Below are 284,595 nucleotides of genomic sequence, written 5' to 3'. Positions count from 1 at the left end.
AGTAGTGGTAGGCCCAGGGCAAAGACACCTTTTCTTTTAAACCCCTTTTTAAAACATTTTTCTCCAAGAAAGGCTTGCTACCTTGATTTTATCCCTAATGAAATCTCAACATCCTTCCTTACTTGAGCTGTTGTTCTGTTTTGTCTTCAGGCTTGTCTATATAAACACTTAGTTCACAGCAAACTCGGGTCTAAATCTACCCCACACTAGCCTGCTGTGCAATAATTAACTCAATGGACCCTGCTGCCTCACTTTGAAATGAGAGTAGAGCCAAGCACACTACAGAACTTTCAGCGCATGGCAGCAGGGTCCACATGAACAATTTGTGATTGTCTGACTACCGTGGATAGATTCACACACCAGCTTGCCACAACCTAACTGTCTATATAGACAAGCCTTTAGTCTTCTCTCTCCTAGATTGTAAATTCTTTGGTTCAGAGAACGTGTCTCAGTCTATGGTATGTTGTAAAGGGCCATGTAAATGTGTACGAGATTTTTAATACTAATATTCCCAAACAGAGTTAAAAGTCACAGCAAGACTAGAAAGCAGGAGTGCTGCAATTTACCTGAAATCCAAGAGAGGAGGAAAACAAAGCACAAGGTCCCCAAATAGGCTGCACTTTAACCTGTCAATTCTGTATTGCAGTGACCAATGTATTTATAAAAGTGACTTACAATAGGCTCTCAATGGCCTCCTTTTATCAGAAATCCAACAGCAAGGGTGCTGGCAGTCCAAGCTTCTTCGAAGCTGCTCACTTCAGATTAAATAGTTTTGCTTCACGTCTGCTTTTGTTGTGGTCATGAAATAAGGGCCAGATAATGTTTTTCAAATTTAATTTATGATCAATAGTAATTTTTCCTCTGGTAAATAGGAAAGAGAATTAGCATTCATATGGCATTCTATTATATGGTTGAAGTAGCTCAAATGGGGACCTGAACTATTTGACCATGTCTCTTTAATATCAGCAAATGAGCTGATGACAGTGTTAACAACTTCAGATTTAGCAGTACTCAGGTTACCAATTTTAGGAGTTATTTTCATCCAAAAATTTGAAGCACAAACAGCAACAGTGTCACAGCAACTGTCAAGGAAGCCAACGGAGGAAGAGAAGGTTTCCTACCTTCTGAGATAAACATTTTCCTCCTCCTCTGTGTTACAGAATTTATGGGCATGTTTGGCTGCATCAATCACCCGAGCTCTGTCTCGAGGCCTCATGGGCAGCTTCTCCAGCTGACAGTCTGCAGAAGTGAAGAGAGAAGCTGTTATAGAATGCAGATTCAGATCCGTCGCTAAGGGATGGAGTTCTGATTGTCCGGGAGTGTTCATCTGAGATGGAGACACAAACTTTGAAGGGCCAATTTTTTTTTTTTGGGTGAATACCTAGTGACTTTCTTCATCACATGTTTTCTTTAAACACCTCATTATCTCTCTCCCCCCCCCCCCCCGACACACACTAAAAAGCAGCCAAACAAAAGCATTGGTGCACTCTGTTAGATTTCTGCATGATCTCCTGGTGACAAACGTTGAGTGATTTAGCAACCTAACTGATCAAAGTCCAGGCACAGAAGAATGCCCAACATTGCAGTACCGTATTTCTTCTCCCTCCATCGGGCTCCAGAATGAGCAAACTCTACCTCACCTCAGCTGGAGATTCATCATAACCCAGCACCATTAAGGATGGAGGGGAAGACAGGGAAAAAAAAGGGACCCCAACACAAGGATTTTAAGAAACTGAGGACATTGAGAGATGTCACAGAGTGGTGACAAAACTTAATAATGTTAATACTTAGCAACTCTGTAGCACTTTACATATCCAAAACTCTGAACAAACTTTCATGCCCAGAAAACTGAAGTACCTGGCTTAAATTAGTACGAGATGGGCTGCGGACTCAGGAGCTCGTCTTCCAGTGCTGTGATCAGAGAACTCTACCATCCCTTTATACTCAGAGAGTCTCATAATCAATTAATTTAGTGTCTCAGCCTCCCCAGGGATCTACGGAAGCTTTATCCCTCCCACTCTGCAGATGGGGAAACTGAAATACAGGGAAAGTGACTTGCCCAAGGCCGTGAAGGGAGAGAATGGCAGGGCCAGGAAGAAAGGCCCGAAAGCAGAGCTACTTCTCACTCAGATTTTCTCAGGGACCCCATTGTCATAAGGTGGTGGGAGGCCATTGGGTCAGCTGGTCCATCCCAGGCACATTCTGAAGTGCAAGGGAGGTGTCCACGTCATCTGAAAATCTTCTCAGTCCCCAGGGATGCCCAACATCCCCTCCCACCTGTGACCGCCAAACTGACCCACCAAACAACACCACACACGCAGCTGTCATCCCAGCCTCTGGCCTTCAGGGATCTATAGGGACACACCTGGCCAAGACGAGGGTCCTTTTCCTTAGTCCCCCGCAAAGCCCCAGCTGCCCCCTCCCCACAGTCCCCCACTGCCCCTCCCCCCAGGTTCCGGTCCCTCCCCACAAGCCCCAACTGCCCCCTCGTCCTGGGGTCCTGCCCCTCCCTGCAAATTCCTGCTCCTCCCCCCAGGCCCCCACTGCTCCTCCCCCCAGTCCCCCACTGCTCCTCCTCCTCCCCCCGGGTTCCTGCCCCTCCCCCCCCAAGCCCCAGCTGCCCCCTCCCGGGTTCCTGCCCCTCCCCACAGTCCCCCACTGCCCCTCCCCCCCCAAGGCCCCAGCTGCCCCCTCCTCCCGGGTTCCTGCCCCTAGGCCCCCACCGCTCCTCCCCGCCAAGGCCCCAACTGCCCCCTCCCCCCAGGTCCCAGCTGCCCCCTGCCCCCGGGTCCCTTCCCCCGCCCCCGGGCGCCCAGGCCCCAGCCGCTCCCCGGCTCACCCAGCACCAGCACCATCTGGCCGCACAGACAGTAGTAAACGTGCAGCGGCTTCTCGCCGTCATCGTACTCCTCGCGGTCCCGGGTGTCGGAGCAGACCACGGAGCGGGACACCACCTTGGGCATGGCGGCGCCGAGCGAGCGCAGCCGGCGGAGGCCCTGCCCCTCGGCCTGCGTCGGGGTCGGGCCGCCCCTTCGGGGGCCGGGCCTAGGGCGGGGGCCTCGGCCGGCCTCCCCGCAGGGGTGGGGCTCAGCGCTGCTGGGCTGGGCCGGGGGGGGGGGTACGCTGGGGCAGGAGTTGCCCTGGGAGGGTATAAAGGGGGGAGATCTGGGGCGGTAAACAGGGGCGGAGTTGGCCTGGTGTGGTTATATTGGGGGAGGTCACGGTGTACAATGGGGGGCGGGCGGCTCTGGGATGGTAAACACGGGCGGGGGGGGGGATGCTCTAGGAGGCTGTTGTCCTGGGATACTATATACTAGGACAGGGGGAGCTGCCCTGGGATGGATGGAATACACGGGGGGTTCTGTCCTGGGATATATGGAGGGACTGCAGTAGCCTAGATTGTATACTGAATTGGCATGATATAATGGGGCGTTTATATGTTGTGACATGCACCCAAGAAGGGGCCCTACATGGTGTGTATTGGGTGGGGGGGACATATGCATTGTGTTGGCAGTAGCTCACCACTATAACACACTGTATATTAAAGGGGTTGCTCTGACTTTTGGTAGCAGAGCATGAGTATTTTGGATTTCTCTGGCCTGCATTAGCATAGCCCATACAGGGAAGGATGCTACAGCATCTCTGTTCTACGCTTGTAGAAAAGGAGATTTTCAAAGGCACTAATGGGAATTAGGCAACCAACTCCAGTTACTTTCAATGGGAAATGGGCATCTGACTCCTTTGGGTGCTTTTGAAAATCCCAAGACTGTCTTGCATATGAGCAGTTTAACCCAGATTGTAATGTTTGTATACTACAAGCAGTGTATATTTTAGTGCTGAAAATCACTTTCTCATCTAATACCTCCCCCTGTCTATGTCAGTTTCCTCATCTGTTAAATGAGAATTATGCTACTTGCCTGTCTTTTTCACAGGGGTATTGTGAAGTTAGTTAATATTAATAAAGCACCTTGGGAGCCAAATAATTTAAGATTAAAAAAGAGCTAGCCATATGAATAGCCAATCAAAAAAATCCGGAGTTTTAAGTAGTGACAATAAAAGTTTTGGAAGCAATATTAAGCCTTGTATTGGCGGTCTTAAGCCCATCTCTATTAGCGATCAGGATGAGATGTAGGTGTGGAGGGCAGAATGGATTATCCCATATATGCTTACTGCAGGCTTCTTATGCCATCCTCTGAAGCATTTGGTTCTAGCCACTGTCAGAGATAAGATCTTGGGCCAGATGGACTGCTGATCTGATCCAGTATGACAATTTCTACATTTCCTATGAGCCTCAGGTAACAGGCTCTATATACTGCAAGTGCAAAATGTTTGAGAATTAAAGGGAAATAAGTATTTAAAAATGTTAGAGACCCTTATGGTGGCTCAGAATACTATGGAATAAAGATATTGAAACTATAACCTAAGGATAGTGAAGCCTGTTTAGCTAAGGACTGTCCTTTGATTCCAATGTTTACAGAATCTATTTTGGATCCAGAAAATATATCCCGCCCAAGCAAAATGAAAATACATGCAAGAAAGTAAGGTCCAGATCCTGCAAAGAGCTCCACTTAATTTAATGAAATGAGAGGTCTTAGCATTAAATTAAGTTTGGTTCATATGTTTCCTTTGCATATGGTGGTTACACAATGTCTATCTTTGTCACAGGTCAGTAATATACACCATGTTACATACAAGTGATTTGAAAGTTGCTTTTGAAGACATAAATTATAAATCCCTGTGAATGTTATTCATATTTCCAAGCTTGATGTTAGGAAATTTAATTTCCAGTTTTATTGTCAATAACTCTTACTGGGTTTTAAAAGCAAACGGTATATAAAAATGTACAAATAAACCCAGAAAAAAATTGTAACTACTCACAAATTTATTCCAGCTAGACAAACCTTCTGTGAGCAATAGAAATCCTGTACACACAGAATAGAACAAGCAGTTCTTGGCACTGCAAGTTCAACATATTCTCCAGGATATAAATGCAGTGCAAACTTCTGTGTAGTAATGTATGAACAAAACATACAGTAGTACAGTGCAGAGAAAGTAAGTCTGAGTTGTTAGGTGAAACAATTTAATCTAGTGCCTGGATGGAAAAATCAAGGTATGAAAAAAGGTTTATTCTTTGGCAGTTTCACACATATTTTATCCCCCTCTATTGTGGAAATGTTTCCCTATGAGTACTAGCTATTGTATAAACTCCTAACTGACATTCTAAATATGGAGCTATTGTACAATTTAATAATAATCCTCCATGTGGACTGAAGCAAAACTTAAATATCTAAGAATCTAGAAATACTAATGGACCAGATCCTGTGAAGAACACTGAAATCAAATGCAAGTTGAGGGGACTCAGCACCTTGGAGTGGTTGAGCACAAACTGGGTGTCAGGGAATGCAACCTATTCAAATTATCTAATAGTTTAGCCTAGTAGTTTTTACACTTTTTAATGTTACAGAATGAGATTACTCCAGAAGGAATGATAGACTACTTTTCATACATTGTCTCTAGTGCTGCAGCTGTTCATTGATTGTGGTACTTGCTATTGTTATAAACTTGGGAAACACTCAGATACCATAGTGATGGGGTGTATAAGTAACTATCCAGACAGATCCTATTTCTAAAGTCAAGAGAACATAATATAATTACATAGATTTTATGTCAAAATGGATTAATAAAAGACCAAGTTCATATCTTGTGTTACTAGATGCAAATTCACTACCATCAGTGGAGAAACACTTTCTTTGTTCTGGCTCTGAATTTGATCCAAAATGCCAAATTTGGTCCAACTGAAAAAAATTTGGAGCCAAAACCATTTCCCGCTAGAGTCAATGACAAATAGTTCCATTCAGCTCAGTCTAGGGCTTTTCCCACATCCAGAGAGAGACACTGATTTCTTGCAGTTGAACTGAGCATATGATATGGAGAGGAGTCCCTTTCTTTGGCAAAAAACATTTCCCTAGAACCTAACCCCCCCCCCATTTACATTAATTCTTATGGGGAAATTGGATTCGCTTAACATCGTTTCGCTTAAAGTAGCATTTTTCAAGAACATAACTACAATGTTAGGTGAGGAGTTACTGTACCAGTATATGTACCAGATCACTGAACACCATAGTAGGAAACATGATCACAAAACGCCTCAGCAGTAAACATGCTAATGCAACCCAAAATGTATTTGTGAACAGGAAATTATATACAGCAGCAGTAAAGCCAGATAGGTAGGTAGTATTTTAGGTTTTTATTTCCATTCACTGTGTTGTAGCGAGCTGAAGGCACAATCCCCTCTTTGTGACCCCGCATAGCTGTTGTTCCTGTCTCTTCTGATCAGCTGTTACAAGTCACATGCAAACTGCCACAGAACCTTTGGACTACCACAACAGTCCATCTGATTCTCAAAGGGCCTAGTGATGACTGAACCTGGGGATATGCTAAGCAAAAAGAGCCCTCAACCATGCATGTAGTTGTTTCCATCACTTCATACTGACTCAACAGATATTCCAGGTGTCCGAATGACACACCGACTGAGGGACAATCCTGGGAGATTTGTGTTGATTTGTGCGGGTGATAAATGAGAGGCATTTGCTGCATGATGGGCTATGCATATTTGGGGTGATTGTGTGTGTTGGTTGTGTTATGGTGTGGGTGGTTTTGAAGAACTGTAGCAGCTGGGCTAAGTAATCAATCATCTGTGCAGTCTCCCTCATATGACTGATGAAACTGTTGCATACCAACTGGCTGTAGAGTAAGGTGATTGGTTGAGTTACCTCTGCTATCACAATGGGCTAGGGCTCTGGGATGGCATAGATGCATACCTTACGGTAGCTGCTGTACATTGCATGGGTATAATTCATTAAGTCAAAATGCCTGAGAATTTAAATATTTGACTGTAACAGAATGAAAAATACAGTGATGATTTAACCTGGTGCTATTGTGGACAAAATGAGCCTCAACTATGCTTGTAGCTGCTTCTGGTGCTTCACACTGACTGTACAGACATAATAGGCTTCCAGTGATACACAGAGTGAGATTCCTGGACTCTTATTATATAGATGATACAAAACACTTCCAGATACCCTGTATAAGCTACAAAATGGTGGTCAAGGTTTTTTGGTTTTGTTTTTAAATATGAAGCAGGCACAGCATATACTTTTGCCCAGTCAAGGGTCACCTTGGCAATTTGCTAGGAGCCCAAGGGACTCATCAAATTTATATAAATTGACCAGATTGCAGCCACACTCATCTGCAGTGCATAAATGGCCCAGGATACCATACACTGCTCTGATGCAAACAGGGGCCATTCAGATCAAAATAGAACATGGCACATGGAAGCTTGCAGTCTCCCTAGACTGCACCCTTATTACGAAGATAAGGGAAGCTATACGCCATATTGTAGAACTGAAGGGGCTGCACTTCTGCCTCTGGTTATAAGAAGTTCAGCAAATAGCCCTTACAATTCGATTTACTCTTCTTTCTCTCCTCCTATAGAAGTAACAAACCTGCAATTTGTTTTCAATACAGTTTTTCTATTCATCTCTACCATGCATGACAGCAGAGGGGTACTTTATCAATACAGTTGTTATTATTATATCTTGTGTATTTTCAGTGAGCATGGGTCAGCTCATCCCACTAATATAGAAGTATTTGTAAAGTCAGACATCAGTGTAGGGAGCAGATGTTCTAGATTCCTTCTCACACCCTAAATGCAAGTAAGAAATTCACTGCTCTATCACAAAATGGACTTAATCTGCAGCAAGGGAGATTTAGGTTAGATATTTGGAAAAACTTTGTAACTATAAGGGTAGTTATGCTGTTGAATGGTCTTCCAAGGGAGGTTGTGGAGTCCCCATCATTGGAAGCTTTTAAAAACAAGTTGGACAAACACCTGTCAGGGAGGGTCTAGGTTTACTTGGTCCTCCCACAGTACAGGGGACTGGACTTGATGACTTTTCGAGGTCTTTCCCAGCCCTACATTTCTATGGTTCAGTGAAAAGTACAAGAAACCACTTGCCATTTTGGAAGATTAAGAAGCAACCTGGACACCTATAACCAGATGTAAAAACTCCTGTGAACAGTTAAAAAGCCCACTGGTGCTCGTATAACCAGATAAGAAACCTCTTGCATCCAATAAATTAAGAAGCCACCCTAGCTGTAGGGACTGCCTTTCTGTAAGCAAGTAAGAAGCCGCCCATTCCCTTTATAAGCAGTTAAGAAGTCAGATACCCCATAAGCAGGATAAAACCTCCTTCTGTCTCATAAGTAAGAACTCCTTCATTACCTTCCCCCTTAAGCAGATGTAATGCCCCCTTCAGAGACGGGATGGAATGTTGGGGTCAGAAAGTGCCATTGCCGTTGGAGAGGTATTTAATAACAGTAGAGAGGGAGTGTTGGGATCAGAAGGTTCAGTGACAGTTGGACCCGGGCAGATGGACTGTCATCTGAATGTTGCGCTTCTGAAGTCCTGTCCCAAGAGGCAGGAGGAATCTGATTGTCATAGACAATATTAGGAAATTCCATTCAGGCAATGTGATTGTAGATGGGCCAAGAGGAAATTTTAAGAGGCTCCTGTTTCTGTTGGGAAACAATAGCCGCGGTGGAGTCTCCATCACAGACAACTTTTAAATCACAATTGGATGTTTTCTAAAAGATCTACTCTATGAATTATTTTGGGGAAGTTCTATGGCCTGTACTATACAGGAGGTCCGACTAGATTATTACAATGTCCCTTCCAGCGGGGGAAGCTATAAATGGCACGCCAGATAGTTTTCTCCCATATGGAGCACTCTTCTCTGATGAGAAACAACAGTAACCACTAGAAGCTGACAGTGGATACCAAAAGTTGGAAGTGGAAGACAGGAGTGGATCACTGCATAATTGCCCCATTCTGTACACTCCCTCAAAAGCTCTGGTATGGGCCACTGTAGGTGACAGGATACAGAGCAAGATGGACCATGGTCTGACCCAGTATGGCCACTTTTATGGTCTGGATTGCAGGAAGTCCTGATGGTGAATGGAAGTGATTCCCACTGCTTCTCTTGACAAGCAATAGTTGTGGCTACAGGGACAAGAGCTTCGTGGTGGTGGTGCTGGTGGTATTGTGTGTGTATATGGGGAGAAACTGGTTGTCAGGGGAACAGTATTCCTGGGTATTTCACTGTAATGGAAATATAGAGAAAAAAGTATAAAAGAGAAAAAATATTTAGTGATGGCAAATGGTAGACAAGTGACCACTAAACATGAGGGACCAATACAGAGAAATTAGGCTTTTCCAGATGCAAATCATTTTGCCAAAAACCAAAGGGAGACAAGAATGTGTCATTAATTTATTGTCAAAACATGTATAGAAAGCATTTTATCGGTGGCAAAAGTAATGAATGGGATGCTGGTTTCAAAGAAATACAAGCAATAGAAAACAACCTCACCTCACATACAAAGGGGGCAATATGTTCTCAAGAACATCACAACTAGCATGGGCTTTCCTTTCAGCTGTTCAGCACTACTGCACAGCTACTTTGAATCAATCAGTATAACTATCTAGTGTGATTTATTTACAGCAACTCAACTCCCTAGCAAGAGTAAAATGACTGCCCCACTGGGTAACTTTTTTTTAAGGTGGAGTATAAGGAAATACGGGGAATAATGAGACAGGCAAATCATTATACAAACAGAAAATCGTTTAGTGACTCCTAGAATATGTTTCAGAGTAACAGCTGTGTTAGTCTGTATTCGGAAAAAGAAAAGGAGTACTTGTGGCACCTTATAAGGAGAGTGGTCACTTTGGATAAGCTATTACCAGCAGGAGAGTGAGTTTGTGTGTGTGGTTTTTGGAAAAAGGGGGGGGGGGGTGAGAAAACCTGGATTTGTGCTGGAAATGGCCCAGCTTGCATCTGAGGAAGTGAGCTGTAGCTCACGAAAGCTTATGCTCTAATAAATTGGTTAGTCTCTAAGGTGCCACAAGTACTCCTTTTCTTTTTATTGTAAGGAGAGTGATCACTTTAGATAAGCTATTACCAGCAGGACAGTGGGGTGGGAGGAGGTATTGGTTCATATTCTCTGTGTATATATAAACCCTGCTGCAGTTTCCACGATATGCATCTGATGAAGTGAGCTGTAGCTCACGAAAGCTTATGCTCAAATAAATTGGTTAGTCTCTAAGGTGCCACAAGTCCTCCTTTTCTTTTTTCTAGAATATGTTGTTATGCATAAGGATCAGATTCTCTTAAGACACACGCTTACCAGACACACACAAACGGAACAAAAGGCGGCGAACACTCAGTCTATACAATGATTACCTCTGCCTCTCTGATCCGGCCAAGGGTGGCATTTAGTCGAGTAACCAGCGCCTGGGGTTCCGAGCGGGGCCGCCCGGGAGTGGTATTTAGCACTCACTCACCCCCCCCCCCGCCCCCACGAGGTAGGGCGGCTTTAGATGCATTGTGGTACTTCACAAAGATAGGAAGCCCCGCCCGCTCTAGAAACCAGCTACGCCCCCTCCTTGCTCCTAACGACCAGCCCGTGCCCCTTACCCCCTTTCTTGTTATCCCCATAAGTGTGTTAAGATTTCCCCCTAATCAAATTAGGATCCCTAAGCGGTGTTTCTGCCCCCCCCCTCCCCCGCCCCTCCGGCAAGTGGAAATCCCCCCGGGCTTCGTCCCCCCATAAGCAAATGGCCCCGCTGCCCTGTTCCCCGCCCAGCAGTCAGAGCGCCTCCGCCCGGCTCCTCTCCCCACCCCCACATGCGGAGTCCAGGGGAGGATCCGGCGTGGGGAAGCCTCACACAGCACCGAGCTGACAGAGACGGGGAAGGAGATTTCCCCCCTCCGCGTCAGCACTTCCTGCTCCCCCGCCTCCGCGTCAGTGGTACAGCCCCCTGGTTCCTTAGACACCGCCCCGCTCCCACCTCTCCGCCGCCCGTGGTGGTAGAGTCTGATTTCGCTCAGCTGCATCCGCCTCCTTCCCCTTCCGCCGCAGTGGTATCGCCCGGCAGCAGGCGCAGACGCAGGAATCAGTAGTAGCTGCCGCCCAAGCCTCCCCCGTGTCCCCGGCACAGTGGTAGAGGCCGGTTTCGCTTGTCGCCAGCCCCCGCCGCCTCAGTCGGACCTAGCCGCTGTTGCCGTGGGCGCCTCGTCCCTATCTCCCTCTTCGGGCTCGTGTATGAGTGATTTATAATCCTGAGCCCGCCATGTCAACTCCGGCCCGGAGGCGCCTTATGCGGGACTTCAAGAGGTAACGAGCCCGCTGGCTAAGGGGCCCGCGCCTCTACCGGGAAAGGAGGGGGTAGCCTAACATGGCGGCGGAATAGGGAGCGCTACGCTGATTGCGTAACGCAGGGCCACGCTGTCTGGCTGCGGGTTACGCGGCTTGCTCATGACAGTGGAGGTACCCGCTGGGTTACGGTACTTGCGCAGCTCACGGGGGAGGGGAGTTACTCGCTAGCTGCGCTACTTGCGCCCTTCGCGGAGGGGAGGGCTACGCTGACGGAGGGAGGGGGGGCCGTGGGCGGGGTCAGTGACGGGGTGTCCCATGGCTGGTCTGTGTCTCTGCCCCGCAGGTTGCAGGAGGATCCCCCGGCCGGGGTGAGCGGGGCCCCCTCCGAGAACAACATCATGGTGTGGAACGCGGTCATCTTCGGGTGAGGCCGGAGCCGGGCCGGGCGGGGCGGGGGAAGGGGGGTCGAGCCGGTGTAGGAGAGACTCGCACCCTCGGGGAGGAAACGGGGGTGGGTGGGGCCGGGCCAGCGTCCGGGAGACGGGGCCCGCATGCCCGACAGCTTCCCAGATTTTCCCCATAGCCCTGGCCCGTGCCGGGCGGTGGCCGCCAAAAGGGGGTTTTGCGCCCTGCGAATGTCAGGGCAGCCTCCGTGCATAGCCATGGGATCTGTTACCTAGAGGAGCGCCCTCCACTTTGTGAGTGTTACGTTGGGGCCTTTGATACACTCCCCAATAGCCTTAAGAAAAGGGGGACCTCGTCCTACACACGTGCCCCCTCCCCCATTCTGGGCTATGAACTCTTTGGGAATACAAATTAGGAGGGTCCAGGTCCACTTCTCTCCCTAGGATTGAAAAACCTTGCACTCATGCACATCATCCCTTCCCCCCACCCCCCCTTACAGATTTAGAAGCAGGGCACCAACTGGGGCATTTTTGTGTAAGTCTGTGAAAAACTTTAAAGCCTGTTTCTGTGGTGGGGAGGGACCAAAAGGGTGTATGGTGTAATAGCTGTTTTTATTTATTTTCCAGGCCTGAGGGGACCCCTTTTGAAGATGGTAAGTATAGTTAAAGTCCTCTACTTGTCTGTTCTTATCTGTTTGTGTGTAAAGAATTAAACTGAGAAAGCTTCACATAATCTTAAAATGTTACTCTCCTGGGTCCTTGCAACAGGTTTAGACTAGATATTTTGCTCTCCTCATGAGAATTCTGTACAGGTCAGGAGAACATACCATTAGTTGAGATTCACCTGGCAAATTCGAGAGCAGAACTTTGATATTTAGTTTAGTTTCATCCCTGACCCTTGGAACATTCCCTCCTTCCCTTTTCCAAAAAAGTGTTAACTTTTTTGTAAATTTAGAATCTGGTTACTATCTCACTGCACGAAAACAAATGCAGATCAGCTTGCAGTCATCAGCTGTGTTTTGTCCTTTGTCTAGTTAAAGCACTTTTAGAATCTCTTGGCATTTCTATCATAACCCTGGGTTATTTTTTTCAAGTGATTTTCATGCTTGAAATGTAAATGGTCAACCTAGGTATTTGTGTTAAACAGAAAAGGGTGCATATTGGATGTCATTCTAAGCTTCTAGAGTGTTACACAAGTTTGAATTTTCCTATGTCAGGACAATGTTTCACTGGATCGTCTATCACCGTACCTTTAATACAGGAAGTGATCTTTAAAATCCCATGATATGCAAAAGCTAGGCTCTCTTAATAAATGGCTACTCTGCCCTTCACTTTAAATTTCCTTGCTTTAGTCAACTTAAAAGGACACCAACTTGAAATTTAGTCAGTTTATAGAGTTAAAGGTAAGTTTATTATTTGCACCTACTCCTAAGATCCTATGCCAATTTCTTTGGCTTTATTTTCTCTAAAAATATTTTCACTTCACTGATGCTGTATGAAAGAGCAGCACACATAGTGGAAATTCACTAGACATGAAATGCTATCAAATATTCAAAGCAAATGAACTGAAAATGGTGAAACACTCTATAAAAGTACCATCAGTGCAAGACTCTAATTATTCTTGGTTCTCATGCTGAAAGCCTATGGCAAACTCTAGCTCTTAATGCTTCTGACCCTCTGAGGACACCTTGCAGGCTGAGTTGATGCTTTACCTTACTGAGCATGCTTTAACTTCCCGTACCTCAAAACCCAAGAGTATTTCAGCCGCTTCATTTTCATCCTTGATCTGTCAAGAAGCTCATCACAGGAGCTGCCTCAGTTCTAATTAATGCAGCTCCAGCTTATATTGTGCCTTAGTCTGGAGCCTGGGTATCCTTTTTTTTTCTGAAGTGCTTGGTGCTAGGTATTTCCTCTCAATTTATGAAACTGTATAAGGCAAGATACTCCCTTTTGTCTCCTTGGCCTTGATACGCTAATGTTACCAGAACTGCTCAGAGGCCCAGGTTCTTGGTGCACTGCCTTTACTGGAATGGGTTAATACCTGGGGGTGTGTCTCCTCTGTATCTCCTGCAGATTGAAACATTGGAGTCTCCTTCTCCTATGTCTATGGCTCAGTGTTAGGGTAACTGAGAAGTTTAGTTACTAAGGACTTCTGACATCAGTACTCCAACTGGTATGTTGAAGGTGGTAGAACAGCTTTTTGGAAGTATTAGCATGTTAATGTCAGTTGTGGCTTTCAGTATTGGTATTGTGCTTAGATCTAGACCTGGGGCTGAATGGGTTCTGGTATTACTTGGGACTGGTGCTCATTCACTGTGTGTGCTTTTAAGTGTCATGCTGATATCCAAGCACTCTGGGAGCTTTAGCAGAGCATATAGTCTTGGTGCCTGCTGGATTGTTCCTTGGAAGGTACTCTGGCACTGGTGCCCACTGGGATTCCCATCTCATACTTGAGAGAGGAGAAACAGCATCTTTGCTAATTTTTCCCGACCACAGCCTATGGGTGTTCTTTTAAATTTAATATCTTGGACAGACCAGAATATATTTACTTCCTACAGCACGGCATATCAGGACCAACACTTCTAGGTGGTGAGATCTCCAGGTACTACTAGGGTAGCTTAGTGGTGCCTTTAACTTGTGCTCTGCCTCTCACTAAGGTTAGCGTAGTGGTGTTTAGTTTCTTACACCCATTCTGGCTTAGTAAGACCTGACTCTAAAACGCTTTCTTCAGTAATACTGGACTGTTAATGGTCTGGCAGCTCATTGCAGCATCTCTTTTTACCAGCAGCAGATGGCGACACTTTAGGCATCAAACCAGTCTGAACGTTTTTGTCTTGGTTGATCTTGTGATGCCTCATTGGGAATGCATTATTCCCAGAGGACAGCTGTCTCTCACTTGCTTTATCCAGAATGCTGTGCTTAATACATTAAAGTACCACAGGAGACCAGGGTGAAATACTATGAAATGACTTCAGTGGAAGTTTTGCTGTTGACTTCAGTGAAAGCAGGATTGTACTATCCATAAGGGGAAAGCGGTGGGGGCATAGTTTGTGTTCTCAGCACAAGCTATAATCACTGGTCTGGGTTTCCTGTTTCCAGGACTGTGCCTACTCCCACACCTACAAACATTTGTTCCCTTTTCTGACAAGCAAAGGGAGATCAATAAGGAGGCTCTTCTTGTGATAGATTCTCACAATTGGTCTCTGGGTCATGGAGTACATGTAGATTAGAACTTTCTCCAGTGGGGGACGCTAATGGTGGATCTCTTTTTCACCTAAACTACAGACTCTGGTAATGGTAGGGGAAAAAAAACTGCTTGAGCCAGAGACATCTCAGTTTGCGAGGGAGGGAAGTGTTTAACTTTGTGCTGGAATCTTTCAGCAAAAATCTTGGCCATGCTAAGGAGAGACCAATGGTTCATCTTGTACTGGTTCAGATGGGTGCAGTTCTTAACTGTACTACAGATACCATCAGTCTGAGTCTGGCCAGGAGTGATCACTCAGAACCAGGCCACCTCACTCTGTTCAAACTTAAGCTGCTCCCCCTGAATTTTTGTGTCCTGTCTAGAGGAAGCTTTATAGGCATGTGGTGTCCAATTAAATGACTTTCAAGAAGCCAGGACTGCCTATTTGTAAACTGACAAGATTTCAAGTGTGAAAGCAGGACCTTGTAGACTAGTTTACTTAACATAAGAGGTACCTGACTCCCTTCTTTGCCTGTCCTGAGTAATGTAATAACTCTTCAGGTTTGTCTGGCAGCTGTTCAGCTATTCATGAACTAGTCAAAGGTATATCCATGTCTCAACAGCCTTCTTCTCTGAGCTCATGCAGGGGTTGGTATTTTTAAATCCCATAATAAAAAAACCTGAGTGTCTGGGACTAATGTGGCTGCGACCAAGATGATGTATTTCTTTTGGGTCACTCACTATTTGTAAGCCCATGATTTTTTCGTGGCAATCACTTCCCGGTGACAGTGTTAGCTGGCAGAGTAAGAGATTTGGGGTTTAGTGACTAACTGTAGAATTTGGTACATGATGGATTAAATTGGTGCTATGAGAATCTCAGATCTCATCCAACATGGTGAGAGTTCCATTTATGGGATCTGTTCTGCCTGCATCCTTTCTGTGTTTGTGTACCTCTGAGGCCCTTCTCTGGATGCCCAACTTCAAAGGTCCTTGGTGGCTTACGTGAGGTGCACTGAACCTTATAGGTCCATCCAGTTTTTTGTTCCGTTGCCATGTGAGGTAATACTTCTAATACGAAAACCATGTTTTAGTGGTGGTCTGCACTGCTCATTATTGTGGCTGACTTAGCAACCCTGAACTTGGAAGTCATGTCAAGGTAGTCTCATCCTAGGCAGTGCACCATCCATTGCTTACCTCAGAAGATTAAGTTGTTGGCCCTTGAAAGAAGACAATGCATCTGCCTTACCATATGTTTATAAGACTGTTGCATGAGTTACTTACAAATTTTTTTTTCTTTCCCCTTATTATTGAGTATGGTCTGCAGAACCACGCTTATTTAGTTCATGTAGCCTTTAAATATGAGTGACTTGCAGTTTGATTCATTAAAACTTCGGAGTGGTAATGTGTCTTTAGTGAGGCCAAACAATGAGACTTCTGTGAGAGGCTGTGAAAATCTTTTCAAGTAGAACCATGGATAAATGAGTGCACTGAGGCCCACAATAACTGAATAAATGCATTTTGACTTACAACAGGGCTGTTTGAGTAACTAAACTCACTATGTTAAGCAGGACATCAGTGTGCCTTTTTTCCTCAACAGCCTGGCAGTAGGATCTGTTTAAAATGGGGTTTGATATTGTTTGTTCTTGGCTGATTGGCTTCTCCACTCTCTCCTCTTAACATTCTAGCCACTGTTCTAGAATAATTCTAGTCATGTCTTACAGATGTATTTTGAGAACCCCTTGATGTTTGTCATAGGCACACCATTTGTGGTAGCTTGTGCTCAGTTTTCAGCCAGATGCTTATCCACTTTGTGATCTGTTTGCTGCCCAAACAGTCTGTAAGAAGCATTGCTTGTGGTAAAGTCTGGCAATCCAGCTTGATTTGCCTTCCTAAACCTCAAATCCAAGAGCATGAGGAATGGAACTCCACTAAAAAGCATTGTGTGTTGATGTTGCCATTTATCAAGGTCTATCTTCTGCTTGTGGACACAAATAAGACTTAATTCCTTTCCTTATGTAGCATGAGCAATACATCTATACAGGGTTATGTTGAAATTGATTCCCTAATGGCGCATCCGTTTCCAAGTTGATCTCTTACCCGCCTCCCTAATTTTGTGTAGTACAGACTAGATTCCCAGTAATTGTAAAAATGTATATGTAATTCCATAAATTAAAAATACATAATGTTAATATGATATGCCTGTTTATATTGTATTATCTGAGCTTCAGTGTCTTCATAAATGGCATTGGAATCATAATGATGCTTCTTTTTATAGCCAGCTTGTGTACTGAAAGTGCAGTATTAGGAAATTAGACTCTCCATCACTGCATTTGAAGGCTTTCAGGTTTCTGTGCACTTGCCATCTGCATATTAGAAATACAATTATTACTGCTGTTCTGGAGTTGCTGTTTGTTCAGCTGTTGCTGAACAAACTACAGGCATCCTACCATGCTAGTCCTGCTGACCTTCGACAGAAGGGAAAGGAGCTGACAAATAAAAGTACTCCTTGGCTGTCCCTTGATGCTTTCCACTAGGGAAGGCTTGAAGATTTCTAGAACAGCTAATGTTTGGCTAAAACCACTCTTTCCACTTAACAAATACCATTTAAATGCGTACAATTAATATTAACAATAACTAGTATTAACGTATACTCAGTGTAGAGACATGAATTCTTATATTCAAGATATCTGATTTTTTTTTTAGCTCTAAACTAAGCTGTCACTGGTCTGGGAAGAAGGTGCACTACAAGAAAAGTAAAACTGCAGTGTTTCCCTTAATCATGGCAACTGGTTGTATATGCTAACCTGACACTGATAGATGGTACAAGGATATATCTCAGTTACAGGAGACTTCAGTTGTAAAGAGGATATTTTTTAGCTTCATATGTTGTTTTGTGGCTGTTTAACCTCTTTGTGTATACTACAAAATGTCTGGCTTTTTTTATTTGGTGGATCGAGGATAGTACTGTAAAAAGGTTCAGTGTATTCACTTCCAAGTGATGGGTGTTTCTAGAGTTCATCATTCACTCACTCCTATTTGAATTTTTGCTAGCACTCACAATATGTGGGACTCTGCTTGTCTGCAGCTAAGTTGACTGACTTGTTTCCCCACATCCTCATAGCTTTAGGAGAAGGACAAAAATAGCCTGTATCAGCAGAAGCTACCTTAAGGTTGTTGGGCTCAAAGGATTTAACCATCTCAATTCTTAAGGGGCACAAGTTTTGGTAGTCTCAAGTCATACAGAGTTGCTCTGATTGCACCAAATGGCTGGCAGATAATTGATCCTCCAAAACTTCTTTGTATTGGCTCCTCAAGGCAGATTATCATGGATTCAGCAAATGGACAATGTTGCAGAAAGGTTCCACACAACTTGATGTACAAGGGAAGTCACGTGCATTAGGCTCCTAGAAATATGATCTCTTAAAAATACTATTACAAGCATCAAACTTCAAAACAAAAATAAGTCCAGTTATGTATTGTTGGGAATGGAACATTAGGAATCTGCTTTGCAGGGAAGAGCAATATTCTGGACTTGCAGAACAACTATTTTCTATGCTTCTGGATGTTTAAGAGTTATTCTAAAGAGAACGAGATCTTTGGCAGGATACTGAGGACAGACTGACTTCCTCATCTAAAATTTCTGAATAGTCTGAGTAGGACAGTTCTGCATAAGAGAATGGTGAATATTATTCTTTTATTTGGAGAGGCTGCTCAAAATATGAGGCATTGTCTAGGATTTAGAGCAGAGGAATGGTGGAGCTGAACAGCTTGAATTCTATTTCCAACTTTGTGTGTGACGTTAGGATAATGCATTGGACCTCCCTATGCTCCATCTATAAATGGAGGATACTTGCCCATCCCTTGTGAAGCATATGGATGTCCTTGAACAAAGTTATTTATAATTTTCTCTTTCAACTCCAGGAACTTTCAAACTTACAATAGAATTCACAGAAGAATATCCAAATAAGCCACCTACCGTTAGATTTGTCTCTAAAATGTTTCATCCAAATGGTAAGTACCCGTATAAGATGCAATCATTCTGTGGTTTGTGGCTTATTACAGCACAATAAAAGTTAGAGTAAAAAAAATGCTTGCTGATTAGACAGTGTAATCTTTTTATAAACATCTTTGTTTTTATGTAACAAGTGAACTAGCTCTCAGTCTGATACAGGAGGGAGCAGGGATTGGACATTGCTCAAGTAGCACTCAGACTCTAGGGCAGGGGGAGAACTCCTTTGATTCACAACTCTTATGGAGCAGTGTTATGTGAATCCCTTAGGCTCCCATTTTATTTGGCTACTGTATTTCTGGCTAAACATCTGTTTGTTTGCTCAGAGAATTCCTCTGGGTCAGAGGACAAAGAGGCCTTCCCCACGGAGAGGTGGGGAGGGAAAGAAATCATGTTCATTTACACAAAGTCTCGTTAATTCAGTTAACCAGAAAGAGTGGAATCTTGCGTGAACGTTGTCCTTGTTTTAAAAACAAACGCTTGAGGTTACAGCATTCCATTTTATGACTTTGCTACATAGAGTTCCCTTTTAAAAAAACAAACAAACAAAAAATAACAAAAAAACACTCAAGTGGGATCCTCTTTGTCCTTATGTGGCCTCATGCAAAATAATCTTTGTAAATACATGTTGACATTTACAGGCATAACAGTACTCTTAAAGTTTACGTTTGTCACTTTTAAGATGAATTTGACCTTTTCTGTGAAACCTGCATCTCTCAACAGCTCTGTCTATGCTTCAGTACCATGGTGGTTTATAATATCAGCTGCAGTGTTCTTACAGAGTCTCTCTCATACTCACTGCATTCAAAAATGTGGCTTGTACAATCAAAGCTAGCTAGATTGTTTTCTCTGTTTCGGTGGCTGCCTTCAGGAGTGGATATTTCAATTCAATGTCAGATTGCATTCCTTCATCTTGGATACTATGCTTGCTTCCAGCTGTAGCTGTTGACTAACAATATGGCATTGTGGCCTGCATAACTCTCTTAATTCCAAAGGCTTTTCATTAAACATTTGCTGGGACCTGAATAAAAATAGAACCGCCATAGAACTTTCATGTTTAGTTGCTAACCAGGTATGGATCAAATGCATTATTAATTGCGGGGGAGGGTTCCTTAAATTAGTGAGTGGAAAGACCACCTTAAACAATTTCTTGCTTCTGTTCCTTGTTTAGTTACTATAGTCACCTGCATGAAAACAGTTTTTTCTTCAAAGTAAACTTGTTTCTGCTACTTAATCCTTGCTTGAAGTAGCATGATAGAGACCTCTTCATAGCCCCTAACTGTGAGGTCACAAGGGAGCAAGTTGGGTGTGTGTGCTTTTATTTTAAATAAGCAGTCTAAAAACATTACTTAATTTCTAGGTAACTCTCCTTAGCAACAAAGTCTGACTGTTTTTTTTCAAGAGATCGGGGTCATTTTTCTGTTAAATTTCATCAACTTTTAAGGCTTGTGACATACATTAGAACAAGTTAATGAGAGTTTCATTATTTAGGCTTCTGAAGATTGAGTAATGTTGGCAAAAATTTGGTGTGGCACTTCTGTGTTTGTTTTTTTGAACCCTATCCTCAATCTTATCACATCTTACATTGTTATACAACCATTCTTTTTAACCCCTCCTCTAGTCTACGCAGATGGTAGTATATGTCTGGATATTCTTCAGAATCGTTGGAGTCCAACCTATGATGTGTCCTCCATCTTAACATCCATACAGGTAAAATGACTTTCCAGTATTTATTGTAATCCTATACTTGCATGTAAAGTTGCTATGACACATCTCAGTTAATGACAAAAATCTAGTTCTGAGCAAGTTTCCACCACAAATTACCACCATTCTGCTTTGTTTACCTTAACAAGCAATGGACTTAAACAGTCTAATGCAGGGGTAGGCAATAGGCAGAGCATTGGCCAAATCTGGACCACCAGATGCTTTTGAATGGACAGACATCTTTTTTATTTACTTATTATCAGTATTGTTGTTTTTTCCCTGAGTCTGGACCTTGACCTACAATAATTGATTACCCCTGCTAATGATTCTAATCAATTACAGGGAGTTTTTTGGTAGAGGGCAGGTGGGGAGAGTTAAGTACCCAATGACAAAGTTATGTTAATCAGGTCTTATACTATGTCCTTGGTTATTTTGATTTAACTGGGGAACGTAAAACCAGGAGAGAAATCTTTTAGCCTTTAGAACCTATAATGGGAATATTGTTATGGTAACAGAACACTGGTTACATATTTCAAACTTCTCATGTGAAAGATGAGGGTTTAGTATCTGTGATAATAGCAAATAACCCAGAATACACTGCAATATCTTGTGGTTACAGCGCTTGACCACGTGACACACTTTTTTGAACTAATTACTGGAAATAAGTTTTCAAGTGTTATACCTATGAAACTGACAGGATTTTTTTTTTGTTTTTTTTAAGTCTCTGTTGGATGAGCCGAATCCCAACAGTCCAGCAAACAGTCAGGCAGCTCAACTATACCAAGAGAATAAGCGGGAATATGAAAAACGGGTTTCTGCAATAGTAGAACAGAGTTGGCGTGATTGTTGACCCTGGATGATGCAAATGAACACTCTGGTGATGAGGAAAATATATATGAAGTGTCTGAGTCATCTTCCTCTAACATCATTGCATTTACTTTGAACGCAAACTAGCTGTTGTGCTGTTGCCACTCTCCCTTGCTGAAGCTTCCCTTCCTTGGACATCAGAAAGCACCCATTTTGAAGTCAAATGTACTGTACTTGGGTTACTTGCAAAAGAATTACTGATGCTGAATTCATTTTTCTGTGGTCCCCCTTCTCCAGTCTTAGGGCAGTATTGTGCATTTCTGTAGTGTACACTAAGCTTTTAATTGTAATTGTGTTATACACAGTGATGCTTATGTGTAGCTTGATAAAAGGGATGTTTATATACGTATATACATTTTTTTAACTGATATTACTAGAGTGCTGATCTGTCCAGGCTGGTCACTTACCTCGACTGTTGGTTTTAGACCCCACTGCATTTGTAAGTACTGCAGGAAGAATTAACTTTTTTCTTTTCCCTGGTCTTATTGGGTTGTCAACTGTTTAGAAATACAAAACATAACTGATTGATGGCAGTCCAACTAATCAGAGAGTGAAAATGGAGGATACTGGCTGCTTCTGCACTTCAGGTGCAAGATAAGGTATGATTACTGTTATGGTACTTAAGGTGACATGCAAAGTACCTCCTTTTAATTTACGAAAATGGGTTTTAAAGGATATGCCTATGAGGATATTGATGAAATAGGTTACTTTTAGTCCTCTCAGTGAGGTACTGACTGGACATACCCATGTTGAGCTGTTGTACTTAAGTTCAAAATCTTGCTAACTTTACTATTTTGAGTTAAAAAATTGAGGTAGGAAAAAACAAAGCTTCAAAGGTGGGATCACATTCATTAGCACTTGATTCCCTCTATCTAACTGTAATAGTTAAAACAGTGCCAGAATGCAACTCTGTTGTGGAAAGTGAATTAAGAATTGTAAGATGGGGCACTTGAGGCTGTGCAGTTCCTGCTCTTTGTAAATTACTGGTGAGGTGCATGTGTGCGCAACAGCTACATGCTTATTAGTTTCCACCCAATTCAATGAAAATATCTTTCCCTGTTTGAAAAGGTATGAGTTTGGATTTACAATCTTTTGCAAGCTTGTATATTTTGGAGGCAGTACTTTTTTTTAAACAGCAGTGTGAGATGAGACCTATAACTGTTGTCCACTGTCCCCATAACTCATGTGCACATTGGTCTGTTGAAAGTATAACTTTGCATAAGTAACCCATGTAAGAAACTGTACATTTTTCAAAACTTGTAAATAAAAGTGTAACCTTATATCCTTATTGTATAAAGAGGCAAGAGATCTATTTGACCAGGGTTGTAGAAGCTAACATTTATTAGTTTGGATCCCTGGAGGTAGATGCTGTTTCACTGTTCAAAGGGCTAATCATTTAGTTAAGCTAAGTATACATCTGTGGTTCATGCACCATAATTCAAATAGTACTTGAAAAGTAACCATTTGTGTTTGTGCTGTTGTTGGCATGGGGGAGGGTCATGCAATAGCTCTAATTGGGCCAACGTCTCTGGGTAAAAAAAGTTATCCAGGCCTATCTGTTCACAAACAGGCTATAGTGACCTCATCTTGCAGACCTGTTCAAATTTTGCATACTTGATTACACAAGCTAGAAGATTAGGTCAGAGTGGCATCATCACTTACACTTTCAAGCAAGAGTTAAACTGATGTCATTTTCAATACAGATAAGCCCCTTAACTAGTGCATGATCACTCAGGATAGATGTAATGCAGTTTTAGGCTTTCAGTTGGATAGTCCTAAAATAAACTCAAGTACACACATGTAACTAGAGCCCTGTGTATTACAAAATTTGTATCTACAGCTAATTGATCCATGGATATAAAGCAGCTGGCTGTAGATTTGCAGAGCTTTAGCTATAAAATTTGGATTCACATCCATCCATGACCCCCTAAATTGGTCTCTGGAGTTGCAGTGGTTTAAACTATACAGCCACTTAAATAGACCAGCATCACCACAGTGCCTAAACTAACTGGCCTGTATTTCACTAACAGTTGAGAAAGATCAGGATGATTACAACTTCCCCAAATATGCTAAATATCTACATTTATTGTGGTACTTTCTGCATCAGACCAAGCATGTCCATTTCGTAACAGCAATAGATCAAAATCCAAGCCTCTTGGCAAATGCATTTTTGATTCTTGGAAGACTTAACTACTTACATAGAAACAGTAAGGCCTGGTCTATATAACTACATTATTCAAGGGTGTGAAAAACCCACACAACTCAGCCATGCAGTTAAACTGACCTAAACCCCCCCGTGTAGACAGCACAAAGTTGATGGGAGAATTCTCAGTCCACCTAGCTAGCGCCTGTTGAGGAGGTGGAATATCTCTGCCACCAGATGTAGTGTCTTCACTGAAGCACCTCAGTATTTTAAGTTCAGAAGCCCCCACATATCATTGAAAATAAACAAAAGATGATCTAGAGATTTAAGCCAGACAAGCCTAGGGCATCATCATAGCTTAAAACAGGAGTGAGCTTCCCCATAAATTACTAGGTGAACAGAGATAGGAAGGAAACATGTAGCATAGTTTCTACAACGTTGTAAATTCTGGGCATATATAAGAGGCATAGTCCCTGCCCTCCAAAAACTCTACAATCTAGATAGCTGTGCAAAAGCTGGGGGCTCTCAGTTCCTGAGCTCAAGGATGTGACTGGTTACTTAAACAGGACTATATGACTGATGAACAGCTCTCTATCCTGAAGTTTCAACTGAAATCCCAACAACTGCCCTGCTCACTATGATCATACGTAAGAGTTTAGGGGTAAAATATTTCCAGCACATTATACCAAATGCATACTTTGTGGAAACACCATTATATTTAGCCAGCTTCCTCTACCCCTACCACAACCTTCCAGGAAAAGGGCTGCTCACTAGGAACTGTGGTTCTGCAAGTATTGCCTCTGCCACACTCCCCTGAGTTACTGTCCCTTGGGGGACTGCTAGAGGACCGAGGCACCAATAGTTGAGATGCTATCAAATGCCATGCAGACCCCAGCCTCCTTAGTACCATTTTCCAAAACCCTGAGTTCTTGAGAGTAGAATTCAGAGGGAGAGGGGCAAGTGGCATGAATCTGAAGAGAGAACATGCTTGCAGAACCACTGCCAAGTTAGGGGACCTAGGTAGCAAAACAGGCCCTAGGAAGATGGTGCTGAGGCATGCTAATGAAAACAAGGATAGCACAGGGGGGCATTTGTTCATTCCTAAGTGAATGCTACTCACCTGTAATGAGTTCTTCAAGATGAGCCTCTATTTTCACACCTGTGAGATTCAAACCGCCTGTGCCATGAGCCACCAGGATCTTCTGCAGTGCCAGTTGGGGCCACTCCCCCTCTCCTCAAAGCCAAGGGTATAAAAGGCAACACAGGAGGATGGACTGACCTAGAGGGCAATGTAAACAGATGGAGAGGCAGATATGGGAGGCAGGAATGATAAAGTGAAGCACAGGGACAAACAGGAGAGTGGCTACTGAGGAGTATCTATCATAGCTGGCTGAGTGAATCAGATATTCAAGCTGGAAAAGACACAGTAGGTCCCATCTGAACAAGCAGCACCTACAGGAGAATTTATATTTGCTTCACCCAGAGGTTGAGTTTTAATCTGTTTTAAAAGGCATGGCTCAGGGACTGGCTTTTGGAAGGTTCCCAAAAGTTCAGCAATGGTGGAAGGACACATCCCCAAAATGGTGACTTGCAGAAGCCAACTTATTTGTTCTTCAGGCAGAGGGCTCTTCTAGCCCAGATGGGCCAGTCCTGGAGACACTCCACACTCAAACCACGTATTGGAGCAGCACAAGACTTTTACATGTGAATCTCTCCTTGACATACAGATACATTAACGTAGAGGATAGAAATAATGAAGCACAATTTGATTTTGCTCAGGGTTAAGAGCTCAGAGTCAAAGTAAAAATAGGTTTTTACAGGCCACCATGGCATTTGCACATATCAAGCAGTACTTTTAGGTAAAAATCCTTCCGGCATTAACTCAGTTTAGTACAAAGTTGATTAGGGTACATTCATTAATTCTCAGTATGGCAAAAAATTTATGAATAAACTGGAACACTAGTTATAAAGAAAGTTGTATCATTAAGCTGGTTAAAGACTTTTCCCCACATAAACACACACACACAAGGTAGAGACATTTTACTTTGCTAACTCTTCTAGAATTGAGGTTTCACACAAAATTTAAGATACATACAAAATGTGGCAAATCCTGTTTTTTCTGGAAATAAAACACTATTTTTATTGTAGTTAATACCAACTTTACATATTTTTTCCTCTGAACTGCATTTCCCGTTTTTAAAAGGCAAAATTTCTTTCCTGGGGCAAAAAGAATAAGGGAACTATCATTTTAAACGGTGTCAATTTTTTTGTGGTTGGACATGTGTTTTTGCTATTACAAAACTATTAAAATGGGAAGGAACAAGTAATATCAAAGACACATACAGTAACTGCACTATTGGCTGCTGGGTTGTGCTAATACAATTGGACAGAACTTTGTAAGTTCTTTTTCTAATAAAGTTTTGGAAATTAAATGAGCAAAGTAAAACATAATATTAATATATCCCACAACAAGAAAATGCAGCATCTGTTTCTTTAATTAGGGATCTAGGAAACTCCATCTCCTTATGCATTCACCAATGAAATTGGACACCATGAAGCTCAATTAGCTTGAGGCATAATAAGTTCATAATGCCCAACATGGCCTTCTTGCTTCAGTTGGTCTAATAAGTCTTCCTTGCGTCTCTTTCTGCTTACCACCAAAAATCTATCATGGCCCTGCCCATGGGATTTACTTTTAAGACCATATTTTTGGGCAATTTGATGTATCTGCTTCCGCTCATCATTGGTAAGTTCTGTAGAAAAAGTCAAGTCAACATGACTATCTGAGCGTGCATAATTTCGAATGATCTGCTCAATATCTCTTTTAGCAATTTTGTTCACCCTTTCCACATCAAGCCCGAGTCCTTCCCTTTTAAATTGCTCCTTCACTGCAATAGGCTCTCGTATCCCTTCGCCATCTTTCCCTAACCCACCACCTGTCCAGCCCATTTTTCTTAAAATCTGATTTCCTATGTTGTCTTCTTTAATCTTCTGTTTGAAAGCCTCTTCTGCTGAGCGGCCCCGAATCTCATTTCTTGAGATGACGTCTTCGATGGTGCCCTTCTTCAGGTTATTGACGACAGTCGGCTGTGTCTTTTTGAGGATTTTCACAGCTTCCTCCGCCGCCTCATGCTTCACAGATTTCTTAATCCCAACTGCTTCAGCGATGAACTCATTTTCTAGCATCACCTTGCATTTCCACCGCATGCCCGTCATCCTTTCGAAGACATACTCCACTGTCATCTTGTTGAACTGAGCAGTGTCATTCAGCGTGCACACAGGATTCTCAGAGTTCTCATAGATAACAAGATCCTTCAGGTCTTTCTTTTTGCCAGAACTCCGGGATGAACAGCCCACTTTCTGAACCTGGGTTGTTTTGATGGGTGTCACATTGGACTGCATCTTCTGAAGAATTTTCAAAGCCTCATCTGCAGCTGCATGTTTGCTAGTTTTCTTACTGCCGTATCCCTCGGCTAAGCAGTGGTCCTGTAAATAGACCCTACAGCGCCATGAGCGGTTTGACATTAAGTCATATTTGTATTCAACTGACATTTTGTTAAATGAAGCCGAGTTGTTAAGTATCCCTATAGCATCGCTAGCATTTTCTGTGAGGACAAAATTAGTCCAGTGTTTGGTTGAACTACTAGAACCTTGCAAGGGATCAGAACCAGACTGCCCAGATGAAAAATCTTTGTTGGCAGCTAGAAAGTCATCAAGCTGTTTAAGAGCAGGAGGCAATTCCTGCGGGCATGTGCCAGACTCACACACTATTAAGTCCTCTCGATAGGTATGTTTGAACTTCCGCTGAGCAACTTTAACTTCCACAGACTTTTGCAACAGCCTGACTGCTAATTCTGTGGCTCGATCCCTGGATCCATTTTTGCTGCCAGCATAACCAGTGGTTAAGTAGACATTTTGGCATCTCACTTCACAAGCAAAGCCATCTGTTGGAAGCTTCTTATTTTTTGGGAGGTCGGCAGGTGCAATTTCTTTTAGAGGAGCATAAATATATTCAGGATTTGTCTTACATGCCTGAATTGATCGAGTCAACAAATATGTATAGTTAATTTTATCAGTCCCAGTGTTAGCATCTGGGTTAGCAAGATTCTTCCAGATTGCTGCTGAGAGTCTGTCAATAAAATACTGCTTTGCTGTCATAACTGACTGGGGGAAAGCATCTGATGAAGACTGGAGAACTGAAGAGGAAGTGGAAAGTTGTGGAGCACCACTCTGGGTAGTGTCCATGCTGTTCAAAACCACACAGGTGGCTGCTGTCTGGCTACTTGCATAACCAAAACCCACCGAGTTGGAGAACTGGGGATCTGCTTCTTGGGTATTGAAACTGTTAAAAACAAAATCCACATAGTTTTCGACTGTTTGGGCAGTGCTGTTTGTGTTTGCATCCTTGTTTGATTCCTGTGTTTGGTTGTCTGAAGGCTCTTCTTTTCTTTCATCTTTTTCACTACTGGCTACAAAGTGTACAGGCTCAAAACGAGGTCTCACGCGGAACCTGGGGAGGACTTTTTTGGGAGGCTCTGGATCTACGGAATGAGTGAAATTTACAGCATTAAAAAAATAAGTTCTACAACATGGAGGGAATATGTACAGTATGATCACCAGCAGTAACTAGTAAGTTTTTGAGTACAGAATTCCCACACCCCACATCACAGATACCAAGATTTTCTGTATGAAGATGTATGCAATAGGTAAGTGAAATTTTCATTCCTAGGCAAGATATTGCAGAATTATTTCCACTTCACCTACTGCTTTGTGAAAAAGTGGTTTTTGTACTACTCAGGTTCATAGATTTTAAGACCATCAGATCATTTAGTCTGATCTCCTATATAACACTGGTTAAACAATTCCAGTTACTCCTATAGTGAGCACAGTAACTTACATAAGAACGGCGATACTGGGCCAGACCAAAGGTCCATCTAGTCCAGTATCCTCTCTTCCGACAGTGGCCAATGCCAGGTGCTTCAGAGGGAATGAACAGAACAGGTAATCTAATCATCAAGTGATTAATTCCGTCACCCATTCCCAGCTGCTGGCAAACAGAGGCTAGCGACACCATCCCTGCCAATCCTGGCTAATAGCCATTGATGGACCTATCCTCCATTAATTTATCTTTTTTGAATCATGTTATAGTCTTGGCCTTCACAACATCCTCTGGCAGAGTTCCACAGACTTACTGTGCCTTGTGTGAAGAAATACTTCCTTTTGTTTGTTTTAAATCTGCTGCCTATTAATCTCATTTGATGACCCCTAGTTCTTGTGTTACGAGAAGGAGTAAATAACACTTCCTTATTTACTTTCTCCACACCAGTCATGATTTTATTGACCTCTATCATATCTCCCCTTAGTCATCTCTTTTCCAAGCTGAAAAGTCCCCGTCTTATTAATCTCTCCTCACACGGAAGCCGCTCCATGCCCCTAATAATTTTTGTTGCCCTTTCCTGAACCTTTTCCAATTCTAATATATGTTTTTTGAGATGGGGTGACCATATCTGCACACAATATTCAATATGTGGGCATACCATGGATTTATAAAGAGGCACTATGATATTTTATATTTTATTATCTATCCCTTTCTTAATGATTCCCAACATTCGATTAGCTTTTTGACTGCCGCTGCACACCGAGTGGATGTTTTCAGAGAACTGTCTACAATGACTCCAAGATCTCTTTCTTGAGTGGTAACAGCTAATTTAGACCCCATCATATTATATGTATAATTGGGATTATGTTTTCCAGTGTGCATTACTTTGCATTTATCAACATTGAATTTCATCTGCCATTTTGTTGCCCCGACACCCTTGTGAGACTAAATTGGGGGAGGCAGTGTTTCCTAGTGGATAGAGCACTGGACTGGGACACAGAAGACCTGGGTGCCATCCCCAGGTCTGTCTGACTGCGGTAAGTCACTTCACCTCTCTGTGCTTCAGTTTCCCTGTCTGCAAAATGGGGACAATGGTACTGACCTCCTTTGTAAAGATCTGGTGAAAAATGCTCTATAATTGATATTGAACATATCCTCCAAAAAGTCTTGATCTGAAAACTTCGAGAGGGAGAATCCACCACTTCACCCTCACTTTAAAAGTTTGTGCCTCGTTTCTAATTTGAATGTGTCTGGATTAGAAACAAGACACAAATTTTACATAAACAAATACTGTGAAGACAATCTGAAGAATTAAATATCTGATGCATAAATACAGTAAGTATAAGGACACCCTTTCTCCACACCAGTAGTATTCTGTTCAAACGACAGTAAAAGATTTAACTCCCATGCCCCAAATGCCAGGCATGTGACTTCACCAGTGAAGCAAAAGGCCATCTCAAGCACTTGGAAAGAACAATCTGATCCAATGCTAATATGGGTCAGGCTGCCATGTACATCTAGACACCTCTGTTGCAGCATATTTATCATAACCCAGTTCATTTGAGATCAGTGAAAAAAAACCCTGACATCTAAATCAGATGACCGTAGGCTTTTAAACTTTTGCAAGTTCCCAAATGCCACAACTCTGATTACTTCTACCATAAGCCAGCCACCAGCTGGGGTGAAGCAGAAATCCAGCCTGCTTGTGATGTAACTCTGTGCACTAAGTTGTCCACTACTTATTTGGCCTGCTGCCATTTCCCCGCTGAAGCATCCACTATTGGCTACAGTCAGAGGCAGACGTTGGTCTGTTTTGCAGTTGCAGTTCCCGTGATCCGAAAATCATAACTGAAGCAGCAACGGAGAATGATGTCCCCTTTGATATGCAGGCAAATATACTCACTGGCATAGGGAGAGCAAGGTGGAGAGCAGGGTCTTTTTGGTGGCTTAGCACGAGGTACCAGCTCGAATGATGGCATCTCCCCAATATCGATACCTTCAGCCATCTTAAGGACTTTCTCCATAACTTGCGAGCCATACCTGTGTGGAATTCGAGGACAGATAGCATTAGAACCTGCTACACTAAAGCTCCATGCTGCCAGGTTTTTACCAGACCACTTCCACTTCCAGTACCAAACCCCTGGTGTCTTTACAACCAAGATTTCAGTATTTGCAACCATGCAGACAGCAAGACCTTACCACCTCACACAAGGAAAAATATGCCTGTGGGAAATATATTTGTACAATATAGCATAGCTTGTGGATACTTCCTAATTAAGTTAAATTAGGACTAGAAAGCTGCCTGTGACATTACAAGTAAAACTCAAGTCAAATCCGGCCTGACCCAATACCCATTAAAGTCAACGGGTGTCTTTCCAATGACTTTACTGGCGTTGGATCAGGCTCTAATAAATGGTGGTGAAAGTTTATGCTGAACCTGTCATCAATTCCATGCAAGCAGATTTATGTGGCTGTGTGGAACCCAAAGAAGTCGGGAGACTGTCTGTATGGCTCTTCTTGCAGACTTGGGCCCTAGAGAAGAAATCTATAATAAGGCAACAAGTCACTACTTTTCATACAGATTCTGAACAAATTCACATATCTTAGCATCAAATATTCTACCAATCATTCATCGCAAGTCATTAATGGAGTTTTGAATGAGTAAACTGAAGCTCCCTTTAAAGTACTTGCTATTGAAATGTATCACTTAATACAGCAACAAGGAAAACAGGAAAACTTATTGGGTTTTAATTCAGTGGAGTCAGAACAGTATTGAAACAGTGACTCATTGCCAATAGCCTAGACAAAAAGCTTAGTGACAATCTGTGACATGTCACCAGACATTTGCCATCACTGATGTCAGACAGCAGCCAAGGAACGCTTCAGTTTTTACTGTAGGAACTCATCTGCTTTTTACTAACAACTACTACTTTAAACAGCAGTTTTATTTTTAAATTAGCATTGATGTCCCGACAACATTTTAAATCCCACCGCCACAAAAGTGACAGTATGATAGTGTTATTTCCTAAGGAGTCCTGCATTACTTGAAGTCTGGTTCCTGCTGCAAAAGAATGTGGCATTAGAACTGCCAAGATCATTTGCAGTTCTAATCTAGCAGAATTCATCAGTGTTACAGAATTCCAGCTCCTGTAATTTACTAAATCTTTTCAGTGTATTAGATGGCAAAAGCTGAACGGAAAAATCTCTAACAAAGGATGGTCTGAAAACACTGCATAAAGCCATGTGCTGTAGATTTTCCCCCACAGTACAGAAAGGATACAGTGTTCTACCACAGGGCTCGTATTTAAATTAAGCAGAGGATCAGGTCAGCATCTTATGTCTACCAAGGCAGACAAAAACTAAGGTCATCATTAGGTTCTGAGCACAAAAGCTAGAGATACGTTGTTTTTTTTTAAGCAAATGGCCTTTGATTAGCTTTTCAATACTGGTGCTACATGTGTATGGAAAGTCTACTCACTGGTGGTATGTGAGAAGCTTTCCTTGCAATGATGGAGACCTAACCAGAATTTAAGCTTGCGTTTAAATATAAGGTAACAAATATCACGAGCAAGCTCTCTGAATGTAAACTGAGGCAGTAACTTCTTCCTGAGTCTGCAGAGACACTGCAGCTCATCACTCTTCCAAGCAGCTACTATTCAGAACCCTGTGAGCAGCAATTAAAACTGCCAAGAAACAGGTTGATTTCATGCTGCTGCTTGAGAAAACTGGAAGCAGCCTCAACAATGGCAGGCACTACAGTTATTCATGGAAGAGAGGGACGCAAAAATGGCAGCAGAGGGAGACACAGAGTAGTGGATGCCATCCCCCACACCAACAGCCACGAGGTGGAAAAATGGAAGCCCTTTCTCTCTACCCTCAACCAAAGGGAGGGTTGGAACTTAAACTTTATCCCCTTTCAGCTAGAGGATGATATGAAAGATGGCACCCAACGAAAAGGGTACAAGAACTACTTCTGGCTAATGGATCGATCCTCCCATTAGCAGGTGTCTGGGAAAGATTAACAACCAGGGCTTGAACAAATTATTAGTTAATATAATTTAAACAGCAAACTTCCCCTCCACTTTGCCTGGAAAGCAAAAACCATTTCAGATTAGAAGTTTTTTTCAGAACACATAAATTCAGCTATATTTCATAAGAGTCACATGTCATTCTCCTCCTCTGTCCTTTCCATCACTGTAGGGCATGTTAATTTTGCACCTCACGGTATCTTTGGGGAAGTCTTCCTGCACAAATCTCTTGACTGACAGCACCTGCACCATCTCATATCTGAACTATTCCCTTGTGCATCAACTGCGAGTTTGTAAATTCTTCAGGGAAAGTAACCCTATTTTTTGGTGGGTTCTGTGCAGCACCACTTACACATTTAGAGAGTTCAGTAACATCATTATTCAAGATCTGACAGCCTTCCTAATTCATGTGTCGGGCCAGGGTAGAAGAAATGAATAAAGAAATCTCCAGTGCAGACAGGGGACATTTTAGTCTTATGTAACTGATTTAAATATGCCTACTCCGCTTTGTAAGCTGGCAGTAAAAATGCCGAAGAAATAATAATCCACAAGTAATTCCTTAGTAACTGGGTCTTCCTTGGCACGAGTCACATGACAGATAATGCCCTGCATCGAGATGCAGGCAGGCAGCACCCTGCACCTGTGCACAGCAGGGTTCCATACAAGTGCAGGAGTCAGTCTGCATACATCTCATTAATAAAGGTAACTGGTACCCTAGCTCCATAAGCAACTGTGGGTCTTGATTTTTAGGCCTAGCAGCTTTTAAAGAGATGGTGAACATGCAACCATGGTTGAAAATGGGTTAATGGGACATCATCAGATTAAATACCATAGGTTTTTTAAAACACTATTAAGTGCTTCCTTATATCTTCTGTCAACACCACATGAGGATATAATTATTTGTGCTGTGGTAGGGTCCCCGGTCAAGGATCAGGACCCCATTTATGTTAGGTGCTGTACAAACATACAACAAAAAGTCTCTGCCCAAAGAGCTTACAGTCTAAGTGTTAAATATTAAAACACAATATGCCATTCATGTTATTTGCATATGGATTAAACGATAAAAACCGTAACCAGTTTCACTTTCTGGCGCTCTCACACTAGCACAATGATGAAACGTTTGGATTGTGAACACTGCAGGGGGATATTTAGATCCAAACTAAGACAGTTAACAGAAATTCAGATAAATGATGAGAAGCGTCTACTAAAGACAGGCTTCATAAGAAGACTATCAAATCTTAAATTTTAAGTCTAAATTACCTGTTAATGTTTCAGAGCTTTCCTTAAGTATTACCTACCTCACTGAAGTTAGTCACTATACTTTTAAGTCATCAGCAAGTACTTATTTTTCTTTAATTTCTTTATCCTTTCCTCACTCCCAAAAATCATTAACTTTTGAAATTTCAGTCAAAGTGCACAGGAAAAGCAGCCCTTTCATAGAATCATAGAATATCAGGGTTGGAAGGGACCCCAGAAGGTCATCTAGTCCAACCCCCTGCTCGAAGCAGGACCAATTCCCAGTTAAATCATCCCAGCCAGGGCTTTATCAAGCCTGACCTTAAAAACCTCTAAGGAAGGAGATTCAACCACCTCCCTAGGTAACGCATTCCAGTGTTTCACCACCCTCTTAGTGAAAAAGTTTTTCCTAATATCCAATCTAAACCTCCCCCACTGCAACTTGAGACCATTACTCCTCGTTCTGTCATCTGCTACCATTGAGAACAGTCTAGATCCATCCTCTTTGGAACCCCCTTTCAGGTAGTTGAAAGCAGCTATCAAATCCCCCCTCATTCTTCTCTTCTGTAGGCTAAACAATCCCAGCTCCCTCAGCCTCTCCTCATAACTCATGTGTTCCAGTCCCCTAATCATTTTTGTTGCCCTTCGCTGGACTCTCTCCAATTTATCCACATCCTTCTTGAAGTGTGGGGCCCAAAACTGGACACAGTACTCCAGATGAGGCCTCACCAATGTCGAATAGAGGGGAATGATCACGTCCCTCGATCTGCTCGCTATGCCCCTACTTATACATCCCAAAATGCCATTGGCCTTCTTGGCAACAAGGGCACACTGCTGACTCATATCCAGCTTCTCGTCCACTGTCACCCCTAGGTCCTTTTCCGCAGAACTGCTGCCTAGCCATTCGGTCCCTAGTCTGTAGCATTGGGTTCTTCCGTCCTAAGTGCAGGACCCTGCACTTATCCTTATTGAACCTCATCAGATTTCTTTTGGCCCAATCCTCCAATTTGTCTAGGTCCTTCTGTATCCTATCCCTCCCCTCCAGCGTATCTACCACTCCTCCCAGTTTAGTATCATCCGCAAATTTGCTGAGAGTGCAATCCACACCATCCTCCAGATCATTTATGAAGATATTGAACAAAACCGGCCCCAGGACCGACCCTTGGGGTACTCCACTCGATACCGGCTGCCAACTAGACATGGAGCCATTGATCACTACCCGTTGAGCCCGACAATCTAGCCAGCTTTCTACCCACCTTATAGTGCATTCATCCAGCCCATACTTCCTTAACTTGCTGACAAGAATACTGTGGGAGACCGTGTCAAAAGCATTGCTAAAGTCAAGAAACAATACATCCACTGCTTTCCCTTCATCCACAGAACCAGTAATCTCATCATAAAAGGCGATTAGATTAGTCAGGCATGACCTTCCCTTGGTGAATCCATGCTGGCTGTTCCTGATCACTTTCCTCTCATGCAAGTGCTTCAGGATTGATTCTTTGAGGACCTGCTCCATGATTTTTCCAGGGACTGAGGTGAGGCTGACTGGCCTGTAGTTCCCAGGATCCTCCTTCTTCCCTTTTTTAAAGATTGGCACTACATTAGCCTTTTTCCAGTCATCCGGGACTTTCATTCTGACTAGCAGGGATGTGGAAATCTAAAACAGTATCCTAGTTACTATATTGTGGTTTCCACAAGTTAATGATTGCCATGTCTAGGGATAGTAACTAGATAGCTCTTCCATTATTGAAGTGTGTTTTAACATAGCCAGAAAATTCAGTTTTAAGGTGCTTTATAACAGGTGCTTTATGCTTTAAGTAACGCTAAATACATAAAGACAAAATTATTCATACAACTATCTTTTCTAAAAAAAACCCTAAAATTAAGAAGACCACAAAGTTTAAAAATATAACTTACTTTTCACTATTTATACAGTTACTTTTTGCATTTTTCTCATCTTGAATAATGGAAATTGACCAGTTTCACTTTTGTTTTCAGGTCAATTTCAGGTTCTCCCTATACTAATGTTTCTCAACCATCCCTCCATGGACCAGTGCCAGTCCCTGAGATTGACCTGATACAGATTAGGAAGGCAGCAAGCAGTACTTGGTGTCAAAAAGGCTGAGAAACACTGTCCTGCACGGAGTTCCTACATTTTGGGAGGTGATGTGTTAAAAACTGATTCTGTTTAGTATTCAATAAAAAAACATCAAGGAAATGTTCAGTTTGCTCTTAGCATTTACATCTCAAATATGCAGCATTAGGCTAGGGCTTGGAAAGTGGGATGCACCAAAAGGAATAACTAAAGAAGAAAGCATCTGTAGAGTAATGGTCAAGAGTGGAATATTCAGACTTCAGAATCAACTGGTATTCCCTCCCTATTATGGTCTATTTCAATTATCTTCCTTGCTTTCAATGTCCTTTATTATGCAGGCCCCACCTACTTTTCTGCTGTGATTTCCTTTTGCATTTCCCCACATACTTTCTGCTCTGCATATGATGCTCAGCTTGATGATACTTTCACCAATTTCTCCATGCCTTCTTCTGTGCTTATGACTTTGCCCCTTCCAAAATCTATTCCTGAGGGCTCCACACTCATTCAAAGTCACTCCTAAAAATGCAGTTCTACAGCATCACTTACAGAAAATGAATGTGTTTACACTAATTACATAACCTACCAAGGAACTATCAAGTCTGCCCAAAGAGAGTAACTGCATAACTAACTATAACCCATGCTGTTGCCTCAGCCCTCAGCTGTATGTTATATCCCCGCTATCTATCAAGTCGCCCATTTCAGACCTCATCCTGCTGTGACAGGGCGGCCAAACATATTGGCTCTCTGACCCTCATACAACAATCTTCAGAAGTTCGAGAGCTGAGGCACACCTGATGGGGATCGGGGCTTCAGCCCCGCGGGAGGCACCTGACAGAGCTTGGGACTTCAGCCCCTCTCCTGCTGAAGCCCCAAGACCCCTCTCCCCGCTGGGCAGAAGCCTCTACCGCACCACCCTGCTGCAAGGCAGAGGTCCTGTGCTCCACCGCCCCAGTCTGATAGGTGGACGAAGAGTCTGGGGGGCTCTGCGAGTTGCACTTTAATGGTAAAAGAGCCGCATGTGGCTCGTGAGCCACAGTTTGGCCACCCTGTGCTATCAGTTCTGTCAGGTGGAGATCTGGACCCATGCAGTGCTCACAGGAAGACAGACGCTTTAGCTGATGAGAGCTCTTTCTGTCTGAGTGCCTCATCCTTTCATTTTTCTTTACTCTCCCGCTTCCTCAGGTATATAGAGCATCCACCAGTTTCCATCATTAATTTCAGGCTTGTGCTGGTCTGTTCAGGCTGCTGGGTGTCATGCTGATGGATTTCACTTCTTCCTTTATTTTTCTGTGTAACATTTCTCTAGGTCGCCCTCTTTTTCTCTTTCCAGGTGGTGTCCATATTACCACTTGCTGTAACAGTCGTGTTGGTGGCATCCTTAAAGCGTGTCCTAAATGCGTCCATTGTCACCTTCTTACCATATTTGATGCCTTAGCTTGGTTTGCTCTACTCAGAATTGCTGATGTTGCAAGAAACTCTTTCCAATGGACTCAGAAGAACTTCCAGTGGGCAGTTACTTTGGAAGGGTGCTATAAAATAATTATATGCCCCCCCCCCTTTTCCATTGACATCTAGAGGAGTACGTCTAACTCCATTGTTGGAGATGGGGTTCGAGGAGCAGTTTGAGCCCGGCGAATGGGAGCCTTCAGGGAGAGGTTATGGAAGGGGTTTCCAAGCAAGCTAGGGGGGGCAGCATGGAAGGCACTGAGGGGAAAGGTGGGATCTGGAGGGGGACAGGAAGATGGGGAGGAACACAACGGGAAAGCGGGTCTGAGACGTTGGAGAGGAGCGAAGGAAGGAATCCACTGACTCGGCGCTTCCTCCTGTCACTTCCCCGCGCTTCTGCCAACGCGACAAAGTTACCGGGAAGGGAAAAACCGGCCCCGGCGCCCCAACCAGGCAGCCCCAAGGCCACCCCCTATCCCCGGGGAGGAGACCTCCCTCCCCCCGCCGGGGGAAGCCGGATCCCCCACGCTGGGCCCGGCCCCTCACCTGCAGCCCATGAAGACGTGGTTGGTCCAGAGCACGGAAAGCGAGAGCAGCTGGTCGATGGCGGCGCCCGGGTAAGCGGCCAGGTGGCGGAGGATGAACTGGCGGCGCAGCCCCCAGTGCCAGTCGCTCTCCTGGTACTGGCGCCACTGCTCCAGCACGGGCTCGGGCACCGCCTCGGGCTCCGGGGGCGGCGGCGGCTGCTCCGGCGGCGGCACCGGGGGCGGCGGCGGCGGCGGGGTCAGGAAGTCCCCGCCCAGCAGCATCCAGCCGCCGGCCATCGGCTCGGCCAGCCTGCCCGCCCGCCCGCCCGCGCCGGCTCCCGGCCTGCGGGGAGAGGGAGGGCCGGGCCCCACGTGCGGCCCGAGCCGAGCCGGGCCGGGCCGGGCCGGGGATCCCGGGGCGGGCCCCGCGCGCAAACTCCGCACCCCGCACGTGCGGCCGCGACCCCCGCGCCGGGCCCCTCACGCGCCGCCCGCACCGCGTTACTCTGTAACCTCTTTTTTTTTTTGGTTACACGCTCGTCACGTGGGCGTGACATCAAGAGACCGCGAGACCCCCGCGAGCACGAGAAGGGCCGGGCCCCGCTCACAGCGCCACCTAGCGGTGCCCCGAGGGGGCTGCGGCAGCCGGGGAGCGCCGGCGCTGGGGCCCGCTGCACGGGGGGGGGCCCGCTGCACGAGGGGGGGGGGGGTCCGCACGCGGCGCCCGCTGCAGCGGGCCGGGCCAGCTAGGGGCCGGCCGGCTCCCACAACGCTGCAGGCCCGGGGCGGAGGGGCAGCGCTTGGCCGGGCTGCTCCCCTGCACGCGGAAGGCAGCAAGGCGGCCCGGGAGGGAGCCGCAGCCGGCACCTGCTGCTGCCCAACGCGCACTACCTGCAGGCTCAGCCCGGCTGCACCCGCACGAACGTGCTCTGAAGCGTAAAGCGGGGTGGCCAAGGCGTGGCTGGGGAGGCCGGTGCGGCTCTTCAGAAGTTAACCTGGCTCCTTGTATAGGCACAGACGCGGGGGCTGGAGCGAGAGGGGCCAGCTGGCCCAGGGGGGCACTTACTGTCCCAGGTGCCCAGAGCCAGCAGGCCAAAAAGAGCTGCTGTTTCCCTCCCTCCCCCCATCGCACAACAGCAATAAGTCTCCTGTAAGTCCCGGCAGAGCCAAGGCTTGTTTATGGCCTGGCTGGTCTAACGCCCACTATTGTCAACCGGGACCTGCATGATGACGAGACAAGCATCAGGGCTCATAAGCCACCCATTGCAGTAAGACCAACATTAGCGCTCCCCCGCCCCTCTTTTAGCTGAGTAGATCTTAGGGTTATTTAGAATCTGGCTAGCTCTGGAATTACCAAATGAAGGGAAAGGAAGAGGCTCAGCATGGAGGCATATAGCCCGTGTACATTTTTAGAGCACCCAACTGAGCACAAATAAGAATTTACCTCCTACTCACTGACTAATATTAGACCCCACAGACCTATTTTGTGCGACTAGTCAGTGGTATTAATGGGTGTAACTGTTGGCAGGATCAGGCCTGGGTCTGTATAGCCCTGGGGACTCAAAGCTGGGTGGGTGGATGCAGGCAGATGTGTACATGCACACACACTAACAAGGTACTTTTAAATTATTGGACAGTATATTTTTAAAATGTAAAATCTTAACTACATCAGAGGAAATGATTTTCCTGACTGTCAAACGTTTCTCATTGCAATTTCAGTGTAACCACCGCCCAGTTGCAGTCTAAACATTGCAGTGTTGTACCAGTGCATGAGAACCAGAAAGGGACACAGAGTAGAAACAAAATTAACCCTGGAGAGAGGACAGCAAGAAGTGAAGAGTTCTGGCTGCGTTGGGGAAAACCCTACTTTTACATTTGGAGACCAGAAGCCATTTGTTTCTGCACTTACCTCTGACTGGTGCTGGATGGTTGAGACACACTAAACCATGGTAATAACGGCAAAGACAGAGAAAGCACAGAGGAAAGGAGGATTCCTTCATGCCCCAGGCACAGACCCAATGACCAGCATGCTGAGCACCATCTTGCAATTCCCGTACCTTCTGCCTCTCAGTTGCCATGTCTCAGGGAGATTATGTTTATGCAATGAGCGACTGTCATCTCTGAAAAAAGATAAAATACAAAGCATCCCAAGAGCCTGGAGAGAGATGGTGGTAGCAGAAACTGCATCACTGTTGAGATGTGGGTTGAAGGCAGTGATGCACATTGATAAACTGGAGTGGGGGTCAGACTTGCTGGCCCAAATACCTTGATTAAACACCAACTTGTGGGGAGACAAAAGACCTGAAAACTCAAGAGTCTCAAATTTGCCCTAGGAGCAAACTTCTGGGGTTCCAGAGAATAGGCAGGTGGCTAATGTTGCCCTGTGTATGAAAGAGCCAATGCCTACACTGTTGTTACTATAGATAGCCATCAAATTGGATCCCATATGTATAGGAAAGAGAACAGTACCTCCAAAAGAGATACAGGCAACTGATAATACAGTGAGTCAGGACCACGCATCCCTTCTGCAATAAATTCCATTTGCATAAATGGAAATAGGTGCCTAAATAACACCCACTTGCTAATATGACTGATTGCAGGATCAGGCCCCATTGTGTGATACTCAAGGGTTATTATAGACTACACACAGCAATTAGAGAATGCATGAGGCATCCTTGGTCCCTTTCATCTGTGACCCCAAGTCCAGCTCCTCAAGCTAGGAGGCCTGGATATAGTTCAATAAAGCAGTATCAAGTCCTTTGCAATAAAGCTATACAATGGCTGAGGCCCTCCTGCAACAGAGCAATTCACAGGTGAAATCAATCAGGGAGCAACAATCAAAGGAAATGGACATTTTAGAGTGATAGGGCAGCTCTGTTTCCAACTACATGCTGCAGGCTTGAAAATGCTAACTGCAATGGTAGGCCCATTCAGAGTATGTCTATCCTGCAATAAAACACCCCTGGCTGGCCCATGTCAGCTGACTCAGGGTCGGAGGGCTCAGAGTGTGGGGCTATAAAACTGCAGTGCGGATGTCTGGGCTCGGGGTGCAGCCTGGGCTCTGGGACCCCACGAGAATATGCCAAAATTGTAGCGCATTGAATGCAATTCTGCTCCAACTGTATCTAAAGCCACCTCTTAAGCAACCAGTTTGTTAGGCCCTTGAGAAGAGGCCCTTAGAGATCTCACTGTACTTTTAGTCTGCAGTTCAGAGAGCTCACCTACAGTTTCATAACTTTGACAGAAACAGTCTTCCCTCAACCAACTGAGTATCTCCTAGTTTAAACTGGAATTTTTTCCCATTTGAGAGTACTGCTTTAGTTAGCTGTATATAAAAGCAGACAAATATAAACTGTGTTATAAAGATGAAATACACAGTAAGTACATGACAGGTTGTTCTGGACACTTTAAATACAGTATTTCATTGTGTTCTGGATACTTTAAATACAATATTTCATTGCTCATTTTGGGCAACGGTTCTATCAATTTGAGGTTTCACACAAACCCAAACAAACATTTTTAAGGTTCAGACCAGTCTAGTTTAATCAGCCACCCTCACAGTGCAAAAAGCAAACATCCCATAAAAGGCAAAGAGCAAACTAAATATTTACATTTTCAGTTTTAATAATCTGCAGTGTTAGTAACACACAAGGAAATGTTACTAGCCTGACACAGCCTTCTGAAAAAAGTCAGCTAAACAATTCTTTATCTTAAAGTGCAACGGGCTAAGAGAAAATCCATGTTGAATTTATAGAGCTTTCATCCACCGTACATTTTGGACTCTAAGGTAGTTGCATCTGAAGAAGTGGTTTTTTACTCACGAAAGCTTATGCCCCAATAAATCTGTTAGTGTTTAAGGTGCCACAGGATTCCTTGTTGTTTTTGTGGATACAGACTAACACGGCTACCCCCTGATACTTAAGATAGTTCTGTATTTTCACCTGCACTTAAAATATCTCAGGCTCTGATCTCCTAAACTAAGCAGAGACAGACCTGGGAAAGAATCATATGCAAGATCTCCAAGACAACCCAGAGTGTGCTGCAGGAAGTGGTGCTGGCAATTTAGTGGGGGGCACTTTCCATCAAGTCAGGACTGCTCTAAAGCTTCAGCACAGAGTTAAGGGTGTTGTCTAGAGATGAAGTACTTGGGATGAAATGTAAAAATCATACAACCTCCCCTGCATCACCAATACCCCCTCCCCCCAGCCTCTCAATGTGTTTTCCATTAAAAAACCTGTGATACTTCTGACAAACTTGTTAATCCCAGTATCCTGGCTACAATGCAAAGTGGCTCATCTACTGAGCTGCATACATTTCCTTCGAAGAGAAAACATGACTGGCGGATTGTTTGATTTAAGGGAGTCCCACAACACAAACAACAGCAGGACACGGCTGGGTTTTTGCATTTTTTTTAATTGAAAATTTACATTAAAGTTAGAAAGGTATCACGCTTAACAGTGCTGGTTCTTTAATGTTTGTCATGTAAATATAGAGATGCAGTGCAGTTATTCACACTTCCATTTGTAAAAAGGAAACAAAAAATAAAGGAGAGAGACAGCAGAATACAGTTTGGAGAAACATGCAGTGAATGTTCCAAGAGAGAACGAGACAAGCAAAAAGTTCTACGACAGGCATCAAATGCATTTTAAGGACACTGCACTCTACTCACATGGTATTTGGACAGAGCATTACCAGCCACTGACAGCTCCGCCCCTCCCATCTCAATAACACTAAGTGCAAGATCATTCTCTAACTAAAGCGCACAGGGGGAGGTCACACTATTTGGAGTGTTTTACACAATAAATGATTTCACGTTAAAAAAAATCTCACTCAACCTGTGGTCAATCAGGTGATGCAGTTTAATAATGTGGTGGAGGCACCAAATGACAGTAATGAATAAGAAAACATTTCGTTTTGCTTTACTTCCTTGTTAAAATTAAGTATTTTGTGGCTGTCAATGTGGCAAATCACCCCTTGTTTGTATCTCCTTCATCAAACGCAACAATTTACAGAACAAACCAATGAACTCACATACTGAAAACACCCTGTCAGGCTTCAACAGATCCTTAGGGGAGTCCATGACCTTTCTATTACGCCAAATTAGAGGAAAAAACATGGTTGTAACCTAACGTTTTGAAAATTTCACTACTCATTAATCTAATCATCACATTTCTGTTGCTCCTCCAAGTTTTTTGTACATGATCAACTTTCCCCAATATTGTGCGGTCTTGTCACACAAAATACAAGACACTTCAATTTTAAATACCATGCATGTCAGAAAAGAGCTTCTTTCCAAGACACTAACACTGAAGATTTGTTTCCCCCCAGACATTATAGGATCCCTAAACTCTTCTACAAGTGGCAGTCTTCTCCCTCAGACACTGTGCAGCTGGCGAAGACAGACTTAAAAAAAGCTACAGAAAGAGAGAAAAACAGGAGATTATCAAAAAGGAGAAGGACATTCAAAAAAGCAAGAAATAGAAACTCAACATGAAAACAATAGAAGAGAGATGGGCACATGCATCATTTCTAGGCAATTATGGATCCCGCAGGGGCTGCTCAAAGTGCTTGAAGAAAACCAGACAAGTTAAAACTTGTTTAAAAAATACTTTTAATAGCATTGTAAAAAAAGTCAAATGATCTAAAACAACCAGCAATGCAGCAAGTGAAAGCAAGATGAAAAGCCCCTTTCAGCTAATCCCTGGAACCCCTGACAAAGTGAAACTGACCGATTTTGGAAAACATGCTTACATTCCACATAGCTGAAAGAAGCAAAAGCTTAAAATATTTCAACTTCTTAAAAAAGAAACCAATGCTTTTTTTGGGGGAAAAATTGTCTTTACAGTGAAACAGGATACCTGAGACAATATAAATAAATTGCAATACAGAGTTTTAATAGTCCCGATTTCTAAAACGAGGCCACACCTTAGTTTCAGTTATGGATTACTGCACGAGGTTAACTGACCACTTGAGTGACTATATGGATAGAAAGGGGACTAAATACACACACCACTCTAATACTTTAAACTCAACTCCCCCTTAACATCAATGCACATCACAGAGAACAGATTATATGCCAGCCTTAGAATGATACTATTTGGAACACCTTGTATCAGGGTATGCTTAACTAATTCAGAATGTAGGACTATATACAGCCCCAGAGCCAGGAGTTTGCCAGAAGATTTGGGGCAGTGTGTGTCCCAAAAGATTTTCCCTGAATATAAAAATCATGATATCCAGTAGAAACAATGAAAAGTTTACCTGAGTGGTATCTATCAATGTCGATCAGTACTTAATTTGAAGATGAGCATGTGCAGACAACTGATTAATCTTCTGGCAACAGCAAAACTGTCACACATTGAAGTTACCAGCTACCATTTAACCAGAAGGGTATTTGGGTGGGAAGGGGGGAGGGGCGGTGTAGGAGGGAGTTTTGTTTCAAACTTTGTAAGATGTGCACACTTCAGATCCTTCTAGGTAAAATTATCTCTCGGCGTATAACTCTGCATTGAAAGATCATTTTACACCCAGAATGACAATGTAAGTGTGCTTATCTTACACAGAGTTTTAAGAAGTTTAAATGTGTTATAAAAGGCGATATTTGCCAACACAGACCCTGATCCTGCAATGGGATCTGTGCCTGCAGACCCCGCAACCAGGCAGAGCCCAGCACACACAGATCCGACTGCAGGATCAGAGCCAGTAGGAATTTCAAATGAGTATTAAAATGTCAATTTTCAGGCAATGTGACTTGGGAAATCAATCAAATGAGAAAGAATTAATCTTTTACAGCTATTATACAAAGCATCCAAGATACAAGGGAAGTTCTTAACCTCTCAGTCATACCATAATCAAACCTAGGTGCTGTTGTCTTCTTAAACTCACCAATAAATATATTTTAATCTGTACTGTTATTTTGACAGCACAAAAAAGAAGCACAGAACTCATTTTCACATCCCTTAATATTGGGGGGGGGGGAATCCATTAAATGTAGAAGAAAAAATTAGAGATTTAAAGTTACAATGTCCAAAAACCTCATTACTGACTTACGTTACATGTTTTAATAAAAGCAATAATCATCAGAACACAGTAAAGACAGATTCATGATGAAGATACCTAAGAGAGCAGTTTTGCATAGGAACGCCAGGACTGAAATATTATGAGAAGCTGTCAGTTTATATTAGAACCCCCAATTTAACAAGTAAATGAAGGTCCATTCCAGCCCATTGTATTCAGGGATTACTATTCAGTACAGAGCCATGGATTACTGTAAAAGAAGGGCAAAAAAATGTAATGTTAACCAGAATTCACTGTCTGAGGAAGACTATTTTAAACATTTCCCCATCAAGAAACATACAAGACACTTACATGCAGACTGTGGTAAGATGTATATTTAGTGATCGAAGTGTACCTGGCCATGGGGTGAAATACTGGCCCCACTGAAGTCAGTGGCAAGAGTCCCACTCTTTCCGTGCAAATCTCGCATTAAAAAAATCTTTTGCTGAATAGAAAACTTAAGCAACTTGGCAGCATCTGCTTAGGAACGCACATGCTGAACTTTTCTAGGCAATACTTTGTATATTAAAAATAAAAAAAATTGACAGGTCCTGAAGAACAAGTCACATGGAAACATTGCAACATATCTTTCTTCATAAACACCAGCTTGTTCTAGCAAGTCAATATGGGCCCTAGCCATCAACGTTCCCTGAGTTTGGATCCAGAGTTTGTTTCAACCCATCGTAGTGATAGGGCAATAAAATTAAGAGGGCAGCCTAGATCAGATCTGAATCTCCCAGACAGGGGGGCAAGGGAGATGTTTGGATCTGGCATTTTGGTTCTGTCCACCATTGGGAAAGGGAAGAAATCACAGGGATTTTGCTGCAAAGATTGGATCCTGATTTGAGTTTTCCCAAAGTTTGGGCGGAAGGTTGTTCCATCCTCTGGGTTTTGGCTCAGGCCCATCCCTGCTAGCATGGCAAGTTTTGTAACAGTCACTTAAATTACTCAAATTAAACAATAGCACATCTAAATAATGATGGGATTAGATGTTTATACATGAAATGAAAACAAAAAGAGAAAAGCCTCAATCTATAGGCAGCCACATTTCACCAAAATGCATGACTACAGCATTCACAGGCAATCTGTGATAAGGCTCAGGAGTCATGGCACTAAATGCAACCAACAAGCAGCCGTGCTCTCTTACCATGCAGCCGTGAAACAAACATGAGAGAGAAATAATCATAACAATTTAGGACAGAGAACATTAGTTCTGAAAGCGTTTGGCAAACGTGCTACTGATCCAGGGAACAGATAGCAGCGTTTAGCATCTCGTCAGTTCCACACAGGTTATTGCTGGGTTCTTCACCAAAAAGACAGCCAAGGATGCAGACTCTTTTGCTTTTTTAAGAGTGATGAGAAGAGGAAGGGAGTGGGGGGGTAAAGGTGGGCAAACAGTCACAGTGGCGTAACTGCATGTTAACTGAATGTGGGAGCATTCGGTTCTGGTGCGAAGGGAAAGGTTCTACAGGAAACCCGAACTGAAAATGAAAGAAAAAGGCAGATTAATGTTTTTATGGATTTAAAAATAAAAATCAATATGGTTCCTAACATACAAAACAAATGAAAATGTTGCTACGTGTTAATAAAGTTTAATTTGACTGATTACAAGACATGCTTTTCACACAGGCACACAAAGCAGTGGGATAAACCAGGCTTCTATTTAAAACAATCCTTTTGGATCTCTGCAGATTGCAGGATCTATCATCTGTGGATCATTTATACCCTTGCAAAACAGTGACACCCTGGAGTACTGTAGGGATCAGTAAGTATTGCGAGTATTTTTTGAATTGCTGAAAAAGTACCAGATATACATATTAAGCTCAGTAAGGACAAATATCCATTCAAAAGGCACTGTCTTGCAATTGTGTATTTTGAACAAAAGCACTTTATTGGATTCAGAGCCCAGCGCACAACAGCATCCAGTTACAAGGACTGCCAAAAGTAATCCAAAACCAACAAGAATCAGTAATGTTCACTCCAATTGCATTTTAGCACTGAAGCTTTGTACTCTGCACGAGAATGAACATAGCTGTTCTTTGAGCTTATTTTTCATGTTCAGATCCTGAAAAGCAAAGAATTGTTCTTTTCTTTGTTCTACACTTCTCATCAGCAGCAAGAACACTCATCTGGTCAGACAGCTCGAGAGATTTCTTTGGTTTATTTCAATCAGTATAGGACACTTCTGGAGATCTTACCATTAAGTGGAGCTTGGTAAACGCGTTAACTTCAATTCAAATGCCTCACTTACAATCAAACACTTACTTCCTATTCTAATTTGGATTGTTTCCTCCCTCTCTGAATAAAACTAGAACTGGCTTTTACTTCCCTGTTTAAGAACAGACTGTGGGTTTGTTAATAGCTAGATCCTAAAGAGAGAACTTCTTTTAACTAGATTATAGTAAGTGTGTGTGTGATGGTCCAAATGGATATGATTCCGATTCTCTTTATAAAAGGTGGGTAAATATGACTTTAAGAGCATGTTCTTACGGCAGTGCATGCAGCCTCTATTAATGTTGACAGGGCTGATGCCCCACCATCTATTTATTTAGTAGGAAATTGAAAAACTCACATATACACTTATTCATTCCAGCTCTAAGAAAAGTAATAGACAGCTGTAATCATCAGTTTATTCTTCATCCATCCCATAGAGATGTGGGTGGCTTTCCCTGTCTCCTTCAGCCAGACGAGGGCATTTCTCAAAAGTTATTATATAAATTATCCTCCCCTTTACAACACAGACCCTGAATGCTGACTGCAAGTTACATTTACCCTGTTTGGCGTTGGAGGACATAGCTCCTCATGTAGACAATGAAGTTTCCCTAACGCTATGCAGCCCACAACATTTCCATGCTATGCATGTGGCAAGAATAGTCGTTAGAGGCAGAAGAGACCCATGATCCAATGATATTGCAGTCAAGACAAACCTACCTATACAGGGTGAATAGTTTTGCAAGGCTGGTTAAAATTCCTTGAGGACTAATGTACTGACCCATTTAAGGAAGAAGCATTTTTGTAGCCTCTCTGCAGGACCAATCTCTTCCATAAGGCTGCAGCAACTACCTTAATCCTGAGTGCGCATGGCATGGCCCAGAGAGGCATGTGTCAGTGCATATTTACAGGGGATGGTTTTAGAAGATTGACTGTATCTGGGGTGCTAATCTTTTTTGCCAAAAATCCCATGTTTAATATTAAAGACTATTGGCACCTCCTGCTCGATATACAAAGCATAAATAATGTTTCTGATCTCTCAATCTGACTTATGGAAACCTGCAGCCTGTGATCCTGGATCGCTTTAGATAATCAACCTGAATTGGATTTTGTCTTATTTGACAATAGCTGATTTAAAAAATAAATCAGTGCTTTGTGATTATATGGTGCCTAGAGGTGAATGGAGGCTCAGAGAAGTTCATTGACTTGCCCCAAGTAACAGGTAAACCAGTGGTAGAATCAAGAATAAAAGTTTTGAAACCAAGTCTTGCGCTCTAACCACGAGAATACTACACCCTAGATCAGAAGTGGGCAAACTGCAGCCCGCAGGCCACATCCGGCCCGCAGGACCGTCCTGCCTGGCCCTTGAGCTCCCGGCCGGGGAGGCTAGCCCCCAGCCCCTCCCCAGTGTCTCCCCTCCCCTGCAGCCTCAGCTCACCGTGCCACCAGCGCTCTAAGTGGCGGGGCTGTGAGTTCCTGCCAGGCAGCGCAGTGGCGTGGCTGGCTCCGGCCGGGCAGTGTGGCTGCCAATCCTGGTGCTCTGAGCAGCATGTTAAGGGGGCAGGGAGGTTGGATAAGGGGCAGGGAATCCCGGGGGGCAGTCAGGGGACAGGGAGCAGTTGGATAGGTGTGGGAGTCCCAGGGAGCCTGTCGGGGGTGCGGGTGTGGATAGGGGTTGGGGCAGTCAGGGGACAAGAAGCGACGGGTGGGGGGAGGGGGGGATTGAATGGGTCGGAGGTTCTGGGGGGTGCAGTTGGGGGGCGGGAAGTGGGAGGGGGCCAGGCTGTTTGGGGAGGCACAGCCTTCCCTACCTGGCCCTCCATACCATTTCAGAACCCCAATGTGGCCCTCAGGGCAAAACGTTTGCCCACTCCATCCTAGATTAAAACAAAGCCAATTTTCAACAGCTAGCTTGATTCTATTATCACCTTATGCATTTCTATAGCAACTGTTACCATAGTATCTGAGAGGCCTACAAGCTTAAAGAATATACTTTATCTCTACAGGGCTAAAAGAAAAGAACACAACTTTTAAATTAGTGACACGAGCTAAATGGCTGTGAAGTTCAAAAGGAAATGTCCTGTCTTTTAGTATTACAAATCAAAACAGTTCTATAGGAATAACCATGCACATTACTTTGCAGCATCTTCAAAGAACACACACACACACTTCACCTATGCATTGTAATTTTGTATCAGTGTATGCATAACAACAGACTGGTAATACATCCACAGCGGGGCAAGGAGGTGAGAAAATTTACTGGCTTTAGGTTTGTTTTTTTGTTGTTTTTAAGAACTGTAATTCACCCCACTGCAAGGTCTATTTTAGTTAATAAAGCTTACCAGGACAATGTACCTCATGCACCATGCAGCAAACAGCAGTTAACTGTAAAACAGCACACAAGTAAGAACTACTGATGATGGAATGACAATAAAAAAAGAAATCAAGTCATGAATTAGCGCAATTAATGAAGTTTGAACTAAACAAAGAAGTGAGACGTGCTGGGAAAGAGAAGGGCTAGTTTATGTTCACCCACTATGAAATGAAAGAGTTAAAGTACTGTGTATATAATCCATGGCTTGTTATAGAGATTTCCGATCTAAAATACTGTAACGGAACATATAGGACAATATCAACTGTAATATTTAGGTAGACAGCAAAGCACAATATCACATTTTAAAGACAGCTATTGTATTTGCGAGCAGAGAACCCTCTTAATCACTCTGATCCCTATGTTGGCTTCAGTGCTCAATATCAACTCTTGATGGTGGTTTTCTGGGCCCCTAAACTTTTCACTGAAGATCATACTAGCCCATTTTGGCCTAATCAAGCTGAATTCTACAAACGATACATGGGGGGAAGAGGGTGTCTGAACTCAGGTACACAGAGCACGCTTGGGTGCTTCTGGAGCTGTTTATACTGTAGAGACACATCATGTCATGGAATAAAAATCTCTCTTCCTATACAGCTCTGGCAAGATCAATCTTAGGGCAAAAGATCTTCAATCCACAGAGCAGATCACTGTTCCTGTTTGGCAAGTAACATTTCTATGGATGTCAGTGAGCTCTAAATGTGGAACATGTGCAGAACATGCAGCAAGGTGCGATTCAGGTTGGAGGACAGACTTTTGCCCTCTAGATCACTGAATTCAGTCCTGGTCACCTCAGTAACAAAGTTGTTGAGGAACTGAAGGGAACTCAAAACAGAGATAAAAATGACTAGCAGGCTGAAGGAACCAACATATGAGGAAAGGACAGAAAAGCTAACTAGTCAGTAGCCACAGCTTTGCAAGATTTGTGCAGCCCAGAGAAATACTGAGACTGTAGCAGATTAGAAGAACTTAGATGAAACCTAAAATAGCATTTTAAATGCTGCACCTGATTCTTAACTGCTGAACTAGTGAGGAAACAGCTACAAAAAATAAAATCCAAACAAAAAGGGGCCATCCTGTTCTGACAAGAATTTTCATCAGGCTCCTCAGGCATCTCCCGTACTCTTCATATTAACAGGACTAATTGGTTTATTTAGGACGAGCTGACTGCATGCAAGATTTACTCTGCATTTGCACAGGTGGTCTAGACAGGTGTCAATCATGGAAACTATAAAAATGTATCACATCAGTTATACGCACAATGCTACTAGTACACACACAAGATGGCAATGAAACTCTGTTTCAGGTAATGTACCATCACAGAGAAACGATAACTGCCCACTTCCAGGTGGAATGACAGGCTGTTTAAGTAAGCATGACTATGTTGCTCTCTAGTGGTTGCAGACTAAAGGTTATGGACTCAAATTCTACACTCTGTTACACTAGTTTTCCCACCAAAGTAATACCACTGAAATCCTCTTTTCACTCTTAATCTCTTCACCTAGTTTGAGTCACACACCAGGTTCTTACATTTTCCCATGAGAAAATATTACTTGGCTTATGTTGTTATGAAGCAGCTGGAATTCATTAAGTAACAACTACTAGTCCTAGGATCTGCATGTATGTATCTAAGGTGATTAGCTTCAATGGAAAATGTCCACAATGTAACCAGGAGCTATAGGAAGAGCTCAGACAAGGGAAAAACTCAGCTCTCTCTTCGCTTACATCAGGGATACTCAGACCTCAGGAGCTAAATTAGCGATCAACATTACGCAAAAGAGCCACAGTTGTGTGAATTCATTGTTTCATTTACCATCTATTATTCTACCAGTAAAATGACTGACCAAGTCGTCTACAATTGGTTGACAACACAGTAAAAGCACCCTGATTAAGTTATTAACCAGAGTGGTTAATTATTAAATCACAGTGTGTTAATATCATGTGCTGCAAAGAGCCACAGGAGACACATTCAAGAGCCATTTGCGGCTCCCCAGCCTCAGTCTGAGTATCACTGACTTAAATAAACAGGTTAATGGGAGAAGAAAAGCTCCTCTGTTCATCTTTTGATACATCCACTGCTCAAACCCTGCTCTAGATGCATGGTACCTCCAAGTGGCTACAGGGCTCTCCTTGCTTTTATACTTAACTATGGCAAACTGAGCTCCGTCTGAGAACCATCATCTTGCACCTCTCTAGACTACATGAGATCATTCCCCATCATGTTACTCACATGTTGTCCACAGGACAACATGGAAGGTCCCTGAACAAGCATCACATCAGGTTGGGTTTTTTTGAATGACATGGCATAGACAGAGGGAAAGACGGCTGAATCCTAGCCCCCAAAAAAGAAAGACCTGACTAGGCCTGGTTTAAGGCACCCATTGGCTAGTGGCAATCACAACATTACCTCGCCTAGTTAGCACTTGGTTCTTTGCTCTTCAAGAAGAAATGTGATGGTCAAGTGCTTCAGGCTATTATTCAGCCATACTAGGGGCTGAAGGTTTGTCTCATTGAAAAGTCGGCCCTTAGGGATGCCGAGTTCTACTGAGTGAGAAATGGTACTGGAGAGGTTTAAATGAAAAGAACCCAGTTCACCTCTCGAAACTAATAAAGGAAAATCACTTCCAGGAAGCAAACACCACCAGGTTAGCCACTTACTTTTTTCTCTCCTTATCTCTTTTAAGAGTCTGTGATCCTCCAGCCTGTTGGGCCTGAGACTGGAGCAATTCAGCTGCCGTCTTCCTCTGTTTAAATGCATTGATTTCATCGTCCAGAGATTTCTTCTTGTCCTCCAGCTTCTTTTTTTCATCCTGATGCAGCTTCTTGAGACGATCAAACTTTTCGTGCAGCTAGAGTGACAAAAAGGGACAGATCATCAAAGGAGAACAAGGCATTAGCAGCCATTCTATTCCAGAGAACACCGAGGTACTGTATTGATTCTTCCTTCACCTGACTCTCCCTGGGGGAACTGATTAGGATCCTATGAGACTGTCATCATAGGTTCATAACAACATGCTATACAGCCCAGGAAATCACATGCTTATTACCCCATTGTGCTACACAAACAGCGTGGTAAACAGTCCTTACCCCAAAATGTTTACAATCTAGACATTATTGTATTAATATATCATTGAGAAAGGTATGGATGGGATGGGACAAGTGGTAGGTGCTGTTTAGTTACAAAAGGTAGCAGTCAACTTTTGTTTTTTAATTTATTTTAATCCATTTATTTTACTTTCTAATGGGACCTCTTAGTTATTTCTTAAATTCTTCTTAAGTACCTAATTAACGACAGAGGTTAGTAAATTATAGGCTTTAGGCTCTAGCCTAAATGGATTACAGCTATTTCATGCCATAGAGTTTATTCTCACAGGCCATCACACTACAGGATTTATTCCCCTTATGATTCTCAGGAAATTGTGTATTTAAATTCCCTGCACGTGAAGAAAACAGACTGAGGATTCGGCTTCTTTCAAGGCCTCAGTTCCACTCCTTGCATCTCGGCACACTCACGCAGCGTGGAGGGGAATTCAGTAAAGCAAATGGGACAACGGACCAGGGATCACAACTGAACTAGGGGGGTCCGAGTTCTCCCTAGGCCAGGCATGCAGACATAGCACAGTGAAAGTGGTGCATTTATTTATGGTACTGCGATATTGTCTGGTAGCCATCACAATGGAAGAATGTTGCATTTTCCTATGGCATGCAAATGTAACAATCTGATTTCTTCCCCTCATAAAACAGACACAACACACTCCATTCCTGAGCCCAAATTTGGACCCTTCTCTCTTTACTGAGTGTCACCATGAAGCCAGGCCGTGTTCTCTACACAATGGCAATTGCAGTGCCAACTTTTTTGAGGTGAATTTAATGCTCCCAGCCACGGATGAGATTGGAGACAGAGCTGCCTTTACCTCTTTTTCGGCCTCTTTAAGTTCAGCTTCTTTCTCCTTGACTCTCTGGACGAACATTTGCCTCATCTCCTCTTCCTTTTTGTGCAGTTCCCCCAGAAACTCATTCCTCTTGGCCTCATAAGTCTCTTGTAAGCTAAGGAGGGAAAAAAAAAAAAACCCAGTAATCATCAGTGGTCTAAATTCTGCTCTTATTTTGTGTATCTCCATTAAAATCCAGGAGGGTGATGGCTGGGGTGAATGCACATGACAGTGCAGAATTTGACCATGCTGCTCTAATGCCATTAATCATCTTAACAGAAGGGGCCAACTCAAAACCCACATCCCAACATCCATAGGACTCTGGGGAAGTCTGACTCTGGATCCAAACTTGGCAAATTAGGTCTCCATCATTTTGCAATCTGAGTGACTGTTAAAGGTCAGTCATTTGCCAATGAATGTACCAGGTACCACACCATCCTTAGGCCTCCTGCTGGGAGGAGCACTGACTTTGCTTCAGAGAAGATGGAGTGCTTCAGACACCCCAACTCTATGAGAACCTCACATCCCCATTATAAGTCAAGCTTTTTCCTTATGCTGCTTTCCCCCCCGCCCCACCTTCTTCCTCACCCAGCCCATTTTCCTTCTCCCACTTCTCCATTCAGGTCCACATCCATAGCCCTTTGAGATCAATGGAAGGCTTTCAATTTATTTCAATCAACTTTGGCTCAGAACTTCACCATCAGATCCTTCACATGCTGCTCGCTAATCCATATGTCTCCAAGGGTCCTTTCTGCCAGGTCATTATTAGCTCTGCGCAATATCACACTACTGCCATATATTAAAAGGGCTTGAATGGATGGGCTCTCCAGCCTCATGGTTTGACTAACAAGTCACAGTGATCCTGTCTGATGCAGCAGTTGGTTAGCCCACTACCTCCAAGAACCACCCTCTGATTGTTTTAGCCTCACCCCAGGTCTCTGCAGTTCCTATAGAAGAGGTCTAGCTTAGTCGTGACTGGGTGGAAAAGAACAGCAGAGACCACCTCTGGACACTGGCGTGAGCAGGCTGGAAAATCAGTCAGCCAAAGTGTTTCAAGATGGACATTTGTTCAAAGGGAAACCACCACATTATGCCTAGCAGGGGCTCCCATGGGGCAAGAGGCTTCTGTGTTTCATAAAGAGATTTCCCATAGTTCTCTCTGCTTCTAGCATTCTCCTCCCCAATCCCCATTTCACTCACACCCCATCTACATCCTCCCTTCATCTGTTTACTTCTCCTTCCTCCACTTTTCTCTCACTTCGGTTGGGCCCACACTGAGGGGTTAACTAGCTGTGGTGGCTGGTCTCCCACTCATTACTGACCAGGAGGGAAGTAAATCAGCCGGGCTGCACAGAGCCCAATTAAGATCCCCAAGATCAAACACTTCAGGAGGTTGGCGTTTTCTGCAGAACCAGGTCACAGAGCAGTCACACGGTGCTATACAGTACCCAACCTCCTACCAGGGCCCACCAAGTCTCTCTCCAGCTCCTCACTCTCCTACAATCAGTGCTCCAGGGATCACACCTGAATGGTTTGCTGTCTGGGTCAGTGTCTTTAAATCCCATTTCCTCCAGTTTGCATCGCCGGTACAGCTCGTAGTGGCGGGTGTGGGTCTGCTCGCGAAGATCCTCCATGTTCACGCGGATCAGCATCTCTCTCAGCTTCACAAAGTCGCAGTGAGTTTCATTTTCAACTGTACAGAGTTGTGAGAAGGAGTTACACAGAGAGAGAGATATCAATCTTCTCCAGATACTCCTCAGCCTTACCCAACCCCATGAAGGGACGTCAGTAACCCTTTCTGGCACTGCAAGCAGCTTCTCTTAAGAAGAGCCCACAGCAATCACAATGAAGAATATGGACGGTAATCCCTAACAGGAAAACTACAGCACGGAAGTACCCAAGTCAGCAGCAGAGCTATAGCAGCGGACTGACTGGGACTCAGTGGTGCTTCCACCTACGAGAATGGTCCCAGCACACCCAGGAAACACCGGCTAGCAGCACTCACCTTGCACCGTGCCCCATGGATACTGACGGGCTCTCATCATTTTGTTTCCTATTTTCAGTTCCTCTGTGCTGCCAATCACTGCGAACGGCAGGTGGGCCTGAAACATTTCAACAGGTCTGTATTAGTCACCTTTTACTATGGCTACTTAAACCGTCTGGATTACCCACAGCTACCAAATGAGACGTTGTTGAACACAGGCCCCAAGACACCAGTTCAGTCTCCCCTCCATCCCATAAGCCCAGTCACTAAAGTGGGGTGGGGCAGTGGCCCCAGGCCAAGACAAAGAAGGGCTTTGGGGACCTCTGTTACTAATGTGACTGCTCTCTACTCATTACCTGGCTCCTCCTGCCAGACATACACTCCCCAAGTCTCAAGCAAGCTGAACTAGCTGCATTGTGACCAACTCTGCTTTTGTCCTAACAGGCCTGAGGAGCTAATCCTGCGGGGGTGTGGAAGCAGCAAGACCCCTCTCGGAGCCTCCTTTGCTTTTTTCAGCTCTCACACATTTCCCCTCTTTAAGACACTCACATGAGTGACATGAGAGAGAGAACTCAGTACTCGTGAACGTGACCATCTTAATAGTCCTGGAGGCTGTTCTGTGGAGCATTAGCCATAGAACAGAAGCAGCCTTCCCTGCCGACATGTCTCAGCCCTGACCAGAAGGGACCCTCGTGTCTATGGGGTAGGTCAGTCTCCATTCCCGTTCGTACCTTGGCCTCTGCACCGAGCCTACCAGCCAAGATGCCAGTTGTGGTGGTTTGTCTCGATGTGGGCAAGTAACTATTGGGAGCGTACGTAAAACCAGCAAGATGGCCACCACCTGCAGTTACCATGGCCTGCATTGCATTTGAACCTGCAATCTAGAAATAAAAGGCTCTGCCCACCACCAATCTTCAGAGTGGTCCAGTCTTGCACAAGAGCCTTTTGATCAAACTAGATTCTCCAACAGCTTTTGATCTGTTCACTGAGCCGTTGGCTGCCTCATAAACACACCTCATGAACTCAACAGCAGCAAGTGACTCACTCCACACTAGAGGGAAGGAGAGATTCCCAGGTCAAGTTAGGGGAACAAACCAAAAAGATACATTTTGGAATAGCACAAAGGTGGGAGAACCGAAGTGGTGCTCTGATTAGCTGGGATGTATTAACTCAATTTTCCTATAAGCACATGGTCTCTGGGGCTTGGCTTGGAAAAATACAGGGATTAATCCAGCTAAAGCAATCCTAAACGGCATCCACCAGCTTGCCTGGTGATCCTTCAAAGAATGCACATTTTTCCCTGCACTTGCACATCTTGTAAACTTCAGAGTGATCCTCTCTGCCATTTGTCTTTGCTATGCCAGTTTTCAGGCTTTGGAGCACGGTTTTTCCCCTCACTGCCCAGATGTGAAGAAAGGTTAATGGAGGCTGCTTTCCACCCCAAGGCAGTAAGCCTGAGAGATTTGAGAATTTCACCCAACTTTCCGTTCTGGGATATTGGCATCCCACAAGTAATAGAACACAGCATGGCCTAGTAGACTGAGTGTAGGGTTCGAAGCTAGGCACTTCCAGGGTCTAACCCCAGCTCTGCTACCAATTCCTTCGGTGACCCTGCACAAGCCACATAACCTCTCAGTCTCAGCTTCCCATTGTAAAATAGGGACCATACTTAGCAACCTCAAAGGGTCACCGTGTGGATGAAAGCTTGAAAAACCTAAAGAGCTCTATAAACATTAAAAGTCAGCAGTCAGGGGCTTGTGGGTACACTCCATCCCTCTCTCTAAAATCTTTCAGAAAAACTTCTGCAGCTGAACTAAAAATGCTGCTCTTGGTAGGTTATTCTGTTGGCCGTGTGAAAAACTAGATCTGAAAGGTGGGCGGGGGGTGGGCAGAGGATTATAGTACATTCTGCACAGAAGTGAACAAATCACACTCTGGGTTTCATCATTTAAAATAAGCAGCCAGCTCCTCTGCCCCCTCTCCCCACCACAGCCCCATATGCTGGATAGCATGCATTGACATTTGCTAGTAAGAGCCATTAAGCTGCACTGAATTCTGAGTAATTAATGTAGCCGTGGGATACCAATTACACCAGTAAGATCAATGACCTTGTCTTTGCTCACAGGAATAAAGAATAAGGATTTAAGATCACAAGTAGGTTTAAGATCACAAATTTGTTGGATTAGTGACAAGAGTCAAGACGGGGAATGTGGAGAGATTTGGTTTTAAGTTGATAGGGTTGTATTAGAGCCAGCTCATCCCACTCACTGACACACAGAGCCTGAGACCAGGGATCTGCCCCTCAATCCTTGAGCAGACGTGAGATACGAGCATCGTGGGGGTGCAGCAGGTGGAGTTCCTAGAAAAGGGGAGGAAGCACCAGCCCGCCATTTTGTAGGCACCACTCTGGCATCATCCTTGAATCATATGTCAGTCCCAAAGGGAACCAGAGGCAGCCCCAGTCAACTTGAAGGATGGTCAGACATGACACAGGGTTTTGAAAGTGAGTAGGGATGGGGGAAGGGGGAATCAGGAAAGGTGGGGGTGGGAGCAGTGGTGCACAGAGAACAGCTAGTGACTGATCCTGCCATGGGAGTTCACCTGTTGACTTGAGTGGAGCAGGACTGAGTTCCTAGTAATTTTAATGCTGTGAGCTTCAAACAAAGCATTAGAAGCTATTTTCCACCTGCACATGTCAGTGATATAGGAAATACAACCCTTGGCTTTAAATCAGGCTACTAACTAAACAAAACAAACAAACAAACACTATGAAACTGCCTGAGAGCATCCACGACAGACTCAGATGAGCCATGTGGCCTTCTCCTGGGCCCTACTGCTCTCATTCTGATGGTCAGAATAGTGAAGATATGAATATACTGTATAAAAAGAAAAGGGCTTAGTGCAGAGATAGACTCTCAGCTCTGCTGGACCATGCAATCGTTCAACACCCTGAGGCTGTTCTGGGCTACGTTCTGCGTGGACAGACACCTCTACACTCCCCCTGAAACCAACCGGCTGTGAATAAGTCAGCACAGATTTGGGCCCATTATGTTTAGGTTTAACTCCCTCTGCCTGAGGGTACAGAGAGCTTTAGGAAGCAAAGTGGCCAAAGGGAAGGATCCGGCCTCTCAGCTGGAAAGCAGATATCTGCTGGAAATCAGCTAACTATGAAGGGCTGGAAATACAGTGCTGTACATTTAAAGAAAACAACTGAACAGTTACTGAATTGGAAACATTTTGTGTCCTCATTTAAAATGTATTTGGTTTTTCAGACAGAAAAATTACAAACACCCACACACACACAGAGTCCAGAGACCTAAAGGGGAAACATCTACTCACGGAAGTGGAATGAATTCATATTAGCAACTGCCCAGAAAAACAGGATATTACCACCTACAAGGTTATGAATGGGAAATTTGTTTCCCACAGCAGGGTGTAGGAAGAGCAGAACACAGCTTTCAGAAAACAAATATTTGAAAGAAAAGAAAAATGTAACCAGACTAAAAGATTAACAAGGTAGATCAAGGGCCAAACTCTGCCTTCAGTTAGACTGGCATAAATCAGGAATAACTTTGACGATGTTGCTGCAGATATGTAAGTGGCATAACTAAGAACAGAATGTGGCATTTAGCCTATCTAGGCATTTATACTGTGTTTGTCAACATGGTATCAGTCATCGTCAGTCTATGTTCAAGTACAACCGTTAGAAATTGTCAAAGAAAATTCAGGTACTTAAAGTGCAGAGACTACAGGTGTCTTTCCAGGACTAGAAAATACTCCTTCCAGAGACTGTGACACCATCGTTTAGTTGAGAGCCTTCCACTAGACAGCTGGCCTGCATTTAGCCACGAAGACATGGTGGATTCTCATGCTGGTGTCATTCTTATGGTTATTCTCTCTGTCTGTGTGTGTGTCTGTGTCTGTGTGTGTAATTACAGTTGATGTGCTTCCTGCTGCTGACCCTTTCCCTTCAATAACCCACTAGTTACTGTAGGTAGTGACTGTCTGTTGGCTCCCATCTTGAGTTCTTTCTTCCATTTCTGTGGTTCCCAGGATGGTGCATGTCACACAAGAATTTCCGGACTGTGCTCTTGGCTTTTTAGCACCTTCATAGCCACCATTCACTTGGCCTATTTTCATCCCTTTGTTTTTGCGATTGATTTGCATGACGTTCAGATATCAAGCAGGTCTGGCTAGGCACCACGCAGGACATGTTTACAGTCCAGCGGTTGCATTGCTGGATGTTGGTCACCCTTTCTGAAGCAGGTTCAATCTTCTGATGACCAGTTGGCTTGGCTGTTTTTAGAACAGTCTCCTACTGTTTTGAGAACCTTGCTTGGGAGCGCCAGCATACCGAGTTTCTGTCTGAATTCCTGTGCTTCTGTGGCATAGTATGTGTGAAACTGCATTAGATCCGTAGCTTCCAATTCAATAGTTGATTGAAAAACTTAAGCTGGATGTCTCAATACTTACAGAGACTTGGATAACTGAAGGAGACCAGTGTGGCTAATACGATAGTTCTATAAATGTCTGCCAATTAAATGCTCTTCACAGGGGTAGCACAGGCTACGGTGGTTATTTTTGCTCTAACATGACTTTGACCTCTATTAATTCCCCAAGTCCTGTTTAAAACTTGCCATTCACGTGAGCAGCAGCACATGGTTCCTATGAGTTCCAGGACAATTGGGGCATTCTGAGCAGCACCAGGCTGAGGACCAAGGGCCATCAGCCACCTGAGAAGTGCGTTTATCTCAAGCTGCAAATGCTCGAGGTACATTACGGAGTTGAGGAAGTGTTTTGGGTGCCAGTTTGTGCAATTGTGCTGGAAACACACAGACTCTTCAGCCACCAGTCAGAGTTGTTCTTTCACAATGCCCCGTTTATAATCCGCAACTACTGCACAGTGCTAGCCCTTTACAAGCCTGGGAAGTCTCAGAGCTGGCTTCCAGCTTTTCACTGAGCTTCTTGGAAAGAGTCAGTTCAGAAAGATTTTAATATTCATCTAATGAGCCTTCAGATGTGTTTTACAAGGACATTCTGATTATACCCTGGACCTTTCAGATTTAATGTTCTCTCACCACAGTAGTGCTTTACATTTAACTTCTCAGCTCTTTGCTTTCTGATAACAACCCGCAGGCTTTATATGTTTGCCTACTACCAAATCTGGATGCTCAGACCCTTACTAAAATCGTTTGAACTTCTCTCTCATCTGAGTAACCCAGAGCACTTTACAAACAATCAAGCCTCAGAACACCCCTATGAAGTATACAATTGTTACCCTGATTTCACACATGAGTAAACTGAAGTAGCTTTTCTAAAGTCAAACAAGTGTGTGATGGAAGGAGGAATACAATCCAAGAGTTCTGGCTCAAAATCCTGTGCTCTGCCCACAAGACAGAACACCATCTGTTTGAACTATTTTATCATCTGGCTGTTATTTTAATCTTGGGAGCAAAGTAGCTTCCTTCGCTATTCTAATTTTAGTTTATTTGGATTTTTACAAACTGTCATAACAGAGTGGCCCATGCAATGCTCCTGGCACTCTTGACACAATCTTTTAAAAACAAGCAATACACTTTTAAATACACTAAACAAGCAAACAGCCCTGTCAGTTCCTCCAGATCAAATCAAGTAACCCAGCAACAGCATCGATATAAGGATTGATTCTCCCAGTTCAGGAGGGTTTTGATTTGCACAGATATGAATGATCTGATAGTTCAAGAGAAACTTAATTCTGCCCTTGGTATGTAGATCTGGGAAGAAATGAGAAAAGGAATGGAAAGCCTCCCTTTCTTTTAGAGAAGTCTTTCAAATAGGCTCATCGTCTTCTGCTCTAAATGTAATTTAGAAAGTAAAAAATCTCTCTGCTTTTGCCTTACGCACTATTATTATGGGTTTCAATCGCTCTGCCAGGTTATCTCCAGCACCTGAAGTCTAAGCAGATTCATTTTATGCAATTAATAAAACAGATTACTAGAATGCATTTTCCCCAGGTTTGATAAAATACCTGAATCAAATTTGGATTCTTTCCTGTATAATCATTAGTCCTCATAAACCTGGCAATTATGATTTCTATCAGTTAAATGTGAGGATTTAAATGGGATTCTCTCTCTCTCTGTTCAGCCGCTGGCAATTTACAGTGTATTTAAAATCTGTGATGGCAACTCCCATTCAAGAGAAACAGAAATGACCAAGGGACAGATGGATGAATATTTACCATGGACCTTAGCATTACTAAGAAAGTGGTGGCTATTCCTCTGTCAATCACCAGATTCTCAGAGTCTACCTTTTCCCAACATTATTTCAAATCTTAAAATAGCAAGAGGATCCATGCATAGAGTGAGATGCAACAGCAAAACCATTCAAATGGCAAGATCAAACCACAACGGAAAATACAGAAAGCAGCCACAGTAGGTAGCATACCCATCTAATAAAGATTCTTAGCACTTCACACCACATTTTTCCAGGTAGACATTACCCAGATGGGAAAGTGAGGCAGACATTAAGTGACACGCCCAACATAATGAAGCAGCCAATGTCAGAGCCTAGACCACAACTCAGGTTTCCCCAACGTCCTGCCCTGTGTTCCAACCCTTCACAGTGCTGGCTCCCTTTTACATGCTCTCCTTAGATAAAGTCAGAGAAAATATTGTCCAAATACCTTTAGAGAGAAAATGCCTTTTCCATCAAAAGTCTTCAGAAAATGACTGAGATGTGAGGAGACAAGAACATGAGGGTGTCAGTTTTCAAGAGGGCCAAGGTATTTACAGGGACAGTTTGCCCTGAGTTCAGACAGAGTAGCACGGGTTCTGGTGTCTGAGCCACACTTCAAAAACTGCTAACACAAGCTTTGTGGTGCAAGAGGTGCCCATGAGAGGCAGGGTAGGGCTGCCTTTTTGAAAGTTTGGCCCCTCTTTGCATTATGGTGTTTTACACTGGAAACCCAGACCTGCACAGGAGAATCTCTCTGAGCCCTAGGGAAACAGCTGTTACTTGGACAAAGCTAATGCCACATGCCCTTTTGGGGAGGGGAACCGTTATGACTATTAGTCCCGGCAACAGTCCCTCTGCCTTCTTGTTATGGCCAAAAACATGCCACCGTCCTCAGAGTATCTCCACCACAGGGCAGCTAGACCACCCAGCCAGATGAGCGTCTGGCTGTGAAAGCATCGAGGCAGAGCACAGAGCGATCAGAGCCAGCAAGGGGAGTTATTGCTGTGCAAAGACGTGGCTACATGAGAAGGAAGACCCAAGGAAACGTATGACTCTGCAAGAAACAAGAATGCAGAAGTACCAACCACTTGGGCGAAAGACCCAGGAGATGGGGTGGGAGGGGGTGTGGAGAACAGCAGAGGGGTATGAATGCATCACTGTGTCTAACACAGGCAATGCTAATCTGAATAAAGCATATCCCAGAACTCCTGTAGTAGGGCCAGACTTACTCATCTGCCCTGATCTTCCATTCGTTTGTCAGCAGCTGCAGCACATGGACGTCAAGACAGCGGCGAAGTGGCTAAAAGGATGCATTATTTCCAACAGTGACCGGCCAGTCAGAGAGGTGGTAAATAAAGCATGAGACTCTGCCGGCCTGGGATGAGTTTACATAACTTGGGAGAGGATTTGTTTTGAAAAGACTGAGGACCCTCTGGTCTTCCCTTAACATCCAGTGACACACCCCACCCCAATTCCTGCAGAGGTACGCCCGCCCTCAGGGAACCAGCTGCCTGAAGCCAACAAAGCCCCTGACCCCACATCTATGGGGAGCATATACCAATACAGCCATGTTAGCAGAATGCAGGGACAGCTGACTAAGATCAGAGGGGCAGGGTGGAGGGGTAGATTTTAACACCTCCCCTTGCTAGAATTTATAGGAGAGCCTTTCAGCCCATCACACTCTGAATCTGGAGCAACCAGACTACTGAGCCCGGGGGAGGAGGGGAGGCAGAAGAGGAGGCAACACACACACACACTAAATTGATCCCTGGCCAAATTACATTGAGACAATGGAATCCCCCCCACAAATGAATTGGCCCAAACAGTCACTTTCAGAACAAAACCAACCCCTTTTCCCACCTCCAAAAAGTGCATCTCTTAAAATAACACATAGTATCAGCACATTTTAAACTAACAGAAGACATTAAGGGGAAGTATGAAGGTAGCCTTAAAGGATATTTTGAGGGAAGGGACGATTCTGCTTGTTTTTTTAATATTAGAAATTCAAGCTGTGTCTACTTTGCAACTCCAGGGACAACTGGGAGAACTAGTGGATTAGAACAGCACAAGAGGCTGGCCGCAGAGTTGGCTGTTCAACACACTGTGGATTGAACTGAACTATAAATATAAAATTGAAGTAACATCCTCTTATTGCTCTTTAGAGTGGAATAAAACAGAAAGTGGAGATCAAAATCAGCCCTGCGCTGAGCAAATCACAGCTGCTATGTCACTTACATTCATCGTCCCATTGATCTCAGCCACTGATTCATCGTCTGTCGGGAACTGGTAAATCTGCACCCCGTTACTGACCAGCTCACTCGTGATTTTAATTTTGAATTTTGTCAACTCACTCTTGGAGATGGCATCAGATTTGGCAATGATAGGGATGATATTGACCTGAAAGGAACACAGGAATAAAAGGGATTGGTCTTCATTCAGTCACAATCACGAAAGGAGCAATTTCCATGTCTAGCAACAAAACTTAGGTACACGATAGAATTCAAGTGTGTACTATGCAGCCTTCTCAGTAACGCTGCACAATATTATGCAGGACCCCACTAATCTGCACTAGCATGAGGGATGGAGAGGTGGGGAGGAGCCCCGTGACAGATTAATGAGGTTTCACATAGTTTTGAAGAGTAACCAGATGAAAAGGAATAGATGATTGTGGTGATCTGCCCCGTACCTTACTGTCAAGCTTCTTCATCGTTACCAAGTCCAGGGATTTCAGGGAATGGCCTGTGGGTGCAATGAAGTACAAGCAGGCATGGATACGGGAGTCATGGAAGTTGTGCAACACTCTCTTTATCTTCAGTTCCTCTTGCAAGTAGGCTTCAAACTGGGCATCAATGAACTCAACGATGGGCTTATAGCTTTATGAGGAAGGGAGAAAAGAACTGTACACCTTGCAATACAGAGCATTGTCCATTTATTATGCTCCATTATTAGAAAAGTCATCCACTGGTTACTAACCCACAGTGCAGCACCTAATCTCCTGTGAAACTTGCTCGTTTGTAAGCAATTTACATTGTGCTAGGACATTGGAACTCCCATACCAAATGGTCCTCTTAGTCCAGTACCCTGTCTGACAGACACCAATACCAGATGCTTCAGAGGAAGGTGCAAGAAAACTCATGAAAGCATGCTTAATATGGAATAACCTGCCTACAGGTAAATTCCTTTCTTACCCATGGAACTTAGTGGTCTGTTGACTTATGCCTTGAAGCATGAGGGTTTATACCCTTATCTCTCATAACTTTGGATAATATTGTTATTCATATAAATCTCTAATCCTTTTTGGAATCCCAGTAAGGTCTTGGCCTCATTACTGTCATGTGGCCAAGAGTTCCATGGGTTGAACTGCACTTCTCCTCTCTTGGGATGGCTTTCAATACCACTTCCTACACAACACGACAGTCCTCCTACAGCAAAAAGTCCATTTCCAGCAACATGCTCTCATTTAGTTACCCTGTAAAGCGATTTGGAATACTGAGTGCTGGACACACTACAAAAAGAGAGTGACTATCACTTAACTGCCAAGATGGCGGAAGGGTGTGCTTTTAAAAAAAAAAAAAAAACATGTCAAAGTAAAACCATCCAGAGAGCCTCTGTACAAAGCTACAATTTAGGAGGAGGGTATTTCTGTGATCAGCACACTGAGAAGAATGGATGTACACTTGGACCACTCTGTTTACAGGCACTGGGAAGCTAGCTGCCAAGGACCAGACCAGTTCTCACAGAGTATTTAAGGGCACATCACATAATCTTGTTTGAAAAACCACAGCCAGCAACCAACAAAGACAAGCAACCACTGGACTGTAATTGTGGTTTGCATTGCTTGAGCACAAGAGAGCAAGTGAGGAAATGCCTCAGCTTGCTCTGCTCTTTAGACAGGTGGAGCACAGGCATCTAATGGATGGGATGCAGCTGGGGATACTGAGTCGGGTAGACACAGCTTGCAGTATATGAGCACTGTCTCTTGGCCAATGCTCCGTGCAGCATGGACGTTCTGTAGGCTTCTGAGAAGGCCAACTGCCTGCTCTCCACCATCCCATTCCGAACAGCAGGACAGAGATGGGTTTTCTAACGTGATTCCTAAGATGTGAGAAGGCACCTCCATTTCAAAGCCACCTGGACCAGCCTGGATGGAGCCAGGCTAGAGAACAGATGGGGAACCCGTGCCGAGTGTTTTATTCTCTGACTTAACCAACTTACAAACAAATATCATCCCTTTTTCCTTACCTGTCTTCTTTGTTGATCTGGTCCCCAAAGCCCACGCTGCCCACAATGGTCAGTTTCAGACTAACATTGCTCTCCTGAAGGTCATAGGTACCGGATTTCAACTGAACTCCGGGCTGCGAGTGAGATGCTGGCTCACCTTCAAATTTAGTATTGAAAAGGGTGTCCATCAGTGTGGACTTACCAAGGCCAGTTTCCCCTTAAAAATAAAAAGAGAACAAGTGGTAAAACATTTTACCAGAGTTGATAGTTCAGCCCCTCAGTTTCAGAAAAGTTAGCAGGGGTGAAACTTCAACAGATGGAAACAGAACCCATGCTCCAAATGAACTGTCCAGTGAGCAGAAAGTCACATACAATGGAAGGCCTGTATTCGCTGGCCACTAGACTTCACAGCGTCATTTAGATCATTAAAACCTGGACATGAAAGAGGTGAAAAGGCAAAGGGGAAGCAGCATTCAGACCCTGCACTGTGCCTTGAACTGAGCTCTTCTGTAGCAGAGAGGAGACCATCACTGTCAAACACAGAGCTCATTAGAAACTTCATTTCCAAAACAGAGGAAGAATATTCTCCAGTTGAAAGAATCCTCTCCAGCATGCAGCTGCTCTGGTCACTTCCCTGTAGAGGTCTCTGCAGAATCCACAACTGAAGTATGGAAACCCACCCTCTTGTAGAATTAAAGTCCACATGTGATTTACATACTTAGACTCATGCATTTACCCAGATCCAGTGGCAGGATCAGGGTGCTTGCCTGGCCAGGGACCTTGCCTGCTGTATCTGGGTCCTAAAACACTGGTGGCAGTACAAGTTACAAAAATAATACTTTGAAACCCGCTTCCACGCTTCTTGGAACAATACTGAACTGCTACTTGGATCCAGTCTACCAACACATGGGATGTTAGATGGGGTGGGATCTGAGTTACTACAGAAAATTCTTTCCTGGGTGTCTGGCTGGTGAATCTTGCCCATATGCTCAGGGTTTAGCTGATAGCCATATTTGGGGTTGGGAAGGAATTTTCCTCCAGGGCAGATTCGAAGAGGCTCTGGAGGTTTTTCGCCTTCCTCTGTAGCATGGGGCACGGCTCACTTGCTGGAGGATGCTCTGCTCCTTGAAGTCTTTAAACCACGATTTGAGGACTTCAATAGCTCAGACATAGGTGAGAGGTTTTTCGCAGGAGTGGGTGGGTGAGATTCTGTGGCCTGCGTTGTGCAGGAGGTCGGACTAGATGATCATAATGGTCCCTTCTGACCTTAGTATCTATGAATCTATAAACACCTGAGCACACTTCCTTACCCAGATAGCACAGACAACTCCCAGTACATAGGTTGGCTGAAGTGCAGAGTTTAACCCAAACTTATCTATCACATGTTCTAGCAAGAGAACAGTGCATTCAATTCCAAGGGTAGCCTACACTTCTACTAAAGCATCTTCTGATGGTAAAACTGTTTCCATTATTACCCCACTCCCACTGGTTTTTAGATGCACACAGCTTTCTGTCCAAAGCGGTTTCCCTCCCTCCTCCATCCCTCCAAATTCCTTATAGTTCGCATCTATCCAACAGTAGATTGGAAACTAAATTAAGGTGTTCCAGAATTAGAGGAGAGAGGCAAAAAATACGCATTACTGTACTTCCATCTCTGACTACATTTTCGCAATGCAGTTAGCTTTCAAAGTTAGTGAGATGATTGAGAGTTGATGCTAAAACCTGTGAACTTTTATTCCTGAGGACTGGGGACTTGGCTAGATTTTAGGGCAAGAAAGCTGAAAAGTCATTGTGCCTGATAGCTGGCATCTGCTGACATTCAGCAGCCTAACTGATCCCGCCCACTTTGTGGCACCCTGACAAATGCTCACTGCTGAGCCTGACAGGCTGAGGTTCTGCTGCTGGGGAATTTGCGATGAGGAAGGGGGGCAGGCAGGTGCACACACTCCCCCCAGCCAAAAACCAAACTACCTTCAGGAGAAGGAGAGACTTCCTAATTTCTGCATGTTCGTTTTTAAAAAGCCGTGACGTTTTTGGAAGGTAGTGTGTTGCAGTCCTGTTATCCAGACTTGCATTTAATGTTACAGTACTTGTCTGTTTTTTCCTTCTTAAAGAACCTCTGTATGCAACCCCCTACTAAGGTCCTGCGATTACCTTCTCAGCCCTGAAGGCGACTCCTCCAGAACACAGCTGAAGTACTGTATACTAGCAAGGCAGCACAGGAAAATCCTTCCCGGCTGTGACCACACTCGACCTGTTCTGAGGACAGAGTGGCCTTTGATCTCCAGGGTTACAGCTCTAACATATTTCCATGAGCACCCGAATTCACTACAACTTTAAAATTGAAACAGTGTGTGTATAAATATTACTGGGGGGGGAAGGGGGGAGGAGGAGAGGAGAGATATAACAACAGCTTCCCTCATATACCTACCTACCGGTACATGCAAATGTAAGTGTCAGGATTGCTCATGAATTTGATTGCTAGTCACACTCTAACCTTAGACAAGAATTAGTACAAAAATCAAAAGGAAAATGGGCTAAAACACAACATCCCGGTTGTAGCCATCCACATTTTTATTAGTACTCTCTTTTGTGCTACATTAATGCACTGACACAGTTTGCTCTACTGCAGATCAAAGACCATTTGCCCTAAAGGAAGAGGGCACTGGGCAACCAAAGCACTACAACTGAGCGTGCAGCTGCTCCCTGAGTTGCTTGCTTGACAATCACATCAGCCTGAGGGCAGGACAGGAGTACACAAATGAAAAGGATGGATCACATGGGGGTGAAAACAGACAGCAGGAGATTTTCACTCAGGCTGCAGTAGAATGTTTTCTCCATGGGCACCTGCTTGCCCTGCCCCCATATAGAAGCCAAACAGAGAGCAAATATGTAAAGCATGGCTGAGCCCAGCAGCTATTTCCAGAATTTAGATCAGGACTTCAAGACCATCCGCTGAGAGCGAAGACAGCAGAAAGCACAAAGAGATGCCTGTTATGACCCCACAAGGACTTTCTCAAGGATTCCAGGAAGATGGTAGTTTAAAAAAAGAAAATCTAAACAGATTTTGAGAAGGCTGTGGTATTTCCAGCAATTCCTGCCAAGCTGTACTGCGTTTACTGGTGGGATAAGAGTGGTGAAGTAGCAGCATGCATGTTCACATGGATGCCAGCCTCCCTGAGAAATCCAGGAGTCAGGAAGCATGCATGGTACAACTAATAAGGGCTGAATCCTGCTCTCATTGAAATCAAAGGGAATTTTGCCACTGACTTTAATGGGAACATGCTTAACCAGGTGACTCAGAATCGGGAGAGTAGAGGAACTAGACAGAACCTGTGCCCAGTGAACACAGTGTATGAAAAACAACACACTCATTATTCCCTTTAGTGCACACTTTCCCACTATGCATTTCCCCATTCGTGTACCAGCAGGGGTCAAAGTCTAAAATTTGGTAAACCTTAAACAGCTGACCATGCTCCAGGAAAGCTATTTAGAAATAATTCTGATATTAAGTCATCCCTTTTTGCTGTCTCCCTTCCCTCACTCTAGCAGTAAGGGCTTTTGCACAAAAACAATAACTTTGCTTCTGTAGAGCCTGCACCTGCTAATTACTGCTCACCTAAAATCAATATAATCTGGTTACAACACACAGTTAGAGGACTGCAATGTCAGTGTGACTTCATGTGGGAGAAGAAGCAGGTGACCCCTTAAAAAGAGCATGTTTTCAAGCCGGTGTCTTCAATAATAAAAAAAAGAGAAGAGAAATACAGGGCCTAATCCTGAACCCATCAAAGTCAATGGGAAAGCTCCCACTGACTTCAATGGTGCAGTATAAAATCATATCAGTTGCTTTAAGCAGGGACAACATAAGTAAGATTAGATCCACACAAATTTAGGTTTTGTAAAAACAAAATCTTATCAATGTGAAAGTGACTAAATCTGTTTCCGTAGGTTTTCTTTTCAAATCCCAATTAAGACAATTTTTTGTATTTTGATTTAAGAGGGACACCCACCAAATAAAACTTAACCCAAATTTACAATAAAACTAGCACCAATGGAAATGCTGTGACCAAAAACATGCGCGCGCGCGCGTGTGTGTGTGTGTAAATAAAATGAAGACTTAAGTTTTTAAAATAATAAATAGTTCCCTGCCAGGTTTAAAAACCCAAACACTGTAGCACTAAGAAACTGAAAGCACAACTGACTATAAACAAGAGAGAAATGAATTTCCTGGTATAAGATGGGAGAAATACAAAAGACGAGCTGAGGGGTCAGCATTAATGAGAAAAATGAGATTTTCAAATCATTTTCAGTTGTTAATGAACTCTGCTATTTTTAAAAGACGTCTGACTGAAACTAGGGAACAAAGCTATTTTAAAATGAACAAGGGATAAAGCGAAGGATTATTATTGGATCTCTCAGGAGTTCCTGCCTGGCCTGGAGGGAAATTTCAGCTGATGTGAATGGTGCCAATTGCTTCTTATACAGAGAGAGAAGTCCAGATGGAACAGATGGTATGGTAAAAAGGACAAGAGGCAAAGTAGTAGGGGCTCATTCCAGCTGACGGCATTAGAATCTTCTACAGAAAACAGAAACAATGGATGGGGATGAAGGGAGATGTATTACTCTGAGTGTTACAGGGCGAAAATACTAACAAGAGAATCCTTACCGGAGAAGCTGCTGCCTGATGTCAAGATTATACACACACAGAGTTCAGTACTGGAAGATGTATCTAAGGATCATGCAATACTACAGCAGTCTTTGCCGCCCCCCTGCCACGAAAGCGTGCCTGGGAATTTGTTTAGTGAAAGGAAAAGAAGGTAGCGGTGACCTGCCATTGTTATAATTTGCTGTATCAGGAAGCTCTGACAGCCTGCACACCTACGGAAAAGCAAAAGCAACATGACTTTGAATACACTGCATGCATCACTTAGCAGCAGCAGCGAGCACGGCTGAATTGTAATTTTTATTTTTATTTTTTGGTGGGGGAAGGTTAAAGCAGTTGAACTGACCAGTTGCACTGCAATAAAACAATATTTTTATTTTCCACTTCCGTAGCAACCTTCACAAAAGACTTCCAAAGAGCTTTACAAGTGTATGCTCCCTTTTTACAGATTGGTAAACTGAGGCACAGAGAGGGGCACTGATTTGCTCAAGGTTACATGACGAGTGGGTGGCAGCATTAGGCACAGAACCAATCCCTAGTCTCAAGCATTAGTCATAAGTCCATGCCATGGCTGGTATTTTGCTTCGCAAATTATTTCAGATATTTCTGCTTTCTTAAGCAGTTTCCCCTGACAAACCACCTTCTCCTTGATCCTGCAACACACAGCGCTGTGCCTGTGACATCCTGGTAGTTTCAGTGAAAAAATATCATTTCACAAATTCAGCTTCAGCAGAAGGCCCTTTAGGAGCACATATATCCCTGATAATTGGCAAGCCTAGCACAAAGAAGCATGAGAAGCACATGAAAGGTGAATGAATTTTAGCTTTTAAATCAAAGCGTTTTCAAGGACTGAAAAATAAACTAGCCCAAGACCTGGGAGCTGCTAGATTCAATCCTGCACCAGTACCAAAGTACTGCCAGACCGAGAGACTAGTGAGTTTTTAGATATGATAACTCACAACCTCCCAAGGGTGGCACTCCCTTGCCCTACCAGAACAAAGGTTTTCTGAGCCAGGACACCACTTTTCCAAGCACTGATCGGCAGCAAGCAATCAAAGAAAAAAAAAAAGCCCAATCACTGGGGCTGAGCATTTCCCCTCCGATAAAAAAAGTCTTTTAAAGTGAAAGCAGGCACTTCTTTGCTTCCTCCACCTTCTTTCCCTCCACACATACTCTGGTATGCTAGGAAAGTAGACTACAATCTCTAAACAACACACTACCTGTTAAAGAGATTAGGCTACATTAAGGGTTCACCCAGGCAATTCCGCATGATAAAACCATTCCCTGTGGAGAGAGAAACAATAGTTCCCTTAGGGCTTGTCTGCATGGGGAAGTTTCCCAGCATAGCTAACTTGGTACAATTATTTTGCTATAGCTATGCTAGTATAAAGCATCTAGCTGGCCACTATTCCAGAATAAAAGTGATTTTATTCTAGAATAAGCGGCAAAGAGTCCTGTGGCACCTTATAGACTAACAGACGTATTGGAGCAGAAGCTTTTGTGGGTGAACACCCACTTTGTCAGACACATCCAATACATCTGTTAGTCTATAAGGTGCCACAGGACTCTTTGCCGCTTTTACAGATCCAGACTAAACACAGCTACCCCTCTGATACTATTCTAGAATATTTACTCCACTTCCAAAGTTCCATTATAACAAAATAATAACAGTGGAGCTATGCTGGGAAATCTTCCTACATAGACAATCTCTATACCAGCGTATTGTAGGGAGATCCCTTGTAATTTGTGTGCGGTTTTGGTTCCGCTTCATTAAGGAGCTTGAGGACAAAAGGGGAATCATTTCAAAAGAGGTACTTTGAAGCCATCAAGTGACAGGCAGCGGCCATTTCCAGGCAGGTGAAACAATGATGAAGAAAAACAAAAAAACCAATTATCAATAGCTTTTCAGGTGACTTAAAGAGACAAAGACTGTACTCCTATTGGCTCGAAAGCTAATTTTATATTCAATGAGACAAATTCTGTGACTCATAAGCACACAACTCCACTGAAATCAGCTGGAGCTGCATACATGCATGTGAAAGCAGAATTTGACCCCAAATTCAGAAAACTCCATACAATATACTTCCCTCTCCTCTTCTCAAGAGCACTCATGTATTGTAAGCAACTTCCTTATTTTGAACCCATTCTAATCAAGACCACAGATCTAAAGTATTACAGTTTACAATGGCCCCTTCAACGTCACAGCTCACAAACATTACTACTCTGTTATCATCAAGCACTGCAGGCATCTAGGGTGATTCCAGTCTCTTGGCACCATAGATTGACATGTCAGCCAGACGCCTTTGAATCCACCCAGTTTTGTTGTCAAATCTGCTTCAGACAAGTAAAGTGTTCTCTTTGGGAAAAGTGTAATTGAGAACTGTAATGATCACATCATCCCAAATGCACTAGACAGAGCATGAACCAACTTCAGCCCCGGCATCAAACAGCACAACGGTTAATGATACCTAGACTGGAATCTCTAACACAGGGCTCAGTTTAGGCTACCAACATGAATACAGTTTCACTTCTTAGTAATAAAGCAGTCAAATAATGAGACTAGAACTACACTGAATGCAAATAACGAGAAGCGTAGGCTTGCGAAACTGGGAAACACAGTTTGTGAAAAAATTCGAGACCATTCTTATCTGCTGGAGCTGGGTCTCTTTTCCCAGAGCAGCTGCGTCACAAACTAGGAGATCAAGTACCAGTGTGGGGGCTGTGTCAGTTTCTCACAGCTCCAAATGCAAGAGGATCTTCATTTTAAAGATTCCCTGAGCGGGAGGAACTACTTGTGTACAGTGGAATACTAGTCTAACATGACCATAATGTGCACTGGCCTGTATTGAAGCTCAGCAGCCACCCAATTCTATCATCTCGCTTCATGTCACTAAATAACATTGACAGCAAAAAGGAAACAGTCTGAGGCACCAAAATATTTATTCAAGTAATACCCTGAAGTGGAAGGCAATCAGCATTTATTACTACAGCTATGGAATGGAAACGGTTACACTGAGGGATAATTATCAGGGATTCTGTTCGTGAACCTCATGGCTTCTAATGCGTTGCTCAGTTATTTTTCACTCACCATTTTTGGCTTTTGTCTCAAATCAAAGATCAGTTTCAGCAGAAGACAGCTGAAAATGGCCCTTAATCTGAATTAATCATTAAAAGTCACTTTCAAATCGTTCCTTAATAAAATGTAATCACATTAAGGGATTCAGTGAGAGCAGAATAACAGGTTTACAACCAATGCGGTATCTATTAAAAATATCTACATAGTCTCCTTTTTCCATCAAAGGTTACTTGTGATTGAAGTAAATGTTGCTCTTTCATATTTAACTGTCTTACTATGCAATTTGTTATAAACTAGTTGAGTAACTATTTCCTGTTAAAAGAATTATCCCTCCATCAGTATGGTGTATTAAAGAGGTTAGCACACAAAAAACGGGGGGGGGGGGGAACTCAGTTTGTGCCTTTTTTTAATGTTTTAAGATGTCCCAAAATGGCACAAAACTAAGCCTATTCTTTCCCTTGTTGTGTTTTTGCATTAAAATGTCACATCTTTACTGCTTTCCTGGAACACTTTCTGGATGAGAAGAACTGATGATGCCATTATGTTAAGTAAACCTGACAAATGGAGAGGAGAAAGTTATTTTTTCAGAATGCTTAGGAGTTTGATTTTATTAAAATGAATTTAACCCAAACACTTATAAGAAAAGCAAACATTTAACAACCTGAACCATTCAAATAAGGCTGAAGAAAGTTTATATTCTGCCCTTTGCCAAGCCATCTACATGATTTTTTCCTAGTAAAGTTCATTAAAAAAAATTGTAATTACAGAAAATGAAGATAGCAGAAGTGTCTATTCTGTAATGATTATTTATATGAGCAGCGTTATTAATACTTGTAATATTCACTGTGATAATATTAATCTTGTTATTAATACTTGTTATTCAGATTGACTAATGTTTGATTGGTATGCTAAAGTTTTGTCCTGCAGACAGTAAAAAAAACCAAGCAGTAGTATTCAACTGCTCTCCACATATCAAGGAGAATACATAATCTAAAGAGAAACCTGCCATCACATCTATATCTTAGAGGAAACACTGCACCTTAACTGCAAAAGAAAGAAGAGTAAAACAACACAACAGCAAAGAAAATACTGTTAGAGTTCCATCTTTGGGAACAGTGCTTTATCTGTGATGTAAACAGGGTACGTCAAACACATGCACTGGAATCACCTCACAGCTGAGCCAGACAATGACCACTCCATTTGTTAATGAAGTTTATTTTCTCAGAGGAATTCCATTGTAAGAGAAAGTTTTCCTGTGAGCTCCATTTGGCAGAGCTCACCTCTCACCATTCTGCTCTTCCTGTCTGAATTTTTCTCATGAACTCCACAGTGGATAAGCGCCACACGCTGCATTGCATGCATGGATCTTTCATGGACAGGGAGGGTCTGTCTACACTGCAATAAGACACCTGCAGCTGGGCAGTGTCAGCTGACATGGGCTCATAGCGCTTGGGCTGAAGGGCTATAAAACTCTAGTGTAGACATTCAGGCTTGGGTTAGAGCCGCCTGAGCATCGATATTGCAATTTACAGCCTGGCGAGGCCGAATCAGCTGACACAGGCCCGCAAGTGTTCTATTGCGGCGTAGACATACCAAGAGAGAACTTCATACAGAGTGAGCACCAACTATCAGAATCAAGACATGTCATTAGGATTTGAGGGGGAAATTTTGTTCTTATTAAGCACTAGAATCATCTCTTCCTTTGCCCCTGCGCTCGTCTATCAACAGTACTTTGAAACCAGAGATCTGCAGGAGCAGTCTACCTGGAACAGCAGCAGCAAAGCAGCAAACACACTCTTCACCCCTGGAGGGTGGGCTTAGGTCAGTCAGAGGAAGTATGGTAGTCTTGTTCCATTAGTTATTAAGGAATGTTTATCCAAACTGTGACACCAGTACCTAATTTCATACAGTTTTCAACCTGTGCTAAAAAAGGGCCATTTGGTGCTGTAATCCCACAAAAGACAATATGGACTCCATCAGATACTATGCTGATAAGATATAAAATCGTACAGTAACAGCATACCATGACTGAGGTGCCCTGACAGAGCTGTGTGAGGGCAGCTTGGACAATGCAGACACACACAAAGCCTGGTCCAAACACTAACTTAAATCCAGTTTCAGAGTAACAGCCGTGTTAGTCTGTATTCGCAAAAAGAAAAGGAATACTTTGGCACCTTAGAGACTAATCAATTTATTTGAGCATAAGCTTTCGTGAGCTACAGCTCACTTCATTGGATGCATACTGTGGAAACTGCAATACAAACTCCCATGCAAACACATGCCCACACACACACAAGTACAAAAAAAAGTGGATAGGGAAAAAGAAAGACAAAACAAAAAAAATCATTGTTTGCTTTTTAAGACCTGTACAATTATTGTTTAAATAACTGGCAATCCAAAGGCGGCCTCATATCAAATTATTTGACTTGAACAGCTTATTTTCTACTAAAAGCATTGCATTAAAATATGGGGGGGAATCCCTCCCCCCCAAAATAAAAAACCAGGGATCTTATACATTATTTTTACAGTTCTTTTGCTCAGTGGAATTGCACATTACATTTCCCCACAACTTCAGCAGCAGACTTCTCAGAGTGCCAGTAAATCTCATTTAGTTACTGAAAATGGATCAGATGACCAAAAAAAATTGCATTCTGAATAAATCAAAGCTACTTCAAAACCAGAGTCCAGTGAGAGACTGCTGAATTGGAATTCATTTGCAAATTGGATACAATTAACTTAGGCTTGAATAGAGACTGGGAGTGGCTAAGTCATTATGCAAGGTAACCTATTTCCCCTTGTTTTTTCCTACCCCCCCTTCCCCCTCAGACGTTCTTGTTAAACCCTGGATTTGTGCTGGAAATGGCCCACCTTGATTATCATACACATTGTAAGGAGAAAGAAAAGGAGGACTTGTGGCACCTTAGAGACTAACCAATTTATTAGAGCATAAGCTTTCGTGAGCTACAGCTCACTTCCTCAGATGCATATCGTGGAAACTGCAGCAGGCTTTATATATACACAGAGAATATGAAACAATACCTATTCCCACCCCACTGTCCTGCTGGTAATAAGCTATTACCAGCAGGACAGTGGGGTGGGAATAGGTATTGTTTCATATTCTCTGTGTATATATAAAGCCTGCTGCAGTTTCCACGATATGCATCTGAGGAAGTGAGCTGTAGCTCACGAAAGCTTATGCTCTAATAAATTGGTTAGTCTCTAAGGTGCCACAAGTCCTCCTTTTCTTTTTGCGAATACAGACTAACACGGCTGCTACTCTGAAACCTGTCATTGTAAGGAGAGTGGTCACTTTAGATAAGCTATTACCAGCAGGAGAGTGGGGTGGGGGGAGAGAAAACCTGGATTTGTGCTGGAAATGGCCCACCTTGATGATCATACACACTGTAAGGAGAGTGGTCACTTTAGATAAGCTATTACCAGCAGGAGAGTGGGGTGGGGGGAGAAAACCTTTTGAAGTGATAAACACCCATTTTTTCATGGTCTGTGTGTATAAAAACATCCTCACTGCATTTTCCACTTTTATGCATCCGATGAAGTGAGCTGTAGCTTATGCTCAAATAAATTGGTTAGTCTCTAAGGTGCCACAAGTACTCCTTTTCTTAAAGCTACCTTGTTAACCCAATTACCTATACATGACTTCTGGTTGCAGGGCAGCCTTGTTCATCAATACAATCTCCCAGAATGGAAATACTCACCCACACACAGGATGTTGAAACAGAAGCCATGGTTAACTGACTTATTAACCAGCTGGTCAGGCAAACTGTCAAATCCCACATGTCCAGAAAGAGGGACAGTACGGCAGCCTTCACCCTGGAATGATTTAAAACACATTTTTAAAAGTTACTTCTAAGTACAACACACTCATTGATATACACTTTTTAAGACCTCCCAAGAGGAATGTGTCACTTCTTCCTTCTATTGAGCAGTCCAAAAACAGATCTGTACATATTGTAAATCTTTGCTTCTTGTCAACATACTTCCCTCACTGCTTAATAAACTGCTCCAGACAATGCACACAAAATACCTGATTCCATTTGTGTTGCAAAATTGCTTTGCCACAGAAATATATTAGAGAAGTATGTTTAAACAACTGCAATTGTGTGTGTATACAGTTTATTTATAATTTTTAAAGTTTTGATGGGCGGGACACTCAAGACTTTCCCTATAATGGAAGCAACACACATGACCCTCCCCTGGGAAACAGAAGTTAATCAGTAATTATAGCTATTTTGTAATAAAATGTCAGTATAACTTGAGGACTAGAAAGAATTAGTAACAAAGTTGTAACCTTACCCAATAATCAGACAACTGAAACACAACACAGCTGTACAGTGTAAGTATTGTAACAGCTGCTGCCAACACAACCTGAATGGAAATCTGTTGAATATGGCAACATTTTCTATATTGTTGCAAATGCAAACATCTTAGTTAACCGATTAGAGTTCAGTAAAATCCTAATAATGACAATTAGCAACAGACACAATTGCCATCATTGCAGGGACCAATAGGGAATAAACCCACACTGCAGATAGATGGACTAGGTGACCTAACAGGTCTTTTCCATCTCCACGTATTATACTTCTGGGATTGCTGCTGTCCAAGCTACAGACAATACTATACATAATTAGTGTTTGTTGGCAGACCATGTACCTTCCAGCATATTTATCCACTAGAGGCAACAGACGGTCCAGAAAAACTCCATGAGTTGAACAAATTTCGAAATGCGAGTCTTCTCAGATGGAAGAGATTTGGGGCATGCACGAGTGCTGCATCTCGATCGTGGGGATCCATAGAGAAAGAAAATCTCAACCCCTGGAGTCGCACACAGCCTTGCATCAACAATGGCTCCTCAGCAACACTCTCCCACCCCCAACCACTTGCAGCCTGGTTCCAGGAGCTAAATCCCCATAGGGCTGCACTGGTTCAAACCCAGAAGAGACTTTCAAACAGCAGCAACTCCCAGTTTTCCACTGGGTCAGCTAGAAACAAGGCAGGGAGAGGGGCTTCCCCAAGGCTCCATCCATTCCTGGGCCACAAACAGCATTACCACAAAACGCAAACCAACAGCTATGCCTGCACCACCTCAGGAGCTTCAGCAGAAGGGACAGGAGCGAAAGGACACAGGTCCTTACTCCGACTCCTGCACCTGCCCATGAAAGAGAGAGATGAGCCTGGAAACAAAACGGCTTATCCGTCCCCCCATCCCAGACACACAGAGCAGCAAACAGGTAGCTCACTGCTCACTGCCTGCCTTTTTGAAAAGTTCACCTGGCTACTGCACGAAGGTCAACTTACGATAAGCCATTCTGGACACAAGCTAGAAATCTGCATAAAAATACCTAAACTATTTGCAAAGGTTCATATTCCAGGCCCAACTCATCCAAATTTGTATTTCAGTGTTAATCTCATATATTTGCATGCAAATGTGATAGCAAGAACAGTTTGTCCCCCACAATGACATTTCTCTCATTCAAGGCATCTCCCTAAATAAGGCATTTCAATCTCCAGTGCAGAAAATTCACATTTGGCTTTTGAAACACATCATTAGTTTGTTAGTATTACAGTAAACAGGTGGCCAAAACCAGTGAGAGAGAATGCATCCATGTCACTTTTTTTAGTTTCAGAGTAGCAGCCGTGTTAGTCTGTATCCGGAAAAAGAAAAGGAGGACTTGTGGCACCTTAGAGACTAACAAATTTATTTGAGCATAAGCTTTCGTGAGCTACAGCTCATTCCACTGAATGCATTCGATGAAATGAGCTGTAGCTCACGAAAGCTTATGCTCAAATAAATTTGTTAGTCTCTAAGGTGTCACAAGTCCTTTTCTTTTTTTAGTCTCTCAGATTAATATCTTTGCATATCTAAAATCCTTTTTTAAAAGGCCATAAAATGTGTTTTTCTTTCATTGAACTAAACGATATTTTAGCACAGGGAAAATGCTCTCAAGAAATGCATCTGGAATAGACTACGACATGGTTGCTATTTTTTTTTTAATCTGAGGCTCCATGATACATTCCAGCCATTAGCCATATTTACAGCCTTGTTATGTATAAATATGTTCCCCCAGCCATATTTTGTGTGCGCGTCTGCTTCCTCCTGCCAACATGTTCACCAAATATGGCGCTTGATGAATTCCAAAGCACCTTGCCTCCAAATCACATGTTTATTAGAGGAATCCGTTCTAGTCACCCAAGGGATTTTATTTTATCTCAGAGGCCTTCTGAGTATGCAGCTCTGCATTCTAGTAATTCAAAAAGGAGTACCAATAAGACAACATTATACACAGGAGGAAGAAGAGGTGAATCAGGTTGCAATACACAGAGCCTTTGCAAGCATATGTTAACACACAGTAAAATAAAAACCAACAGAATAATCTCAGGCACTGTTTTGTCTCCACTAAGTGTGCATCACTACCTCAGTACCCTGGTGGAAACACCCCACTGATGAGCACTAACAAAATCAACAGAGAAGGAATCACAAACAGGATTCTAACTAGAGACAGGGAGAAATATCAAGTGCATTTTCAATACCAAATCTTAAATCTGCAGTGCTGAAATATTACCTAAAACACTGAAACTCTAAGAATCCAACCCAATTTGCTACAGGGAATGTGGGTGGAAGTACAGGCTCTCATTCAGAACACATTTTCTCTCTTCATCCCCAAATATAAATGTATTACAGATGGAACAAAAAAGTTTACCCATAAAAAACAAGAGGCAAGGCATATTTCACCAAGTAGAACTCTAGCTACCATTCACTTCCTGTTCAGTCTTCTCTAGTCACCTGTGGTTTTAAAATGCTGTTAAACCACATTGCATATCCGTTACAGACAAAGCAGCAAATACCATGTAAGTAACTTTTTAATCATAGCACATTAACCTCCACATTAAAACACAAAGACTATGTAAAAATAACTTGGAATATCAGGCTGCTAGAGACTGTTAAAGAAGGAGAGTTGTAACAATAAACAGCCCTGAAATATGGAAATTAGAACAGCCATAAAATGAAACCCATCACTATGAAATATAGTGGAGCTCACCTAAGAAAGCTCCACTAATTTTCCTTGGCACTCTAGTCCAGAAGTTGAGAGATAAGAAGCAGTGAAATGTATTGGAAACTAAGGGTTTAGACTCAGGCTGCTTGGGGCATACCAGAAAATCATCAGAAATGAGAAGATCTGTGGGGAGAGGAGACTCATGGGCCAGAAATGTTCTGCTTGCCCACAGCCTACTTATGCAAATACATGTTTTCAGGACCAGAGCCTCAATGTACAAAATGAAGACTCAATACTCAGAATATTGCTACATGTAATGTCTAGGTCATAAACAAGGTATGAGTGAGGGTGACAAATCATCCTGAGTGCTTCAATGCAGATCTGAATTAATTTTGCTCAAAACTGAAGGAAAATGTTTCAGTCGGTGCAGTATTTTGTCCTGCATTTGCTTGGATGCACTCAAGAGCTTCTACCATGGACTGCCCTTAATAAGAATTTTAAGGTAGAGTCCAAGATGTAAAACCTGGGGCACACATTTTCTAATGTTTGTTAACAAAGAAATTGTCCAGAATCTCGTACAAAAAAGAGCTTATCTGGGTAAGGCCATTATCTGACTGTTTCTTCTAAGAAGTTTGTCCTTTGATAACCATGTCTAGGAAGGAAGTATCTAACTTTTTAACAGATAAAGATGAAGTGAAAATCTTTTTAAGCTAGAAGAATTTTCAAGCAACTTCACTTGCTGGGAGCAAGATCCTGTGTTATGATACCTACTTAATTTAGACCCCAGTTGGCTCTGATCAGAAGACAGCCTATAACAGCACTTTTACTGACTACTTCTGAATTGTACAAGTATGTGGTTCTTTTATGCAATGACAGAAATCCCTGGTTGGCAGTGTAAACATCTATATTTCAGATGCCTGCATTACACTTGTGGAGGAAAAGGGCTTCATGTTTCTTTTTCTTTCCCAGCTATTACTGAATAAATCAGTAGGTTAATTTATAAAAAAAAAAAAGTGGTTTTGAATTCACCAAGAAAAAATTATGGCCGTCTCCTCTTTGACTTGATTGCACTGATCATCCATTCAACATCCAAGAACAGTCAAGTGCTTCTGCAATTTCAGACTCTGAAGCTCCATTGCTAACGCTTTTTGATGCCCTTGCCAAAGATTGCAGAGATGTCAGACTATTTGGATATTTTCCCAGGAAAAATTCCCCTCAACCAAAAAAATTGGATAAAAAAACATTCAGCACCCCTCCTCCCATTACTTTCAATCTTATACTATATAAATTACATATGACAGCTTCCTATCCAAATCTAGACCCTGATCCTGCAAGGTGACCTCCTCTCCCCAACATGAACCCCTTCATCCAAGCAGAGACCCACTGACTTCAAATAGGCCCCACATGGGCATTAGGCTTCTGCCCATGATGATCAGCTTGCAGGATCAGGACTTTATTGCTCATGAAAGGTGTCAGATTCACAACCACTGAGACTTGCACCCTATTCATCTACAGAGAAGGTAGCCGAAGCTCATCTACACTGCCCTGCTAAGGTACCTCAACCATGAGCAGAAAGAACTGCCTTCTAGAGGTAAAGGGGGAGTTCATTCTTTGCATCTCAGCAAAGGCTGACAATAACAGCAATCATTTTTGTGCTGTGGATACATGTTCCCTGAAAACTGAATCAATACCACACTTATTTCCTAGAGATCACTCAACAGCCATTAAGTAGTAATAATTTTCCATTACTACTGACCTGGGCTGGTATCAAAGTGACAACACAGGGATGAAAGGTTATGTATCCCTGCAACGAATCCCTGGTGCCATCCAACCCCCCACCCTTCTTATACAATTTAAACTGCTCTCAAAAGATAACAGTGCTCTTCTTCTCCACTGTGCTACGACTGACTGCACAACAAACCACTGCCTCAAGTCTGGGCCCACGACAGCATGAGTCATCTATCAGGATAAAGACATTTTCAGTTTGTGACACATTCATTTTTTCATCTGTCTAAAGAAAAAATATTTTTTTTTAAATCACACAGTGTGAATAAGTAGCTGTCTACCTTGCCTTGCAACAGTAGCCATGCCACATCACATGAGTGCTTAACAGTTCTGAGCATCCCTTTACGAGAATGCAGTGCTGAATTTTATTTTAGAAGGCAAAGAAATACAAGAAGTGTGCCAATTTTCATACCATGACAATATGCCAAGGGGGATGTCCAGAAGGAAATAATGTCACCAACTGGCAAGGCAAAGGCTGCAATCACCAGTTTAACCAAGATGTGGTCATCGAAAATTTACAGTTTAGAAACCAAACTGAACATTCAACTCAATTGTTATTTCCATCTTAACATATGGATACGAAAGCTGGAAATCCGCCAAAAGTACAGACAAATGTCGAAATGCCTTCAACAGTAAATGCCATAGAAAAACACTAAGTATTAAATGAAATCGATTTATAACAAATGCCGAGATTCATCTGGGTTCCACAACCCCTTATAGCTAGAGTTATCCAGAAAAGGAAATGGAAATATTTGGGACATGTGCGAAGAATGAAGCCAGAGCAGGTGTGCCATGAGCAGCTGGAGGAAAATGCAAAAGGAGCTAAATCGAATACTACTCACAAAGAGAAAATGTATGGTGCTTAATATCACAGGGACATGCAAAGAGCAGCCCAAGATCGACAAGGGTGGAAGAGCCTTGTTTGCGTCCTAAGTGATGTCTGCAATGCGGGACAGATTCAAAAGTCTATTAGCAAAGTGAGCCGTTAATAAGCTAAGAACAAAAATGGTAAAGTATGGCTCTTTATGGATGGGAAATAATGCCAAGTTAACAAGCATTCACAGCAATGGAAGAGGCACAAGACTTTCCCATTAATATTAGAAATAAACAGAAAATTGGCTAACGTCCCTAATCCTGCGAACGTAAAAGTTAATTCTTACTGCATTTATGATGGATTTGGCACAAGTCACTTTCCTGGGAAGCCTTCTGATCCAAGATTAGATAAACGCAACATCTCGTCATAACAGAGTGAGTTAGGGACAGTGCGACTATCCGAATGCCAACATTTATTCATAAAGCCACATTATTTTTAAAAGAACCTCAGGATCAACCAGGGATATTCCTTGGTGGTAATACTACACCAACCTTCTATTCCAATGTCCCCCTACGGCAAGAGGACCTCACAAGCCCTTCATGTCTAACTTCTAAGCGATATCTACACAGTGTTTTGGGGCCTGTGGGAACAAGCCTCCCCGCCTGGGTTGACAGACTTGGGCTTGTGATAGAACTTTAAAAAGAGCTGTCTAGACAGCATTTTAAAGGTATAGCTTGGGCTCTAACGGCTATCTCCCTCCCTAGGCGCCAGAGCCCAAGCCACAACATCACAGCTATTTCTAGAGCATCAGCATGAGTCCCGTTCGCCCAAGATGGTCCATCCGAGCTGCGGGGCTTGCGCCCACGGGCTCCAAAATGCTGAGCAGACATACCCTGAAGTGACAGGATGTACTAGTTGCACCACCACTAGAACCACGCATACAACTTCCTCTCATCCTCAACAGAGGGTGGATTTACCAGGAACCCTGCCCCACTTACATCCAGCTACCGCATGCACTTAGAGAGCCTTCCAGCCCTGTGTGCAACATCACAACACCCTTGTAAAGCAGGGATGGGCTATTATCATTTTTGCGGGGGGGGGGGGCGTGAAGCACAGTGACTTGTCACGGGGAAGCCTGTGGCCATGCCTGGAATTGAACCCCAGCCTCCCAAGCACCAGGGTAGCATCCTAACCATGGACCCATCCTTCCTGTCGGGTTCATGAGTCCCTTTGGCTTTCACGGAGGCACAGAGAGCTACACAGGACAGAGAGCAGATGAGCTGCAAACGCAGCAGAGCCCTGCGGCCACAGAACACGGGCCACACTTGCCCCCCTCTCCGCGATGGAGAGCTGGGAAAGCAAAGTAGGGGGCGGGGTCCCCCGGGAAAAGGGGGATCCAGGAAGGGGGTGAAAGCGGGGGTCCCCCGGTGGGGGGGGGGAAGAGGGTGAGCTCGATAGAGCTACCCGGCGGCAGAGCTCGCCTCCAAACTTTCCCTCGGGAGCAAGGGGGACGCGCGGGGCCCGGGCACCGCCCAATTTCCAGTCCCGCCCACCTCCCCTAGGGGGCTCCGCGGGGGCCCGGGGAGCAGCTCGGGGCCCCCCCGGCGGCACGAGCCCCGCTCGCAGCCCGGGCTCCGGGGCCGGACGGAGCCGCTCGGGGCAGCCATTCACTCGGCAACGCCCCGGCCTCCCTCCCCGCAGCCCCCTCCCGGCCCGGGCAGCCCGGCTCCGCGCTCACCACCTGCCGCGCGATCTCGGTCGCCGCCATGGCCCCGCCGCCGCCGCCGCCAGAAGCCGAAGGGGAAACGCCCCCTCGCGCGGCCGGGAGCCCGAGCTACCCCCGGGACCCGCCCACTGCGCCCGGGGGGGGGTGAGAGCAGCAGCCCCGCCCTCCGCGCCCCGCAGGCCGACCCCGACACGGCGCCCGCGCCCCTCCGCACCGCCCCTCCTCCCCGCGTGGCCACGGGCCGGCCCCGAGCCGGCTCCCGCCCCGCTGGGCGCCCCGAAATGCGAGCTGCTGAACCTTCCCCCCCCCGGCTCGGAATGGTCCGACCCGAGCCCTGGGCGAGTTGTCGGCTACAATGTGTCTGGGCGGCGGAGCGCCTCGCGCGAGCCCTGCGCTAGCCTGGGCGGGGGCGGGGGCGCGGGGGGGGGGAATGCGCTCCCCTGCTGTCCCCCCCGCACACACACAGCCAGCTTCAGCTCTGCCCCACTGCCGGGGCCCCCCCAGGCCAGGCTCCGCCATCTGCAGCACCCCCCGCCCTGCCCCCCGGGGGGGGGGAAGCGTTCCTCCTTCACCTGCCCGCAGGGGATGCACACGGCGGCCTGCAGCCCTGGGCCATGCAGACTCCCATCTCAGCCCTGCCCTGCTGCTGGGAGTAGATGCATCCCTCCCCCCGCTGATCCTGCAGCACTGCCCCCATTTCTTCCTCAGTCCTCCTGCATTTCAAGCCTTGTTCCCTGCCTTCATCTCCCTTCTCCCGTGTACATCACTAAATAGCTCCTGCCCCAGCTTGGTGTTTACTCCCTTTAAAATCTGGGATGGCTGCTGCCATGTGCTGCAGTAGGGGTGGTCAGCTCCTTTAATCTTTCCTCAATATTCAGTCTCTCCCCCCCCTTATTGTTGGTTGCTGTTCTCTGAACTTGCTTCAGTCCCAATTTAGCATCATCTGTGATGAACTCAGTGACAGACAATTCACTCCAGGCTTCCAGGTTATTAATTAAGATGTTAAATAAGGCCTCCAGCTTTGAGTTTCCTGTCGGTGGAGCCTCCAGGGGTTATTTGGTGTTAGGGCTGAGGCCCCGCTCCTCGGGGCGTGGCAATTCATAACTCCAGCATCTCCGGGCGTGGCAGTTTGTAAATCCCAGAACCTCTGGATTTGGCAGTTTGTAAATCCCAGCACCTCTGGGCGTGGCAGTTCTTAGCCCCTCATCAATTATGAAATTAAAACATGTGCTTGAGCCCCAGCACCCCTTTTGTTACAAATTAAGCACTGAATGCACCAACATGGAGCTGCTCCCAGGATCCAGCCTGGTGCATGGAGCTGCTCCCAGGATGACTGGTGCTGACCTCAATCTCAATGACACTTCATTACAGATCTCCGCCAATAGGATACATTTCTGCTTATCGTTACCTTTGGTTTAACACCTTTTGGCCAGTTTTCAGTCCACAGGCTAGTGTTCTTACTCAAGCCAACATGCATTGTTTTCAATTCAGATTCCATGAGAGACGGTATAAATGCTGTATTCAAATATATGACATCAACTATATTACTTTCATCTACTAAAGGCCCCCATCCTGTGATAAAATGCATGCTGGCAGATCCCGGGGCCTGTGCAAAGCTGCGTCGCAGCCACGGGGCCCCACGCATGAGCAGGAGTCCATTACAAGAGCAAAGCCTCATTTTGTAATTCAGATCACACCAGTTCTTGCAGCACACCTGGGAGGTGACAGCTTGGATTGACAGTGGTGGCTGGGATGCTTCTCAGGGCACCAGGATTGAGTCGCCTCCTTGTTACCACCTGCCTCCAGCATGAGGGAGCCTTGCCTGTGCTAGCTCCCTAGCACAACCAGCCTGTCAGCCACTCAAGCACTCTCCTTTGGGCTACACCAGCCCTGTCTTTGCCTTGCAGGTTGATAATGGATGGACCCCAATCCCTGAGTCCCTTCAACATGAACCCATGATCACTGGATACCCACAGAAACCAGAGAGCCTCTGCTCCCAAAGGAACAGGGTGCCCTAGTTTACCAGTTTTATCAGACCTCCACTCCTGTATTATGCACAGCACTGGAGTTCCATTACAAAACAAAAGGAAATGTTTTAAAGAAAGAGTAGAGATCCAAATAAAAACTCGTGTGAGAGATGGGAATAAATAGTTACATATCAAACAAAATTGTAACTCACATTCTTGAGCCAAACTCAGATATTCTGTAAACACATAACAAGCAGCTTGCAGCTCTGGGTGAGAAGAATTCCCAATGGTGAGAACGAGTCTCCACAATACTGATGTGATAAGAGGGACCATGAACAGCCCCCTTGTTAAAAATTTGCCACCCCTCTGAAGGGAGAGTTGGGGTGATTTCCCTGTCTGTGAAGGAGCAATCCCCTCATTCATGGCCCCCTGCCTGCCAGAGAGGACAAATAAACACCTGACAAGTATTCTAAAAGGGGGGAATATTATCCATGTACTCAGCATATTTCAGGGACAAAATATAAAAAAGGCTAGCACCATGCAGGTTGGTGTATGCTGGGTGTCTCTGGCCTTGATTATGGTTAAGATCAAACATTCTTGTCTAAATGGGAGAACAAAGTGAGTCACTCACTCACAGTGCAAGCACATGCCCCCCTTTTACTTGGGCTCCATTGCAGAAGAAGTGGGGAATGTTTTGATGAAACCCTTCTCTGCCCATCCCTGCCCAAGAGAAAGGAAGGATCTGGATAATACTGGCAAAGATACAGAAGTTAAACATGTTGATGTGTTCTCATCATCAGCTTTGTGTCTTAACACAGTACATCAGTTATGAAGTCCAGTTTCCCTACAGAACAGCCGAAAAACAAAGATCATGGGCAAATTCCTGATTCAACTCAGCTCAACAGCAAAACCCACACTGACTTCACTAGGATATGGATTTAGTCCCTTACTTTGTCAGAGTCCTGCAATTTGTCACGTCTATTATCAGCCACTCTTTCCAGCTGCCAGCCTGCAAAATCCAGACCTCTGTGCAAAGCAGCTGATGCTTTCCATGAAATGGCATTTTCATGACCATCAAAGGAGCCAGTAGGAGCCACCGCTCTGCTCAGTCTGGGAACTAGGGCCAGCATTTTCAAATTTGAGTGGCAAACTTTAGGCACCAAAATCCATACTTAGGCAACTAAGTGAGGTTCCAGTCCTCCATTGGGATTCTCTGTCTCAGCCTGTGCCTATATAGAGTCCTAGTGGCTTCCGTGGGACTCCACATGGGCACAAGAGAGACCACCTTAATAGAGCCCAGTGCAGGATTGAGCCTGTGTGACCTTGTAACAGCTGAGTATCCATCAACTTCAATAGTACAGGATCAGGCCCAATTCAGTAATGTTTTGAATACCCTCAACTCCCAGTGAGTTTGATGCAAAGTGAAAGTATTCATCTCCTTGTGGGAATCACTAACCCATAGAACCATAGGGTCCTTTGAGTGAATGCAATCAGGTGCTTACAATATTGTTTTGGGACCACACACCCTTCCCTACTGCTGATGTGCTTATAATGTGACTAGTTCCATTCCAAAAGATGTTGTCCAGATTGCCTGCAGCAGGAGATACTAATTTTCCAACTCCTTTTTCAAAACTTTGTGGCTGGTCTATTAAAATTGGACTTAATTCTTAATATATGTGAATGCAGAAGGGCAACTCACACAAGTAATGATCCGCAGCATCAAGCCCATGCAAATCTGCAAGTGACCTACCAGAACTGCAGGAGGTCTAATCTAAACTTTGTGGGATTGAAGTCAATGGAAAACTTCCAGTGACTTCACTGGAGCCAAGATTTCATCCCATGTTTCATTCTGTGTTTTACACATAACTTCCACCAATGAGCTCAGTAAACAAATACTACCAATATTTGATTTATACTTCTAAATAAAACTCCTAATCCACTCTTTTTGGAAGTTTAATCAAATTCGTATTAATCTGAGAGTGGGCTGTTGCTACCCACGGCAGAGCAAGGGACTAACAGAATGCACACACAATGAGAAACTATGGACTTTGCAGGAAAAAAACACTTCATTGGTTAAAAGTGTATTCTCAGTTTATAATCTGGATAACACATGGCACCCTATGCTAATGCAGTGTTTGTAAACACTTCTCGGGGACTGGATCATGGTTTAGGGCTTGGATTTAAGTATTTTACATCTGTGAGTCTCAGTAAATTCTTTGCAAAAAGAAAAGGAGTACTTGTGGCACCTTAGAGACTAACCAATTTATTTGAGCATGAGCTTTCGTGAGCTACAGCTCACTTCATCGGATGTATACCGTGGAAACTGCAGTAGACATTATATACACACAGAGACCATGAAACAATACCCCCTCCCACCCCACTGTCCTGCTGGTAATAGCTTATCTAAAGTGATCATCAAGTTGGGCCATTTCCAGCACAAATCCAGGTTTTCTCACCCTCTGCCCCCCCCCCCCCAAACTCACTCTCCTGCTGGTAATAGCCCATCCAAAGCCCATCCACTCTCTTCACAATGTGTATGATAATCAAGGTGGGTCATTTCCAGCACAAATCCAGGTTCTCTCACCCCCTCAGCCCCCTCCAAAAACCACACACACAAACTCATTCTCCTGCTGGTAATAGCTTATCCAAAGTGACCACTCTCCCTACAATGTGCATGATAATCAAGGTGGGTCATTTCCAGCACAGATCCAGGCTTTCTCACCCCGGGCAACACACACACACACACACACACACATAAACTCACTCTCCTGCTGGCAATAGCTCATCCAAACTGACCACTCTCCAAGTTTAAATCCAAGTTTAACCAGAAGGTCGGGGGGGGGAGTAGGAAAAAGCAAGGGGAAATAGGCTACTTTGCATAATGACTTAGCCACTCCCAGTCTCTATTTAAGCCTAAATTAATAGTATCCAATTTGCAAATGAATTCCAATTCAGCAGTTTCTCGCTGGAGTCTGGATTTGAAGTTTTTTTATTGTAAGATAGTGACCTTCATGTCGGTGATTGCGTGACCAGAGAGGTTGAAGTGTTCTCCGACTGGTTTATGAATGTTATAATTCTTGACATCTGATTTGTGTCCATTTATTCTTTTACGTAGAGACTGTCCAGTTTGACCAATGTAAATGGCAGAGGGGCATTGCTGGCACATGATGGCATATATCACATTGGTGGATGTGCAGGTGAATGAGCCTCTGATAGTGTGGCTGATGTTATTAGGCCCTGTGATGGTGTCCCCTGAATAGATATGTGGGCACAGTTGGCAACGGGCTTTGTTGCAAGGATAGGTTCCTGGGCTAGTGGTTCTGTTGTGTGGTATGTGGTTGTTGGTGAGTATTTGCTTCAGGTTGCGGGGCTGTCTGTAGGCAAGGACTGGCCTGTCTCCCAAGATTTGTGAGAGTGTTGGGTCATCCTTCAGGATAGGTTGTAGATCCTTAATAATGCGTTGGAGGGGTTTTAGTTGGGGGCTGAAGGTGATGGCTAGTGGCATTCTGTTATTTTCTTTGTTAGGCCTGTCCTGTAGTAGGTGACTTCTGGGAACTCTTCTGGCTCTATCAATCTGTTTCTTCACTTCCGCAGGTGGGTATTGTAGTTGTAAGAAAGCTTGATAGAGATCTTGTAGGTGTTTGTCTCTGTCTGAGGGGTTGGAGCAAATGCGGTTGTATCGCAGAGCTTGGCTGTAGACGATGGATCGTGTGGTGTGGTGAGGGTGAAAGCTGGAGGCATGTAGGTAGGAATAGCGGTCAGTAGGTTTCCGGTATAGGGTGGTGTTTATGTGACCATTGTTTATTAGCACTGTAGTGTCCAGGAAGTGGATCTCTTGTGTGGACTGGACCAGGCTGAGGTTGATGGTGGGATGGAAATTGTTGAAATCATGGTGGAATTCCTCAAGGGCTTCTTTTCCATGGGTCCAGATGATGAAGATGTCATCAATATAGCGCAAGTAGAGTAGGGGCTTTAGGGGACGAGAGCTGAGGAAGCGTTGTTCTAAATCAGCCATAAAAATGTTGGCATACTGTGGGGCCATGCAGGTACCCATAGCAGTGCCGCTGATCTGAAGGTATACATTGTCCCCAAATATAAAATAGTTATGGGTAAGGACAAAGTCACAAAGTTCAGCCACCAGCTTAGCCGTGACATTATCGGGGATAGTGTTCTTGACGGCTTGTAGTCCATCTTTGTGTGGAATGTTGGTGTAGAGGGCTTCTACATCCATAGTAGCCAGGATGGTGTTATCAGGAAGATCGCCGATGGATTGAAGTTTCCTCAGGAAGTCAGTGGTGTCTCAAAGGTAGCTGGGAGTGCTGGTAGCATAGGGCCTGAGGAGGGAGTCTACATAGCCAGACAATCCTGCTGTCAGGGTGCCAATGCCTGAGATGATGGGGCGCCCAGGATTTCCAGGTTTATGGATCTTGGGTAGTAGATAGAATATCCCAGGTCAGGGTTCCAGGGGTGTGTCTGTGCGGATTTGATCTTGTGCTTTTTCAGGAAGTTTAATGATCACTTTAGATAAGCTATTACCAGCAGGAGAGTGAGTTTGTGTGTGTATGGGGGTGGGGGGGTGAGAGAACCTGGATATGTGCAGGAAATGGCACACCTTGATTATCATACACAGGGTTTATCAAAATGATTTGATCTTTCCTAGGCACTGGATTAATGTCTCTCACTGTTTCTTATTTTTTAAAAAAGTTTAAATATAGTCTGATGCAAATTATTACAGCCAGAATTTACAAAAATGCCTAGAAGGATTATGTACCCAACTCCTAAAGAAAGGAGGAGTTCAACATCTAAATCCCTTAGTCACCTGTGAAAATACCAGACCATAACATTCAGTCTATACATTTCATGGCCAGCAATGTCAGACATTGAATCTGCAATAAAGTCCACATCATAGAATCACAGAAGTGGAAGGGACCTCAAGAGGTCATCTACTCCAGTCCCCTGCTCTCATGGCAGGACTAAGTATTATCTAAACCATTCTTGCCAGATGTTTGTCCAACCTAGGCAATTTATTCCAGTGCTTCACCACCTTGACAGTTAGGAAGTTTTTCCTAATGTCCAACCTAAACCTCCCTTGCTGCAATTTAAGACCATTGCTTCTTGTCCTATCCTCAGAGGTTAAGAAAAACAAATTTTCTCCCTTCTCCTTGTAACAACCTTTTATGTACTTGAAAACTGTTATGTTCCCCCTCAGTCTTCTCTTCTCCAGACTAAACAAACCCAATTTTTTCAATCTTCCCTCAGAGTTCATGTTTTCTAGACCTTTAATCATTTTTGTCACTCTTCTCTGGATTTTCTCCAATTTGTCCACATCCTCCCTGAAATGTGACGCCCAGAACTGGACACAATACTCCAGTTGAGGCCTAATCAGTGCAGAGTAGAGCAGAAGAATTACTTCTAGTGTCTTGCTTCAACACTCCTGCTAACACATCCCAGAAGGATGTTTGCTTTTCTGCAACAGCGTTACACTGTTGACTCATATTTAGCTTGTGGTACACTATGACCCCCAGCTCCCTTTCCGCAGTGCTCCTTCCTAGGCAGTCATTTCCCATTTTTGTATGTGTGCAACTGATTGTTCCTTCCTAACTGGAGTACTTTGCATTTGTCCTTATTAAATTTAATCCTATTTACTTCAGACCATTTCTCCAGTTTGTCCAGATCATTTTGAATTTTAATCCTATCCTCCTAAGCACTTGCAACCAACCCCCCCCAGCTTGGTGTCATCTGCAAACTTTATAAGTGTACTCTCTATGCCATTATCTAAATCATTGATAAAGATACTGAACAGAACTGGACCCAGAACTGATCCCTGCGGGACCCTATTCATTATGCTCTTCCAGCATGACTGTGAACCACTGACAACTACTCTCTGGGAATGGTTTTCCAACCAGTTTTGCACCTCATAACCTTATATTTAACCACTTGTCACATTTCTCATTCATCAGATTGAAAAAGCAAAACGTGCCCGGCTTTTCAGTGGACAACTGAAAAGTCTTTTATTTTCCCCAGTCTAACTAGTAGCAGTTTTGCTATTTACTTCTATGTCCCATGAAGTGTATCATAAAACCAGCCAGGACAACACATTTGGAAATGTATTGGTCCCTGTGGGGGATGGACTAAGGGCCTGGTTCAACAGCCATTAAATCAGTGGAGATACCTCATTAATTTAAAGGGGCAATAGTTCCTCTATAATCAAATAGACCTTTTCCATCTCAGTACATTCTATGGGCCAAATTCTTTGCCATAAGAGCACAACTCTTATTGACTTTTATGAGCACGTTTATCTGAAGAAAGGATTTGGTCCTTCATATTTATCAGTCCGAGTGATATAAGCTGCAGGTCCCATGCTGCCAGTACTAAAGCATGCTCAGGATTTCTAAAAATTATAGATGACAATTTCCTAATTAAAAAAGTGTTGCATTCAACGGAAGAATTCTGTATTAGACCTCATCTTGACAGATTAATTCATCTTTATCACAGAACTAAAAATTAGTGGTTACTTTGGTGCAAGTGATCATGACTTGGTTATGTTTGTAATGTGGAAACAGAATAAAGTCCAAACCAGTAATATCTATATAATTGGTATTTTACAAAGAGCCAGTTTCACAAAGCTGAAAACAATTATGAGCCAAATCATCTGGGAGAAAATTTAAATAGAAAAAACATGAATGCTAATTGGAAACTGTTTAAGAATATTTTACTAGGTGCTCAAAAAATCACAATTCCACAACTGAGAAAGAAGGCTACACTGGCTTAAAAAAACAAAAACCCCAAAAGATTGTCAATAATGCAGAAAAGGCAGAAGTATTCAATAAATATTTGTGTTTCGTATTTCAGGAAAAGTCAGATGATGTATTCTTATCGTATGTTGATGAAATACTTTCCATTCCAACAGTAACTCAGGAGAATGTTAAACAGCCACTACTAGAGTCAGACACTGTTAAATCAGCAGATCCTGCTAACTTGCATCTGAGAGTTTTAAAAGACCCAGCCAAGGAGCTCTCTGGACCATCAGTGTTGATGGGTTTATGGAAAATAGATCTGTCAAACTAACTTGATCTCTTTTTGATGAGATTACATGTGTGGTTGATAAAGGTCATAGTGTTGATGTAACATACTTAGCCTTCTGCCTTAGTATCATGTGACATTTTGATTAAAAAATAGAATGATACAAAATCAACAAGGCATATATTAAATGGATTGAAAACTAGATAACAGACAGGTATCAAAATGTAATTGTGAATGGGGAATCATTAGTGAATGGGAGTATTTCTAGTGAGAGCCATATACATAAGTTAGGAGACCCACAAGAATGATTAGAGGATTAGAAAACATGCCTTATACTGAAAGACTCAAAGAGTTCAATCTATTTAGCTTATTAGAGAGAAGGTTAAAGAGTGACTTGATCACAGGCTATAATTACCTATAAGAGGGACAGAAGTTTAATAAGAAGGCTCTTGAGTGTAGCCTATAGAGCCAGCTTAGCATTTCATTTAACAATCACACAAGGAACCTACAGGCCTACAACCTGTAAGGCATTAAGCAGTTAGCATATGGCTTTGAGGCCTATGAACTTTAGCATAAATAAGTGGCCCAGCAGTGACCCTGAGTTTTGAAGTACTGGAAACATTGTGCTTGGGAAGGCAGGGAAGGGGAGTGTGTACAAAATGATACCACGAACATTGAACTGATACTAGTCTTGGCTATTTTAGGACAGAAATGTTTGCAGATGCTTAACCATAAACTTGCCTGGGCAGTGAATTGATGTACATATGATAATAGGTCAAGACCATTAGTATACTAATCTGTAGCATAAGGATACTACAACATAATTAAGGTGAGGAAGTTAGATATGGACAAAGGAGGCCAGATATTTGTATGAATATTCATGACAGTCCATAGGCCCTTTAATAGGCCAGACAACCATGAAAGGAGAGATCTGTACCACTAGACTTTTTTGGCATGCCAGAGACAGAGCAGGACCTTTGTATTTTACCACCAGATCCCCAAGAAAGGATGTCAGTAGATGTAAGGAATGGTACAAAAATTAGCTTCATACTATAATACTGCCATCATTTTATGTGGCTTGGAGCATTTGTGTCTTTATTAACTGTGCTAATAAAATTGCTTAAAGTTTTGCTTTGTCCTCAGTATGTCTTTGTTGTGCACATCGGGCTCTCAACCAGATACTGAACTGGATAATCTTGATTTTGGGACTAGACCCCTACAAGCCACAGCTCTTTAAATTAATAATTAATTGGAAATCAATAATAATCAATGACCACTAAAGAACTGGGCAATAGCAGACAAAAGTATCATGAGGTCCAATGGCTGGAAGTTGATGCTAAACAAATTCAGACTGGAAATGAGGTGTAAATTTATAATAATGCAGCTGATTAACCACTGGTACAACCCACCCAGGGCTGTGATAGTCTCTGTCACTGGAAACTTTGACATCAAGATTGGATGTTTTTTCTAGATATGTTGTAGTTCAAACAGGAATTAATTCAGGGAAGTTCTGTGGACTGTGTTAGGCCGGAGATCAGATTAGATTATCACAGCAGCCCCTTCTGTCTTTATAATCTATGAATAAATCTGAGTAAACCAGGAGGCATTCAAAACCTCACAGGATTGTGTCCCAGTCTCATCTCCCCACAGACACCAGTGTAAATTAGGAATAATTCAGTGGAAGTCACTGGAATTATGCTGGTGTGACAGGAGGAGCAGACTCAGAATTCACATGCAGAGTAAACAGCTTCCTGGGATTTAAAGTGTACAGAGACGATTAACCATGTGCAAATATGATTTAATATTCATGTGGCCCCAGAGGAAGCTTGTTAGTTTGATGATCTTGCAGAGATCACATTGAGCTTTTACCATCTTTCTCTACCCATTCAACTTTCCCAGCTCACATTCTGCTGGCAAGTTGTCTGCATAGCATGGAATCAAACCATTCACTGTTCTGGGGTAATATTTTGCAGATAGTAATGAGACGACCGGAAACAAGAATGAGCTGTTAGGAAGTGAAGTTCTGTGTAACACTCATTTCTCTTCCTCTTTTGGTCCCTCTGTCCCTTGTGTCAGTGTCATATCTCTGACTAGGATCTCATAGATAACTATTTTGCAAATTTGCTGCTCTAAGGAAATAGAACTATTTAGACTTCCTCATGGAAAGGGCTTTCTCTGACAACACCAGAGGGAGGTGAACTCCCACACTCGCTGAAGGCTAAACTCCCTTTGAAGCCAATGAGAGTCTTGTTTGAGTAAAGAACTAGAGACTGGGCCCAGCCTGGCAGTGGATCTCAACAGGCATGGAGTACCTGGCCCATTCTCTGAGGTAAGCCACTCCAGCCACCTTAGAAAGGTTTGAAACCAGGTACTGGATTTTCCTAGCATGATGAGATACACAGAAGCTAGAAACCTGTGTGTGTCCATTACAGAACGATAATCAGAATTAATAACATTCTGCCCCTTCTAGCAGAAGATTGCCAAGTACATTACAAAGGTGGGGCTTCATAGCCCCATTTTACAGTAGGGAAAAACAGCGGTACGGAGAAGTTAAGCAACTTGTCCAAGTTCCCACAGCTCAGAGTCTCCAGCAGCCCCATTTTCCTGACTCCCTGTGTCCTCTCTAACCACCATAGGTCACTGACTAAACCACACAGCTCCGTAAGAGGAAACCAATGGACATTTATGTTTTAACCTTCACTAGCTTTGGCTTCCTGACGTGATCCAGGCTTCCCCACCTAGCCTCTAAAATGGGTGCACAGAATGGCTCAACCAAAGTACGTAGTTGAGGTTGTCTATAAGAAGGGCAGCCTCCCTCAGTGGAGTCTGACTGGTGGCAGAGTACCACCTTTCTGAAGTACTTCACAGTTCCACCGTACATCGTTCACTGTGCTTCGGCATTCCCAGGATGGGCACCATTTCGCTTCCCATCGCGCAAAGTCTGGTTCCTGATTTAATTGTCTTTGGAGCTGCTGTGGTTTAAACCTACTCTGCAAAACGGCTTTCTCAGCTGTTCAGTATTCCAGATACAAACCCTCCTTTTTGACCAATTTCTTTAGCATGTGCCCAGCTGCCAAAGAAAACTGCTCATGTTGTTAATTCAGTCCAGCAGCCTTTGAGTCAAACAGAGGCTAAGAGGCGATTCTCCCCAGGACAAACCCTTGAGGAGCCGAGTGTGTTTTGATCAAAATTGGTTGTAATTCTTCAAGTTGCATTGCACTTACTTGCCTCCTGCAGTCTCCCACAATCACATTTACCTGCCTGTCTGTGCTGTATAGAGGTTAGTGTGTTTTCTCTGTGCAGCAGATTCCTTCCGCAGATCTGATCCCATTGGCACAAGTGACAGATCACATAGATGTCCTTGCTCTGGGGTTGGCAGCCATCTGAAAAGGCGAGTCAAACAGTCTTATATTTTTTAAATTTAGGATTTTAAGGCATGTTACCCAGTGAGATTGTATTAGAGATGTAACCTAAGTAAAAAGGGTAACTGGCTGAATTAGCTCAACCTACAATGCCCTTTTTGTAGCACAGAAAAAGGAAGAGGAGAAATGAGATGATCAAGGAGCAGGGGAGATGGGGGAGGGGAAAAAAGGTTGCTGGAAGGCAGGGCAAATCAAAGCCATCCTGAGGTGAGGAGCACTTAATACGTAATTAACAATAAAGACCTATGGGAGAAAAAACAGGAGCGGTGACGTTTCAGAGACGATGGAATTTGGGCTTGTCTTGCTCTCAGGGAAGTAAAGGGCAAAACTTCCATTGACTTCAGTGGGAGCAAGAACGAGCCCTTTAATGTGCCAGTGTAGTTTCTGTGGTGATCCTTATTATTTGCTAAGCACCCAGAGCATGCTCAGCCCTGTACAAAATACAGAGGAAAACTCCATGTCTGCCCTAAGGAGTTTGCAACCAAGAGAGGCTGACAGGACAGTTCAAACTGAATGAGTCAGTGTGGGACAAATCCTGAGCTCCTAATTCAGCTAGCACCTCACAGGATGGGGCCCTCACAGCATAACAAGTTTGCATATAAATGAAGCCTCTCTACTGTGCTGACTGAACCAGCCACTCGTCCCACTACCAAATGCAAAAAGAAAAGGAGGACTTGTGGCACCTTAGAGACTAACCAATTTATCTGAGCAATAAGCTTTCGTGAGCTACAGCTCACTTCATCGGATGCATTAGCCATGCATTAGCCATGTTTACTTCAAGCAACACAGAGCAGCAAGAGCGACTACTCTGCTGATCTCACCATGGCTACCGCAATGCCCCCAGGAATAAAAGCCAGCAAACATTACTTGGCATTCCAACGCAGCCCTAGTGGTTTACACTATTTCTAAGTAGAACAACGATGGACGGAAATACTCCTATCGTTCCCTAGGAACGTCAATGTTTAATGTTAGCAGCCTCACCAGAGTAATTATTTCCTCTTCCGATTTTTCAAATATTATGACCTTAGCAGGTGTGGGTGTGTGAGAGATTATGGAGGGAGGGGAACAGCAATGCAAACCCTACTGCATGGGGTCACATGGAGGGGCTTCTCCAGGGCCTGGGGGTCACACAGATGGTGCAATTCCCTCCCTTTAGAGTTTTTCTACCCCTTTTTGCTCCACACCACATGGCAGGGCAGAGCAGCGCAGAGCAGAGCGTGTCCCATAAGGGACAAACAGACGTGCATAAATGGAGTCACTGATGCACAGGAGAGATCTCGAATGGCTGTTTACCGCCAGCCACAACAGAACGATCGGGCGGCATGGCAGGACAGAGCTGCCGCAGTGACATCACTTGAGAGTCACTGAAGCAGCCGATGGGACCCAGGAAGCTCAAAAGGGGATTTGTTTTGAAAACACAAATGCTTCCCAATGGAGCAGGGAGTTCCCTCCGGCTATGCTGATCTCAGTGTCTAATACAAGATGACTTGCTTTATTTCCCTCTGCTACTAGCTGTCTGACATGCCCTGCATGTGCAGCACGGGATCAGCTGCCTGCAGGTCCCTTACCTCTTATGAGAGATGCTTTCCTAACGGCACCGGAAAGATCCTCATCTGCTTGTAATGCCCCGAGATTTTTGACCTCTTCTGTCTAAAGCACATGTTGTCATTTAGGTCATGATGCTTCAGAGGACAGAGATTAAAACCCACAGGCCAAAGTCATCAGTCAGATGACAGCACAAACTCTCAGTTAGCACAGTGCTCTCTGCTCAGGAAAAGTCAGAGGAAAACATAAGGCAAAAGAAGGGCTCATTATCTGTCGCTCCTTGTGTGCCAATTTCTGCCATGGTTTACAAGCACGTACCTACCAGTGTTTTCAATGGCAGGGCTGTGTGTGTTCTGGGGCATGCAGTTTGGCTCTGTATGCAAAAACTAATTCAAATACCCCGGCTTCTGGGGAACTAACTGTATCTAAAAGAAGAGACAGCAGCAGCCAGGGCCTGTTTCAGATCCCATTTCTAGGTACCTCTGTTCCTGTCCTTGGGACAGTGGCTTTAAGCTGCCTTTGTACTCTCTGTATTGTGGGGCTGCTGGAGGCCCGTGGTGTACATTAGAGCAGTCTTAGGGCTGCTCTAAGTTATCCTCAGCGTCCCATGGGCTCCCTTTTAGCTCAGTGCACTCCAGCCATACCCCCTTTCCTGCCCACAGACTGGCCATGACCCCATCGTCAGTAGGGCTAGCACGGAGTCCTTAGACCTGTTCTGCCTGGTCTGGGGAGCCCCTCTCTCAGGGGTCTGCTACAGCAGCATAGAAGAGCCTCAGAAGAACGGAGAACCTTAAGGTTGCAGTAGCCACAGTGAGGTATCTGCCCCATGCTGTGGAGCGGGGACTGGAGGATTCACATAATGTCCTGTGCCGAGCAGGAAGCAGGCTTTGGTCCAGAGAAGCTCTTAGCAATGGAGGCCCATGTGTGAGTTGTGCAGCTCTCAGCAGTCACAAAAGGATCAGCCCTTTGGAGGCCACTCTGTGCTGTTCTGCTCATTTCCCGCTTGCCAGCTGATCACTTACCAAAAGTGAGGCACCGTCTTTGAAAGAATGAAAAACAATTCAAACAGCAGGTGTCCTGGCTCACAGCCCTTCTAGGGTTGCCAACTTTCTAATCGCACAAAACTGAACACCCCTGCCCTGCCCTCAGTCCCGCCCCTTCTCTGAGGCCCCACCCCTTCTTTCACTCCATCCCCTCTCCCTCCATCGCTTGCTCTTCCCCACCCTCACTCACTTTCACTGGGCTGGGGTGAGGCTGGGTATGAGGGGTTCAGGGTGTGGGAGAGGGCTCCAGGCTGGGGCAGGGGGTTGGGGTGCGTGGGCTCCAGCTGGAGGAATGGGCTCTGGGGTAGGGCCGAGGATGAGCAGTTTGGGGTGCAGGAGAGGGCTCCAGGCTGAGGCAGGAGGTTGGGGTGCATGGGCTCCACGGGGTGTGGGCTCTAGGGGGGGCCAGGGATGAGGGGTTTAGGGTGTAGGAGCAGGCTCAGGGCTGGGGAAGGGGGTTGTGGAGGGTTGTGGGGTGTGGGCTCCAGGAGGGAGTTTAGGTGCAGGAGGGGACTCCAGGCTGGGGCAGAGGATTGGGGTATAGGAGGGGGTGCAGGGTCCCGACAGTGCTTCCTGTGGTTCCTAGGAAGCGGCCGCCAGGCGCATGGGCAGCCAGGGAGGCTCCGTGTGCTGCTCTTGTGCCTGCAGGTGCTGTCCCCGCACTCCCCTTGGTCACAGTTCCCAGCCAATGGGAGCTGCAGAGCCAGCACCAGGGGCGAGGGCAACGTGCAGAGACCCCCCTGGCCACCCATGCGTTTAGGGGCTGCAGGGACCTGGTGGCTGCTTCCGGGAGCCACACGGAGCCAGGGCAGGCACGCTGCCTTAGCTGGGACCCCCATTGCACCACCAACTGGAGCCGCCAGGGTCCCTTTTTGACCAGGCGTTCCAGTCGAAAACCGGAAGCCTGGTCACTCTAAGCTCTTCCGCTGTGTGCCGCTCCGTCCTTGAGCAAGTTTCTCTGCAAACCCTCCTCCCCACCACCAAAAGAGAAAGACAGAGTCTCTGACAGTCAAGCTTGACTAAGAGGTTCAAACCCAGACCAGGTTAGGAGAGAGCCTTTCCCTCTCTGATTGGAAAGCCCTTTCGAGGAGTGGTGGATCTGATATCAGCCACACCTGGTTCAGTGTGTGTAACCCTTACCCCAGAGCCTTGCTTATTCTCCAGCACCAAAAAGGTACCATGGACCAATAACAAAGTAGTAGTCCTGTTCTCAGCCAAGACTCTCTGGCCTCCAGCAGCTCAATGGGCAGGATTTTCCTTAGCCAAGGGTCTGCTGACACTCGCGTTATCACACTGTCTTCTTCTTCCTTTGCCTCTGACAACTCCCAGCCCTCTCCCAGGCTCAAGCACCAGCCCAGAGCTGGGGCCTTCATTTATATTCCCTAGCTGGGACTCATCAGACCCAGTCACTTGCTGCTGTCCAGCTGGGGTGGGTGATTCCCAGCTACTCCCTGCTTGGCTCCTGCTCAGAACAGGGCTGGCCACTCCCTAGCCCATCTGACCCTTACTTGTTACAGACCATCCTTTTGCCTGTGTTTGTACAGCACCTAGCCCAACGGACTCCTCCTGGGCCATGACTAGGGCTCCTACACGCTATCACAACACAAGTAAGTACTAATAACAGCTACAATGGCTGTTTGGCAGCCCCCGTGAAGCGAGTTTGGTTCATTTCCCAGCAGACATGTGTCTCCAACACCAAACCTCCAGCCCAGTTATTGGGTCCCCTCATCCGCAGTCTCAGTAGAAGTGCAGGGCTGGACTCATCCCTCTAGCCAGGCTGTCCCTCCTTATCAGGGTTGAGACACAGTGTTGGTGCAACGTGTGGGGAAGTGCGCACCCTACCAACTACTTTACAGCTACAACATTTCTGAGAACTAGAAGTCAAGGCCAATAGAAGGGAGGAACCCCAAAAGGGCTTATTCATGAATAGGCCATGGCCATGATTTCACCGGGGCGCCAGAGAGAAGTTTCCCCTGTTCTGTTGTTAGCTTTGACCTTCCAGAAGTCAGCTGACTCCTGGACTGTCTGAGGGCAGCATGACTATGCCACAGCCTCATTGTGTATGGCAGGCTCTGAGTCAAGAGCCAGCAGCCTGACGCTGCTGATGGTGTACATCCAGCTCTACCTTGCATAATGACAGGTTTCAGAGTAGCAGCCGTGTTCGTCTGTATTCGCAAAAAGAACAGGAGGACTTGTGGCACCTTAGAGACTAACCAATTTATTTGAGCGTGAGCTTTCGTGAGCTACAGCTCACTTCATCAGATGAAGTGCATGCATCCGATGAAGTGAGCTGTAGCTCACGAAAGCTCATGCTCAAATAAATTGGTTAGTCTCTAAGGTGCCACAAGTCCTCCTTTTCTTTTGATCCAGCTCTGCGTTAATCTGGAATTAAAAGGGGCAGTGACAGCTCTCTGGCGCGTGCATGGCTGCCAGCACTTCTAGCCCCTGGGGGAGGATGAGAGGTTACTGCCAATGGGACACTGTTGGCCACATTCAAGGTCTGCTTAATAAGGAGGCAAATTAACTGTCCCCCCGATTATATGGTTTGGATTGCTGGGGGACTTAAAACGGAAGCTGCAGCCCTCTGAATTTCTTGTGATCTTTTCGCGTGTGCGCGTTTATAGCTGGGGGTGTCGCTTTGCTGCACAGAGTGCCAGTCAGAACTTCAAGACAACGAAAGAAATAGGACTCAGGTCCTGCTGCTCCAAAAGCACAAGCCACTAGGACTTGAGTTGGAAGAATCTCCATTAGCTGCTAGTCAGGCAGTTCTGATTCCATCCCGCAGATGGCAGTCAGTCAATCTTTCTCTGTCACTCTCTCTCACACACACACACACACAGAGCACACCACACTTCATCACAGGGAGTTTCCATGGGAGGGGAAGTAGCTGCCTCGCATTGATTTTTAGAGTTTCTTTCAATGGAAGAACGAAGACATCCCCATTTAGAAGCTGCTCAGCACCTCCTAGAAATATTCAGCCTGTAGATTAGCCTAGCCCCTTCTGACCTACAGTTACCTCTAGCTCTTGCAAACGCACACTTCTCTCACTTTCATTCCTGTGCATTGCTAACTCAAGAGATATTGCACCATCCGGCTGTTTATGCTCGAGGTGAATCCCTTAAAGTGCCTGGCCCAACTGGTTTTACTTGCAACCCTTCTTTTGGGGCCCACAGTGGTGCCTTCACAGGCTGAAGGCTTTAGGGCTGTGGCCAGTGCGTGTTTTTCTGCTCTCTGGGAAGTGGGTGCATTCGGTTTCACATCACCAATGGCCAAGGCTAATGCCAGGCCCGCAGCAGAAATGAAAAATCACGTGCAGCAGCTTAATCTGTCTCAGTCAAAAAGGAGGACAAAGGTCCTGCCACAGCTTTTACTATGCAGCAAAACTTACCAGTGACAACCTTCACACAAAGGAACTCGGCAAGGAGCAGGCTGGTGCGTCTGGAGAGGCGTCGAGAACCCACGGGCAGAGGAGGAGGGGCCCTGCTGCTGGCAGCAGCCATCAAAGTGCCCAGCGAGAGGCAGGTTGGGAATACCACCCACCCAGAGCTCTATTTCCCCACCCAGCACAGGAGTAATTGTAAAGGTAAGTGGCAGCCGTTCCGGTGAAAAACTCACTGCCTGCTTTCAGCTTGAATGGACTGAGCTCTTTTTTTTTTTTTGGTTGCTGTTACCACTGATTTGTGTGTAGGAAGGAGGAAGTCAAATGGGTCCCAGATCTGCAGATCCAGCTGGCCAGTGGGTTGTCATGTAGCTATGTTATCATACAAGCCACCAAAATCTGGAGAGGAGAGAAAACACAGCGCCCGTCTGGGGATTTATTGAATCTTAAGAACCAGGGAGCAGGTAGTTTGGAGAGGAGGGGCTGGGAGTGGAGGGGAATTGCTCTAGCGTCCCTCGGTAAATAAATGGCAGACAGTGAAGTCTTTGAAAATCAGTGATCAGCTGAAGGGTGTGCTGCCTGCAGCCCGGAATCTGCTGCTGCTTGTAACTTATTTCACAACAAGTGCCTTCCCCCTGAGCACAGAAACTAAATGCTGGTTCCTCTTTGCAACATTTCTAAGGCAGACTCAGGAAGCTCTGCAGCCGGAGAGCTCTAGAGGGGAGCCTGGAGTCAGAGTCTCAACGGGACAGGGAACCACTTCTCCACACCCCAGCAGCACAGAGAGCCTCAACCATGCCTTAAAGGGAGACGGATGTCTCGGGGGGAGCAGATCTTGGGGATGGTGAAGCCTGCAGGAGACCTCATGGCCAGGATGCAGAGGGAAGAGAGTCTGGAGGTACCAAAGGACACTGAGCCACATGTGTTGCCAGAGGCCTCCCTGTCTCAAGCAGAAGCGCTTACTGACAGCCAGGCACCCAACCCCACAGTCCTGGCATTATCATCCTCCTCAGCAGCAGCAGGGAACGTGAATCTCCGCCCATCACACAAGAAGGACCTGATCAGGAACCTGGGCCGGAGTAATAGAGGTTCTGGTAACTGGGATGTGAGCTCTGATGCGGCCAGGCTCTCCATAGGCCGGGGCAGCATGCGGCGGAGAGGCCTGAAGGAGGTCCTGCTGCAGAGCAGTGGAGCCGAGGGAGCCATGTGGCTTGCAGCTGCTCAGAAGATAGCCAGCAGCAGCAGCCCTGCTGTGGGGATGCACCAAGAGCTGGAGCAGAGGTTGGAACAGAGCCCTGAGGACTTGTCCTTAGCCCTAGACCCCCTCGAGCATGAGTGGATGCTGACTGTGGCCCAGGGGGACCCTGAGAGCATCATGAGGTTGCTCGACGTGGATCCCAGCTTGCTGAACAGGGGAGATTTTGTGACAGGGTTCACTGCCCTCCACTGGCTGGCCAAGCATGGCCGCCATGAGGCCCTGATCGAGGTGATCACCTGTGCAGAGAAGAACGGCTACCATGCAGATGTCAACATTCCCACGGCCAGTGGTGGGCTGACCCCCCTGCATCTGGCTGCCCTGCAGGGACACGAGATGGTCATCAAGGTGTTGGTGGGAGCCTACGGTGCCAACACGAGCCTGCGGGACCACAGCGGCCACAAAGCCTGGCAGTACCTGAAAGCAGGTGCCTCCAGGGAGCTGAAGGAGCTGTCAGGGGCTTTAGAGGAAGACCTGGCCCAGCTTGGGGTGTGGAACACCAACAACAACTGCAAGTTGTCCAGAGGGGCTGGTGGCTCTGGTGCTGAACAGAGGACCCAGGTGTTCACCAGACTGCCATCCTTCAGGAGCATGTACAGACAGGCACTTTCATTCTTCCAAAACCTTTAAATTGTCCTTTGTGGCTAAGACTCAGCTTGATGTTGTCTGTGAACTAGTTTTAAAGAGCAGCTTGGTTGGGGCTGGGGAGCGGGGAAGGAGAGCAGGGGGCTGCAGTTGGGTGGCAAGGGTTGGTACAGGAGACTTGCTGAGCCCGGACTAACCAATGGCCGCTGGTGCACTGAGATTACTCAAGAGCCATTGGCTAAGGCTTCTGAAAACCTGCGCAGGCTTGGGTCTTGCCCATAGATATTTGTGCGCCACTCTCCTGGCAGGCCACTGTTTAGCAATTGTGCACGCATAGCTGGGGGGCAGGATTTGCCCTGCAGTAACTATTCTGCTTGTACAAGGGAAGTCTCTTACTGAAACATTTCTCCTGCTGCTGAACCTCTCCAGCATGGAGACCCAGAAGTGCAGCCTGCCAACCCCAGCCCTCACGCAAGTGCCCCGCACAGGCCCCTTTACTCAGGTTTTGCGTAGTTGGCCAGGGCACGGTCCTAGAAGCAGAGCATCGGGATAAGCAGGTTCCTCTGCTTCGTTTACATTGTTTCCCTGCCTGCTCCAGTGCTGTAACTGAGAACAGCAGTATGGCGAGAGGTGCTAGTTTACCTTTAGTTCTTCTGCTCTCGCTGCTTAGTGTCTCTCTACCCAAAGGCACAAGTCACAGTATGTAGTGACAGAGGAAGTGGAGCCTTGTGGTTAAAGCACAGGACTGGATGGAGAACTTGGAGTCTATTTCTGGCTATGCAAAAGGCTTTTCACATGACTTTGGTCAAGGCACTTCATCTCTCCGTGCCTGTTTTTTCTTTTCCAAATGAGGATAATGCCCCGTCCCTACCTCACAGTGAGGGTGTAAGATTAGAGTGATTGTTGTCTGCAGGGTTCTCGGAGGGCCTCGGACAGACAGCTAGCAGCGTGTCATTCCACATTCCACAGTGAGATGTCACAGAGGATTTGGACTTCAGGTGGGGAATAAGCAGCCGCTGAAACTCCAAAAACAAAAATCCTCTTTTCATTAAATGTCTCTGCTAAGGAAGAACACGGAGGAAAAAATACAGAAAACAGGTAATGCCACTAAACTACATGTGCCTTCAAAATGCCCTGGAAAGTATCATGCGCATTTCTTTTCCTAGAAGCTATTTGCTGGGTCAAATAAAAGCTTAAGTTCCCAATTTGACGTGGGTGGTGGAGCACGGAGAAAATGGTGGAGTGAGGAGGAGCAGCTTGTTTAAGCAGCTCTGGCACTTCCAAAGGACGGACAGAACGTGGAGAAAAGGTCAGGCGCTAGACATCTTCTCTGCACCTGGGTTAGAAGATTTTAAACTAATAAACGGAGCCCTGGATGGGAGGGAAAGGGGGCCAGATTAGGCGGAAGTTAGTGTAGGTGGGTTCCATGCAGAGGAAAGGAACTTAGATCAGATTCCTAAAGGAAGGAGGAGCTGGTGACACATTGTTCTGAGAAATGGAAAGAGTACATAGATAAGAACAACAAACAAACTAACATACAGCGGCATGCGGTGAAGTCACACTCCAGAGAGACAAAGAAGGGAGTGGTTACTAATCCCTCTTTCTAATGTATCACTGCTCAGATTTGTAAGTATTAAAAAGGTAAATCCGATTCTACTCACCCGTCTGAAGTGTATGTTATTTATCAGAAAAATGGAACTTTGCCCAACTTGTTTTAAGTTTTGGGGTGGCCTCAGAGTGTCCTGAAATGAACAGCTGCCCCAGCCTCGGTTTCACACAGAATCAGATCTTTTTTAACTGTCCCATTTATTTATTGTGTGGGTCTGCTTTGAGAAATGACTGTAAAATGGCCTTCTGGAGTTTCATGCTCATCTTCTCTAGACTCCATTTATAAGGGAAAATGATGTTTTCCCTCTAACTACCAGCCCTGGAAATATAAGAGGGGCTCTGAGACTCAAGCTAGTTTCTTTCCTTGCTGCGCATCATCACCAGTAATAAAGATGCTGCAGGCCAAATGAGGCCCGCGGTGATACCTGGGCAATAGACTTCAGTGAGATTGCACCACTGTAACTGACCAGGACTATGTAAACAACAACTGATGATGTGAGATAGAATCCAGCTGACTCCTAGTTGACTTGGGACTGCAGGGTTAATAAACATAAAGACATAGTTCAGCAGTTAGGATACGTAACTGACACTGAAAATGGATTTATTTAAGTAAGGCCTGATCTATTCAGTGTTTTTTGTACTGCTTTAACTCCATTGGTTTAGAAACAAAGATATAGTACAGGGGAATAAATTATACCAGGAGAAAATGCCTTTATAGCAATATAACTGTGTCCACGCTGGGGGGCTGCACGGATCTAACTAGAACTGCTTCTAAACTGATCTAGTTAAATCAGTATGAATACTCTGTATACACCAGCCCTAAGAAGGCGCCACTTTTCCATAATCCCTTTTCACAGCAGAACTAGATTTTATTTATATTAAATCAGGGATCTCAAACTCAAATCCCCGCGAGGGCCACACGAGGACCAGTACATTGGCCCGAGGGCCGCATCACTGAAACCTTTTCATACAACGATACAAAAGTATAGTCAAAAACGAAAAAAATGAAGAGTAATATAGTATGCTACTAAAAGTCTCTGCTAAGGAAGACTTTAATTAATTAATATTAAAATGTATTAACTTTTTAAAAACTATAATGTGAAGAGGGGTTTTAATAAAATATAAACACCTGTAACTATTCCTTATGTGGTCAGAAAGGAGCTTGGCTCCTATGGTGGGCCACAGGACAGCCAGCGTGTTTGTGACCCCTGTATTAAATACTGAAACGCAAATGACAATTGAAAAAGTTAGTCCAAAACTGACTGAAAATCAAATTAAATGATTTCTAGCACAGGGTCTCTCTCCTGCAGCTAACAGAAAAACCTGAAGGCATGGGGTTTTCCCATTTTTTCATTGGTCTGAGCCTCGATTCTGCTCCCAGAGAGCTAGCCATTGACTTCAAAGGGAGCAAGAACATGGACCCATTTACTATCAGTGATATTACTACATGCCACCACAGTTGAGCCTTTAAACTGATGCTATAATTACAAGTTCCTGAGAAGAAGAAACTCGTTCAACTTACAAATACCCCCATTCCCATTGTTTACAGTGCAGAATCCCACGTCACAGCTAGCAATCCCATGCCCTCTCGCCTCAGCTGCACGTTTTTATACCTACAGAGGAAGAGTCACATTAAAAAATATTTATAAAACAAAATATCCCCATGTATTTTATCAACAGTGCCTTTGACTACTAAACCCGACTAGTCTAATTTACTCTGCATTTCACTCGGCACAGATAATGGGAACAGAGTGCTCAGTTCCTACTCCACTTAGGCAAAGACTTCCAAAGTTGCCTAGGGGACTTGGACACCTGATTTCCATTACAATTAGTGGGACTTAGGCATCCAAATTCCTTGAGCATCCTTGAAAACCTCAGCCCTGATTTCCTGGTTCTTGTGCATTAGCACATTTTTGCAAAGTCTGGGTTCCCAGGGCTGCGGAGGGACACTTATTTAACTGAGCTATGATTTATGTTGCTATATGCAGAAGAGCCTCAGTCCTGGACCAGAACCCCATTGGGTTAGAATCATAGAATATCAGGGTTGGAAGGGACCCCTGAAGGTCATCTAGTCCAACCCCCTGCTCGAAGCAGGACCAATTCCTAGTTAAATCATCCTTTGGTTAGGCTTGGTATAAACTGGCAGTCCCTGTCCCTAAGAGCTTTCAATCTAACTGAAAAGAGAAAAAAGCAAGCGGCCACTGAAATAATAATAATTTAAAATACAGAAATAGCCCTGTTAGCCAAGATTCTGTGCAAGCTTGTTTTCACCAAACCCCAGTTTGGACCTAAATATGTCTGGACATTGTCCCTTTAAGGTAGGGTTTGAATCAAAAGGAAGATTCGGTGGGGAAATGTTTTAAAAACAATTATAAGAGTTATTTTCCCAAGGAAAAAGCAGCTCCCTGCTGGAAGTTGCCACTGTCTGAATAAAATAGCACAATAACAGTAGTAGAATCATAGAATTGGAAGGGACCAGTCCAGTCCAGTCCCCCCACTGAGGGCAGGACTAAGTATTATCTAGACAATTATCTAATAATAGCTGTACAACAAAGCATCAGTTTAACCGATTGCCTGGACCAGCATTGCCACGAATACATTCTGAAAGGATTGACTAGTGACTGGTTTCATCCCAGCCCTGACCCTCATGATGGGGAGCAACTTTGTCAGCAGCCTATCCTGGTAGGTATAATTGCTTTGATCCCTCCTGACCAGGTTAAGGAAAGGAAGCAAACAAGAAAGGAGAGGGGTGAAACTGATGGATCTAACAGGGTTGGTTTTCAGCCTTCCTCAGTGCTGTATCTTCTAAACGCCTGCAGCCTCAAACAGCAGGTCTCTTCCTCAGTGGTTGTACTTGTGGAGAGAGAAAAAATTCAAGATTCACAAAAACTTTTGGATTAAAAAAACAAAACAAAACACAAGGAAAACTTATAAGAGATTCCGGTGGATCAAGCTTTTAGACACAGGGCTCCTGGAGGAGCATGAGAAAGCATGAGCATGAGAAAGCTCCTTTTAAAAAAATTGGAGTGAGACTACTTGCAGCATGTGGTCTCCAGTTAGATTTGAAGCATTTAAATCATCTTTATTAATGCTTTGTGCTCATCTTCTGTTGCAGACTTATCCTCCCCGCTCAATGATGCAGAAATTAGACTTCTATTACACATCCCCAGGAAGGGCTGCTGGAAGATCAGATATTACTGATGTGTCCTAACCCTGTTACTGAACACTTGCCCAAGGGGTCTCACTAGACATTTTTTGGTGGCCTCAGAGTGCAGCCACCAACTCTTGCCGGTGGCCACCCTGACAATTTTTCCTAAAATACTTAATTAACTTTAGGCAAAACAAATCAATATGTACACAGACACGTCCAAATCACTGTAATTTTTTATGTAGGCTTGTATTGCACTCAATACAAATAATGTACAATTTTGTCTCTATTTGTTACTAAATAATGCTCTTTGTATGTTGTGACAGGGTCGGGCCAGAGGGCTACAGGAGAGTAATAGAAGGCAGATATATTAGCCCCAGGTTAAGTAGGTCCCCTTTCCCTGGGTAAGGTAACAGGGAAGGTTCCAGAACCTTCTGGAGACAATTAAGATGACAGGCTGATTAGAACACCTGCAGCCGATCAAGAAGCTGCTAGAATCAATTAAGGCAGGCTAATCGGGCACCTGGGTTTAAAAAGGAGCTCATTTCAGTTTGTGGTGCATGTGTAAGGAGTTGGGAGCAAGAGGTGCTAGGAGCGAGAACACGGACTGTTGGAGGACTGAGGAGTACAAGCATTATCAGACACAAGGAGGAAGGTCCTATGGTGAGTATAAAGAAGGTGTTGGGAGGAGGCCATGGGGAAGTAACCCAGGGAATTGTTAGTGTTGCACAGCTGCTCCAGGAGGCACTCTAAACAGCTGCATTCCACAAGGCCCTGGGCTGGAACCCGGAGTAGAGGGCAGGCCCGGGTTCCCCCCAAACCTCCCAACTCTTGGTCAGACACAGGAGGAGTTGACCTGGACTGTGCGTTCATGAAAACAGCCAAACTGAGGGCTGCTGTGAAGCTCCAAGGCGAGCAAATTCGCCAATAAGCGCAAGGTAGAGTAGGAACTTTGTCACAACGTTCTTGTCTTTTTTGTTGTTTCTTTGGCTTTTTTATTTTTTTAAAAAAAGATTTGCTAGCTAGTAAGTCTGTTTCTGTGAAAAGTGCTATTTGTATGTTTAACACTGCTTTGCCCCCCCAGTCACGGCCCAGGAGGCTGTGGCCACACAAAAAGCCCCAGGTGGCTGCATGCAACCATGGTGGCCACAATTGAGAAATGCTGCACTAGCCTCACTTGCCTTTGGTAACTAGGATTTCCAAAATGCCTTTGGAGAGAGAGGTAATTGTGCAAGGACCAACAAGCTGCCGTAAGTAAAGTATGTGATCTAGCTCAGCACATGCTGCACCTTCACTGCCTTACTATGAACGCCAGTAAAAAGATCAGCTCCACCTATTTATCTTCTTAAAAATTGACAGTCTCTCTGCTGGTCCCGCAGGGCCTGGTGATAAAGGCTTAGAGCTTCCCCAGGATGTGGTGTGCTGCCACCAGGGAACTGAGTTTCAACTAAACTCCCTTAGAAGGGACAGCAATTGCAGCTCACTCCTCTGCTCCATTCAGCACCAAGCTAGCTTGGTCTCCGCCACATCTGTGCACAGAAGTAAAACGAGTTATTTTCAGGTAACCAGAATGTATACACCAGACCCACCATGGTGGAGAGCAGGGGATCAAGACAGGGCTCAGTTCCCCCTGACACCCACTCAGTGTGATCTTGAGCAAATCACCTTGCTTTGGAACCGTGTTTCAGTCCCTCCCAGAAAGATCTTTGTACATCTTCCCTCTCTGCATGCAAGGTGCCATGTAATTGCATCATCATCTAGTTAAGGGTCACTACTGCAGAATGCATGTATTACTGATGACTCAACCAATTATATTCCCAAACTCTATTCCTCCCCACCTCCACAGAGCAATCTTTTTTTTACTATGTTGTAACTAGAAGCATTAATCATTCAATTGTGCTGATAACTGATCAGAAGTGGGAAGAGGAGATAGTCTTCAGTGTTTAGATGTCACTTAAAACCCTAGCTGGAAAGATTTTCACCTCCAGTCATCCCCAACATCTCTGACTTTTTATACCCCTTCAAAATCTTGTGTGGCTATCCAAATGCAAGTTTCCAAAATTAAATCTGGCTATTTGAGAATAATAAATTGACTGGGCAAGGTTTTCCTAATGCATCACTTTTGGATCTGCAACATAAAACGATTTGTGCACCACAGCTGAATGTGAAGAAGTGGCCAGTGCATGTGGATTGCGCTACACTTCATTTTCCCAATATACATTGCTTGTGATTTTGGAGAATATACAACATCCCAGTCACTGCAAAAGAACTTGAGGCCAGATTTTTAAAGATACTTAGGAATCTGAAGATGCAGACAGGTGCTTAAATATCTCTGAAAAATCTGGCCCTTGGTGTACAAAAGGGTTATCAGAATAAAGCAAACCGACTGGGCAGACTGTTAAATAGTAGCAAGATGTCATAGATAAGATGAATACAGCAATTTATGAGCACTAAGACAATACAGGATGGCATGTCCTGGTAACTTGGGATTTTCCAGTTTGCTTTAGAAGGGTTTGATTATTTTACTTATTCATGTAGAGTCCTTTGCACATTCTACATGAGTGTGACCCTCACTAGTTCAGCCACCTCTCTTTCTCAGTAGAGATTGACATTTTCTTTTAAGTAAGGGCAAGTTCATATTTCTAAATTGCATCCCAACTTCGGTTGTTAATGTGTAATTATGGCAAAAGGGTACAAAAGGGAGATACTAGTTTGGTCTACTTGTTTCAAATAGTACAGATAAGAGACTGGGATGGCAGGATCTTTTCTCACACACTGGTAAATGCTCACATTAATTTCAGTCTTTATTCTCCAGATTACCCACCCGTCTCAAGCAATGCATGTAATAAATTCAGCCAGAATCATTCATTCAAAGGATCAATAATGCTCATATTTATTAACAAACCTGCAAACTGGCAATACAAATTAAGTCAATATATTTGAGCACAGAAATAAAGAACACTAATTGAACAGAGTCTTCATTTTTCAGTTATAATATTCCAAAGAGTCTATTAAAGTTATCTTTCAAGACTACAGTTTGGTATGGTTTTGTTTTTAGGGGTGTGGGGCAAGAGAGGGAAGAACAACAAGATTCAACACTCCAAAATGGGTCAGTGATGGTTTTTGTAGCAATGTGTATTGCAGGACTTGGGGCAGGAGAGACGCATGTGTCATTAGAGTTCCCATGAGAGCAGCTCTTTACAAGCCCAGCTTGGTCCTTCTCCAATGTCTCCTTTTGGAGTTGTACCTAAAACAAAAGCAGCACCACTTAATAAGCAAGGCACACTTGACAGTCTGTAACACAGACCACAATAACAGTCAGAATGAACCCACTAGTAAGGAGCTGGAATCTCTTGTAAAGGTTTAGTTGGGAATTTGTCAATTAATTATGGTAAAAGAAAATTACTTCATATTCTTTTTTAAACTATTTTCCATAGGTACTTGCTTTCCTTTTTCACTAGGTATATGAACCCGTATTGGTGTAATAATATCAGCAGCTTTAAAAAAAGGTAAGTTCCCAGAAGCAAACTTACCTAGAGACAGCAGCACTGAGCATGGACATACACTGTGCCACTTTTAGAAGAGAAGACAGTCACCGATAGCCTAGAATTCATGAGTTCAAGTGCTGGCAGTAAAGAACTGGCTAGCTCTTAAAACATCACCACAAGTACCATTTTTACCAGAAGAAAACATTCACATTCCCAACAGAAGTGGAATCCGAGAACACAAGAGCAGTGCATTGCAGCATGGAAAAGCACTTTCCCAGGGAAATCCACTAAAGCATTCATTCAAAACCTGCATAATTGAAGATTATAAATGTCATACTTGTACGTGTTAATGATTAGTGGTTTCACCAATGCATAGGTGAAATCAAAGGCAATATTAACAGAGTTACTCTCAGCAGGAAAATGGCAGTACTCCCACAGAATGAAGCACTGTAATTGCAGCCTGCTTTATCAAATACTTTGGGCAGAAAACTCTTGCTTTTGGTGCATTAAGTGTTGGAAGACAAAAATAATTAAATTATGCACATTAGTAATACTAATGCTCAATATGCCTAGAACACAGCTAGATAGGTATCATCCCCCTTTTACAAATGGGTAAACCGAGGCACAGAGCAAAATGACTTTCCTAAAAACAGAGAGCAAATTAGCTGTAGTGACCACAATAGAACCTAGCAATTCTGACTCCCAGCCTCCTACTTTAACCACTAGCTACACTCACTCAGAGAAAAAAGAAGATCCAGCAGTGGAAAAAATAAAAGTACAATAATGAAATATACAAATGAACTGAAGGGAGTTTTTCCTGTAAGAGCTCTGTACTTCACCTGCAGCAGTTGACAATATAAATAAACCTAAGGCACTTTAAGAAATGCCCACCAAGTGTTGTTGTAGTTTAAGTTTTATTTATAATAAAGGTTAAGATTTTGTCACAGTTATTTTTAGTAAAAGTCATGGCGAGGTTATGGGCAATTTTAGGGGGGCCGCCCTTAATTCTGCGCTGCCTTCAGAGCTGGGTGGCCAGAGAGCGGCAGCGGGTGGCCAGGCGCCCAGCTCTGAAGGCAGCGCCCAGCCAGCAGCAGCGCAGAAGTAACGGTGGCAACACCATGCCATGCCACCCATCGGCACGGCTGCCTTCAGAGATGGGCGGCCAGAGAGTGGCGGTTGCTGACTGAGGCCCCAGGTCTGCAAGCAGCAGTACAGAAGTAAGGGTGGCAATGCCATGCCATACCACGCCATCCTTACTTCTGCATTGCTGCTGGCGCTGCTCTGCCTTCAACTGCTGCTCTCCAGCTGCCCAGCTCTGAAGACAGTGCCGCTACCAGCAACAGCGCAGAAGTAAGGGTAGCAGAACCGCAACCTCCCTTCCCCACAACTCCTTTTTGGATCAGGACCCCTACAATTACAACACTGTCAAATTTCAGATTTAAATAGCTGAAATCATGAAATTTATGATTTTTTAAATCCTATGACCGTGAATTTGAACAAAAATTCACAGGAGCCCATGACCTGTGACTTTACTAAAAAATAACTGGACGGGGGGGCTCCCCACAGGGCTGGGGGGCTCACAAACCTGGCTCCAGTGGCCACAGCCATTGGGGGAATCGGGGCAGCACACAGCCCCAGCTCCAGCTGCAGGGGGTGGTGGAGTGCGCATGGCCCCAGCCGAAGCTGCGGGGTGTGCACGTGCACACGCGTTCGCACAGTCCTGACTCCAACAGCAGCCATAGGAGAGGGACACACAATCCCGGCTCCAGCTGAAGAAGTCACAGATGTCTGGTGAAACTGGTAAATGTCATGGAATCTGTGACTGACGTGACCTCCATGACTAAACTGTATCCTTATTTATAATCTAGCACAAGCAAGTACCAACATGCAATAAACGTGGACAAAATCAAGTACAGTATTTCAGTCTACATATGCATTCTGGTAATGATTTGTGGTTACAAATCCTCCAAATGTTATGTATTAGCCCATCACCATACGCAGACCTTCAATGAAGGAAATTCTTTAGTAGTAAGATTCCCCAGACACTGTATTCCTGGATCAGGGGATGGATGCCGAGGGTAATCACAGATGGTTTTTCCTCACAACACATCCATGAGTACAAGACTCTTCGATCCACCTGCCACTACTCATAACGTAAATGGAGCTTGTATAACTAGGGGCTTTGGTCAGTACATCTGTGTCAGTAACGGATCTTCCCATTCCCAAGCAACACACAGCTATCTGTGCCAGCAGAAGTGTGTAATGCAGATATGGTCTATATATATTTTTTGATCAGGTGTGGCAGCAAGCTGTGAACTCTCAGAAAGCAATAGCTGTTTCTACCTGATCTTATTGCCAGTTTTCATGCGTATCCACTGTGGGATGGGCCGGTTCTGCTTTTGCTTCTTGGCAAGGAATCGCTTGATCTTGAAGGTCTTGTGGGACGACTGAGGGTGAAAAGATAAAGGGAAGACATTGGAGACACTCTCCCCTATCAGAAGTTGCATTCAGAGACCTCCCTACAGATGCCGCCTGAGCCTGTGAGTACTTGCCTACACACAGAAGTATCAGTGGTAACAAAACTAAAGGGGCAAGGTTAAACAGATTGAGATAAACTGGTGCAACTGTGTGCATAGGGGGACACTCTGCACCAGTTTCTCCCTATTCAAAGCTGCACCAGTTTAGTTAAACAGATTTAATCTCACACTTAAACTAGTGCAACCAAGCCTGACAAAAATGGAGCTGACTGTGACCTCAGAGAGAGGGAGCAGCAGTACTTAAAGGGCTAAGTGGGACACAACAACCTGCATCCATTCCAGAGTTCAGTGGGCATCACAAACAGTAAAGACCACAAATCCTGTCTCCAACGCCAACGCTACCAAATGTCCCGGGGGGGGGGGCCTCTGTACAGCACAGGGAGCGCTCAACCCCCCCTGCCTCCCAGGGATCAAGGCCACGCGTGTTAGCCTAGTGCTCCTCCACCAGCCAGCCTCCTTCCCCTACTGAGCTGGGGGGGGGGGGGGCTCCGCATGGCCCAGCCCTGGGCCCCAATCCCCAGGCCCTATCCCCGCAGCAGCGGGTGCAGGAGGGCGCCCAGGACACGGTGTGACAGCTCCGGGCCCTGGGGCGCTGCGGGCGGGACAGTCCCTCCCCACGCCCACCGGGGGGGGCCTCGCTCGCCGGCCTCAGCCTCCCGCCAGGAACCCGCTCGGGCGATCCGCGGCTGGCCCGGCTAGGAGCTGAGCCGGGAAGGGGGCGGCTCCTGTCCCAGACGCCCCCCCGCCCTCTGCGCCTGTCCCACCCCCCGATTCCACGCGGGGAGAGCCGCGGGGGGGGAGCCGGCAGACCCGGGCCCCGGTGCCGGGCGCGCAGCAGCCCGCGCAGCAGCGGATGGGGCTGGATTGTCTCACCATGGTGCGGAGCGACGAGCCGGTCACCACAATGGCGGCGCAGGGAAGGAACGGGCGGGGCGAGAGAGCAAGGGGTGATGGGGGGGGCGGCCGCAGGAACAGCGACACCCAGCGCCTCCCCGGCGCCGCTGCAGCCTCGGGCCTCGCCCTCTCGCTCACTCACGCCCCGCGCCTGCTGCGTGTTAAAGAGACAGCGCCTCAGGTGGAGGATGCCGAGCTCTCCGAGCGGCCAAAGCTGCTGGCCCGCCCGCTGTAACCCGCCCCAAAGACCGGGCCCATCAGACCGCCCCCCCCAAGCTGAGTACTCTCAGTGTTGTTGTGGTAGGACCTCCCAAACCCAAGGGGACAGGGCCTTAATGTATTCTGGTTGAGTAAATCTTTTGTTTTCTTAACATACAAGAGAATTCACCATCAAAAACCTGCCTTTTTGTGGAAATGAAAAAAGCGAGACATCCCCAGTTTTTAGAAAGTTCGCCTTACACAGTTGTCATTCCACTGTGAGCTTCTCAGGGCAGGGCCTGCGTCTTTGCTGCTGGCACAGGACTTGTGTGGGATCAGCGCTTCCCAGCTAGGCAAAGTCGGTCACACCAGTATTTGGATGGGCAGACTGAGGCCTTGTCTACACGAGCAAGTTGCAGCGCAGGGAAGCAGCTTTCTGCGCCGTAACTCCCGAGGCGTGCCCACTGCCAAGCCACGTAGTGCGCGGAAACTGCACACTTGCTGCGCTGCAGAGCTTTCTGCACCGGGGCTACAGGGCCGCTGTGCCGGTGGAGACACCCGGGTCGATTACAGCGCTGCAATTGGCCCCTGGCAGGTGTCCCACAATGCCTGTTCTCGCCTCTCTGGTCATCGGTTTGAACTCTACTGCCCAGCCCTCAGGTGACCAAGCGTGAGCCCCACCCCTTAAATTCCTTGGGAATTTTGAAAGTCCCCTTCCTGTTTGCTCGGTGACGGGTGCAATGGTCTCAGCGCATCTTTCCAGGTGACCAGGTCTGCTCCACGCACCAGGCGGTCCCCCGCTTGGAGCAATGCCGAGCTGCTGGACCTCAGCAGCATTTGGGGAGAGGAGGCTGTCCCGTGCCAGCTGCACTCCAGATGTAGAAATTATGATACCTACGGAGAGATTTTATGATGCATGACAGAAAGGGGCCATGACTGGGACACACTGTAGTGCAGGTCAAAGTGAAGGAGCTGCGGCAACGCCTACCACAAGGCGTGGGAGGCAAACCGCCGCTCCGGTGCTGCGCCCATGAGCTCCTGGTTCTATGAAGAGCTGAACTCGATACTCGATGGCGACCCCACCTCCACTGTGATACTAAGTGGCTTGCGTGCCAGTCGAGAGTGAACTGAGCCAGGAGGAAATCTTGGACAAGGATGGGGAGTAGGACCTAGAGGCAGAGAATGACTAGGAGGTCAGAGATGCATGCAGCCAGGAGCTTTTCTTTATGCTGGAGGAGGCTAGCCCGTCACAGCTATCCGAGCTTGGCGAAGCACAAATAGGGGAGGAGGCCCCTGGTAAGTGGCTTTGATTTTGTGAATCGCTGAAGCGAATTGATGGGGGCAGGAGGGTTGCAGAAAGCAGGCTTGTGTCTGTATGATGCACGTACCACCCACATGCCTAGTCTGAGTGGCAGAACAGGGTGTTGATTGATTCCCTCACTTCTTGGGAATCTGCCTCAGAGGTCTCCACAGAACTCTCATGGAAATATTGGGGAATCTGAGACCACAGGTTCTTTGGCAGAGCTGCTTTGTTTCTTGCGCCATTAAGGATAACTTTCCTGCGCCACTCTGCTGTCACTGGGGTGTGTGTGTGAGTGGGGGGGAAATTCTGCACACAGGTGAGCTGCATAAGGGACAGGGCAGAAGCCCTTGGAGAAGACCCTCCCTTGATTCCCTGCTCACCCTCAGCAGCGAGGTATCTTCCCTAATGAACACAGCCTATGGAAAATGTGGGGACAGTAATGATTATAAGGCCCCCTACAGTGCTGGCTCTCCCCCAAGAGCCACGTGCCCAGTGTACAGTATGGTCCTGGAACACTGATTTCCCCTGCCCCTGTGGTTACTCTCCATTTTGGGGGGTCTTGTGGCTCATGTGTGCTTGCCTGGGGTCAGCCAGTTAGTGACAGGTATGTGAATAGTGGCTGTGTTTTAAATTACTGGATCAGTGGTCTGTGTGTTGCACACAATACTGCTTCTGTAAAATGTTGCATTTTGGCTTCACAGATATGACCTTGGGAGCCCAGCCTCCCTCTTTGTTATTGCTGGCTGAACGGCTGCGCAGAATTAGAAAGCGGCCACGAAGAACTAAAGAGGACGTTCTGTGTGATGTCACAATGCACTCTGCGGCCGAAAAACAAGAATTGAAGGAGTGGCAGGACAGCAAGAAGAGGGACCGAAAGGAGAACATGGCGCGCCAGAAGCCACGGAACAACTCTTAAATGTTACGGAGCTCCAGGCAGACACACTCCAAGCACTGCAAACCCAGCAGCTCCGCGCCCGTCCACCCCTGCAGCCACCCTCACAAAACTCTTTCCCATGCGCCCCCCAGACACCGCCAGCACACCCTGATCAACCTCCTGGCTCCAGTCTGTGCCCGTCGCATTCCACTCCTGTCCCATCACAGTCCAGCCCTGTGGATTCCCGGTACCCACTGCACTCAACACTGCAGTTTAGCCTTGCTGAAGTACAGTACCCACTGCACTGGACTCCAAAGGACAAGGTTGCATATGATACCTGGACATACACAAATCTTTAACCGTCCCGGGACCACACCTCCTCCTGGGACCCTCCCTTCCCCTATCCGCCACAGTGCTGGGCAGCGGTGTAACTGCCAGCGATGTAACTCTGCCAGTGTAGACAGACCCCTAAAGGAGCACAAGGGGCATGTGCAGAAAAGCTATAATAGAGTCAGTAGCTCACACTCCCCCTCCTCTGAATCTGACTTAAACCATTTCCTACCACAAGAGTGGGGGGCAGTTTGCTGCTAGAAATGTCACCTTTATCTCAGCAGACATATAAAGCATATAAAGATCTGCAGTAATGAAATACCCCCCTACTACTTTTTGTAGGGGATTGCTGCAGCTAACCTTCCTGTTGGAGCCCAATCGCAACTCCAATAGTTAACTTTCTGCTTTCCTAACCTCCTGAACTTTTTTTTCCAAACAAACTACTGTGGAGTGTTGCTCTGAGCTTTGAAATAAGCTGATGTTGCACCCTTGAGCTAACTTCTTTGCAAGAAGTGATCTCTGTGTATTCAGTAATTTGGAGATCAGTTTGTAGAGTACATGAAGTGCTTTAGGATCATAGTGGACCAAAGGAGCTATGTAAATGTAAGATATACTTTGCTGCTGTCTTGGGTAACCTGTGCATTGCTATGTGTCATATATAATTTACTGAGAAATATCACCATCCTAATTGTGATTATGGAAAGGTGAACTTGTTACTACAACCTGTTTACAGCAGTAATCAAGTTACCGTCTACCGTTGTAGGGAACAGATCACTAATTACAACCTTAGCATGCCTATCGACATAGCATGTCTATTCGACATTGGTGAGGCCTCATCTGGAGTACTGTGTCCAGTTTTGGGCCCCACACTTCAAGAAGGATGTGGATAAATTGGAGAGAGTCCAGCGAAGGGCAACAAAAATTATTAGGGGACTGGAACACATGAGTTATGAGGAGAGGCTGAGGGAGCTGGGATTGTTTAGCCTGCAGAAGAGAAGAATGAGGGGGGATTTGATAGCTGCTTTCAACTACCTGAAAGGGGGTTCCAAAGAGGATGGATCTAGACTGTTCTCAATGGTAGCAGATGACAGAACGAGGAGTAATGGTCTCAAGTTGCAGTGGGGGAGGTTTAGATTGGATATTAGGAAAAACTTTTTCACTAAGAGGGTGGTGAAACACTGGAATGCGTTACCTAGGGCGGTGGTAGAATCTCCTTCCTTAGAGGTTTTTAAGGTCAGGCTTGACAAAGCCCTGGCTGGGATGATTTAACTGGGAATTGGTCCTGCTTTGAGCAGGGGGTTGGACTAGATGACCTTCTGGGGTCCCTTCCAACCCTGATATTCTATGATTCATGCAAGGAGTCAAAAGGAATGGGATACATTTCAAGATGAACATTTAAAAGCTTAAAGGCAAACAACATCCCCCCGCCCCCCAAATCAGAATTTGGGGCCCATTCCAATCTTTTACCAATCATATAGCCACTCTGAAGTCAATGTTAAGAATATCAAAATCACAACAATCTATTTTGTTTAACAAAGAGAAGGTTAAGGGGTGACTTGATTACAGGCTATATGTATCTACATAGGGAACAAATATTTAACAGGGGTCTTCTGTCTAGCAGAAAGAGTTATAATATGATCCAATGGCTGGAAGCAGAAACTAGACAGACTAGAAATAAGGTATAATTTTCTGACAGTAATTAATCACTGGAACAGTTTACCAAGGGTCATGGAGGATTCTCCATCACATCCAATCTTGATTTGAAAATTGTGTACTTTTTCTAAAAGTTCTATGTCCTGGTATACAGGAGGTCATACTACATTATCACAATGTTCACTTTTTGCCTTGGAATCTAAGAAACCAGACCAGGTCAGATTAGTGGTCTAGCCAGTCCAGTTTCCTGTCTGCCAGTAACTGTACCAGATAGGAAGTTGAAAGGAAGTATGTAATGATCAATTATAGGATAGCCTGTTGAGTGGCTCTGCTAAAACATCTGGCTCTGGTAAAATGAGATTGAGCACAGCTAGTACAAGCAAGGAAAGGAAGTGTTACTAGTTACAGACATTTTATCTTCAATGGTTAAAAAATAATTCAAATACAATTTGCGATGAAACTTGGTTACCTTGAAAGATTCCAATTCTGACTGCGTTATATGGTACCTCAGAAATAGAGAGCACTGCTTTTTCAAAGGGTTTTGGTAGGTAGTATTTAATTCAAAGATCTGTATATAACGGTCTGAAAGGAAATACCTACATTCAGTTTAAGAGAATAGCGTTTGGTTATTTGTGATTACAGAGGTGCAGCAAATGGAATTTGGAGATCAAACTTCTTCCAACCTTCTTATTCTCATGAACTAATGATTATGACAAATTACTCTGGACTCCGAGAAGAAAATATCATTAGGCCCACCTCTCTTGCTGTGTCATCTTTGAATAAGATCAGCCAGCCACCAAGGAAAGAGAGAAGACCATTGTGGCTATTCCCTCGCTGCTAACCGATGTGGAGTTTTGGTTTTTTTTAAATGTTAGATTGGCCTTTTAGGAGAAAAGTAGGGGAAAGGTGGAGTTTTTAATAGTAGTAAAGGAAAGACTCATTTCTGCATTTGGAAGGTTTCTCTCCACTAACAGTTTTATTTTTACAGGTTTGGGTTTTTTTTGTAAAGTAACATTATGCACTGTAATTTAGCTACAGTGATATATATTAGTTTAGTATTCTCGGTTGTTCTCCGCAGAGTACAGGGATTTTTTGTTATTGAGTTTGAAGCCATTTGACAATCTTAACTAATGTACAATATTAGTGTGAAAAGCTTTGATAAAGGATAAATACAGTTCATGAGATAAGGCTAGCTCTGTGTCATGCCCCTAAACAGAAAAGTCTCACTGAAGACAAATAAGTTAAAGTATCTTTGATTTTTGAGATATTTTATTGGTTTTAGTACAAAACAGCTAAGGCTAAAACTTGCTAGCTTCAAGAGGATCATTATTGGTGAAGTTTCTTCTGGGCAGTGAAATAACACTCCAATGGATCAGGAAATATGAAGCAGAGATTGAAATGACACGTTTCCTACTTTTAAGACACTGAAAACAAGAGGGAATGCTTGAAAAGAATCAAACGCTTTACACAGCTATACTGAATTAAAAAAAAATTGTTTCAGTGTAGGTAGACAGACATTACATGACAATTTATCGAAAAAAGAAATACCCAGTAATAAAATTATTCCTACACTGCAATCTTTTAGTTCAACTATTTCATTCAGTAACCCACTTCCTACATGGAAGATTCTTTATAAGGCCTCTCCCCACTTTCCAAACTTCCTACTGCTTCTATCTTGAAAAGGTTTGTTCTGCAGAAAACCAGGAAAGGCTTCTCCAGATCACTGATGACCCAGCTACCACAGTCTGAGAACTCTGTTTTAGTGCTAGGATTACAGTGTTTATTTGTAACTATTGTAGTCTCAGACCAAACACCTCGCAGCATAGCAATATAGGATGTTAGCTTTTGAGCAAAACTGCAGCTTTAACTTTGCTCCTCTTTTTAAGTGTAACACACACTGGTTCAGGACCACTTTACAAAAGAGCTCTGGTTTTAGATCCAGGTGTCATTCCTCCTGACCACATGACTCACATTTCTCATACTTAAGGCCACAAAAAGCTTTTCTACTTTGCAAACTGCAAACATTTTTTCTCCATTGTAGTCTGATGCTATGAAAATAAATTCCAATAACAATGAGAACACATTTCAAATTCTGAGGTTCTTTAACCAGAAACATCCAACAGCACAATATCCCCTTTTCTTCCTTTGTTCCTTCTCTTTGAAGGCACTTCTGGATTGCGTAGTACATGCTCTTTGGCTGCTTAGATAATCAGAACACATAAGGCCTGTGTGCTAATCACTCCTCTTCTTTTGTATTACTGGTCTCACTTTCCTGTTTTTTATCTGCTCCTTGGTCTGCAGACTTTGTAGCAATGTCTTCATAAGGACACAGTCTACTTCGACTTCGAACTCCTGGCTGGTATAGCTGCATTGCTGGACGATCCTGAAATAAATCAGAAGGTAGCAGACTGTCTTATAGCCAAAGCATCATACTAATTCCTATAATTTCTAAAGGGATGATACAAAAAAAAAAAACAAAAAAAACCACACACCACACAGACCACTTCAGACTTTCCCAAAATACTATTAATTATTCAGTGACACCCAACATTACAAGTTCAATGACAAAGAGTAACTGCCGAAATAGCACTGATGAGAATGCTGCTTTAGATTATGTACCCAAGTATTTTAAAGCATTCACAATGATAATATTTTAAGTAACAATTCAGTTTGTCCTCTTCAAGCACATGAGCAAATTTCAAAGCTTCTCCCAAGGAAAATTTTTTAACTAAACCATGAAAAGCATACACCGTAGGTGCTGCAAATGTAGAATTAATGCACATCTAAACTGGATGTATTCCTATCAATGGAAGGAATACATATTTTGGGGGTATTCTGCATACAGAACTATATGTACATTAACATGGGGTCTGTGCTATGACACTACATAGCAGTGTGCCTCTCTTATACCTGACGCAGCAGCCTCTGCAGTGTTTTGGAGAAGGTATAATACGGGTGGCTGCCTGCTATATCATTTTCTCTCACTTACAGAGATGTACTTTCTGGCATTAACCCACACGCAGCATCTGCAAGAATCTGGTCCTACCATATCAGTTCTCTGGTGACACAAAAGTTAAAAAGCCAATGTTTATCTGCTGGCAAAACCAGGACAGACATTTATTCACTTTTGTTCAGAACTTGCCAGTAACAGCTGGATTTGTGCATAATTCCTATAAAGGCAATAAGAAATTTGCCAAGACTAAGTTTATCTTAGCAGCAGCAAAGCTTACAAGATCGGTCTATTTTTCCCTCATACATGACAGCAAAGTTTACAGCTGAATTATTATATGAGGGAGAAAAAAAATTCCAAAAGGTAAGAAATAGCATGACCCTCCCCTTAATTAACATTTACCATAAAACCAAAAACGAGGCCTTATAGAGCGGGTGTGAATTTAAAGAGAGCCAGCAGCACCTTGTTTCTGATGCGATCTCTCTTAGCTGCATCCTCTTTTTTGTCATCTTTGGTTATTTTCTCAGCTTTTTCTGTGTTGCCTGTAAAGTCTGGAAGATCACTTTTCCTTCCTCTCTCTCTGAGTGAGTTTATCTCCTTTTTCACCTCTTCCTCTTTTCTTCTAAAAACTTTTTCTTTCTCAAAGCGTTCCTTCTGCCTACGACGCTCTTCGTCTTGGCGTCTCTGTTTTTCCCGCTGCAGTCTCTCATATTCTCTCTCTCTTTCAAAGTCTCTCTCCCGGTCCCTGTAATCTTTTCCATATTCATCTTCAGATCTGTATGAAACACACAGCGAGAAATTAAGCTTAAAAGATTGGATAATCAAAATCACAGATCTGTGTAATCAATACCACAGCTCCAAATTTGCGTCAATGTTATGAGACACGGATTTGTAGATTTTAGACAAGAGTTAAAATATCCTAGAAGCCTTTATCCTAGAAGCCAGTCATATTTTACTACAAATACAGAAATAACTGCAGTGAGGATGTAATCCTACCTGTAGTGTTCTCGCTCATTATCAAGGAAGTTTCACAGTTCTAGCCACATAGCTGACTAACTCCCTCTGTGGCCTTGGAAATTACTTAAATCTCTTTCTCATTCCTCTGACACATGGGGGAAACCCACACCTGTATACATCACATGGATGTTGTGAGGATTAGTAATTGCAGCACATGGTTGTCATTCTGGGCTGCATTCTGGCATAAGAACAGCCATATTTTTCCTTCCTGCCAAGGCCTCTAAAGAGATATGCATTATGAGTATTGTGGACTTAAAGTGGCCCCTGTGCTCCCAGAAGCTGCTATAAGTGCAATCTATGGAGCTGTTCTCATTTATGCTAGAGACTGTGGAACCCCAAAGCCAGCCCCAGAATTTGGAGGGCACAGAGGTGGCTTAAAGCCATCTTTGCCAAAGGGCTGTGCCTCCTGAATTGGGCTCCAGCTCCTGAGCTGGGCTCCATTTGTAAATATCTTCAATTGAAAGGCCAAGTATTATTGATAAAACACTAAAATTTGTTTATTAAATGAACAGATATGAAATAGTTCAAGTCCAGACGGACCTCCCCCCACCCCTGATCATGAGTACACTCTCCTAGACAATTCAGATCAGAGACATTACTTCATTTGAATTTAAAAGCTGTTCCAGAACAGCGCACCGTAAGTTTTAAATTACTAGTCTAGAAGGGTTGGGTTTTTCTGGTAAGTCATATATACAGTACAGACCTGTTTACGCGCAAACCCGCTTAACACGTGGTTGCGCCATGCCTCCCAGTGCTACCTATTTAACATGTGAGACTCGTTAACACACGGTACAGGAACTTGCTATGTAGCACTACAGATTTGCTCACTAACTCGCTGACATAGAAACTGACAGGAAGTGCGGAGCGGAAACATGTTGTACATCTTTACCGATATTGGTAAAGATGTATCATGCACACTTAGTCATTGTCATGCTAGAGAGTTATATAGTAATATGTATACTACATTACAAAATTTTAACCGTAGGCCTAATATAATAGCAGAGGGCAAGTGTCAGCATTCCTACACTGTAGAAGAAAAGCTAGTGGCAATAGATCGAGTAAATAGTGGAGAAACCCAGGCCAACGTATCGAAAGATATTGGACTTGCCGAATCTACTCTCTGAGGACGGCTAAAAAATGAACCTAAACTGAATGGCTTTGTACAAAATATTGATTCTGCCGTGAGGCCCAAGTGAAAACGTGTGCGCTAGTCAGCAAACCCCACAACAGACAAAGCCATGCCCACGGGGTTTGCTCAGGAAAGGCTGAAAGGAATGCCGCTAAGTGGGTCAATTCTTCATGCCCAAGCAACAACATTTGGAAATTTAACGGGGGATGAATCATTCCAAGCCAGCAAGGGGCTTATAAGTAGTTTTAAAAAGCGTCATGGCATAGTGCAGGTATCAATTTTTGGAGAAAGCCGATCAGCCGATGAATTGGCCGCCAACGCGTTTCATCTGCGGCGAATGACAGACTTCATAAGAAAAAAAATGTGAGCCAGAAAGAGCAAAAAACAACAGCGTTTTTTTCTAAGTGAATCATAGACACTTTTTTCAGCATGGCCCTCTTAACCCACGGTCTGTTAACATGCCGTCATACGGTTGGACTCCCGACATCCGCATGTAAAAGGGGTCCATATTGTACTAAGTACTGGAATACTAACTAACTTTTTTCCCTTCTCTTCTTTAGTCTCTCCATCGGATCGTTTGGCTGACACACTGCTTAGTGTGCCAGCAGCTTTTTCCTCCCTCACATTTTCTTTTTCCAGTTTCTTGAACTTTTCCTTTTTCTCCAAGTCTCTTTCATCTTTCTCTGGTTTCTTAAGTAGCTGTGAAGAAAACACATGTTCTTTTTAATCAAAGGCTCATTCTAATTCTACTCTGTAGCACAGTATAATTCAGCTACTCGGTTGAAGTGACTTCTGCTTAACATGAGAAATATTCAAATATGTAACTAGTTAATTCCATACTCACTATGCTCAGAGGTAATAACGTCTACAACTAAAATAATGATCCCAATCCCAGAATAGGACTCATTTCCCCCGTACAATATGAGAACAAGATCAAATATATCCAGTTACCCAGATTATATTAAATTCATATGTTCTGAGGAACAAAAGCATAGACACACGTATTCAAATGAAAATTTCTTATTAGAGATAAAGAAATTAACAACATACAAATCCTTACTGTACTTTAACAAAAGCATGAACATTATGAAATAACTAATCTACACCTACAAGATCATGAATTACTCTTGGTTACGTATTCAGTGAACACATTTTGTATGCAACTTTTACAGGGAAGGGGGAGGAAAAGTCTATAACAATGACATGTTCTGTACTTTAATCTTTGGTTCATCCTTTGATTTATCCCTTTCTTTCTCTGGACATTTGTCAACTTTCTTCAGTTTTTCTGCTTCCTTTCTCTTCCTTCTTTCTTCTTCTTTCCATTTCCTCCTTTCTTCTTCTCTTTGTCTTTTTCTTTCCAGTTCCCTTCTTCTCCTCTCCTCTCTTTTTTCTTCTCTCAGTCTCTGGAAGGGGGAGGGGGGGGAAATTACATTTCCCACATTAGAAAAAGTTACTCTTAAAAGTTCCATAAGATACCATGTCCTGAAATGACACAAAATTCTCTAAAATATACTGCTTTATAAAACATTGCGTCTCCCTTTGTACCCTTCTTTTAAGCAACTTATTGAAAGCTTCAAAATTCACTGGAGCAGCATTACTATGTATATTTCAGAAATCATTAACTCCATATTTTAATGGAAGTTCAAATGAAAACACCCACACATCAGAACCCACCCTAAAAAGTTACACACACCTGGAAGAAAAATAGGTTCATAAGAGAGAAATCACCAAGAGGGCATTAATTTGAGTCCTGGTAGCTACAAACAGTATTTTAAACAGAATATGGCTTGCCAATCACACAGCTACAGCTCACATGACTCAGTGTTCCACTGAGACAAGGACTGTTATTAAGCCACCATATTAACCAAAATATAGCTTGATATCAATACTCTGGGAGCCAGTATCAATCCCCCGCTAAACAGTTTGTTAAGCATGAACCCAGGTTATACCAAGTATTTGGGATAAAGAGTACAAGAAAACCCCATCCCATTTTAAACATGATTATAATCATTAGACTAAGGCCCTGTACACACTACATTTTTCCTCTGCAAGCATGTCCAGCTTCCCTGCTGGATCTGCTCCACTACACTTACCTACGCTGAGCAACATGGATTCAGTCCTGTAGCATAAAAAACAGTTGTAGGACATTTCCTCCCCCTCCCACTCTTTTTACAAAAATGTTTCACAACTTTCTTCTGAGGAGAAAAGGAAGCGCTCCCACCTACCTGAACAATTCTGTAGCTCTGGGAGAATTATTTAAAACAAGGTCTTTAGATCCATTTATCACAAAAAAAAAAAAATCTTGCTATACAGACATCACTGTACATACACAAAGTTTTAAGAGCAAATTATCAAAAACTGTAACCAAAAAAGACTCTACATAGATTCTACATAGATTACACAGAGAAATCATACCTGTTTGTTTTTCAAGAAGTTCAGAAGGGGAGTTGTCTTTTTAGCTAAATAAACATTAAGAATATAAATATTTTTGCCTTTACAAATATCAAGATATGTTTTCATAAGTTAGATGGGAAAGACTTATCTCAGTCTATATTAGGTTTTGCTCAGTTTCAGTCTTATTGTACCACAACTTCTCTCTCTCTCTTCTTGAAATGTATACCCTTCATTTCCTTATAAATGGCTACGTCTCCTCGTGTAATATTTTAGCTAAACTAAATGAGTCGTAACTTACATTCATGTATCACTTCCCATCCCACAGTACTAATATTAAAGGAGCCAATGCACCCCTTACTGGAATTTAACAGCACATAACACAAGTGTTTAGTATACATAGCGGAGAAGATTACAATATCCAATTTAAACTAAAAAGAGGGACTGGAGCAAAGATGAATAAAAGTAGATCTTCACTTGTAGTATTACTCTAAGGACTTAATGATACTAAATGATCTAAAAAGGAATGTCCCCAAAGTTCAAAAGTCGTAAACCTACAAAATATTGTACGTCATATGTTTTCCTATATTGCGAGAAGAGGTTCACATTTAAGATATCAGTTTTCATACCTATTAACTCTTTGTTTCTTGCCTCTATTTCCTCTAGTAGTGTTTCAGGAGTTGATGTTAACTTTTCATCATCTGCACTGTAACTTTCCAAAAACTTCTTATACTCTGGGTCTGGAGAGAAAGATCGGTTTGTGCTACAAAATACACATACTAACCCCTCTTCTGGGAGTTTCAATAGTCACTCTGCATTTTCAAACTTATGAACAAACAAGAATGGGTCATATAGTCTTATGAGCTGCTGCTCGATATTTGTCTTTAGCCAAGTTAAATCAAACTCTGAGGCAGGGACTATGCTGGGTTACGTTTTGTAAAGTACATAATTAATAGTAATAATGCAAGATTTTAACAACGTTATTCCATAGTGTGCTTATTAAGACATTTTACTGGTTTTGCAGTTGTCTGTTTTTCTTTTAGTGTACCAAGCCTGCAAAAGCTAACTGAGACAGGGACCATCTTTTCATTACATGTGTGGGCGTTACCTAGTACAACAGGACCCTATACCTTGCCGGGGGCCCACTAGGTACTATCATAATATCAATAATACCATAAGTACTTTTGTTATAGTACAATAGACAAGTTATTTTGAAAAAAAAAAAAAAAGAAATGTAATTGTTGCATGTTAAGTGTTTAGTATCAAACATTATTTTGTTACACTAGGACACCACACAGTCAAAATAAATTCAAATTTCTGTTATCAGATACCATGCACCACATAAATCTCCACATATTCATGCATGCAACAAACAATTCTAGTAGTTGTACCATCATCAATAGTCCCAGTTTTGGCATCCTTTTTCTTATTCTTCTTTTTTGCAGATTTTTGGAAAGGTGCAAATTCGACTATGGCAGCATACTCCTGACCTGTTAATAGTAAACTGTTAAAACTGTTTAATCACCAAGGTAAAAAAAAAAAAAAAAAAACCACTAAAATCTTGACAGTGTATTATATTGGAGGAGGGACACTGGGGCATGTTTATAAGAAACAATACTAGAACAGATAAATTGATAGTAGCTATGAAATTTGTCATGTGATTAGATATATAAACACATTATTTATAACTCTTTCATCGCAAGAGGGTCTCAAAGCACTTTCCAGACTATACACAAAATACATACAAAATTACATTAAAAGAAAGTTAAAGTTGCAAAATGTAATACTCAAAAGTTAAGAAATGCCAGAGCTAAGGTTGCTCAGGTAGCCTTAATTCAACATCCTGATATTTATGCATTATGATGACATACTGTTCCCTCCTCCCCCCACAATTCCTGCTTCATTCACTGGGCGGGGGGAGAACACTGTGTGTTCAACTGGGAACATGGAGAAAGGGGAAATGTCTGTTCTTGACAAAATCCAATATGATTGACAAAACGTCCATGCAGAACAGAGAAGAACTTGATTTTCAAGGGTGTCTTTCAGAAGAAAGATAATAAAAGTTGCATGGATTCAATGTATCTACCACGTAAGGTATATATATAGTGAATTACCATGTCTAAGGGGGGGGGGGGGAGTAGTTTCAGAGAATCTAGGTAATTTAAATGCCTTCTGAATAACTGAGGCTTCAATTGTCATAGCTCCATTTCACAAAAAGCAACTGGTTGGTGGAAGATGAAAAATAAAAAAATTAAAAGTAAAATCTCTCTTAAAAAAATACACCTATAAAAATATCCAAATAAAACAAGAGTTTAAGGGTGAAATTCTGGCCCCACGGAAGTCAATTGGAAACAGTGGCAAGACTCCCGTGGAGCCAGAATTTCACCCAGAATATACATGTTAGAGGATATCAGCAAAAACACCAATAAGCTTTAGTATTAGATGCTGAATGCTCCCAACAAACCACATAAGTGTCAGTTCAGTATATTGTTAACTAAACTTAGATTATATACATGTAAATTACTAATGGGCTAGAATTCCCCTTAAGCAGTTTGTTCAAAAAATTTAGCACTAATACTGCTTTAAAAAGGGGGATTTATTGTTATTATTTTAAGCTATATTTAAAATCTACTACACAAAGCGTGATGAAGTTTATCAAAAAGACTACATGCAGACACCATATATTTAATCACAATATATGGTGCCCAAGTATAATTATGGCACTAAAAGAAAGCATACAATAAGAAAAAATCTGGGAATAAACTACTTGACAATCGCCTAAATGTCATCTAATATATCTGATATACAAACATTTTAGTATATAACCAAGTTTTATGTTTACTTGCCTTTGTGATCAACAAAAACATAACCATCAAAACGATCCCTGAACAGTACTATGTCTTCTTGGTTTTTAAAGTTGATGTATGCTCTGGAAAACATGTGAGGATACAAACTGCAAAAGGACAAAAAATAGTAATGTGTAAAGAAATGAAGTTGGCTAGTTGCTCATGATTTTAACTATACACACTATAGACAAGTGTAAATTAATTGACATACTAGAGTTACATGAAAAAATTGAAACTTGAAGTGTTGTACCTGGAATCGTTAGCAAAGAATTCAAAATAGTCATGTTCAGGCAAAGGCTGAAGATGTTCTTCAAGTTGTTCCTTGGTCAAACTGGGAGGCAAGCGTCGAATTACCACCTTAACACAAGAATTTTAAGAGAGTGTAAATTAGTGTCTGCCCCTGACTTTATTTCAGATTTGTTATTTGAAAGATGCTGTAGGATAACAGAGCTAAGTCGACAACTGTGGCTCATGAGGAGATGGGTGAAATTTCACCCAGCATAACTTCAATGCCATTTTTATATCCAAAGTACTGAGTGACCTAGAAACATCACAATTCTTCAAGGAAGCAAAGAAAGACTGGGGGCCTGATCCAGCTCCCACTTAAGTCAAAGAAAAGACTCCTACTCACTTCCCAAAGGGAGCAGTCTCAGGCCCCAAGTAAGGAAACGTGGTTCAGTGATTAGAGCAAGAAATTCAAAGGAAAGATTCCTGAGCTCCGTTCCCTAGTCTACCACTAACCGCCTGTGCTGCTCCGAGCAGGTGACTTGGGCCAAACAGTTCCCAAGTGGTGGCGAGTGGGTCCGGCTGCCACCCAGGCCCTGCTGACAACACTCACAACGCCACGCGAGCGCCAAGGGGGCTCAGACCTCGATATCCCAGGCTGGGCCCCGGAAAACGAAACGCCGCCAGGCACCCGCCGCGTTTGTAAGGGGTTACCCCGGGCGCCCTGCCCCCGCATGGCCCCGTCCGGGCGCTGAGGCGCTGGGCTCCGCGGCGCTCGGCACGGGGCTCGACTAAAACCTCCGCGGGGCCCAGCCAGGGGCTGAAGCCGCTCCCCCAACGACGCGGGACGGCCCCGCCCCCAGCCTCACCTTGCTGAGCGTCTCCTTCTTGTCCTTGGGCCGCTCGGGCTCCCCGCCCCCCCGGAGATCCAGGGGGGCCCCGGGCGCCCGCTTCTCCTTAGGCCTAGTGTTCTCCTTATCCTCCTTCATCCCGTCCTCCGGCCCACCGAGCCACGCCCCCTCTCGCCCATTGGCCGCGGCGCCTCTCGCGGGATCACAGCCTTAAAGGGCCACGAACCACCGCCTCGCTCCGGAGGCGCCTCCTCAAGGACACAGCCCCGGGGGGATGGGAGCTCCCGGCATGCACTGGGGCTAACGGGGGCGACCGCTCCCGGCTAGCTCCCAGCAGGCCGGTCATGGGGGCCATGGGAACTTCCCTGCGCCCGTAGCACGCCTAGTGGGACGCTGTCACTGAGGGGAACCTAGCCCCGCCCTATCGCTGTTGTGCTCGTGACACTTCCAGCGGTCTTTGCCTCGGCACAATGGCGGCGGCACGCCGCCGTGATGCATGCTGGGTAGGCGGCGCCGTGGGGCGGGGCTAATGCGCCTGCGAAGTGGTGCTGCCTGCGCGTGCGCGTGCGCCGAGCTTGGGGAGCCTCGCTCTAGTGGCGCGGTCGGTGGCGGCGGAGCGGCTCGAGCGGGCGCCGGGATGTGGTACGAGATCCTGCCCGGCGCGGCCGTCATGTGCCTGTGCCTGACCATCCCCGGCGTGTCGCTCACCCACATCCACAGATACCTCAACGGGGGCAAGGTCAGGGCGGAGCCAGGAGGGGCTGGGCCGGCTCCGCACGGCAACGGGGGGTGTCGTTGGGAGGGGGGGAGCGGGCACGGGGGGTGTCGTTGGGGGGGGGAGCGGGCGCGGGGGGTGACGTTGGGAGGGGGGGAGCGGGCGCGGGCGGTGACGTTGGGAGGGGGGAGCGGGCGCGGGCGGTGACGTTGGGAGGGGGGGAGCGGGCGCGGGCGGTGACGTTGGGAGGGGGGGAGCGGGCGCGGGCGGTGACGTTGGGAGGGGGGGAGCGGGCGCGGGCGGTGACGTTGGGAGGGGGGAGCGGGCGGTGACGTTGGGGGGGGAGCTGACGTGGGCGGGCGCTGGCGGGGGGGACACCCCTTGCCCGGTGCTTGTGCCGAGTGAGCCGCTGGAAACCAGCAGAGGGCGCCGCTCCCCTTCCCCCACCCCGGGAACTACTCGGGGCCGTGTCCGAGCCCGGGGTCGGTGGCCTGGCCTGGCCTGGCCCGGCGGCAGCCTCCTGCTCCCCGCGCCGTCTCCCAGTGCGGTGACACGTTGCTCTTCGTGCGCAGGAAAAGAGAATTGCTCGCCAGCCCTACCAGTGGCACCTGATGGAGAGAGACCGGCGACTGTCGGGGGTTAATGAATACCATCGGTCCAAGGTAAATCCCTTCCAACGGAAAAGGAAGCTGATCTGTAACTACAAGGCAGCTGAACTCTGCAAAATCCAAACGCCTCAAAATTCAACTAACCAGGAGTTGAAAACTCGAGTTGTAGGTCTCTGCAGTGAGCACTTGCTATTGTTTGAGTTGAGTTAGACCCTTGACTGGGTTCTGCTCTCTGATACTTCAGTATAAAGGCACCAGTCTTGACGGTACCCGAGGGTAGAACTTAGCCTGCTAACTGGAGCAGACAAGAAGTGCTTATTTTTAATATATTGTCTTACAGTTAATCAATGGACTTTGATGGGTTCAAATCTAGACCAATCTTTACAAACTGTAGGCCTGACTCTCTTAGCATTAGTGTCTTTTCATTCTCCCTTGATACCTTCAGTGCAGACTTGCTACTGCTAGTACTTAAAGGTGACCTGTAAAGAGCTTTTTTAAGTGCCCGTATTTGTTGCTTTATAACATACAAAGAAAGCCTGTAATATTTTATTAGAAATGGCCTGGTCAGTTTTTTCTAGGAGTCTGTGTGATGTTTTTAAGCATGTATATTATGAGCTGTCACATTAGTGGAAGGGGTTGGAATGTTAAATTTGTTACGTCCTTTTCCCAAGCCTTATTTAGTCATTGAAGTGAAATAGGGGTTAACAAAAACAAGTTTTAAACAGTGACAAAATTCCCTTCCTTTCCTGCTGAATTGCTCAACTTTTCACTTTCCCCTAAAGTGATGTAATTTCACTGGTTCTGCAGTTAGCATAGAATGTTCCTGAGCAGACAAGACCTAAATGTCTAATGTAAAGAACAAGGGGTGTGTCGTACATTCCTTTGAAAAACCTTTTCAGGGCACCTTTAGTCATACTAAGTAGGGATGGTATAATTTGCATGGGGTAGCCTTGATGGGGTGGGTCTCTTCCCTTCATAATTTCTGTGATGCTATCACTGTAGTTTGCCTAGTGCTACCACCCCACCCTTTTAATTGTACTTTAGTGATTCTCTTCCCCCCTATTTTTTAAAAAATTGTATCTTCCAAAAAACATGCAAACTTCTTATTCTGCTGAGGAATTTATGGTTAAAAAAAGAGTAGTAAGTTGATGTGTGTACGTTTCTGAGAAACGTAAACAAGGCAGTGAGATTGGTGTAAATTCTATATGGATAGTTAAGAGTGTTTCACTTTGTTTTTCAGGGATTGGAGAACATTGACTAAGAAGCAACTTGTTGAGTGAAGAGTCCTAATTCCTGTACAAAGCAGTTTAGCTCCAGTAAACATGCATTTATATTTGATGCAATGTGTTATATGGTGCACATAAATCTTGAAAATGAAAGTGGGTTTCTGAATTTTTTATTGGTATAACTTTAAAAGGTGTATATTGAAAATAATACAGCCAACCATAAACATTCTGTAGTCAAACATACAAAAAGGAATACACAGCAGAGGTAGACAATTACCCTAAAGTTATAGATGTGCTTCCAGCTAAGAAACTTGCAGCAAAAGTTAGTGGAGTGCCAGGGAGAGTTAAATCTATTTTATTTATATGCCTGTTACTTTCAGTAACCTTTAGAACTCTCTGCAGATACACTAATAGACTACTAAGTTGATGTAAATAGCAAAAATAACCATTTATTGAGGTTGTGTCCCCCCTCATGAAATGGGCATGCAATGAGCAATGCTAAGCCTTAACTTTGTATTCATTACAAAGCTGTTAAAGCATCAACTTCTGCTGTCACATGATCAATTGTAGGTTACCCTTCTCAAAAAGGAGAGGTTGCCAAGAATAGTAGCAATACAGTCATTACTTAATGAAATGACCAGCCTTTTAAGAAATTAGTTCTGGAGTGTACAACTGCTGTTAATGTGCCATTAGCGAATACAATGCCTATCTAGTTAGGGTAAAATAACAGGTTTAATTATATTATTGCAGCAGGCTATTGTCTGTTAATTCTGAAAGATGTTTTGTACAATTGATGTATAATGAAAAGGTATACAGATATTGTCGTGATATCCTGATGTGTACCATTCCTTATACAAATCAAAGTTGCTGATCTTATATAGGTTCTAATTTAGAATGGAGTTGAAGTCATGGCATTAATTGTGTTTCTCAGGTCTGTTCTAGCTATGGCTTTGTACTACTCAACTTTAACCTTAGTCCTAGTCTACATACAGATAATTTAATATTAAAACGGCATTGGTTAGGGTTGAGAGGGCATTGTTATACTTGTCTAACATGCCTGTAGGGAATAAGCTGTACCAGTAATAACTGCACTGTAGAGGGTTGTATTACTTTAACGCTATTGGTACAGTTTAAAAACAGTATAACGTGTGTAGACGTAGGCCTGAGGCTTCCAGAATCCACTTCATGGCAGAAGCAAATGTAGTGATTGTATACAGGGTCTGTATTTGTTAGCCATTGAAGAGATCCTCTGAAACTCCAGCACTTACTGCTTTTTGCCTGGCTACTTATATTAAGTGGAAAGACATCATTGTCACAACAGTAACTGTCCATGTAAACTTCTCAGCACCACATGTAGCTTTAGACTCTGTAGTTTGGAAAACAAAATGGATGTTATCTTTAATTTAGAATTAGTTTTCATTACACAGTTGAGGCAACACTGATATTAGTGTGATCATCAGTTTTTCCCTCCTTCAACCCTGTTTTAACGACTGAGAAAAAGCAATGAATAGTTGTCACTTGTTCACTTCCCATTCACAATCAGTAGTAATACCTAGTACTCACTCTGGTTTCTCAGGCAACCAACATCTATGGATTAACACAGTCTAAACACAGCTATTGTGGGAGCAATGAACAGGGCATTAATTAACTTCTAAGAAACTTTTCAAACTACTTTGCGTTTACCGTATGTTTTATACAGAGATTGAGATGTATGTATTGCACCTAGATTAGATGGGAAAACCAAAGCACAGAGAGGTTGTGTGACATGCCCCAACTCCCACAGTAAGTCAGTTGCAAAGTGGGAAATGGAGCACAGTGTAACAAGTGCCTAGTCTCCTGCTCTAGCCATTTTATACTACTACCCTGATGTGTTTAAGCATTAATAACCTGATTATTAATCTGACAACCATATAAAATGACTTGCTTCCTCATGCCTTGTCTGTTCTGTGTAGTTGCAGGTTTTCAAAGGGTGTACAGTTAACTTGTGTCCTTACTTGTCTCTTGCTTTTGAATATCTTTCTGACTGATAGGATTGGCTCTATCATTTATTATGTTGGTTTTAACATATAATGTTCCTGTCTCAGGGAAGTCATTCCATCAGTCAGACTAAAATGGATTAATTACATTTCAAAAGTGTTCTTGCCATTAAAACAAGCATCTACAGAAGAAATGAATACCAATAAAGACAGCTGATTTTTGGATGAGACACACTCAGTGTAAAATTTAGATTCTACCTATGATGTTTGTGTCAAAGCACATCAACTAGATAGTGCTTTTCTGGTGAATTACCTAGGCTTAATGCTTAGCTAGCTCAGCGGAGATAGTCCCAAATCCCCTTCACTCTAGGCATTTGAATTAAAGTATGATTTGTGGTTTCAGAGCTTAAGTCTTTTCCAATTAAAATGAGACCTCATACCATCCCTCAGAATCTTATGGAATTTCCCCATACAGTCAGCATTTAAGACCTGAAGGAACCATTAGATCATCTAGTGTGACCTCCTCTATATCACAGGCTAGCACCTGTAGGTTAAACCCAAATTAATGAACTATGCAGAGTTTTTTAATCATGGATTTTTTCCTAAAATAAGCCCATTATTATGTTAAGCTCACACAATAGACTTAGTATTGTATAGCAAACCAGACAAGATGCTGTGTGTGCCCCTACAACGTGACTTGCATAGGGGACCCCAAAGGAAGGTTCTGTCTTAATGCATTTTCTTTCTCCTTGTTTTGAATAATGGCTGGTTGATGGCATTTTCACTATACTGTGTTAATACTTGTGGGCCTCATGGCAGATATATATTAGGAAGAGAAGTGGAGAAGGAATTACAGGGCTAGAGAGCAATATTGACAAAACCAATGATGATGGGAGCGAGAAGGTAGGTAAGATTCATTGTGGGACCAACCAAGGAAGAGATGAGAAATGAGGGCTGGGCAGATAAGTCATTATTACTGTTTCTCTTACATAAGACAAGAACAATACTTAACTGCACACTAAAGCCCAGGAATAATGATCCATAAGCAAAGGGTAGTGACAATCTCTTAAATAATTGCCTTTAAATTGTTCTAACGAGCAATCAGCTTAAATATGATCTTTTGTTTTAGTATTGAAGAGGAGGTGACAGTATCTTACTTCCTTTTATTATTTACTCAGTAACTCAGAGCACATTACAAACAATGAATTAAGCCCCAGTATCTGTGTGAGGGGGGCATTGCCTATCCTTGTTTTACTGATGGTGAAACTGAGGCACAGTTTACATGAATTATCCATGATCACAGAATATAGGAGGCCTGACTTCCACTCCCTGCCTCAAATGTGTTATAAGTAGCTACATAATTTACAATGTTGGAGCTGCCTAATAACTACATTGGAGCCACTTTAGCAGACAACCGTTTCTGCATAGTTTGGATCACTACTGCTAGTAACTGAACAGTCTTTGAGACTAGCATGCTATATGCCAGGGTTGGCCAAATTTACTGAGCCACCTACAACAACCTTCAGAAGTTCAAGACCCAGGATGCACCTGCTAGGGCTCGGGGCTTCAGCCCCACTGCAGCTGAAGTCCTGAGCCCCTGCAAGTGCACCCCGAGATTTGAGCAACTGTAGATAGTAAGTCTTCATATAATTAACACTGAAAGAGATATAGTGGCTCAGTTTTTTTTTCAATAGGCTGTGCAACAGCATGCATGACAACCTTTACAGTAGGGTTACATTGGTATGCATCATTTGGCACTCAGCATAAAGGTTTTCTTTATTAGCTGAACTGAGAGGAAAATAGTCATTCCCTAGAAGAACCAGAAACAAAACCAGCTCTCTACCCTTCTGATGACTTGGATATTTGCATACACAAATTCCTGTTGGTGCAAGTTACTCTTCTACCCCGTTCCAGATGGAGGAGAGAGTCAGCTCTTACAGTAACTAGTCTATTTTTTCTTCTCTGTGCAAGACTCCCATTAGCTTAGCAGCAGTGGCTGACAGTTTAATCCATAACATGAATCATATCTTCATAGGAGACCTGGAATATTTCATTTAGTTACATGCACCATGTTCACAGAACTATATTATCAGACTGGAAGGAGTTCAGAGAAGATTATTAGGGGGCTGGAGTGAATGATTTAGGAGGAGAGACTAAGAGCTATATATGTAAATTCCAGCTTAGTGAACTGAACTCTTGTATGGTGAAGAAAAATAATTTCAAAGCAAACTGCACACAGACTAGCATCTTCTGCATTTCTGATACACCAGTGGCTTTTCTTCTGATGCATCTTTAACTCCTATTTGCATTAATGGCGGTTAGATACACAATCCACTGCCTTAAATTGGAATGATACATTCACTAAATTACTCACCTCTCCAGATTACTTTGGATTGGACACCGAGCCAATAAATTTCACGAGACTGTGCTACAGTTGCCCTGTACAAGAGGAAAAAGAATAGTGTAACATGGTTATAAAATAGGAAGAATTCCCCCTACCTCCCGCCAGCGATATTCCAGTAACTCATTGTAGCCGTTCTGTGATGGTGTTGCTGCTTTGCTCATAAATTCATTAGCAAATGGTAATGTAAGCCTAACCTCATGGGAAAGTGAATCCACCCTTTCTTGCACGCAGGAAAGTGAGCTGCGGCTGACCGTTTCAGATGGCTTCCCAACTGAAGATCCTTCCATTCCCAGAAAGGATCAAAATACTATTCCTGCAGTATAGCAACATTCTTCTGCTTTAATATCTTTTGTAATCCGAATGGTGTGAATCAGCGCTCATTAGTTATGTGCAGCTTTCGCTTGTTTGGGGAGACCCTGCTGCTGATTGAGCCCCTAAATTTTCAAAAGCACCTAAGTGGCTAAGGAGCACAAGACCTGAAAGTCAATGGGGCTTATGCTCTAGAATCACTCTGGTGCGTTTGAAAATCCTGCCCTATATGAAACAACAGAACGTTTTATGACTGTATTAACGTATAGGGAGAGAAAAGAGAAGAAAACATGTTTGAGATGTCCGTTGGAGAGGGAGGGGATTTCATTTAAAAGGGAACTCTGTCATGAAGCTGCTTACATGAATGTAATAATGGCAGGGCAGCCAGAGGTTGGGGGCAGCCAGGTATAAGTGGTCAGGCTTGTTTTTAACTCGGTGTTAGAATGAGTAATCGCACCTTTTGGGTTTCCAGAGCACTGCAAAGAAAAGAATATCAATCCATGTATTACTTGTTTAATTACAATGAATAGTGTACCTGTCACACACACTAGGTCAGTGGTCCCCAAACTGTGGAGAGCGCTCCCCTGAGGTGGCACGGAAGGAAAATTTTGGGGGGGAGGGCCCTGGGACCAGCCTCCTTTAGGGGTGGGGAGGGAACACCATCCAGCCCCATTCTGCCCCCAGCTGCAGCCCCAGCACTGCCATCTGCCAAGGTCCCAGCTTTGACTCCTGGCAGTGGCTCCCGCTTCCAGCCCCATGGGACAGATTGCATTACAGATGAGGGAGGGTCACAACAGGAAAAGTTTGGGGACGACTGCACTAGGTGCATGTACAATCAATTTGTAAACAAACAAACAAATCCTGTTTCCTTAGAAACGATAACATCCCCCTCCCCTCACCAAAAGCCTGGGTAATAGACATTGCATACAACCTGCCCTGATCAATCCAAATGCTCCCACCCAGCTGCCTTTGCTGTTATATGTTGTTTCTCTCGCTATATTTAATTTCACAGTATTTATTAAGCCACGATGCCCCATAAGGCTAGAAATGAGAAGCTCCCATCTTACCTGTAAGAACTTAGTGTTATTGGCAGGATTCTGCCAAGTGCCAAGTGCAGCCGTGGAGCCAAAGGTGCGAGCTTCCAGCAACAGGCCTCTGTATCCCGGCCCTACAATCTGAACTGGAAGATAGTATATGCATCTATCACATGTTAGTCACCCATAGCTGGGACTGGCTTCTCAAAATGGTCACCACCATTAATAATGCCAAAGATACATCTTTGCACATCAGCTGTGTCTGCAAAAATAGCCCAGTGATTAGCGTGCCAGCCTGGGACTTAGGAGACACTGGCTCAACTTCCTCTTTGCCACTGACTTCCTGTGGCACCCTGGGCTGGTCACTTAGTCTATCTGTGCCTTGATTTCCCCATCTGCAAAACAGGGATGATAGTAGCTCTCTGTCTCACAGGGGTTTGCAAGGAGGGTGAGGTGCTCCTTTACTATGGGCCTGGGGCAATATAAATACCACGGAGACGGACTGTGAAAAAGGCTTTAGATAAAATTCTGCCCTTGGGTAACTGGGTGCAGCTCCCATTGAGATTAGAAGCAGGACTAGGGACAAGGAGCAAGTTTTCCTCTTTAGCTTGTTCTCCCAGCTCCTAAATGCTGCTCCTGGGGCTTCTGAGAAGGCACCTAAGGCCTCCTCCTTTCCTGGCCTTGAACAGCAGCACATTCCACCTCCAGGAGGCAGCCAGGGTGTACGAGGAGACCGAAACTGAATGCTGCAGGTCGTTATGGTCACCCCTTCTCAAAAAAAGAAAAGGAGTACTTGTGGCACCTTAGAGACTAACCAATTTATTTGAGCATAAGCTTTTGTGAGCTACAGCTCACTTCATTGGATGCAAGCTCACGAAAGCTTATGCTCAAATAAATTGGTTAGTCTCTAAGGTGCCACAAGTACTCCTTTTCTTTTTGCGAATACAGACTAACACGGCTGTTACTCTGAAACCTTCTCAAAAAAGATACATTAGAATTGGAAATGGTACAGAGAAGGGCAATGAAAATTATTAAAGGTACAGAACAGCTTCCAGATGAGGAGCAACTAAAAAGACTGGGATTGTTCGGCTTAGAAAAGAGACAACTAAGGAGAACTGGGGGGATATGACAGAGGTCTATAAAATCATGACGGGTGCGGAGAAAGTGAATTGGGAAGTGTTATTTACCCCTTCACATGACACAAGAACCAGGGGTCACTCAGTGAAATTAATAGGCAGCAGGTTTAAAAAACAAACAAAAGGAAATATTTCTTCACACGGTCAACCTGTGGAACTCGTTGCCAGGGACTGTTGTGAAGGCTGAAAGTATAACTTGGTTCAGAAAAATAATTAGATAAGTTCCTGAAGGACAGGTCCATCAATGGCTAAGATGGTCAGGGACACTGTCACATGCTCTGGGTGTCCCTAAACCTCTGATTACCAGAAGCTGGGACTGAATGAAACTGCATAGATCACTCAAAATTGCCCTGTTCTGTTCATTCCCTCTGACACATCTGGCACTGGCCAGATACTGGGTTAGATGGACCATTGGTCTGACCCAGTATGGCTATTCTTTCGTTCTAGGACCAAGGGTTACAAAGAACCAGAAGAGGAATAGATTAGGGGGAGAAGTGAAGAGAGGGAGTCTGGGCCCTTGGAAAAGGAGGGCAGAGAGGGTCAGATGGTAGCCATAGAGAGAGGTGAAGAAGAAAGACATCAGAGACATATTGGGACGGAAAGGAAATGAAGACGACACTGCACCCTAGGCTAAGCAAGTAACCGGGCATGAGTCAGCGGGGAGGAAGGATGACCTTGTTACTAGTATACAGGACAGGGAGTCAGGACTCCCAGCTTCCATTCCCAACTCTGCCACTGACTCTCTATGGGACATGGGAAAGTCACATCTCTAGCCTCAGTTACGCATCTGATCACCAACTCATTTCACGTGGGCTACCAAAGAGCTAGCAGATGTTAATTTCTCCTTACTGCGTTGGTACAGAAACAAATCACTGACCTATCGGTGATAGCCCTGCACCAGTTAAGAACTCCCTTAGCTATCTGGCACCAGGTAAAAATCATCCACTGATTTCATGGCATTGGCCCAATCCTGCCAGATCCTGGATTCATCCTATGAGGGGCTAACCTTTGTCTGATTCATCACTAGATTATCAGCATCACTATAATAGAATGCAGCCATATCATGATTACTTGCTTGGCACCCAGACCTGGCAGACTTTAAAATAACTTGCATAGTGTTTGTAATGTCAACGTCTCGTCTCCATGTAGTTCTCAGTTTGTTTCTCTTGGTCCTCTCCTGCTGATCTGCTCACAGTTGTTTTAATTCATTTCACTAAACAGAAGTTTACTAAACACATTTTAGGGAGAAAACATGATGAAGAAGAGAAGCTCCCTAATAATACTGATCCATTTACACAGAAAGCATGCCAAATGCAAACAACCATGAAGAAATCATGGATTTTAAGTAAATCTTACCCATCCAGTTAAGAAGTGGGAACTTAATTACCATTAATCGGCTGCCTGTTCACAAAGGAAGATGCATCAATCTGGATCTCATAGGGGGCTGGACTTGGCTGGGGCTGGACCCCCATATGCACAGGCATCATATTCTCACAGGCTGATGCTGGGGCTCCTGTTGGAAAAGCAACACATGGACAAATAATGTTCCAAAAGACGATGTAGCCAAGGTGAAGTGAAGGACTCCAGTGAGCCATGACTGAGGGACAAGAGGTTGCCTCTCCTTTGAATCAACAATAAATCCTCTCTGACTGCAGACTCGTTTAAGATAGAGGAAAGAGGAGCAGGGCTCTGCTGAGTCACTTACCCTCAACAAATTCATTTTCTAGCCTTGGGTTTTGAATGCTTTTTGTGCACATGACCTCTGAATGAGGGCTGTGTTCAGTGATTTCTAGCTATTAGCTATCTGCATAAGGGATCTTTCAGAATAACTAAGGATATTTTGCTTTCACTTCCCTCTAAGTAACCACTTCTTTCTCCTGCTTGCTTATGTTAATCGCCATGCCAAGAGGTCTCCAATCCTCCCTGTGCTGGAGTCCTTCCTGGTTTTCTATTGGTCTGAGTTAGACAGTAAGCAGCTCAGGGCAGGAACCTTGTCCTTCAAGTGTTGAGTAGAGACCAAGACGACTCATGATGCTGTAGGGATCAATAACAAGGCGAGCTTTCTGCTTTTTGCTGGAGATGGGTCTGAACCAAACTTCTAGATCTGAGCCCCCCGAATCCAAACTTCACACAGTTGGCCCCTCTCTATATACTGAGCATTAGTTGCAAAATGAGGGCAGTTCCCCTATTACAGTAGTACTGGTTCTCTACAGGAAGGCAAATTAAAAACATAACCCATCGTTCTCTGCTGCCTTTGTCCTCCCTACCCACTCCCTATTCATGCATTCAGGACTGCTGGGCTCTCAGACTAACCCCCATGTCGTTCCTCCAGTTCTTTGGTATTTTTGATGTAAAAGGTCACTAAGCAGCTATCAGAGTGTAGTAATTTTTGGCCACTACCAGCTTGGACTGTAAACAAATCTGTTTTAGGGATTAAAGACTCTATATCCTCATTGTCAATCCCCGAGCATCCATTCCCTGCATTCTGTGTCCTAACAGCTTGCTCTTTGGCATTAATCTTTCATGAGTAAGTGATGCCAGAACAAACCCATGACCTGGAGATGTGAAGGGTCCATGACTTTCTTTTTACATAATCACAATGAAATTACCTACAACTGAGAGAAAATGCACTGATCACAATTTACACCTTTAGAAGTGACATTTTCCACTGAATTGCTATTACTCTGGTTAGACTCACTTACCGAAACAAAATTGCTTTCCAGCCAAATAGGAGTTAGTACGAGAAAAATGCAAGGGAGCTGCTGAAGAAGCATGAGTCAGAATTCCTGAACATTATCATAAGAAAGATTAAAGGGCTTTTCAACTTTCCCTTCAAAGCCTCTGCTTGTATGGCAAATGCCAAGGCTGGCCAGGTGCTCTCTGTACCCTGACAAGAACAAATGGACATTTGTTCACATTGCTGGTGAGAAATTTATAGCGGCCTTCACAAGACTAAGAGAGGAGAGATTAAAAGAAGATTAAAGAACCACAGAAAGGGAAGGGAGTTTGTTGTAGGCAGAGCCAAGCAGGGAAGGAAAGAGAAAAACAACCCTGACCCCTTTGTGGGGCATCAAGAGTGCAAAACAGGGAACAAAAGCCATTAAATAACAGAAGATTTGATCTACTCTGCTCACACTGGGGGAAATCAGGAGGAGCTCAACTGGGATAGAGCCAGTGTGAGTGGAGAATCAGGCCCTTCCTAGACACATTCTTCACGAAGGGACAGGACGGATTTTCTGAAATACTAACACTTCAAGACCCCACTGAAGTCAATGGTAGTTACGGGTGCTCAGCACTTCTGAAAATCAGGTTCTTTACGGTTAACATATGCATGCTGGGGAAGCTGCCTTGCCCTCTGACGTTATAGTGACTCTATTCCATCCTATTGATGGCTTGGTAATAAAACTGCCTCAAAATTCGGTTTCATGTAGATATTTTAAAAAAAGTACATGTACTAAAGTAAATGGAACTCCCCCGGCTCCACTGCAATATAAAAGGGAACTTTGGCCCAAATTAGACCCAACATTTAGATCTGAATTTCCCCACATTTGGAGGGGGCTCTGATTGGACCCATCCCTTGTCTTGAGTCTTAAAATATTGTTTGTATTGCTAAGCCCTGAGACCCCAATACTTTTCTAAGGACACCCGGAGCGGTAGCTATAAGGACACGGTGTTCTAGGTAAGCTGGCGTGGAGGCTAACTCAGATCACGTGGCTTTGTTTTCAGTCCATGACGAACTCATCATGCTTCCTGCCTCAGCCTATCTTTTGAAAGATGGAGGCAGCTTGGGAATCAATTAAACACAAAGCCCAAAGATCCTGTCACAAGCCAGTCAGCTACAACACTGGAGAGAGAGTGGGAAGGGAGGAGATAGGACAGATGATGAAAAAAAGGGACTGTGTGTGTGTGAAGATCAGGGAGAGAAAACTGAGTAGGAGGGCACAAGGGAGAGAAGGAAAGGATGCCAAGTCTTCTGCTGATGATGATGTGGAGCTCCTTGCCATCCCAGCTAAACCCTGCAGCTGGTGAAAGGCCAGACAAGGCCACTTTGGATCCTTTTACCCTTAGTCTTCCTGAAAATCAACATGCCAGCTGTTTGGCACCCATAGACTTCCCTCCTGCCCCCACCACAAGTATTGGGACTTTAGATGCTAGGAGATGGAGTGAAAAGAAATAGATAACAGGGTCTTACCAGAGAGAATTTCTCTGCTTGGACCATGCCTATCGCCAGGTGCCCTTGCACTCAGCACATTGGTGCTGCTCTGCTTTGCACTGGGAGAGAGACACTTCCACTCAGGTAGTGCTCTGTCCCTGAGTGTTTGCAAAGATCCTTTTAGTTCCCTGTCACAGATCTGACCTAGTACCCTCTCTTGGCCACGCACAAGATTGCTGAGAGAGGAATCCAAGCCTCTCGGAATCCCCGCTGTTATAAGCCTCCCTGGGGGCTCCGTTGGCTGTAGCATATTTCCTGGGCACCAGCTGTCACAGTCAGTTACCCCTTCACTGAAATGGAGCCCCTCAGCCCACCCACCCCAGGCCCCCAGCTCCATCACGGACCCCCAAGATACCTCAGTAGTTTAAACACACCCTCTCCCAGAAGCCCACTGAAGGTGCGAGGCTTCTGCGTTACAGTTTAACTCTCTCAGGAGGCACATGGGAAGGGTGGCCCATAACATGCACAGTCCCTTTGCACAGGGCTCTATGCTGCAGTTGCTCTTTACTTAATCACATAATAGCTCATCTTAACTAATTAGCCTCTCACAGTTTGTATGCTAATTTCCAACTTATCTGTACATATGATCCATTCTATGCAGCCGATGAAGTGAGCTGTAGCTCACGAAAGCTTATGCGCTAATAAATTTGTTAGTCTCTAAGGTGCCACAAGTACTCCTTTTCTTTTTGCGGATACAGACTAACACGGCTGCTATTCTGAAACCTGAAAAGAGATATATACAGATCCACACAAAAATAATAAAAACCTACATGATCTTCCCCTCACTGTAGCTCAGCCTTTCCTTGGGACTCCTTGGAAAACCATCCGTGTTGAGGTCGGCAGGGTTCCCTCTACCTCATCTAGCCCCTGCAGCAGCTTCCCCTACCTTAAACAGGTGAAAGATGGCTGGAGAGAGAATGACTGTGCGCAAACAGCAGCTTTGGCCCTTCATATTCTTCCAGCCCCTTAACAGGTGACCACAGAGTCCTACCAGAGGATTTCATTGTTAGGCAACTTCTCCCCAACAAACTAGGTCTCTTGGCTGGCAGCCAGTCTTTGGTCTAGAGCTATTACATTTCAATGGTCAAGCACTTAAGTTAATAACCCTCTTCTGTTATCCTTTTGCCAGCCACCTTTGGAATTCCAGTCTAACAGGGAGACAAAGAGATTGCAGACTGTTGCATGTTAAAAATGGAGTTTGCAGCTTGGTAAAGATATATACAGAGAGTTCATAATCTCACATCATTCATAAATTCGACAGACAGATTCCCCATGTCAACACAGCATGCCTGAGAGGGCAGATTTGGAACCAGTGTCCAGACTCTGCCCAGACCCATGAAGCTTGGAAGCATATGGGATCCAAAGGTTGGGTCCAATACAGCAGCTGGGTGACTGTTCACATGGGGGAACCCAGCCACACAGATAAGGTTGCCACCTCTGAAGTTTTAAAAAAAAAAAAAAAAAAAGGGACTTCTGAGATTATCCTGAGTCCATAAAACTGGGAGCTGGCAGTGTGTACTGAGCACTTGTACAGATTTTCCAGGACAGCTACCTCTTAAAAAAAGAAAAGAAAAAGGGATGATCATGGGAATAGCTGGACAGGTGGCAACGATATCCATGGACAATATTCTCACTTGGGCCCAGTGGGGCTCTTTATAATGGAAATCCAATGGCAGGACTCTTCTCACCTTATAGAACATGACTTGATGGAGAACTGGAAGAGATTCCCTCTCTGATGATTACCCTGGATATACTAGAGCATATGTCTGGACAGCCGGATCAACAAGGTCTGCCTCTTCCCAGAGGGACAGTAAGTTTTTTTGGGTTGTCTGTCACAAGCCCTATCCCCCCTCTTTGGGTCTGGTGTAATCGATCCTGCAGCTTTTGGGCAGTTCTGCAACATATGTCAACACAGCACCTTGCACCTGGTTCCATTTGTTCCTGCTTCTGCATTTCTTGCTCACAACACTTGTCTTTTCAGAATCTCTCTCCCCCGCTTTCTGTGAAGGACTCCCTGCTCTGGCACTCCCCCTGCCCAGTGTTTTGAAGGGGCTAGAATTCTCTTCATTGGTGACTCAAAAAAAAAAGTCACTATACACTCAAGCTTCACTGGCTGGGGTCTGGCCTGAATCAGGGTTCAGGGTCTGGTTCAGGGTCTCTAGTTGCCTCCAGAGGGCTGCCTAGCATCAAGCTTTGGGAAATCAGGGTCATCCACCTGGCCTTATAATCCAAGGAGCTCTAAAGAGGGTTAGATGATGTCATGGTAAAGCTGCTTAAATTCAATGGGCCCCTTATCTATGCTACAGATCTGCTGTTGCTAGTGCGGGAATTGGGGGTCCCATTTTTGCAGCCTTAGGAGAACTATTAGTCTGTTGGAATGGATCAATTTCTGCAGTTCAGCTGGGACCCTTAAATCCAATTTCCCACTAAAGAACACAGCCGGGGCTGTTACATTCCTGAACAATCTACACAAAGAAACAAGGATTATTGCAAAGTATTGGGTACAGACCTGTGTGATTAATCAGGTGTATTAAATGAGGGGCAGGAGGCAAAACACCTCTTAAGAACACAGAGGCAGAGATTGCTAATGATCAAAGCAGGGTTTCATTGACTGCTTTCTGGTGTTTAGCTTTCATTTAATTTTCTTGTCTCCCAGAAGTAAACTAGGCTCCACTGGGTCCCTCTTACTCACAACTCCAAGGAATAGTCTCTAGTGTATCTTGGCTTATGGACTGTACAATCTACAGGGCATGGTCTCTAGGTTTCCACATGCTTCCATTGCTGAGCCATACTTCCTGTTTTCCCACATCCCTGCCTACTTCCACACTGCTTTAGGGGCACCCTGCTTTCTCTGTGCCTCTGGCATGTTTCATTGTAATGATAATAGCATTTCCATAACACCTTCCGTCTGAAGAGAGCTGTGTCACAAGCATCAATCTATACACCCTGCAACATCCCTGTGCAACAGGTATTGTTATTATCCTCAGAGGATCTGGGACTGAGACACAAAAAGGAGTTAGGCTCACATTTTCAGAAGTGGCCTCTAATTTGGGTACCTCATTGCCGCCAACCCCAAGAGTTACAAAATCTGAATCAGTTCCTCCCCCCGGCTGAATCATAAGATCTTTTTTGTAAATCTATTGTGGAGTTTAGCTTCTCTTTTTGAATTTGAACCCTCTTCCTTTGCCAGGCACATGTACCAATTAGCATTGCCAACTCTCCCACACATAGTGGGTGAGGTGAGTCTCACACTCGTTGAAGGAGCTCTGGTTGCTGTCCGACTGATTGGATGGAGCTTCCAGGTTCTCCCCAAGCCCACAATTCTAATGAGTGAACTCTGGCTCTCCCCAGCCCCACACTCCCCAGCAATCAGTTTTGTCCCTTCAACTCCAAGTCAGTGTTGACTCCCAGCCTCACTGCTGTTCCCCCAGGGGTTCTTCATCCCCCTTACCTGGCCTGGTATTTCTAGGATGGAGGGGGGAGTAGACTGACCCATTTTTCACAGGAAAGGAGGGATTGGAGCCACATTGTGCAGCTGGGCTCTGCCTGCTCCCTCTTTCAGGAGGGCAAGTGGAGAAGGCAGCCAATCAAAGAGGGTTTTCCAGGCAGAGGGGGCAGCAGAGCTGAAATTTGTGAGAAGGCTGCAGCTTCTCATGTCACCATTGGCTCCAGCCCCCGCCAAACTGCATCACTGACAAGGAAATAGCACATTGGCAACACTGGTTTAGACACCAAGAGCCAGATCCACCAAGATATTCAGGCACCTAATCCTATTGATTTTAATGCGAGTTAGGTGCCTAAATGCTTTTGAGGATCTGGGCCCAAGAGGCTGATCTTCAGAGGTGCTGAGCACCTGAGATTCCAGGTGCTGAGATTCCAAGTGGAACGATGGGGCCTCCACACCTCTGAAGAGCAGGTCCTACGTATCTGAAGTTGGACATCCCACAAACTGCTCCACCCAAACACAAAGTGCATTTTTCAAAAGTTGGCCTTTGGTCCTTGTCCAAGGACACACACTGAATCAACGTCAGAGCCAGAACTGCAACGCACTCTCCTGGTGCCCAATCCCGTGGTCTGATCACTAAACCATGCTGTAGCCCACTTCATTATTACTTCTCTTTCTCTTCCCCTTCATACTTTCCGTCCCGAGCAACATTTCTCATTCAGACATACTTGCTAACTACTTTGGTTTGTCACACAGCCACAGTCCTTTCCCCCAGTGCCAGGTCTCGGAGGCAAGCCTTGACTTTTTCAAACTTATTTTGCTCGCACCATGGTGAATTCACAGGGAAACATGGACAAACCCAATAGGACTGTCATGTGTTTCCATGTGAAGCCAGCCAACCAGTGAAAACGGAACGAAGAGCAAAGTTTCTGGGCTTAGAAATTGTATGGGATGAAATTATGAATTTGTTTTGTAGTGAAAGTTTGCCAAAAAGCAAATTGCCAGTCCCCGCAAATTTGCCCAGTTTCCCCCACCCCACTGAGTTAGCACCACTAAGCACAGCTCAGGCCTAGCCTGAATGATGCAGAGGACACAGTACACACAGTCAGAGCAGCCTGTGCATAGGGCATTTTGTGGCTGGAGGCAGGTACAAGATAATGGAAACACGACTGCAGCGTTGTCCCACTGTGCCATCACCCTGGGATGCTCATGACAGGGCAGAGCATCGGAGCTAATAAGTGGTAAAGAATTCAAGCAAGTCCCTTTCCTGTCACCAGTGGACACCCATGCAAGATTTGACCCCCTGCAGTCTTCCTCCCCTGACTTCAGACTAAGGCTGTGCACAAGGAATCTAGGAAATCCTGCACAGGCTAACCAGGGATTGAACAATCTCTCCTTACCCATTGCAGGGGCTGTAAGTCACACAGCCATAGAAGGCAGTGATGACAAAAGCTTGCTGGATCCTGAAATCCATATCCCTGTTAATGCTGGCCACCTGTTCCCTAGCAGGACTCTTCCATGAAGATTGGCCAATGAACTGCTGCTAGTTAGGATTATTATTGCATACTCGCAGCACAAGCAGAAAGGAAGACAGAGTTTGCTCCATGGAGCTCCAGTCCAAGGGCCTGATCCTGCTCAGTGGGAGCAGAACGGGAACCCCCCCCTTGACACTGACAATATCTGCACAGCCATGATGCCGGTGCTGAATAGCTAAACTTTAAGCAATTATTTTTCTTGTTTTAAAACACAATGGAATGCCTGTACATCTACTCTGATTTTCTATTGGCTGCCAGCAGTGTTGCCTGGTGACGGCTGTGTGCAAACACTCTTTTAAGGAACCCAGAGAGCCAGCTGCTTAATGAGCCCTGGGAATCTGCAGGCTACAGGGGATAGAGCAGATCCCAGCACTAAGGAAAAAACCTGTAAGGTGCATTCAGACAGGTAGGCATGAGAGCAATTCCACTCTCTCCCCCTGAAATCTGAAGAATCTAGTGCCACATTTGAGGCTCAGGCCTGATGCCCCAGGAATATCACCACTCTCTTGTCAGTGGGACCTGCCAGCTAAATCCCTGAACTTCCCTCTGCATATTACTGCAGCAAAGAGCTCAGCCCAATGCACTAAACCTATCTGGTTTATGAGAGTAGGAGAGGCTGCTTTCTAATATTGGAAGGGAGATATTTTAGGACCAGACTTTGGTGTGGGTATATACAGGGAATGAGGGGTCAGAGGCTATAAGAGAATTAACCAATGAAAGCAGCTGCTGTTTTGCTATCTCTTTCCAGATCAGCTGAAGGTCTGTTGGGGGTAGACAAGGTAAGAAAGCCCAGCTCTACCCAAGTTTCATGTATTGACCTTCTCGTAGTGAACTTGTCAATTTCTCTCTCTCTAAAGCTGATGATAATGGGTGTGGGAGATGAAGATGCTGTCATCAAGGAAAAAGCACAGATTTTAATTGAGGATGTAATCAGGGATGCAAAAGAGCATCTTCGAGATTTGCAAGAAAAAGAGAGAGGTATTGAAATACAGAGCCTGCTCCATTGAAAGTCCTTTAGCGTGTCAGAGCCCCATCAAGCAGCTTAAGCAGTATATTGTCTGTTTGCAGAAGCTGAGTACATCATCCAAAACATTCAATGGACCTCATGCAAGGACTTTACAGTGGAGAGGGGACAGCAGCAAATTGAGGAATACATGTCAGTAAGTTACAGAGCCATTCTTTCATTCAGTATAGCTGTAAATGCACCGAGCCAACATGGCCTGCTCCCTCTGAAGTTGATGAGCGAAGTTACGATCTATTATTTATTGCTGGTAGTACTTACAGTCTACTTTCCAAATGGAGGCCCAGCACCCTTTGTCCAGATGTGTTTGTAGAGCAGTCTACCTTTACAGTGCCCCATAAGTGTGGGGGGGACGGGAGGGGGTTTGAACTTCTCCACCTGACTCAATGGTGGCAGCCTAACAACTTGAGAGCTTTGAACACCCACTGAGATGTCACTTGAGTCATGCAGAGAAGGTGCTTGGACATTTTCTGGAGCTTGGTTCTGTTCCCTGATCGCTCCGAATACTCCTTTTGTACTTCTGAAACCCTTCTCACTGTTTTGGGCATCCTGCCCCCAATTCGCTTCCTCAGCAGGCCTTTTAACTACTCAATGGCACCCTTGGGTGGCTTTCCAATTGGTCGGAATGCCCTCTCTCCTCATGTGCTTGGGTGCTCTCCATTTCCTTATTGTTCCTATCTGCAAAACTCAGTGTCCTAATGGCCTTTGGATGAGACTCAGGTACGCCCATGCAGTGAAATTGCCTTTGGAAGCTTAGGCTCAGCTCCTCACAGATATTTATTTGCAGTCAATGGGAGTTAGGCACCTAAGCCCTTCTGAGGACCTGGGTTTAGACTATCTAATAGGTTCTTTTTCACTGTCACCTTCACTAGACAGCTTTTCACAAATATTACATGAAAAATCCAAGAACCTGAATAGAGCTTAAAGTACAGCTGAGGGTCTAATGCCCTATGAATACAGGAAATGCCAAAGCAGAAGACAGCACTGTTTCCTCTGGTGTAGTGGATTGCTTGCCTCCAGTGAAAAGAAAAGGAGTACTTGTGGCACCTTAGAGCCTAACCAATTTATTTGAGCATAAGCTTTCGTGAGCTACGGCTCACTTCATTGGATGTATACTGTGGAAAGTGTAGAAGATCTTGTTATATACACACAAAAAGCATGAAAAAATACTTCCTCCCACCCCCCTCTCCTGCTGGTAATAGCTTATCTAAAGTGATCACTCTCCTTACAATGTGTATGATAATCAAGTTGGGCTAATTCCAGCACAAATCCAGGTTTTCTCCCCCCCCCCAACTCACTCTCCTGCTGGTAATATATATCCAAAGTGACCACTCTCCTTACATTGTGTATGATAATCAAGGTGGGCCATTTCCAGCACAAATCCAGGGTTTAACAAGAACATCTGGGGGAGGGGGGTAGGAAAAAGCAAGGGGAAATTGGCTACCTTGCATAATGACTAAGCCACTCCCAGTCTCTATTCAAGCCTAAGTTAATTGTATCCAATTTGCAAATGAATTCCAATTCAGCAGTTTCTCGCTGGAGTCTGGATTTGAAGGTTTTTTGTTGTAAAATAGCGACTTTCATGTCTGTAATCGCGTGACCAGAGAGATTGAAGTGTTCTCCGACTGGTTTATGAATGTTATAATTCTTGACATCTGATTTGTGTCCATTTATTCTTTTACGTAGAGACTGTCCAGTTTGACCAATGTACATGGCGGAGGGGCATTGCTGGCACATGATGGCATATATCACATTGGTGGATGTGCAGGTGAACGAGCCTCTGATAGTGTGGCTGATGTGATTAGGCCCTGTGATGGTGTCCCCTGAATAGATATGTGGGCACAGTTGGCAACAGGCTTTGTTGCAAGGATAGGTTCCTGGGTTAGTGGTTCTGTTGTGTGGTATGTAGTTGCTGGTGAGTATTTGCTTCAGGTTGGGGGGCTGTCTGTAGGCAAGGACTGGCCTGTCTCCCAAGATTTGTGAGAGTGTTGGGTCATCCTTCAGGATAGGTTGTAGATCCTTAATAATGCGTTGGAGGGGTTTTAGTTGGGGGCTGAAGGTGACGGCTAGTGGCGTTCTGTTATTTTCTTCGTTAGGCCTGTCCTGTTTTAGGTGACTTCTGGGAACTCTTCTGGCTCTATCAATCTGTTTCTTCACTTCCACAGGTGGGTATTGTAGTTGTAAGAATGCTTGATAGAGATCTTGTAGGTGTCTGTCTCTGTCTGAGGGGTTGGAGCAAATGCGGTTGTATTGCAGAGCTTGGCTGTAGACAATGGATCGTGTGGTGTGGTCAGGGTGAGAGCTGGAGGCATGTAGGTAGGAATAGCGGTCAGTAGGTTTCCGGTATAGGGTGGTGTTTATGTGACCATTGTTTATTAGCACTGTAGTGTCCAGGAAGTGGATCTCTTGTGTGGACTGGACCAGGCTGAGGTTGATGGTGGGATGGAAATTGTTGAAATCATGGTGGAATTCCTCAAGGGCTTCTTTTCCATGGGTCCAGACGATGATGTCATCAATATAGCGCAAGTAGAGTAGGGGCTTTAGGGGATGAGAGCTGAGGAAGCGTTGTTCTAAATCAGCCATAAAAATGTTGGCATACTGTGGGGCCATGCGGGTACCCATAGCAGTGCCGCTGATCTGAAGGTATACATTGTCCCCAAATGTAAGATAGTTATGGGTAAGGACAAAGTCACAAAATTCAGCCACCAGGTTAGCCGTGACATTATCGGGGATAGTGTTCTTGACGGCTTGTAGTCCATCTTTGTGTGGAATGTTGGTGTAGAGGGCTTCTACATCCATAGTAGCCAGGATGGTGTTATCAGGAAGATCACCGATGGATTGTAGTTTCCTCAGGAAGTCAGTGGTGTCTCGAAGGTAGCTGGGAGTGCTGGTAGCGTGGGGCCTGAGGAGTGCCACAAATTAGAAATGCACCAGATCAACTACGGTAGGCAATATTGAATGAAGAAACATCCTTCTGAATTCTACAGCCTTTTTGCTTGGAAGCATTAGGATGACAACCCAGCTAACTTTAACTTGCCTTCTGTTATTACAAACGCTGCTCTGTGTACATTGAATCTTCTAGGAATCTTGTTAAACTATTTGCCTCAGTAATATGCTGTAGAAATAAGTTCTTGAGGTGACTGTGATTAGACAGTTTTTAAAAGTAGCATTTCCTTTTTACCATGTCCCCTCAATCTTGATGTGTGTGGCAGAGTTAAACAAGAGCAACTCAATCTCTTTTTTTCCCCACTTCCCTTAAGTCATCTGTACTAGAGAGTGGAAGACTTATAGTGTGGTGTATGTTCAGCAGACGTGGGAGTTTCATGGGAGCTGGCTTCACTGGTCAGACTACCTCCAGGAACAAGAATTGACGTACAGCAAGAGGTACCACTACCGGGTTCGCTGGAGCATCCCAACATGCAGGAAGCCCATCCCACGAACAACAGCATGCATCTATTTCATCATTGAGATCTCCAAAATTAAACCACCTGTACGTATTTAAAGTGTTACTCAACCATCTCATTTTCCCCTTTGAAATGTGAAAGTAAAAAAATTTCACTTTACTCCCTCTGTGGAATGAGAAAGCAGTAAATTAAATTATTACAGTATGTAAGGTGGGAGGGCTGTCAAAATTTGTCCGAGTAAGTGATACTGCACAAGTGATTAGATCAATACTTGATCCCTGTCAAGATTCTGGTTTGAATCGGTCTCTCTGCAAAATGAGAAAACATCCTATAATGTGCTGTGACTAATATTCCAGGAAGGGGCCTGTGATATGAATGCTACAACCTGAGAGACCCTCACTAAAACTGATAGTTCTTTGGCCTTCCCTCCCCTTCGCTGCTAAAATGTAACCTTAGAGTGCGTGCTACTGTGGTCCTTTCATTCATTTTATATTGTTTGCAAATGTGCTGTAATACTATGAAGAACTATCACAAAACTAAATGTCAAAATAATTGAAGTTTTCACTGACCCATCTGACTTCCTTTGATGGTTTTTGCTTACTCACTCAGTTGCAATTCTGTGGTTTGTCCAGTAGAGCTCCCACTCTGTAATACGACTTGGTAAAGTCTAGCTGTCTGGCTCGAGGAAGACTTAGATTTGTGTGTAAGCAAATACCTTCTGCTCTTAGAATAAGATAACGGATGACATTGTTCTAGCCACGCAACCTTTTACAAAAGAGAATTGTAATGGATAAAAACGCCTACTTTAACTGTACTCTCGGAAATGTCTGAACTGTACCCCCACTTTCATCTATTGCAGACCTTGCCAGTTGAGGTATTCTTCATTTTGGAATCAAATAGGTTCATTCACAGGTATATTTTTTTCTGTAGCTTTTTTTAAAGCAATGAACCAGTGTAGAAGGGCCCTAGCAACGGTGCATAAACCATGGTTAATTTCAGGTATGTCCAGCTATATTAGAAATGGGTACAGATAGGCCCCACCCCACCATAGCTGAGTGTGTCAGGGAATCAGCGCCAGCAGGCTGATGCTGTCTGGCCCTGCCCTGCTATTGGCTGCTCTAACTTACACCAGCTGAGGATCTTGTGTTTTGGCCATACTCTCCACCAGGGCTCAGTGGTTGTGACATAAGTCAACTATGGTGACACTACAAATTCTGGGGCCTCCCCCCAGGGAAAATTCCAGGCTGTTTCTGGCATTTGTGGCACCATACGGGTGAAGCGGGGCTAAGAGTCTAATCCTTGAGGTGTATGTGGAATGCTAATAACAACTCACAGCCTTATACAAACTGGGAGCCCAACCTAGCTCCACTAGCATTCGAACAAGATCTACGTAAATTTATCTTTTTATATCCCAAGCAAGTTGTAGGACAGCGCTTCAGCAGAGGCAGGAAAGTGAGCTGGCTATAGCCGAGTTCTTAAAAAAAAATCCTGTCTATGCGACTCAGGGAAACCACACTAAAATCCCACCAGCAAAAAAACACTCAAACCCCACCGAGCTAGCATAGTTCTTTATCCCAGCATGTACATGTTCCATGGGTGTCTATTTCCTGCGTACTGAATTAGTGATGGATTTACACAGGCCTAAAAAGCCTCATTCTTCCAGGGGATAGGCTTGCCCACTTCAAAGGGCCTCCTTCCAGCTGCCAGAACTCTGATTTGCAGCTGACTGCTACCATTATTCTTACACTGGTTTGTTCTGTTTTTTCTAGACCAGGACAGTGTCGGTTTAGGGAAAAGTGGCTCAAAGACATCATTGAAAGCAAGAAAATTCTCATGGACAGCATAACTTTCTAAATAAACATTTGCTTCAGATTAAATCCAATTCAAAAGGGCACCTACAATATGTTGGTGTTATATGGAAATAAACTAAGGGCACTGGAACAGGCTTTTTTGTTTTGCCTTTCCTTCTCTTTTACTAGCTCTTCTGAATTAGATCGTACAAGAATGGTACCTGGCTACTAAATCATGAACACATGTTTTAAATTAGTGTGACAATAACATCGACAGCTTAAGGACCTGATCTTGCAACTGGCTCTGCACGGACACATAGGAAACACCAGCAGAAGAGAGTTCCAAGATCAGGATATACATAGTTTAAAATGATGAGAGGTAGGTTAAGCCTAATGTTATGTTAAAACAAGGTTTATAAATCGAACAGAAGTGGATAACAGGATTTCTAAAGTTTTTATGGAAACCTACTACAGGGTGTAAGTATTTCTACCCCTCAGAACTAGAAACCAGGGATTTTAAAAGTACATTCAGACGCTATTTTACTTTTTTTTTTTTTTTTTTAAAAAAGTATATAAGAAAGAATAAGTCAAAGGATATACAGGATACTCATTTTGGAAATATGATGACCAGATGGCAATGGGGGAATACTGGATAAGAATTGATCAGGAGTAGGCCTCTAACCGCAAATCTTAAGAGATTAATACTACTGAAAAAAGAAAATTAAAATACAAGGAGTTAAAATCGTAAGGGTTTAATCTAGAAGATTTCCAAGAGGAAAGAAATTCAGAACTGGAATTAAAATCCATCTTCTGTTACTACTTATATATTTCCAGGACTTCTAAACACTGGTTACTACTGCCCCGCACCTGAGAGATATATCTATGTACAGCAGTTAAGCAGAGAAGGAGACAAGCTTTTAGTTCTTTCATTCAGTGTCCTGGGATTTTGGAGGTTCTAGGCCAGACCCTTAAAGTTACTACTTCTATAATATACACTGCTTGTGATCTTTTTTAAAATAGTTGAAACCAAGATCTATTAAATTACAAATATATTTCTATTTACAAATGGAATCTGAACCACAAGCCATGAAGTGAGTTTTCTTCCTCAAAACAACTAAAAGGAAACCATAAATGTACAGTGTGTAAAGAACTTTTCGCAATTGCATCATAAATGAACAATCATCAAATCTAAATGGCTATTTAGGAATTCCTTATTTTTTGCTACTAATAGTAGTCTGTTCATGGTGGTGAAGTCTAGTCTGATTTTGTCCATGATGATTAACCAAAATAAATGGAAGATAGTTATGTTTCATTTCACCAGCAGCAGCCCAGCTGATGATGGTATCCTGTTGTGTCCATATCCAGGTCTAATACAGTGCATTACCATCTTGTAGAATCATGAATCTCCCTGAGTACTCCTCAGTCTCATTCAGGATTCTGTACTTCCCCTAATGGCAGTTGCCTACAGCTGGTGAACGAGTTGTCCAAGAAAGCCTGCTAAGGGTGATTATTTCTTGATACAAATGATCCAGTCCTGAGAAATGCATCCCATCGGGTGGAAGGCACTGCAGTACTTTACAGCTGTTTCCAAGTCACAAGAAGGTGATAGCCACTGTTTACTACAATCCGTGCTGTACAATTGGGGGGAAAAAAAGTGGGGGTGGAGTTATTTGTCTTCTTTGCCCTTAGTCTTTCTGTAGACCATCTCCCGGAAGCTAGCCAGGATCTTGTTCTCTCGCTTCCGTCTCTCCTCCTGGTTGAAAGATGCCAGAGCTCTCTTCTCATCGGCACTGTAGATCTGGTTCTCTTTACGCAGACGCACAGCTTCCATTCGGCGATGCCTGAGGAGAACATTGCATTTGTCAGGAGGCAAAAAACCATTTATCCGTACCCTCTTTGGGAGACTATTTCCCCACCCCGCATTGCACAGCCTACACTGCCTGTCCTATTATCCAATATGCTATCTGGAACTCACCAACACTGCCGTCTCTATTATCTAACCATCAGGCTTCCAGTGATCTGAACTCAGACTATATTTACATTCTAGTGCGATTATAATACCTAGCTCTTATATCGTGATTTTTCATCTGTAGACCTCGAAGAAGTTTCCAAAGGAGGTCTGAATCAGTATTCCCATTTTACAGAGGGGAAACTACTGCAAAGTATATTTGTCCTTGGGAAAACATACCTGTAACAAACTTACTGTAGATCAGCAGAGATGAACAAGTATGTTTGTAGTCGCAGACTGTTTAACCTTTTTGATTGTTGCATAATATACACACGTAGCAACTTTTCTTTGGTGCTTTCAACTGGGTCTCCTACGCAGTCGTAAATCTCACCCTAAGTATCATCATCAAAAAAACCCCTACCTGCTACCACTCATCACATAACCAGAGCTCTCGAACGATGCGATCTCTTCACTGGTCAGGCCAATTTCACCTCTTCGAGGGATGCGTTTTCCAGCCTTTACGTACTCTGCCATAGCTGCACCTTCACCAGGCAGCAAAGCGTGGCCATAGCTTTAATTAAAAAAAAAAAAAGTCATCAGTTTCAAACTGAAGCAGTCACAAGAGTAATTAAATCCATGAGCGAACGCAGAGGAGCCCTGATAAATCTAGCACTGAGAACTCAACAAAGTGATATGTATTTCATGCAACCAGAGCAGCAACAGAATTAAGTTTGTTCAAACTCTTGGACATGACATACTGGAACACTTGCTCCCATGCTGGATTTCCAGACTCACTGAAGCAAGGAAGTTTGTAACAAAAGGTTCCATTTACTGCAGGACGGCCTTCCTCTGGGCGGACACGTTACTGAAACATTACTGGTGCTCTGGGACAGCTGAAGCGGAAGGGTCACTAAAAGTAACTCACTTGACATCTCGCTATTCATCACCCTATATAGCCATTTCTCCAGTTAATGTCTGTGCTTCCTTTATTCTGGCAGTTTCCATCAATGAGAGAGATTGTAAGTCATGAGCTGAATCAAAAATTAATTAATTATAATGGAGAATTTGATTTAATGGTAAACTGGAATAAAGTCACCACATTGCAGAAAGTATTTGAAAAAATAATACTGTAACATGGCCACTCTATTGAAAACAATGTAACAAACTGCCTAACAAAAGTTACCAGGTACACATACTGCAAGTTCTAGCTGATTTCAGTAGGTTTTCAGTTTAAGAATAAAACACAGATTTAGTGCCTCTAACAAATGAAAGTCTGCGAGAAAACATCACCTTCACTCCTGGCTACAGGTACTATCTGGCATGGCAACCTTCATGTTTATTTTCCTTGATTTGATCTGTTTGTGTAAATCATATATGACTACTTACTTCAAAGGCCTATCATCTTGAGATGCATGCATTTTTGGAGCTTCTGGTCCAATTAAATTATCAGCGTCTGTATTTTCTGCAATACAAATAATCACAAATATTATTACTTTACCCTCTGCTTTGCACAAATCTGTCACACACCTGATTAAGTCAGGTCAGTTACACAGGACATCAACATATCATCAACTGATATGACTGAACACAATACCTAGGAGTTTAACACAAGTGTTAAATAGAAAGAACCTACTTGATCTCTCAATCCAGAGATCATCCCCTTGAAGAGCTTCATCATCAGAATCTTCACTACTTGAATCACTGGATTTTTTCCTACTCCTCTTACTCTTCTTTTTCTTAGACTTCTTTCTGTAACGAAGTTAAAGATGAGACAGACAGACATTTATATGCCTAACAGGGAAAAGGGAATAGTGCTAGAGGCCAGGCTTACTTGATCAATTTTTCAAGCAGCATCCCAGTGGAGGGTTCAATTGGTATCTATCTGTTCAGTAAGTCACAAAAAACATTTCATTCTACAGATCCAGCAAGTACCATTGTGGGTCTTCCACACACCATTCTTTGGCAGATTCGTCTTTAAAGTTTGGACTGGGTCCTTCATTAGCCAGAATTCAGTTGGTCTGAGGTAGAGTCATGAAGATTCTGAAGTGAGGCTATTACATGATACCATGGGCCTCTTAACTACAGGAGACACAGAAGTGTTGGCCCTTCCTTACTCATCAGCTAGGGAAACAGTATCATAATACCGCTGTTCTCTCATGGAAGACACATACAGATTTGAAAGCAATATTTTAAGAGACTGCTCTTACTTTCTATGTTTCTTTTTCTTCTTTGTTTTCTTTTTATCTTCATCTGAAAAATCAAACATACAATCACCAAAAAAGCCCACGGTAATAAAATGAAGAAAGTACCGCACTTTATTGGAAATATAACCCGCCCCACACAACAGCAGCTAAAGTAAGGTGGAGAGAACTGGTCTTGCAACATTGAGCTACTCACCTGGGATAAAAGTAGAAATGCCTCTGAATTCCTCAGTTCACCCTACACCAGAATGGCTTAGTGATTAGCTACTACTCATGGGGGAATTCTGCACCACTGTGCATATGCAGAATTCATATCCAGTGCAGAATTTTTTCGCCCATAGAAAATACATTCTGCTGAGAAGTGCTGCAGTTACGTCTTTCACCCATCATAGGCCGCTGTGGCGCCAGAACAGGCTGCTGCATTCATCGCAGCACCCTGTCAGTGGCGCCAGTTTAGGATAGAGTGGGGCACATCAAGCTGCTGGGGGGGGGGGGGGGTTGTGTCACAGACTGGGGTTCAAAAGGGCTAGTGTGGTATGTGCAGGGAATTGACTGGGCACAGGCTCAGGAACTACTGGGGTGACAGCACTGAGCCAGGGGCTGAATGTGAGAGGTGCTGCAGGGATACATGGGGACAGGGGCAAATGTGCCTGACTGAATGGGAGAGGCTTGGAGTGGGCCAGGGTCTGCATGGGGGAGACTCCCCAACTCTTTAACAATCCCCACCCTTGAAAGCCCCATGCCCATGTTTCATACTTCTCCCATCCACACCCAACCCTCCAGGTTCACTCCCAGGCTCCTCTCCCTGAGCTCCATTACCCAACTCCCCCAAGGCTTTGCACTGCTTCTGAGGGGTGTGGGAAATATGTTTCTGTATTGTAGTTTAAATGAATTACTTGAAGTTCTGTATTAATATGCCTAGTAAGGAATCTATTTGTCAAAAAAACATTACCTGAATCTTTTTTTTTTGGTCTGTATTGTTACAGACATACTTGCTGACAGGTATTTTGAAATAAATTACCAAAATAATTGAAACTGGCGTGATTGTATTGTGTTATTTTGACAAATAAAATACGGAGAATTTGCAGAATTCTAAAATATTGAGCACAGAATTCCCGCAGGAGTAACCGTGCATTAGAGGGGAGGGTCTCAATTCCAGGTCATTTACAATATCCAAACACAGTCAAAACAATATTATTCAATTCAATGAGGTGTACTCATATACTATCACCACCTGAACGGAAATGCCTGATGGATTAAATTCAGGATACCATTCCCTGATGGCCAAACCCCATGTACAGGAACAAGAGACACTGCAAACTCAACAGAACAATGAAAGAATTTAAAATAAAGGATTAGTGATTAATTTCTATCGGAATGGCTACTGAAGTCCAGCAACAGAGGCTGTATGTTGCCTCTGGTCTAGAATGTTGTGACTTCACATCCTGCACAAAGTGGATTAGGGCTGAGAGACTTCACAGAGGATGTGTTTTGAGGAAACATTTGAGTAGAGAGGGTGGTTATTTGGTGCACAGGAACAGAGGCTATTCTAAATAAAAGAGGTAGCACTGAGATGAGAATGAGAAAAGGGCACAAAGGGAAACCGTTCAACATTAGTCTTGAATAGAGCCAGAAAAAATTAGAGCTTAACACAGGTACAAGTAGAATTAAAAAAAGCTTCACTACAATTTATATGGATCTTGGGACAAGAGAAAAATTTGTCTTCAGAACGTATTCTGTAGGTCAACAGATTTTTTTTCCCATAATGAGCAACTAATGTATGAAATCCCAGAATGTCACGAGGATGCCAGCACAACAGATGCAATATTCCACATGATTATAAAGAACACATACAATAGGTTTCAGACCATATAGTTTAATAGAAGCCTTTTTTCTTACCACTGGTGTTTAGCTCAGACTCAGACTCGCTGTCACTGTCCCCAGAATGCTTTCTGTGTTTTCTTTTGGATCTCTTTCTTTTCTTTTCCTTTTTCTTCTTCTTCTTCTTCTTTCTCTCTTCTGTAAAGATTTAAAAAGAGAATGTTACCTGCAAGATGATTATAGTCTGGCACTCCATTAATATTTTTGGATCCTAGTATGCTAGCATCCCCCTCTCATGGAACTCTATCGTGCCGGCTTTGCTGAGTCCTACTGAAGTCAGTAGAGTTCTTTGTAAGTAAGGTGAATAGATTCTAACCCTCAATCTTCTGTTAGTGTGCAAACAACTTCTATGGTCAAAACGAAATACCTTCTGAACTGGAATCTGAAGAGCTACTCTTCTTAGATTTCGCCTCCTCATCTTCTACTGGGGTATGCTCATCAGAACTGAACAGAAACAAAAATATCTTAATTATGCAATATGATTTGAAGTGCAGATTATTTATCCAAAATCAAACACACATATAATTGTTTGAAGATTCAGAGCCTGTGTTAGTAATGAATGAAACCATTAAATAGCTAATATTTGAGTCACTCTCTGAACCACAAGACAACATTATTTGATCTACAACTGCTGAAACCTCATGTAATTGATCTGTTGGGATTATATGAAAAATCGTATCCAGCTATGACTGTTTAGTGATTTAACTTTGGAGACGCATAATATGAAATATAAAAAAAGCAGAACAAGAACATTTCTGTAAAGTAATAGTAACATTTAATAACAATACTATTTTAACATAAGACTCCAGACCAGAGTTCCTGAAGGAGAAAAACCCGCAAGAGAAATTACTTACTCTGGGTCAGGAACCTTTGGTGACAGTCCCCAGACTTCAGGTGCTCCCAGTTCACCAATCCTCTCTCTCTCATTTAGTCTCCTGTAAAGGCAGATACTGCATTAAAACCTAATGTGCTAATATTCGAAACCTGAGTAGTTTGTGTTTAGCAGCATTTCTAGACTCTGAAATTAGATTTTGTGAAAGGATATTTTCTTCACTTTAGTATTTAAAATTTGTTTATTCCCTCCAAAACCAAGACTTAATTCAATGTTAGTTTTCTCAGTCACCAAGGAGACGGGAACCAATGCAGGTCTGAGAAATCTTAAAGTGGACCTCTGCAAGTTTCAGTTAACCCTCAGACTTTGTAGCCTAGTAAAACAGGATTTTTGGCCACATATGTAATGTTTCAAATGAATTGTCTTAGGAAGTGGATGTAATCATCACAGATAGACACATTATTTGTTATTATGAAAACTAAAAGGCAAATGTAACTAGTCTGTGGCAAATTATTGCACGAGACATCCCTCTGGCTGCCCTGATCTATAAAATGGAAAATATAATCTGTAGAGACAACAAATTCCAATATGTGATGGTTTGCTTTTGAGCAGAACCATCCATTGCATGTTCACACTTGTCATCGCTGTAGGCTGTATTATTTCCAAGCTTGTCACCGCTGCAGGCTATCCAAGATAGCTTAATGAGCTGGGCCCTATCATACCTGTGGGGCTACACCATTACATTAATACAGATGACTCAAATCTACTTCATTTCATGTCCTTTGGAGCTCCTAATTACCTCCCCCACAGTTTCTTTAATGGATAAAATTAAGGCAAAACTGACAAAGTCTCCCAAAAACGAAGGTGGAACAAGCAATGAATCTGGTCGCTAAGTGGTGAGCAGCCATGGGTCATTTAAAACAAGACTGGAGAAGGCACTTAAAAATACTCTGCAGGGAACACTCCTCCACTTGGAAAAAGGGAGGGTCTCTCATGTCTGTGGGACCAAGGATAGTGGACAGAGAGAGGAGGCTGCAGGGACCATATAGCCAGAGCGTGGGTGGGATGGACCCTGGGTGCGTTGCCAGGGTTGGGGGTCTGGTTCTTGGCGTGGGGGCCAGGGCAGGGTGTCCGACGATCAGGGATGAGAGGACGGTGCTGTTTCGAGATGGCTGAGGCTGGTTCTTGCCCCTGCCTCTCCTCACAACACCCTGGCTCGGGTCGGGGGGCGACTCGGGGGCCCGGGGTTAGGGGCTCGCCTCAACCGCAGGATCTCCTCCTTCTCCTTCTCGTAGTAGTCCGGCCACTGCTTCCCGCCGCCGCCGTGGTGATGGTGCCCGTGGTGAGCGGAGGAGGAGCGCGGCCCGCCCGGCGTGCGCTCCCGGGAGCGGGACCAGCTGCGGCTCCGCCGGTGGCCCAAGTGCTTCACGCCGTTGCGCTCCCGGGACCGCGACCTCCTGCCCCGCTTCTCGGGAGACGCAGGTCGGTGGGGGCGGCTGGGTCTCGGGGGTGAGGGGCTCGCCGAGGAGCTGCTGCTGCTGCCGCTGCTGCCGCCCTTCCGCCGGGAGCCTGGGGAGCCTTGGGGGCTTCGAGACCGGGACACCGGGGCCATCACGGCCTCCCCGGGCCGGGACCAGGAGAAGCCTCCCGGGTTGCTATCCTAGCGCCAGCAGCGACCGCGGGGTACTTCCGGGTGGCGCACTAGTGAACCACCCCGTGCACCACCACTTCCGGTCGCTGCACTCGTCCCTCGTAACTAAGAAAGTACTTCCGGGTACCTCCATTGACATCCGCCCCCAGGGAAACAACTTCCGAGTGCTACCGCCAAACCCTTCCGGTGCTCGTGCCAAGAGGAAAGGAACATCCGAGTGCACACACACTAGCTCACCGCACGGCAACGAGGCTGTGTGGTTTGGTTCCTAGGCCAGGTTTCGTTGCGGGATGCACGAGAAGGGGCAGGGGGCCGAAGGGCCCGGTAAGGAGACGGACGCGGTGCGGGGAACGAGGGGAGGAGCGCAGCCGGGGCAGCGCCCCGCGGGCCCCATCTGGCAGCCGGGCAGCCTGGCCCCCCACGCGCGGGAGCCGAGGTGGGAGGGCACAGGAGCGACCCCCCACGCGGGTGCAGGGGAAACAGCCCGCCCTGTGGCGAGGGGGCAGGACGGGAGCTCAACACCCCCACCCACCACACCCCGCCCCCTGCTGGGGATGGGGTCCCCCCCCCCCGGTTCCGGGGAGGGGGCGGGCCTGAGCCCCTGTGGAGGAGCAAGAGCCAGTGACCCTGCCCGCAGTGGGAGCCTGATTCGCCCCCAGGGAACCGGCCTGCGGCCAGTATCTGCACTGGCGCAGCTCACGGCCCAGCCATCAGATGGTAGCAGCTTTTAGTCCCTACTTGAGGCAGCCAAGCAGCAGCGAGAGGTCTCTGGATCCCATCCCAACCCCTAGTTCCCTCCGCTTCCATTGCTGCCGTGAGGTGTCACTGGGTCATGTAATCAGGGGCTCTACAAAGGTGCCAGTAAATAAGGAGGAGGCAGAAGCCTGCCGGAGATGGAAGTGCACAAAGAGAACAGGAGTAACTGCAGCCAAAACCGGTGTCGTGCAGCTGTGTTGGCATTGTCATCGGCACCCCGTCCTGTGCAAGCTCTGAGATGCACAGTGATAACCTGGCAAGCTGCTCACAGTGCTTCAGTCAAAGGGATGAATAGTGGGTTTGAGTGAAATAAAAGTACTGTCATAAAAAGACTTTGCCTCACTGATCCATGCTCTATTGTGCCTACTCTTGATAATTACAGTGCCCTCTACATGGGAATGAGTATGCAAGTTCTGGAAAAGCCTCGCAATACAGCAGCCCATATTATTGGCCAACATCAAAAGGCAGATGTGCATCTCTGCAATCTCGTGCCGTCAGCAACTACACAGACTAAGCTTTGAATGCCAGATAGACACTTCAAAGTCACAGTACTAATCTCCAAAGTTCTCTCTTCAAATGGGATGTGTCTCATCTGCCTGAATTAACATCCATGACACTTGCACTTCTCAGGAATGATGCAGCCAGTTGCACTTCTCAGGAATGATGGAGCTGTCCACAACAAGGACAATATTTAGAATGAGTAGAAACAGCACTTTTTCAGTGGACAGCTCATGCTTATGGAATTCCCTTCCCCAAGAAATTAGAATGACAGACTCTTCCTGCTTTCTGCTTTCCTGCAAGATCCAACATTTCCCCCTTAGTTTTCCTGCAACAGTTAACCCCCCCCCCCACATCAAACAATCCTCTCCCTCAACCAAAGAGCTGGTGCCACAAAACCCCTCTCTGTAAGTGTATATAGGGGAGAGAGAGAATCTGCAATTTGCTATCTGCTTCCATTTGCTTGCAATGGACTAAGATGCATTGTGGTTATTGTGGTAAAAATATATGGATAGAAGATTATTAAAAGTAGGTGGTTTTAAATAACAAATGTAATTTTTTAAAAGTGCTCATGTTTGAAAACTGACTTCAGGGGCTGGATGGCTGAGGGCATATATAAGTGGTATGGAGTCTTTCACATATAGGTCAACACTATGAGTCAAACCCTAGTTGGTAGAAACTAAAAACTATTTCCATCTGATGGTTGTTATGGTGGCTTTGATCCAGTTCTCAAGGGACAGGTCTACAAAAACAGTATCTCAGTTTACATTAATAATATTGTTGGCATTTACATCAGAAAGGCTTTACTCTTGTTGGTGAACAGTTACTTACAGTAGTAGTGCCATTAGCTTCAGTGTGATTATCACGTGAGTGACTGCTCACCAATGTGAATAAGGTCTCCACAATCTGTGACCAAGTTTTTAGTGGGTTGTGGAAACTGATTTTCACTGGCACTCTAAAACTGGTCTCTCCAGCACAGGGTTGAGAGCAGGGACACCTGCATTGCTGTTATCAGTGTTGTAAATATTATTTGGATAAATAGAGGGCGTCAGTCTGTCAATGTAGAACATTTCATCAGCACTGAAGGAATAAGCAAACATGAAAAACAAAGAAAAAAAACCATGTTTTCATTAGTCCTTAGAACATGAGACTTAGTGTTTGGATGGAAAACATGTTCTTTTTAACTTTCTTTTAAAAAATCCTTAAACAACAGGTGCACCTTAGAATCATAATAAGCAACACAGTAATAATCCAGAGAGTTATGAAAGTTATGTAATAAAAGTAAACAGCCCTTTGCTTTCTAGGATGGTGCCAGGGGAGGAAATCTTTATCAAGGATGTTTTCTTTAATTAAAAAAAAAAAAAAAGCCCGTTTGGAGGTAACAGTTTTTCTTTTGCGTGGGGAAGTACAGTATAATATTGTCCTGACATCAAGTCAGCTTGCCATAAATACCCAAAGAAGCATTTCATAATATTATCACATACTGTAAGGCCTATGCCATCTTATGTAGGCCAAAATCAAATCAAATCAAATAGAAGGATATATCTGAATTTTGTTTATAGTTGGACAGCCATTCCAGTTACCAGGTCTATAATGTGTGGTATGAGCAGCATCTGGAAGCAGCAAGAAATCTGTTTAAATTGTATATTGAAATTGGTAAACATACAGCCTTACATGAGATGTGCTTGTACAAAGAGAGTTACTAGAGAGCTGCACAATGCATTGTATTCTTATATTATGTCTCTATGCAGTTAGGTTGGGATACCTCTTCCATTGCCGTAAGTACTGTGGGGATCATGACAGTGACAACATCAGAGGACATCACTTGCCTTATGCTTTTGAGTAATCTCTAGTGAACTTAGATAAGGATACCTTTTTTTAAAAGGACACTATGTATGTTAGTGGTAGGGCTCACTGAATGAGTCCAGGGAAAATCTAACCCAGCTGCACTGTTGTCTGCTGAACCTGGACTTCATGAGGTAAGGCTCAGTGGTACCAGGAAGCTGAAGGCAGTCAGAGTGGAAGACCCTGAAATAATGTAGTGGAAGCACTGCCCAAGTTAGCACAGCAAGTGTGGAAGCAAACAACTTTCATTCTAATTCTGAGAGTGGGAGAAGAGAGGTGAATTGAGTACAGGTCAGCGAGCCTGAGTTCTAATCCCAGCTCTGACACAATCTGTCTGTGGAACTAGACTAACTTGAAGTCAGAATTTCAAATCAGCTGAGCACCTCCTGCCCCCAGTGAAGTCACTCAGCTTTCAGTTGCACTGAAGGCAGCTGTGGTTGCTCATCACCTCTAAAACTAAGACCATGAATCTCTCCTTTAGTTTTTCTGTTGGTAAAATAGTGATTAAAATACTCACCTACCTCTCAGGAGTCTTCTGTGCATTAATTAGTTAATAGTTGTAAAACAGCATGTGGGCCTGTTAACAGAAAGTCTTCCACAGACTTTCATGGGAATTGAATCAGGCTTTATAACCATATTAAAAGCCGACCAACACATAAAATACTGCAATGCAAAACAAAAAATAGACATGGAAATTAGTGTTTTACAGTCCTTCTGGCATCAGCAGTGTTTCCGGCATCAAAATATTGCCCTTTGTGTAGAATATCATTTCTGTCCCTGGAGGTAGTCCAGGCTAAAATGACTCATATTTTAATTGTTACTGAAAATTCAACCTAGATCTTCAGTGTAGGTATTTCTGGCTCCTGACATGTTCATGAAAGGTTGGTTCTGTTATTTAGTGCCTGTTTATCAAATTTTATTTATTCTTTTAAAATAAATTAAGTATAAATCTTTATCATGACTGAAGATTTCCCCCCATCTCCCAGAATTAAGTCTTTAAAAAAAGCTCTCTGTCCCTAAGTATTTCTGCCTTGAACAGGTTTTTTTGAAAAAGAAAACTACTCTTAAGATGGTTTAATTTCAAACTTCCTGAGTATTGCTGAACTGTAACTATTATTTCTTTTTCCTGCAACAACTTATAAATTGATTCCTTGAATTTGTACTTTACAATCACACTTTCAGCCTCTCTTCCCAAGATGAAAAATACTTTCAGCAGGATCATTTATTTACATATAAACTAGCTGTTCCGGGGTATTTAACATTTTTCTTTTCAATTCCAACAATACCATCTGACTCCCAGGACTGTACTTTTGACCCAAGACTGTTCTTCCCCATCAAATACCCTAACAAAATTGTGCACAGGATCTAATACATATGGTTCATCTAATGCACTATAGAACTACATTCTTTTATACGGTTCTTCATATATGAACTACATCCCAAAATGCTTTTTAGATTTAAATAAAAAATAATGGTGGAAAAGCAAGATTAAGAGACGTAGGCAAGAAAAAAAGAGCGAGACCTTTCTAATTTGGAACTCTGCAAACAGATGGTGAATGGGTGAGGTGGATAGATATATTAAAGCTTTTCCAGATGGCAAGAGCTTCAGAGTCTCTGTCCCAACCATGGCAATTATAAATAGGGTCCTACCAAATTCACAGTCATGAAAAATGCATCATGGACCATGAAATCTGGTCTCTTCCATGAAATCTGGTCTTTTGTGTACTTTTGCCCTATACTATACAGATTTCACAGAGGAGACCAGCTTTTCTCAAACTGGGGGTCCTGGCCCAAAAGGGAGAGTCACAAGGTTATTGTAATATTGCCACCCTTAATTCTGCACTGCCTTCAGAACAGGGTGGCCAGAGAACAGCAACTGCTGGCCAGGTGCCCAGCTCTGAAGGCAGCGCCTTGCCAGCAGAAGCACAGAAGTAAGGGTGTGCTGCTGCCCTCCAAGCTGGATGGTCAGAGACTGGCAGTTGCCGGCCGAGGGCCCAGCTCCGCAGGCAGCAGCACAGAAGGAAGGGTAGCAACACCCTGCCATCCTTATGTCTGCGCTGCTTCTGGCACTGCTCTGCCTTCAGAGCTCAGCTCCCAACCAGCCGCCACCACTCTCTGGCTGCCCAGCTCTGAAGACGGCGCCGCTGCCAGCAGCAGTGCGGAAGTGAGGGCGGGGGGAGGGGGGGTGCAATACTGCAACCTCCCTACAATAACTTTGCAACCCCCACCAAACTCCCTTTTAGGTCAGGACCCCTAGAGTTACGACACTGAAATTTCAGATTTAAATATCTGAAATAATGAAAGGTATAGTTTTTAAAATCCTGTGACCGTGAAATTGACCAAAATGGATAATGAATTTGATAGGGCCCTAATTATAAAGGGGATCAGAGAGGCAGCTAGTGCTTCTGTGATGCAGACTTCATTGTGTGAAATCAGAAGGTATCACAACAAACCTTCTGCACAACTTGAAAAAGGAGAAAATGATGCTGGCTTGGAAGAAAAAGTGACTTCAGAGCTAGACAATAGATTTAGATCTCCATTTTTTTTAGACTGGCCAGTGATTTTGGGTGCCTAACAACTGGAACCTGATTTTCAGGAGCTCTGGGTGCTCAGCACTTTTTGAAATTGAGGCCCAAAGGGGCAAGCTCCTCAAAGGTATTTAGTTGCCTAACTCCTACTGATTTCAGTGGGAGTTAGGTGTCTAATATCTTTGAGGATCTGGTCCAGGCAGCTCAAGTAGGGCTCCCAAAAACAGGCCCACCCAAATCAGTGACCATTTTATTTTTGAAATGTTGGCTGTTAAGGCTTACGACTGAAAACAGGTGCGAAAGAAAAGAGATTATCTCATTAAGGGAGAAAGCTGAAAGGCAGGAAAATGATTTGGTTTTGACCATCAGTAGTTCTTTTGACAAGAAAGCAATGGTGAGTATACTTAAAGTAATCCCGTCATGTAATAAGTAAATCAGAAGAATCTTTCACAGAGAGAAAACTGAATGAAAAGCACCATTTTAAGATACATGCTAAGAAGGAGGCTGTTTTTTCCCCACTTTATCATTAACTCTGTTAAGACATCAGGGTTACAGATAGGACAGGTTAATTGGGTCCAGTACAGTTCTTTGTTGATGTATATAGTTCCCATGTTGCTATCATTGACAATAAAAATGTGAACAACAAAAACATACATCTAAACTGACAACACATCAAGGATAATCCTAAAAGAACTCTTCCCCCCACACCCCCTGTAAGGGACTGTGGAAGACTTTGTTACGGCCTAGCTAGGGAACTTCCACTTTCTCGAGGCCGCCTGGTCGCTGTAGGACATGGAGAACCAACTCTAACCGGTTTCGGCCCGTTCTATCTGCCCTGCAGGGCCCTGTGCAGGTCGCGGAAAGCCCCTGTTGGGAAGTACCTTATTATATATTCATGAGCTAAGTTTGTGTACTGCTTATTAAAGGGCTCGCTGTTTACCCCTTTGTTGGACTCCGTCCCAGGCAAAGCTCCGGTGTGCTGGGTTCTCCGCCTCCGTGACAGCAACGCTTGGAGTCCCTGTTGCAGGTGTGTCACTAACCTTCAATAAAGCCAATAACTCGCTGCTTAGCTGCGTGTGGGTCTCGTTTTCCAGAGTACCTCTGCCGGCCTGCGGTGCTTCGAACACCTTGGCCCAGAACACCCCCAAATCAAGACCCTCCTCACTCAACCCACTCTCAGGAACTGCCTGAGTAAACAAATAACACAACTGCTCTGTCACACCAACCTGAGGAAGCAAATTTCTGAGTTGAGTGCCCTCCACACAGAACACTCTGTCATCAGATAAACAAACATAGGGGCTGTCAACACACGTATTCCGGACAATTTCACCAGCCGGGCAGGATCCAGTTTACCACTGGTGCATGCAGTGGTGGAGTTGCACTGATGTATGCCAGTGACTACCTTGGCCCACTGTGAATTTCATGGAACAACATTTGATTTTATATTGCATTTTTCAGTCTTTAGATAACAACAAAAGCCAGGATCTTTGTGGCAAAATCCACGTCTGAGAGGAAAAGGCACAGCCTCTTGGGCAACTGAAGATGAATAAAACATATTTAGCCCCTGCTACTTTCTGGATGTCTCTGAACAATGATGAGTCCAGAGGGACTCTGAGGTTGTGCCTCACTTAACTGGAGAGCAAGCATCCTGTACTGATGGCAAAATCATAATTCCTCCGGGATCCTCAAAATGCTTCTCTTGATCCCCCTCGTCACCTTCATTTTTCCTGGATTCAGCTTAAGCCAGCTAATTTTTATCCAGTTCTCTTTATCCCTTTTAGCCACTAAGCCCTGGTCTACACTAGGACTTTAGGTCGAATTTAGCAACGTTAAATCGATTTAAACCTGCACCCGTCCACACAGTGAAGCCCTTTATTTCGACTTAAAGGGCTCTTAAAATCGATTTCCTTACTCCACCCCTGACAAGTGGATTAGCGCTTAAATCGATGTTCCCAGCTCGAATTTGGGGTACTGTGGACACAATTCAATGGTATTGGCCTCCGGGAGCTATCCCAGAGTGCTCCATTCTGACCGCTCTGGACAGCACTCTCAACTCAGATGCACTGGCCAGGTAGACAGGAAAAGAACCGCGAACTTTTGAATCTCATTTCCTGTTTGGCCAGCGTGGCAAGCTGCAGGTGACCATGCAGAGCTCATCAGCACAGGTGACCATGATGGAGTCCCAGAATCGCAAAAGAGCTCCAGCATGGACCGAACGGGAGGTACGGGATCTGATCGCTGTTTGGGGAGAGGAATCCGTGCTATCAGAACTCCGTTCCAGTTTTCGAAATGCCAAAACCTTTGTGAAAATCTCCCAGGGCATGAAGGACAGAGGCCATAACAGGGACCCGAAGCAGTGCCGCGTGAAACTGAAGGAGCTGAGGCAAGCCTACCAGAAAACCAGAGAGGCGAACAGCCGCTCTGGGTCAGAGCCCCAAACATGCCGCTTCTATGATGAGCTGCATGCCATTTTAGGGGGTTCAGCCACCACTACCCCAGCCGTGTTGTTTGACTCCTTCAATGGAGATGGAGGCAATACGGAAGCAGGTTTTGGGGACGAAGAAGATGAGGAGGAGGAGGAGGTTGTAGATAGCTCACAGCAAGCAAGCGGAGAAACCGGTTTTCCCGACAGCCAGGAACTGTTTCTCACCCTAGACCTGGAGCCAGTACCCCCCGAACCCACCCAAGGCTGCCTCCTGGACCCAGCAGGCGGAGAAGGGACCTCTGGTGAGTGTACCTTTTAAAATGCTATACATGGTTTAAAAGCAAGCATGTGAAAGGATTACTTTGCCCTGGCATTTGCGGTTCTCCTAGATGTAGTCCTAAAGCCTTTGCAAAAGGTTTCTGGGGAGGGCAGCCTTATTTCGTCCTTCATGGTAGGACACTTTATCACTCCAGGCCAGTAACACATACTCGGGAATCACTGTAGAACAAAGCATTGCAGTGTATGTTTGCTGGCATTCAACCAAAATCCGTTCTTTCTCTCTCTGTGTTATCCTCAGGAGAGTGAGATATAATTCATGGTCACCTGGTTGAAATAGGGTGCTTTTCTTCAGGGACACTCAGTATAGCCCATTCCTGCTGGGCTGTTTGCCTGTGGCTGAACAGAAATGTTCCCTGCTGTTAGCCACAGGGAGGGGGGAAGGTTGAGGGGGTAGTCACGCGGTGGGAGGAGGCAAAATGCGACCTTGTAACGAAAGCACATGTGCTATGTATGTAATGTTAACAGCAAGGTTTACCCTGAAAGAGTGTAGCGACTGTTTTATAAAATGTGTCTTTTTAAATACCGCTGTCCCTTTTTTTTTCTCCACCAGCTGCATGTGTTTCAATGATCACAGGATCTTCTCCTTCCCAGAGGCTAGTGAAGCTTAGAAAGAAAAAAAAACGCACTCGCGATGAAATGTTCTCCGAGCTCATGCTGTCCTCCCACACTGACAGAGCACAGACGAATGCGTGGAGGCAAATAATGTCAGAGTGCAGGAAAGCACAAAATGACCGGGAGGAGAGGTGGAGGGCTGAAGAGAGTAAGTGGCGGGCTGAAGACAGGGCTGAAGCTCAAATGTGGCGGCAGCGTGATGAGAGGAGGCAGGATTCAATGCTGAGGCTGCTGCAGGACCAAACCAGAATGCTCCAGTGTATGGTTGAGCTGCAGCAAAGGCAGCTGGAGCACAGACTGCCACTGCTGCCCCTCTGTAACCAACCGCCCTCCTCCCCAAGTTCCATAGCCTCCACACCCAGACGCCCAAGAACGCGGTGGGGGGGCCTCCGGCCAACCAGCCACTCCACAACAGAGGATTGCCCAAAAAAAAGAAGGCTGTCATTCAATAAATTTTAAAGTTGTAAACTTTTAAAGTGCTGTGCTTAAAGTGCTGTGTGGCATTTTCCTTCCCTCCTCCACCACCCCTCCTGGGATACCTTGGTAGTCATCTCCCTATTTGTGTGATGAATGAATAACGAATGCATGACTGTGAAGCAGCAATGACTTTATTGCCTCTGCAAGCGGTGATTAAAGGGAGGAGGGGAGGGTGGTTAGCTTACAGGGAAGTAGAGTGAACCAAGGGGCGGGGGGTTTCATCAAGGAGAAACAAACAGAACTTTCACACTGTAGCCTGGCCAGTCATGAAACTGGTTTTCAAAGCTTCTCTGATGCGTACCGCGCCCTCCTGAGCTCTTCTAACCGCCCTGGTGTCTGGCTGCGCGTAACCAGTAGCTAGGCGATTTGCCTCAGCCTCCCACCCCGCCATAAACGTCTCCCCCTTACTCTCACAGATATTGTGGAGCACACAGCAAGCAGTAATAACAGTGGGAATATTGGTTTCGCTGAGGTCTAAGCGAGTCAGTAAACTGCGCCAGCGCGCCTTTAAACGTCCAAATGCACATTCTACCACCATTCTGCACTTGCTCAGCCTGTAGTTGAACAGCTCCTGACCACTGTCCAGGCTGCCTGTGTACGGCTTCATGAGCCATGGCATTAAGGAGTAGGCTGGGTCCCCAAGGATACATATAGGCATTTCAACATCCCCAACAGTTATTTTCTGGTCTGGGAAGAAAGTCCCTTCCTGCAGCTTTTGAAACAGACCAGAGTTCCTGAAGATGCGAGCATCATGCACCTTTCCCGGCCATCCCACGTTGATGTTGGTGAAACGTCTCTTGTGATCCACCAGAGCTTGCAGCACTATCGAAAAGTACCCCTTGCGGTTTATGTACTCGCCGGCTTGGTGCTCCGGTGCCAAGATAGGGATATGGGTTCCGTCTATAGCCCCACCACAGTTAGGGAATCCCATTGCAGCAAAGCCATCCACTATGACCTGCACATTTCCCAGGGTCACTACCCTTGATTTCAGCAGATCTTTGATTGTGTGAGCTACTTGCATCACAGCAGCCCCCACTGGTATGGGTCTATAGCCATTAGATCAGTGCAAACAGTAACATCTCTGGTCTGCAATCAGGACAGTAACTGAGAAGTTGTGGGAGATAAGCTGCTGCTGCTATAGCTGGTCTATGAGCACTTTCTCAGCAGGCTTACACAGGAAGATTAGAGACAATTTATTGGGGAAGTGGTTAGAATCAAATAGTTTCCATTTTCACTCTGTTTTAACATGCTTAGAACTTTCTGAAATCTCTGGGGCTATAATTATCCTTGCTTGATTTCTGCCTGAAAGTATTAACAACTCCCCTCGCCTAGTTTTTGTGTTAGGAGTGTGCATACCAACTCCAGCAGGGTTTCCAGGATGCGGAAGAATGCGTAGAAGTGTAGGACAGGAAGGGCCCTCAATAGATCCTGTAGTCCAGTCCCCTGCTCTCAAGGCAGAACTAAGTAACAACTAGACCATTCCTGACAGGTGTTTGTCTAACCTGGTCTTAAAAACCTCCAATGATGGGGACGCCACAACCTCCCTTGGCAATTTGTTCCAGTGCTTAACTGCCTCGACAGTTAAGAAGTTTTTCCTAATGTCCAACCTAAACTTCCCGTGGTGCAATTTAAGCCCATTGCTTCTTTTCCTATCCTCAGAGGTTAAGAACAATTTTTCACCCTCCTTCTTGGAGCAATCTTTCATGTATTTGAAAACTGTTATCATGTCCGCCTCAGTCTTCTCTTCTCCAGACTAAACAAACACAATTTTTTCAGTCTTTTCTCAAAGGTCATGTTTTGTAAACCTTTAATCATTTTTGTTACTTTCCTCTGGACTTTCTGCAATTTGTCCATATCTTTCCTGAAACGTGGCACTCAGAACTGGACAGAATACTCCAGTTGAGGCCTTATCAGTGCAGAGTAGAATGGAAGAATTACTTCTCACGTCTTCAGTGTTCTAACACTGTGGCTCATCACTATCTGAGGTTTTAAAGTGTTAGTTCAAGCCTCTAGCAGGATTAGCTCACCACAAAATCACTGATTCTTCACAGGATAAGTTATAGTCTCTAAATAATGTAAACTGAGAACGCCCAGTTAACCATTGCACTGCATCTCTTGTAGTCATTCCCACATTGCAAAGCAGGTACGTGACCACACAAAGTACAGGGCAATGGTAAATCTCATCACTTGGTCCCATCCATCACTCTGTTCAGCCAAGACAAAATGTTTCTTCATCGCAAGAAGACATCTCCAGGTGCTCTAGCCTTTCCATTTGAAGATGGCCTGCAAAGGGAAAAAGCTGAGGCTATTGCCCCATTGCTTCTTTACGATGTATAAAGACCTGAAGTTATTTAAAAAGAAAATGGGCTTGTTGGGTTTTGACTTTAGCAGGTTCTGTTGAAGATGAAAGACTGTGATGGTTGAGGAGTTAGTAATGGTGATGTCACCAGAGATTACAAAGTGACAGTAGAGCTAAGAGGGGAATGGATTTTTATCAGACTGTTTAAAACTCCTTCATTTGTTGATAAAACCTATTTAGGTGACTAACATTTTCAGTAGAAAGAACAGGAGGACTCGTGGCACCTTAGAGACGAACACATTTATTTGAGCATAAGCTTTCCTGAGCTACAGCTCAATGCATCCGACGAAGTGAGCTGTAGCTCACGAAAGCTTACGCTCAAATAAATTGGTTAGTCTCTAAGGTGCCACAAGTCCTCCTGTTCTTTTTAATTAAAGATTAATCTTTAATTCTCAGAGATGCCAGGCCACTCCTGGAGGGTTGGCAACCTTAGGGTCACCCCAATCAATGAAATGAAGGACAGTCCCTTAAGATAAAGGCCCCGGCGGCCACCCTATGCCTGATGGGGCTGTGGCTCCCAGAGGCAGAAAGCCCCATCCCAGGCCTCCTTACAGGGTTACCAGCAGCAGAGCCGCCCTTGCTGGTGGGGTGACCAGACATCCCAATTAGGGGCTTTGTCTTATATAGGCAAAAAAGTCCCGATTTCCCACTCCGGCGAGCTGGTCCCGCCAGGGCAGGGCCCGGCGCCAGCAGGCCCTGGCGGGCGCTGCCCCAGCGGGCAGGGCTGGGGGCGGCCCACGTGCGAGCGACGCCCTGGCACCCGCGCCGGGGCCCAGCCAGGCCGGGCACGCCAAGGCCCGGCCCGCCCCCGAGGCGCGGGCGCTCCGGGAGCAGCCGAGCGGGGCCGAGGGCGCTGGGGGCGCGCTCCGAAGGGAGCCGAGCGCGCTCGGGGCGGGCAGGGAGCGCGGCGGCCGGCGGGGCAGCGCCCCCTGGCGGCCGCGTGGCGGGGGTGGCGCGGCGGCGGGCGGGGCCGCGGCGGCTGCTGGCGAGCTGGTGCCCGTTGTCTGCTGGCGGAAGGAGCGCGGCTCTCGGAGCGCAGGTACCCGGGACCCTCCCCCACGCCGCGGCCTGGGCCCGCCGGCCCCCGGGGGGGGCCCCTCTCCCCGGCGGCTCCGGCTCCGGCTCCGCTCCCCTCGCAGGAAGCAGGAAGCGGCTCCCCGCTTTGTGTGGGCAGATTCTGCCCCTCCCCCCGGCCAGCGGCTCGCGCCCCCCCCCGCTCGGCCGGCCCGGGCCCCCCCCCCGCTGCCCCTTAGGCCGGGGGGGCGGGAGAGGAGCAGCCAGAGCCGCCCCCCCCGCCCCGGGCGGAAAGCGCCCCAGTCCCCCCCCCGCTTTCACCTACCCCAGCCCCCTCGATCCCATTTCACTGCTCTTCCCAGCCCCCCACGTGCCTGCCCCAGCCCCCTCATCCCATCTCACCCGGCCCCCCACGTGCCTGCCCCAGCCCCCTCATCCCATGTCACCCCCCTCACCCGGCCCCCCACGTGCCTGCCCCACAGATCCCCCCTCACTGCTCTTCCCAGCCCCCCACAGATCTCCCTTCACCCAGCCTCACATGTCCCCCAGCCCTCCACAGATCCCATCTCACCGCTCTTCCCAGCCCCCCACAAATCCCCCTTCACCCAGCCTCACATGTCCCTCAGCCCCCCACAGATCCCATCTCACTGCTCTTCCCAGCCCCCCACAGATCCCATCTCACCCTTCTTGCCCGGCCCCCCACGTGTCTGACCTAGCCCCCCCCATCTTCCACCTACCTCAGCGCCCCACAGATCCCATCTCACCCAACTTACCCAGCCCCCCGCATGCCAGCCCCAGCCCCCCCCAGCTTTACATGTCCCCTAGCCCCCCACAGATCACCCCCTCACTGCTCTTCCCAGTGCCCCACAGATCCCACCTCACCCCCCCTTACCCAGCCTCCCAGCTTCCACCGACCACAGCCCCTCACAGATCCCGCCTCACCGCTCTTACCCAGCCCCCCACACCCGCCTAGATCCCTGCCCTTCCCCCCCACAGATGCCCCCCCGCTCTTACCCAGCCCCCCATGCCTGCCTAGATCCCACACCCGTGCCCTCCCCCATATCACCCCTCACATGTTCCCTAGCGCCCCACAGATCCCATCTAACGGCTCTTTCCAGCCTCCCCCTCCCACAGATCCCCCCTCACCACTCTTACTCAGCCTCATGTGCCTGCCCCAGTCCCCCACAGATCCCACCTCGCATGTCCCCCAGCCCCCACAGTTCCCACCTCATTGCTCTTACCCAGCCTCCCACACCTCCCACAGATCCCCACTCATTGCTCTTACCCAGCCTCATGTGCCTGCTCCAGCCCCCCATGCCCTACCTAGATCTCACCTCCCTGCCCTCCCCTCCTCTCCCCCAGTCTCCAGCTCCCCAGGCCCCATCTAGATCCCCCTCCCTGTCCTCACCCGCCCCCCCCCCCATTTCCTTTCCCCAGCCCCCACCTAAAGCCCATCTGTCTGCCCTCACCCATATGCCACCTTACTGTTCTCACATGCCCCACCCCCAGCCCTCCACCTAGAACCCACGTCACCACCCCATCCAGTGCTCTGTGTCCCACCTAAATCCCACCTCACGCCTCCCTACCCAGCCCCTAATATCCCCCCTATTGTGTCCCCAACTAGCCCCCTATACACTCCCTACTCAGCCCCCCAGTAGCCCAGCTCATTGCCCCTTTCTTACCCAGCCCTATACACACCCCATGGTCTAGTACCTACTACCCAAACTTCTAGCCTCCAATACTCTCCTCACAGTATCTCACCTGGCTCCCAATATCTGGCCTACAGCCTTATATAAACACCCCATGCACAGCTCCCTCAATTACCAGCTTCCCCACATACTCCCTATACCCGCGATATCCAGCCTCCAATATCTAACCCCCAACGCTCTTACCCAAGGCTTAATATTGAAGTCAGAAATGGGGTTGCATATTGGAACAGTGGTTGTGGGGAAATGCATCCTCAAATTGCCCCACTAATGAAGCCACAATCCTCAGACTCTCAATCCCCTTGTATCATAGCAGTTCTCCTGTATCCAGCCCTATACTTAGTCCGACAATATGGCACCCAGAATTCCCCAAGCTCAGCCTTCTAGTCTTCTGTAATTAAAGTGTACACACTTTCCCCTTTGAAAAGTGACAACAGTGCAGCTCTCCTTATATGCTCTGCCTTACCTCCCCTCTACAGTTCCTGTATAAATACAAGTCCCCCTTAATCCTCTATACACAGCATTCCCACCCGTCTTGCTATAAGGAACAAAAGTTCAACCCCCTGTTTAATCTTCTAGTTAATATTCACAGAGGTCCGTCTTCCCAGCTAAAGCAGTTCACCTCCACAATCTGCTAGTTTGAGGTGCCTTTTTATTTCCCTATACTGCTTCCAGGCACAACAATCCCCACCCCATCCCATGCAGCTGCTCCCCCGCCCCCATCTGCCACCATTACCATGCATTGTTGTCCTCACCCTCTTCATGTTGCTGCCTGCAACCTCTGCATTCCCTCTTTGCTCACACACCTGCAGGACCCTATCTGAGAGTTTTACTAATCTCCTTCTGTGTCCTGTCCTCCCATGCTGCCACTCCTGCAAGGCATAACAATGCAATCAAACACGCACACTCCTGCATGTGGAGGTCTAGCAAGCTGCTCCAGTATTAATCATCTGCTCCTTAACCTTGAAGTCTTTCCTCTCCTCCATGATACTTGCATCACCTGTATTTTAAGATTATCTTATATTATAAAGACTTACTGGCAAGGCATTGTTAATATTTCTTGATGGAACTGTTGAAAAGGGGGTTTCAGTTGATACATAGGCTAATCCCCCATGTTTGTTTCCTACTGGGTTTTTTCCCCCCGTCCAGTCCTCTTTCAAAATGGTTGTGTTGCAGCCCTTGGTTCTTCCCCAGGGCTGATTCTTGTTGCAGATCCTCAGTAGCTATCTAGACAGACATACCACAGTGTATTTGATTCTTTCTGTTTGTGTTGCTTAAATTGCCCTCTGAGCAGGCAGGAGGCAACTGAACCTTTCTCTCCATTGACATGTAGAGATTTTTATTTAAAACACAAGTGTTTGAATTCCCACAATTAAGAGGCTGAGGTTGTTGGCAGGGTGCTTAGAGTTTACCCATTTGTAAGGGTTAGTATCTTTTGTGTTCTTTTGAAATTGCTTGACACCATAAAGGGAAATAATTGATATTTAATTAGTATTGGTTTTAAACCAAAAAGTTCATATTTCTTTTTGCAATAAAAACAAGATGTCATAATGATGGTCCTGATAATGCTACAATATTACTTGCAAGCCAAGTAATTTTTGGAAAGCCAAGTTATATTTAGTAGCTTTGAAGTAAAGTTGTTTGATACCTACATTTTCCTCTCCAAAGAAGCAGCATTCTAAAGTTACAGTACTTACTACTTGTGCTAATTCTTTTGAAAAAGAAATGACTATGTAATTGGCTGCAATGACCTACAGTGAGGAAGGAACATGAAATTTGCTTAATATCGGGTCAGTAATTATCAACATTTTATAGTGATAAACAGTCGGTCACCTCCCATTTTAAGTAGTTTGACATTTGTAATTAATATCTAATATTTTATCTGTTGCTACCAACCCAAGTCTAAAATGACATTCTCTCTATGTAAAGGGACCTGTCAGGGTAAAAATTGACATTAAATTTGTTTCCTTGCCAGCTGTGTTTTTAATTTATAAAATCATATAAAAAATCTTTCCTTTTCACTGTACTGATGGTTTTGCATTGTTCTGAAATATTGTACTGGGAGATGAAAATAGACCTGTTGATTTCACTTTCTGGCTCTTCTTCCTTAGCATAATGCTGCAGTAGTTGGGTTGCAAACATGGTAGGGTAGGCTTGCAAATTTCTGCTCCCATGGGGCAAGTAAATTTTTTGTTTTGTTTTTTGTATTTTTTTGGACAGGGAGTAAAATATCCATAGCTTTTTTATTAGCATCAGTCACTGTGGTAAAGAGCACATACATAATTTTGTTAGCTGCGCTTGTAATTAACTCAGGACAATTTTGCATGGTTGCTTATATTTACATGTGAAACTTTTTTGTTTTTTAAATATTTCTATTTTTAATTTTTTTTAAAAAAACTGTAGCTTTACAGAGCCTAAATCTTGATTATGTTGATGTGATATTGACCTTAAGTTAATGGTGTCTCCAGCTAACGCTTTGTTGGTTATTACTCAGTTGAGTTTCTCATTTTAGTGAACACAGACCTTTGGATATATTTACAGCTATGGAGAACAAGTAGCAGCAATCATGAAACTTACGAGCAATACAGTATATGGACTGTTTACCAGTGGGAATCAGACTTTGTCTGCGCTGCTAAACCTATACTGGCATGTAGCTATGAGTAGCTCTCTAATGTAGTGGCAGAATACTCTGACAGAGTTTTTCTGCCAGTGTAGGAACACCACCTCCCCAGATGACATTAGCTGTGCCTACACTGGGGTTTTGTCAACATAGGTATGTTGGTTGGGGTGTGGTTTTTTTCACCCCTTCAACTGACATAGCTATGCTGGTATAAATATTAGGTGTAGACAAGGCCTCATTAATAAGACTTAGTTTGAGCAGGGGAAAAACAAAAAATTCTGAATGGGAGGATTCTGTACTGCATCTGAAAATGTTATAAATTCTGTAAACTAACATGGTTCCTTTTACTTTTCTTTCTGAAGGAATGGAGGGAAAAAAACTGATTTCTGCAACAGACACCCAGTACTCTGGAATGCTACTCCAGTCTTTGAATGAACAACGTGACCATGGACTTTTTTGTGATGTTACGGTCATCGTGGAGGACCGGAAATTTCGAGCCCACAGAAATGTCCTTTCTGCTTCTAGCACGTATTTTCACCAGCTTTTCTCAGTTGCTGGGCAAGTGGTGGAACTGAGCTTTATAAGAGCAGAGATTTTTGCAGAAATACTCAACTATATATATAGCTCAAAAATAATCCGAGTTCGATCAGACTTACTTGATGAGTTGATTAAATCAGGGCAATTATTGGGAGTTAAATTTATAGCAGAACTGGGTGTACCTCTGTCACAAGTAAAAAGCCTATCTGGTGGCATCCAGGATGGTACTTCAGAAACTTTACCTTCTAGCTCAGATCAAGAGAGTCTTGAAACACAAATATGCCCAACAAAACATTTGAGTCAACATGTAATTGGTGGGATGCCTGTTATAACAGAATCATTTTCCTTACATGGTGAAGAATATGAAACTACAAAAATTACAGTGAGTGATTCAGATGATGATGATGATGTCATCTTTTGCTCTGAAATTGTGCCTGCGAAGGAGCGTTCTCCAGAGACCAGTGCAGTGGCACAGAGCCAACCTTGCCCAAATCCTGCTGTGGTTTCTGACCAAACGTCCTGTAGCACTGGTGGATCTCCCCCTCTAACTAGTATTGCAGCAACTCAAAAACTCACTTCCTCTGCCAACCAACCCAATCCAAACCAAACGCAAACTAGTGCTGAATCACTTGAATCCTCAACTCCAAAGCATTTGACCCCCAACATCATTTTGCTAAATCAGTCTCAACTTAATTCATCACTAAGTGTCAGTTCCTCACATCAACAACACGTGTCTCCTACAGTTAATTTGCTTGGGGAGAATCAACAGCCATCTAATAATGAGTCTTTAGCTGAAATGGAAACAAATGCTGTTGAGGAGGAGGAAGAAGAAGAGGAGGAGGAAGATGTGGAAGATGATGATATCATTAGCTCATCTAGTCCAGGTTCAGTCAGTAGCAGTTCTTTGGTTCAGCAATCTTCTCCCCCCAAAGTAGCAGCATTTGAAGGATCAGGTGTACAGAAAAAACAGGTTGTTACTTTTCCACAGGAACCATCTTCCAAACCTGGAGAGTTTAAAATAAAAATCTCAGATGTTCTTACTGGAAGCAACAAGGATTCTTCTGTGGGTGTAGCATCAAAACATGTGATGGAAGGTCAGAAGATCATAACTTTAGATACAGCTACTGAAATAGAAGGCTTGTCAACAGGTTGTAAGGTTTATGCAAATATTGGTGAAGATACATATGACATAGTAATTCCTGTAAAAGATGACCCAGATGAAGGAGAAGTCAAACTTGACGAGATGCCGAGAACATCTGGTGATGATCCTGCAAACAGAAAACGCATGAAGCTAAAGCATGATGATCACTATGAGCTCATAGTGGATGGAAGGGTCTACTACATTTGTATTGTATGCAAGAGATCCTATGTGTGTCTGACAAGTTTGCGGAGACACTTCAACGTTCATTCCTGGGAGAAGAAGTATCCGTGTCGATACTGTGAAAAAGTTTTCCCTCTTGCAGAATACCGTACAAAACATGAAATTCACCACACTGGTGAGCGAAGGTACCAGTGTTTGACATGTGGGAAATCTTTCATCAATTATCAGGTTATGGCTTCACATATAAGATCAGTTCATAGTCAAGACCCTTCTGGAGATACCAAGCTTTATCGTTTGCATCCTTGCAGGTCTTTACAGATCAGACAATATGCATATATTACTGATCGTTCAAGCAGTATACCTGTAATAAACGAGGATGGACTTGTTTATCGTGTTGGTGCAGGAAAAGATGATGCTGAAGGAACAACTTCTAATCCTCCAACCAAGCCAATGACCTGGGATGATATTTTCATTCAGCAGGGAAGTGAATCACTTTTTAAACAAAATCTATCAGAGGGTAGTACTGAATTTGAGTTTGTAATACCAGAGTCTTACTGAAATGCTTTAAGTGCTGAAAAAGCTTCAGTATAGAAAAGGTGCAACTGTTTCAAATGAACTGCTAAAAATATTGTAAAACAAACTGTTAAAGTGAAACCAAGTTTACTTGTTCTACCAACTCATCAAAGGGTAGTATTTAGATGGATTATTTGTAGCTGCAAGTCATTTGTAGTAGCAATTCATCTGAAAGTTTACTTGAATACAGAATAAGATATTTCCAAGGAGCTGTCAGTGTTTTTTCTAGTTTGTTAATTTTCATTTAAAAAAAAAAAAAAAAAAGGAAAGTTATAGCTTGACAAGGTACAGTTTCCTTAAATAATTTGAAACATTGTTTTTCTTCTAAAATAACTGGGGTATTTTCCCATACCTTGAAACATTTATTACAGAAACTTTTTCTTTCATGTTAGCACTTTAATGCTGAATTCTCTTTAGATGTTAAGACCGAGACCACAATAAGATGTTCAGCATAGCCTCTTGGATATGGCATGATTTTAAAAAATCCCACTGCTCATACATTAACTCTGAATAGTGTATTACTGCAAGGGTCCAAACTAACTGATCCATTTGTTTGGAGCAGTGTATTTTTGAACCAGCATCTTAGTTTTGTTTTTCTGGTCAAAATGAACCAATTCTCTTTGTGAAAATGTTCATACCGATAAGAAAAGTTCAGTTTGGGCTGAACTGAACACACTTTATTTATATTTGTCAGTACAGTAAGCAGAGTATTCAGTGGCTGGACCATTATATTTTATTCTTTTTTGCAATGGGGAAAAATATCAAGCTACAATATCGACAAAAAAGAACATTGAAGAGAAAGATTGAGCTTTGCAGCATGTTTTTAAAATCCTGAGGAATAATGTCAGACCTTATTATTATTAAAGAGTATGCTGATTATTTAGAATGAGTTGCTGCTTTTCTGTTTTGTTCATTTTGTCAAAAGGCTTTGATCAGATATTTTGAACATTTTTAAAATACTTTTCCTAGCAGAAGACTGCAGAATATGCTTCCTGAAACGGAGAAGTAATGTAAATGATGCCTCAGCTCTGCAGCTGAGACTACTACAGATTTTACAGGCCTGTTTAGCTAGATTTTTAATGAAGTACTGAAAACTTTTCCCAATGGGAAGTGTTGCTGTCAGGAGGACTAAATCAATAATCAAGTTGGTTTTTTTTGTTTTTGTTTTTTAATGCGTTTATATAGGTTCCATGGCATAGGCATATCAATATTCATTTTCAGTTTTAATAATATCCTTCCTTTCCCATGCAGTTGGTACATATTTAGGCACTTGGAAAATAGTTTAGTAAAAGTTCAACTAGAACAAGAAATGCTAGTTTACTTTCAGTACTATCAGCACAGTCACATAGTCTAGCATTTCTGATTTAGGAACTTGTTGAATTTTTGTAAATGGTAATATGAAAATTAAACAGAGGTTTATAGAGGACTGAAAAGAATTGTTGTGCATAGTGTTAGTTATCAGTAACCTTTCATTAAATCTCTTACCTAAATCACACTTTAGGATTTTTCTTCTCATATTCATGTTTTAAAAAAAAACATTTCATGTTCAGACCAACATTTCTTCACCTTATGACCTGCAATCTTAAATTTCCAGAAAGATAAGTTATATTTCAAGGTAAATGGTTCAAATATAATTAAAGCTATAATTAACGGGTACCAGAAATCAGTATTTGTAATAATGGGAAGAGGAAAAGAGAATTTGTTTAGCTACTAGGTATAGAATGCAGCACTTCTGTTTTCTAGGCTAAGAATACAATATGTATAAATGTTTTTATATTGTAAATTTACCCTTTTAAAATTAGGAACTAGGATTTAATTCAAAACTATGTGCATTGTCAAATCATAAAGTAGGTTGATTTTGTGTAGATGTTGATAAAAATTGCTCTTTGGGCATCGGGAATATTTTAAAATGTGATAGATTGAATGTTGTTTGAGTTTAATTGATGGCATTTCAGCAGTTACACATAATCCTTTCAAAGAAATAAATATTGATTGCCTATAATAGCACAGGTTGTACTCACTTACCTCACTGTGTGCTAGATAAAAGCTTCATGGCCTCATGTCATGAAAAACATTGAGGGTATATTGTAAATTAACCTAGTGTGAAACATCTGGAATTAAGCTTGCCTTGCAGAATATATATCCAGTAATAATGGCTATCAATATTTGCTGCTGATAAGGTTTAAACCTTAAGTTGAACTGTGCCTACTAAGGTGTCTCTTTAGAAAAAAAAACTGGAAAATTGGTGGTTCAAAAGGTGTAGTTTTGCCAGAAGACTCGGGCCTGCATGTGTGTCTCAGTCTTCAGTTTTCCTTGGAAGTGAGCTTCAGTATCCAAAGTCCAGAGGTCATGTAAAATAAACTTTTTTTAAACTTCACTTCCAGTATTTATTGGATTGGAAACATGTTAGATCCCTTCTTTTAAACTCTTTATGGGGCAATAGACTTTTATATTTAGATTTCTGGCTATTGTACTTAGGGTGGGTTTTGGTTTTGTTTTGTGTTTTTTAAATCTTTATCATTACCTTCTGGTTTGACTTAATCCAAAACATTTTGTAAATATTAAGAAATTGGCTCTGGAAAAAAAATTGGATTTACACTAATTGAATCTGAAAATGCATTTATATAAATATTATTACAACATTCAGCAGAGATCCCATAGCAAACCTAAAAATCATTTTACAAATATAAAAGTTAACTCTGATCTGCTACAAAATGTAATAATGATGGCTAAGAGTCCTCACTGTGTGGCTTCTATGGGAATTCATACCACAGCATTCCAATATATAAATAAAACAAATATGGAGATAACAAAATTGATAGGTTGCTTATTTATTTTGTACTGCTAAGGCATGCAGTTTATACAAAGATGCAAAAGCTGACAACTGTATACATTGAACATTGGGTTCTACAGCTGTTACCTATCAACTGTTCTGTGTGAAACATTGTTCATTTTTACCAATACTGTAATGTATATACTTGTACAGTCTTTTCCTTAACATAGTTTTTAAAGTTGTGTTCTACTTTTCATTAACCAATACTTGATATTAGTTCTTAGAGCTTTCTATGGCAAAAATAAAAAGTTTTAATTCTAGAGATGTGCAGAATGTTTTTTTCCCCCAAGGGCAATCCACTTTTCTGAGACATTTTGTGTTTCTCAGCAACTGGTTTGTGGACCAGCGCCTGCCCCTGAGGTCTTCCTGACAATTTAGGAAGGCAGCAAGCCAATTCCTGGGATCAAAAAGGTTGAGAAACACAGCTTTCGATGAGTTAATGTTTATAATTGGCTCCTGTAGGACTTTTTAAGGTAGCAGTGAATTCTCAAAAAAAATTATGCAATTTAGAGGTTTCTTTTAATAAGCTGAATTAGTTGAACAATGGTGCATATTGTAAACTGCACAATCTAAAAGTATTTTGAGCCAGTATGTGTTCTACTTGACTTCTAATTGGGTTGCACTGGTCTAGAAACTTATACTTGTGGTTGTCTTATTCAGCTGATGTATTTAGTTAACTCATGGTGCAGCAACTTCATATTTAATGAAGCTGCAAATAAGTTAATCTCTAATTGGTTATAGTTTGGAATTTTTCCATCTGCAGTTCTTAACCATAGTGTTGAGATAATTGATACTTTGGTTGACTAATAATTATTATTGAAATGGGGTCTAATTCTGCAACCCTTAATAAGTAATACTTACTTACCAGAGTAGACCCAATCAACTCAATGGGACTATTTGCTTGAGTAAGTGCTAATCAGCATAGTAAAACCGATGTGGGGAAAGGATTTGACAAGAAAAACATAGCTACTCAGAAACGTGTCAAAAACAGTTTGGGGAGAATATCAGGAACATTAGTAAAACATCTCATTTACATGGGGATTGGACTTGCTCCTGCTGGGGTCAACAGCAAAACTCCCACTGACATGAGTGGTGCAGGATCAAGCCCAGCATAATCTATTGAACTTAATATAAAAATAAGTGAATGGGATACTGTACTGATTACATTATTCACTTCTGTTTGAAATACAGCCTTCCATTTTAATGTTCTTCAGCAGACTTTCTCTGTGTGTAGCAGGCAACAGAGGATACAGACTGGCTGCAGGATTTAAGTCCAGTGACTACACTGGGCCTTACGCATCCTGGGTAGCACTTATAAGTGTAACCCCCCTGAAATCAATGGAACTACTCGGGAATAAGGATTGCAGAATTGTAGTTACTACAGCTATAAAATGCGTAGGATACATTTGTTCTTTCAACACACAATTTACAAAATAAGAGCTCAGTGATTTCAGTGGGACTCCTAAGGGTAGTAAGCACCATGCCCAGTAAGGTTGGCAGTTCTGGGCCCTAAAATAGCAAATGCTGTCTTGGCTTTTTCTGTAGTTCCTAGTTACATACAAGGAAGGTCAGTGCAATGGTGGCAACGTTAATACTCAGAAAAGCTGCTAAAATGTAAACTGCAACTTTGTGAACATTTTTAAAAAGTCACAGAGTTTTATTTTACTTTTGTGAAGTAATAAAAGATACATACGAGTCATGTCATTTTTACATTCTCATAAGACCTTATGGATACAGTGCATAATATTGCATGTATGTTCAGTGTTTATACTGTTGAAGCAGAAGGAAAACAGATAGCTGAACAGAAAATCCTAATGATGCTTTTTAATGTTAATATTGAGTTGTCTTTTTATAATGAATTTAAAGCAGCAATGCAGCTTTTGCTTAAATATACTAGCATATAACAATTAATATAAAGCTCAAAGGTTTGGAAAAAAGAGCTTTGACAATTTCTTAGGTTTTCTGCTTAGGTTAGCAAAGGTGCTAACAATACACTTGCTTCCAAAGATCCTTTTTTCTGGCACTGAGTTATTTTTCTCCCCTCATGACTGTGCAATGCGCCTTAGTTCTGACCTGCAATATATCCCCTATGCCTTGCAGCCCTATTTAATAGAGATAGGCACAAATGGTATACTATTTTCCAGGTGAGGTTAGGACTGTAACTTTTATTTCAAAGCTCTAGAAGTAAAATAATATTTTTTAAAAACATTTATGCAATATACTTCTCACAGGGAGTTGTACCCCGGGTGCTGTCACTTTTTTTTTTTAATTGCATGCAAAATCTCTTAAAGATGTGATTGAGTTGAACAGCTGTGAGGTTAATTTAGAACAGAAGGGGTATTAGTGTGCTAATTTATTTCTGGTGCCCAAACTTATGGGAGCTGTATTTTAAACCATATATGATGGGGGGAGGAAGTCTACTGGAACATGTTCGGCATACACTACTGTTTTAAATCCAGTGAGTATCTTGCATGTATTTCTCCTCCCACCATTTTCTAAGAAAAAATATTTTCTTGTCAAGATAGAAGTTCTACATTTGCTTCTGGTTGAACAATTCTCTTTTCAGTTTGAGGTTAGATGGACTTGTATCTGACAGGGAAATGAGTTTAAAAATGCTTTGCAAATGTGTAGGATTAAAAGCAGCACGTTAAAGTGTGGTTGTACTCTGAACGTGACATCATGGGTCCCACATGTATCTTCCTTTTTTACACCATCTCACATTTGCTTAGGTTGCAAGTAGAAAGATGCTGCAATCTGAAGTCCAACTGTATTTGTTGTGGCTCACATAACAGCATAAACCTCTACAAGCCGAATTTTGCTCTCCATGACATTTTGTCTGGATTGAGGTGACACAGCAGTAAATGGGTGTAGCCTTACGGTTTACACTTCTTTAGATGCAGGAGCTGAAATAGAATCCAGCCTTTTTGGTATAACAAGTAAAAAGCAGATACCTTATTTTTATCCCCAAAGTAAACAGATGAAATGCTCAGAGTGAGTGGTTCTGAACAGGAAGTTGCCAAATGAAATCACTTCTTGGGCAAGAACCACACTTTAAAGGAGCATTGTGCCACTTAATAAGGTTGATCTTTTTTGTTATGCAAGACGCATACAAAACCTGCATGAAATCTAGATCAGCACAATTATCATTTGAAGATTAAAAGAAAGTCACAACAATAACAGCAAATTCTAATCAACTTTGTCCTAGGCTATTATTTATGTGGTGTTGAATTTTATCCACAAGAGACTTACATCTTGAGAGCAAACAGTGGAAATTCATTACATGCAGCCTGTAATACAGCCATTAAAAAAGTTATTATACAGGGTGCTGGCTCAAAACAATCTATAAAAATTTCCCAACCAAAAGAAGGAAAACACATGGTTTTGCTGAAATGACTTGTGGACAGTGTCGGATGCCTTTTCTTAGCAGAACACAGAAAACTGCATCTTTCTATTTAGGAGGTATCTACAATCCAATCGCTGATACACAATCACCCAAACTGTGTGATTTTTATATTATTTACACATACCAGAACTAACAATACTCAGTTCAGTATTACACCTCCTACCTTATGATGCATCCTGAAACAAGCCAGCCTGGCTCGTGCAGTTCTCTCTTTCAGCAGGCTCTATTCCAGTTGTAGGCCTGCTACAGGACATCATATCCTACAGAATTATTTTTCCCTCTGTTTGTATTATGATTTAAGAAACTCATGCTCTTCTTTGGATTTTCCTTTGATAAGGATGTAGACCATAAGCAATGAAAGATGTGAACTACATTCCACAGCCCAGCAATGTCCTGACAGTAGGAAGCAAAAGGCCAAACAAAATTAACATCCGAGCTGATTTTCAAGCACCCTCACCTTTAGAGCAAAAGAGTAGGCTGGCGCAACTACTGGTTCTGGCTAACCTCACTCCATTTTTATCCACGTGACTGCTCAGCTCAAGATGAAGCATGGCAGACTGCGATCAATAGTCTGACCAGGTAGCACCTCTTAAAAATCAAGGACTACTGTGAATCAATTGTAAAACAGGCCTGAATTTAGGTCACCCGCTCGTCACTGACGCTAGTAAGCTTCAATGAAATTATCCTTGCTCTACACACAGTTGTTAAACCTCTACATAAGTCTTGCAAGAATGACCAGAATCCAGTATCTGATAGTGTCCTCTGTAATGTTCTCTCCCTCCCACCCCAATAAAATATAAATACAAAATGTTCACACTTATTTCAAGAGCACATTTTTTCTTTACGGTGTATACGGGGGTGGTTTTTCAAAAGGAGGAAAATATGGCGGGGAATAGCGAGGAGGAGCACTGGAGGACCACATGTAGCTTGGAGATGGTGACATTGACTGGGGATCGTCTGAAAGTCCAGAAGGAGTGGAAGCTGGAAACACACTGGAATGCTGCACAGAAGAGACACACATACGTTCGTCAATAGCAAGCTTGAAAAGACTACAAGGTAAATAAGCATTTCTTAAGCTCCTACACTGAAAGGGACAGTGGCCAGTTAAAAAAAATAACTGTTTTTACCAAACAATATGATGTTACTAATATTTTACACCTTGATCCTGCAAACGCTTGTTAAAGTTAAACATGTGTATATTCAAATGAATAGCCCCACTGAAGTCAAGTTAAGCAGATGAGTAACCGTTTGCAAGATAAGAGCTTAAAATGGTTGAAATTTAGAGTTAAATTTGATTTCCCTTTCATCATTTCTGCTGTTTACTTAACACATTTCACTAAGCTTTCACAGTTAACACAGACTAGTCAATTTCATCCTTTGTTTTTCATACATTAGACCACTGCTGTAACGTTTACGTTGCAAATGCTGCCCGAGAATCAAATCTTTCTGTATATTTGTTTGGCTTTTACATTAATGTGGGGGGGACGGACTTCAATTTTGTAAAACCAAATTTGTCACACAAAACTTACATATTTCTCCAAGGCTACTCAGTAGTATCCCTTTAAATTGATAAAGGCAGCATAGCTTACTCCTATTTTAGTCAGCATTTTAGTTGGAAAAACAAAACTGGCACATGGCCAAAATAAGTTCCACTCCTAAAATTGTCTTCATATAAATCGCAAACGATGGGTTTAAAGCATTCCACCAAGAAATCATGACACTGTTAGAAAATTGTTAACATGTATCCATCTGTCTAGAAACAGGTCAAACAAAGGAGTTAGGAAAAGGTGATGAGACACAATGAAGCAAGCCTCAACACTTCATTCAGTCATTCATTCCTCCCACAAGATTCCCCACGGTTCCATCCATGACCACCATTTCCTGGGCTGATCTGGGCGCTCCCCTCTTTGCAGTCGAAGCCATCCCAAAGACCCACTTCTACTGCGGTAGCTGTAAGACACTGGTCCTGGCTGATCAATAATGGCGAGGTTGTGAAGGATTGGGGATAATCTAGACATTTTAGCATTTAACGAACCATACAATTGAATTATATGCCAAGATATAACAAATTACCAGTTGGACCTCTCCCCCTTTTTTTGGTTTGTCTTTTATACCGTGAATGTTTTGGGGCAGCCTGGAAAGCACCTCGTATACTGGTGAGGTTACTTGGTACCTTGCAATAATCTGACATCTAAGTGACTTAGGGCGAGGACAAAATCTTTGCATTGTGCTGCAAAGGCAGATACTGAGAGCACATGTGTCCCGATTGTGTGTCAGAGAAGAGCATTTATAGCTTTGTGGGACTCAAGTGTAAGCAGCAATAGGGTGTGAAGATAGAGTTTAGCCTTTTGGGGCAGGTTGCCTGTGTGAAAATTGCTTTAAATTAAAAAAAATTATATTGGAGGTCATATATATATATACACACACACACACGGAGTATCTCATTTCCCTATTACAAACTGCTACAGCTTATTGTGCCAATATGGTGCCACCAGCTAAAGGCAGGCTTGGAGCCCTGGGGAGCAGATTGTGGGCCAAAGGCTTCTGTTTTTGATTACACGTTTTGATGGCAAAACGGCTTTCCCTCACCTCTCAATTAGGGCCAAGCCCCTCCTCCCTGTCAAGTTTCAGCCACTTGAATCCCCCAAAACTCTCAGGTCTGAAATATGGGGTGACTTAGCTGCGGCGGGTGCTGCTGCGGTATTGGCTAGAGAACACAACCTTGGGTTTTAAACATTACAAAGCACCCATGTGTTGCTGCCTAGCAACAGCCATGAGCCTCTGAGGAGAGCCGGCTTTGTTGCAGCTGTAGAGTAGGCCTGGCTTATTTTGGCTCCAGCCAGCAGTCAGATTTTATTAATGAAGCAGGCCACTGAAAGGGCTGCACTTTTGATTCCTCCCTGTCTAAAAGGAACAAAAGGCGGAATGAGCCGCCAGTGAGATGAAACAACCTACTCTTTCTTTTCAGCGCCAAACGTGGCTTTCTACCTGCAGAAGTCAAAGCACTGTAGGAATGACCCTTTCCTAGCTGATCATTCCCTGCCCCTCCTCAACACACAAGGTGATTGCCTAGCATAATGCTATTTTCATGCAGAGGGTGACAGTTTCCTGCCTGCTTCATTTGTGCTAGGCATGTTCCAATGGGATGAGAGAGGCAAGGGTCTGCCACTGGAAATGGCTTGTTCAAAGTGACTGGACTGTCATGGACCACAAGAAGCCTGTCTAGGCTCACACCTGGCATGAAACAATCTCAACCCAACCCCTAGAAGTTTGTGTGCCTAAAAACTGACAAAGACTCAGCTCAGCCACTCTGATGACATGTGCACAAAGTTGGAGAGAGTTTGCCGGCGGTTAGGGAAGGCGATGGAGTCAGGAGACCTGGGTTCTAGACCAGGCTCTATTAGAAATGTGGACTTCTTTGTTTTCTGTCAAAGTGATAGAGTGACTGTGCAGAAGAGTTAATTGGCTAGCTCCTTGTAGCAGAAGACATGCAGTCCTTCAGAAGGGACTGAACGAGGAGAGGGGAGTGGCCTCACATTCCACGCAAGAGGGAGCAGTGTGGAAGAAGGTGCAGAGACATTGCATGGAACATGCAGACAAATGGGGCACTGAGGCTACTACTAGGGGAGAAGGGGACTGAGAGACAGAGATGGGTAAGGAGGGAGGGGCAAAGTTATGCAGGGCCTAGAAAGGGAGGATAAGAAACTGGAACAGTCTGATGGAACAATTTCCAAGGCCCTTAGTGACTTAGGAGCTCAAGTCTCATTGAAAGTCAATGGGACCGAGGCTCCCTGGTGTCCAAGTCACTTCTGAAAATAGGGCTCAAGTGTTTCTGAAAACGTTCCCTTTGGTCAGCACACAGGTTTTGTACCCATTAAACTGTCCCCTTTTAGGAATAGCACATTCAGCAGCACAGCGCCTTGGAAAGGGGCTTGTCAGTATAGTTCAATTTGGTAAATGTGTAGGAATAAGCTATCCCAAGGTAGCCCTTTCATAGTGATGTAAGTCCACAGTCTGGGGGGTGGCACTGATCTAGTGAAATTGGTACAGAATGTGTGTATGACAAGCCTTAAAAATCCTGAGCTGAGGAATACTCAACGCTTTACAATCTTCCCGATGTCAGTGTTACATGGTAGCATCAGAGGGGCTACAGACGGCTACTGTTAAACAGAGAAGACTGAGGACAAGGGACAGTTTGAAACGTACATTGCAGCTTCTTTCTTAAACAATCCAAAAAAAGCCACCAAAGTACTAATCATAAATAAGGATCCACTTGTTAAATCCAACAGCACAAATGTTCCTAGTCCTGGCACAGCTCCCAGAGGATACTCCGGCCATAGGGAAGGGACGTAGAGGACCATGCAGGATCATCTTATGAAGATCTAATACAACCTATTCTGAGGGACCTCTCGGCTTGGCCCTTAACAGCACGTGACACACTTCCCAGGGGTACCCAGCACTGGGATGCACCTCACTGCCACCTGGCCTTAGCATGAGGAAGGTGGCAGCTCAGACAGACATACTGGAGCTAGCTTTAATCTCGTGAAGCTGTGGCAGGGTGCACTTGAGCCTGGGGTGTACAAGCCCGCCTGGAACCCTGGGTAATTACTTGTGGGGCCAGGTGAAAGCTAGCTCGGGTACGTCTACTCGAGCGGCAGTCGCACCCTGTGACTGCCGTCTGGACATGCAACTTAGTGAAACTTAAATACCGGCCTCAAGAACAAGGTGCAGGTTTGCAGGGAAGTTCTAGCACCCTCGGTAGGAGGGGGGATTGCCTTCGGTAGACCTCGGGGGAAGAGACACCTTCGTGGTCCCAAGGCTAGGGTACTCTTATCTACCAAGGGAAGGTCATGCCTGACTAATCTAATTGCCTTTTATGATGAGATTACTGGTTCTGTGGATGAAGGGAAAGCAGTGGATGTATTGTTTCTTGACTTTAGCAAAGCTTTTGACACGGTCTCCCATAGTATTCTTGTCAGCAAGTTAAGGAAGTATGGGCTGGATGAATGCACTATAAGGTGGGTAGAAAGCTGGCTAGATTGTCGGGCTCAACGGGTAGTGATCAATGGCTCCATGTCTAGTTGGCAGCCGGTATCAAGTGGAGTGCCCCAAGGGTCGGTCCTGGGGCTGGTTTTATTCAATATCTTCATAAATGATCTGGAGGATGGTGTGGATTGCACTCTCAGCAAATTTGCGGATGATACTAAACTGGGAGGAGTGGTAGATACGCTGGAGGGGAGGGATAGGATACAGAAGGACCTAGACCAATTGGAAGATTGGGCCAAAAGGAATCTGATGAGGTTCAATAAGGATAAGTGCAGGGACTTAGGACGGAAGAACCCAATGCACAGCTACAGACTAGGGACCGAATGGCTAGGCAGCAGTTCTGCGGAAAAGGACCTAGGGGTGACAGTGGACGAGAAGCTGGATATGAGTCAGCAGTGTGCCCTTGTTGCCAAGAAGGCCAATGGCATTTTGGGATGTATAAGTAGGGGCATAGCGAGCAGATCGAGGGACGTGATCGTTCCCCTCTATTCGACATTGGTGAGGCCTCATCTGGAGTACTGTGTCCAGTTTTGGGCCCCACACTACAAGAAGGATGTGGATAAATTGGAGAGAGTCCAGCGAAGGGCAACAAAAATGATTAGGGGACTGGAACACATGAGTTATGAGGAGAGGCTGAGGGAGCTGGGATTGTTTAGCCTGCAGAAGAGAAGAATGAGGGGGGATTTGGTAGCTGCTTTCAACTACCTGAAAGGGGGTTCCAAAGAGGATGGCTCTAGACTGTTCTCAATGGTAGCAGATGACAGAACGAGGAGTAATGGTCTCAAGTTGCAGTGGGGGAGGTTTAGATTGGATATTAGGAAAAACTTTTTCACTAAGAGGGTGGTGAAACACTGGAATGCGTTACCTAGGGAGGTGGTAGAATCTCCTTCCTTAGAGGTTTTTAAGGTCAGGCTTGACAAAGCCCTGGCTGGGATGATTTAACTGGGAATTGGTCCTGCTTTGAGCAGGGGGTTGGACTAGATGACCTTCTGGGGTCCCTTCCAACCCTGATATTCTATGATTCTATGATTTAACGCCACTGTCTGTTGTGCCGTACCTGGAAGTCATACGCTGAGTATGGTGGCAGATGAGGAGTGCTGTGGTAGTAAGTGTTGTAAGAAGTCACCTGTGGCCTTGAGTAATAGGACACTGAGGGATGTGCGTTTTCAACTGTACAGTTCAGTGTAGGCAGGGAGGGAGTCTGTGGAAACAAAGACACACACAGTCTGACACAAAGGTTAACCTGCACTTGACCCACACTCACAGATAACTGACACCTGCATGACTGCAGAAGTGATTTAAAGGAACAGTGACTGATTTCAGAGCCCAGTTCTGGTGAATGAACAACTTGCAGCTCAGTCTGATTGCTCTGAAGTCAATTAATTCTTTAGCTATTCAGTGTGTTTCCTTTAAGAACGAAGAGAACAGGCTGGCCAAAGCCCATCCCACGCTAGTGCACAAATGAAGTGGATTTTCAGAATGGCTTCACAAATGCCTTACATTCCACGACCCAGTACTGGGTCGCACCCGCAGATTGAAAACCAATGGCATAGCACATGCCCTATTCAAGCCTACTGAAGTCCCACTTATTGTCAGACCAGTATTTCCATCTTCTTCCAACACACAAATTATCTTATTTGGTTTCCCCCAAAAAATCAGCTTCAGCTGTTTTACACAATGAGGAAACCAGGTGAATAAATTTGGATGAACTGAATGGTAAGTATTCTGTAAAATTCAGAATTTTTACCGTCATGATTATATTAAACAATTCATAAACCTAAGTGCCACCGAAACATGTTTCTTCTTAAAAGGGACATCAGGCAAAATATTCATTTTAAAAGGGAATTCCTCCACAGTGGAATTAATGTCTGAGATTATTATCACTGACTTAATCTTACATTTCTTCATGTGCTTATTTGTTAATCGTTTGCAATTCCCTATGCTTAGACAGTCTTGTTGGATCTGCCAATTTAGTCAATTTCACTTTCTGCTTATAGTTATTCCAGTTCCTTCTTCACAGCACAAGCACAATGGTGCATGATCTGGATTCAAACACAGTAAAGGATATTTAAACAACCACTACCTCTATGTACTGTAATATCACTGCCAGTGAGGTTTTTAAGAAATGTGTATGTCTAAACTTGTCTGATCATGTGCCTTTAATTTCTCTAGTAGCGTGCATCATCTTACCATGTCTTTAAAGCCTCCAAGGATTGCAGCTGTGATGATCCCTAGAAACAATCCAACTATGTTCAAAATTGTCGCTGACCAGAGCAAGTGGTAAAGGTGAATGATATCCTGGCAGCTGCTGACATCAATATATTCATAGTACCCACCAGAAATTTCCACTCTGCTGGATTAGAAAAGAATTAAACAACAGTATAATAAAATCCAAAAAAGCCCACCTGGACCACAGAATGCATTCCTGCAATGGACCAGGGGTCCGAACATCAGTGGGATGTTTCCACAGGTAAAGCCTGCTGGAGTAGGCCCATCATGTTGTGACCTGAATATTGACATCTCCCCACATGATTATGGCTGTGGAGAATACTCATCTTGAATACACAGTGATGCAAACATATCCCGCAAGCCCCCCTGAATGTCACTGAAGTCAGTGAGTTATGGGTGGGTGAAGCTGCAGTCTCGGAGTTGCCTCTTACATTTCTACCTCATGTCCTACAGTTACACTGGGCTTATTGCCAGAATAATAGATAATTAACCAAATGTTCTGTCCTAATACAGCACCATTGACTTCACAGCTCTTTCCACACTTTAAATTTCTCACCCCTCCCGGAGAGGCTGGTAAGCATTACCATAGCCATTTGATAGAGGGACAATTTAAAGACATAGAGGACACATAGCTTGACCAAGTCGACACAGTAGCAGACTTGGGAACTGAACCCTGGAGTCCCTTAAGTGAAGTTTGGTAAAAAGCTGATATTCAATATATAGGTCATCAGATGTTTACATAGAGCCTTTCAATCCAAACGTTCCCAAGTGCATTACAGCCTGATAACCTCTGCACACACACCAGCCCAGTCCTCCACTGAAATGCAACACAGCTGCTACCGCCGGTGAAGGACTGGCAGCTCTCTTACAACACCCGGCAATGTTACATAACGATGACGCCAGGACGTAAAGAATACAGTCGTAGGATCATGACCCGAAGCCCTCGGGACCCTGGGTTTAGATTTCATCTAAGACACATCTCATCTTACCCATTTAAGCTTCCCCTCCCCGTAAACTATCAAATAAAAAAAATCCACATTATTTGGATATGGCAGGAGGAGTGCCATTGTCAACACAACGGCCCTGAATCCTAAATGTTGGGTTCTTCCATAATCACTCCTTTCTGATTGCCGCTCCAGGAAGTAAATCAGATGAATCTATAGTGGAGCCTAATGAATCCTGGTTAAGACACTGTAAGTATTTGGAACATGACAGTCTCAGAACTCACAAATTACTTTGATTCGTATGGTCACACACAAATTCACATAATGTGGCAAAGTCCAAACCCCGCAGGAGCTTTGGCGAATTGGTATATTTTTCTGCCAAATCAATGTTTTCATAAAAAATGTATTTTTGGGGGGTGCTATGAAATTATTTGTGAATTCAGGTCAAACGTGGCCAAGATTTTTTTTTTTTTTTGAAAAGTCAAAATGTTTCATTTTAAAACATTCAGTTCCAAACTTGAAATTTGGCCAATTAAAAAATAACAAACAAACCCAAAACAGCCAAATTGAAACAACAATAATAAATTACCCAAAATGTTTTGATGGAGTTGAAACAAACTATTTTTGATTTGATGAAAAAAATTGGAAAAAAAAAAGAATACATTTTGTTTTGGTTCTAATCTAAATGGATCTTTTTTTTTTTTTGGTTCAGTCTCAAACCCCAAAAAATCCATTATTCGCTCAGCTCCGAAATAGGTGCAAAAATCTTGTAATAAAAGCTTAGATCTCCAGTCTCCCAGCCCGGAGTTCTATGCCCAGATCTGCTGCAGACTCTCTCTATCATCTGCGGCAACTCAGCGTGGCCAATGTTTGCAAAGTGCCTTCTAGTTTTAGGGGCTCGATTTGAGGCACCTTGGGAGATTGATTTTTAGAGGCCCTAAGCACCCACAACTCCATTTTAGATCCATGGGGCCTGCAGGAGCTCAGCACTTCTGAAAATCACCCCCCCAAGTTTGTCTTAAGTTGGGGGATCCAAAGCTAGAAACACCTAAAACCAGAGACCACAGCTGAAAATTTTGGCTTTATAGGGACATTGTCAACTTACACATTACAATTCTGTCTGAAAAACATTCCTTGACTATTTTTATGTGTGCCTAAGATTACAGTAGCTGGAAGAGATTAGAGACAAAACTGTTCTCTCTTTTCACTGCTGACTCTGTGCATTTGACAGCACTTTGAATAGAGTCAGTTTCACCATTTCCTGTACCTCTCTCCCACTTTATAATCAGTTTGTGCTGTTTTTTGTTTTCTGCTGTTTCATACAGCACCAGGGAGAGAACACACACATTTAAAAAAACAGGTAAAGTCACAACATGTGGCAGGGGATATGGGTGTCAGGTATAGTACCTGAAATGATTTTTAAGCTTAAAAAACCCAACTGAATAGTTTACAAGTTGACCATATCCCTTAAGCCTCAGTTTCTCCATTTTGTAAAGTGGGGATAATACTTGCCATCCTCATTGCGAAGGATTTACATTTATGTAGCACATTGAGATCATCAGATAAAAGGTACCATAGGGGAGTAGCTTGGTAATTTAACCTGTTGAACACACTGAAAGACTAGATTTCAGAGTAGCAGCCGTGTTAGTCTGTATTCGCAAAAAGAAAAGGAGGACTTGTGGCACCTTAGAGACTAACCAATTTATCTGAGCATAAGCTTCCGATGAAGTGAGCTGTAGCTCACGAAAGCTTATGCTCAGATAAATTTGTTAGTCTCTAAGGTGCCACAAGTCCTCCTTTTCTTTTTGAAAGACTAGACTGTCTTATGGCAGCATTACGTGATCCAACTTCCATTATAATACGGTAGGGTTGCTACCTGAAGTAATAATGCAATATCTATTCCTATAATAGCTATAATTAACCAATCCTATATATAGCTCCTACCATATCCTGTAGGAGTCCCTAACCTCTTTAAACAAGAGCAAAGCAATGTATCCCATATTTGCTCTTGGCATGGATGCTGAATGCTATTTTTAGTTTACTCACTTTCCACAGTTGTATAGGTCACAGCAGAAGCAGGTGTTGGTTTTTATTTTAGGTGTGCAAGGTCCCCGGCGCTGTGGATTACAGATCCCCTGCGTGAACACAAAGAGAAGGGGGATACAAGGAACCCAGGAAAAGACGAGCAATGGCCTTCGGTCCTGTTTCTCTGAGGCTTGGTCTATGCACAGATTTTGTACCAGTATAACTATGTTGGCTGAGGGGGTGACTTTTTACTGATATAGTTCTACTGGTACAACCCCTAGGCCAAGACCATGACATGGTGGCGAACGCTGGATGGTTACTGGATACACGTGCGTGTGTCCATCCAATCTCGGTTATTGCCAGGCTTACTCTGGAGATGTCACCTCTCTGGGGCCAGCGAGATTCGATCTTCTCCCTGTCACTGCTCCAGCACTGACCACTGCCCATCCTGCACCCCAGACAAGTGCTGGGGGGACATTGCAGTTGGGGAGGGGGAGCCAGGGAAGAAAAATGGATTTTGCTGGCAGGCTGATTGTTTTTATTCAGCAGCTCCTGAAAGCGGCTCAGCTATTTGGAAGGAAAGTCCCAGGGGATGCAGAGCAGCGCGCAATACACTTGATTTATCACACAGGTTTCACCCACTCCATGTGATTGTAGATGTTCCCCCCTTTTTAGGGAACACATTTCTCTGTCAGAAGGTGTCCCAGTTTGGGATGGGGAGCTGCTTATCTTACAGCTGGGCAGAGCTGTCCTTCACTTTCCCCTCGTCAGTGTTCGCCATGGAAATGCTGGCACAGTTGCTTCTGCCTCAGATGTTGACCCTGCTGAGGGCCGAAAAGGCTACACAAAGGGACACGTGTGTCCTTCACCTCCTCTCTGCTGGTCTCCTCTGTCAGGCTGGCAGTCCCACAAAGGACTCCAGGCTCGCTCGCTCTGGTCCCCAACCCTAGTTCCAGCATGCCCCACTCCTAAATGCCCTCTCTAGTCCCCGCTGTATTCCAGCGTACCCTTCTCCACCGCTGTGCTCCCCGACAATCACTGGTGCCTCACGCTCCTCCCTCTCCAAGACCCCAATGCTGAGCCCTTCCCAAAGTCCTGCTCTCCTGTGCATGCAGGGAACGAATGAATCCATCCTGGGGGGGCTCTGTCCCTGACTGGTCCGCAGGGCATACACCTCCACGCCACTGCCAGCCCTGTTAGAAAGCGATGCCACCAAAACCGCTCTCACCTCGGGTGGAGTCGTACTTTTGGAATAATACTGACATCGGCCTGCGTACAGGGGCCTAAGATCCTGCAGAAGAAAACAAGCAGTTTAGCATATCATTCAAAGCCAAGCCAAGGTTCAAATCTAGCACACTGCCACATAATCTGAGCAGGGAGGACGGGCCAGGCTGGGCGGGATTTTCAAAAGAGCACCGTGCCCCCACAGGCAAAGGAGTGAAGGGGCCAGCTTTGCAGAAGCGCTTAGCACCCAGCAGCTCCTGTGGAAAACTGTTTGAAAATCTGGCCACGGAGGCGGGTATGTCTTCACTGTAGAGTCAACCCAAGTGAGCAGCACGCAGGCCTAGGTTAGCCTAGCCCAGGTGTGAGCAGCCACGCTGTAAAGCCATACCTGAGTTCCTGTGTCCTCACTCGGGGCTGCACTCAGCCCTGTGCATCATGTGACATCAAACTGACACCCACATGGATCATCGGCAGGGTTAGAACCTTTAAATCCCACCGCACGCACCACTGCCTCTTGAGCTAAGGGAGTCAACGACAGCAGTAGTAGGTTCTTCTTCGAGTGATTGCTCATATCGCACCAATTAGGTGCGTGTGCCGTGTGCATGGTCGCCAGAAAGTTTTCCCCCAGCAGCTCCCATTGGGTCAGCTGTGGAACTACCTGGAGTGGCTCAATATACAACCCTGCCGACCCGGCGCCTCCTCAGGTCCTTCTTACTGCCAGTGATGGTCATTGGAACTGTGGTGACTTGCTTAGCAAGCTCTCCTCGTTTTCCCTAGCTTTCAGTTAGTTTAGTTCAGTTATGCCAAGCCTCGTTATGTTTAGTTTTAGTGTTTTCGGTTGTTACAGCAGATAGCTGTTGGGAGTGGGGGGGTCTTCCCCTTCACCCAGACCGCGTTCCCCATGGTGACTTGGGGTATGCCTAAGTCCCAAGGGTTCAAACCCTGCAAGTCCTGTAATAAGCCCATGCCAACAGGTGACCCCCACGATGCTTGCTTGAAGTGTCTGGGGGAAGCATACCAAGCGGACAAGTACGGGATTTGTAAAGCGTTTTGCCCCGGAACAAAAAAGGAGCGAGACTTTCGCCTCAAACAGCTCCTTATGGGGGCAGCACTTAGACCGCAACCTACATCGGCGCGGCAAGACTCGGCACCGAGCTCATCAGTGCACAGCGCCCCGGTGGCTGGGCTAGAAGCGGCACCGTGGGAGGACTCTGGGAGAGACCCGCGGCATCACCGCTTCCCAGTGCCAAAACCGGTGGGATCGACCCGGCACCGGTCCCATTCCCTGACGCAGAAGCGGCACTGGAAGCAGGGGGGGAGTGGATCTCCGACTCTGAGACCCACCCCTTTGGAACAAGCTAATGGGGACTGCCAGGGGACTGTCGAGCCCGGTGCTGTTGGACTCCCCGAGCTAGGTCATTGAGGAGGTGGAACTGCCATCCACTCCGGGCACGTTAGATGCCACGAGGGACCTCATTACCATGACGGCACCACGGTCCTTCGAGCCAAACCTTCGTGGCAACGTCTAGAGGCCAACCGGCGATGCTTCGTCCCTCAGCACAGCCGGTGGAATGATGGCACCGCTTTGAGTCCTGGCAATCGCGGCACTGGTCACGCTCGTGGCACCAGTCCAGGTCATGCCAGCGCTCCCGATCATGACGCTGATGCTCACACCGATCCCCATCATGCAGCAGGTCCCACTCCCAGCACCGGTCATCCCGGCACTGGTCAGTGTCCCCGCACAGACCCCGAATCTCAGTACCGCTCCCCAGCCTCGCGGCGCCGCTCTCCAGTCCAGCTCTGCTCAGCACTGCCCTGGCCATCGTGGTCCTGGTCTCTGTCTTCAGACTTGGAGACACAGTCTAGATACTCAGAGCAGGGCCGGCACCGGTCAGGGCATGGAAGGCACCCTGACATGGGGCCAGCACCATGGCCTGCACAGTGGCCATTCTGGACCCCATGGGCACACCAGGCTCAGGGCACCCACTCCAAGGGTTCCTGTTTGGCGGCCTCTGAACCGCTGGTACTGGAGGCATCAGCCAGTCACTCCACCCGTAGGGGTGCCAAGGAGATACCGGTTGTACTACCTCCCCTGGAACCAACCCCAGTTTCTGAGCCTGATCCAGGTGTGGTTGGCCCCGACAGAGAGGAGGGACAGGAGGCCTTTGGAGACCAAGAGGGTCAGGAGGACCCTGTTCCCCCATTAGCCTCCTCCTCATCCTCCCTGGACGAGGTGGTTGCAGGGACCGCCGTCTCTGGACCGCCTCCCATAGACAGCCGTGCCCACCAGGACCCCCTTCGCAGGGTGGCGCGAAATATAGGCCTGCAGGCCGAGGAGATGGTGGAGTCGGAGGGCCCGATGGTCGACCTCCTGGCCCAGGAAGGCCCGTCGAGGGTGGCTCTACCCCTCATCAAGACTATACAGGTCAATGCTAAGACCATTTGGCAGACCCCGGTCTCCATCCCTCCCACCGCAAAGGGTGTGGAGAGGAAGTATTTCGTCCCATCTAAGGGGTACAAGTACCTCTTCACACACCCGCAGCCTGGCTCATTGGTGGTGGCTGCAGTAAATGAAAAGGAGAGGCAGGAGCACCAAGCACCTAGACTTATATGGGCACAAAGTGTATTCCTTGTGTGGGTTACAACTCAGGATTCCCAGCCAGCAGGCAATTCTGAGAAGATACAGCTTCAGCTCCTGGAACTTGATGCTCAAGTTTAAGGAGCAAGTGCCAACAGAGTCCAGGGAGCAGTTTGGAGTGATAGTGGAGGAGGGCAAGGTGGTGACGCAGGCCTCACCAGACGCTGCAGACTCAGCGGAGCGCACCTCGTCCTCACCATGAGATCTATCTCATGCCTGCAGGCATCGGGCCTTCCGCCCGAGGTTCAACAGACCATGCAGGATCTGCCTTTTGATGGAGCGGGCCTGTTCGTGGAGCAGACTGACTCTAGGCTGCATAGCCTAAAAGACTCCAGGGCTACCATGAAACCCTTGGGTAGGCACACGCTGGCAACCCAACACAAACATTTCAAGCCTCAGCAGCAGCAGTGCTCCTATCCTCTTCAGCAGAGGAGGACTTTTCTGGGAGATGGGACAGGAATGGCAGACACAAGCCTTCCCGCCCCCAGCCCGGGCAGGGGCAGGGCCCGACTAAACCAACGTCAGGTTTAAAGCAGGCCTTTTGAAGGTTCACCTGAGGACAGTGCATCAGCCACAATTCCGGATCCTTCCCCGTCTTTCTTGAATCATCTGTCCCACTTCTACCGTGCCTGGTCCCAAATAACTTTGGACCGCTGGGTTCTCTGTACGGTAGAAGTGAGATATTCTCTCCAATTCTGCTCCTACCTCCCCACCACCCCCCTTCCCCGTCCCTCTTCAGAGACCCCTCTCACAAGCAACTCCTTATCCAGGAGGTGCAGGGGCTCCTCGCTATGGGAGCGGTGGAGGAGATTCCTCAGGAGCTCAGGGGCAAGGGCTTCTATTCTCGATACTTCCTAATCCCCAAGGCCAAGGGGGGTCTGAGACCCATTCTAGATCTGCAAGGACTCAACAAGTTCCTGGTAAAGTTGAAGTTCCCCATGGTCTCCCTGGGTATAATTATCCCTTCTCTGGATCCGGGAGACTGGTACGCTGCCCTCGACATGAAAGATGCGTACTTTCACATAACCATTCGGCCTGCACACAGATGATTCCTATGGTTCCTGATTGACCACAAACATCATTCATTTACGGTCCTTCCATTCGACCTTTCTACAGCCCCCCACATGTTCACCAAGTGCATGTTGGTTGTGGCCACTTTCCTCCGTTGGAGGTAGGTGCAGGTATACCCCTACCTCGATGACTGTCTGCTCAGAGGCCACACCAGGGGGCAGGTGGAGTCTCAGGTCAAATTGGTCAGATCCACATTCGAGAGACTGGGTCTCTTCCTCAACTTGAACAAGTCAACCTTGTCACCGACCCAAAGAACAGAATTCTCCGGGGTGCTGTTGGACTTGGTTCAGGCCAGAGCACTTTTACCAGAGTCCCAATTCCAAGCCATGACGGACATCATTCAAGGCCTCAGGCAATATCCCACCACTGCAGCAAGGGGATGCCTGAGTCTCCTTGTCCACATGGCAGCCTGCACTTACGTGACCCAGCATGCCAGACTGAAGCTCAGGCCACTCCAGGTGTGTCTCACTTCAACCTATCACCTGGGACACAACAGCCTGAATTCAGTGGTCATGGTGCCGGGGCAGGTGCTCGAGTCCCTTCATTGGTGGCTCGACACTTGGTCAGTATGCGAAGGAGTCCCCTTCAACAGCCCTCAGCCCTCCTTGTCCCTGGTAATGGACGCGACGGCTCTGGGATTGGAGGCGCATCTGGGAGACTGCCAAACACAGAGCCTGTGGTCACAGGACGAGCTGTCCCTCCATGTCAACATCAAGGAGCTGAGGGCAGTGTGACTAACATGTCAGACCTTTCAAGCCCAACTACAAGGCCCGTGTGTAGCAGTTCTGACAGACAACACCACTGCCATGTTTTACATCAACAAGTAGGGTAAAGCCCGTTCCTCTCCTTTATGTCGGGAAGCCTCTAGCTGTGGGAGTTCTGCGTAGCCCACTCCATCCACCTGGAAGAATCCTTTCTACCAGAAGTTCAGAACGCACTGGCAGACCACCTCAGCAGGTCCTTCTGCAATCACAAGTGGTCCATCCGGCCAGATGTCATACACTCCATCTTCCAAAGGTGGGGGTTTCCCCAGGTCGATCTGTTCGCCACCTGGAGCAACAGAAAGTGCCCAATGTTCTGCTCCTTCTAGAGACACAGCCCAGGATCAATTACGGATGCACTCCTGCTACCCTGGGGAGGCCGCCTGCTCTACGTCTTTCCCCCGTTCCTTCTCATGTACAAGGTCCTCCTCAAGGTCTGCAGGGATGAGGCAGAGATAATTCTGGTGGCACCAGCGTGGCCTCGACAACATTGGTACACCACACTCCTGGAACTGTCAGTGGACGCCCCTGTCACGTTGCCTCTCCACCCCAACCTGATCACTCAGGACCTTGGTTGTCTTCATCACACCGACCTGCAGTCTCTCCACCTCACAGCTTGGAAGCTTCATGGCTGAACTCCGTGGAGCTTCTGTGCTCAGAACAAGTAAGGGAGGTCTACTCAGTAGCAGGAAGCCCTCCACTAGAGCCATGTATCTGGGAAAGTGGAAAAGATTTACTTGTTGGTGCGACCAGCGTCATACACCCCTCTCCAGACACCTGTACCTCTCATCCTAGAGTACCTTCTGCACCTGAAACAGCAAGGCCTGGCAGCGTCCTCCATAAGGGTTCACCTCGCTGCTATCTCGGCCTTCCACACAGGAGCGTCTGGATGCTCCATCTTCGCCAACCCTATGGATGGTCGGTTCCTTGAGGGTCTGGAACAGCTACATCCCCAGATCAGGCAGCCTGTCCCCGCATGGGACCTTAACCTGGTCCTCTCCAAGCTAATGAGGCCTCCATTCGAACTGCTGGCAACTTGCTCTCTTCTCTATCTGTCGTGGAAGGTAGCCTTTCTGGTCGCCATTACATCTGCAAGCAGTATGTCTAAGTTAAAGGCCCTTACCTCAGACCCACCTTATATGGTTTTCCACAGGGATAAGGTGCAACTCAGACCTCTTTACAGGCCTTTCTTCTGAAGGCTGTGTCACACTTCCACACTAGTCAGGACATTTTCCTGCCTGTTTTTTAACCTAAGCCTCATGCCAGGGCAGCAACTTGGTCCTCGGTGCATACATTCACCTCTCATTACGCCATCATCCAGCATGCCAGAGATGATGCAGCTTTCGGCAGAGCGGTACTCCAATCAGTGATTCCATAACTCCGACCCTGCCGCCTAGGTAAGGCTTGGGAGTCACTTAACTGGAACTGATATGAGCAATCACTCGAAGAAGGAAGAATGGTTACTCACCTTCTTGTAACTGTTGTTCTTTGAGACGTATTGCTCATATCCATTCCAAACCCACCCGCCTTCCCCTCTGTCGGAGTAACCGGCAAGAAGGAACTGAGGAGGCGCTAGGTCGGCAGGGTCATATATCGAGCGCCATCAAGGCACCACTCCAGGGGGCTCCACAGCCAACCCGACAGGTGCTTCTAGGGGAAAAACTTTCCGATGACACCTAATTGGAATGGACATGAGCAACACGTCTCGAAGAACAACAGTTACGAGAAGGTGAGTAACCGTTTTTTATCATCCTCTATGTGGGTGTATGTGGAAACCGTGGAAAGGCACTGGAGGACTATCAGCATAGTAGTGGTTTATCCTGCATCCTCATTGCAAAGCAGGTGGGTTACCAGTCTGAGTGAAAGGCTCACTCCAACTTAGCCTAGATGCCAGGATGAGCCAGCTAGCTAGCCTGGGCCGAAAGCACCGCTGCACTAGGGAGAGGGATTTTTGTATATGGACGGAGGGGGGGAGGGACTAGGAGCAACTCTCAACTAAGAGCCCAGGCAAGAGCAGGGAAGACATCTCTTTATTTAGGGAGCTGTTGGAAGCTGGGCTCTCTGAAAGATCTGGCCCAATGCTTATAACAGTGTGTTGGGGTAGGGGAATGGCAGCAGAAAGAACATGACGTACTCAGAGGTACATTAACACTTGAAAAAGGTGATTTTCTTGGACAGGTACAAGGGGAAGCAAAGCCAAAACCAGGTTCATTAATCAAGATACAGAAACCAGAGCCTGGCACTCTTGTTGTTCCAACTGATCTGCTCTCGCCATCGCATACAAACATTGGGGGGTTGGCAAAGACGAATCTCAGACTTACATCATTGTGCAGCAGGTAAAATCAGCTACTGTGATCCTTAAACAGCAGTGCTGAGATCAGATCCAGAGCACCCCACATGGCCAGGATCAGCCAGAAATTAAAAACAGCTTGATATTTTTACCTAAGCTAATACTTTACGTTGCACAGAAACATGGAAGTCAGAGATGGAAAAGAAACCTACTCATCAGAGCCAGACAGACAAGCAGAGAAATGTCATTTCTATTGTTGAGGGTTGGACTGCTTTGTTGTGGTTTGAGGCATTCTAGGGGTTCACTCTCTAAAATATGGCCCAGGAGTAACTAAGGTTGTATGGCCTTAATAACCTAATTATACGCCAATATAGCTAATGCATCTAAGATCTCAGCTGGTGCACTGTGCCCACTGGCTACCGTACAGACCAATACTGTCGTATTGTTTCCTTATGCTCCCCCATTTGTCTGTATCCATTTGTTGTCTCTTGTCTTATACTTAGATTGTAAACTCCTTGGAGCAGGAACAGTGAAATCACCAGCATCTATTTGATGGTATGTGTTACACAAAGTTCCAGGTCACTAAACTCTTCCCACTATATCTCACTGCTACCCATCCAGCTGCTACACCAGAACAGTAACACATACAGAGAGCCTTTCACACTGATGTACTTTATCAGCTGAACCTATCACTTCATCCCCCACTGAAATGTAACTACTGCTCAAGTTAGGTGGCTGTTGAACTCTGCAGAGAAAATGAAGATCACACATTGGACAGTAACTGAAGAGGAATATTGTATCTGAGACCATGGCTACAGAAACACAGTACAGAGAAGACAGAAAAGCTTTGCTGAGTTGTCTTTTAGAAGGTATTTTCCCTTCATTTCAGACATGGGATTGATCCACTACGGTGTGGAATGCGGAGAGTGTAGGTATAGCAGCATGCATGTTCCTTTGGAAATACTTACTATGTGTCTGGCAGCAAAGACACCATCAACTATGGCACAGCAGAACGCAGCAATGACTCCAAAACTGATGAAGACAATGGATGCAACTAGCTGTGGAAGGAAAACAAAGCAAAAGTATCATCTGCTTCTACAAAACATTTACTACTTCACACTTACATAAGGAGATTTATAAACCTATCTATCCCAATCAATAAACGTCCAGATGATCAAAGGTCCAAACACTGCCCTAGGCTGCACACATGCAGTTCTCACTGAAATCAATCAATCGGATGCACATCAAAAGGCAAGAGTTTGTCGCTAAAGAAAGTTTTTGTGAATGCATCGCAACCCATGTGGCAAAACAGCACTTGACTCTCTGCTGGAGAAGTGTATTGGGGATTTTCTGTTGTAACATAAGGGTAATCAAGACTTACAAGTGCTACACTAAGCGTTGTAGCAATTGATTTGCTCAACAAGTCAAATGTGTTGCTATTTTAAAATTTGCTGTCACACAGTAACACGTATTCCAGTTGTTAAATTAACAGAAATACTTGGGCTGTTTCCAAAGAGTTTGTTATTGACTGAACATGCTTGTCAGCAAATGACAGATTTTTCACTCTTCTTGGTTTCTAGATCAAGGTCATCATTTGCTGAGATTATATAATTTTTATGGGAATCCCTACAATGGGCTAGATATTCAAGAAAGGATGCTTCCTATATAAAACCCTGGAACCAGAACACACGTGACTAGCCTAGGCCGTCCGTACTACAAGACCATGTCACGTCTCTCTTTGACCCATCTGTATATGGTCTAACAGAGCTTGACACTGGAAGTTCTCTGCATGCAGGGTTCTGTTTGTCTTCAGTGGCTATTCCGGGCATGGAGGATTTGCAAGAATGGACCTTTATGCTGTAAAGTCATCAGGGAAGGGACCATGTGCCTGATTCTCCTCGCAAACCAGCTCTACACCCGTGTGACACCACTGCCTTCAGCAGAGTTCTCACTTAGGTCCGATCCTGCCACCAAATCCACAGAAAGACCCTTATCACCATGGCGACTCCCTCTGAAGTCAGCAGAGCTCTACGCAGGCACAAGTCTGCCTGCAAGGATCCAATTGTAAGATCAGTGCCTAGCTCCTGACTGCAAGTATAAGACAAGAGCGAGGCCCATTGAGAAATGACAAATTGTTTTACTGCCTGGTATTCAGTAGAGCTGAGTGAAGGATTAACGACAGGATTCCAGGCCACCCAGCTTTAGACTTTGCTACACCACAAGCCAGACTCATTGAAAGATTCACTGAGAGTTGCCAACCTTTTGAGCAAGCTCAGAGCTGATTTCTGGGCAAGTGCCAAATCCCAAGCCAAATTCCTGGTTTCCCTTGATTTTGAGCTGAAACTCGACCCTTGCAAATGAATTTTGCTTTAATTTTCCAGTTCCATTTGGAGCCCAACTATCACAGTTAAAGTCAGGAGGTCTGGATCCACACGAGCTGGATCTCCATGAAGCTAGACCATGGTGTTTTGCAAGGCTCCAACTTTCAGGAACAAGAAAACAGGGAGACGTGCAGTCAGTGCGAGTTCCTCTCTAGACAGGATCTGGCCAACTGTGTATTGCACCCTGCCCACACGGGGACAAAGCCCTGAGGCCAGAGGGTTGATACTTCATCCCAGTGGCCATCCAGGTTGGATGGCAGAACCGTAGCACCGTGTGTCCCCACGAAAACGTGTCCATGTCTCAGGAGGTTGATTCACTGAGCTGCATCATCAAGTACTCTAGGATTGAACATCTCCCTCCGCTTGAGAGGAAAGGGCTCAGGTTACCCAGCCCTCCCCTCCAACTTGCTGTGGGGAGGAGTTTCTTGCCTCCCTCTTCTGGCAGCTGTTCTTTCGCCCACTCTCTTTCTTCCTCTACTGGGGGGAGGGCTAATCTCACTTGTGGGATTTCTCCCCCACATTCAACATCAGGCAAATAGTCCCATCTCCAATGTGGAGAAGAACTGCACAGTGACAGATGCAGCTGTCCACACACACACAGTGGGAGAGCTGGCTGGCTACCAGCCCAATCCCAGCAAGGGCTGCGGTGCCTCCAGGCTGGCCCCTTGGTCCCTTGAAGGCAGTGACTTGGCTGCAGCAGCTGAGCATGAGACTTCTAAATTATATTATGTAACAACGACAAACCCAAAAAGCCAGGAAATTCACTGTTGACAATGATCTGCTGCGGGGGAAAATAATGGGTTTGTGCCCTTTTTTCGCACTTCTTCCCAATGTCTAAATAAAAGACCTTGTTCTGCCTGTCTTCTACATGAGAAACTCAGGGCTCCTCTACCGTGTTTCTCCTGGAAGTCTCCATGGACAACTGGAGAATGGGTAGAATGAGGACATTACTAGTGACAGTGAAAGCAGAGCCAAGGAGAAAGGATATTCAGTCAGGCTGTGGGTTTTTTTTCCTTTTTGCTACCACCCGTTTCACTCAGACACCTGACAGACTTTTAGGAGAAAAACTCTCTTGGCTAACAAGTCATCCCCCCTCCACACTTTCAATTAGGGGCTGAGGAGCACATTCTAGCTCTCTGGTCCTCCATGGAAGCCTGCAGCCCTAAAAAGGGTGGTCAAGACGGGCTAATCTGCATATTGCGAAGGGTTTATTTATTAAATAGCAGAATTAAAAATGTTTAAAATACAACAAAGAAATGGGGCACGGGGTGGGGGAGGGGGAGAAGGGCCAGACACCCAATCTACCCTGCTTTAAAGATTATCTTTAAGGGTATGTCTGTCTTCTCTGGGGAAAAAAAAAAGAAAGAAAAGAAAAAAGCAAGGTGTATTCTTAACTCACATTAGCGAACTCAGGTTAAAAGAGCAGCAGACACAGCAGCTAAGCCATGATCAGCTCAAGTTCAACCCCACGCTCTCCTACAGGCTTTAGCCAGTGCTGCGAGCCCAAGTTAAAAGCCAAGCTGCTGTGTTATTCTTACTGCTATTTTAACCATGTTAGGTAACCTGAATTAAGAACACTCCTCCCCCTCTTCCCAGCGAAGACATGCCCTAAGGAAGGGCTGGCCTTCTGTTGAAGGGGCTAAGAACGAATGCCATGCCTGCTCTTCCTAATGAACTGTCTTGGTTGGATATTGCGGCCCGAACCTGCCTGCCAAAGTGCCTATAGAAAACAATTGTTTGATCATCCCCTTGCCAAAATCCACTTGACTTGGCTAATAAGCATGGGGAGGGGAGAGAGCGCCTTGCTATAATATGAATCCTTCCAAGCCTTTTCTGCCCTCCTTTCCACTTGGTTTCACTTTCCTGCATTCCAGGAGAATGAGTCTTCCCTTTGGAAAGGTTGCTGGTGTATTCCACACACTTCTCTGCCACAGGCTTGAAATACTGCGATTTTCTTTCTCTCTAAATTATCCTTGTCTCTTCAGAAGCCAGTTCAGTGTGTGTCGAGAGATGGGGAGGCGGGGAGGCACATCTATATGTGAAGGACTAAAAGCTGTTCGTTTTGTCAAGGTTTTGTTTTCACCCTTAAGAAAAGGCAGCCCTGTAGCCGGATTTATGGGCTACTTCAGAAGACACCGCTTGGGGGGAACTGGCATATTTCCCCTGCAGAACAGAGAAATGCTCTAACGGTTGTTTCCTATGCTTTTTCCATTCTCTGATGTTGAGGAAATCGGTCACTCGTTTACTGGCAGGAATGGAAAGTTGCTGTTGCCCATGTGAATGGGCTGCTTTGGTAGAAGGTAGAATAGGGGTAGCATGGCATTGCCAACACTTGCAAATTTACTGCAAGTTTTTTGGTATTGGGTGTTTGTCTTGAAGTCCCAGCTCCTGGAGTCACGTGACTACTTAAGACTCTCAAAATGTAAGTTTCTAACCTGCCTCATTATGGAGAGCAACTGAAAAATGTGAACCCCGGTCCTCAAAAACTAGAAGCCCCAAAACAACCCCAAATTATTATCTTTAAAATCTCATGATTTTTAAGCCAGCCTCACTATTTTCAGCCAGAAATCCCTCCCCTGTGAGAGAAAAAGTCGTTTTACAGAGCTGGGATCATATATCCACCTCATTACTGACTTGATCATATCCAGTTTGCTGCTACGGAGGAACTGAGGAGGTTAGCAGGAAGCTTAAGGAAGTCCTGAGATCAGGTTACTGCCTGCCAAAGTTACCTGGAAAAGGCTGGCGTATTTCTTTATCTGAAACACTTCCTGCTGTGTCTGTCACAGCTCCACAAAACCAGCTTAGCCACTGAGGTGCCTCTCAGGGAGAGCAGAAAAATGCTAAGGGCCCGACAGGAAAGTGCTCATGCAAGAGAGACAGCACCGGAGGGGGGTTTCTTTAGCCTTCTGTGATCAAGAGACAAATCAGCATCAGTCCCAGAGGTCTCCTTCCCATGTGAGGCAGGGATCAGCACAGAAAGCAGGAAAATCCAGGTTGGGGACTGGACGTATTTGAGCCTGTCAGAGTGAATGAGGACAAAGAACCCAGAATATGCCCTGTCTTGACCAAGCCACAGAATAGCACTTGTCAGTGAGGGTATTCACGAGGATCCAGTTACTTTAAATAACTTAAAAAGAAGAGGGCAAAGGCAACTGGTTGCTGGGAGCAAGCAAGACAATCAGACAATCTCCTCTATTGCCAGGCTAGTGATGCAAGTACACAAATGTTCCTCTAAGCAGGCTGCATTATCAAAGTGATGATGGGAAGCTGGACAAATAAATATACACATTCACATGGAGGATGTTCACAAGTAGGGAGTGGCACATAGCCCATTTGCTTGCAGGGACACAAGTTCTCCAGAACTTGACTGGGGAAATTGACTGGGATAGCTATAGTGGAGTAATTACTGCAGAATAAAGTCACTTTTATTCCAGAATAGATTGTCTACACAGGGGAGTGGTACCAGCATAACTATAGCAGAATAATTATTCCGCTATAGCTATGCCGGTCAATTTCGCAGTGTAGATAAACCCTTAGAAAAACCTTGCAGGTTGGCCAAATGTGCAATTGAGGCAGCTTAATGCAAGCCTGAAATCTCCGTAAGAGGAACATTAGCAAGGCTTGGAGCTGCTACTGGCTTAGGCTGTTAACTCACATTGAAATGACTCAAGCAGATCTGAAAGGAAAGTGGTCCAGAAGGCAGGAGATAAGGAGAGTAATGGGGAGCAGAGGCAACATGGGATGGAAAAGACAGGAAGGAGAGGGAAAAAGGAAGAGGAGGAGAATGAGAGAATAGAAAGGGAGTGAGGGGAAGAAGTGGAGGGAGAGGAGAAGAGAGGCTGGGGCTGTAAGAGGGAATGACACCGAGACAACATACGGTTACATTTCTTCTACAGGGAGTGCGTCAGAGAGACGCTCTCCCCAGGAAATGCTCTCCACACTTTCCCCATGAAAGCCAGAAGGTGGATTCTCTCACAGTGGCTCTCAGGATGAACCATGGCCAGGTCCTCAGTGACAGGCCCCAAAGTGCCAAGCAAGACATCGCACTGTGCAAACACTACATTGGTGTTTTTAGCAATCTGCACTGGCTGCCCAGCTGGAGTCTGAGATGTAGCTGGTGGCCTACACAAAGCTATGTGTAGCTGCAGGTTGACATTAGCAATTATCTAGGACAGCAGATTTAGGGCAGTGGAAGGGAGAGAAGGAAGATGGCACCTGCACAATTAGGTCAGTCAATTGTTTATTTTCTCCCTTCTTTAAAAGAACTTTCGAAATGGAGCATAATGCCTGAGACTTTCTCTTGTCCCATAGCTAATAAACATGTCTGTTGGCAGCGTGCTAGCAGCATACTGTAGTGTTAATCTGAATAAGCCACCGTGATTACTGAAGGGTTCCTTCTGCAAATATGTACTGAGTGTCTCTCTGACTCCCAGCGGAACTACAGCGAGTAATAGATGTTTGCAGGATCAGGTCCTAAGTTAGTAAACCGTTGTATTTTATTAGCCTCTCATGTAAACATTACAGAGTTTCATCTCTTCTGGTAGGAGTTCCACGGCCACTGCACAATCATAGTTAAAATAGGTACCCTGATCCAATTACAAGTTTTTATCTGGCAAGCGTAACTGACTACAGTTCCTGTGCATACAGACACAGGAAGGTATCTTCATGGCAATTTAATTTCTATTCTGATACTGGAGAAGCTACCCAGGATATGACTATAGAAGCACCATTAGCAGTTCTACAATGAAGGTTGTGCTGAGTTCTAGTCTATGCAGGGAAGAAAGCCCTTCTATTTGCCGTGACAAATATGTACTCTACACTATAATATGTGGGAGCAAGGGGAAGAGAGGCAATGGGTCAAATGCTTTTCCTCATTGTTGAACAATTCTGCCGGAGGCTTTTACCAAGCTAATGCACCGCAGCAGGTCATGGAGAAAACAGTATTTTTAAACCCTCACCCAGGCCCTAAACAATTCAGTGAATATTATGTTAACATGCAACATACGAACCATCCTTGTAAAACCAGGGGTGTCTGACAGGAATAAAGGGCCAGGAGTGGACACACTCAAAACACAGACAGGAACTGTGTTCCAAGCACTAGCTGCTGCCACGGCAAAGTTGCATTCACCAGCCAACCTAAGGTCATGGTGTGGTCCTTGCTGGGGTCACAGATACCTTTTTGGACAGGCCCCAAGGGCGATGTCCTGATCAGGTAACAAACCAGGCCTAGTTTACAGGTGAACATTAGATCGACCTTGCTACACTGCTTAGGGTACTGAAAAATGTTACACCTATATTGCCATAGTTAGGTCAAACTAACCCCCAGCATAGATGCAGCCAGGTCGATGGAAGGATTCTTTTCTTCCGTCAACATAGCTGCTGTGAGTTGGAGAGATGGATTAACTACATCGACGGGAAAAACCCCGTCCATCGATGTAGGAAGCGTCGAGGCTGCTGCTGTAGCATAGACGTGCCCTGATAGGCTGCTCAGGGCTTCGAAAAAATGCAACAAAGCCAACTTCAAGTCACTCTCTTATTTTATAGGCAGCCCCATAAAGAATGCAGGGCAGGCGTAATCTGAGAATGCAGGGCAGGCGTGGTTACTCAGCCAGCGCCTGAATATCCTAGTGCTGCAGCACCATGAGCCAGCTGCAAGCAGCAGACAACCCTGCTGGGGGAATGACCACATCACAAGGGAACGTGTTGCTGTTGCAACAAACGTGGATTGCAATAAACATGGGTTGGGCTAAGTGAAACAAACACCTTCATACCACATCAGACACACAGGGTCGGGTTCTCTGCTACAAGCTAGCTCTGCAACATTTGCTATGCACCTACTGCGGCAGGACATCTTGTTAAGGTGTGTGAGCCACTTTCATGTATGGGACTATCCCTGTGCTCTGCAGTGAACAGAGCACTCACAAAATGGAGGGCTGGACAGCACTGGCTAGCACTAGGATCAGCGATGGCAGGTGCTTCTCCAGCTTTGCAAACTCACATTGGCCCTGGCCAGCAGCAACCTTATTCCTGGACTTCTCCTGCAGGGGCGGCCAACCAATGTTCCCTCTAATTTTTGACAGGCCATGTGCACAAAAAATTTCTTCTGCGCAAATTGTTGTACTTCTGTGCAAATTTTTGTGCGTGTGGTGTTTTGCCGTGCGCGTGGGGTTTAGGATCCGTGTGCGCGCGGACAAGTGCACAGCTTAGAGGGAACAGCGCGGCCAACCGTGCCAAACTGTATTACTGGTTGTGATGAATGTGGAGGTGCTCGACAATGAACATTCATCTGCACTCCCAAAATGCGCAGGATTTCTGAGCGTAGGATGGCCACTCACGCATTCCTGGAATACTAGACATTCCAGTACTTCCAGAGACGGCGTGACCCCCACCCCACCTGTGTGACCTCACATAGTGCATGCAAGGTCATCACGCTAACGGGGATGGAGCAGCGCGCTCTTCGAAAAGGCATCCAATCCTGGACAAAACCACGTTTGGTTTTGTCTCATACTGGATGGGGGACAAATCACCCAAAAAGAGAGGGCTGTCTTGTTTAAAATTGGATGAGTGGCCTCCGGTTTGTTGGAATGTCAGAGAGAGCAGACAGTTTAATCACACAGACGGCAAGCCACTATGGCTGAAGGCATCTAGCTGCCAAACAACGGAGCAACCATCCCTGGAGTAGTATCTTAGGCCTGGTCTACACTGCAGGGTTAGGCTGACCTAAGCTGCCTGGCATCGACCTTGCTGTGGAAGTGTCTTCACTTAAATTTGGCTCCTGCCGACTTAAGTGCTTCCCTCTGCCGATATAGTAACTCCACCTCCTCGTGCGGTTGATGTAATTAGGTCGATGTGGTGTCAGTTTAGACACTGCGTTGCTTACATCGACTGTTACTGGCTTTCAGGAGCCATCTCACTATGCCCCATGCTGAGGACACAATCAATACAAGCCCGTGTGGTTAGGACACACACTGTTGACACAAGGAGCCAAGTGTGCGCACACGCAAGCGATTTAATAATTGCAGAAGCTGGTATGCCAATGTAAGTTAGATCGACATAATTTTGTGGTGTACACATGGCCTTAGATGCTCTGGCTGGGCCATTGGGAAAACCAGTCTGAAGCTAAGGGAAGTCTTCACACCTGGGCCCTGTAACAAAAGCCGTTGAGCAATAGAATAATTGGATTCATCCACAGCCAAGGCAGGTGGGGCTTTGAGAAAAGGGTGTTCCCTGAAGGGAAAAACGTAGTCCAGGAGACAGTGACACACACTGACTCTCTGGAATCAAATCAATGACCAGGCTGGGGCCCACAACTCCTGGGCTTCCTAAAGTCATGAGCGTTACAGGACCAGAGCAAGCCCAGTTTAAGAAGGAACCCATCTAACGTACCTAGTAGTGAAGTGTAAGATTGGGTGACTAAACATGCATGCCAGCTGTTTGCTGTTTTGAAATCCTTTTCTTTAATGCTTTTTTCCATTCTCTAAGAAACCTGCTTGTTTTATGAAGGCTGTCAATCATGTTTCCCAAGGGAAGAAATGCAGGTGTCTAGTCAGGCCTGCATGGCAAGAAGTGGGTGGTACCAGCGGGGTGTCGTACCCAGATTCCAGTCTAACAGTGGGAAATTCTCCTCCCCGAGACAGATAAGGGCATGAGGCCAACCACCTGGGTACACTCAGAAACACCAGCAACCCCATAACTGTGACACAAATTTTGCAGCACAGAGAGAGATCCACATTATAGTTCTGACTAAACCAGTCTCTACAAGTCAGGAGTGGTGGCAGTAACTTCCTTTGTACTCTTGAGTGAGGAAATGGGCCAAACCGACTAGCATCCTTTGGAGAGGATCACGTCCTAGAGGCTGGGTTCAGTTTTGCATTTAGTTTGAAGGAAGACTTCTAAGCAATGAGTGGGATTCACAAACTGCTATAGTTCCTACAGAGCAGTGGCTTCCAAATTGCTCTAAGGACCAATTTTTGGTGGTCTGCAAAGAGCTGGCTGTTCCCACAAAGCTAACCCTCTTTGTGTCGTCCACTCAATCACGTTAAAAAGACAGCATAGGATACTTTAAATGCCTTTCCGCAGCTTAGTTTTCAGTGTAAGCGATTATTGTAATTGCCACGGGGCTGCGACACAGTTGTGGATGGGAGGGGAGTTGTGCATGAGACAGTCCTCTTGTGAAGAGATGGTCTACAGTATGCTATGAAAAAGTGTGAGAACCTGCTCGCCAGCCCCAGCAGCATGAGAGCATCCTGGAAAAGGCTTAAAGTGAATGTTCGGCAAGGTCCATGTTAGCCAAGGCACAAACCTCTATATCAGAGCTGGGATACTGAACTAATAGTTTCTCTTCTCATTTTAGCGGATATTAGGGGAACGTTGATGTATCTTGTTTCCCTGTCATTTACAGCTTCTCATATCTGTGGTTTGGATCCTTTTGTTACTGGATGAAAAATAAATCTCATTTTATGCTACCCCATTGGAGAGGTGCCTGAAAATAAAGCCATAAGGAATAAAGAGCGTGATCGACCCCACCCTCAGATACACTGCATTAAAATACTTTTGCGTATGAAGCCTGAGAAGTTGATCATGTTTCAATTACAATCTGCCGCCCCACTTCCACCACCTACATTACTCAGTGACACTTCTCTATAAATATCTGATGGACATTTCACCTATCTTTTTTTTTTTTTCCCTCTAAAGCATACCATTGTTTCCAGAAGGTTTTTCGGTTTTAATCACTCTTGGGCTGTCTGTTGGATTGGCATTCCCACTAGCCCCCCATATAAATCATGCCACATCATTTGGCTTTAAAATAAATATTTAATCTGATTTTAGATTGATTGATAAATACAGTAAGGCCAAAAAAGAATTGTGCATCACCCCTCAGAAAAGTGACTTATTAAAAATGATTTCAAATACAGTATGATATGAGCACAGGAAAGACATGGGGCTTGATCGTACAGCGTTCTGAGTACCCTGGCTCAGTCCAGCAAAGTACTCAAACATGCGCTTAACTTTAAGCACTTGAGTATTCCACTGAGTTTAAGGGGACAGTGCACATGCTTAAAGTTAAGCCTGTGCTTAAATATTTTCCTGGATTGGGCCAGAGTGCTCCCATGTGCTAATTTTTGCTTCTTAAAGACAGCCCAAAAGGGTTGTTTACATTTTTCTTTCTTGCTTGTTTTTTTTACCTTATAAATATCAGGGCTGACAACACTGGTTTCCCTTGGTTTTGCTGGAGGACTTGCTGGGGTTCTCCAAGGATGTACATTGTTATCTCTCAAACCTCAGCTGACAGGATGGGAGAGGGAAGATGTTCATTCTTTAACAAAGGCTTCCTTTCTCCAAAGCATTAGTCAGGCATTGGAGTTAAATGGATATAAGCAAAAGGAAAACATAATTTTGAAAAGCCTGATTAAAAATACCTTCCCTGCCCAACTTTCCCCTCTCATTGCTCTTGTGATATCATTTCACTATTTCTCCAAATAGTGCAGTCTTTCAGGCTTCATAGGACCTGAATTTACAAGCAAGAAGTAACTTTTTGTGAAAATAATTATTTCAGGCCTTTCCTATATGACAAACAAGAAGGAAGAAAAGAAAAAAAAAGGCAGGGCACAAGCTCATTTCCCCCCTTTTTTGCAGGTGTCACCTGAGGTGCATAAAGTGCTTTGATATGTTGGAATATGAGGTGCTACAGGGAAATCTCTTGGCCATTACCCTGGTACCCTGCTTTCCTGAACATTAAGGGATGAGGAGGAGGAAGATGGCAGGGAGTTAACGTGTAGGTAGGTACAGTTATGTTGCGAATAGGTACAGTTATGGGCTCAGGAAGTTCCCACGTAAATACAGTTCTGTTCCAAGTTCCATCCTGACCTCTGACACCTTTTCACTTGCTCAAAACTTAAACTTTCTCAAAACAGCTCCTGTGGGGCTGATGTCTTCCATGCTTCAACTTAGCTTACTTTTTTTTTTTTTTTTTTTAATTTCAAGAAGTTCAGTACGGCAGATTGGAGTTATTCAGTGAAAGGAGTGGTCATTTCCCAAACATTCCTCAGATAAGCTGCATGCACACTGCTAACAACAGAAGAAACAACAGTGTTTCAAGTTCTGAGCATGGCAAGTGTGGAACATTCATGACAAACTTCTCTACGTTTTATCATGCATAATCACTCCTCATGCAAATCTAAACAGCGAAGGCAAAAATGAGTTACACCCAGCGAGGGACATAAAAGGGACTAAGACGACATTCTATAAATATATTCAGATAAAAAGGAAGACAAGGAAAGTGTAGGTCCTCTAGTTAGCAAGGAAAGACCGCTAATAACTGATGACATCATGGAGGCTGAGGTGTTTAATGCTTATTTTGCTTCAGTCTTCACTAAAAAGGTAAATTGTGACCAAATACATAGCACAATTAATATTAACAACAGAGGGGAAGGAATACAAGTCAAAGTAGGGAAAGAACAGGTTAAAAATATTTAGATAAGTTAGATGTATTCAAGTTGGCAGGACCTGATGAAATTCACCCTAGGGTACATAAGGAACTAGCTGAAGCAATCTCAGAACCGTTAGTGATTATCTTTGAGAACTCATGGAGGATGGATGAAGTCCCAGAGAAGGGCAAGTCATACCTATCTTTAAAAAGGGGAACAAACAGGACACAGGAAATTACAGACCAGTCAGCCTAACTGGAAAGATGCTGGAACAAATTATTATAAAATCAATGTGTAAGCACCTAGAGGATAATAGGGTTATTAGTAATAACCAACATGGATTTGTCAAGAACTAATCATTACAAACCAACCTAATTTTCTTCGTTGACTGGGTTACTGGCCTAGTGGATAGGGGGATAACTGCAGACATCCTATAGCTTGATTTTACTAAAGCTTTTGACATAGTTTCACTTGACATTCTCATAGGCAAACTAGGGAAATGGGTACTAGACAAAATTACTATAAGGTGAGTGCACAAGTGTTTGAAAGACCATACTCAAAGAGTACTTATCAATGGTTTACTGCCAAACTGGGAGGGTGTATCAAGTGGGCTCCTGCAGCGATCAAGTCCTGGGTCTTGTACTATTCAATATTTTCATTAAGGACTTGGATAATGGAGTGGAAAATACACTTATAAAATCTGCGGGTGACACCAAGCGGGGAGGGGTTGCAATCACTTTGGAGAACAGGATGAGAATTCAAAATGACCTTGACAAATTAAAGAACTGGTTTGAAATCAACAGGATGAAATTCAATAAGGACAAGTGTGTAGTATTTTATTTGGGAAGGAAAAACAAACAAAGGTACAGCCACAAAATGGGGAATAACTGGCTAGGCAGTAATAGTGCTGAAAAGGATGGGGGGGGTTATAGTGGGTAACAAACTAAATATGAGTCAACAACGTGATTCAGTTGAAAAGAAGGCTAATATTCTGGCGTCCTGTAACAGGGTTGGCTGCCTCCTGAGCTGCCCCTTGTGGCCAGAGGTCAGTCTGCAGTGCCCTGCCCTTTCTCCTCTTTCTTCAGTCCCCGGGTAATTCAAAGAATCCCCTCAAGGGGTCCCATTTATTTAGTCTCTAAGTGCACACTGGCCCTCCAGGCCCTCCCCTAGTTCAGTCTTTCTCTCCCGGTTGTCCAAAATAACACAAAGTCTTTGAAAACAGAACTCAAACTCTCACAGGCTTCATCCCAGTTTCAGCTGGGCACAGCCCTTCCTCTCTGAGGGTCAGTCGGTCTGTCTGCTTCCCAGTACCTCCTGCCTGGAGTTTGCCCTTCTCCACAAAAAGAAAAGGAGTACTTGTGGCACCTTAGAGCCTAACCAATTTATTTGAAGCTTTCGTGAGCTACAGCTCACTTCATCGGATGTGTTAGTCTCTAAGGTGCCACAAGTACTCCTTTTCTTTTTGCGAATACAGAGTAACACGGCTGTTACTCTGAAACCCTCTCCACAGGCTTTCGCAGCTGATGTCTTCCACTTGGTGACTCAGGGCCCTGCAGGAGCCTTTGACTACTCCCTTAAGTGTCTAAAGGTGTAGCTGCAGTTTCCTAAGCTTCTCCCCCTTCGCTGCAACTTCCTGATCCTTTTATACTGGAATCACCTGATTCCACTCACCTGGCTCATTCTGTAAAGACTTAGGCCCAGGCTCTCCAGTCCATGGACAAGCCACCCTGTTAATACATGTAACAGGAGTGTCATATGTAAGGCACCAGCAGAGCAGAAGTTTTGCCTAAGGAAGGACTGTGGGTTCCAGACTTAAAGAGTATTTTCGGGTTGTCAGTAATACCATTGTGCTGGCTCTTTTTATTCAGGGTTTTTGGGCCAGATCCTCAGCTGGTAAGGTCAGGGCAGCTCTAATGACCTTAATGGAGCTACAGTGAATTACAGCAGTGGAATAGCTGGCCCTTTAAACTTAACCACAAATGAGACAAAGACATGGAAGTTCATTCGTTACTGTTCAACAAGTCTACAAAAATGTAAGGCTGACAAAGGCGGTACTTTAGTGCTAGGCAAACACATTCTAGCACTTTAAAAAGAAGGTTTATTACTATTGTTTTGGTAATTTTTAAAATAAATTAGCTATACAGATACTGAACTTACCATTTGTCTTTTGTTTTCTATCAAGTTTGATCCAATTATTCCAAGAAATGACCCAAAACCAAGCTGAAAAGCAACATATTGCAAATGTTTACATATGGAAGATACCCACCATAGTTAGCATACACACAGAGTAGGGTTAGACCCAGAAGCAACAAAAAAATGTATTTCAAACATTTAACCTTTCCTCTTTTTACAAGAGGCCCAAATTTAAAATCTCATGCAGCTGAAGACAACAAATGCTGGAATCATGTTCGTGGTGTGATGCCTCTAATTCTTCCTACCTGAATTGCTGAGTACACAATTTACACGGCAATAAAAATTACCTCAAGTATATAAAAATAAAAAATAATATAGAAACATTGTGAAAAATATAAAAACTAAAAATAAAAAATTAAAAATAAAAAAAACATTGGAAAACGGATGCAAGATGAGGATTTGTATTGCTGGTCTTCTTGGAAAAAAGTTGGCCCATGCACACCCCCTCCAGCAAACATTTACGCACGCAAATAACTTTATGTATGTGGAGCAGACCCATGGAAATCAACGGGACAATGCAATAAATGTTTGCAAGACCTGGGCCTAAGACTGTGCCAAGGATCACCAAAATCTTAAATTAAACAATGAGATTGTTAGTCATTAGAAGTAAATTTTTGTATTTATTGCACTGACATTCATACTAGCACTCATTTAACTTCTTCCATTCCTGCCTCATTTAAAGGGGTGTCACGAGATGCTTTTGAGGACAATTAACAATAATCCTAAAGCAAACTATTAGAAAATAATCTCACTGCCCTTAGTCAGCATAATGTCTCAGTACAATAGACCCTGCTGTGCCTGTTTTATATAGTTTGTTTATTAACCTAATGATTGAATGCTATTGATCCTCTTATTAAATCTGAAAACCCAATTGATCAGCTGCTGTAGGTTTTGAGGATTTTGGTCTAGATGCTGGTAGCAGCTACCCAAGAAATAAAACAGGGAAGAGTGTCCCTGAATGACCACATTAGAATGATTCAAGGAACAGAGACAAGTAGCTTGTGATCCACATTTGGGTTCTGGAAAAGGAAAATTTGTTTTCTACAACCTATATTAATCGAAACGTCCATGAAATTTAGCCAACACAAAGTGAATGAAAACAGACGTTTGGATTTAAGTCCTTCCCTGCTTTGTTTGCAACCCAAATACTTCAGTATTATTGTGTAATGCAAAAGAAGCAGAAAGTGAAACTGACTGGTCTATTTTCATTGTCCAAACTGAGCAAAAAGGAGTCAAACAGCAAAACTCACAAATATCAAATTACACTTTTCAAATTATTTCAACATAGGAATCTACAGCACTATTAGCAATAAAGCCATAGACAGCACTTTTCACCTGACAGCGTTTAAGCAGCCGGGCAAGGTGGTTTAGCAGGTATCTAGAGCAGATATTTAAGAAAACTTGCATGTGTCTGTACACAATTGATCTGACATACATTTAAAGAGAAATGTGCACTTGGCTGTAGAGAATAGCCACAGACCAAAAGGTGAAATGCAATAATAACTGAAACGGAAAAGTATGAATGAAACTTGTGCAGATGCAGCAGTAACAGTGTCCATGGGTCTGTCCACCCAGTATAGCAGGGGTAGACAGAAAAATACTGTATTGGTATTTACCAGACTTCATTCGTCACCAAAGGGAAAGAGAACTCAGTGAGCCTGAGTTGTCATGTTATATACCGGTGGCTACATTCAGAGAGGAAAAGAACAAAACAACCAAAGCTGTGTTAGTACTGTAAGAAAGAGATGGCATTTAGGGTGGCATTGGAATCTGCTGTCACACCAAAAGAGTACATAGCTTCCCGGAATGGCCTTTTACACTTACATTTGGATGTAATATGAAGACATCTCAGTAAGCATTGTGTGGCCTCCACAAAAACAGTCACATTTCCAAACCCAGCTGTCTTACAGATCAAGTCTCATGATATTTGGTGGTGCTTTTTCTTTTTAAACTCCCAGCTCCTGGACTCGTGTGATTACACGAGAATTTCAGCTTGCCTTTAAACCAAACAAAAAGGTTTCTAGCCCTCAGTTGTGGAGAAAAGCTTGCAATTATGAAATCTGAAGTCTCTAAAACCCAAAGATAAATTTATAACTTTTGTTGTAAAAAATCTCATTGTTTTTAAGCCAAGCTTGTAAGTTTTTGGGCCTGGTTCATGATTTCCGAACACATGGGGATGGCAATCTTGCCTACACCCACCAAATACTCCCTTAAATATCTTTCACTCCAATTCTCCGCTCACATGTTAACTCGAACTTAAGGTACAAGAAGAAAAAACACACCAACAAAAAGTCTTATCCCCAAAACGTCATCATAAGAATCTGCTATCCAGAACAATGTCATGCACAAGGTACATTGGCCAAAACAGGCAGGGTCCCTAGGAGGCATAATGGATCATGTAAAAAGGCAACTACTTAGCTAGTTTTGCTAAACAATAAAATTAACCCCAGATATCTTGATGTTGATTTATGCATTTTATGAATAACTAATGGCACGAAAAGAATAAAGTGTCAAGTAATAATTTCTGTGATTTCCCATTTTGATGGTTTTCTTCTGGGGCAGGGGTATCTGAAATGTAACCACCTGATCAGTGGGAGGATGGTTTTGAAAAGGAAATTCGGAAGCCTGCTCACTAAAATGCATTACAGGAAGGATAGTCCAGGACTTAAGGCACTCGCCTGGGACATAGGAGATCTGGATTCCATTCCTTGCTCCGCCACAGACCTTCTATGTGACCTTGGGCATTTCACTTAGCCTCCCCGTGCCTCAGTTCTCCATCTGTAAAATAGTTCCCTGCCTCACAGGGGTGTTGTGAGGATAAATACATTAAAAGATTGTAAGGTGCTCAGACACTGTAGTGATGGTGGTCAGATAAGGTGCTACAGTAGCAATAATGAGTATGATAGATTAGAGATTTGCTCTCAGTTTGTGCACCTATCTTATCCACCTGCCATGATTTAACTTCTCTTAGCACAAATAATTCGTATTTTATTAGAGTAGCAAGAAACAACTGCAAGCGCCAGGTATTTTTTTATTGTTTGGTTTTGTTTCTCAGAATTGGTCATACAACTTTTTACAGACATGCAACTTTTTGCGGGGGGTGAAGGGGTGTGAGGGCTCTGGTTGGGGGTGCAGGCCCGGGGGTGAGGCCCAGGATGAGGGGCTCAGGGCTGGAGTAGAGGGTTGGGATGCAGGGGTGTGAGGGCTCTGGCTGGTGCCGGGGGGCAGGCCGGGAATGAGGAGCTCAGGGCTGGAGCAGAGAACTGGGGTGCTGGGGGTAAGGGCTCTGGGATGGGGCCGGGGATGAGGGGCTCAGGGCCGGAGTAGAGGGTTGAAGGGAAGGGGTGTAAGAGCTCCAGCTGGGGATGCGGGCTCTGGGATGGGGCCGGGGATGAGGGGCTCAGGGCTGGAGCAGAGGACTGGGGTGCAGGGGGTGAGGGCTCTGGGATGGGGCCGGGGATGAGGGGTTTGGGGTGCAGGAGGGTGCTCAGGGGCTACAGCGGGGAGAGAGGACTCCCCCCAGCTCTCTCCCCTCACAGCAGCAGCACCTGGGCTGGTCTCTCCCCGCCATGGCAGCTCTGGGGTTGGGGCTGCAGGATAGGCACCCCTACTCCAGCCCCAGAAAGTCTGGGCTGGGGGAGGGCTCCCCGGCCGCAGCAGGGGCCAGGCCAGTCTGGTTGTGGCTGAGGCAACATCACCGCAGCAGGTCTGGACGACCTGTCCACGGCTGGGTCTGGGCCACTCCGGCCACGCTTGGGGCCAGCCCTGGCCACACTGCAGCAGAGTTGGGGTTGGGGGAGGGGTGCCCCATGGCCCAGCAGGTTGGGATCCGGCAGCAGGGGCATCCCTCCCCCGGCTGTGGCAGGTCCCAGGGTGGGTTTCTTGAGCACCTGCACAGCCACGCTGCTCACAGGGATCTTAGGGGGCAACTGCAGATAGTTTTAAACACGACAGACGGAATCGGTCTTAGAAGGAGCCAGCATGGACCTTCTTGCCACACATGCCAATGTTATCTCAAAAATTAGGGCCTATGTGAACCCAGAAGCAATGGAAGAACTGCTGGTCAGCAAGAAGCAAGCAGGAGAAAAGGCCTCAGGGAAAAAGGGTGTTGTGAATCTTATCTAGATTAAGACTGAACATAAGGGTGAGCTGTCTCAAAGTGTTTTTTTTAGCTGAAGTCAGTAATTGGCCGTGACATCATACATTTGCAAAAAGAGTTATGAATTTGAGGGTTCTTTGTCAGACCCTACCTGATCATGCTGGAGCCTGCCAGAATGAGACGGTTTTCCCTGGGTCTGGCTGATTTGTAAGCATACTGATCATATGCTTATGAATACTTCGTTACTGTGTTCGGGGGAGAGCAATTGTATAAAATAACTATTTGGCCTTTGGACTTAAGAAAGGAATTTATCTCCCATATTAATATTTCCACTATTAAAAATTCCAACAAGGGGTCCCCCTTCAGACACCTGACCATGATAAGGAGAAGAAAGAAGAGGACATGGGAGGATACGTTTGGTGAGAGCCTGCAAGCCAGGGCTGCATCAGACCGGGAGCAGAGGGCCTGGAGGGTGAATATTGCAGAGAGAATGGACAGGGAAAGAGCAAACAGGAGAAAGCCCCAGAAGACATAGAGGGAGATGCACCAGGATATAATGGGGCTTCTCCGGCAGCATACACAGATGCTGTAGAGTCTTGATGACCTACAGGTCCAACAATCAAGGGCTCACCTCCCTTTGCAGTCGTTGGAGAACTCGATTTGAGCATCTACCTACACATCCACCCCCCAACATTTCACATGGCATCATGGGCTGTTTCACATACATTGACCTGTGAGAGCTACGATTGCTATATGTGTAGCCAATAAGAACTGAATTGGACAGGAGTGTTCGTTCCTCTTGTGAAGTTCTGTTAATTTAATTCACAAGTTTTTATTGTATTTGCTTTTTAATTGCACGTTGGAATTTTGCACTGGTTTTGATATGCAATAAAATTTATTTTTTGGTAAATAATTCATTTTTATTACTTCACAGTATATGCTGCAGAATGCCAAGTGCTACTGAAAGCGCCCACTACTTGTTATTGTACAGGGCACCAGAACTCACAGGATCAGTGACAAACACCGAGTAATAATTATGAATATACAATAAGCACTGCAAAATTAATAGGTGCATTACCAGACAGGGTTATAGTCATAAATGTACACCAAGCACCACACAATTCCTAACAGCCCCCAGAACTGCAGGGCCAGACAGAGCACAGTTCACCGCAGCACATTACTGCAGCTGACTGTCAAAAAGCTCTTTCAAGGCCTCCTCAGCTGCATAGCTCCGCATTGAGCTCTAATAGCCCTGGTGTCTGGCTGTGCAAACTCAGTCTGGCCATGTGAACTCAGTCTGGCTGTGTGAATTCAGCTGCTCCACCTCGGCCCTCCACCCTGGCAGTAACTTTTACCCCTTTGCCTAACAGATAGTGGGCAGGATACAACATGAAGCTATAACCATTGGGATAGCTTTTTCATTGAGATCCAATCCAGTGAGTAAACAACGCCAGCACCCTTTCAATCTACCAAACATACATTCAACTGTCATTCTGCACCTCCTGAACTGGTAGGCGAATCTTTCCTTGGTGCTGTGAGGTGGCTGGTGTACGGCTTCATGTGCCAGGAGAGCAAGGGGTAGGCTGGGTTCCTCAGGATCACTATTGGCACTTCAACATCCCCAATGGTAATCTGCTGGTCAGGAAAGAATGTCCCTGCTCACAGCTTTCTGAACAGCCTTGTGCTCTTATAGATGCGAGTGTCTTCCCTGACCAGCCCACACTGATGTTGGTGAAGTATCCCTGATGATGAAGGCTAAGATTTTGTCACAAGCAAAAAAGAAAAATTCCCGGAAGCCGTGACCTGTCTGTGGCTTTTACTAAAAATATACCCAACAAAATGGGGATCTGCAGGTCCCCACACCACCTGAAGCAGGGCAGCTGCACAGGGGCTAGGAGTCGCATGCAGCCGCTGGGGGTGGGGGGACACCACTGCTGCCGGGAGCTGCGGGGGTTCCCCCTGCCACCTGCAGCTGCTGGGAACTGTGGGGCTCCCCCGCCACCCAGGTGCTCAAGATTCTGTGACCTCCGTGACTAACTCGTAGCCTTACCGATGACCCACCAACCCTTGCATAGCCACAGAAAAGTAGCCCTTCCTGTTGATGTACTCTGTGGCAAAGTGGGCTGGTGCTAAAACAGACGGCAAGCATATCCCTATTGCCTCACCGCAGTTCGGGAACCCCACTGCTGCAAATCCATCCACTATGTCCTGCAGTTTAATGGCCCCCCATACTCGCATGGCAACAGCCCCCATTGTGGATTTACCAACTCCAAAACAATTTCCCACTGACTAGTAGCAATCCAGCACTGCCAGCTTTCGCTGAGTTACCGTCACTCACTTCTTAACTGTCAGTGCAGCTGTCATTCTGGTGTCCCTGTGCTGGAGGGCTGGGGTGAGCTCGGCACACAGATCCAGGAATGTGGCCTTTTGCATCTGAAAGTTCTGCAGCTACAGTTTGTCATCCCGAACCTGCCTTACAATGCGATCCCACCAGTCAGTGCTTGTTTCTTGGGCACAGACACAACACTCAGCTGTCTGCAACTGCTCCATGAATGCCGCCAATAACCTTTAATTGTTTTTTTCTGTGTCCGACAGCAAACTTTCCCTCCACAAAATCATCATGTCCCCCACTGCTCCGCTTCTTCCTCTGGCTCTGCAAATATCAGGGGATCGTTTGTCCTGTTGATGACAGTAGTGCAGAGCTGTGGAGGCTCCATGAGTCTGTCAGAGATGGCAGACAGTGAGAAGTGCCATGCAGGTTTGTGAGATTTAAAAAAAAGGTGCAAAAATGATGGGATAAGGATGGCATTATGGAATGGAGAAAGTTGCACGATGGAAACATGACCCCTTGTTCCCAGTCACCTCTGTGCGAGTTGTTTTTTGTCCCACAATGCATCACCAACATTTCCCAAAAGACAGTGAACCAGATCATAGCAAGTTGCACACTGGGATGCCTATCCATGGTGCACTGCACTGTACATTCACACAAGCACTCCTGGTGAGTATGCGCAGTGTCCACTCAAGGAGCCAAGTGTGCGCATGCATGGGCAATATCCTAACTGCGGCAACCAGAGTTTGTAGTGTAGACACGTCCTCAGACTCTCCTCCCAAATTCTAATCCATTTTCAAACACTAATTGTAGTATGTAACTATAACGGTGGAGACACACCACCACGGAGCCTCCTGCTGGTCGTGCTGGGAATTAGCTCTCTTGGACCACCAGGGTGCCTTTTACTAGAGGTTTCTCACTCGCCTTTACTTCCACTTCCTCCACCACTTCCTGGACTTGCGTTGCTCCTGGACCGTGGCATCCTCTTTGGGACATGCTCCTCTGGCTGTGCCCCAGCCCACTGCCTCCCCCGTTTCAGGGGAGGGGCCGTCCTCGGTCCCTCTACTTGCCTCAGCAGCCAACTGCAGTTTCTAGTCTAGCCCCTGGCTTCAGGGGCAAACTGCAGTCTGGATTTAGGCCACTCTCCTCATTGGCAAGTAGGGAAAAAAGGGGAGGTGGGGACCCAATCCCACCCGGCCCAGGGACTCTATAGCTGGCAGCCACTTACTGCCCCTCCTCCTATTCCCTCTGCCTACTTTCCCTGGGCCACTTCCCCTATTGCCCTACCACCTTCCCTGCCCTTGCTTCAGTCTGGCCATGGTCAGCCAAGAGCATCCCTACTTCTCCAGTGCTCCTCTGCAGACACTTCTTCTGCCTTGCCCTCCAGGGAGAGACTGCCTTTGCTCTGTTGAGCAGCCCTTTATATATAGGCTGCTCCAGCAAGCCTTCTCTTGATTGGCTCTCCCAGTGAGCCCTTTCATGACTGGCTGGGTTCTGTGCAGCCTCTCCAAAACTGCCTTAACCCTTCTCCTGCCTGTGTGGGGCACGCGCCCCACCACAGTAATCTATCATTTAAATCAGCTTCTGTACCAGATGACTGGAGGATAGCTAATGTGATGCCAATTTTTTAAAAAAGATTCCAGAGGCAGTCCCAGCAATTACAGGCCAGTAAGCCTGACTTCAGTTCCAGGCAAATTGGTTGAAACTATAGTAAAGAACGGATTTATCAGACACAGAGATGAACATGATTTGTTGGGAAAGAGTCAACATGGTTTTTGTAAAGGGAAATCATGCCTCACCAATCCACTAGAATTCTTTGAGAGGGTCAACAAGCATGTGGATACGGGGGATCCAAAGGATATTGTGTACTTAAATTTTCAGAAAGCCTTTACAAGGTCCCTCACCAAAGGCTCTTAAGCAAAGTAAGATGTCATGGAATAAGAGGGAAGGTTCTCTCATGGATCAGTAACTGGTTAAAAGATAGCAAACAAAGAATAGGAATAAACCATCATTTTTCAGAGTGGAGAGAGGTAAATAATGGCGTCCCCCAGGAGTCTGTACTGGGACCAGTATTGTTCAACATATTCATAAATGATCTGGAAAAAGGGGTAAACAGTGAGGTGGCAAAATTTTCAAATAATATAAAACTACTCAGGATAGTTAAGTTCAAAGCAGACTGCAAAAAGTTACAAAGGGATCTTACAAAACTGAGTGACTGGGTAACAAAATGGCAGCTGAAATTCAATGCTGATAAATGCAAAGTAATGCACATTGGAAACCATAATTCCAACTATACATATAAAATGATGGGGTCTAAATTAGCTGTTACTACTTAAGAAAGAGATCTTGGAGTCCCTGTGGATAGTTCTCTGAAAACATCCACTCAATGTGCAGCGGCAGTCAAAAAAGCGAACAGAATGTTGAGAATCATTAGGAAAGCGATAGATAATAAAACAGAAATTCATAGTTCCTCTATATAAATCAATGGTACGCCCACATATTGAATACTGTGTGCAAATCTAGTCACCTCATCTCATATATTGGATATATATTGGAATTGGAAATATATAATATATATATATTTATAATATAGTATAGATATATTGGAATTGGAAAAGGTCCAAAAAAGGGCAACAAAAATTATTAAGGGTATGGAACAGCTTTCATATAAGGAGAGATTAATAAGACTGGGACTTTTCAACTTGGGAAACAGATGACTAAGGGGAGATATGATAGAGGTCTACAAAATCATGACAGGTGTGGAGAAAGTAAATAAGGAAGTGTTATTTACTCCTTCTCATAACACAGGAAGTAGGGGTCACCAAATAAAATTAATAATCAGAAGGTTTAAAACAAACAAAAGGAAGTATTTCTTCACACAACGCACAGCCAGAGGATTTTGTGAAGGCCAAGACTATAACAGCATTAAAAAAAGAACTAGATAATTTATGGAGGATGGGTCCATCAACGGCTATTAGCCAAGATGGGCAGGGATGCAAAACTATGCTCTGAAGTGTCCCTAACCTCGGTTTGCCAAAAACTGGGACTGGGCGACCGGGGATGGATCACTTGGTGATTATCTGTTCTGTTCATTCTCTCTGAAGCACCTGGCATTGGCCACTGTCGGAACAGGATACCGGGCTAGATGGACCATTAGTCTGACCCAGTATGGCCATTCTTATGTTCTTAATTTCAGACATACTGAAGTCTCACTGAAGCCAATGAGGCTTAAGCACCATAAATGCTGTGTTGAACCAGGGCCTATAAACATAAACGCAGTTATAATGGGTGGCTGTGCTTTACTTTTCATATCTGAAGTTATGTCAATAATAGCACTTTTACCAGTAGATCTCCAAGTGTTTTACAAAGGAGTAGCATTATCCCCACTTTACACGTGGGAAAGCTGAGGCGCAGAGAGCAGAAGCGTCTTGCCCAAGGTCACCAAGCAGGCCAGTGGCAGAGCTGGGAACAGAGCCCAGGTTTGCTGAGTCCCAGGCCAGTGCTCCATCCAACAGGCCACACTGCCTTCTGTGAATGCACAAATTAGGCATTCCCAGCAAATAAACCACAGAGCCCTCAGTGTCACAAAGGTTAGGCATCCCACACTACAGCATGACTGTGTGTTGTGTTACCTATATCTCCAAGGCCGGATCCTCAGCTTGTGTAAACAGGCAGGGAAGTCAATGGAGCTATGCCGAGTTATGCCAGCTGAGGATCTGGCCCCAGTTCCTTCTGTTTCCCATGTTAACAGTAAAAAGCAACCCAGGGTACATTTTTATTGAAATTCCCACAAGAAGAACAAAAGCCCAAGGAAGTAATCACTTGATTCAGACAAACATCAATTTAACACAGTTCTTCATCAGCCACCTTGGTAAACTCTGTTTGCACAGAACAGACAAAATAAAGGAAAGAAAAAAATTAGTACTAAGCCAATCAGTTATTAGAAACACTGTCAGCACTGTAGAATAGTGTAAAATCTATTATTACAAACTTCAAACAAAACGTAGGACTCCACACAAATTAACTAAGTAGGTGAGAGATAGCATATAAATGAGTTTTCTTTTAAACAAGACACTGCATTCAGGACGCCTGGGTTCCTACTCAGAACTGTTACAGTTCTCCTGCATGACCTAAAACAAATCACTTAACCTCCTTATGCTTCCGTTGCCAATCTATAAAATGGGTATTACTTACTCATAGACTATAGAGCACTTTGAGATTACTGGATGAAAAGTGCTAAGTATTATTAATATGTCTGTGTTTAACGATGACTTCCTACAGAAACAATTCTCCCTTTGATCTTTGCACAGATCTCCCAGGGAAATCAATGGGACTAAGAATAGAATGTGACCGAATGAGTCCCTTATGGAAAAAATATCCAAACAGAGCCAAAAACTCGCCTGTTTTCAGAAAAAAACTAATTGTTAACTCAATGGATTAGGGTTTTCGTCCTCTGCCATAACAAGGGCATTGAATAATCTGCACTTCGGCATGTTCTATTGCAATTCAAATGTGTGAACAAGACTTTCCCAGGGTGCTACAATCAGAACGAAGCCATTCCTCTGGAGCTATAGAAGCTAGCTTCTTTGGGAAATCTCATAGCATGTGCATACCTTCCAGCAGTCTCTTTGAAGGAGTAAAGAGAAACTCCAGAGCGTTGTGAAACACTGGCTATTTTAAGTATGTACTGGATAACGCAGCAACAGATTACAATGTTCTCATGTGCAGAAAGGTACGTGAGGTCACCGCACATTTCCATCCAGCTGATTAACAAACTAACAGGCAGGGATGCAATCTGAATAGTCAGGTGGCCCTGCCTGCTACGCTGAGTATGTTAATTAAATCAGTGCCCTCAAGAATCTGAGTGCCAATGGGAACAGTGAAGGGTTTTGGTTTTTTTGCTGATGGAGACACTTTTTCATTGGAGGTACAAACTCTATTGAGATTAACAACACTCCTCATATAGTCCAGACAGCTGTAAAAAGGTAACAACTTTCAATCGCTAGCAATCAGCTCTGGCTTCCAACCAGAGAACTTCAAAGTGTTTAGGCTCCAAAATCATATTCCCATCACTAAATAAATGTTTACGCTTTATGAATGACTTTCAAGAGGTCTGTGATAGGATCTTATTTTCCCATTTTAATTTTAAAATAGAAATTGGCATGCTAACAGTTTTGACATGGATCAATCCCTTGTCAGCTTGTAAAATGAAGAAATCTAGCACTAACTTCTTTCCGCTTCTTCAACTGTTCCTAGTTTTTTCCAGTCTGGGGCTGTGACCCTGTAAACAACTTTGAATGTAACTTTATACACGATTACACACATGAGCTCAGCGGAACTAATGTTTTGGGCCTTGATTTCCCAGCTGTTTTTGGCATCTCTCTCTTACCCCACACTGGATGAATCAGACTTATGCAAACTAAAAATGTTTTATAACAAACCATATGTCAGCCAAAAATCACATTTATCTGGAGGATTTGGAGCTGTGTAGATCAACATATCATTATTGCGCAAGCCTAGATTGGAGAAGACCGCAATTTGACTGGATGGGATTTTCACATGGACATGAGTTGGAATGTGCAAAACAATAATACATAATAAATGGCAATAAAGTAGCTGAGCAGACGTTAGTATTTAGGAGAGGGTCACCCTTTTATAACATTTGCAGCATTACAAACGACTTTGTAGGCAATAAGTTTTCTAGACCTACCTACGAGTTCTATACTTACAATAACCCCAGGGTAATAACCTCCAACAGTCACATTTTGGGTTCTTGTTGTAGCAGCTAGGCCCACCGTAAGAATTAATACTGACACAATGAGGAGAGTCACAGTTACGTAGAGGGAATTTCTTTTTCTTCTATTGAATGACCCTAAAAACACACATACACAATAGAATTCGCTAATTCCATCTGGGAACAGCAACCATTTCCCGAAGTCCCCCTCCCACCGCCTAGGGTGACCAGATAGCAAGTGTGAAAAATCAGGACGGGGGTGACAGGTAATAGGAGCCCATATAAAGCCCCAAATATCGGGACTGTCCCAATAAAATCGGGACATCTGGTCACCCTCCCACCACCACATGCTGTCAAAGCTTGATTTTCTCTCTGACAATGTAATATTCAGCTCTTTTTTATTTCCGTCAGCCATTTCTCACTTTAGCTGAATATATGAACCACTGTAGGTCTGGAATTAAGTTATATCTCTCACTGTTTGGATATATAGCGATGGATCTCAGCTGGTGTAAATCTCCATAGCTCATTTGCCATCAGTGGATTTATGCTGATTTACACCAGATCTAGCCCTTAATGTCTGTGACAATTAATATTATTTTATTACTAGTACATGTATTAAATAAATTATTATTTAGTCTATTTGCTTTTGTTAAATTAAACAGCCACCATCCACTTTAAAAGTGAAGTATTTAAAAGGTGATCTCATCACATGATAATAAATACAGGTATCCACAATCTTCTATGTAAATGGGCATTAATAACAACCATTTTTCCTCATCCCAGGTCATAAATATTAAACTATAACTAAGCTGCTGGTATTTTTAGATGCTGTTTGTAAAATGAATTTGTGGATTATTAAAATGTATATAAACTGCCTATAAATCCTTAGATTATGGACTAGATTTTTTAAAAATAAGTTTAAATATGTATAGGGTGCCTGAAAGAGTGTAAATATAAAGTAATGATTCCTTTGCCAGCAGGAAAACCAGTTGTGATGTTCAAACACTATTTTAACCCTACTTATTCAATGTATATTTTGCAAAGTTTAAATCACTTTGCTGATCAATTCTTCTAATTAAATTTTATAAATTATGTAAACATAGCTGAGTACAAGTCGAGTCCAGCCAGCAGGATAACATATTTCCAAAGGTTTCCCTGCCTGGCTTTCTAGATTGCAAGTGCTCTTGGGAGCTGTCGGGGTGATTCTAAATCCAAGTTATGTGAAGTCTGTGGTTCTTAGAATCACCCAAACAGCAACTTCTAAACATTCTAAGGGCTTCCCCAATAGTCTCCATCTGGTATTATAAAGAACCAGCCCAGAGGAACTGCTAACTCTGCTGGGAGAAGAAAGGACCAGCCTAACAGAGGAGAATCCCACACTCAAAGCTCCCTGTACAGAGACAGAGAAGTGCTGGTCCAGACACGCCCCATTCCCCCCCCTCACTTTAAATACAGTGAAACCTATACAGCAATCAGCCTTATGAGACAGCCTTCTGTCTTGAGGTCATATTCCCCAGGCACACCAGATGTAATCCCAATTAGCTTTTCTTCATGGTTTATATAAAGATTTTGTATTGATATATAACTATGTAGGTTAGGGGTATGATTTGTTAGCTAAATAGTTACATTGGTACAACCCTTACTATGGATGCAGTTTTATCAATATAAAGGTGCCTTTTAACAGTACAGTTTATTCCCCTTCCCATACAGGAATACCAGTAAAAAACTCCCTTATACTAGGAAAACTGCATGCTCACAAGATGGATTGTACTGCTTTAACTCTACTTATACAGTGAAAGTGGAACACCTTGTGTTTGTAGACAAGCCCTTAAGAAGGCCACCTCCATTAAGAAACCAGTTTTCTGTAGATCTCTCAAATGGTCACTGACCAGTACATTGCATTTCACTGTGTATCACAGAAAGTCTTTAAGGTTCCCTCTTCCCTCCCTACACACAGTGACATCAGGGCAGCCTGATCAGCGTCCCATTGCATCAGATGACATCGCCGTACCACACACTTCAGCATCTTGTTGAACAGCCACTGGGATCACAATTTTGTCACCTCTACTTGTGCAAGTATTTCTGACTCCCACTGATTTCATTGGGACTGCATACGTAAATCAGGTTTACTCATGTGAGTAAGGGTTGCAGGATCAAGGAATAATACCTTGTTACCTAGGGAGGTGGTGGAATCTCCTTCCCTAGAAGTTTTTAAGGTCAGACTTGACAAAGCCCTGGCTGGGATGATTTAGTCGGGGATCGGTCCTGCTTTGAGCAGGGGGTTGGACTAGATGACCTCCTGAGGTCCCTTCCAACCCTGATATTCTATGATTCTATACCAGTAATATTCCGGTTCCAGGCTGATTGAATTAACTTTAGCTGCAGACGTCATGGTCAGTTATCATGCACAGCGACAGCCAGCCAGCTACAAATATTTGGCCCTTAGCTCTGCATACCACTGACCAGTTAACTTTTCCTGTAGTTTCACCATTCCACGCACTGGCATCCCTCCCTCCCTCCCGCCCCCCCCCGGAGCCATCAACTTCAGTGAAGTCCTTTAACTTTTTAAAAGCAGTCTGAAAGTGCCACCCACTAGGGAAAAAAGTTTCTACATACCGTACATTTCAGAACTAACACAATTTGTCACTGTGGTAGGGGGATGAGTTCCGCTCCAGGGTGGATGCTCATTCCTCCTTTGTTAACGTTATTGATTTGTTTAATATTTCTGATATCCTATGAAAAAAGGCCTTGAAAGATTGGCAAAAACTCAGGGGAACAATGCCTCATGAGATAACAGCATGAGACTGGGGAGAGCATCTCTAGTACAAGTGCTTACCCACGCTAACGTTAACGAACAAAGAACAGGTACAAAACTGCTTCAATAAAAAAAAAAAATTATTTCAAACAGCTTCCCCTAAAGCCACTTCCTTCAAAGATAGTCAAAGTGGCTCCTAATATCCAGGCCAGATCTTATCACCAGGCCCTGGCTTTTATTGGCTACAGGATGAATTAGTGTGCATGTGTATAGATGGCTAAGTATTTTTCTGTTTTGTATTTTGCTAAATGTGTCAAATAAGTTAACAATGCAAAATATGCCCTGCTAAAGCATTTCAAATCTGTTGAATTTTAAGGAGAACATTTTCTTTGTATTTACTGCCTGACAAATACTAAAATTTAGCTTTCCCTAATGCTCCATTGTTTGTATTTTATTTATTAAATCCCAATTTAATTATTTTTATAAATTTACATTCCAGATGGATACCTCAAATTCTCAAAGACTTACAGGTTTAACTTAGTCAAATGGGTAGAGCTTGTGGAAAGAAAAGTAAAAAATGCCATCAACTCTTTTATAAAAGAATAACTTAAATTAGTCCTGCATTTTGTCTCATACAGAGTTGCTGTATTAACCAACTTTAATCAACGGTTAATACACAAGCTAGCTTGAATGTAAACTTAAAGTGGTTTAATATATAAAATAGCATGCAAATGGGTTTGAATGCATGCTTAATTGTTTTGGGAAGGAGAAAGGAGGAGATAGAGATCAGTGCTGTTTGTGTTGTACATTTTGCTAACGTATTTAAAATACGTCTGTCCTTCAAAAAGATAATTCATTTTAAACCTTAGGAGTCCTGATATTCACAACTCTTTAATATATAACACATATCCCCACTGGAAGAAACAAGCTAACACCAGTTTCTTAGGTCACTTTTAAAAGTTTAGGGTAGTTTATCTTTATTTGTATTGTCATGTGTATATCATTCGACCATTGACTAAAAGATAAAATGATTATCAGAAGTGGAGAAGATGGCACACAATGAGCACATATTTAACACTTATTCCTTGGTCATTAAGCCTTTTTACCATTCATTTCCTTTATTTAGAATTGTACTAGTGGTTTTGTGCAATTATTTAATTGAACATACTTAGATTTGTGATCACCGCATTAAAGCATATCTTCCTCTAAAACAAGAAAGAGGCATGAAAAATATATTTATTTGTCATGATTCTCATAAGGATAAATTAAATAGATTTAAAAAATCTCTTTCAAAATAGCCAAACAGCCCCATGAAAGCATATGGCCAAAAGTGATACTTGGGGGGAGGCGGGACGTCTAGTGTGGGCCAGCTCACTGGACGAAAAGGGGACGGAAAAAGGAAGGGTATGCCATTTAAAGGTATTGTTATTATCTGGCTCAGGCTCACAATATCTCTAGCACAAGCTACTTTTACCGCTGTAAGACATTGTCACCCACCTTGTACCCTGAGCTGTGACTTCTGCACAAACACCCTTTCAAACAAACCTTGCACAAAACAAGGCGCTCTACATGTGTCTGACAAAGTGGGTATTCACCCACGAAAGCTTATGCCCCAATATGTCTGTTAGTCTATAAGGTGCCACAGGGCTCTTTGCCGCTTGCACAAAACAATGTTTATATATTCAGTGGCTCTCAAGAACAAGTCTACAGCATTCCCCATCACTGCAGAACCTGACCCAGAATTAGCGCTTCATTAAAGCATAAAGCAAGAGCAGGTAGTGTTCCTGATGCATAAAAAGGCTGAAAAACACATTAGCTTCCTGCTCCGCACCAAATTAGGGAGATAAGGGGGAAAGCGCTTGGAGAGAGGCTATGAACTCTGCAACATTTCCTGAAACATGCTGCTCCAATTGCAAACGGGAAGCTACCTAACCATATAGTGTTTGTTGTAAACCTGCATTGTCCTGTGTTAGACACCATATTCAACGGAAAATGGATTTCAGAGCCATGCTCGAGAACCAAATGATTAAACTTGCTCTTAAAAATGTGCAGATTTTTAAAAAATCCTCTGTGGGCACTACCAATGGGCAGGAGGGAGGGACGGCCAGCGCCAGCGTAAAGAGAAGCCACTGCTCGCCAACGCTTTGCAAAATGTGGCCAGTAACAAGAAGTTTAGAAGCCCCACCGAGGCAAGCCTGGAGAAAAGGATGATTTGAACCACTTGCTGCCTGCTCATGCCGCCACTGGTGTGGCTGTGCAAGGGGCCGGGGGCTTGGGCCCCTGGACTGGCGCGTTCACAGAAGCGCCAGCCGCAGACGGAACCTCCGGTCCCAGGCCGGATCGCATCGCATCGCAAGGCGAGGGAGGGAACCCCGCCGACTGCCAGCGATTTGCACCGCGCAGCAGGCCCCACGCCTCTCTCTCGGCATCAACCCGATTCCCTGGCAGGAGCGGGGCCTTGCCGGTGTAAACGGGGGAGAGGGGGCCGCTGCGGGGAGCTGAGCGACCCGCCTTTCGCCCGGCTGCCATCGGACCTGCCCGCTTCCCCCAGAGCGCCAGGCGCCCGGGCAGAGCAACGAGGGCGCCGCCGGCCCGGCCAGGGGACCCGCCAGCCGGCCCCGGGGCAGGGGGAGCGGGGCTGGACGTGCCCTCCCCGGGGCGGGCAGCGGGCGAGGGGCAGGGGGCTGCCTGCAATCCCGCCGCGCCCCGAGCCCCCGGCACTGCCCGCTGCAGCGCCCGGCCCGGCGGGGGGCACTTACCCGCGGAGTCAGGCAGGGGGACGGCGCTGGAGCGCTGCGGAGTCAGGGACTGGCGCATGCTGCCGGCTGCCGCTGCGCTGCCCAGCCGGGCGCCGGGGGCGAGCGAGCGCCTAGGAGGCAGGAGCGCGGCGCCTCCTCCCCGGCCCTCTGCGCCCAGCCGCGGCCGCGTCCCCCAGCGCAGCCCGCCTGGCCATGCCCGGGGCAGCTGCTCGGGAGGCGGCCGCTGGCGCCTGCGCAAGGCTTCCCCTGCCCAGCTCGGCGGGGATCCTGCGCCCCACCACAGGAGGAGGGCCCGGGGGTGCCAGCCCGGCGGGCAGCCAGTGTCTCTTCCCCCCCCCCCTCCCGGCCCCAGCAGCATCCGGGGGCTTGCGGGGCTTCAGCAAAGGTCCCGATCGGGTGGGCGAGTGCGGGAGAAGGGGGGCAGCCAGAGAACCATTAACAAGCCCAGTAACAGCAATGGCTAGTTCCTGCTAAATCAGTGCAGGGCCACCTGGCAGCGATGCCCAGTGGCCTCTGCACGGAGCCCGGCCGTCACAGATCCCATCCCGTTCGCTGGGACAGGTTGTTTCCAAAGCGTTCTTCCATTTGCAGGTCATCGTTGCACGGTTCAGCCCTGCTGATCCCCAGAGTTCTGGGGTGTTCCGTTCTGGCTCCAGCCAGCGCTGCGGACGGGCCAGTTGCAAAGCGGGGCTCCAGGGCTGGGTCACATGCTGCAGCTCACACCCATGTGGTTTAGGGGCATTGGCGAGATCTGAGGTTTTTTTAAACTCATTGCAGAGATGAGAGAAACATGTGGCGTTCAACTCCCAGTACTTTCTTCCCCAAAGTTCAGGGTACTTGCCCTGTTTCCCGTTTTTCTACATGTCTGGGCTCCTGGAGTTATGTGATTAGGTGAGACTCTGAGCTTTTATTTAAAAAATAAGTTGAGTTTCTAGCCCCCAATGCTGCAGAGAAAAGCTTGAGAGTGGGGAGGTAAAATCTCAAAATCCAGAAGTCAAGTAAAGATAACTTCAAATTTATTGTTAAATATCTTGGGATGACTCATGATTTGTGGGTTCTTGGGGTCGGTAACACTGTGTTTGGATCCAGAGTTTTTCATTTGGATCCCATCTTGAACCTCTAGAATTTAAAGTGGACTAGGACAGCTTTAAAGAGAAGAGGAAACATTCAGATTCAGCATATTCAACTAGTTCTGGGTAAAACTTGGGTGTTTCCTTTAGGAAGGGCTGGTGCAAAGTCTACCCAGGTTCTATCCATTTGTGATTACACCCACCAAATTCCACTCTGAGTTTCACTTTCAAACAAATCCCAAATCTCAAAGCAAATCTTTCTCTAAATCCAAGGCTTCTGCTGATTTTGTGTCAAAACCACGCAAGGAATCACTGGTGTCAATGTAAAACCATAAATCGTCCCAGTCTGGCTTGAGAAGTTTGGGAGCTTCAGCAAAGCTGCTGGCAAACCTGGCCTGAGCTTCATATTCATAAGTAAAACTCAAAACCAGTCATGTTTTATGAGATTTGTGTTTTATCCTGTTCGTTTCTCACAGCTGTGTAGTAAAATAATGATAACTGAACTGCTGAGTGTTCACTAGGTTTCTCGGTTTCCCCCGAGAATTTATTTCACCATCAATTTATTTCACACCAATGCCCCATATGCCCACCTTGCATATGTTATTTTCATTTTTTGCTGATGGTTGTAGAGGCCAGTCCTGTAAATCCTCTCTCTAATGCATGCTTACAGGATTGGGCTCTTCGGTCCTAACCCTGTAAATGAACTATATGCAGGCAGACTCCATTGAAAATCAAAGCAAACACTCCCTTTGAGTCCAATGGGATAGATCAGGCCTGGAGACACAAGGAATAATATCCCTACGTCTCTGAGAACTTGCCCCTGTAGATTGGGCAGTTGGGAATGTAGCTCATTCTCTGCTAAAATACAAACTTTATTTACTTTTAAAAAAACATGGATTGCACCTTTTTTTGGAATAGCTGTCTAAACTGGCAGATTATTATTGATATTATAGTAGCATCTAAAGGTCAGGACCTCACTGTGCTAGGCACTGTGTAAACATGTAACAAAGAGACAGTACCTTCCCCAAGAGCTTACAAACTAAGTGGGAGACCACAGACAATGCAGGGATACAACAAACAGAAAAGGAGAGCATGAGGAGACAATGGAACACGGGTCAGCTGGAAAAACAGTGCTCAGCAAACCAGCTGCCTACCCATTGTCCAGCTTTTTGTAGGCATCCAGGCAGAAAGGAGTTTAAGGACTTGAAAGAGGACAATGGGCTGGCTGTGAGGTTATTTAGGGAGAGCTCCTCCCCTGCATAAGGAGTGGCAGGAGAGAAGGGGTGAAGATGTTTGTTGGAAAATAGAATAATTGGGCAATCAAGACTTTGCAGAACAAAGGTGGGAGGCCAATGACTCAATGGTGTAGCAAAGGGGCCAAGTCTGACTGAGTTGTATATGTGTAAATTAGGCTGGCTCATGGATCTGGTGTGGGAAAATCCTGATATATAGTTACTGTAAACTCTTCTGAGTGTGCGGACCCCCTGATCCTGCAGAGACTTATGCAGATGCTTAACTTTCCACACGAGGGGTAGGGGTCGGAGAGGAGAGGAGGTAGCTAGGATGATGGAAGAATTATTCCGTTGACCTAGCACTGCTGGGTGTTAAGTTGGCATAGCTACGTCTCTCAGGGGGGTGGATTTTATGCCACTGTGAGTTTCCAGTGTAGACCAGCCCATAATGTGACATAGTAATGTGAGTGCCTTAATGTTTCATCTAAAGGGGAAAAACCATGTTTTAAAACACAGCACACTCCTGTAGAAGGTTTAAAAATTGCACCTCACTGCCTGCCAAAGTTGTTAGGGCGCAATCCTGCCAGGTGCTGAATATCCTTGATTCACATGAACTTTAATGGGAGTTGAAGGCTCTCTGCACCTGGCTGGATCAAGGTTACCTTGCAGGAAACCAATGCTCCTGAAGCCAAACACTCACACAGCTAACTGTGGGATGTGTAGGCAAGACATCCCTAATATGAGAGTAAAATAAATACTATTCAATAATGTAATCCCGTGCACTGTACTTTAAACCTCAGTGCAATTTAAAATGCAGTACAGTGGATTGCACCTCTAACAGGGTAGGGTTTGCAGTTCAGTGTGCTACAGTACTGTAGGGGCAAGGTTGCGGAAGATTGGCGAGGAGCTAAGTGGTGGACTGAGTATGTGACTGGAGGTAAGCAGAGGATGCAGGCAGTTTCAATTAACTTTGTCCGACAGACCCTGCCAAAAGATATTGTAGCATAGCTCAGCATATTTTTGCCTGTAAATGAGTCAGTTTATGTAATAAGCACAAATCATACGTATAAGAATGTAGCCAGCTGTGACCCCATGTAACCCCAAGATAAGCACGGAGAATATAGCGCCGCAGAGGACTCCTCCCTGGTGGAGTCCTGCCTGGTCAGCTGTCCCAAACGGCCAGAGTCCCCTGCAGCCCCTCCGCGTGTCCTAGGGGCTCCCCGCGCAGACTGGAGCGTAAGTTCTTCCTTCCTTCAATAAAGCATAGTTTACTACTCTTAGGCCTGAGTGTCCTCCTTTCGCTGGTGTCTTCCCCGCCCAGTCCTTGAGGGCACAAGTTCACCTTGTAGATCCATTAAAAACCTTCCCAGAGTCAAGAAATCTAATTGCAAAAAGCTAGATGATGCACATGTGTTAGATGGTATTTTACTTGAATAGGGTCCACCTCCGCTGGGATTTGCAGAAGAATTTTACACTGCACTCTGCAATTATTTGCCTGACATTAGTAACAGAGTCACACAGACAGAGTCAAACAACCATCACTTTTTTGCAATTCTATTTTTCTCCCGTGCATTCCCCACACTGCAGTGACCCTTTGCATTGTTTATCATCTAGAGAAGAATAGGCAATTCTTACATAAATTCCTTCCTGATTAAAAGTCAGTTCATCAGATCCTCCAGTTCACATCAAATAACCTTCAGTGGTAGCAACTGAAAGTGGCACAGTCAGGCCTGCAACCAGTGGAGTAGTTTTGTCTGCAAAGTTTGGGGAGGAATAAAGATCTTCTCCCAGTACCATGGGGCCCCACCCCCATCAGACTCCCAGCCGTCTCTTCTCATCCAACACACACACTTCGGACCTAATCTGAAACCTGCTGAGGCCCAGGGAAAGACTCCCACTGACTCCAGTGGGCTTTAAATCACACCCTTACTTTGGCCTCCTCCAGGCTCCCTGGAAGTCTATAGCCAGATCCCCTCCTGTGCACCTCTAGGCTTTGCTAGAAGCAGATTTGGCTGGTGCTTTTAGTCTCTCCTTCCCCATAAACCCCTCCATTATTCCCCTCATTCTGTCCTCTTCCTCAACCCAAAAATCTGCTCATGTTCCCTTTCTTCCCAAATCCTCTCACTGCCCTTCTTCCGCCCTACCCATCCTCCAGCTCTGGCACTCGCCCCTCTCCCTATTCATCCCCCAGCCTCTCCTCTATCATCCTCCCATCCCACCCATACCCCTCTCTCCTGCCCCAGAAGTCCCTCCCTCTCCAAAGCCCCCTCTTTCTTTTCTCCCAGATCACTTCTTTCCCTCTCATTCTGATCTCACCACAATTCCTTCACTCTCCTCTTTCTCTCACAGTCTCTCCTCCTTGTCTCCCAAACCTCCTCCTTCTCCTGTTTTCTTCTGCCCAATCCCTCCATCTCTCCTCCCTCCTGCCCCATACTGCTGTGCTGTTACTCACTTCTCACCACACCCTCGTCCCCTCTTTCTTTTTCCTTCCTCCAAATCTTCAGCTTCTTTCCTGCCTGAAATGCCTCCCTTCTCTCTTTCCTCCCTCCAAAGTCTCCTGCGTCTTTCCTCTCCCCAAACAACCCCTCCCAAATTCTCAGCCTCTTCTCCTCCTCCTTTGCCCTACATGCCCTGGGGTAAGGCAAAAACCCATAAACCCGCAGAAGAGTTTAAAGAGACGCGAAACTGGAATCCTAAAAGATGAAACATGAAGTTCGCCCCAAGTAACAACTGGCACAAAACCAAACGAGACAAGATTTCAAAATCATCCCAGGCCTGACATGATTTACCCAGCATGCTACATCTCGCATTAGCAATCCTCATCACAGACTAGAATCACAGATCAAGAAAGAGGTTTTTATCGGTGCTGCAGCTCATGAGAACCATGGGGGGGAGAGGAAAGGAACTGAGTGAGGTTAGCAAATATGTCAATTTCAATGAGACTGCTTGCCACATTGACACAAGGGAGGAGGGAGGGTGATGTAAATCAGATTTTTTAGGCTTGGGGGTTAGAAAGGCACATGTCAGGAGTTTAGCCAAGATCTCAGCAGTGTGGCTAGGGGTGTTTTGGCACGTTCCTCACATTCTGATTGCCTTTTGTTGAGTTGTTTGGTTTTATTACTTTTATAAACAATCCCTGATGTACCCACAATGTCCAATCCTGGGAATTCTGCTGTTTAAGATGCAGTCTCCCAGCTCCCTCGCCAGCCAAGAAAACAGCCCTGTCTGTGCTTGCACAAAGCTCGACAGGCTTTAGAGATGAACTTACAGTGCAGTTTGGCAAGGAAAACCATTTTAGAGCTTCACAAGTGAGATTGGATGCACAAAGCTTTGCTTGTCCTCTGCGTGTGAACTGGCAATGGGAGGTGAGCCATTCATCTTTAAGGCAAAGGCCCCAATCCTGCATGGAACACAGATCCCTGCCACCTGTATCTCCATGGAGTCTCATTGCAGCAAATGAGAATCCACTTAGGTTCAGAAGCATGCAGTTCTCGGTACAGCCAGGACCACAGACTTAAAGTTAATGGTTTGAGCCCAGCCCAGGTCAATAATGTCTGAAAGTTGTTACCCTCTGAAAATTATTTTAAGAAACTCAGTTCAGGTGTTACTGGGCAGATGCCTGGATCACAAACCATTCGCCCAATTACCCCTTTGTTGGCTGTCTCAGCAGAGTCGGCTGGGATGGACTTGGCATGCAGACTGACCAGCCCTTACACTCTAAAAGATGGCCCTTTCCGGACACTGGTGCACTGGGTGCACAGATCCCATCCATACATAGCTAACAGCTCCATGCACATATGTGAAAACTGGTTAACGGTGTGCATCAGCACATTCAAATCCCTAATTCATACAGGCAGACGGGCAGGGGCAGAACTGGGGGAAAAGAGCAGTGGGTCTCTGCCAAGCCCCAACCACAAACCAAGCCCTACCCAACTGAGATGCCACTCATGCTAGATTGTGCAGATCTTCATATTATGAGCATCCATCTCCTTTCTTGCAGCTCTGAGTGTCACTAGCTGATCATCCTCGCTCTCCTTTCTTGCATGTTTTGGTCAGCAGTAAAATAGATATTGCCATTAAAATTACCATCAAGCGTCAGAGTCAACAACCCATTGATTTGAATGGGGCTGTTCACGCGTCCAAGAGCTATTGTTTCAGGCTGGTAGCAAACTCAGGCAGATATCCCTGCTTGGTTTGCTTCTTGCCAATTTTCTTCGTTATCATGAGGATGAGGTACTTGATTTGCTCAGAATTCGGAGCACAGAATAGCAGCCACCAAAAAAACCAGCTCAGGCTCATTCAGCTGAGCTTTTAGCTACATCCTAACAGCATGCCGTTTGTGCATCCAAGACGTTAAACAGGTCCCCCATTTCGCGGGGGTTTGGAACTGTGGTTGGCCCATTACAAAACAATCACTGTTTCGCTATAGCTGACTGAAAAAGGATAAAACAAGAAATGATGCTTTGGAGGCTAAGTGCAGCCTTATCCTGTGCTAAATCTCTGAGAGGATGGTCGAATGGCTAAGGCACAAGACTGGGAGTTGGAAGATCCATTCATATACGTTAAGGCCAGAAGGGATCAAGATGATGATCTAATCTGCCCTCCTGCATAACACTAGACACAGAACTGCACCCAGTAATTGCTGCATCAAGCCTGTAGCTTCTGGTTGAGGTAGACTAGGGCTAAAGTTTTCAAAAGTCCTTAGGGTACATTGCAGAAAAAGACCCACGGCTGCGAGTCCAAGAGCCCAGGTCAACTAATTTGGGCTTACATTACAAGGCTAAAAATAGCAGCGCAGACATTCCCACTCGGGCTGGAGCATGGGCTCTGAAACCTGGGGGTGGGTCTCAGAGCCTGTGCTCCAGACCAAGCCTGAATGGCTACACTGCTAGTCCAGAAGCGTGAGCCCCACGAGCCCTATTCAGTTGACCCAGGCTCTGAGACTTGCTGTCACGGGTCATTTTTTACCAAGCAGACATACCCTTCGTGACTTCAGCGCCTAAGGGCTAGTCTTCATTACAGAGGCTTTGCAGGTACAGCTATACTGATAGAGCTATATTCCAGTTCAGGTATACTGGCAAAGACCCAAGCGGAGACGGAACTGATTCTGGCAAAAGGAGTATAGTTCAACTACCTCCCTGATACAAGCCACGTCTACCAGGGAGGTGTTGCCGGCATAGCTGTGTCAGCTGGGGGTGATTTTTTCACACTCTGAATCGACATAGCTACACCAGCAAAATTTTGTAGTGTAAACCTGACCAAGACCCATTTTCAAAAGTGACTTAAGCACTTAGGAGCCTAAGGCCCGGTCCACACTACAGACTTCTGCCAGCAGAGCTACGTTGGTCAGGGTCTGAAGAGGTGTGATCCCTGACCAACACAGTCGCACCGGCAGAGACCCCTCATGTTGATGCAGTTCTATCGGCAAACCTGTACTTTGGCTCAGGGCGCCGGGAAGATGCTGGCAAAAGTAGGTTTGCCAGTATAAACGGCACCCACACAAGGAGCGCTTTGGCAGTACAGTATATGGTCTACCTACCCTGGGAAAACACTCTTCGTGTAGACCTGACCAACGTCCCATTGGCTTTCAATGAGACTTAGGCTCCTAGGCGACTTGCAAATATTATTTAGGCTCCTAAGTCACTTAGTCACTTTTGGGACTTTTATCCCCTAATTGCTAGAAAGAGATCCAGTCTTGATTTAAAAACTGCAAGTAATGAATCATGCACCACATCCCTATTTGAGTTGTGCTGATGGCTAATTACATTCACTATTAAAAAGCTTATTTCTAACGGATCCTGTTCTATCTCTGCTAGATTATAAAGAACCCCATACTAGCAAAAATCTTCTCTCCGTTAGGAACTGTGAACAAGTCACCTCTTTCCCGTCTCCTGGATAAGCTAATTAGATAGAATTTAAGTCTCTCATTCTGAATTTTACCACTGACTCATTGTGCCATCAAGTCCTTTAACCTCTCTGTATCTCAGATGGCATCTGTGAAACAGGGATAATAACGCCTCCCCAAGAGGCTTGTAATTGCTTGTAAAACACTTTGACTTCTTGGATGAAAGGCGGATGTAAGTGCAAAGCATGTACTTATTTTGGAGACAAAGTGTATTTCAACCACTGTAAAGAAATTAATCCCATTGCTGTTTCAGAAAACACATTAAGTGGATCTGTTCCTAATGCTCAGCTTCTCCGGAGTGAAGAGAGAAAGCTGGTGCTCGAAAAGTTACAAAATGCTGCTATCAGATGCAAAGGTCAGAGTCTGCCAATGAACATTAACACACGTCAACCTTCTGGTGAGGGGAACTGTTCCCCTCAGATGAACTGGATCAAAGTCTCAGCACAGTCACCCACCCGTAACCGCAGGGAGGATGGCTCAGCCCCACCTACACTGATACTAGCGAAGGGCCAGGCTGGATGTAACAGAATGGACACAGGGACAACAGGGAGTGCAGGGTCAGAAATGGGTAAAACAAGGGCCCCTTGTGCCTCATACATGGTGAGTTTTTGTGCTTCTCCTAAACAGCCAATGTAAGAGCAGGGCTGGCCCCAGGGTTTGTGGGTCCCAGTGCAAAGTAACACATGGGAGGGAGGCCCCATCCTGCCCCTCATCACAGCCCCTGCCCCTGCTGACTTATCTGACACTGCCCCCTTCCTCCCCTCCCCCAGCACAGCTCCATTACCTGCCCCCTCCCCCCCACACACATTTAGACTGGGAAAGCCAGGAGGGGGAGCCAAAGGGCAACTTTCCAAGCACAGAATGGAGGAGGCGGTTGAGAAATTCACTCTCTGTAGGGAAGCTGGGGCCAGAGATGGAGATTGGGGATGGTGCTTTAGCAGGCAGACTAGATGTCCAGGGAAGCAGAAGGGACCTGTGTGTCTGCACAGGACATATAGGGCTACGGCCACCACCAGATGGCTGATTCAGCAATAATCTCTTGGGAAAATCCCTCCCTGAGGGCCATAGGAGTTCAGACTCTAGGCTCCTGGCGACTAGCAGAAGCCCTGCTTGGTTTGTGCACAGCAGCGGGGAACTCAGTATTTCAGAAGCATTGAGGATTTTGCAGGATCCTTCCCAAGGTTCACGGAATTCACTGAGAACACACACTGAACCGGAAAGCCTTGTGCTTGACTTTTGGGACCCGTTTCCAGAGGTGCTGAGCACCCCCAGGTGCTATTAACTTCAATGGGTGCTCACTGTGGCTGGAAACCAGCCCCCAGGAGTTTGAGCTGCAGGCTACTCAGCAATCGCCAGTGCTTATCTATAACTTTATTTCTCGCCGGAGAAGGATGCCCAGAAAGTATTTAAGGGAAGCCCGAGGCACTTGTTCAAGTGGAGGGCCTGGACCTGCCATTGCCATAGTGTTTTGGACCAGAAAGACCCTGCCTTCCTTTCTCAGAACAGCCACTCGTCTCCTGCAACCCCAAGAGGATGTTGCATTCCCTCCTAGCTGTCTGTCTGCACCCAGGAGATGTTTATTTAACCCTGAGCTGAGCTCTCTTCTCTCAGATGCATTGAAAATATGTAATGTTTCAGCTGCGAGTATTGGCTGGGTTTTGCTGAAATAGCAGCCTGGGAATGGAAAATGAACAGGAGCAATTGGCATGAAAGTCACCCAGCATCACCAGGGAGGGGCTGTATTTGTCTCTGCGCAGAGATCAGTCAAAATATTTTCTTCATCTTCCTCCTGTCCATCCCACAGCAGAGCGAGATTATTTAATGCAGAATGATAAAGGAAAATAACCAGATGCATGCGCACATGTCATTGGCAAAACACCTCCCCAGAGACAATTACAAAAGCAGATCAGAACAAAAGGCTTTGTCACATCAGCTTCTCAGAACTTTGAAACAATACCCTGCTTCCCGGCCTCTGATAAGGGTCAGAACCTGAGACCTCAGAGTGTCCCTCCTCTCCTTCATACCACACTGAGACATTTATGCAGGCCAGTATAATGGCCTGCAGGGGATTGGTTGGTGCCCCAAGAATGAGATCAAATTATTATTATTTATTGTTAGCTATACTGTAGTAGCAGCTAGAAACCCCAATCATGGACCATGACCCCACTGTGCAAGGCGCTGTACAAACACAGAACAGACAGTCCCAGCCCCAGAAAGCTTCCACTCTAAACAGTGACCCTTATCTGAGCTTGCACAGATACAGGCCAGAACAATAATAACATTTTTCAGACACAAGATTTGCTTCTTCTCCCACTTACACCAGTGTAAGTCTGGATCAACTCTACTGATGGCAAAGGGCCAGATCCTCAACTGGTGTAAATCAAGGTGGCACCACCGAAGTCAGTGTAGTCACAGCCCTAGACACCAGCTGAAGGCCTGAGCCAAACCAGTGTAGAATGGGCATAAGAGATTGTGAGCCAGGCCCTCAGACATGTTGAAAATTCAGCCACAGCCAGAGCAGGCCATATTCAGCTGCATGTAAGCAAATGCAACTCTCTTGAAGTCGATGATTACACCAGGGCAGAACATGGCCCAGAGGCTTCCTGTGGTAGCGAGCTTCAGAGGCTATCAGCTGGGCAACATCATTTTCCCCTTCAGCAATTTTTATATGTACCACCGCCTTGTTCTCAGATCAAGGGATGGGCTGTTCAGAGCAGACTGATAGCTGTTTGCTGCGCCCGCCGGAAGGCTGAAAACCAAGCCATGCAAAGCCTGACTCTGGAGCATAGAGAAGCCCCATTGCTGCCTGTGAGGAGTCCGGCTGGGCTGGAGAGCGCTGGAGGTTCTAGCTGTAATGAAAAGCCAAAGAATATATCCAGAAGAGGGGAAAGTGTCTCATTAATAAGAGATGGAGATGAACTGGTTCCCCACATGCCCACACCCCTGAATTCCTTTGTGTTCAAAACCCCCGCTCTGGATCCGAATTCTGTAGATGGCCCCTCCTTATCTAAGGGACCGAACCAAAACCCCAGAGCCAAACAGCTCCAACCACTCAGGCGTTCTAAAGCCAGGTCCCCTTCCAAACACTGCGTTGTGAGCCCATGTACTCTGCTACCAGGTGGCACCTGGAATCCATGTTCCTTCACCGCTGGATGCTCATTGCCAAGGCCTTGGGCAATCCTTGTAGTTTCCTTATGCCCACAGAAAGTGCTAGAAATAAGTCAGAATGTTTTCCCCTTCCCCAGTGTCCTGGGATCCCATTGGCTTGAGTGGGACTGCATGGCCCATAGAGTCTCGACATAGATAACATTCTAGAGAGCAGTGACAGGCTGGATCAGTCAGTGGATTTGCCTCAAAGGCTTCACCTAAAGCCCTGGGTAAGAAATAGTTCCCCTGACATGAAATGAGTTGGGGCTTTCTCCCGCAGAGACATGCAGCCGGCACAGGAAGAAATGTGCCACTATTGCTAAGAGTCAACTGGATAGAGATCATCGAGAATTAGGGTGATCAGATAACAAGTGTGAAAAATCGGGACAGGGAGTGTGGGGTCATAGGCACCTATATAAGACAAAGACGCAAATATCGGGACTGTCCCTATAAAATTGAGACATCTGGTCACTCTATCGAGAATTCACAGAGCCAGGTTGGGAGTGCCCCTGGCTCAGCTGCTCTGGGGGCTGATCACTGTCCCAAACCCTGGGAAAGCAGGTGGCTAATTGGGGAAGGGTGGAGCCATGGCTCCCCTCATCTACACCAGCCTGCGGAGTGGGGCCAGCACACTGCAGGGAGCATTAGACACCAACTGGGTGCAAAATGGGCACCCTGGTGCACAGGAAGCCTTTTGGGGCAAAATCTTCTGAGAGCTGCCCCGTTAGGGCAAATTTTGATCTCTTATACCAGTGTAAACCTACCTGACAATGGAGTCACTCCACATTTACATCAGTGTGTACCCAAGAGCAGAATCCATCCCCAGGTGTGCCAGTTCACACACCCAGAACACCAAATAGTGCAAATCACAATCCTTTACCACTGACACACACTCCCACCCCATTTTCCATCCCAGGTATCCCCAGGGGTAATATACAACACTGCTTAAACCACCAATGAATTTGGCCCAATGTGCACCATTCTTGGTTAGTGCTGATTCGACTGGAAGTGATGATTTCCATGGCTGCAAACAGCCTCCTTCAGGTGGAGCAGTGTGTCATGCCCTGGGCCATCCCTAGCCATTTGGGTGCCCTAGGCAGCCGCCCCATGGGGGGGCTGTGTGGGGCCCCAGGCATCCCCCCGCCAGGTTCTGGGAGGCAGGAGCTGTGGGGGGGCACTTTGGGGGCCCAACAGGCCCAGAGTGGCCCGGGGGATTGGGAGGGGGCTGGGAGCAGCCCGATCCGCTTCCCTCGCCCCGGCCCCCGCTGTGTCGCTTGGGGGAGGGAGCTTGGGGGAAGAAATCTTCCTCCCCCCCCACCCGGCAGCGGCGGAAGCGGAGCAGCCCGGCCCCAGCCCACTCCACCCCGCCAGCTCCCAGCCGCGGCGCTCCACTTCCCGCCGCCGGTGAGCGCGGGGGGCGTCCTTTCCCCAGCCTCCCTGCACTCACCGGCGGCGGGAAGCGGAGCGCTGCGGCTGGGAGCTGGCGGGGTGGAGCGGGCTGGGGCCGGGCTGCTCCGCTTCCCGCCACTGCCAGGGAGTGTGGGGTCGCTGGGGGAAGAGCTGGAACGGGGGCAGGCCGGGGGCAAAGTAGGGGGGAAGGGTAAGAGGCCGGGCAGAGGGAGTTGTCCGGAGCCCCACATCCCCCTAGGGACGGCCCAGCCCCTTGCAGTGGGCGCAGCCTGCGTGGGGGGCCAGCCGAGGGATAGGGCTGGTTGCCAGGGCTGGTGCTGCCATGTATGCAGCACGCAGCTGCCTAGGGCACCATGAAATTTGGGGCAATTTGATTCCCCAAATTTTGTGGTGCCCTAGGCAGCTGCACTTGCTGTGTATGCCTAAGGACAGCCCTGGTCATGCCCATAATTCACGAAGCCCTGAAAGTAACATGCTCATCCATCGAGCCTGTAGTGGGATCACATGACATAATTAGAAAAGGAGTACTTGTGGCACCTTAGCGACTAACCAATTTATTTGAGCATAAGCTTTCGTGAGCTACAGCTCACTTCATCGGATGCATACTGTGGAAAGTGTAGAAGATCTTTTTATACACACAAAGCATGAAAAAATACCTCCCCCCACCCCACTCTCCTGCTGGTAATAGCTTATCTAAAGTGATCACTCTCCTTACAATGTGTATGATAATCAAGGTGGGCCATTTCCAGCACAAATCCAGGGTTTAACAAGAACGTCTGAGGAGGGGGGGAGTAGGAAAAAACAAGGGGAAATAGGTTACCTTGCATAATGACCTAGCCACTCCCAGTCTCTATTCAAGCCTAAGTTAATTGTATCCAATTTGCAAATGAATTCCAATTCAACAGTTTCTCCCTGGAGTCTGGATTTGAAGTTTTTTTGTTGTAATATCGCAACTTTCATGTCTGTAATCGCGTGACCAGAGAGATTGAAGTGTTCTCCAACTGGTTTATGAATGTTATAATTCTTGACATCTGATTTGTGTCCATTTATTCTTTTACGTAGAGACTGTCCAGTTTGACCAATGTACATGGCAGAGGGGCATTGCTGGCACATGATGGCATATATCACATTGGTGGATGTGCAGGTGAACGAGCCTCTGATAGTGTGGCTGATGTGATTAGGCCCTGTGATGGTGTCCCCTGAATAGATATGTGGGCACAGTTGGCAACGAGCTTTGTTGCAAGGATAGGTTCCTGGGTTAGTAGTAGGTGACTTTTGGGAACTCTTCTAGCTCTATCAATCTGTTTCTTCACTTCCGCAGGTGGGTATTGTAGTTGTAAGAATGCTTGATAGAGATCTTGTAGGTGTGTCTGTGCGGATTTGATCTTGTGCTTTTTCAGGGAGTTTCTTGAGCAAATGCTCAAATTTTATGGATACTCTCATAAAAAACCAACCTTCCACACAAATTTCCTCGTGGCTGGACTTTACTAAAACTAGACAAGCCATTTACAACACACACTTTGCTTCTCTACAAAAGAAAAAGGACACTAAACTTTCTAAACTACTACATGCCACAAAGGGCCACAGCAATGGTTCCCTCAACCCACCCAGCAATATTGTTAACCTATCCAACTATACTCTCAGCCCAGCAGAAGCAGCTGTCCTATCTCGGGGCCTCTCCTTCTGCCCCTCCACCCCCACGAACATGATACAGTTCTGTGGTGACCTAAAATCCTATTTTCGACATCTCCGACTCAAGGAATATTTCCAACACACCTCTGAACAACATACTAATCCACAGAGACCTCCCTACCAACACTACAAAAAGAAGGATTCTAGGTGGACTCCTCCTGAAGGTCGAAACAGCAGTCTGGACTTCTACATAGAGTGCTTCCGCCAACGTGCACGGGCTGAAATTGTGGAAAAGCAGCATCACTTACCCCATAACCTCAGCCGTGCGGAACACAATGCTATCCACAGCCTCAGAAACAACTCTGATATCATAATGAAAAAGGCTGACAAAGGAGGTGCTGTTGTCATCATGAATAGGTCGGAATATGAACAAGAGGCTGCTCGGCAGCTCTCCAACACCACTTTCTACAAGCCATTAACCTCTGATCCCACTGAGAGTTACCAGAACAAACTACAGCATTTGCTCAAGAAACTCCCTGAAAAAGCACAAGATCAAATCCGCACAGACACACCCCTGGAATCCCGACCTGGGATATTCTATCTACTACCCAAGATCCATAAACCTGGAAATCCTGGGTGCCCCATCATCTCAGGCATTGGCACCCTGACAGCAGGATTGTCTGGCTATGTAGACTCCCTCCTCAGGCCCTACGCTACCAGCACTCCCAGCTACCTTCGAGACACCACTGACTTCCTGAGGAAACTACAGTCCATCGGTGATCTTCCTGTTAACACCATCTTGGCCACTATGGATGTAGAAGCCCTCTACACCAATATTCCACACAAAGATGGACTACAAGCCGTCAAGAACACTATCCCCGATAATGTCACAGCTAACCTGGTGGCTGAACTTTGTGACTTTGTCCTTACCCATAACTATTTTACATTTGGGGACAATGTATACCTTCAGATCAGCGGCACTGCTATGGGTGCCCGCATGGCCCCACAGTATGCCAACATATTTATGGCTGACTTAGAACAACGCTTCCTCAGCTCTCATCCCCTAATGCCCCTACTCTATTTGCGGTACATTAATTACATCTTCATCATCTGTACCCATGGAAAAGAAGCCCTTGAGGAATTCCACCATGATTTCAACAATTTCCATCCCACCATCAACCTCAGCCTGGTCCAGTCCACACAAGAGATCCACTTCCTGGACACTACAGTGCTAATAAACAATGGTCACATAAACACCACCCTATACCGGAAACCTACTGACCGCTATTCCTACCTACATGCCTCCAGCTTTCACCCTGACCACACCACACGATCCATTGTCTACAGCCAAGCTCTGCGATACAACCGCATTTGCTCCAATCCCTCAGACAGAGACAAACACCTACAAGATCTCTATCAAGCATTCTTACAACTACAATACCCACCTGCAGAAGTGAAGAAACAGATTGATAGAGCCAGAAGAGTTCCCAGAAGTCACCTACTACAGGACAGGCCTAAAAAAGAAAATAACAGAACGCCACTAGCCGTCACCTTCAGCCCCCAACTAAAACCCCTCCAACGCATTATTAAGGATCTACAACCTATCCTGAAGGATGACCCAACACTCTCACAAATCTTGGGAGACAGGCCAGTCCTTGCCTATAGACAGCCCCCCAACCTGAAGCAAATACTCACCAGCAACCACATACCACACAACAGAACCACTAACCCAGGAACCTATCCTTGCAACAAAGCCCGTTGCCAACTGTGCCCACATATCTATTCAGGGGACACCATCACAGGGCCTAATAACATCAGCCACACTATCAGAGGCTCGTTCACCTGCACATCTACCAATGTGATATATGCCATCATGTGCCAGCAATGCCCCTCTGCCATGTACATTGGTCAAACTGGACAGTCTCTACGTAAAAGAATAAATGGACACAAATCAGATGTCAAGAATTATAACATTCATAAAGCAGTCGGAGAACACTTCAATCTCTCTGGTCACGCGATTACAGACATGAAAGTTGTGATATTACAACAAAAAAACTTCAAATCCAGACTCCAGGGAGAAACTGTTGAATTGGAATTCATTTGCAAATTGGATACAATTAACTTAGGCTTGAATAGAGACTGGGAGTGGCTAGGTCATTATGCAAGGTAACCTCATTTCCCCTTGTTTTTTCCTACTCCCCCCCTCCTCAGACGTTCTTGTTAAACCCTGGATTTGTGCTGGAAATGGCCCACCTTGATTATCATACACATTGTAAGGAGAGTGGTCACTTTAGATAAGCTATTACTAGCAGGAGAGTGGGTTTGTGTGTGGGGGTGTGTGTGTGAGAAAACCTGGATTTGTGCTGGAAATGGCCCAACTTGATTATCAGACACATTGTAAGGAGAGTGATCACTTTAGATAAGCTATTACCAGCAGGAGAGTGGGGTGGGGGGAGGTATTTTTTCATGCTTTGTGTGTATAAAAAGATCTTCTACACTTTCCACAGTATGCATCCGATGAAGTGAGCTGTAGCTCACGAAAGCTTATGCTCAAATAAATTGGTTAGTCTCTAAGGTGCCACAAGTACTCCTTTTCTTTTTGCGAATACAGACTAACACGGCTGTTACTCTGAAACATGACATAATTAGAAACCTGGCGGGGCTGCCTGGCATTCTTGGCTGTTTCTTCCGATTTTCTGTAGCTGGTCAGGACTGACTCTTGAGTTATATATGTCTGGGAAACTGACACTGCAGAGTTCTAGCTGCAGCCCTTCTTGATTCAAAGTGATAAATATAGATTCCCCCAGCCCCTGAAGAGACTTTGCAAGCAGTCACCCAGGGTTCACCATGACTGACAAGCACACATTGACATATCTGTTCAGCCATTAAGTCACAGCCTTCCTATTTGTTCATCAAGCGATTCCTAGTCTCCAAAGACCAAGGGGATGGCGACTTGCTTCCTAAGTGGTTATCTTATTGGGGATTCCCGTGCAGTTGACTGTGTTGTACGTGCAAATGGCTTTAGGTGGAACAGAACCTTAAGTGTTGTCCAGGATCCTGTTGCATGCAAAAGAGAGTTATTTTTTGATCGCCTCCTAACATCCAAGTCTTCTTTGCAAGGTCATGAAAGCCACAGGTGCCAGCTGGCCCTGCTTGCGCCTGCTCACAAGAATAAGCGGCGGTCTCTCATCGTTTACATTTAATTTAAGGGCTGAGCCAGCTTTCTGTGCACCTTCCCCTTGTTGGTTAGTTGGAATAAGTGATGGGAGCGTGCTCACTGTACTGGGGTGGCACGTACTGTATGGATAGCTTGTACCGTTAACCCCAGACGTGGCTTTTTACCATACTAATTGTTCTATTTCTCTTCATTTTACACAAAGTCATGGAAATGAATGCCACCTCTGGAGGTGCAGAAGGCCAGCGTAAGATTTACCACCAGAAGCCGGTGAGTCTTTTGGGGACTGCAAACTGCCCTTTATAGAAATGAGGAAGTGGGGGTTGCAGAAGGGGGATCCCATTTCACGTCTGAGGGTGATAAATATAGTGACTTTGCCTTAGGGATTGCTCTTGCTCCTGTTCCCTAGTGCAGAGAGCGAGCACTTACCATTGATCTATAGTGACCTCCTGCAGGAAGGGGAGTGGGGGAGGCGAGCCACATGAGCAAATAGGACTGAAAAATGCAAACAAGTCAAGCTTTTCCTGCTGCAACTGGGATGGGGTTAGCCCTTTTCAGTGGAGAGCCAATGTGCCGGGATGGGGAGGAGAGAGAACAGACCAGGGAAACAAGTCAAGTGCTCCCAGAGTTTGGGGCACAGGAGATTCTCAGCCTGAGTGAACCAAAGTGATTTCATTTAGGACAATGAGTGCTACCTCTGGCTTGGATCCACTTCTGTTTGACCATCACTTCTTCCAACGCTGCTTCAAAAGTGGGGTTTTAAGGAGACACAGAAAGGCAGATTCTGAGCTGAGCTGCACCAGAGTCAATCTGGAGTAAGGGCCATTGAAATGAATAGGAAAACTCTTCTTAATGTCGATAGGACCAGGATATCACTCCATCTCTACTAAGGTCCAGATGTACACTGGTGTCACTGAGATGAGAATCTAGCCCTGAATGTCCCAGTTCTAATGCACCACAGATGTTTGTCTTATACAATTGCTCCCTGGCAGGAGCAATTAACAGGGAGTGGGGAGCCAGAACGCCCCAGCAGCTAGGAGTTGGATACATAAATGGGAATACCTGGACTGATCCACATAAGCCATATTCCATGCTGAATCTCTGTGGGTTCACACAGCAAAGTACTGGTCTAAACAGGATGGACTCATCTGAGATTCTCTTACATAAGGTAACCTAGACACACATGATATATCAAAATACAAACTGTCCTAAGAGAGACCAAAGGGGTTATGTAAGTGACTGGCAGCCTCTCTCAGGGCAACATGGTTTGGATGGATGAGTTGTCCTGATAGAGCTCTCTGGGCAAGTCTCTCTCTGCTGGGGTGTGTGGGGTGCTGTCAATTTAACCTACGCATGTATCTAGTTCTCTGAGGGAATGCATTATGTCACTTCCGAGGAAAAACAGGCCTGCAGCACTGCGGTGAGATGGGAACCTGCATTCTGAGCTTCGGCAGAGCAGATTCTATCATAGCATGCTGGAAGAGAGCAGGATATCTTCTGGACACCATTGCACCGCCAGGTTCTGGGGATGCCGTTGGGAAGTCTGGCCCCCAGCATACATGAAAGCAGGCCCAGGGGATGCCCTAATATATGCCCTGGCGAAACAATCCCTATAGGACCTGCTGGCCTCCCAGAATATTCAGAACACCCTCCTCCCTAGCCCAACATAGCCCTGGCATGCCCCTGCACCTATGCTATCCCAGGGGCATGCCCTATGCTACCCCACACCCTTGAGGTGTTTCCTGGTGGGAAAATCTGGCTGGTTTACAGCCCTTATATGCAAAAAGAAAAGGAGGACTTGTGGCACTTTAGAGACTAACAAATTTATTTGAGCATAAACTTTCGTGAAGTGAGCTGTAGCTCACGAAAGCTTATGCTCAAATACATTTGTTAGTCTCTAAGGTGCCACAAGTCCTCCTTTTCTTTTTGTGGATACAGACTAACATGGCTGCTACTCTGAAACCAGCCCTTATATGCTGTCAGTGGTGAAAGGGGCCAGGACACAGCCCAGAATTAGGGCATCTGTGCTTAGACCATTAATACACTCTATTGTTCTAATTCTCTGCTGCAGTTCTGATCCCCTGGCTTTCTAGTTGGATCTGTATCAGCCTGGCTCTGGGGGAATTTAGATCAGCCTGTGGACTGTTCTAAACTCCACCAACAGGTAATCATCCCCAGGTAATCATCATCTGCCAGCTGGGGATTGGCCGCATGCAGTATGCTTTGGCCAGTTCCTCTCCCTGCCCTGATACACCACTGTACTGGGGCTGGCTGCCCAGTGACAGGCCTAGGAGCTGGTTATGCTGGGTCCATGTCCACTGGGGACTCCTCTAGATCTGGACAGCCCACAGTGGCAAGCTGTGACTGCTTTTCACTCCCTTTGCCTCACCTGCATATACAAATTGTGCAGATCGGGACAGAGAAACAGATACTGTAAAAATGGTGGCACTGGCTCCCATGGCTCCCCAGCAGAGGATGTTGATTTCATTCCCTGCGAGCTTGAGTCAACTGACCTGGGCTCTGAGACTTGGTGCCGTGGGGTTTTTATTGCAATGTAGATGTGCCCAAAGTGATAGACTCAAAGAGCTCAATTTAGCTTAGCAAAGAGAAGATTATGGGGTGATTTGATTACAATCTGTAAATATCTACCTGAGGAACAAATGTTTAATAATGGGCTCTTCAATCCAGTGTAAGTGGGGGTATGGTCCCACTATTGTGGGGAACATTCCTGGCTTATACACTACCCTAGTGTAATTGGCTAGCAAAAGAATCTGCGTTCTCACTCCCACTCCTTTCACCCAGAGACCTGCCTGACCTTCCCTTCCTCTCTCCTGTATAACCCCGACAAGGCTGGGCCCAGTATTTCAGGGGGGCTCGAGCCCCCTCTGTTGTGGTCACTTAGGACAGGGGCTAGGGTGTCCACTGATCATTGCATATAGTTCAAGGCAAATACAATTTATTAAAAGAGCAACCAATTAAAAAAAAACAGGAAAAAATGGGACAGGTTAAAGGAAAACACATCACCCCGCTCTGTGGGCACGGGGAAACAGCCGTCTCCGGAATGCCGGAGCAGTTCACTGTCTGTTCCTCACACGGCCCAGGCCACCTTCCCAAGCCCTGGCTGTGCTGCAGGGATGCTGCGGGTCGGACACTTGCTCTAGCGGTGGCCACACACCTTCAGGCTCTAGGAGGCAGGACCCTTCTTCCCAGCATCAGCCCCCCTGTCAGGGTTATGATCCCCCCCACCAAGTCTGGCCTGCAGGGCCTCTTGCCTGGTTGCATCTCCCTGCACTGGGCCTGCTGCCCAGGGTCCCCCTTGCTCTCCCCAGCTGCTCACGGCACCCGGCTCCGGACTGCTCCAGCCCCAGCTGCACCACTCGGTCTCAGCACGGCTGCTGCTCTGCCTCCAGCTCCCTGGGCTGCTCCTCTGGCCCCTCTGGCCCTGGCCGGTGCAGCCCAGCTCCCCAGCTCGGCTCAGGCCTCTGCTCTCCCCTTGCTCGACCCCGCTCCGGCCCAGGCAGCTGCCACATGGAGGACTGGACCCCCTGGCCTCCTGACTCCCTCATTAACCTGCCTGCCCTGTCAATCAGGCTGAGCTGGCGCATTGGCCTCTCCCCATTCCCCCTGAGGACCGTCAAACTCAGGCTCCTGATTTCTCATTGGCCCTTTTCCTTTCTTTTGTTAGTGGGAGGTGGCCAACCAAAAAACCCCACTAAGTAAGGGGCCAACAGTCCCTTCATACTAGCATGCTAAGAAAAAGAAGTTGGAAGACTTTGTTTAACAGCATCACCTCATGATGCGTATCAAAACCCAGGAAAGGATTTACTCACCTCCGAGGTGCATATGAGAGATGTAGGAATTGTGTGTCTTTTCATCGTGTTCACATGGGTTAGAAATGAAGACTCACTGTGAACAAAGGGGAGAATCAGGATGAGAGACTAGTGTCCAGTGTGACCGCAGAGCCATATTTGCCCTGGGAAACTGAATACTGGGATCTAAATGATTATAAACCACTACAGCCAAAGAAATGCCTCTCCATGACACAGGCGTGATGATGGGGATAGGAAATGGAAATTTGAAACATCTCCAGATATTAAGTAGTCTTGTGTTTATTTTTGGCCAATGAGATACTCATTTTGTGGGGGATGGGGTGGGGGGGGATTGCGTTCTGTAACTATTCCAGGAAAACAAGGATGAAGAGAGAGCACAGCACTCTGAAGACGAGCAGGAAAAGTGCAAGGAAAAGATGGGGAAGAAAACTTTGGCAGATGTAATTCAAGAAATGAAAACTTTCCTGTGGAATTCAGAGAAGAAAGAATGTATGGGAAGAACAGCTCAGAGCTGGGGTATGTTAAATGGCTGAATTTCTTTCTTTCTTTCTTTCTTTCTTTCTTTCTTTCTTTCTTTCTTTCTTTCTTTCCTTGACTGTGAATTTCCCTGCTAGGGCATAGCAGAACACATGTAATCTAAATCCTGGACCCATACACATATATCTAACAGGTGGCTCAGTAAAGAACTGTAAAATGCTAGCCGTGAATGTGCCCATAGAACATACAGCCATGGGGAAGCTACCCCTGTTTTTACTCCTGTGGTAGACATATTATGCTGACATTACGGCTGCACATTTGCCATGGTGGTAAAAATGTCACAGATACTGTGATTTTCTGCTGGTCCGTGACTTTTCTGTGTGTCTGGGGTTTTAATAAAGCAGAGTTTCCCAAATGGTGGGTCGTGACCCACCCGTGGGTGGCAGGAAGGTTCTAAGTGAATTGCAGGTCTGGTGCAGAGGGGAGACCTCCAGTGGGAGGGGAGTTGGAGAGCAGGCCCACCCTGCACCGATTCACCCCACAATGGCGGCTCCTATCCCGTGGGACTGGGCCCAACTCTCCACTGGATGTTGTGGCCTGGTGCCCGGGGTTGCAGTGCCCGGGGTTGCCCGGGGTTGCACTCAGGTTTGGCCTGGCTGCCAGCAAAATGTGATTGAGAGGCGCTGCAAGCCCTCCTCAGTGGGCTGGGATTTTTGCAGTGGCGGAGCAGAGGGTGCTGCTACAGATTGTCGGTGCCACCCTGGCAGGGCAAGAAGAAGGAGGCAGCAGAAGAAGGATTTGTGTATATTATTGTTAAAGAGGCATAGCTGAATTTTCATACCCAGGACTTACACACCAATTCCCCCTAACTCAGCAGTTTTAGTAAATTTCCCATGACTGCTCCATGATTTTTGATTAAAAAATGCCATGACAAATCTGCAGCCCTAGTGACCGTACAGTGGGGTTAAGGTAAATCTAGGACTCATAACAGAGCGCACGTGCTGCAGGAGATGTCTGAGGCTGAGTGATTTTATTTGGAGTGAACCAAAGATCTGCCCTGCAATACCCATGCATCCCCGGGGACATCAATGCATCTCCTTCTGAGCTTACACTGGTGTAAGTCAAGTGTAACGCCGATGAAGTTAATAGAGTTACAGTGTTACACTGATCTAAAAGGCAGTGTAAATGAGATCCGAATCAGGTACGGATGAGTTACACTGGTGTAACTGAAGCAGGATTTGGCCCTGCACGTGCTCTGTGGCCTGAGCTTCTGTTTCAGCCCCATACTCCCTTCCTTTCATGTGGCAAATTGAGACCAACACAGTTTGGTGCAGCTTTAAGGCCAATCGCTGCTGTCAGTTAAACAGGTCCTGGGCAGCAGAGTTTGACCTTTGTGTTTTAATAGCAATTTCCCATACTAGCATTAAAAACACAAAGAATTAGACAAGAAATAAATCCCCAGTGGCGTCGGTGAGTGGATAGGAATGAATTTTTAATTCATTATTCACATCATGGATTCCCCTGGTAACTGGGAGAGCCATTGCACTGAATTAGGCAACCATGCATTTAGACCAGAGCTCCACTCTCTCTGGAGCTAGCCTCTCCAGATCAGCGCTGATGGGGGTGGGGATGTGTGTGTGTGTGTGTGATGTTTGCCGCACTTCCATGTAGCTTCATTCTGGCTTAAGAACACCGCCCATTCTCCCCCCGGAGGGAGGCGAAGGGCTGCACACTTAGATGGCACGCACCCTGATCATGGTTGAACACCACTTGGGTTTGTAAGTGCACCACTGGCCAGTGACGGGTCTAACTGGCCATTTGCACATTCTGTTCACAGTGACAGAGTACGCAATTTAGGTGAAATAAGGGGACATGTAGGGCTTTTCTGATGAGCATGTCATTCTCACGAACGACTGGATCAGCTCCTTGTGCATCTTTGTGGCTTAGCGTGTAAAATGGTGCCCAGATGTCCCAGGGAAGGGTGACCCTGGATTAGAATAGATCAATATGCAGACTGTGGAGTCCTTCGGTAGGTGTATTAGTGCCATTGAGAGACCAGACAGGTATCTCTAGATTGGATGGACCTGATTCACCTCACATTTACAGGAGCATAAAAAAAGAGCAACTCCTTTGGCTTTGGTGGCATTATGCCGATGTTTAGCTGATGAAAGCCAGAGGAGACTCCCAAAGTCTCTACTCTCCCAAAGCCGCTTCCTGCCCTGGGCTCAAACCCAAGCAGAGTGAATCAGAATTACACACCAGGGCTCAGATTCTAGCAGCAAAGCCAGCCAGGTGCAAAGTCAAGACCTGATCAACACTTTTCTGCCCATCCCTTTGGATGAGTGGAGGCTGTAGCTAAATAAATCAGCGACATCACTCACATGAGTGAGGGAAGCAGGGTCTGGCTCAAAAGCTAGGATTTTGTTTTGACAGCCTTTTCCATGGCCTTTAAAAATTATACTCTGGGCAAACCATGTGCAACTGGTTAAAAACAGGCAGTGGAAGGTGGTAGGCTGAGAACACCTGCCACTCATCCAGTCCCATAATTATTGCTGCTGCAGCTGCATTCCCATGCTCAATCCTTAGAGCACTCAGATTGCGAGGGACGTTTGTGGTGCTGTTTTCCTATACTTAAACAACTCATTCATGAGCATGAAAATGGTTGGGCCTGAATCTCAAGTTATGAGCACTTTTGCACTGGAGTAAATCAGAGCAAGTAACTCTGACTTTACGCCAGCAGAATACGGCCAATCATGTTCTTTATCAATTTCCAAAGTAGTAAAATGAACCCAGACAATGTGATGCCCGGCACTGCATTCAAGAAGCAAAGGACAGACATTTTGGCGGCACTGAGCATTTGGCAACGGTAATGAGCCGACAAGCCTTGCAACTTGTTTGCTCCTCCTGCCAAGTTTTCAGCATCTCCTGCAAAGTCCACAGTGAGTGGCTTCATCTAAGCCAAGAGACCTGTTGTGGGAAGTCAGCTGAAGCAAGAGAAAACAGGGAGTGATTTACAGAAGCTGCAAAAGCTACCCAGCCAGTGAGCGGAGTGCCAAAGAGTCTGTGGTTAGTCAATTATCGTTATTATAGTGTTGCTGTGACCGTGTTGGTCCCAGGATATTAGAGAGACAAGGTGGTTGAGGTAATATCTTTTATGGGCCCACTTCTGTTGGTGAGAGAGACGAGCTTTCAAGTTTACAGAGAGCTCTGGGAAGTGTCACAGCTAAATACAATGTGGAACAGATTGTTTAGGATATGTAGTTAACACATCTTTTAAGGGACCAATCAAGGTGAAGGGGCCCATTAATACCTCTCCAGTCATGGGGAGGGCGGGAGAGAAGCTGAGGGCAGGGGTTGGTGGGTTATAGATTGCTATAATAAGCTATAAATACAGTGTCTTTGTTCAGTTAATGATTTTTGTGTCTAGCAAAGTTAGGAATTTAAACTCCCAGGCTCATCTTCTGAAGGTGTTGTGCAGGTTTCTTTGAGATCAGATAGAGCGATCGTGCTGAGAAAAGTGTTCAACCACAGGTGATAGGATGTTTTTGTCTTTTATCATTTTCCTGCATGAGTTCCTACAAGAGTGGAGTGATTGTCCCACCTACTTGCTATTGCGGCATTTAGTGCATTGGATGAGGTACACCACACGTTGTGGCTGAGAGGCACATGTAGGACGCATGGCTCTTGAAAGGTGTGTGTGTGGAGGGGGTGGTTGTTGATTATTGTAACAGTGGAGATATGTCTTCAGATTTTGCATCTGTTGTTCTGGCAGGGTCTGGTGTCGCTTTGAGTTGGTGTGTCCTGGTCTGTGGGGAGCTTGCTTCCGATGATGAACTTGGAGAGGCTGGGAGGGTTATTTGAAGGCCAGAAGAGGGGGTTCAGGAAAGATTTCTTTCAGGATGTGGTCCCCATCAAGTGTGGGTGGTAGTTGTTTAATGATACCTCATATAGATTCTAGTGTGGGGTGGTAGGTGATCGCTAGGGGTGTGTGTTTGGAGGGGGTTTTATTTCCGTATTGAAGCAGGTTCTCTCAAGGTATTTGGGTGGCATTACAGTGTTGTCACATAATACATGTGTTGTTCTGGCCATGCATGGAATCTGGTTTTGTTGTTCCTGTGGCAGATATAAAATCAAGTAAAAATCTCTTCTGTGTTCCACATCCAGACTGTGGATTAACTGAAGCACAGGAGAAACGGTCTTCAAAGCATCTAGAGCTGATTTTATGTGTGCTGGGACAGGGCTTTATGGGTGGATTTAGCCAGTTCTGTGTAGATACCCAGCCGGGACAGATGCATTGACGGAAGCTGCAAGTTCTTACTGCGTCTCAGTGGGAATTAACTCAAAGCTCCAGTGAATCTTGAAGCATCAAACACTCACTTTTTGAAAATTTTCAAAACAGTGGTGCTGGCTTCTCTGGTCAAAACCTTTAATTAACAATGCTGGATTGCCTCCCCTTTCCATCATGAATGCACTCGGGGGGTTGAATATATAATAAATGATCCAAATATCTTAAAAACAATGGTTCTAGAACCCAGCCATGCTTAAACTATTCTTGACATTCCCATATTTCTTTTCTCTACCAATACGTTTATTTGGTCCTCAGCCTCCCAGTGCTGTACAACCTTTGGTAACACAAGTGTGTGCACCTACACCCACCCCATTCTCCTGCTCACACGAGCAGGCTGAATAGGTTTTCCCAGAGCTGGGCATTTGAGCGCCTAACAAGGCATCACACTTTTAAAATGAAGGTGCCTCATGATGAACGCTAAATGAGGAATCGGCCGAAGCTTTCATATCCTGCATGAACACCAGCTGAAAGGGAGGGAGTATTCCAGGGCCAGCACGGCTTCCCAGTGCGTACATGACGATGAAGGCGGATGAGCCGATCTTCAAAGAGTCTGTTTTTTTTTTAATAAGCATTCGTCATTCCTGAACAGCAGGCAGCACCGGATGCTTTGCTGGCTGTTGTGCGTTATGGTGAGGATTTGCAAGAGCCCAGGCTAGTTCTGTGGTACTATTCTGCACAGCGTTTGCCAAAGCAAAACTGAATAATAATAAATAATAATAATAATAATAAAAACCTAGCAGCGCTATGATCCAAATGGGCCAAGTCGGCGTGGGAATTGCAGTGGCTGCATGATCAGACGTGCCAGGCAGGGTTAGGACAGCAAGATAAATTGGGAGCATAGGCCTAAAACCATCCCCTCCCGTGGAAGAGCCTGTGGGTAGAGGGGAGGGAGAGGGCCGGCAGCCGCTTGGCTTCAGCTCTGACGCACTCCACTGATGTCAGTGCAGTCACCTGGGTCGCGCAGCCAGGTAACTGGGAGGACAATCAGGCTCACAGGAGTACACCATTGATGGTGGTGGAGTGACTGGATACGCCCCGTGTAACCAAAAGCAGAATCTGGCCTGTGGCGTTCCTTGGCACTGCCCCCTTTGGAGAGGAGGTCATGAGAAGGTGCCATGGCTCCCTACCAGCATGGCTGTGCTGAGAGCTTGTTGGGGACATCTTGAGGTACCTAGTGACTCACTGGGCCCCCTCCTGGCTGATGACACAGCTCCCATCAGCCCCTCTCTCAGCAGCCATGCAGTAGGTACCACACAGAGGTCTGTCCCTCGCTCCCACCCCCAGCCCCTGCAGCTTCCTGGCCCACCCACCCAGGATTTCTGTGATTTTACTCCTCTCCGGTGCAGAGGGACCTTGACCGGTGGCTGCTGAACAGCTATGTCCTCTCCAGGGGGTTAGTTCTTTGTCTCTGCAGCACTCCCAGAAAGAAAACCAGGAATTCTGTTCCGGTCTCCCCATGGCTGGAGCCTGCTCTCTGTCCCAGAACCCAGAGCTTAAGCACAGCTTCCTCTATGAGGGCCCTGAATTCCACAGAAGTTCCCCCAACCTCAGCTCCCCTGTAGACCCCCCACCTCGGTTCCCCTGTAGGCCCCTCACTGAGCTCCCCACCTCAGCTCCCCTGTAGGCCCCCTACCAAGCTTCCCTGTAGCCCCCTGAGCTCCCCTGTAGCCCCCCTGCTGAGCTCCTGTTCGGTCCTTTGTTGAATTTGCCTTTTCACTTAGTTCCCATCACTAACAATTCCACCAAACATAAACACCTAGAGAATGCAGAGGTGAAAGTGCACATCTGTGTTCTCACGGCTTGTTCTGCAAGCAGAATCACGGCTCCCCTGGGAAATGGTTGTGTTATAGTTTCACTTTATTTTCTGAACCACTGGTTTTTATTCATGGGCTTTATTCTCCCGAGACAACCCCAACCGTCAGTCTGGTCCTGGAAAAAAAAACCAACTGTTCTCTGGACACTGGGCTTGTGAAATAGCCAAGTGTAAAGTGTATTTCGGAGCAGCTGCATTTCAAGTCAATGTTATTTGCATTGTTCCCTGGCCATTCGGTTCCTGATGTCGACCAGCTGATGGTGGGATTTGTGGGGATGGGTAGGGAGGCAATTTTCCTATCTGTGGAGTTTTCCTAAGGAATTCAAAAATGTGTTAGAGGCTGCCTATTCATTGCCTCTTCTTGTCTATGACATCAGCGTTGCTATTCAGAGAGGGTTTGAAGCTGCTGTGGGTGGGATCTGGGTTCAGTTTGATCCAGTTTAGGAATGTGGATATGTAGATCCTGTTTAGACCCATCTCTGACTGTGATGGGCCAAGCCATGAATTAGATGGATATAGCTCATAATCCAAACTTTCCCTGCACCCGGAAGCATTCAGATCCATGGTTTGTGTGGGCCAGTTGCAGATAGTGGCTGGCTGGGAAGTACAGTCTGATCCAAACTTTCCCAAAGTTTGAGGGTGTTTGGGTTGGGAAAGTCACTTCTCTAATGAAAGACTCCCATCAGAGTTAGCAAATACCAGACGTGAAGAAGGGTGATTGGGCCTGCTCTTTGTGAGGGTGGAAGGGCTAGCAACTGCGCTAACAGAGACATGTCCTCTGTGTCTTGCAGGCTTGATCTTATTCTTTTACCTCATTTTGTACACGTTTCTGGCTGGGATGTTCTCCTTTTGTATGTACGGGTTGCTGCTTGCTCTGAGCCCCTACACGCCTACGTACAGGGACAGAGTCTCGCCGCCAGGTAAGCCCTTCAGCTCAGCCATTCCCTGACTTCCCTCTGAGCCCCATGCTGGCCTACGACTGTAGGAACGGTCTCGGTAGTCACCTACACAGAAGTTCTGTCTTTGCGGCTCCTGGAAGTACATTAGTTAGGTAGCTGCCGTTCCATTTCCTCAACGGAGAAATCTAACGTGAGATTCCGCAGGCCAGATTAAAACTACCCATTTCTTGTCATGCCTGGAGCAGCCTTTTCAAAGGTAAGGAGCATCGAGAAGAACCTGCCGGAGTAATATGTGTTAACGTGGAAGGATGCAGCCAAAGAGACAGCGGTTGTTTCCCTGAGAACTTGCAGAATGTTAATTTTCCACCGTGGGCCAGATTCTTGGCTGGCGTAAAGCAAGGCAGTGGCGCTGCATGCATTTGCACCAGCTGAAGATCTGGCCCAGTGTGTTTCAATGGGACTCTGGCCTCTCCTGGTAGAAGCTGAGGATTCACATCCATTTCTAGGAGCTCAGTAAAATGATCAGTAATTTACATTGTAAGTTCTGGAGGCAGGAAGTGTACTTACACTTATTGTATGTTTGCACAATGTCAAGCCCACCGTCAGCAACCAGTAACTATGATTATTATAATCAATTATGATACAGAATATATATGCTGTTTTTTCATCTTTTTTGATGAAATGTAAGCACTGTTTAAATCATTTTTTAAAATATATTTTCCCTGCTTGTCTGTTTCCATCTGAAACACCAGGTGTCCCCACTTTCCCCTTGCCTTGCTAAGATCTAATGGTGACCACGAACAGGCATGTCCTAAAAGGCCTGATTCTCCTCTCACATTTGCTGTGGTAAATCAGAAGGCACCCCCTTGAGTCAAAGGAGTTACACTGGTGTAAAACTAATGAGAGGAAAATCAGCCTCTTCGTCTTAAACCCTCCCCATGAAATCAGGTGGAAGCTTAAATTCATTTGCTAACTCACAAGGCAGCACCCTAATTGTTTATGTGCTTCTACCACACCTAGCACAACAGGACAGAACCTGGTTGTGGCCCTGCGATGAGATTCACTCATCACTGCAGCGCCTCCTGGTGGCTGTCCCAGGGATTAGCTCTTCTAGCCAGTGCGCCCTGTTCTGGTGGTGTCTCACTGCCATCACTTCTGCTCCAGGGCTCACATAGCTCCAGGGCCCACATCGCTCCCAGGACCGCAGCATCTTCTTCATGATACAGCCCTCCAGCCATGTCACAATCTGTTCTCCCCCTTCTGGGGGAACTGCAGTCCACTGTCCAGCCACTTCCCTCAGTGGCAACTGGAGCCAATTGTCTGGCCACTTCCTCAGTGGCGAGGGGTGGGGGGACCTGGGCTTGCCCGCTACACCAAGTCCCAGCCTAGGGACCTAGTAGACGGCCTCCACTTGCTGTGTCCCCTCCGACTCCTTAGTTCATTTCCCTGGACCTCTTCCCCGCGGCTCCCAGCACCCTCTTCACCCTTGCCCCAAGGCCTCAGCCTGCGAATCCTTGCAGCTGACCAGGAGCTGTCTTTAGCTCCCTCTGGATGCTGCTAGCAGCACTGCTCTGTCCAGTCTGCTAGTTTTCTTCTGCAAGGCAGCCAGTCTTCCCTCCTCAAGCACCAGGGAGCAACTTCTTATATGGACCTGCCTTGCCCTGATTGGCTGCTCCTTGCAGCCTCTCTAGGGCCCTCTCTAATTGGCTGCCTCCTGCACAGCCTACATAGGGCTCTGTTAACCCCTTATGAGCCAGTGTTGGGCAGATGCCCCATCACAGGCCCTTAGGTGCTACCACAATATAAATGCTAAATAAATAAGGCTCCATGTTTGTCACAGATTCTGTGACTTTCTGTGACCTCCATGACTTCTGCAGCGGCCAGTGCAGCTGGCCAGGGGGCTGCTAAGCAGCTCAGGCAGCCCCTGGGCCAGGCACACCGCCTGCTGCTGGAGCAGTCTGGGGCCCCCCCACCCCACCCCACCCAGAAGCAGGAGTTTGGGTGTGTGGGGGTCTCAGGACTGGAGCTTGGGGTACAGGGCGGTGCTTACCTGGGGGGGGCTCCCTGGAAGAGCGACAGCAGCTCCCCTCCCTCAGCTCCTAGCTCCACCCACTGCCTCCGCCCACAGACACCGCCCCCACAGCTCCCATTGGCTGTGGTTCCCAGCCAATGGGAGCTGGAGAACTGGGGCTTGGGGTGGAGTGGAGGCAGCACATGGAGCTAGGAGCTGCGGTTGCTGCTTCCCAGGAGCCAGGTAGGGACAGGGAGCCTGCCCCAGCCCCTCCAACCTCCCCCCAAGCACCCATGGTGCCCCCTTGGGCCACATCTCCCCTGCCCCCGAGCACCCGTGGCGACCCCCCAGGACCTGTGGCGTTGACCCCCTTTTAGTCAGGGGCATATAGTAAAAGTCATGGACTGGTCACGGACCATGAATTTTTGTTTACTGCCCATGACATGTCCGTAACTTTCACTAAAAATACCCATGACTAAAACGTAGTCTTATAAGTAAATAATGAAATAATGCAATGTTAAGTAATAAATATTGATCTGAATTACCCAAATTAACCCCTTGGACATACATACTTGAGCCAACAGAATCTCCATGACTGGTTAATACAACAAGGGTCTTTTTTATTTACCAGGAGTAATGATTAGACCATACTTACATGGATTTAACATTGCCTTCAGTGTCTCCGAACCCAGCACATGGATGCCTTATGTGAACAGCATGCATGACTTCCTACAAGGTAAACTGGTTGGAGCTTTAAGGAAAGCACAGTCTTTATATAACTTTGTTCTAGTAGCTTTTATGTTACCTTTTATAAACAGTAAAAAGCCCTCCAGACACTGGGCAACATGAATGAGGTGGTGCCCAACCCACACATCACGTAACCTAAACTGGTGTCGATCGCTCAGTGACATTTGCAAAAGAGCTGATGTCATAAAGGCTCTAGGAGATGACAATGAGCATGTCCAAGTCTGGGCAGAGCCACACAGGAAATGCGGGGGGGACGGGGGACGGGACACATGCCCCTTTCTAATGATTTCTCCTGCAACATCCTGCAATGCACTTCGGCAGCTTCGTCGGAGTGAAATGAACCTGGCCGTTCACTCCTCTTACTCCCGGCTTTTTCTTTCACTTCCAAGTTTTCAGTGTTGCTTTTCACTCCTGCCATGGCATCCTGCTAACAATGCGCAGGCCTCGTCTCCCTGCAGATGGCCCCCCCCCCCATCGACAAAACAAACTGCAAGAAAACAAACCACGCGGGACCCCCAGAAGGATGGGAGAATAGGACAGGGAAAGGCTTGCCAGCATCACAAGCCTGCAGTTAGGAAGACCTTGACTCTGCTCCTTAGTAGACTGCAGAGCAGTAAGTCCAGCCCCTTTGCTTTCAGTTGCCATTGCAATAAATATGAATGTAGTCTGAAGAAAAGGTGAAGCACAAACTAAGCCATAAAAACCCCATGTTCCTACTTCTGTCTGTGAGGTTTCCATACATGGAAATATTCTGCTGAACTGAGTATTAAACCTTGTCTTTTGGGAAGGGATTTTCCAGCTCCCTCTGGTGCCTTTGACAATTGCAGCCTTGATATTTGGCTAGATCGTGACAGTGCGAAAAGCATTAACCAGCAGCTCTTGGTTCACCTTAGCTTATGATGACAACATTCAAGAGGAAAAGAACATTGAGTGCCCAGCAGGCCAGTACTTTGTTCAAGACGGAGCGGAAAGCGAGGAGAAGAAAGCCTGCCAGTTCAAGCGATCACAATTGCAGAACTGTTCTGGGATTGAGGATCCCACGTTTGGCTACTCTAAAGGCCAGCCATGCATCTTGCTGAAGATGAACCGGGTACAAAAAAATCCATTAATTTTAATTCCCTCTTTGGGCAGTACTATAAATTAATTATTACGCTGGGTTTGAAACTAGGCCAATTCTCTGAGCTAGTAAAATCAGCTCTAAAATCAGTTCCCCATATCAGGTGGAAAACAGCAGCTCCATTCCCAGGCGGGTACATTCTGTCAAAGAAAATTTGCAAAGCCCCCTGTACCTTGATTTGGTCAAGAAATAGGCTACAGGAAAGTAATTCTTTGCCGGGATTTCTTTCTGGGTATTAAGTTATTTTCTGAGGTCATGACCCACACGATGCTCTCTTTATAACTGTGCATTTTTAAAGAACAGTCATAATCGGAAATCTGCAAATACAATAGAATCAAAGGGTATGTTGCTGGCAAAATAAATGTCAAGATAATTCATCAGCTGCTTGGAAAAGCTTTTGAAGAACTAAGGGCTGGCCTTTTGATTGTGATCAGTGTAGTAATTGTCAATACGTATGCTTCTATTTGTCTATCAAGCAGGGGTCAAGCAGCCATTTGAGGAAACAGCAAAAATTGGTTGCCTAGTAGACCTGGCCCTTTTTTTAAAGGGTGAACATCATACTGGAAAACTTTCAGAAATTTTTAAAGTGATGTCTTTTGGGGGTGGAGGCCCTTCATGCAGATTTCATTGTATAGCCTCAACTTGAAGGGGCAGAGAGTCTATTGGTCTTCTCCATTCCTGAGTTCTGGGGGCTCAGGCCCATAGGGAGGACAAGTAGGCATGTGCACCCCCTTTGGGGTGAATGACATAATGTGCTGATGGCAGAAAATGCCTCCAAGATAACTTGCATTCATATGCAATATGATCAGATACATAAGCTTAAGATGGAGAGAGAGAAACCTCTGGAGTGGGCAGGTGATATTGGTTGGATATCACAGGCCAGGCTTCGCATCTCATAGAAGCATGAATGACTTTTCTTTTTGTAGATCATAGGCTATCGACCTGGCTACGGGACACCTGTGAGCGTGAACTGTGCCATTCAGGTAATTCTTTCACGAATGTCCAGTGTTATTTGCAGAAAGAGACTTACCCCCTCACCCCCGCTTGGTGATGAATTGCAATGGAGTTACGCCTGGGATGACTTTGGCCCAAAATGTTTCACCAGCCCCAGCATTAAGAACATTGTGAGGGCTGCAGGTTTGTAAAGTTCTGTGAAGGTGGACAGTGCCAAGTATTATCCTGCAGCTCTCCATTTGGGGCCTGATCCTGTGTGAGCTGCCAAACACCTCGTGGGGAATGCTGAGCCCTTCCAGCTTCCAGTGATGCCACTAACAGAGGGTGCTCAGCTGCGCCCTGCCTAGGAGCAGGTCCGTAGACAGGGAGGGACTGAGACTGCCCCCTCTCTGTCCATGACCCAGCACTCAGGGCCTGGGTAAGACTACCACTGGCTTCAGTGGGAGTTAGACCAGGCCCTTAGCTAGTAATGATGAGGCAGTGAAGCACAGAGACTGATTTATAGGAGGCAAACATGACCTTTGTCCTGCTCGTTATGGCGCACTTGTTCTCTGATCATTCCAGCAGCAGCTGGTTCTGTTAGTAAACGTGCTCTGTATAAATAGGTGACAAAATACCTAGTCCTTTTGTGCTGGGGCTCTCCAGAGGTGCCCGCCAAAGCCCCATTGTGTTGTTGATCTGAGGGGAGCTGTACTGTACTGCCCTCATACTACACACCTGCCTATTTTTAATCACAGAAAGGCGATGAAAGTGCTCTTAAATCAGTGGACTTCTATCCAGGCAATGGAACATTTGATCTCATGTACTATCCCTACTATGGCAAGCTCACTCACGTAAGTAGAAACTTGGCGGCTAATACTCTATTGGCTTCCCTTTAATCTCTCCTCGGAGAAAGAGTGGGGCGGGAGTGGTTGTTTGTAAAATGCGCCTATTTGGAAAGCACAACCCAGTAGGGAGGCACTGTGAACTAGTAGTCAGTGGGGTGGGGGCTGGCAATTAGGACTCCTGTGTTGTATTTCTGGCTCTGACACTGACTCGCTGTGTGATCACCGTGTGTGCCTCATTTTCCCCATCTGTAAAATGGGCATGATATTCAATGATATTCAGTCATATTCAATGTGCTGACAGCAGTAGTACCATAGGTTGACATTTTCCAAAGTGGCCACTGATTTGGGATGGCTTGGCATTAGGGTGCCCAACTTGGAATGTGTACGGGCCTGTTCCTTAGTGGTGACCAACATGCTCAAGTTGGGCAGACAAAAATTGAGCTACCCCAAATCAGTAACCACTTTTGAAAAGGTCAGCCCTAGTTTTTAATGGGCCTATTTACATCTGGAGTACTTTGTCCCGTTCTGGGCACCACATTTCAGGAAAGATGTGAACAAATTGGAGAAAGTCCAGCGCAACAAAAATGATTAAAGGTCTAGGAAACATGACCTATGAGGGAAGATTGAAAAAACTGGGTTTGTTTAGTCTGGAGAAGCGAAGACTGAGAGGGACATGATAACAGTTTTCAAGTACATAAAAGGTGGTTACAAGGAGGGAGGTGAAAAATTGTTCTCCTTAACCTCTGAGGATAGGACAAGAAGCAATGGGCTTAAATTGCAGCAAGGGAGGTTTAGGTTGAACATTAGCAAAGGCTTCCTGTTAGGGTGGTTAAGCACTGGAACAAATTGCTGAGGGAGGTTGTGGAATCTCCATCATTGGAGGCTTTTAAGAATAGATTAGACAAACACCTGATAGGAATGGGCTAATTATTACTTAATCCTGGCTTGAGTGCAGGGGACTGGACTAGATGACTTAGTGAGGTCCCTTCCAGTCCTACACGTCTATGATTCTATTTGCAGGATTGGGCGCAGGGCAGTTTAGGTGAGCAGAATGCATTCAAAATAAGAGTTCAGACAGAGAGAGGTAGGGTCAACAAAATTCCCATTGTGAAAACAGATGGAATGTAGGTGAGGGCAAGTAACAGCTCCCTTGTGAAACGTGAGCTGCATGCCCCGACCTTGGTTTCCCAGGAGCATGTACATTGGGCATACTGATCACAAGGAGCATGACTATTTTTCTTTATTATTATTGCAGACAAAGGAGCAACAATTTAAAGTGGCAGAAAGTAGTTTATAACCTTGTTAGTCTTCCCTACTTATCACGGCTTCTGGCTTGAATAGTAACAAATTGATCCGTGAGGAATATTGTATTAGAGAACTCAAATGTGTCCCCATCCTTTTCAAACATACTGGATCAGATCCTCAGCCTGGTGCAAATCAGCTTCCCTGGTCCTCGTGGAGTCCATAGGGCTAAGCCAATTGGCACCACTGCAGGATCAGGCCCATTTTTCTGAACACTATTCCACGGCCTGTGGCACAGAGTATTTGATGTTTTTCCTACCCTCTCAGCAGTTGTCCCTATCTACTGTCTCTCCTTTTCAGGTCAACTACACCTCCCCCCTGGTGGCTCTGCACTTCACAGATGTGAAGAAGAATGATTTTGTCCCCATTCAGTGCAGACTGAATGGGGAAGGAATTGTGAATGATGTGACTAACGATCGTTTCCTGGGCCGAATCACCTTTACACTCAGCATCAGAATGTAGCCCACGCAAACATTCCCCAGGCACTTCATTTAACTCTTTTTATGGCAATCAGGCGCTTTTTCCACTCCTCCTTTTAAACATAATGTCAGAATATAGCACCTCTTCTGTTAGGGAAACACAAATTGTTTCCGATGTAACTGAGACATTTCTTTATTGGATTTTTTTATATATATAGCTGGAGACAACCGCCATGTAACATAGACTGAGGAGCTACATTTTTAAAATGTAAAGGCCTAACAAATCTTATTGGCAGTGTAGATCCAGTCTTGTAACTACAGGTAGAGGGCCCTGGTAAAACATTTCAATATTGATTTTAAATACTTACAGGACATTTTAATACTATTTTCATAGGGTCACTTCAGGAATGTTCCTTTTGACCTTATATTTTAAAGTACATTTCCCAGGTAGAAACTACATTAAACAGTAATGTAGGGCACTCCCACAATCTTTGGGGTTACATGTGTAAAACCAATAAAAATCAAGTAAAATGGCCCATCTCAAAATCCCTTGAGCCCAGGAGCCCTGGCACTGCGGGGGCCACGGTGCCTGGGGACATCAGCTCAACTCAGCACAGCAGCATTTGCACTGGTAGCTTCAACCATGTCTTGATACGTGTAAGATACTGGCTGCAATTGGAAAGAGGACACCATAATATGGAAGAATCGTCATTCATGAATCTTTAGGATGGTTCCCTCCATCACTGAGCTGGGAGGATAAATACCTCCCACCCCTTAATGCACTCCTTCCCCTCTCTCCGCACGCCCTTTGAGTCCACCAGACTGAAAGGAGTTTTTCTCTCCTAGCCCCCGCAGCATGTCACACTGGCAGGAAGAGACTCAAGGGTCAAGAAACAAGGGTCTCCCTCCAGCCAGCCCAGAGCTGGGAATTGAAGCTGACTCTCTGTATGGCCATGCAGAGTGCAGCTCACTGCCCCCAAACTTTTCAAATCCTTCACCCCTCAGTGTCCAAAAGATCACAGTGATAATGTCCTTAAAAGCCAGAGAGTTGTGGGAGAACATGTGGCCAATTATCTTTATCGGTGAAATTAACAGTGCAATCTCATTCTTAATGTACCGTGTGAAATTTTTGTCCTTTCTGGTGACTGGCCAATTGGTTAACCAGGCACTATCACTTCAGCATTCAGAACTCTCACAATAGTTTTGTTTCACCCACAGCTGTTTAGATCAACCTCACGGAACTCGAAATTGAAATGTTTCTTTCGCTGTGCTCGCACCTACTGCTTTACCATTGCAAGAGCACTAGGCTGTGCAGCTTGTTTAGGCGGGATTGCTTGGGAGTACAAGACTGTCAGTGTTGCTTCGTCACTTGAGGATTGATCAAGAGTATGGGGCTATGACCTTTGGTTTGTTAGTGCAGGGCTTATCATGAGTGCTGTGCCCTACTACTGGTATTTTTAAAGGAAGTTCTGCCCTATACAATTACTGTAACAACGATGGTGGGCGGGTGGGTGGGTTTCCAATTCATTCACTGATTTCTGTTTGCAACCCCCTTAACCTTAAGTGGGCTAACAGCCTTCGTCCCTTAGTTCTCACCCTGTTTTACTAATCGGGGCTCTCTCTCTTCTGGTAAATCTATAACATACATGACGGAGGAATTTACCATTGGGGTTCTCTCCCCCTCAGCATCCGAGGATATGTACTGATGTATTACAGCGTGACCTACAGATCTGGCTCCTCTCCCCCTTCTGTTTCAACATGATGAGAAAGAGAGATTTTGGCTCAGGTAATATGGGACTGTACAGGCAGTAGTGCGCAATGTTTCCCTCGATGCCTGTGATGCTCTAGAAACTGATTCCAAGTCTGTTAGAGCTCTTGCAGAAGCTGGGGAAATTCTTAGCTGAGAGTTTCCAAGTTTGAGAAACACGTGGTCACTTTCTTTTTGAGACAGAGTGTCTTAAAAGAACCTTTGTAACATTACACCCCACACAGAGGATTGCATCACTTACCCCAGATGTCCTCACAGGAAGATTTCACATGGATTTGAAACCTTCACTGCAGTTGAAGAGGGCTGAATGAGCTCTTCCTGGGATGCACGAGTGCTGCTCCTGGAGACGAGCTGGGAATCATTTTGCAAGCCAGCACAACTGTTCCTACAGGTTACATGGAAGTCATTGGGTTCCTAGATTGGCCAGAAGAGTCGCTGCAACAGGGGGTACTTCCTCTCCTCCATCTCCTGCACAGAAGCTTAAGGACTGGGTGTGTGGGCTTCTTACTTAGCTACTACCAGGTTGTGTATGCTCTATGCATTTGAGGAAATATTTCTTGGTTCATTATGATCTCCTTCTCACACCAGCAATTGGAGCTTGATTATTGCCAGTGTCTAGTGCTGTGACAATTTACCCATCTGTCCTTTTTCAACCCTTAGTCTTAATATGAAGACTCTATGGCCATCCACATGTCAGTGTGGTTGGAGAACCCACCCTGGGAACAGGACACAGCCTTCACTAGGGCCACCTCTACAGTGCAGGCCACCCTTGTTACAGCCATACAACATACTGTGGAGAGTGAGTTTGCACTGTCTCCATTTCACTGGCCCATTTAGAAGTGATTTTTAAAAAACATTAGTACAATCTATGGTATGTGAGGTGAACGGGATCACTCAGCCCATTTCCTTAGGTCCAGATTTTACAGGCTTGAGAGAGAGTACCTGGAGCAGGCTTGTTCACTCCAGTTACTGAGTTTTGAGCTTTAGAACGGGGCCCTCACCACTACATTTTTTTTTTTTTAAACACAATAAGTCTCTTGGGGGAGGGGAGTGGGATTTAATCACAATGGGACAAAATCACCCCAGGTGTAATTTCATTAGTTTTCCAGGCAGAAGACAGACCATTGTGTGATAGTAACTTTGACCAAAGTTTTCAAACCTAGGCGTTTAAACATTTAAATCCACATTCTGACATCTAAATATGAGCATCCACAACTCCCAAGACATCAACTGGATTTATGGATGCTCAACACCTCTGAAAAATCAAGGAACTTAGGTGCCTAAATATTTATCCATATAGATATCTAGCTTTAGTACTTACAGGTGAAAAATGGTGGTCTCTCTGCCATCTTCTAAATATGCAGAATTACTTCAATCAATCACTTACATTTAGTGAGGCATCTGTCAATAACACCCAGAAATTTAGGGTAGTTGACAGGTCAGAACAAGACTTTTCAAGGCAAGGGTATTAGAAACTTCCCCCAGTATCTGAAGATCAAGCTGTGTTCGCTGTACATCCCAGGCTTTCATGAGTAATAAAGATACAGCAATCAGAATTTTATTGGCAATTGTGTTGACGCGTGAACACTTTTTATAACTGCTGCACGTTTCGTTGCTAAGCTAAAGAGACGGGACTCGGAAGAAGTATAGGGCCCGCTCCTGCCAAGTGCTGAGCCCTGCTGATTAACTCCAATAGGAGTTGAAGGGCTCAGAAGTTTAAATTTGCCAGGGCCCTAGACAGCACGTACACAGAAGTCTCTTTCATTCATAACCACAGGCTAAAGACCTTTTCTTTATATTAAAAATCTAACAGCATGCTGTCTACAACATCTACTGCTTACCATTATGAGAAAAGCATTTAAATATTGTTACCATCCCTCCTGCTCAGAGTTTTAATAACTCTCCCTCCTTTTAAATTTGGTTATCCACAGATTGTGGAACATGCAACCAAGGGCAGCACAAATGCCACCTGCCTGGCCTCTGCCTCAGTCCTTACCTGAAAGAAGCACGGAGTGAAGGAGAGCAAGAGGTGATTGAGTTTTCACAGCCATTGAAACTCAAGCCACACCAGCCCCTTAGGTAAAGCGTTCAAATTCGCATTCATCTCTATCAAGAGTATTAACACTGAGCAAAACTAGACAAACATCATAGTTAACTTTGTTTAATATATATACTCTGTCTTCATCAGCACTTTGTACAGTCTTTTGCAAATTCAGAGAACCATGTTTATATCACTCTTCATTCTACAACAACTTTATAAAGTGCTTGCTTAATTTTGACTTCTCATGAAGTCCAAAATAGCACTTAATTTTTATTTTTTTGCTGCACTTTATTATTAAAGTCACCCAGCTGGATTAAAAGGATGCAATGTGTGAAGAATAGCACAGCAGGAACAGAACCCACCTCATAGCATGGTGGAGGTGACATGCTTTGAGGGCCACGTGTGTTAGGCCCAGAGCAGCCCATTTAGCACTCCCCCACTCATGGAAAGCAAGAGTTAAAAATGGGAGACAAAAACCCAACCCACTGGGCTTAAATTAAGTCCCCATCGTGAAAGAATCACATCTGTAGAGGGCCCTATTTTTGTCCCGTTAGAAGATGCACTTACAGCTTAGGTTTGATCCTGCAGTCAGAACAGGACCAAAGCAATTTTTGTGATAGAAGTCTAAACAGCGTTTCTTTAAAATGAAAGTCAGTATTGTACAATCTTCCATGCCCAATGTCACTCAAATGTAAGTCTATTTGAACACCTCTTGTAGACCATGCCCATGTGTGCTTTTACTAAACGTTTTGTTTTTTAAAGGCAGCTATGCTTCTAAAGAAAGCCACACTGAGCGTGAATTGTTACATGCTCTAATTTACATTCGGCACCTCCCGTGCCATATCCTCCTATATCGTATTGATTGAACATCGCAGCTTACTTCATGGGTTTTCTCTTTATGACACTAGGCTCACCCACACATGGCTGAACACACATTCTGTGAGCCAGTAATTGAAAAACTAAAGACTACTTCTCATCTGATTTGACTTAATTAGCCCAGTTATCCTCATCCACCGCCAAGACCCAAACAATCTGTAAAATGAAGGCCCAAATCATGCTCTCACTCATCTGTAAATGAGGTGGAGGTGCTCTACAGCAGTCCGCCCCCGCAGTGGCTCAGGAACATCCTAAACGCATGCTGCAGAACAGTACTGAACACATTCCCACATTGCCTACTGCCAGCTACTAACAGCCATGCAAAGATGATGCCAGCACCTCAGCTAGTCACATGGCCTAGCATAAAAGAGAGCACAATAATAGTAGGATTAGCTTCTGCAGGTCTGCATCAAAGGGATCCATAGCAGAAGATGCTCCTGTCCCAATGTACCCATTCAAGAGTGGCAGAATTTAATCCAAAATAACTAGCTTCCATTCTGCTAAGGCCCAGATGTGGAACATAGGCCTTCAAAGTGTATGACAATATTAATGACAGGGGAGGGAGTTTGACTGGATCCATCATACCATCCCATTCTTTGGTGGGGTCACTTTCTTTTACTGTGGTTTTCTATAACCTTATCCTTTACAATCAGCATTTTGCATACTGACTACTTTGGAAAATAGAATAAGAGCACACCTCTGTGGAGTTAATGACAGGTTTAAAGTTAGGCCAATTCCTTCAATTGAAATACAAGCTGAGAGGTCTAGATTACACAGACAGAATGAAAACTTAGACCCAGTGAACTCAAAGTTTTCCCAAACATAGGCTCAATTAAAGTCAGGAAGCAGAAGAACCTTTTGGTTAGCAAACAGAAGATGCTTATCACGGTCCTCTTTGAATAAAAGCCGCATAGGATACCTACAACTAGTAGCAGTCTTCCTTAAAAGCTTTGTCTGTTCACGAAGGTCAGGTTCTTCTCTTCTTGGGTAAGTTGTTACACTAGGTCTCACCCACTCCCCTCTTACAAAGATAATCCTTTCCATGCTGAT

The 284,595-nt window shown here is 45.1% G+C and overlaps 14 protein-coding genes across 32 annotated transcripts in view; 6 read left to right on the top strand and 8 right to left on the bottom strand.

Annotated features, from left to right (window-relative positions):
* STEEP1 (STING1 ER exit protein 1) overlaps nt 1-3,017 on the bottom strand; it is a 7,534-nt gene extending 4,517 nt beyond the window's left edge. Inside the window, exons 1-2 of the mRNA XM_084638648.1 lie at nt 2,840-3,017; nt 1,122-1,239 (exon numbers count right to left, since the gene is read on the bottom strand). Coding sequence (XP_084494774.1) covers nt 1,122-1,239; nt 2,840-2,963 — 242 coding nt within the window. The 5' untranslated portion in view covers nt 2,964-3,017. The remainder of the gene's footprint in view (nt 1-1,121; nt 1,240-2,839) is intronic.
* A 7,949-nt stretch (nt 3,018-10,966) lies between these two features.
* UBE2A (ubiquitin conjugating enzyme E2 A) lies at nt 10,967-22,662 on the top strand. The gene is made up of 6 exons (XM_084639092.1): nt 10,967-11,232; nt 11,558-11,638; nt 12,246-12,271; nt 18,724-18,813; nt 20,433-20,521; nt 21,237-22,662. The coding sequence occupies exons 1-6, from the start codon at nt 11,189-11,191 to the stop codon at nt 21,363-21,365; spliced, it is 459 nt and encodes a 152-aa protein (XP_084495218.1). The 5' UTR covers nt 10,967-11,188; the 3' UTR covers nt 21,366-22,662.
* A 38-nt stretch (nt 22,663-22,700) lies between these two features.
* Nucleotides 22,701-38,246, bottom strand: NKRF (NFKB repressing factor). Of its 2 annotated transcripts, none has more exons than XM_084639085.1 (3): nt 37,756-38,246; nt 30,308-30,444; nt 22,701-28,066 (listed from the first exon to the last, which is right to left on the bottom strand). In XM_084639085.1, exons 1-3 carry the CDS (start codon nt 38,031-38,033, stop codon nt 26,085-26,087), a joined length of 2,397 nt encoding a protein of 798 aa, XP_084495211.1. In that variant the 5' UTR covers nt 38,034-38,246; the 3' UTR covers nt 22,701-26,084. The 2 variants fall into 2 exon arrangements, with proteins under 2 accessions (XP_084495211.1, XP_084495212.1); XM_084639086.1 differs by lacking the exon at nt 37,756-38,246 and adding an exon at nt 30,842-30,949.
* Nucleotides 38,247-42,154: 3,908 nt separating this feature from the next.
* On the bottom strand, nt 42,155-84,950 carry SEPTIN6 (septin 6). Of its 5 annotated transcripts, XM_084639091.1 has the most exons (11): nt 84,817-84,928; nt 77,183-77,297; nt 65,746-65,941; nt 64,190-64,376; nt 63,739-63,900; nt 55,312-55,408; nt 54,831-54,999; nt 53,289-53,421; nt 52,033-52,223; nt 49,346-49,388; nt 45,018-46,273 (listed from the first exon to the last, which is right to left on the bottom strand). In XM_084639091.1, exons 1-10 carry the CDS (start codon nt 84,844-84,846, stop codon nt 49,385-49,387), a joined length of 1,284 nt encoding a protein of 427 aa, XP_084495217.1. In that variant the 5' UTR covers nt 84,847-84,928; the 3' UTR covers nt 45,018-46,273; nt 49,346-49,384. The 5 variants fall into 5 exon arrangements, with proteins under 5 accessions (XP_084495216.1, XP_084495214.1, XP_084495213.1 ...); XM_084639090.1 differs by lacking the exons at nt 45,018-46,273; nt 49,346-49,388 and adding an exon at nt 42,155-43,150; XM_084639088.1 differs by lacking the exons at nt 45,018-46,273; nt 49,346-49,388 and adding an exon at nt 43,330-45,003 and having other exon boundaries at nt 84,820-84,950.
* Nucleotides 84,951-103,047: 18,097 nt separating this feature from the next.
* On the top strand, nt 103,048-106,679 carry SOWAHD (sosondowah ankyrin repeat domain family member D). Its single transcript, XM_084639084.1, has 2 exons — nt 103,048-103,387; nt 103,866-106,679. The coding sequence occupies exon 2, from the start codon at nt 103,998-104,000 to the stop codon at nt 105,066-105,068; it is 1,071 nt and encodes a 356-aa protein (XP_084495210.1). The 5' UTR covers nt 103,048-103,387; nt 103,866-103,997; the 3' UTR covers nt 105,069-106,679.
* A 5,968-nt stretch (nt 106,680-112,647) lies between these two features.
* RPL39 (ribosomal protein L39) lies at nt 112,648-116,832 on the bottom strand. Its single transcript, XM_084638771.1, has 3 exons — nt 116,678-116,832; nt 115,611-115,714; nt 112,648-113,026 (listed from the first exon to the last, which is right to left on the bottom strand). Exons 1-3 carry the CDS (start codon nt 116,678-116,680, stop codon nt 112,978-112,980), a joined length of 156 nt encoding a protein of 51 aa, XP_084494897.1. The 5' UTR covers nt 116,681-116,832; the 3' UTR covers nt 112,648-112,977.
* A 5,475-nt stretch (nt 116,833-122,307) lies between these two features.
* Nucleotides 122,308-132,659, bottom strand: UPF3B (UPF3B regulator of nonsense mediated mRNA decay). The gene is given in 11 exon segments (XM_084639970.1): nt 122,308-123,439; nt 124,469-124,781; nt 126,691-126,851; nt 127,367-127,555; nt 128,568-128,611; nt 129,173-129,283; nt 129,935-130,033; nt 131,390-131,496; nt 131,640-131,746; nt 132,484-132,612; nt 132,615-132,659. Coding segments are annotated over 11 exon segments (1,437 nt in total). The 5' UTR covers nt 132,645-132,659; the 3' UTR covers nt 122,308-123,292.
* A 344-nt stretch (nt 132,660-133,003) lies between these two features.
* Nucleotides 133,004-135,167, top strand: NDUFA1 (NADH:ubiquinone oxidoreductase subunit A1). Its single transcript, XM_084639981.1, has 3 exons — nt 133,004-133,204; nt 133,753-133,842; nt 135,029-135,167. The coding sequence occupies exons 1-3, from the start codon at nt 133,103-133,105 to the stop codon at nt 135,047-135,049; spliced, it is 213 nt and encodes a 70-aa protein (XP_084496107.1). The 5' UTR covers nt 133,004-133,102; the 3' UTR covers nt 135,050-135,167.
* Nucleotides 135,168-135,209: 42 nt separating this feature from the next.
* LOC311526695 (putative defense protein 3) lies at nt 135,210-151,076 on the bottom strand. Of its 3 annotated transcripts, none has more exons than XM_084639979.1 (6): nt 143,579-143,814; nt 143,261-143,386; nt 140,771-140,883; nt 140,064-140,179; nt 139,365-139,429; nt 135,210-136,380 (listed from the first exon to the last, which is right to left on the bottom strand). In XM_084639979.1, exons 1-6 carry the CDS (start codon nt 143,628-143,630, stop codon nt 136,301-136,303), a joined length of 552 nt encoding a protein of 183 aa, XP_084496105.1. In that variant the 5' UTR covers nt 143,631-143,814; the 3' UTR covers nt 135,210-136,300. The 3 variants fall into 3 exon arrangements, with proteins under 3 accessions (XP_084496105.1, XP_084496104.1, XP_084496106.1); XM_084639980.1 differs by lacking the exon at nt 143,579-143,814 and adding an exon at nt 150,932-151,076 and having other exon boundaries at nt 135,211-136,380; XM_084639978.1 differs by lacking the exon at nt 143,579-143,814 and having other exon boundaries at nt 143,261-143,572.
* Nucleotides 151,077-151,353: 277 nt separating this feature from the next.
* On the top strand, nt 151,354-157,437 carry AKAP14 (A-kinase anchoring protein 14). 8 transcript variants are annotated; one of them, XM_084639972.1, is made up of 7 exons: nt 151,354-151,472; nt 151,815-151,845; nt 151,924-152,044; nt 152,135-152,226; nt 155,398-155,577; nt 156,351-156,403; nt 157,261-157,437. In XM_084639972.1, the coding sequence occupies exons 1-7, from the start codon at nt 151,390-151,392 to the stop codon at nt 157,343-157,345; spliced, it is 645 nt and encodes a 214-aa protein (XP_084496098.1). In that variant the 5' UTR covers nt 151,354-151,389; the 3' UTR covers nt 157,346-157,437. The 8 variants fall into 8 exon arrangements, 7 of the variants coding, with proteins under 7 accessions (XP_084496098.1, XP_084496097.1, XP_084496099.1 ...); XM_084639971.1 differs by having other exon boundaries at nt 155,395-155,577; XM_084639973.1 differs by having other exon boundaries at nt 151,355-151,472; nt 155,395-155,577; nt 156,351-156,365.
* A 580-nt stretch (nt 157,438-158,017) lies between these two features.
* NKAP (NFKB activating protein) lies at nt 158,018-165,868 on the bottom strand. The gene is made up of 9 exons (XM_084639565.1): nt 165,403-165,868; nt 164,166-164,246; nt 163,679-163,755; nt 163,330-163,449; nt 161,437-161,479; nt 160,863-160,978; nt 160,616-160,691; nt 159,651-159,800; nt 158,018-159,122 (listed from the first exon to the last, which is right to left on the bottom strand). The coding sequence occupies exons 1-9, from the start codon at nt 165,753-165,755 to the stop codon at nt 158,948-158,950; spliced, it is 1,191 nt and encodes a 396-aa protein (XP_084495691.1). The 5' UTR covers nt 165,756-165,868; the 3' UTR covers nt 158,018-158,947.
* A 12,724-nt stretch (nt 165,869-178,592) lies between these two features.
* Nucleotides 178,593-185,615, top strand: ZBTB33 (zinc finger and BTB domain containing 33). Of its 2 annotated transcripts, none has more exons than XM_084638766.1 (2): nt 178,593-178,672; nt 183,336-185,615. In XM_084638766.1, exon 2 carries the CDS (start codon nt 183,338-183,340, stop codon nt 185,387-185,389), a length of 2,052 nt encoding a protein of 683 aa, XP_084494892.1. In that variant the 5' UTR covers nt 178,593-178,672; nt 183,336-183,337; the 3' UTR covers nt 185,390-185,615. The 2 variants fall into 2 exon arrangements, with proteins under 2 accessions (XP_084494892.1, XP_084494893.1); XM_084638767.1 differs by lacking the exon at nt 178,593-178,672 and adding an exon at nt 182,093-182,143.
* Nucleotides 185,616-185,690: 75 nt separating this feature from the next.
* Nucleotides 185,691-242,816, bottom strand: TMEM255A (transmembrane protein 255A). 4 transcript variants are annotated; one of them, XR_014712946.1, is made up of 10 exons: nt 242,546-242,812; nt 237,027-237,169; nt 224,834-224,896; nt 210,837-210,926; nt 203,113-203,175; nt 201,906-201,994; nt 198,877-199,039; nt 197,744-197,887; nt 191,804-192,640; nt 185,691-186,985 (listed from the first exon to the last, which is right to left on the bottom strand). XR_014712946.1 is itself a non-coding variant. In XM_084638769.1 (9 exons), exons 1-9 carry the CDS (start codon nt 242,601-242,603, stop codon nt 192,482-192,484), a joined length of 969 nt encoding a protein of 322 aa, XP_084494895.1. In that variant the 5' UTR covers nt 242,604-242,816; the 3' UTR covers nt 188,220-192,481. The 4 variants fall into 4 exon arrangements, 3 of the variants coding, with proteins under 3 accessions (XP_084494895.1, XP_084494894.1, XP_084494896.1); XM_084638769.1 differs by lacking the exon at nt 185,691-186,985 and having other exon boundaries at nt 188,220-192,640; nt 198,877-199,036; nt 242,546-242,816; XM_084638768.1 differs by lacking the exon at nt 185,691-186,985 and having other exon boundaries at nt 188,220-192,640.
* A 21,527-nt stretch (nt 242,817-264,343) lies between these two features.
* Nucleotides 264,344-280,350, top strand: ATP1B4 (ATPase Na+/K+ transporting family member beta 4). The gene is made up of 7 exons (XM_084639397.1): nt 264,344-264,462; nt 271,376-271,504; nt 274,126-274,230; nt 275,135-275,331; nt 276,285-276,341; nt 277,050-277,145; nt 278,742-280,350. The coding sequence occupies exons 1-7, from the start codon at nt 264,363-264,365 to the stop codon at nt 278,901-278,903; spliced, it is 846 nt and encodes a 281-aa protein (XP_084495523.1). The 5' UTR covers nt 264,344-264,362; the 3' UTR covers nt 278,904-280,350.
* The last annotated feature ends 4,245 nt before the right edge of the window (nt 280,351-284,595 follow it).

This window comes from Lepidochelys olivacea, assembly GCF_965140295.1.
Source record: "Lepidochelys olivacea isolate rLepOli2 genome assembly, chromosome: 9".
In the NCBI taxonomy this organism is placed as follows: domain Eukaryota; kingdom Metazoa; phylum Chordata; order Testudines; family Cheloniidae; genus Lepidochelys; species Lepidochelys olivacea.
Note: the sequence above shows the minus strand (reverse complement) of the source record. Positions and strands in the feature narration are given on the sequence as shown.

Excerpts from the sequence above, each read along its gene's own strand:
- UBE2A (XM_084639092.1), top strand. The coding sequence starts at position 11,189 with ATGTCAACTCCGGCCCGGAGGCGCCTTATGCGGGACTTCAAGAG. Across the intron at positions 11,639-12,245 it reads TGGAACGCGGTCATCTTCGG|GCCTGAGGGGACCCCTTTTG; the intron begins GTGAGGCCGGAG and ends TTTATTTTCCAG. Across the intron at positions 18,814-20,432 it reads TAAAATGTTTCATCCAAATG|TCTACGCAGATGGTAGTATA; the intron begins GTAAGTACCCGT and ends CCCCTCCTCTAG.
- NKRF (XM_084639085.1), bottom strand. The coding sequence starts at position 38,033 with ATGGCCGGCGGCTGGATGCTGCTGGGCGGGGACTTCCTGACCCCGCCG. Across the intron at positions 30,445-37,755 it reads CACGTCTTCATGGGCTGCAG|GTATGGCTCGCAAGTTATGG; the intron begins GTGAGGGGCCGG and ends AATTCCACACAG. Across the intron at positions 28,067-30,307 it reads ACCTTGCTCTCCCTATGCCA|ATCCAGAGCCTCCCAAAAAA; the intron begins GTGAGTATATTT and ends CTCATTCCGTAG.
- SEPTIN6 (XM_084639087.1), bottom strand. The coding sequence starts at position 84,846 with ATGGCGGCGACCGAGATCGCGCGGCAGGTG. Across the intron at positions 64,377-65,745 it reads CAGATCAACAAAGAAGACAG|CTATAAGCCCATCGTTGAGT; the intron begins GTAAGGAAAAAG and ends TTCCTCATAAAG. Across the intron at positions 55,000-55,311 it reads TCCATGGGGCACGGTGCAAG|TTGAAAATGAAACTCACTGC; the intron begins GTGAGTGCTGCT and ends AACTCTGTACAG.
- SOWAHD (XM_084639084.1), top strand. The coding sequence starts at position 103,998 with ATGTCTCGGGGGGAGCAGATCTTGGGGATGGTGAAGCCTGCAGGAGAC.
- RPL39 (XM_084638771.1), bottom strand. Across the intron at positions 113,027-115,610 it reads AAAACTGGCAATAAGATCAG|GTACAACTCCAAAAGGAGAC; the intron begins GTAGAAACAGCT and ends CTTTTGTTTTAG.
- NDUFA1 (XM_084639981.1), top strand. The coding sequence starts at position 133,103 with ATGTGGTACGAGATCCTGCCCGGCGCGGCCGTCATGTGCCTGTGCCTG. Across the intron at positions 133,205-133,752 it reads GATACCTCAACGGGGGCAAG|GAAAAGAGAATTGCTCGCCA; the intron begins GTCAGGGCGGAG and ends CTTCGTGCGCAG. Across the intron at positions 133,843-135,028 it reads ATGAATACCATCGGTCCAAG|GGATTGGAGAACATTGACTA; the intron begins GTAAATCCCTTC and ends TTTGTTTTTCAG.
- LOC311526695 (XM_084639978.1), bottom strand. The coding sequence starts at position 143,468 with ATGGCTCACTGGAGTCCTTCACTTCACCTTGGCTACATCGTCTTTTGG. Across the intron at positions 140,884-143,260 it reads GAACAGGCAGCCGATTAATG|TTCAGATTGTAGGGCCGGGA; the intron begins GTAATTAAGTTC and ends ACTATCTTCCAG. Across the intron at positions 136,381-139,364 it reads ATCCAAAGTAATCTGGAGAG|AGTCTAAAGCTACATGTGGT; the intron begins GTGAGTAATTTA and ends TCCAAACTACAG.
- AKAP14 (XM_084639971.1), top strand. The coding sequence starts at position 151,390 with ATGAGCCCTGGGAATCTGCAGGCTACAGGGGATAGAGCAGATCCCAGC. Across the intron at positions 151,846-151,923 it reads GTCTGTTGGGGGTAGACAAG|CTGATGATAATGGGTGTGGG; the intron begins GTAAGAAAGCCC and ends CTCTCTCTAAAG. Across the intron at positions 156,404-157,260 it reads TCAAATAGGTTCATTCACAG|ACCAGGACAGTGTCGGTTTA; the intron begins GTATATTTTTTT and ends TGTTTTTTCTAG.
- NKAP (XM_084639565.1), bottom strand. The coding sequence starts at position 165,755 with ATGGCCCCGGTGTCCCGGTCTCGAAGCCCCCAAGGCTCCCCAGGCTCC. Across the intron at positions 159,801-160,615 it reads CAAGATGATAGGCCTTTGAA|CTATGGCCACGCTTTGCTGC; the intron begins GTAAGTAGTCAT and ends TTTTAATTAAAG. Across the intron at positions 159,123-159,650 it reads TATGTGATGAGTGGTAGCAG|GCATCGCCGAATGGAAGCTG; the intron begins GTAGGGGTTTTT and ends TGTTCTCCTCAG.
- ZBTB33 (XM_084638766.1), top strand. The coding sequence starts at position 183,338 with ATGGAGGGAAAAAAACTGATTTCTGCAACAGACACCCAGTACTCTGGA.
- TMEM255A (XM_084638768.1), bottom strand. The coding sequence starts at position 242,603 with ATGCGCCAGTCCCTGACTCCGCAGCGCTCCAGCGCCGTCCCCCTGCCT. Across the intron at positions 237,170-242,545 it reads CCCCCTGCCTGACTCCGCGG|GGTCATTCAATAGAAGAAAA; the intron begins GTAAGTGCCCCC and ends GTGTGTTTTTAG. Across the intron at positions 192,641-197,743 it reads ACTCAGCGTATGACTTCCAG|CATTCCAGTGTGTTTCCAGC; the intron begins GTACGGCACAAC and ends TCTTCTGTGCAG.
- ATP1B4 (XM_084639397.1), top strand. The coding sequence starts at position 264,363 with ATGGGGAAGAAAACTTTGGCAGATGTAATTCAAGAAATGAAAACTTTC. Across the intron at positions 271,505-274,125 it reads GGACAGAGTCTCGCCGCCAG|GAGTAATGATTAGACCATAC; the intron begins GTAAGCCCTTCA and ends TTTATTTACCAG. Across the intron at positions 276,342-277,049 it reads GCGTGAACTGTGCCATTCAG|AAAGGCGATGAAAGTGCTCT; the intron begins GTAATTCTTTCA and ends TTTTAATCACAG.